Source organism: Capra hircus, chromosome 14, assembly GCF_001704415.2.
Source record: "Capra hircus breed San Clemente chromosome 14, ASM170441v1, whole genome shotgun sequence".
Taxonomy (NCBI): Eukaryota; Metazoa; Chordata; class Mammalia; order Artiodactyla; family Bovidae; genus Capra; species Capra hircus.
Genome location: NC_030821.1, coordinates 66406203 through 66693544, shown reverse-complemented (window position 1 = coordinate 66693544; position 287342 = coordinate 66406203). Strand labels below are relative to the sequence as shown.

General features: G+C 45.0%; 5 protein-coding genes, 1 long non-coding RNA gene and 1 pseudogene across 19 annotated transcripts; 3 read left to right on the top strand and 4 right to left on the bottom strand.

Annotated features, from left to right (window-relative positions):
- Nucleotides 24961–31639, bottom strand: LOC108637498. Its single transcript, XR_001919103.1, has 2 exons — nt 31373–31639; nt 24961–25325 (listed from the first exon to the last, which is right to left on the bottom strand). It is a non-coding gene; the product is annotated as an uncharacterized LOC108637498 (long non-coding RNA).
- On the top strand, nt 59001–221913 carry MTSS1 (MTSS1, I-BAR domain containing). 6 transcript variants are annotated; one of them, XM_018058551.1, is made up of 16 exons: nt 59002–59336; nt 59431–59628; nt 82911–82972; nt 87222–87295; nt 185046–185130; nt 187684–187775; nt 189160–189234; nt 193436–193447; nt 204489–204646; nt 205820–205927; nt 207283–207380; nt 209666–209885; nt 215164–215358; nt 216609–216782; nt 217129–217291; nt 218997–221913. In XM_018058551.1, the coding sequence occupies exons 2-16, from the start codon at nt 59557–59559 to the stop codon at nt 219695–219697; spliced, it is 2289 nt and encodes a 762-aa protein (XP_017914040.1). In that variant the 5' UTR covers nt 59002–59336; nt 59431–59556; the 3' UTR covers nt 219698–221913. The 6 variants fall into 6 exon arrangements, with proteins under 6 accessions (XP_017914042.1, XP_017914043.1, XP_017914040.1 ...); XM_018058553.1 differs by lacking the exon at nt 215164–215358 and adding an exon at nt 214216–214335 and having other exon boundaries at nt 59001–59628; XM_018058550.1 differs by having other exon boundaries at nt 59002–59628.
- Nucleotides 222614–230531, bottom strand: NDUFB9 (NADH:ubiquinone oxidoreductase subunit B9). Of its 2 annotated transcripts, none has more exons than XM_018058557.1 (4): nt 230297–230531; nt 226472–226664; nt 225796–225909; nt 222614–222930 (listed from the first exon to the last, which is right to left on the bottom strand). In XM_018058557.1, exons 2-4 carry the CDS (start codon nt 226595–226597, stop codon nt 222799–222801), a joined length of 372 nt encoding a protein of 123 aa, XP_017914046.1. In that variant the 5' UTR covers nt 226598–226664; nt 230297–230531; the 3' UTR covers nt 222614–222798. The 2 variants fall into 2 exon arrangements, with proteins under 2 accessions (XP_017914046.1, XP_017914045.1); XM_018058556.1 differs by having other exon boundaries at nt 222616–222930; nt 230182–230343.
- Nucleotides 230356–261190, top strand: TATDN1 (TatD DNase domain containing 1). 2 transcript variants are annotated; one of them, XM_005688856.2, is made up of 12 exons: nt 230356–230439; nt 235815–235880; nt 237659–237708; nt 238827–238890; nt 240000–240143; nt 240245–240287; nt 248433–248518; nt 248599–248639; nt 253731–253807; nt 257222–257292; nt 258325–258451; nt 261006–261190. In XM_005688856.2, the coding sequence occupies exons 1-12, from the start codon at nt 230418–230420 to the stop codon at nt 261106–261108; spliced, it is 894 nt and encodes a 297-aa protein (XP_005688913.1). In that variant the 5' UTR covers nt 230356–230417; the 3' UTR covers nt 261109–261190. The 2 variants fall into 2 exon arrangements, with proteins under 2 accessions (XP_005688913.1, XP_013824544.1); XM_013969090.2 differs by lacking the exons at nt 258325–258451; nt 261006–261190 and having other exon boundaries at nt 253731–253803; nt 257222–257270.
- Nucleotides 235897–236712, top strand: LOC102173020 (annotated as a pseudogene).
- RNF139 (ring finger protein 139) lies at nt 261570–274890 on the bottom strand. Its single transcript, XM_005688857.3, has 2 exons — nt 274377–274890; nt 261570–263839 (listed from the first exon to the last, which is right to left on the bottom strand). Exons 1-2 carry the CDS (start codon nt 274555–274557, stop codon nt 262023–262025), a joined length of 1998 nt encoding a protein of 665 aa, XP_005688914.2. The 5' UTR covers nt 274558–274890; the 3' UTR covers nt 261570–262022.
- On the bottom strand, nt 279093–285209 carry TRMT12 (tRNA methyltransferase 12 homolog). Of its 7 annotated transcripts, XR_001296492.2 has the most exons (3): nt 283325–285208; nt 281292–281568; nt 279525–280988 (listed from the first exon to the last, which is right to left on the bottom strand). XR_001296492.2 is itself a non-coding variant. In XM_005688858.3 (2 exons), the coding sequence occupies exon 1, from the start codon at nt 284991–284993 to the stop codon at nt 283680–283682; it is 1314 nt and encodes a 437-aa protein (XP_005688915.2). In that variant the 5' UTR covers nt 284994–285209; the 3' UTR covers nt 279093–281568; nt 283647–283679. The 7 variants fall into 7 exon arrangements, 3 of the variants coding, with proteins under 3 accessions (XP_005688915.2, XP_005688916.2, XP_005688917.2); XM_005688858.3 differs by having other exon boundaries at nt 279093–281568; nt 283647–285209; XM_005688859.3 differs by having other exon boundaries at nt 279093–281385; nt 283647–285209.

Below are 287342 nucleotides of genomic sequence, written 5' to 3'. Positions count from 1 at the left end.
ACTGAAAGGGATTTAACCAGAGGACTGCATTATTGCATGCATCTAGAAATTCAGAGGAAAGCATTTAGAATTAGTTAATTCAGTGTCCAATGGACCCAGGCATGTAATGTCCATCTTTTGATTCAGCCATCTGCAGAATAGTGACTTCCTTAAGTCTCCCTACCACCTCTACCTCATGTGTGCAAGACGGCTGCATGGTTCCAGACATCACATTGTAGACATTTTAATGGCCACAAACAGCAGTAGGGGAGGTAATTTTCCTAGCAGTTTTCTTACTCCGCTGGTCAGGATCACTGATTTAGGACCTAGCTTCAAAAGAGACTGACCAAGCACATATTTAACTTTCTTTTAAACCTTTGCTATGGGAAAGAAGGCTTCCCTGGTGGCTCAGTGGTAAAGAATCTGCCTGCTAAAGCAGGAGACTTGGGTTCAATGCCTGGGTCAGGAAGATCCCCTATAAAAGGAAGTGGCAACCCGCTCTAATATTCTTTCCTGGGAAATCCCATAGACATGGACAGAGTTGCCTGGGGGCTGGAGTCCATGGGGTTGTAGAAGAGTCGGACACAACTTATCGACTAAACAACAACAATAACAACAACATGGGGAAGAAGTCTGTGCCATTTGCAACAAATTTTGGAGACTACTGCCCCAGCCCACCTCTAAATCCTGAATATTTTATCTTCTAAGTAATTCTCCAATCTGCTTCTTTCTCTCCATACTTTCATTGCTCTGTTGAGGCCTTCTCTATCATCTCTAACTTGGCTGATGAGATAGACCATTCTTAACGGGCCTCCGTGCCTCCAATCTTGTTGCCTGAGCACCCCACCCCCAGCAATTCCTTCCCCAACAAAGCTACTGAAATGCAAATGTGATCATGTCACACTTCTTAAAGTTTCCTTTGCCATCAAAACCAAGTCCAAGCACTTGGCAGTCCATGCTAAGTCCTTCATGGCTTGGTGCCTGCCGCCCTGTTGATGCCCGCAGCATTCGTAAGGCTTTGGAATATCAAATATAGTTCGTTCTCTGCTCACCCCATGGCCTTCACACCTCCTGGCCTTTGCCTGAAACACCTTCCTCCATCCCTCCCTACTCCTCCCATCTGGCAAATATACTCTTTTTGTTGAATTCTGTTCAACCGTCACCTCCTCCAGAAAGCCTTCTCAGAACTCACCACCTTCTGTGGACCCAGATTTTCCCCTGCCTGCCTTTATCTCTCTACTTTGTGCATCACATATAAATTACCACTCCACCCCCTTAGACTGGGTGACAGGAGGGTGAAAATAGTTTCTTATTTGACTTGATATTGCTAGCCTCTAGGAGAGGGTCTGGCACCCAGCTCCTCAGTAGAGGTTCACTGACCTGAACAGAGACTGTCAGTCACCTCTAGCTTACGGATCTCTCTAGCTCAACCTCAACAACTTTTAAGTGCAGCAGGTTGTTGCTAATGTTGCCTTATCTCCTTTGGGACGAGGACCGTGTTTCATATCCTGTGCACCCTTCACAGTAGGCGCCTTGTACATGGTAGGGACCCAGTAGGTATTATTAAAGGCTATAGGAATGATTCTGTAAAATTATTTATAGTTGATCCTTAAACAGTACAGGAGTTAGGGGCATCCACCCTCCACACAGCCAAACATTCAAGAATTTACACATACACGTGGTTCTTCCACACCTACAATTCCTCATCCCTGGATTCAACTAAGCTTGGATTGTGTGGTGGAGGTGGTGGTTTAGTCACTAAGTCATGTCTGACTCTTGAGACCCCATGGACTGCAGCCCACCAGGCTCTTCTGTCCATGGAAGTTTCCAGCCAAGAATAGATGGAGTGGGTTGCCATTTCCTTCTCCAGGGGATCTTCCTGACCCAGAGATCGAACTCACGCCTCCTGCATTGCAGGCAGTCTCTTGTGTCACAAGCAGATTCTTTACCACTGAGCCACCAGGGAAGTCCTTGCATTGTGTGGTGCTGCAGTATTTACTACTGGAAAAAAATTCACAAGGAGATAGACCCATGCAGTTCAAACCCCTGCTGTGTAAGGGTCAACTGTATATATTTTTAAGTTGTTTTATTTTTACTTTTCCTTTTAATTTTAAAATTAGAAATTATGACATTGTAGAAAATGTATAAAAGATTAAAAAAAAACCTGAAGGAAAAGGTAGAATTCACTCATGACCTTTCAACTTACATTAATGTTGGAATGAATGTCCTTTCTGTCTTTTTTTGTGTAAGATCTTAGGGAGCGGGGAGAGCAGCTGTACACCGTGTGTGTTTAAAGCCCGCTGCTCTCTGGGTCTCCTGTGGGCTAATTGACTATTAGGATGGCCACTTTAGCTGGGTCTCACTTTTTCACACTGCGGGCAAACACTGGAGATCAGCAGTGAAGGCCCCTTGATTTCTGAAAATCAACCCTTCTGTCCCTCCAGGTTCTTCTGTTAGTGGGAAAGCAGATGGAATGCCTCATGTATGCATCAAAGATCCTACATTTAAGAACGATTTGCTGAGAATCAGCCATAAGAAGCCTCTGGCAAAGGAGACATGCATCTTGCCTCTTGGGAAAGGAAGTTTGCTCCTCTGGGGCAGGGCTTAAGGAGGTCCCCCAAAAAGGAGGGGTCCCCAAGTGACCACCTGGGCTCAGGCAATTTCGCTAGGAGAAGTCTGGAGTGAGTGGGAAGGAGCGTGAGCTGAGGGGTGAGGAGGATGCCTAAGAACACAGACGAGGCAGAGTCAGCCCTGCAAGTGGGAGGAGAGGGTTCTTGTAAATCAGCTCCCATTTATTGATCACTGGATGCAGAAGGTGTTGAGATTAGAGCAGGCTTCTGAGTGACACCCACTGGAGTTTGATTTGCGGACAGCTTGTTTTTTGCCTCTCACGATTCTTTGGATCATCAGCTCAGAACCCCTTGGTTTTTAAAAACACAAACAATTTGTATTTATCTGGCTGTGCCAGGGCTTAGCTGCAGCATCTGCACTCTTCGTTTCGGCCAGTGAGATCTAGTTCCCTGACCAGGGATGGAACCCAGGCCCCCTGCATCGGGAGCACAGAGTCTTAGCCTCCGGCCCACCAGGGAAGTCCCCCTCCTATATTAACTTCTGGGTATTGGTTTAAGTTTTGGTTCCATCCTCAATTATCTGGGGCAGGTTTCTTACTCTTTCTGAGTTTGTGTGTTTTCGTCTGTAAAATGTGATTGTGGTAAAGACTAAATTAGATGAGTCCATGAAAGTTCTTGGGTCTCAGCCCCATTAAACTATTTCCGCTCCATCTCTCTTGATTTTGAGTCATCTTTCATTGCCGCTTTTAGAAACCCTGCTGCATGTTCATTTTTGGAGGCTTCCCTGACTTGGATGCTACCTGATTTTGACCTGGAATTCCTAGATACCTGCCCCAGGGCCCTCACTTAAAACCTTGTTTCCAGCCCTTGCACAGATGTTATCTCCCTTCTTACAAGGGCAGAGGTGAGTTGTCTTGATCTGATTCTTCCTTGGACACCCGCTGTTCTGTTCAATGAAGCAGAGTTGGTGACACTGAAGAGCTGAAGCCAGCAATGGGATGGCCTTGGGTTCCCTGAGTTCCCCACACATGACCATTTGGGTCTGCCAATCCCCGGTTTAGAGGATGAAACAGGCTGACCAAGGCTTCCTACCATCAGAGCTGGGTGCACATGTGTGCATGCATGTTTATAGATGTGTGTGTGTGTGAGTGAAGGTTTTGTCCTTGTTTAGGGGATTTGAAGTGACCCCAGAGATCCTGGACCATCTTAGATCCACCCAGATTTCCAAATGGATCCTCAGTTTCCAAAAATGGCTTCCAGAATTGATTCCATCTTCTAAGTTGTTCGCCTCTTATGCATAACACATAGCTGCTCTTCCTTCTTTCCCTCCCACCGCTGAACCTCCCTCCCTCCAAATGAGGCCACACTCATTTTGACAGTAGAGACTATGTTTGTTTCATTTTCATACCTCCTGCCTATTGTTGGCCCATCCTCTCCACACACAGGTACACTCCACAAGTAGCATTTTGACCGACGCATAAGAGGTGCCCATTCAATACGCGATTAAGGAATAAAACCAGGGTAAGCTTTAGGGGGTGGGGTCCTGATATCTCGCTGAACTCTGGAGTCCAGGTAGAAGTTGGAAGGTCTTGTATGCTAGCCCAGTTCTGCCAGTATGTAATAATGATGATGATACATATAATAAAATAAGAGCTAACATTTATTCACCAAATTCTACATTGCTGTACGTGCAAGCTCTTTCCAGCCATTTGTTACCTAACTCAGTCCTTCCTACAACCCTTAAAATAATAACCCTTACCTCCATGTTGGGTTTATCTGGTGGCTCAGATGGTAAAGAATCTGCCTGCAGTGCAGGAGACCTGAGTTTGATCCCTGGGACAGAAGATCCTCTGGAGACAGGAATGGCTACCTATCCCAATATTCTTGAGTGGATAATTCCATGGACAGAGGAGCCTGGCAGTCTAAGTCCATGACTGAGCAACTAACACACACCCCTCCATTTTACAGAGGAAGAATCTGATGCTTAGAGGACTCAGTTCACTTGCCCAAGCCACCACTCCGCTACCCTAGCTAATAACTGGCAATTTGACCCATCTGGGCTAGCCTGGCATCTGAGCTTTTTGACCCATGTGCTGCCTCTCCTGCACCTCCTTGCTCCTGAGTGACTTTGGCCAAATCACTTCTCTCTGGGCTGTGCTGGCCTCATCTGTGAATAGAAGGTCAGGGGACAGATGACACGATGACTAAGGTACCTATTAAAACTCTCTTTCCACGAGATCAGTAGTAAAGCCAACTGGTAACCCCTCCTGTTTGCACAGGTTTCTACAGTTCATAAAGCTCTTACTCATCCTTCTCATTAAGCAGATTGTCCTGGAAACAAGATTTGCCTACAGTGGTTGGACCAGCTCCCCAGAGTCACTGCTCGAGAAGTCTTGGCAGGAGGGGGCACTTCCAGGACCATGGCTGCCTGTGCTTACCCTGAGATCCGAGGAGGCACTGGCTGTCCTTTCCACTCAGGTTGTCTTCCCAGAGGCAGGGGTTCTTATCGAGAGCGAGAGTGGTTAGACCAGCGAAGCTACCTCCTTACACAACCTGGGCAAGGAAGGATGGGCAACTGGACAGTGAGGTTTTTAGAAAACACCTCATTCTGGAGAGAAATGCTGTAAACAGTTCCAGGAGGCTAGACTCACCCAGCCCCGAGGGCTGTGGGAAGGGGCTTGTTATCCATTCTGTGTAGTTTACACATTTATTCACTCATTCATTCATTCAACAAACAGGTACTGAACCTCCATGATGGGACTTCATTGTGCTAGGAACTTGGAATAAACAATGATGCCTCCTTCTCTTCAGGAGCCCATTGCTAGGGAAAGATGATTTATCCAGACAAACAGATAAATTCAACCAATGCAGCATTCTGGCTGAGTGATCCTAGAACATCGCATGCCTTCTCTGAAACTGTTTCCTCACCAACCAAATAGGGAAAATAATATCCTATCTCCTGCTTCATGTCCTGCACCAGCATTCCACATCCTATGGGGCCTTCCTAGGTGGTTCAGTGGTAGAGAATCCCCTTGCCAATGCAGGAGACGCAAGCTCGATCCCTGGGTTGGGAAGATCCCCTGGAAGAGGAAATGGCAACCCACTCCAGTATTCTTGCCAGGATAATCCCATGGCCAGAGGAGCCTGACAGGCTACAATCCATGGGGTCGCAGGGAGTCAGACACGACTGAGCAACTGAGCAGGCACACACATCCTATGGATCACTTCTTGTTTCTGAAACACACCAGATACTTCTGTTCCCATCCCTTTGCCTCACCATTCCTGCTGCTCTCTCTGCTGCTCATCTCTGCCTGGGATGCCCCTTTCCCATACCTATCTTATAAATTCCTACTCTACCCCAGCATCTAGCATAGTTAGAAGGTGAATAAATACTTGCTCAATGAATAAATCCCTCAAAATCAAGTTTCTCTTTCCCCAGCCCTCACCCCATTCCTTTTCTCCCTCCCACCACCTTCCTTCCTCTCCCTCAGACCTGATTTCCCCAGGCAGAACAATTATTTGCTTGTCTCCCCATTAAAATGCAAGCTTCTCATGTGCAGACACCGTGAATGACACAGAACCTTAGTGGTTAGTAAACATTAGTAAAAGTGAAAAACAAGTTGGTTGGGAAAGGTATTATTATCTTCATTTAATAATGACTCTTAGGTTTTGAAAAGTCCCAAAGAACTTGCGAATCATCCTAGAAGGTTAAGTAACTCGCCCATCACCAAGGGCCCCAGGCAGCCTCATTTTCTGACCTGAATCTGAGCCATCAGATCACAGTTCTCCTTGGCATTTAAGAAAAAGGACTTATTTCACAAATCCTAAAGCACGTTTTCCAACATCTCAGAAACTGGGATGTGGTTTTCTTTCTTAAATGATCCCTAAAATAACAGTGATATATTTTATAAGCAATGTGTCCTTAGATGTGATGAGATCTGTTCATATAACTCAATAACAGGGAAAGCTGGAAGCAACCTGCACTTGGCAGCCATTGATTAAAGAAATGAGGCACTTTTACGTAATTGAGTAATACAAAATAATGATAAATATGTTCATAATTATGATTAATTATAAATTGTGTGTATATCAAGGAAAATCACTGTGATACTTTGCTTTACTAACAAATCTTGGCTTAAATCTGATTTTTTCTTTTGTTTTTGATGGCTTAGGTGCATTTTGGAAACCAATTCTGTATTGATAGCCACCATGGTGTAAGCAAGAATCACCTGAGATGAATAAAGTTGCAGGTGTCCTTTCTGTGCAGCTGAGCTTTAATTACTTCAAAATAGATAATTCTAATGTTATTTACTTTTGGTCATAAAATTTAAAAAACATACTATATTGAAATAGTTTCTAACTTTAGGAAAGCTGCAAGAATAGTACAAAGAACTCGTGCATGTGGGGAGCAGCCTGCATTCTCAGCCTGGGGAGTCATAGAGGGGACTGTGCTCTCTGGATCACTGCTCCTCTTTCTAGATCCTTTGAGAAGAAAGGCAATTCCTAGACACTTTCTCTCTCTCTCTCTTTTTTTTTTTTTTCTTTTTTCATTATATCATGAACTCAGCCTTAGGCCCACATTTCCTCCATGAAAACCTTCACTGCAGGCTTCCTCCCACCCCAAACCCTCCACCTTCGTCACACTGCCTGGGCTCCTTATGGCTCAGGTCACATGACTTTGCCATTGGGTGTCACCTTGCCCCTCCATTCAGAGACCAGAATGAATGCTGTTTCATTCTTGTAGCCTCAGCGCCAAGCATGGTCTCTGACAACAGAACTCTGTTGTCAGAGTTCTGACAACAGAATGCAGCCTAGAATGCAGGAATTAATGAGAGAAGTCGAGATGGTAGAGTTGAGGCTGATCCAGACAGACAGAGGCAGAATGGGGTATCAGGATCCAGGGATTTGCTCTGAGGCAGAGGAGTGGCTGACCACCTGGTCCAGACCACCCCTGGCTCCTGCCCCCTGCTCACTGGCACATCACCCTGCCTGGTTTTCTCCACGGCATTTCTCACTGTCTGCTCTGTTATCTGTTGACTTGCTTGTCTCTGTCGCCCCCACCCTGGCCCCCTCCCTCAGCTGCTCCATGATAGCACCCATGCTCATCACTCTACCCCAGCCCTGGCACAGCCAGAGGCACACGGTGGGCACTCTGCAGCTCCTCACTGTGTGATGAATGGATGAATCCCTGCTCCTTTTGAAGGCCTAGATTCTGCTCTCAAGGCCTGGTTTTTTGCCTATCTTACAAATGCCTTTTAAATTTCAGATGCACCTTTTCCTAAAGGCCTCCTGGGGATAGTAATAACGTCAAGGTCTTTCTTCTTTTTCTCTCAGTTTTCCTTATTGTCTTCCTGTTTCCATCCCTCAGTACCTGCCGTGAGCTGCACGCTGTTCCTGACACTAGGAATACAGACATGACTTCGGGACACGGTCCCGATGAGATCTCTGACGGAGGGTGTCAGAAGAGACCTGGAGGCCCGTGGGCACGCGGGGATGTGCTTCCTCGTGCTCTGAGCCCTATCTGCCTTGACTTGGGGCCAGCCAACTACGTCTTTTAAAACTACTTGGGAGGTTGGTTAAATGTAAGCACTGTTTACACAGGGGCATCCAGCGTGGTGAAATCTAGTTCAGGATGTTCTATCAGACATAGTTAGTTGAAATTCTCACAGCAAAAATGTGAAAGGTCTTCTAGGTAAAAGGCTTATGAATCTGTGCCACCATCTATGAGACACATGGAGGGAAATGGGGGAAGGGAGGGTCCCTCCTTTAAATATTTTTTAAAATATTTTTACTGAAGTATAGTCGATTTACTATGTTGTATTAATTTCTTTTATACAATGAAGTGATTCAGTTATATATATATATACATATATACACATACACACTTTTTAATTTCCATTATGGCTTATCATAGGATATTGAATATAGCTTCCTGTGCTATACAATAGGACCTTGTTGTTTATCCATTCTATATCTAAAAGCTTACATCTGCTAATCCCCACCTCCAACTCCATCTCTCCCCCAACCCCCTCGCCCTTGGCAACAAGTCTGTTCTCCACGTGTGTGATTCTGTTTCTATTCCATAGACAGATTCCTCTGTGGCATGTTTTAGATTCTGCATATAAGTGATATTGTATGGTATTTGTCTTTCTCTTTCTAACTTATACTTTGCTTAGTATGATGATCTCTTTGCATCCATGTTGCTGCAAGTGGCTTTATTTCATTCCTGTCTCTGGGTAGTTCAGTTCAGTTGCTCAGACTTGGCCGACTCTTTGCGACCCAATGGACTGTAGCATGCCAGGCTCCCTGTCTATCACCAGCTCCCAGAGCTTGCTCAAACTCATGTCCATTGAGTCGGTGACGCCATCCAACCATCTCTTTCTCTGTCATCCCCTTCTCCTCCTGCCTTCAATCTTTCCCAGCATCAGGGTCTTTTCCAGAGAGTCAGTTCTTCACATCAGGTGGCCAAAGTACTGGAGTTTCAGCTTCAGCATCAGTCCTTCCAATGAATATTCAGGACTGAATTCCTTTAGGATGGACTGGTTGATTCTCCTTGCAGTCCAAGGGTCTCTCAAGAGTCTTCTCCAACACCACAGTTCAAAAGCATTCATTCTTCAGCACTCAGCTTTCTTTGTGGTCCAAGTCTCACATCCTCACGTGACTACTGGAAAAACCATAGCTTTGACTAGGCAGACTTTTGTTGGCAAAGTGACGTCTCTGCTGGTTGGGTAATAGTCCATTGTATGCATGTACCACATCTTTATCCATTCATTTGTTGATAACGTTTAGGTTGTTTCCATGTCTTGGCTATTTTAAATAGTGCTGCAATGAACATAAGAGGGCATGTATCCTTTTTAATTATAGTTTTGTCTGGAAATCTTCCCAGAAGTGGGATTGCTGATCATGGTAATACTATTTTTAGTTTCTGAGGAACCTCCATATTGTTTTTGAAAATGGCTGCACCAACTTATGTCCCCACCAATAGTGTAGGAGGGTTCATTTTCTCCATACCCTCTCCAGCATTCATTATCTGTAAACTTGTTAATGATGGCATTCTGACAGGTGTGAAGTGGTACGTCGCTGTAGTTTTGATTTGCATTTTTCTAATAATTAGAAATGCTGAGCATCTTTTCATGTGCCTGTTGGCCATCTGTATTTCACCTTTGGAGAAATGTCTATTTAGGTCTTCTGCTCATTTTTCAATTGGGTTGTTTGGTTTTTTTGTTGTTGAGTTTTAGAGTTGTTTGTAAATGTTGGAAATTAAACCCTTGTCATTTATATCCTTTGCAAATATTTTCTCCCATTCTGTAGGTCATCTTTTTGCTTTATTTATAGTTTCCTTTGCTGTGCAAGAGCTTGTAGGTTTGATTAGATCCTATTTGCTCATTTTTGTTTTTATTTCTATTACCTTGGGAGACTGACCTAAAAAACCAGTGCTATATGTCAGAGAATGTTTTGCCTATAATCTCTTCTAGGAGTTTGATGGCACCATTTTTCATATTTCATCCTCTTCTTGAAAATAAAGTAGAAAAATTCTTCCATGGATGTGGGGGAGATGGGTAAAGGAACATTTTTGATCCATTATATATTTTTTTCATGGGATTTCCCTGGTGCCTCAGTGGTAAAGAATCCACCTACCAATGCAGGAGACATGAGTTCTATCCCAGGTCTGAGAAGATCTCTTGGAGAAGGAAACGCAACCCACTGCAGTAGTCTTCCTGGGAAATCACGTGGACAGAGGAGCCTGGTGGGCTGTAGCCCACGGGCTCGCCAAAGAGTCTGACGTTAATTAGTGACTAAAAAACAACAACATGTTTTTCATAACTTTATTCTGATTATAAAATTAATCCATGCTAAATTTGAGGGAAGAAAACAGACCAATATAAAGAAAAAGACAATTTCTCTAAATCCCAACCCCCTGCTAGATAATAAACTACCAATATTGTTGGCACATTCTCTTTAGTCTCTTCTTTAAGCATGAGGTCAGGTGTAGATCCTTGAGATTGCACTGCTTGTATAATACCATCCTTTGTTTTTCCACTTGGTAAGCCGCAAGTATTTTCCCACATAATTAAAAACACATTATCAGGAAGGGAAGCAAGTTGCAGCGTTACACATTTAGCCTAGTACCAGGAAAATCAGTACCCAAAATAATGATGTGTATTTTCTATGCACACATGGAAAGTGTTTTTGTAAAGCTCTAATGGACACACTTCAAACTCAAAGTAGTGGTTACTCTGGAGAGGAGGAAGAAAGAGACAGATGTAGGAAAACAGGGGACGTTAGCTATACCAGCAAAGCTCAAGTTGAAAGGAGAGAGTGAAATTTAAGTTTTTAAGTATAACATATATAACTGAAATTATTTTTCAGTTAAACTTTATTATGTGCTCAGCTGCTCGATTATGTCCAACTCTTTGCGACCTCATGGACTGTAGCTCACCAGGCTCCTCTATCCATGGGATTTTCCAGGCAAGAATACTGGAGTGGGTTGCCGTTTCCTTCTCCAAATTCTACGGTTCAGTTCAGTTCAGTCGCTCAGTCATTTCCAACTCTTTGCGACCCCATGAACCACAGCACGCCAGGCCTCCCTGTCCATCACTAACTCCTAGAGTCCACCCAAACCCATCTCCATTGAGTCAGTGATGCCATCCAACCATTTCATCCTCTGTCATCCCCCTCTCCTCCTGCCTTCAATCTTTCCCAGCAGCAGGGTCTTTTCAAATGAGTCAGCTCTTCACATCAGGTGGCCAAAGTATTGGAGTTTCAGCTTCAGCATCAGTCCTTCCAATGAACACCCAGGAATGATCTCCTTTAGGATGGACTATTAACTCTTAACTATTTTTGGATCTCCTTGCAGTCCAAGGAACTCTTAAAAGTCTTCTCCAACACCATAGTTCAAAAGCATCGATTCTTCAACACTCAGCTTTCTTTATAGTCCAACTCTCACATCCATACATGATCACTGGAAAAACCATAGCCTTGACCATATGGACCTTTGTTGACAAAGTAACGTCTCTGCTTTTCAATATGCTATCTAGGTTGGTCATAACTTTCCTTCCAAGGAGTAAGCATTTTTTAATTTCATGTATCTGCAGTGATTTTGGAGCCCAGAAAAATAAAGTCAGCCACTGTTTCCACTGTTTCCCCATCTATTTGCCATGAAGTGATGGGACTGGATGGTAGTCATCATTATATTGTTTAATTTTATGTGGTGGCACCTTGTTTTACTGAAACTTTCTTTTCAGATCAGACAACAGAATTATTCGTGTCAAATTCTAGGGACTCCCCTAGTGATTCAATGATTAAGACTCCATGCTCTCCATGCAGGGGGCCCAAGTTCGATCCCTGGTAATCCTGCATGCTGTGTGGCACAGCCAAAAAAAAAAAAAAAAGTATTGTGTCAAATTGTTAACTATTTTCAATAATTTTGTGATGAACCTCTCTGGGTACAAATCTTTGTCTCAATGTTTGGTGATTTCCTTTGCATGAATTCCTACAAGTGGAATTCTCAATGTCCATCAATTTACACCCTGCCAAGCATGGCATGCTAGCATCCACCTCACATCTTCACAAAACTGAGTATTATCAGCTTTAAAAGTCATTAGTAATTTGGTGCTAACTTGCTTGATTTTAATTAGCATTTCTCTATTAATAGTGGGTCTAACATTTTTTGGTACACTCATTAGCCATTTTCCCTAAGGAAGGATGTTCCTTCCTCAACTTAAAGGGGAGAATGAGAGACAGACACTGTTCAAGGAGGGAGCAGTGTGGATCCATGCTGAACAGCATTTGTTTTCATCCTTGGAGGTTTCTTCCTTTCCCTGCCTGGGAGAAAGAGAAGCTGAGAAAAAGCAGCTTGGGGGCCAGAACAACAGAAGTAACATCAGCTATGAGTCAGCCTGAAGCTCATAAAGTTAATGTTCTGAAAACTCAGCTCTAACATCACTAACCTGCCCACGCCTTCATCTCCACAACACTTGTCAAGAAAAAGTCCTCCTAATGGAACCCAATCCACCTTCTTGAGCATTTTGCTTCATCGCACGTCACATCTTCCCTTCAATGGACCACGTGCCATCCTTCAAATGCATAGCCCGAGTCCTACTCTTTCCTTTGCTCACATCGTTATTCCCTCCACTGCCGTGCCTTCTCTCCTTGATCCCCTTGTCAGTCTTCCCTTCCCTTAAGAACGATTCCAAAGGTCATTTCTCCTTCAATTGTGATTTTGCTCATCCCCTAAAATTCAAGGGCCTTTTCATTTCTTGCAGCTTCCATTTTTTTCTTGAGGCAGGAGTTAGAGACAAAGATTTTTTCAAACCCTGGTTTGTTGGTGTCTCCCACTTTCTACATACGTTCCTTGGGTAAGTTATCAAGGAGTCTGAGTCTTTAATCAGGAAATTAAATGAGATGATGCAAATAAAGTATCCACAGCTCCTGGCACATAGCAGAATGTTCACCTGCTGTTAATTTCTACCTTGGATCATTTTGTCTTGCATTAGAGTGATATAGACCATTTTCATACCATCCTCAGCTTCTTTCTAGAGACTTTGCAGGAAGGAGCCCAGTTCTTGCATTTCATATGCCCTCTGCACCATAATATCTGACACAATGCTTTGTACTCAGTAGCTTTCCAATGCATAGTTGTTGAATTTGGATGAGATTAAAGGCAAATCATTGAAAATTCACTTTTGACCAAAATTTAATTGGTAAGTGAGTGGTCTGTACACAGTTTCTATAATAAACAAACCAAGGAAGTAAAGAGAAATAATTGAGTGTGACCTAGGGTTCCAAGGCTGGGTCTTCCACTCTTTAGCTGTAAGATGCTGGGAAAGCCATTTATTTCATGTAGAAGCCCTAGTTCCTGTGTCTGTGAAGGGAGATCTTATTAGAACTTACTTCATGGGAGATCTCTTAGGGAAAAGATCATATATAGACAGTACAGGGCACATAGCAAAGCTATCATTTTATGGGTATAAAAGAAGGCAAAGGCAAAGAATTATGAGAACTAGAGTTACTGATAAGAGATTGAAATATGTGTCTCACTAGTCATATTTTCAAGTCCCTAAGAATGTTAGAGAGAGCACCCCACTCCAGTACTCTTGGCTGGAAAATCCCATGGAGGGAGGAGCCTGGTAGGCCACAGTCCACGGGATCGCGAAGATTCGGATACGACTGAGCGACTTTACTTTCACTTTTCACTTTCATGCATTGGAAAAGGAAATGGCAACCCACTCCAGTGTTCTTGCCTGGAGAATCCCAGGGACGGTGGAGCCTGGTGGGCTGCCGTCTATGGGGTTGCACAGAGTTGGACACGACTGAAGTGACTTAGCAGTAGCAGCAGCAGCAGCAGCAGCAAGAATGTTATAGTGTTTGTTTAAACTTTGCCTGTCTAGTGTATTTTGAGAGAGAAATATTTTATTAAGGAATGAAATGTTTTAAATAATATGAATTTTCTGGACTTTTCTGAACCTTAATGCCACCATCTTAAGTCTTACAGAAAGCTTATATCCTGCAGCTAGGATGACAAGACCGTAGCACAATTTCATTGTCTTCATTCATCATTGAGTGTCTACCATGTGTCGGGCATTTAACAAAGTGCAAGGGCAACACATTTTTAAAAGTTTCAAATTAATCTTTTTTGGTATTAAAGCTGTAAAATAAGAGTCATGAGATTTTCAGAGTTATAGTACTGCTCAGTTTGAAGGAAATGGAATATTTCTCAACTGAATAAAAAGCCAATAGGGAAATCTGGCTCTGAATCTTTAAGAAAAAAGGAGAGTTTACACAACTTAACCATCCATTTGGTCTTCCCTGGTGGCTCAGTAGTAAAGAATTCACTTGCCTGGGTTCGATCCCTGGTTTGGGAAAATCCCCTGGAGAAGGAAATGGCAACACACTTCAGTATTCTTGTCTGGGAAATCCCATGCATAGCGAATCCTGGTGGGGTCCATGGGGTCACATAAGAGTCGGACGTGACTTACTGACTACATGACAACAACCATCCATGTAGAGAAAGGAAAGAAGGAAGGGGAGGGGGAGAGTGGGAAGGGAGGAAGAGAGAAACAGTAGGTTTGTCCCTACAAGTGAGAAAATCAGGAAACTATCTTTCCTTCCACCACCCTATTACTGAGCAAAGATTTGCTCAAAATCCTCCAGTAGCTTTGCACTGAGCGTAGGAAAAAATCAAAACTCTAATATCATGTAGTGGATAGTATTTGTTGCTCACACATTAAATAATAGTCATTCTCCCCTCCCCAACAACACCTCTACTTGTTCGTGTAAACACTTAACTCCTAATTTCAGAGGAGATTTGAACTGTCTAATCCTCCAGTGCATGGCAATCTCTGGTAATTATCAACGGTCCTTAATCAGTAAGGGAGTCTGTTGCTCCAGTTACTGCTGGCAGCCACTTTGTGACCATGAGGAGAAACATGCTGAGAATGACAGAGCAATGAGCTGAAGATTCTGGCTCCACTTAATTAGCCAACTCTGAAACCACCCAGCTTTGAAGGTCTCATAATGTTAGATCAGAAACTTTATTATATAAGTCATTTTGGGCTTAGCTTTTGTAACCTGCAGCAGCAAAATCATTATTACACACTCTGAGGCCTTCCTACACGGTGCCTCCTTGTCCTATCATGTGGTGTCATACCGCTCAATCTCAATGCTTTCATGCCCCGTTCTCCTTTTGGTTCCTCAAATATATCCTGCTGTGTCTTTTGTCCAAGGCTTTACACATACAATTCTCTTTGGCTGGCTAATTCCAACCAATCTTCAGGACTTTGCCTAAATGTTACCTTCTCTGGAATCCCCTGGAGAAGGAAATGGCAACCCACTCTCAGTATTTTGCCTGGGAAATCCCAAGGATAGAGGAGCCTGGTGGGCTACAGACCATGGGGTCACAAAAAGAGTCGGACTGGATATAGTGACTAAATAACAACAACTGACTCATAATCTTGACCTAAGCTGGATGTCATTCTCTGAGAGGTAATTACACATTACTGAGCTAACCTATTAACAGGATTAATTTATTGACACAGTATTACATGGTAGGTTAATCAACAGATTATAGAATCAGATTGCTTGGGTTCAAATCTAGGTTCTGCCTCTTATTAGCTGGGTGATATAGAGCAAATTACTCAACCCCCTTTGGTTTTATTTCTTCATATAGCAAACGGAAATAACAGTACCCTCCCCATATATTTTTGTGGACTAATTCTGAGGATTAAATGCATTAATACATTAAAAGCACATAATGCCAGTACAGAGTTATTTTTGTCATCATCACTGTTGCCAGAGAGGTAGCCTAGTAGAAAGGAAAAGGATCCAAGTCTAAGACCTGGATTTGGATCACCAAATAATTATCTATTGTCACCTCAACATCTGCCAGGCTTCTCTGGGCCTGTTTTTCTCACCTCTGAAAGGAGATTCCATTCTGTCATGTATATTCATTTATTCAACAAGTGTTTATTGAGCCCTTTTATCATTATGAAAGTTCCCTCTTCCAGTGACATTTTTTAAAAGTCTATTTTGTCTGATATCAGTATAGCCACTCCAGTTCTTTTATGATTATTGTTGGCATAATATATCTTTTTCCATCCTTTTCTTTCAGCATTTATGTTGTACTAATGCTTGTCTCCTATACACAGCATATCACTGAATATTCTTTTTCTTAAAGTCCTATCTGACAATTTCTGCCTTTTGATTAGATTGATGGGGCTTGCTTTTAAACATTGGAGATACTGTAATATAACTGAATGCTGGGAAAAGGGATCCAGCCAAAGGAGGGGTGGGAAATGTAGGCGAACAGTGAAGGTGAAGGTGAATGTAGTAGGTTCTTGAGAAGATCAGCAAGGAGAGGGTCCAAAGCTCATATGAAGGAGGTTCTTACAGAAGAGATCCTTCCTCTATGATGCCAGGAAGGAACAGAGGATGGCTACAGATGCAGATGCCTTTATAAGTGTGATGGTACAGAGCTCAAAGCACTCACATATGGTGTTTTCTATATTCTCTGGCGGTACAACTCAGGAAATATAATTAGGATGGAAGTACTTCAAAAGCACTCGAGATACACAAAGCAGTGTTCTCACTTCTTCAACCCCTTGTCGGCTAGCACAGAGTGGAGTTCTGCCTAACTAACTGAGACCTGAAGACAGCTGGGTTTTGAGAAGATGGACGCAGGAAATCAGAGGCAGGCAGGGGAGGTCTGGAGCCCAGGGCTTGACCTGCTTGTGACTTGGACCAAAGCCAGGGCTGAGAAGGCAGCATGAAGAAAAAGAGGCTCCTGTGGATTTGTGCCTGATTCCCTCTTTCATATGGGCCCAGCCCTGCTGGCAGCGTTCACTGGCTCTGAGAAAAGAGGGCTCTGGGTTTGCCCAATCATTGCGCAACGTCCCGTCACGTCCCCAGTCAGAGGCTGCTCATCACCCTGGGTCTAGTGACCCGTGCTGATAAGCTCTGGTGAGCAAGCCTCGACTGGACCACGCTGACTCCTCATCCTGACTGAACTGCACAACCTCACAGGCCCGAAGGCTTTCCCCTCACTCACAGCCCAACCCGCTTCTGATTCACCCTGCTGTTCAGTGGAGACGCGGGAGTCTGCTGAGCAGCTGAGGAAGCGCTCCGGCTTAATGCGATTGCATGACATTCTTCCTAAAATTTTTTTGACAGAAATACAGGTTTATTGTTGAAAAAGCAAAATATACGTTAAAAAAATTCTATCACCCCCAATCCCCACCCAGAGGTAATAATGTTAACTTTTTGGTATATGCCCTCTCTCCGTTATGGGCTTCCCAGATGGCTCAGTGGTAAACGGTGTGCCTGCCAATGCAGGAGACCTGGGTTCAATCCCTGGGTCGGGAAGATCCCCTGCAGAAGGAAATGGCAACCCACTCCAGTATTCTTGTCTGGAGAACCCCATGGACAGAGGAGCCTGGCGGGCCACAGTCCATAGGGTCTGAGTGACTAAGCACACTTGCATATGCTCTGGGTCATATCCATATATTTTGATGGAATAATATGAACACAAAGGCTGGGTGGGGTGGGAAATGGAAATCAAGTGCTTTAAGGTCTTTGTGTTTTCTGGGAAGTGGTAAAAAGTGCATTATGTGAAAGTGTCCTTTATATTAACAGTAATAAGTCAAAGATGCTCTTTGAAATATCTAAGTAACTGAAAAGAATGGTAAAAAGATATACAACTGAACAAGCTGACATAGAGGGAAAATGAAGTAATAAGGAAGAAGAAAGGAGAGGGAAAAACTAAAATCATGACACAGAAAACAAATAATAACATAATAGATTTAAAGCTGAACACATCAGAAACCATACTAAAGGAAATGGGTTAAATATATCAATTAAAATGCAAAGACTTTCAGGCTGGATAAAAAGAAAGCAAAATTCAACTTTATGCTACTACGAGGGCTTCCCAGGTGGCTCAGATAATAAAGAATCTGTCTGCAATGCTGGAGACCTAGGTTCGATCCCTGGGTCAGGAAGATCGCCTGGAGAAGGGAATGGCCACCCACTCCAGTATTCTTGCCTGGGAAATCCCGTGGATGGAGGAACCTGGCAGGCTACAGTCCACGGGGTCACAAAGGGGTGGACATGACTGAACAACTGAGCACAAGGTATGTAAGGACTCTGAAAAGTTGGAAGGAAATGGATTGGAGAAGATATAACTAAGGAAATCTGGAGCAATGCAAAGGAGACTTCAGATCCAAATGTGTTATTAAAGATAAAGAGGGAAAGGACTTCTAATAACAGTAGAGTAAGGAAGCAATCCTGTCTACACAAAGAAGCAATAATAAACTGGGAAAATTATGGGGGGAAACCAACCATTTTGGGGTACTGGAAGGTGACTAAAGGCAAAAAAATAATGTTGAGAAGTATTTATTCTTGAAAAGCTACTAGCACTACAGAAGAAAATGGTAAAAGTCTCTGGCCTTCTTACCCTTGCTACTCCTATTCAAGACACTTTCAGCTCCATAGCAGGGGAATATAGCTTTATCAGGCCTTCCTTGATAGCTCAGTTGGTAAAGAATCCACCTGCAATGCAAGAGAGCCCTGTTCGATTCCTGGGTCAGGAAGATCTGCTGGAGAAATGATAGGCTCAGTTCAGTTCAGTTCAGTTCAGTCGCTCAGTCGTGTCCGATTCTTTGCGACCCCATGAATCCCAGCACGCCAGGCCTCCCTGTCCATCACCAACTCCCGGAGTTCACCCAGACTCACGTCCATCGAGTCAGTGATGCCATCCAGCCATCTCATCCTCTGTCGTCCCCTTCTTCTCCTGCCCCCCAATCCCTCCCAGCATCAGAGTCTTTTCTAATGAGTCAACTCTTCGCATGAGGTGGCCAAAGTACTGGAGTTTCAGCTTCAGCATCATTCCCTCTAAAGAAATCCCACGGCTGATCTTCAGAATGGACTGGTTGGATCTCCTTGCAGTCCAAGGGACTCTCTAGAATCTTCTCCAACACCAGAGTTCAAAAGCATCAATTCTTCAGCACTCAGCTTTCTTCACGGTCCAACTCTCACATCCATACATGACCATGGGAAAAACCATAGCCTTGACTAGACGGACCTTTGTTGGCAAAGTAATGTCTCTGCTTTTCAATATGTTATCTAGGTTGGTCATAACTTACCTACTCCAGTATTCTTGGGCTTCCCTTGTGGTTCAGCTGGTAAAGAATCTGCCTCTAATGCAGGAGACCTGGGTTTGATCCCTGGGTTGGGAAGATTCCCTGGAGAAGGGAAAGGCCACCCACTCCAGTATTATGGCCTAGAGAATTCCATGGACTCTATAGTCCACAGGGTTGCAAAGAATTGGACATGACAGAGCAACTTTCACTTTCACAGCTTTATCAACCCAGAACTGGCCACGGAAATCAGCAATTTTGATGCCAGCAGAGGATGGATTTGAATGAGGAGGCGATGCTCTCCCAACTGAAAGTGGTGGGATTGCGTGGGAGTGGGCCAGGAAAACCCACAGCTTTGTTGTCCTGGCTCGAGGCAAGCAATGGAGCAGCTAGAGGTTTAGTAGGGGAGAGCCTGGAAACAAAAGGGTTATAGAAGAGCTGAGATAAGGTCTCCAGACATCCCTGACTGAATGAGGAGCTACTCCTTCCTGAAGGAGACAAGAGCCAACCTGGCAGAAAAGAAAAGCATGGTAGATTTAAGCCTGAATGCCCCTGTAACCATATTAAAAGAAAATAGGTTAAATATTCCAATTAAAATGCAAGGATTTTCATATTTTGATAAAAAGAAAAACAAAATTCAACTTTATGCTCCCACAAGAGGTATGTAATAACTCTGAAAGGTTGAAATAAAAGCCAGGGAACCTTGAGAACTGACTTTGACCCAGTAAATACAGGGAGTAACAGGGTGGGAGGCTCACAGGCTTCAGGTGTCTGAGCATAACCTCTGCCCAGATTATTGATGATAACTAAATTATGCAGACACAAGGGTGACTTCTCAACAGCCAGGCTAAAAAGAAACCACAATGAAGTCCAGAGTTTCTAAAATATATCAGTCACAATGTCAAGGATACTATCCAAAATTATTGGTTATAAAGAAGAAAGTGTGACCCTGTCTAAAGATTGTTTAAAGAGAAAAGACAATACATACAAACAGTCCTGTAGCTCCTTTAGAGCATGCACCTGTTTCGTGCTGGGATCCTCAGATACACCCTTGAAGAAATCTTAATAGCTGTACAACATACCACTTAACAATATGGACTTTGGAGTCAAACAAAACTGTATTTGCATCTAAGCTTCAATACATACAGGTCACTGATCTCAGGCTCCTTCTTTAACTCTTTGAAGTACAATTTCTGCACCTGTATGATGAAAATGAGAGTCCCTACTGCATAGGTGGTTGTAAAGACTAAATGAAATGATAAACAGGAAATGCTCAGCACTCAATAAATGGTGGTGATTAGCGTCATGATAGGGAATGGGGTCAAATTTAAGCTGCAAATGGAGGCAAGTGTGAAAATGCACACAGGCTTGGAGCCTCCTGTAGTGAGAACAGGCTATCAGTGAAGAAACCCTTCCAGGGACCAGCAGGACAACATCCCAAGCTTCCTTGGCTCCCTTGGAGTGGTTGCAAGACTTTCACAGTATTAATAGGAAAAAAAACCAGTTGCCTTTCTTCTGTTCGTTAGTGTGAGACCCCGGAACTCAGCTGCCCAGCCTATTCCTCCTTGCTCCCTCCTGCAAGAGTCACAGCAGGCAAGTGCTCTCATGCCTGTGCTGAGAACATCGTGGAGGGGACATGTCCAGGAAAAGGGCTGGCTTCCTCTCAGACTGCCAAGAGCAAGGGCACCTAGGATAGAAGGAGAGTTGAGCTTGAGGCCAGAGAGAAGCGAAGGCAACATCAGCCCTCTTTCAGTAGCTGCAGAGAGAGAAGAGAGCGGCAGTTACCAGCCCCTGGCTTTAGCTTGTCTTTCATCTTCCCCTTCTGTTTTCTTTTCTGACCTCTGAGCCTGACTTTGTTATAACTCTATGAATTAATTACTACATTTGCATATTTGTTCACTCACTCTTTCATTCATCCTTCGAACCATCTACTTATTGATTCATTCACTCGTTGGTCCATGCATTTATTCAAAGACTTATCCATTTGCTCATCCATCCTTCCATTAAAATAGCATTCACTGAGAACCTTCTTGCGGCCATTTGTCAGGCACAGTGCAGATAGTGCGCAGACAGGAACAACTTCTCTCTTAAATATACCATCGAGTCCCAGGATTTAGAAAGATGATTGTGGGTTGCCAAGATGAGAATGAACAAGCCATGCAGAGGGAGCAACATTTGGAAACGCACAGTGATGAGAGGGGATGGCTTCCTTGCACAGCGTTAAGAAGTTCTCTTTGGCTGAACACAGGGTCTGTGGTGGAAGAAGACAGAAAACGGGGCCACCTTGTGTGAATGACGGGCCAAGGTGTCTGCCTTGATCCTGCAGGCACCAGGCAGCTCACTGGTTTCCCGTCAAGAGAATGAGATGCCCGTGTATTTGGGGAGGACACCTCAGAGAGAGGAGAAACTAAAGGATGGATAATCGGCAAGAAGGTTTAGATTGAGGTCATGTTGATGGAGATGAAGATGCAGTATTGGTGGGATATTTCTCAGAAAGGTTTGACAGGTCATGTCTCCAAATTTCATCTAAAGAAATGGGATTTTTTTAGGGGGTGCAGGTAAAGCACTTTTACCTTGTATTTGCCATTCTCATAACATATTAAAGCCATTAGCCTATCCAGAACATTATTGCATGGACCCTTCGATGATAGTGACCAGAATGACTTCCTTGAGGACAGCACAGACTTACCTGCAGTCCTGAGAATAATGAAGGCTTGGATTTAAAGAGCTCTTTTTCTGCTCTTTCTTGAAGAATCTTCAAGATGCTCTCATTTTACAAATGAGAAACTGAAAGTGTTTGTTAGTACTGCAGTCATGTCTGACTCTTTTGACCCCATGGACTGTAGTCCATCAATCTCCTCTGTCCATGGAATTCTCCAGGCAAGAATACTGAAGTGCGTTGCCATTCCCTTCTCTATGGGATCTTCCCAACCCAGGTATTGAACCCAGGTCTCCCACATAGCAGGCAGATTCTTTAGTGTCTGAGCCATCAGGGAGATACATACTAAGAGAGGTCCACGAAGATTAACTACCTTCTCCAGATCACACAGCTTGAAAGAGCTGAGTATAGAACCTGTACCTACCGATGACTCCAACCTTTCTACAATATTGTCAACTGTACATTAATGGGCCAACAAAGGTCCGTTTAGTCAAGGCTATGGTTTTTCTAGTAGTCATGTATGGATGTGAGAGTTGGACTATGAAGAAAGAATTTATGCTTTTAAACTCTGGTGTTGGAGAAGACTCTTGAGAGTCCCTTGGACTGCAAGGAGATCCAACCAGTCCATTCTGTAGGAGATCAGCCCTGGGATTTCTTTGGAAGGAATGATGCTAAAGCTGAAACTCCAGTACTTTGGCCACCTCATGTGAAGAGTTGACTCATTGGAAAAGACTCTGATGCTGGGAGGGATTGGGGGCAGGAGGAGAAGGGGACGACAGAGGATGAGATGGCTGGATGGCATCACCAACTTGATGGATGTGAGTCTGAGTGAACTCCGGGAGTTGATGATGGACAGGGAGGCCTGGCGTGCTGCAATTCATGGGGTCGCAAAGAGTCTGACATGACTGAGCGACTGAACTGAACTGAATCAGTGAGATTACTTAGGTAAAAATTATAGACACAGTATACAAAGAAAATAATTGCTGTTATAAGAATCAATTTTCCAAACAGACATTTCTCCAAAGAATACATACGGATGGCTAACAAACACATGAAAAGATGCTCAACATTGGTCATTATTAGGGAAATGCAAATCAAAACTACAATGAGATATCACCTCACACCAGTCAGAATGGCCATCATCAAAATGTCTACAAACAGTAAATGCTAGAGAGGGGTGTGGAGAAAAGGGAACACTCTTGCTCTGTTGGTGGGAATGTAAATTGTTACAGTCACTATGGAAGATAGTACGGAGATGCCTTAAAAACTAGGAATAAAACCACCATATGACCCAGCAATCCCACTCCTAGGCATGTGCCCTCAGCAAATCAAAATTGAAAAAGATACATGTGTCCCATTGTTCACTGTAGCACTACTTACAATAGCTAGAATATGGAAGCCACCTAGATGTCCATCAACAGATGAATGGATAAAGAAGCTGTGGTACATATACACAGTGGAATATTACTCAGCCATTAAAAGGAACACATTTGAGTCAGTTATAATGAAGTGGTTGAACCTAGAACCCATTATACAGAGTGAAGTAAGTCAGAAAGAGAAAGATGGATATCATATTCTAATGCATATATATGGTATCTAGAAAAATGGTTCTGAAGAATTTATTTTCAGGGCAGCAATGGAGAAACAGAAATAGAGAATAAACTTATGGACATGAGGAGAGGGGAGGAGAGGGTGAGATGTATGGAAAGAGTAACATGGAAACTTACATTACCACATGTAAAATAGATAGCCAATGTGAATTTGCTGTATGGCTCAGGAAACTCAAACAGGGGCTCTGTATCAGCCTAGAGGGGTGGGATGGGGAGGGAGGTTCAAAAGGTGGGGGGGTATATGTATCAGTTCAGTTCAGTCACTCAGTCGTGTCCGACTCTTTGCAACCCCATGAATTGCAGCACGCCGAGCCTCCCTGTCCATCACCAACTCCCGGAGTTCACTCAGACTCACGTCCATTGAGTCAGTGATGCCATCCAGCCATCTCATCCTCGGTCGTCCCCTTCTCCTCCTGCCCCCAATCCCTCCCAGCATCAGAGTCTTTTCCAATGAGTCAACTCTTCGCATGAGGTGGCCAAAGTACTGGAGTTTCAGCTTTAGCATCATTCCATCCAAAGAAATCCCAGGGCTAATCTCCTTTAGAATGGACTGGTTGGATCTCCTTGCAGTCTGGGGGACTCTCAAGAGTCTTCTCCAACACCACAGTTCAAAAGCATCAATTCTTTGGCACTCAGCCTTCTTCACAGTCCAACTCTCACATCCATACATGACCACAGGAAAAACCATAGCCTTGACTAGATGGACCTTAGTCGGCAAAGTAATGTCTCTGCTTTTGAATATGCTATCTAGGTTGCTCATAACTTTTCTTCCAAGGAGTAAGCGTCTTTTAATTTCATGGCAGCAGTCACCACCTGCAGTGATTTTGGAGCCCCCAAAATAAAGTCTGACATTGTTTCCACTGTTTCCCCATCTATTTCCCATGAAGTGAATGGGACCGGATGCCATGATCTTCGTTTTGGAATGTTGAGCTTTAAGCCAACTTTTTCACTCTCCTCTTTCACTTTCATTGAGCTTTGACAGAAAACAGCAAAATTCTGTGAAGCAATTATCCTTCAATAAAAAATAAATTAATTTAAAAAAAGAATCAATTTTCCATAAACTTTCTTTTTACTGCTTTAAAATGTATTTAAGGATTACACACTTGAGCATATACCTTCAACAAATAAGCTTTGTTGTCAGAGGCATCAAAAGGGGGAAATCTAGGGACTTCCCTGGAGTACCTGGATCATTCTATACAGTGTCAATGCTATGCTTCTCCTTATAAAACAATTCTTTAATAAAAGCAGTATTCATAATAGTAAAATCCCTGAAACTGCTGATAAGACAAAAAGAAAACAGAAATCAGTCAGAATCTCTTTACCCACAGGTAACCTCTGTTAACACTTTTGTGCCTGTCCTTCTAGGTTTTGTTCTATGCATTTAAATAACTAGGAAAATGGGACTGTATTACCCCAAGAGATTTATAATCTTTTTAAAAACTTAACAATACAGCATCAGTGACTTCTGACATTATCATCGACCTGATCTTTAATAACCGCATGATATTTCATCATATGATCATCTTTCAGTTTATTTAATGAAGTCCCTATTTGTGGGTTTGCAGCTTAGGGTTACTTTTTGAACAATGTTTCAAAGAACCTCCCAGTAGACTTGGTGAACCACAAGGTATGCCAAAACCTAAGACTTTTGTTTCCCACATTGATGTTGGTGCTGTATCTCATTGCGCAGAGGTTCAGCTTATGCAGAGTGAGACTGTGCCTTCAGGGCAGACTCTCTCGGGGACGGGGACCTTATCAGGAATACATCACAGACTGAGGACCTGGCACTTCCCCGGTGGTCCAGTGATTAAGACGTTGCCTTCCAGTGCAGGGGGTACCGGCTCAATCCCTAGTCCGGGAGCTAAGACTCCAATTCCTCCTGGCCAAAAAGAACAAAATATAAAACAGAAACAATATTGGAACAAATTCAATAAAGACTTTAAAAATGATCTGCTTCAAAAAAATCTAAATAAAAGTAGGGCAAGTACCTACAATTTTAATGTGCATCTAAACACTAGAGAGAATTGAATTGTGGTATGTATTGCTCTCAGCACTTGGGTTCAAAAAACAAATAGGAGAAATTCACAATCAAGGAGATGTGATTTAGCTTGTGTGTGTGTGTGTGTGTCAGGGGACAGTAAGGTCGATGGGGTAGCGAGGCTGAGGCAGAAGTAACTTGGGGCATGTCAGGCTGCCTCGAAAAGGAGAACGGACGCGGCGCGGGCAGCATCGGGAGTTCGGCTCCTTGGGTCAGAACACTGGGGAGTAGCACAGGCAGTTCCAGGTGCCCTGGTTCTGGAAAGATCCAGCAAGGTAGTGTGAACAGAGGGCCAAGGATGGTGAGGGTCCTCTTGATGGTGCTCCATGGCTGATGGCTAAAGGCACTGAGAGTGCCTGGGGGAGACTTGGGGCCTGTGGTCTGAGAATCACCAAACACCCAAAAGGTTGTCAGTGAAACCTGTTCTGTGGTTCCCCAAACCCAGGACTTGTGCAAATGAATGGGAGCCTCAGGCTGACAGATTTCAAGTCAGTCCAAGGAAGAACTGTCTAACAGTCAGAGCTGCTAATAAATCAAGCAGAAATTTGGAGGGAGTACAAGAAACTTTGGGCAGTGGTTACCTTCAGGGTATGGATGCCATCATCAACTCGATGGACATGAGTTTGAGCAAGCTCTGGGAGTTGGTGATGGACAGGGAAGCCTGGTGTGCTTCAGTCACAGAGTTAGACACAACTGAGCAACTGAACTGAAATGAACTGAACTGAGCTACCTCCAGGGAGGAGGGACCAGTAGGATGCACCAGTAAATGACCCTTGTTTGCATTTGAAAATGCTTTTAAACCAAGGGCATGGATTACATTTATGATGAAGAAACTAATTTAATAATGTGACATAACAGAAAGGAAAATCACACAGATTTGCCAGCTAAGGCATCTTGGGGCAAGCGTCAAAACCCAACTCTGGCTTCTAAGCGGAACAAGGGGAAAAGGGATTTAACGGAAGGATGCAGTTGCTCACAGAAATGAAGGGAAGGTTGAAGAAGGTCAGGAGCCCTGGGGCTGCCTGGAGCCCTCACAGATGGCTTCTCTTTGCTGCGACTCGGCTTCGTCAGCTTTCTAGCCCTATGTCTCTTGGTACCAGACACAGATTCCAACGAGAAGCAGTCAGACTGGCCTAGTTGGGGATCATATACCCATCCTCTTGCTGACTGACAGCCTCTAGTAAAATCACTTGAAATGGTGTTGGGCAGATACCCAAAGGAAACTTGGGACGCTGTTACCAAAGGAGGAAGGGATGTTGAGCAGGCAAAACCAAGCCATTCATTACACGCGTTTATAATGAACGGAGGGCTTCCCTGGTGGCTGAGTGGTCAAGAATCTGCCTACCAATCCAGGAGACACGGATTCGATCTCTGGCCTGGAAAGATCCCACATGCTGTGGGACAACTGAGTCCATGAGCCGCAATTACTGAGCCTCTGCTCTAGAGGCTGGGAGCTGCAATTACTGAAGCCTGAACTCACTGAAGCCTACGCTCTGAAACAAGAGAAGCTGCTGCAGCAAGAAGCCCTCACACCACAACTAGAGAGTAGCCCCTGCTTGCTGCAACTAGAGAAAGCCCGAGCAGCAACAAAGACCCAGCGCAGCCAAATAAATAAAGTTATTTTTAAAAAACGTATAATGAATAGCAGGGCTTCCCAGATGGCACTAGTGGTAAAGAACCCGCCTGCCAGTGCAGAAGACATAGGAGATGTGGGTTCGATCCCTGGGTCGGGAAGATCCCCTGGAGGAGGGCATGGCAACCCCCTCCAGTATTCTTGCCCGGAGAATCCCATGGACAGAGGAGCCTGTGGGCTACAGTCCAGAGAGTCGCACAGAGTTGGACATGACTGAAGCGACTTAGAATGCACAATGAATGGACGAAGCTATCTCAGGAAGCAGTGATGTCTTCATCCCTGGAGGTATTCTGGACAGAGAGAATGAGCACCTGCGAACAAAACTGTAAAAGGATTCAGCCTCTGGTGGGGTTTGATGATCCCACATCAACATCCCTCCCAGCCCTGAAGATTTTTGTTTATTTCTTATGATTTTTGGCGGCACCACATGGCATATGGGATCATAGTTCCCCAACAAGGGATCAAGCCTGTGCCGCCTGCAGTGGAAGCACGGAGTCTTAACCACTGGCCCACCAGGGAAGTCCCCCAGCCCTGAGATTTTACAGCTCTGTGATTTGGGGAAAATCCTATCTTTTGGACAGGACAGATCCAGGACCACTGGGCCCACGTTTCTACAGCCAACGTACATTTCAGAATCCCACAGTCCCAAGCCAACCAGGGTGAAACGATGTTCCCACTGGGTTCTGGTTTCTCATCTCTCCTTCATCTTCTTGCTTTCAGTCCATTTTCCTTGCCCTTCTGTTGCTTCTCATTTCATGGCTTTGAGGTTTCAAAGAGGTTTTCAGAGAGGCCTGTCAGAATAGCTCTGATTTAGCCTTTGCAAACTGTGTGACCTTGAGAAAGTTACTCAGCTTCTCTGGCCTTACATATGATCCTCTGTGAAATGAAAGTAAGAATAGTACCAACCTCATGGGGGTGTGGAAGGAATTAAGCAGTACATCCAAAATGACTGTCAGAGGGTCTGCCATGGAGAAAACTTTCCAAAACCACCATCCCCTCCTCCTCTCCTCCTCTTAGCATCAATGTCCTCATCAACAAATATTATTATTATTAAAGGAAGAAGCTCCAGGAGAATCTGCCAGAAGTGATTTGGCATCTCTTTATACTCCGTGAGGAAAGAGGCCCTGTCCTGTTGATTTTCTAAATTCTTGTCCCTAGCAGATTTCCTGGTATATATGGGTGCTTGAAAGTGAAAGTGTTAGTCGCACAGTAGAGTCCAGCTCTTTGTGGCCCCATGGACTGTAGCCCACCACGCTCCTCTGTTCATGGGATTCTCCAGGGAAGAATACTGGATTGGGTTGCCATTCCCTCCTCCAGGGGATCTTTCCAACCCAGGGATAGAACCTGGGTCCTCCTACACTGTGGGCTGATTCTTTTCTGTCTGAGACACCAGGGAAGCCCATGGATGCTTAATAAAGGTCTGGAAATAAGCTAGCAAATGCAAGAATAAATGAATCAATGAATAGAGGCTGAAGAGTAAGAGAATTTCAGATGAGGGGGGCAAGGGGGGGGTTCTGTCAAGGTACCAAAAGACAACGGAGGCCAGGAGAAGAGAAAACCCTCACCCAGTCTTAAGGGAAAAAGAATAGATGAGCATGTTAGTCTCAGAGTGACTCACACAGAATAAGCCCCCAAAGAGGTGTCTCAGGTCCCCCTCCCACCATGAGCTGGTGGTAGAAACGTAATTAGGCAGCAGGAGGCCCCAGGGGACCAGCTTGTACTGATTTGGGTTTCGGGGTTGAAGGAACGTGATGGAAGTTTTCAGAGTGAAGCACTTGGGTGATCTATTTTGGAGAAATTATCTGGAGAGAAGAAAATGAGGACTGCCTGGTAACCTTTGTGTGATGGCCTTAGGCAGGAAGGGGTGATTCCAGGACACTCATAGCCTTATTTCTCTGGCCCGGTGCACCGAGGGGCCCCATGGGAATCAATGTTGGAAATATGACAACGTGACAATGTGTGAGATGGACAAATAGAGGCAATGAAGTGCTCGTAGAAAAGAGATGCGATCTTAGACGGGAGGGGATATTTTTAAGTAAATTTTTTGTTAAGAGATAACAGACATAGAGAAAAGTGATACATCAGAAATACAACTCCATGCATTTTCTATTTAAAGGGTGAATTTGTTTCTTTATATATTTATTGGTTGCGCTGTGTCTTCATTGTGTTGCAGGCCTTCTCTAGGCGCGTGGGATCTTAATTTCTCAACAGGGGATAGAACCCGAATCCCCTGCACTGAAAAGAGAATACTTAACCACTGGACCACCAGGGCAGTCTCTCCATGAATTTTCAAAAGTGAACATGTTAACAACACCGAGCTAGGGAAATGAGTTTTGAACGTAGATGTCCATAAGAAACCCCTGTGACGGGGAATTCCCTGGTGGTCTAGAGGTTAGGACTCTGCACTTTCATAGCTGAGGGCCTGGGTGGGGAACTGAGATTCCACAAGCCAAGTGCCACAGACAAAAAATTAAAAAATAAAAATTAAGGGGAAAAAACCCAACCCTGGTGTACTTTGTGGGAATGCAGATTTCTGGGCCCCACTGTCAGGGATCCTGGTTCTGTAGGCCTAGTGTGTAGCCTAGGAATTCGCATTTCTGCAAATTGCCCACCCCCCAGATTTAGATGATGGTGGCCCATCGACCGCACTACGAGATCCATTAGCCTTTTGAGTGAGAACGTGCTTTCAAGTTAAGTAGACCTAGAATTCCACCCTTTCTTTGACTGAATAACGTGGCCTCACAAGGAAAGTGGGGGCAATGGTACTTACTCATAGGTTTGCTTTGAGGATTTAAAGGAAAAGTATGTATATCCACAAGAGCTATTTAGCATGGTGTTGGGCATACAAAAAGCACCAATAAATGTAGCCAAGCAAACACACACCTACAAGGGATAGGGTCTTCCCAGCACCCTAGGATGGTGCACAATCAAACAAGACAGAGGGCAGTGTCACACTAGGGTCAGCAACACAGGCTTAGTGTCAGACACCCTGGGGTGTGAGTTCGAGTCCTGGCTTCACCACTTCCTAGCTGTGTGACCTTGGGCAGGTTACTTAATTCCTCTGACTCTCTGTTTCCTCATCTGTAAAATGGGCATCATAATGCCTACTTCACAGGGCAATTGTGGGCATGAGATAAGATGACCCACTAAAGCCTTGAACCCATGGCCTGGCCCCTGAGAAGAGTTTGATAAAAGTTGGCAACTGCTGCTATGTATAGCTGAAGCAGAGAAGGTTCCATTCCTGTGCCATGGAAAGGTTCTCTCCAGGGACAGCCTGGAGAGGAAACTGGTCACTCCTCTGCGATAGCATGGAGCAGTGTAATGTAAAGGCTAGGGAGGGTATGCTTATTACTACCATGATTATGGGCCGGGGGGCTGCCCAGGAACCTTCCTCGGGTGTTTATACATTTCAAGGGGGAGGAGACAGGAATGGAGGGCCGGGGGAGGCTTTGCTCCTGATATGGACATTTTTCTTAGCTTCTGCCAAACACAGAGGATGGAATCTGAATTCTTGAAGGGCTGAGGGCATGAGTTGCTTTCTGGCTACACTTCCCATTACTCACATCTGGGGTGGGGCACTATAAATCCAGCCTTTGCAGTGGTTTTCAGGGGTCACCCCCAGGTGCTTTATTTCTGGTGAACTGAATTATACTGGCCAGTCCCCCAAGAGATGGAATTTGGGCAGCACACCAGCTTACTGTTTACTCTCTCCTGCGTGACACTGCCTGAGGCCATGCTTAGAATCAGAGGTTCCAGTCCTACTACTGATCAAGCAGGTAGCCTTGAGCAAATCAGTCACCTTTCTTCAGTGTGTATAAGTCCAGCTCCGTGCTGGATGCTACGGAGTTCAAAGCAAAATATAAGACAAGTTCCTCTCCTGGAGAGCAGTTGTGCAGGTTGGAAACTGCCCAAACCATTTAGCCAAGACAGAGTAGGGGCTCAAGTCCAGCCTGCACTCTGTCACATGGGTCAGACCTGTGCCATTGCAAAAAGGTGCAATACAGGCTAGTGGTACCTTCCTTGAGAAGGTCGTGTCTGGCTACTGACACAGAAATATAAATAAAAATTGCATTTCCTTCTAACATGAAAGCAAATCATTCCATTTTCTCATATGGAGGGTAGGTGAGAAAACCAAATAGGAGAATAGAGACGAAAACACTTTGTGATGACATATAAAACAGAATACAGCTCTAATGATACCACAGTATAATCATCTTTTGCAAACTAGCTGTGTGACCTTGGGGAAATCACTCACCCTCTCTGGGCTTCATTTTTCTCATGTAAAATGAATCAGTATCCCAGGTAATTCTGATGCTTGTAATCAGCAGCACCGTTGATAAAACACTGGTCCCTTCCAGGTGCAAACTCCTCTGAACGTATACCCCAGCAAGCTGTAGCAGACAGAGGTTCTGCTGAGGGGGGATGATTAGAAGGCCAGGAAATAATGTCATGATCCCAAACCTGAATGCAGTGACCTTACGGGCACTTGGCAGCAGTGGTTTTGTGGTTCTGTCCCTGAGCTGAACCGGCTGGCTCTGGACACTCACCAATTACACCCAAAGCTCATAGGTCATTCTGCCTGGGCTGACACCGCCCCTTATCCTAACTGAAAGCTAGGACCAACAGGCCCTAACAGGTTCCCCCTTGATCTTCTTGTAAACACAAGTCAATAAATGTCAAAACAAGCCTCTGGCCAACCTAGAAAGTCTTAGTCATCAATAGGCTATAAACATCTTCGGTCAGAATTCACTGTTTGTACATTGACCTATTTAGTCCCTGACTTCCTCCTCTGACTCACTCGTCAAACATCTACTAAGCTCGGCCTCTGTGTCAGGTACTGCGCTGGGGCCTGGAATATGGAAAAGAATAACGGGAGAGAATAGAACCCCCCCCCCCCCCCCGCCCCATCCCCAAACACGCCCACTAGTGCATAAACCACTGTCTGGAAATCAAGCAATATTTCAGGCTGGGAATCTTTTTTTGGGCTAGCAGGTTCCAAATGTGCCAACTGCCATCTTCAACTGTGGTCTGCATCCTAGGAAAAATAAGCCCACTTAGGTAATGAGAAGCATCCAAAAGAGAGAAGAAACTCATTAACTTAGAAAAAAATGCAGCAGGGTTTCCCTGCAGGGACTAGCATAGCGTTTCGCGGACATACATTGGAACATTCTGCAGCTGCACATATACATTTCCCTCTCTTGTTCCAATTGAAGTTTCGGTCTTACTGTCTGCAGGTTTGTCTGAAAGCCCAGCGGGGTTGACAGCGGTTGAAACAGGAACCACAGAGGCTGGATTGCTCACTCCGTGACGATCAGATCTCAACCATAATGTCGCTCTAGGCCAGGCAGGGTTTCTTTGCCCTGGATTCCTAATTATTTGTAAAACAAACCTTTAGCTTCTCTAATGCCTCTTCCACTGATGGGAGGGTTAGGAGGAAGGCAGGCATGCTCTTTCCTTTTCGGTGATGGAATGGGCATGGCTAGGAGAAGGCAATGGCACCCCACTCCAGTACTCTTGCCTGGAAAATCCCATGGGCGGAGGAGCCTGGTAGGCTGCAGTCCATGGGGTCGCTAAGAGTCTGACATGACTGAGTGACTTCACTTTTTCACTTTCATGCATTGGAGAAGGAAATGGCAACCCACTCCAGTGTTCTTGCATGGAGAATCCCAGGGACAGGGGAGCCTGGTAGGCTACCGTCTATGGGGTCGCACAGAGTTGGACACGACTGAAGCGACTTAGCAGCAGCAGCAGCAGCAGCAGCAGAAGTGAATTGGGGAGAACGGTTAGTTAACACCTACTGTATGCTCTTTACAATAGCCTTGTAACTAGGGATGCTTGTGCTAGTTTCCCAAATGAAGAAACTGCTGCCATGTTAGATTTGTCTGCTTTGCCCGAATTCACACACCCAGTTATTTAAAAAAAGAAAAAGCCATCAGATACTGGTAAATTAACAGCTACCAGTATTGAGCTCTTCTCATGAGTTAGGCCTGCATTAAGCACTTTTACAGATATTATTTTATTTATGTTTCCAAATAACTCTATAAGGTGGCAATACTATTAACCCCATTTTACAGATGAGAAAACTGGGGTTTAGTCAGGTTGAAAACTTGTCCAAGGTCATACAACTAGAAGTGTGGAAGGGAGATTCAAACTTGAGTCACAGAACTGCAATTCAGAGATCCTAGACTCTTGGCAAGCTGAGCTTGAAACTCTTTGTCCTTGCTGTGTGGAGGAGCAAATTTAATCGGATTGAGGAAAATAGAAACAACAAAACATAACACCTGTTAAATGAAAGCAATTAGTGGACTAGCTTGGAGAAGGCAATGGCACCCCACTCCAGTACTCTTGCCTGGAAAATCCCATGGGCAGAGGAACCTGGTAGCCTGCAATCCATGGGGTGGCTGAGGGTTGGACACGACTGAGCGACTTCACTTTCACTTTTCACTTTCATGCACTGGAGAAGGAAATGGCAACCCACTCCAGTGTTCTTGCCTGGAGAATCCCAGGGACGGGGGAGCCTGGTGGGCTGCCATCTATGGGGTCGCACAGAGTCGGACCCGACTGATGCGACTGAGCAGCAGCAGCAGCAGTGGACTAGCTTAATACACTTCTCCCTTATTTCAGGTCTAGACTTTCAATACTGGACTGAAGTTCATGGACAGAGGATTGAAGATAGGTTAGTAGTATTGCTAATCAAAGAGCTCTTTCAACAACAGCTAAACAACAGCTTCCATTACTGGGCCAACTATTAGCTGGGGGTCTGATTCAGAAGAGAGCCTCTTGGTGCCATGAAGATCACTACTGACATATTCTTCCTAGAACTGGCAAATAAAATAAAGCCAAAGCTTATGAGAGGGAGAAAAAAATAAACAAACAAACAAACCTCCACTGCGTACAGGGTTGTACTGAAGAACCGATGTTGGATTTGGTCTCTGCCCAAATTGTCTGGGGGGACAATAGATAAGCAACTCTAACAGGAGTGATATAAGTGCTAATATATCAACATGCAGATCTTTAAAGAGCCCAGAAGAAGGAATGCTAATATTCAAGGGTAAAACTGAAAGGTGTCACTAAAAGATGACGTTAGTTAACATGTAATATTATTTTCTTGTTTTAAATCGAGCAGAGGGCGTGACTCCCAGCACCCATGACCCTTTCCCATTGGGTAGCAGCTCTGAGTTCTGGTTGGTGCTGACCCAATCCCCAGGCCTAGCTTCAGGTCCTGGCCACAGACCCAGGAGATCCCCTGCCCATCACCCCAGTTTAAAGCTGAGTACACAATCTGTGCTGATCTAACCACAGTAAAGCCAGGACTTCTGTTTGCTGGTTTCAAGCTGAGAAGACTCTTCCTCTGCCTTTTTCTGGTGACACTTATTCACAAGGCGGGGAAACTCTGCCATATTTTGCTCCTGGGGAAGCTAGCCTAAAGCAAAAGAGCACAAGGAGGACCGCTAAACCAAGAGAGCTACGGAGACGTGGAGCTGGAGCCCAGGTCTGCAGCTTATACACTTCTGGGCATCTTTAAGGCCAAACCAATGAATTGCCTTGATTGCTTTAGCCATTTAGAGTTGGGTTTTCTTTTGTCACCCAAAGCATTCCAGCTGATTCGAAGTTTGTTTTTCAAAATGTACAGATATACTCACAGTGTTTTCAGTTCAGTTCAGTTGCTCAGTCGTATCCGACTGTTTGCGACCCCATGAATTGCAGCATGCCAGGCCTCCCTGTCCATCACCATCTCCAGGAGTTCACTCAGACTCACGTCCATCGAGTCCGTGATGCCATCCAGCCATCTCATCCTCTGTTGTCCCCTTCTCCTCCAGCCCCCAATCCCTCCCAACATCAGAGTCTTTTCCAATGAGTCAACTCTTCTCATGAGGTGGCCAAAGTACTGGAGTTTCAGCTTTAGCATCATTTCTTCCAAAGAAATCCCAGGGCTGATCTCCTTCAGAATGGACTGGTTGGATCTCCTTGCAGTCCAAGGGACTCTCAAGAGTCTTCTCCAACACCACAGTTCAAACGCATCAATTCTTCGGCACTCAGCCTTCTTCACAGTCCAACTCTCACATCCATATATGACCACAGGGAAAACCATAGCCTTGACTAGACGGACCTGTGTTGGCAAAGAAATGTCTCTGCTGTTGAATATACTATCTAGGTTGGTCATAACTTTTCCTCCAAGGAGTAAGCATCTTTTAATTTCATGGCTGCAATCACCATCTGCAGTGATTTTGGAGCCCCCAAAAATAAAGTCTGACACTGTTTCCACTGTTGCCCCATCTATTTCCCATGAAGTGATGGGACCGGATGCCATGATCTTCATTTTCTGAATGTTGAGCTTTAAGCCAACTTTTTCGCTCTCCTCTTTCACTTGCAAAGTGCTTTTTTTTTACTCCTAATATAATCAAGTATCCGTTGGGAAGGGAGGGGTCCTCTGGTTTTACGACAGAAAAACTAGCCCAAACTAACAAGCAGAGATAGAATTTATTAGCTCAAGAACACAGTCAGTGAAGAAACTGGGCTTCAGGCAAAGCTGAATACAGGAGTTCAGCCAAAGTAAGGGAACTCAGTTTCTCCACATTTCTCTGCTCAGCTCTACCCTCCTCCATGTGACAGCCTTGTCCTCAGACACCAACTTCTTTCCCAGTTGCAATCTAGCTCTTAGGACCTCTCATGGTCAAGTCCAGTGGGAACTGGAGACCACATCATTGCAGCTGTCCAAGCAAACTCCTGGTGGAGCGGGGGTGGGGGGTGGGGGTGGTGTCTCTGATTGGGCCTTGGCTTGAGCCCTGTTCCCACTTGTGGGCCAAACCCTGTGGCCAGGAGAGTGATCTTCCGCGTGATTCATGGCTGGAGGGTCAACTCCACGCAAAGCCGGTGGCCGACAGTGGGAGTGGGTATCTCCCCCGAAACTAAATCAAGCAACTGGAGAAAGAGGCAACAAAACAACAGATGTCCCTGACAGCTCACTTGAAAATGCCTCTCGGCCAACATTCCTAAAATAACGTGGATTCACAACAGGTGGGTTTCACAGAAAAGCTTGTTAGTCATGGCTCAGAGGTCCTCTCCTGCATTTGCTAACCTAAAACCAGACACAGTTTCTGTGAGATTTTTGTTCTTCTTCCATGACGTGCGTTCATTCTTTCAACTAATGTTTTCTTTTCTTTCTTTTTTTAGCCTGAGACAAATCTTTTCTGCAATGTTTCCTGAGCACTGATGACAATAATGGTAATAGTGATCATGCTTCCTAACTATTTACTCATATTACATACATTATCCCATTTAGTCATTATGTTAGCTCATCAGGTCTTAAGCAGAGACAGTTTTGCCTCCCTGGGGAACACTGGGCAATGTCTGGAGACAGTTTTGGTTGTCACAGCTCTAGGATTGCTACTGGCACCCAGTGAGGGGGGGGTGGGTCATGGATACTACCAGACACCTTTTGATGCATAAGACAGTCCCTCACAGGAAATAGTGATCCTGCTCAGAATGTCCACAGAACCAAGGAAAAAAACAAACTCACGATGTTGTCCCTGCTTTATGAATGAAGAAGGAAGCTCTGAAAAGCTCAACAAGTTGTCCAGGCTCAAGCAAATTCAGGAGGGGTGGAGCTGGGATTTTAATCCAAAGAACTTGCTTTTATCTAGTGATTGCCACTCTTGGAAATGGAACGCAGTGTCTCACCCACGGTAAATTCTGGTTCAGTGGGCCAGGGCCCCCAGGAATTAGTTTAACAGGATCACAGGTGATGCAAATTTAAGCAGCTAACTGAAGAGCATTTTGGAGGCCCCTGCAAGGCACTACTGGAGAAGGCAATGGCAACCCACTCCAGTACTCTTGCCTGGAAAATCCCATGGATGGAGGAGACTGGTGGGCTGCAGTCCGTGGGGTCATGAAGAGTCAGACATGACTGAGCTACTTCACTTTTCACTTTCATGCATTGGAGAAGGAAATGGCAACCCACTCCAGTGTTCTTGCCTGGAGAATCCTAGGGATAGGGAAACCTGGGGGGCTGCCCTCTCTGGGGTTGCACAGAGCTGGACACGACTGAAGTGACTTAGCAGCAGCAGCAGCAGCAAGGCACTACACACACATATGCAACAAGCAGCAAAGACGTAGCACACAGCTAAGTCAGCAGACTCATGGCAACTTTGACTTGCAGTGTGATGAATGCCTAATGATGGGGATTTCATTCCTCCAGTCTTTGCTCCTGCATCCCCTCTGCTCAGAAGTCCTTTCTCTCTCTCTTTGCAAGCTGTTCATCCTCTGGCACATCTAGAATGCTTGCTCCATCTCCATGGTCCATTTTAGATGCTGTTTCTCTGTGGTCCCATAGCATCCCGAAGAGAATTCTATTATTCCACTCACCACATTGTACCATAATTAGGGATTTACCTGGCTTTTGAATTCCCTAGACTGTAAGCTGCTTGAGAACAGAACCCACATCTATGTGCAGAGCCCAGTGCCTGGCTGTAGGCTATTTGTCCACTATTCCTCTTTGCTATTTGTCTATTCCAGGAGTCAGCAAACTTCTGTCAAGTGTTAGATACCAAATATTTTAGGCTTTGCAGGTCATGTCTTATCACAAACTCTGTTGTTGTAGCACAAAACCAGCCATAGACAATATGTAAAAGATCAAACCTGTGTTCCAAGAAAACTTTATTTTCAAAACAAGGCAGTAGGCCAGATTCAGCTGCGGGCCGTAGTTTGATGTTGTAGTTTAGTCGCTAAGTCACGTTTGACTCTTTTTGACCCCATGGACTGTAGCCCACCAGGTTCCTCTGTCCGCGGGATTTCCCACACAAGAATACTGGAGTGGTTTGCCATTTCCTTCTCCAGGGAATCTTCCTGACCTGGAGATCAAACCCATGTTTCCTGCATTGGCAGGCAGATTCTTTACTGCTGAGCCACCAGCAAAGCCCCGTTGTTTGCTGATTCCTGGTCTATTATAATAGCCTTTCTTCCATTGGTAAGTCCTCACTTTTAGCCATGCACCTTTCTGTTTAACCATCTCCAAAACACAGTGATGCCTCCCAGCCTCCCCTACAGCCACATGTGGCCATGTGAATAGGTTCTAGCAAATGAGATGCAGGTGGAAGCATTATTTGGGATTTCTTGGAAGGCTGTTTCAAAGGACTGATTCATTTGGGAAGGGGCTCTTTCTGTCCTCCCTGCTCTTCCTCCTTCTTGCATCCTATGAAGGGCTCCAGCAGCTGTCCTGGGCCACGAGGTGGCCTTGAGGAAGAAGCTACAAGCTAGGAGGGAGGAGCAGAAAGATAGGGACCTGAGCCCCTGATGACACCACAGAGCCGCCATACTCGTCCTGCATGGCCAACATGTAGTTCTGGATGTGAGAGAAATAAACTTCTGTCTTGTGCAAGCGACCACGTATGTTTCTATTACTATATGCAGTAGAACGTAATCTTATCTGCGTGCTAACCCGTGGAAACACTCAACAAATATTTGACGAGTGAAAGGAATGCCCAAAGCATTAAGGAGCACCCCGGAGGAAATTAATTCCGCCGGGGGTGGGTGGGGAGTCATGGAAACAAACAAACACCAGGGCCCCCTCAGGCTTTTCTGAGGTTAAGCACCCGGATGACTCAAGTGTCTGGCCAGTTCCTCCTGCTGCCACTCTTCCTCCCCACAAGGGACTTTCCTTTTATAGTACCTTCCATCAACTACTTTATCTTCTGGGGCATCCTTCCGCACCAAGATTATCTGTTATGGAGAATTCAGTTTCCCGCAAGAGAAAGCACAATTCATTGTTGTTGGAGAGGGGTTTTTGCTACTAGACACTAAGGGGACGCAGCCTGGAGAGCCCCCAAAACAACAAGAAGAGGGATGCCTAATAGACGGAGGAAATGTAACAGGCCCTTATGTCATGATTTGTTTGCCTTACAAGTCAGTACTTGGGTGGCGCAGAGGGAAAAGCCTGGCTTTGCCATCAGGCAACCTTGAACTTGAGCAGTGATTCAGTCACTTTAGCAGTATGGCATTGGCCAAGTCATGTCCTTGAGTTCCCCCAACTACAAAGTGAATGAATAACAATGTTCTCATAGCAATCTTCTGAAAATTAAATAATGAAAGAGTGCCTAGCTTAAAGAAGGTGCCCAAATGATAGTTCAGAGACATCTCTGCCTGTCATCCTGGCCATCCAGACAGAGGCGCCAGAATGGCGATTGGGATTTGGGTGGATCCCCGGCTTTGGAAGTGCAAAATCTTCCAGCCTTCAAATCTCACACTTTCTTCCTTTCCACTATTCTGAACTGGCCCTCAAACAACTGTACTTCCCTTTAACCCCCTTCCCTGCTTTAAAGCAATAGCAGGGGAACTTTTTTTTTTTAATCCATTTTTTTTCCAACATTATTTCAGCCCCACCAAAGTCCCATGTGAATATTCAGTACCCCAAGGACACTTGCAATGTCACTCTGGCCTCACACTTTCACTTTCTGATGAACGTGGCCTTGACACATCTCCAACTGAGTAAGTGGTCACAGGACACTTCAAACCTGGAGGCCCTCACCATAAAGATGGCTTACAAATGCAAAATAGTCCACATCCCCGGAGATGCCTGTAAAAGCTATTATAGCCATGCCGGAGAAATGAGCAATCCAAAAAAAGCTGCCAGCAATGAACAGGATCCCGCTGCATTCACTGTGTGCGAACTGGATTCCTAGAGCAGCTTGTTCACAAGCCTGTAAACTTAGCACCGCTGCCTGTAAATGGTGTCAAGGAGAAGTGGGTGATCTTCAGAGAGAGGGTAGCGAAGGGGACCCTCAGGCGATGGCTGTTTAGAAGCATTCTCGACAGAGTCACTTACAAGGGGAAATAAAAACAACATACCCAAAGGGAAAGAGGAGTGAATAATGGATATAGGTCTGAGTGGGAAGTAAGCAAATGATCTTTCTTTACTGTTTTTTTCTAGCACTCGTTGAAACAAATGTACCTTTCCATCCTATAGGACGTCCAGATATAACAAAAGACATGATTATACATGTCTACTATACCTATATAGTAGGTAAATACAAGCATAAGTCTGGTCGGGGCAGGGTGAACAAACAACTGTTTGTGTGTAGTAGAGTCTTTCTCTTAGATTGTTAATGATAACTTGGAATCAACTCAATCAGGGACACTGAATAGTATTAACTCCCAGTGTATATGGGGTGTTGTGTCAGGCCCTGTACAGATGAAATATTAATAGAAGCCATTCATTCAATCTTTATTCATTCCATGAAGACCAGTTTAGGCACTCAGCTTTGAAGTAGGTGCTGGGAATTCAGTGGGGCACAAATGGCTGTGGCCTCTACCCACATATGATTATCAAAATATTTATTTGTTAACTTATGTATTTGGCTGCGACAGGTCTGAGTCAAGGCATGCAGGATCTTTGATCTTCCTCATGGCATGAGGACTCCCAGCTGTGGCATGTGGGATCTAGTTCCCTGACCAGGGATTGAAACCCAGGCCCTCTGCATTGGGAGCACAGAATCTTAGCCACTGGACTACCACCAGCCAAGTCCCCTCCGTGTAAAACTGACGTTGCAGGGAGTAGAGTTGTAGCCGTGAGCAGTACAGGTTCATCGCCTGTGAAAAGTCCCAGTTCCACCTCACCAGCTGCACGATCTTGGACAAGGTTACCCTAACACTGCGATACCTCAGTTTCCCCATTTACAGAAAGGAGGTGCTTCTGGCATCCAGTTCACGGGGTCAGGGTAAGGATCAAATGAGATAATAGCCATGATGTACTCAGAACACTGCCTGCCAGTCAGCAGGCTTTAGCTGTTTTTGTTGTTTTTATTACTGCGGGCAGAGGGGCTGAGCAGGCTAGCCTTGGGCAAGTAATGACAAATGCCTGAGAACTAGGAAGGAGAGGGGTAGGGCTGCATGTATTGGAAACACGGAGAGAAACTGATCTAGGAGGTGGATGTGCAGTTGGTGGCAGAGTCTAGACTAGGACCCAGGCTCCCAGGTTCTGATTGAGCTTCTTTCCTCCTGATGGAAACTTACTCAGAACACAACCACAGTGGGACTGTGATCCTCAAACTAAAATACAAAAGCCAGCACACTACTGTAACAGACATCAGCCTCCCCTATAGCCTGGCCACCCAAACCTCAGAAATGAGTAAAAGTTTCCCAGGAGACAAGGCGATGGGCAGTAAGACATGCTGAGAAGCAGGCACAGCTCATGCAAAGGCACTGAGGCTTTCTGAGCATGGCCTTAGGACTTCCCTGACGGCTCAGAGGGTAAAGCGTCTGTCTGCAATGCAGGAGACCCAGGTTTGATCTCTGGGTTGGGAAGATCCTCTGGAGAAGGAAATGGCAACCCACTCCAGTACTATTGCCTGGAAAATCCCATGGACAGAAGAGCCTGGTAGGCTACAGTCCATGGGGTCACAAAGAGTCGGACACGACTGAGCAACTTCACTTCACTTTCACTTTATAGCATAGCCGGGCTTCTCAGGTGGTGCCAGCGATAAAGAACCCGCCTGACAATGCAGGAGACATGAGACACAGGTTCGATCCCTGGGGTGGGAAGATCCCCTGAAGTAGGACACGGCATCCTACTCCAGTATCCTTTCCTGGAGAATCCCATGGACAGAGGAGCCTGGGGTCACAAAGAGTTGGACTTGACTGAGCGTCTACACGCATAGCATGGCCAAGCAGCACAAAGGTTTACAGGGGCAAACAGCAACCAGAATTAAAAATCAATGAGTCAGAAGGCAAACTGTAGAGTCCAGTGGACCAGGACTCACTCCCTAGCTTCACCGCTTGCTGGTTTCATGAACATAAGGAGACTACTTGGCTTCTCCTAAACTTTATTCCGTCAAGGTTTGTGCACGGGTTGGAAAAGAATTTCCAGACAAGAAGCAGAATGAGAGGAGAATAAAGTTTATTACAGTGGGAGACACTGTCTAGTAGCCAATTTTTATAGCCTAATGACAGAGAAAATTCCCGTTGGAATGGTGGCATTAGGTGATTTGTTAAGATGCTATAGAGTGGGTAATTGGGTGGGTATTTTATGTAATATAAAATACATTCTGTTGTGGCTCAGCTGGTAAAGAATCCACCTGCAATGCAGGAGACCTGGGTGTGATCCCTGGGTTGGGATGACCCCTTGGAGAAGGGAAAGGCTACCCCCTCCAGTATTTTGGCCTGGAGAATTCCATGGACTGTATAGTCCGTGGGGTTGCAAAGCGTCAGACACAACAGCGACTTTCGCTTTTACTTTATGTAATATAGTCAGGGAACTGGCCAGTTTGGATCCAGAGGCTCATGGCAACAGTTGCTATAGGGCTTGGTCAGTTCCAGAGATTCTTGTCCTGTGACCTTGGTACATGGCTCCACAGGTTCTTTTCCCTGTTAAGTGAGGTTAGTGATGGAACCCACACTGTGGGGTTATTGTGAGGGCTGGATGTTCAAAAATAGCCTTTATTGTTGCTGCTGTTGTTAAATTTCACATCCAATTTACTGTGGACATTTCTTAATCATTCAGTTTTTATTATGTCTGCAAATTGGGATCATAACATACACACTGTTCTGCAACTTGCTTTTAGACTTAATATTTTTTCAAGCTAGTACTTACAGACTTAATCTTTTTAACATAACATTTCAGAGACTCCTCATAATAGGCATTGTGCATTCTAAATGCATTTTTGCTTTGCATGTCACAACAGCAGCTATAGCTATTCCAAGGGTGTGATATGTGTACAAATGAGCCACATTGTATCTCTGGAAATTAAGGAAGACCAACCAAATGAGAAAAGCAAAGGCTGTTTACAACAAGGGAGAGACAACATAGTCACTTGCGTTTTGCAGAAACTGAAAGGCAGGCAGCAGAGTGAAGAGCTTTCTGGTGGAAGGAATCGGAGGGCTTCAGGTATGCCCTGATTGGACACTGTTGGCTCGTGGCAGCTCCAGGCTAACTGGAAGCAGGCTATCCTATTTGTTAGGGGTACATATGTAGCTTTCTCTGGTTGGTCCTAAGTTGGAAGCAGGGACAAAAAATTACAGAAGCTGTCATTTATTAATCAAGTCCTGGGCATTTGGGGCTGATTTTTACAGAATTAGTGTTTAGCTTCTTGGATTGTCACTGGAAAGAGCAAACTGGCTGCCTGCAAAAGTTTGACTTATAACAGACTGACTACCTGAGTCATTTATTGCAGATAAAGGGATGGATTCCTGGGCAGGTTGCAGGTCAAAGTTCTATTTTTTTTTTTTTTAATGTGCTCTGACCATTGTTTGTATATTCAGTCTCTCAATACATGAGGCTTGGTGATGTATGGAACCCTTGCAATAAATTCACGGACCACAAAAGGAATCTATAGCTCTAAAATGTCAAAAAATATTTTCAGCATGTATCCTGGGACTTAGTTGCCTTTTTGTGGGTAGCAATCTTGTCTGTAAGTTTGTGCCCCAACAAAGACCAGATGTTTCCCAGGCTTGGAGCAGAGTACTCAGTCGGCATGCCCTTCTCTCCTGGGTGAGAGTTCAATGAGGTGGTTTTAGCTGTGGCGCTCCAGGGAGATGGTTTGTTGTGCCCTGGAAGGAGGTTCTGAATTAGAAGCCCTGGGTTCTTGTGTCACTCCTGCCTCTTCTTAGCCCCGTGCCTTTGGGAAGTCAGCAGCTCCAAGCCTGAATCCGCTTCTGGAGTCCAGCTTAGTTCTTTAACAGCCATCATCCTGGCAACACCACTTGGGAAAATGCTTTATAAACTGTGCAGAGTTATGCAAATGTAAGTGAATATTATCAAGATGATAGAAATGTTGTTGCCTGAGATCATCTTTCCAGTATTTTAAGGAATCCATTAATGATATTCTTTTAAGAATTTTTTTCCCCCTGCTGGCATTGTTCTCATTCAGGCTACAGCGCGGAGTCTTACTTGACCAGCTGTTAGGTCTTTTAAGTGATACACAATTTTCAAGTGAGTTATTCAATTAATCATTTCTGTCATATCTACCATGTCCCATTGGATTGTCTGCTTCTGGAAAGCATAGCAACTGGAGAAGGGGGTCCTAACTCCCTGCTCATCCTCCGAACAGATCAAACGGCCTCTGGGGGAAAGCCCTATTAATGGCCATATGAATTAGTTGCAAGTTGGAAAAAAAAAGAGAGCCAAATGGTTACCAACACAATTTACCTTCCTTTACACAATGAGGCGGTCCAGTAATGCAGCTAGCTAAATGGGATTGCTACAGATCGAATGGAAATGCAGGGTGGGGATGGGGGGAGATTGCTATTTAAGGGCCCCTGGGGGGAATTACTTGATAAAGGATCTTTCTTTCCATTTTCATGAATGAGTCCCCTGATAGAACTGCTTTCTGTAACTTTGAATTTTTATAATCTAGCTTTCAAATTATTATTATATATTATAATGTATATTAAAGGATAAACAGAAATTATAGTATAGAATATATAGTATATAAATAAAAGATGGTATATTCTATGTGATATATTGAATGTAATTTTATAATGATAACATCTATTGAGACAGTGGTCAAAGAGTACATGAATTGTGTATCTATTTAAGTTTCTCCTCTGAGAGACAACGTTTAAGGAAAGGTAGTGCCTTGATTATAAGTCCCTAAGAGATTCGTTTCAATAGGGGGAAAAGATTCCAACTCAGGGTAAAGGAAATATTTCCAATAGCTATGACCAACGAGGGAAGAGATTGCCATTTTACAGTATTAACCTCCCTATCAGGAAAAAATTAGACTATGGAGAATAACTTAGTGGAAATGTGTTTTCATTTGATGATTGGGTTGGAATTTGTTCTAGAAAACACAGATATAGAAGATGTGAGATGGGTAGGCTTCTCCTACTTCACTCTGTTTAGGTTAAAATGGCTTTAGGGTAAAATGCATCAAAGCAATGGAGGGGGGAAGTGCCCCAGTTGTAGGGAAGATGAGGTGATGGGTAGCCTTTGTCCTGCTTTGTCCAGTAATGGGTGGACTCCAGCTGTTTGCATTTATATGTACAAGGTGGAGGGCAGGGGAAGCCTTAAGACTAAGAAGTCACTTTCTTCTTTCACTGAGTCACTGCCTGGAGCAAACAGCACCCATCCTTTCCCTAATTCTTTTTCCAGCTGTTTCCCAAACAGAAAGACACACATCCACAGAGACAGACATTTATACCTATATCTAAAGCAGACACAGAATCCAGAGACAGCCTAAGTTCAGCCTGCCGTTCACATGGCAGACACCTTTAGCCTCACCCAGAAGGGACCAGTAGTAGTAGTAGCATTAGTCACTCAGTCACATCCGACTCTCTGTGACCCCAGGGACTGTAGCTCACCAGGCGCCTCTGTCCATGGGATTCTCCAGGCAAGAATACTGGAGTGGGTAGCCATTTCCTACCCCAGGGGATCTTCCCAACCCAGCAGTCAAACCTGGGTCTTCTGTGTTGCAGGCAGATTCTTTACTGTCTGAGCCACCAAGTCTCTCCTTTTCAAATGGAGACACTGAGACCCAGAGAGGATCTGTGACACAGGATCACAAAGCCCTCTCGTCTGCCTCTGTCTCCTGATGGGCATCACCGGGGAGATTACTACGGAGCATCATTCCTGCCTTGGTGACAGGGAGCCGGGGGTGTTGGGCTCATTAGTTGGGTAATGCTTGCCACCACCTTTGAAGCTGCTGGATAGGATCAACGGTAAATATCATTACCTCTGCAAATGAAATGTTTCCCTATACACAACCTGTTTTCACTTGTTGCCTACGGCCACTGGCCACTTGCGGCCGCAAAGATTGCTACCGAGTTCCAGCTCACAAGCATCCATTTGCTCACAAGCTTCAGAAAATAGGAGGGTTGGGTCTGGTTCTTATTACTAAAAGCAAACAAACCCATTATTAAAAGTAAACAGGCAGAACTGCTTTGCAACAATTGATTAAATGTCTCCTGGCTCAGAGGCTGAAATTCACCTCTGTTACCCCAAACAAAGCCTCCCTTATTAGACTCTGAAGGGGGGAATGCCAGCAGTGTCTTGTTAAGGAGAGTGCCCCCTCTTCCAAGTGTCTGTTACAGGTTAGGCTCAAGAACCACATTATCTCCAATCTGTAAGACTTAGTAGTTGGCATTATATTTTGTGTTCTGCCAATGATGGTATGGACCAGTTAAGTAATTTGTTCATGGACACAGCTGAGATACAAAGCCATGAGGATTTGAACTTGAATCTCGATGATTCCAAAACCCATACCCATTCCATCCTAGCATGTCTCCACATTAAAGACAGGTCTTCTGTGCTCCTGTTTTGTTGTTAATTTCAAAGAAAAGCTCCAGGCATAGGAGAAGGAAACTGGCGCCTGTCCTGGCAAAACCTCCTGAAACTGCAGGTATGCTTGCGGGGTTGCCAAGAAGAGGGAGCCCTGGACCACAGATGTCACTTAAATGAGTGAAGTGGGTGGAACAGAGACTGTTGATGCTAAGTTCCTAGGGCTCAGCCTCTTACTTCCAGGTCTGTCTAATTCTTGTGCCACTTTATGTACTCTGCTGCCCAAATACATCAGAATGAGCTTTGTAGATCCAAGATCTTGGCCTTGCCAGTGAATCCAGAATTAACTGACTTAGTGATAGACTCCCACTCGCCATAAGAGACAGATGTATAGATAGAATATTAATTGGCTATAGTAGAATTCTGTTTACCTGGGACTCAGTACTAGAAGCACTTTAGCAATGGAATTCTTCTAGAATAATTTTTTAAATCTCTAAAATTATGCTACTAGAACCCTCAGGAAACAATTTACTATGAGTGAAATGCGGGGTAATAGGTTTACCACTCCATCAGTGACTAGTTGGGGATAAGATAGCAGGAAACTATCTTGATGTGGACGGATGATGTCACCATTATAAACAGACAATGACTCCATCAGAGCTAATTCATGTTGTGAAAAAACCTTATGAATTATATGGAGTATAAATCTACTTACTGGGAAACAGACAATTCTTCAAAAGATTACAGATAGATTTTGCATATGACTCAGCAATTCCACCATAGGGGGATGCCCAGGAGAACTGAAAATATATGTCCACAAAAAACCTGTTTACAGTTATTCACAGTATCTTTATTCATAATGGCCAATAGGTGGAAACAACTCCAATATCTATCAACTGATAAATGAATAACAAAATGTGGTATATCCACATAATGAAATATTATTCTGCCATCAAAAGGAATCTAGTACTGACATGTGCTGTGACATGGATGAAACTTGAAAACATATGCTACGTGACAGAAGCCAGACATAAAAAGCCACATATTTTATGATTCCGTTTATATGAAATGTGTAGCACAGGCAAATCTATAGAGACAAAAAAGTAGATGAGTGGTTCCCCAAGGCTGGGCTCGGGGAGGTTGGGGAGAAATGGGGAGAGATGCTAATGGGTAGAGAGTGACTTTGAGAAGGGATGAAAATTTCCTAAAATTGGTTGTAGCGAATGTTGCCCTACTCTGTAAATATACTAAAAATCAGCAAATTTTATACTTGAAGAGGGCACATTTAATGGTATGAGAATAAGATAGCTATTATATTTCATGTTTGGCTGCACTGGGTCTTTGTTGCTCTATGCAGGCTTTCTCTAGTTGCAGTGAGCAGGGCCTACTCTCCATTGAGATGCGCGGGCTTCTCATTGTGCTGGCTTCTCTTGTTGCAGAGAAAAGGCTCTAAACATGTGGATTTCAGAAGTGGCAGCTCACAGGCTCTGGAGTGTGGACTCTGTAGTTGTGGCATATGAGCTCAGTTGTTCTGTGGCATGTGGAATTTTCCTGGACCAGGGATTGAACCCTTACATTGTGTCCCTTACATTGGCAGGCAGACTCTTATCCACTGTGCCACCAGGAAAGTCCAATAATAGAGTTGCTCTTAAAGAAATGTACTGCTAAGCAGGACATGTTCAACCTGCATTCCTTCACTAGCTTATCCATCTTTGGCTACTCTGCCTGGTTCCCCAGGAAGCTGATGCTATGGATTGTACCAACAAGCTCCCTTATGCGAGCCATCAAATAATTTATTGTCTAAACTGAGACACTTCTGAGAAAGAAGAATCAGTCAGTCACTTCAGTTGCTCAGTCGTGTCTGACTCTTTGTGACCCTATGGACTGCAGCATGCCAGGCTCCCTGTCCATCATCAACTCCCGGAGCTCGCTCAAACTCATGTCCATCGAGTCAGAGATGCCATCCAACCATCTAAGCCTCTGTCTTCCCCTTCTCCCGCCTTCAATCTTTCCCAGCATCAGGGTCTTTTCAAATGAGTCAGTTCTTTGCGTCAGGTGGCCAAAGTATTGGAGTTTCAGCTTCGACATCAGTCCTTCCAATGAATATTCAGGACTGATTTCCTTTAGGATAGACTGGTTGGATCTCCTTGCAGCCCAAGGGACTCTCAGGAGTTCAAAACCTGAGTTCAACACCACAGTTCAAAAGCATCAATTCTTTGGTGCTCAGTTTTCTTTATAGTCCAACTCTCACATCCATATACAACTACTGGAAAAACCATAGCTTTGACTAGAGAGACCTTTGTTGGCAAAGTAATGTCTCTGCTTTTTAAGATGCTATCTAGGTTGATCATAGCTTTTCTTTCAAGGAGTAAGCGTCTTTTAATTTCATGGCTGCAGTCACCATTTGCAGTGATTTTGGAGCCCCCCCAAAATAAAGTCTGACACTGTTTTCATTGTTTCCTCATCTATTTGCCATGAAGTGATGGAACCGGATGCCATGATCTTAGTTTTCTGAATGTTGAGTTTTAAGCAAACTTTTTCACTCTCCTCTTTCACTTTCATCAAAAGGCTCTTTAGTTCTTCGCTTTCTGCCATAAGGGTGGTGTCATCTGCACATCTGAGGTTATTGATATTTTTCCTGGCAATCTTGATTCCAGCTTGTGCTTCATCCAGACCAGGGTTTCTCATAATGTACTCTGCATAGAAGTTAAATACAAAGGTGACAATATACAGCCTTGACATATTCCTTTCCCGATTTGGAACCAGTCTGTTGTTCCAAGTCCAGTTCTAACTGTTGCTTCTTGACCTGCATACAGATTTCTCAGGAGGCAGGTCAGGCGGTCTGGTATTCCCATCTCTTGATGAATTTGTTATGATCCACAAAGTCAAAGGCTTTGGTGTGGTCAATAAACCAGAAATAGATGTTTTTTGAACTCTCTTGCTTTCTCAATGATCCAACGGATATTGGCAATTTGATCTCTGGTTCTTTCGCCTTTTCTAAATCCAGCTTGAACATCTGGAAGTTCACGGTTCACATACTGTTGAAGCCTGGTTTCGAGAATTTTGAGCATTACTTTACTATGGGAGGGATTGGGGGCAGGAGGAGAAGGGGACGACCGAGGATGAGATGGCTGGATGGCATCACTGACTTGATGGACGTGAGTCTGAGTGAGCTCCAGGAGTTGGTGATGGACAGGGAGGCCTGGCGTGCTGCGATTCTTGGGGTCGCAAAGAGTCGGACACGACTGAATGACTGAACTGAACTGAACTTACTAGAGTGTGAGATGAGTGCAATTGTGCTGTAGTTTGAGCATTCTTTGGCATTGCCTTTCTTTGGGATTCGAATGAAAACTGACCTTTTCCAGTCCTGTGGCCACTGCTGAGTTTTCCAAATTTGCTGGCATATTGAGAGCAGAACTTTCATAGCATCATCTTTTAGGATTTGAAATAGCTCAACTGGAATTCCATCACCTCCACTAGCTTTGTTCATAGTGATGCTTCCTAGGGCCCACTTGACTTCACATTCCAGGATGTCTGGCTCTAGATGAGTGATCACACCATCATTGGTTATCTGGATCATGAAGATCTATTTTGTATAGTTTTGTGTATTCTTGCCACCTCTTCTTAATATCTTCTGCTTCTGTTAGGTCCATACCATTTCTGTCCTTTATTGAGTCCCTCTTTGCATGAAATGTTCCCTTGGTATCTCTAATTTTCTTGAAGAGATCTCTAGTCTTTTCCATTCTATTATTTTCCTCTATTTCTTTGCATTGATCACTTAGGAAGGCTTTCTGATTTCTCCTTGCTATTCTTAGGAACTCTGCATTCAAACAGGTATATCTTTCCTTTTCTCCTTTGTCTTTAGCTTCTCTTCTTTTCTCAGCTATTTGTGAGGCCTTCTCAGACAACCATTTTGCCTTGTTGCATTTCTTTTTCTTGGGAATGGTCTTGATCCCTGTCTCCTGTACAATGTCATGAACCTCCATCCATGGTTTTTCAGGCACTCTGTCTATCAGATCTAATCCCTTGAATCTATTTGTCACTTCCACTGTATAATCATAAGGGATTTGATTTAGGTCATACCATGAATGGTCTAGTGGTTTTCCCCACTTTCTTCAAGTCTGAATTTGGCAATAAGGAGTTCATGATCTGAGCCACAGTCAGCTCCCGATCTTATTTTTGCTGGCTGTATAGAGCTTCTCCATCTTTGGCTCCAAAGAATATAATCAATCTGATTTCGGTGTTGACCATCTGGTTATGTCCACGTGTACAGTCTTCTCTTGTGTTGCTGGAAGAGGGTGTTTGCTATGACCAGAAGAATGGAGGTGAACAAACTCTCCTCGGCAAACTAGGGGTCCTGCTTCTGTTGGGGTTTGGTCCCTGCAGGGCAGGTTGGCTGCCTCACTCTGCTGAAGCCGACAGCTCCTACCAGGTGGCCCTCTCTGTGCGGCTGCAGGCTCCAGCCCTCCTTGCCTTTCAGTCCCAGGAGTGGCCATGGCATCCTGCCTTGGCCCCCGGAACTGCACAGTCCCACTGGTTTCCTTCAGCCCTGCCCATGTCTCTTTCTTAAACTTCCTCCATTTTCAGTTGCACTGGGCCATCTGTTTCCTGCCAGTACCCTGCTGATACAAAACCCCAGATAAACAGCCTGAAAGAGAAATTTGACAAGGAAAAGTGTGGTCAGCACAGTGATACTGCTATCTCTTCCAAAAGGCCGTTGTACCAACCCTCCTTCAGCTTCTGCAGATGGTGGTTAACCCTGATAGTAAGTTCTGATAATAAGTGATTTTACTATACTTTCCAGGAGCAAGGATGGTCAGTAAAAACAGTTCTATTTTTTATTATTGTAAGTTTTTTTTTTAACCACTTTGAAGGAAATGAGTATACAGCAGAAATTACAATTTTTCAGTCTGAGAATATATATATTTATTGAGTTTATCTTGTTCAGAATGTAATGTGCTACCTAAATCTGAGGATTTACGTATTTCATCAACTGCGGAAAATTCTCACCCAATGTCTCTTGAAATATCTGTTTTCCTGTCTCCTCTTTCTCTAACTTTAAGCTTTATTCTCCTTATGTCCTTGTCTCCTAACCTCTTTTTTTCTGTTTTCTACTTTTTTATTTCTATGTGCTTTCTTCTGATCTTTCTGATCAAAAATTCTCTTTTCAGTTCTAACCTGTCCTAACCTGTCCTCACAAAGTTCAAATACACATGGTAGTTTCAATGATTTTAGTTTTTATTACTAGGCAGTCAACGTAATTCTTCCACAGTGCTTTTCCTCTTTTCAGAAAAGAGGAAAAGCGTGTTGTGCTTTTGTTTCCTCCTTTATTTCAACCATGTTAGACATACTTATCTCTCAGACTCTTGGGTTATCTTTAACTCTTGTGGGTTACATCTTGATATTAGTTATGTCCGCTGACTCTTTTGTTAAAATTTTATTTCTTTGTGTCTGGTTTTAGTTGCGGCACGTGGGGTCTTTGCTGAGTCATGTGGGCTCTTTCCTTGTGGCACACACACTCTCTAGCTGTGCTGTGCGGGCTCAGTAGTTTCAGCACTTGGCCTTAGTTGCTCTGAGCCATTGGGAATCTTAGTTCCCCGACTCAGGGACCGAACCCATGTCCCCTGCATTGCAAGGTGGGAAGTCCCTGTCTGCTGACTCTAGATCTATTCCTTTAGGTAACGTATACTTTGGAATTCTGAACTCATTCCAGGGCCTTTATGTGTGGGAATCCTATGAGGACTTGATTGAAAGTGGGTCCTCTCCAAGCCATTTCGCTGTTGCTTCTGCTGGGTTACTTAGGATTATTTTAGGCCAGTAACAAGTTTTCACAGTAATTCTTATGTTGGGCATTTTGGATCTATTCAAGGTAAAACAAATCCAAACTCCAAACGCAGCTGTGATGCAGGCCTCTGGTTGCGCATTCTCATTGTACACTTTTTGGCCCCCTACCTAGAGCCTGAACCAAGGCTATCACACTTTGCATCGGCTACCTGTCCTACTAGGCACAGTGCTTCCTGGTCCACCTGTCCTTGAAGCTGTGCCATTGTGGGGGGTGGTCGCAGGAGGGAGGGGGCTTTCTGACTCTGAAGAGGGCTCTCAGTTATGCATCCTTCATACATGGAGGATGTATTGGTCCAAGGCCTCTTTTTCTGATCCCCTTTTGTGGGTGAACATCTGGGCCCCTGGATTACTGAAACCAAGGGCTCCTCCCAGGGCAATGGAGGCATCAGCTCCACATATTCTCTGCTGGTTGTTATCTTCCTCTTTGCTTCCAGCCTCTGAGGACTTCCTTTCTTTCATACCAGCTCTGCCCTGTATTTGAAAGGGTTCTGGTTATATTGTACCTTGAGTGTCTTCACGGCCATAGCTGGAGGGCTTTCAGGTTATAGAATCTGCCTTTCTACAAAAACTGGAAGTCACTTTCTTCAGACTGTTTATATCACAAAATGTTGGGTTTTGTGTAATATTTTCCATTTCTAGGTCAACTCAGATGCCTCTGATTGATTAAAAATAACTAGACGGTTTTTCAATTGCTTCGCATGGTATGTTAAAGGTAGGGTGTTCTCAAATAATACGCTTCTCACCTTCTTTTATTGCTACTCTAACCAGAACTCATATATTACATACAAAATGTTCCTTTGTCTCATCAGAGTTGTGTGGAACAGAAAAAGCTAAGCTTCAGAAGAAGAAGCGATCAGGCTTGGGACACTCTTGTTCTAAAAATGCAATGGGGATATCAGCTCCCCTGGGAGCCCTGTTCTCAGTATGATGGCTACTTGGAAGCCAGGTTGGTAGTCAGCAGGCATTTGGGAGAATATAAATAAGTAGAAGGATGTCAGAGGCCCCTATATGCCAGTTGTTGTACTGTACCATTATATTTTTCAAGATACTATACCATAAGATTTAAAGCATTTTCTGTATTTTTATGTTTGTTTTTTATGTATGTATTATTTTTGTTAAAAGTATTATTAACCTATTGCAGTATGGTACTATGGAGCCGATTGTGTTACTTGGGTACCCAGGCTAACTTCGCTGGACTTACGTACAAGTTAGACTTAACAACGTACAGACTTATGGACATGACTGGGTAGGGGGAAGGAAGGAGAGGGTGGGATGTATGCAGAGAGTAACTCCAGACATTATTGTATGTAAAATAGATAACCGGTGGGAATTTGCTGTATGACTCAGGGAACTCAAACAGGGCTTGGTAAGAACTTAGAGGGGTGGGAGGGATGCTCAAGTGGGAGGGGATATGGGTAAACCTATGGCTGATTCATGTTGATGTTTGATAGAAACCAACATAACACTGTAGAGCAATTATTGTTCAGTTAAACATAAATTTTAAAAAATATGTTAAAAAAGAAAAGAAAAGAAAAGAACGTGCTTCTAGAACAGAGCTTGTTCATATGTAGGGGAATTACTGTATTTGATTCCATGACCAGAAGCTGCACACTGGTCTCCAGGCGAGTTTCTAAAAACAGGGAAATTTTAAAATATTTTGATTTGGGCAAACTTCTCATCAGGCTCCAAGCTTTCAGCTGTACCAGAAGGACTGGGATATGTGGAAATTCAGGGCCTACCTTCCCCATTTGGCCTTGGACTGGGGAGCAGCTGGACTTAGAAGGAGAACTTGCTCTTCAGAGCTTGACAGTCTCCCTGACCAGGTGAACTTCCACCTGGCCTGCTTCACTCAGGTGTGCTCCCTGACCCCTGTGGGCATGGGCTTGTGATCCTACTGTTCCAGTATTATTTGGCCTGGCAGCCGATCAGTCCATGAAGTGAGTCCTTCTTTCATGAGTTTCCTGCCCCTGTGACACGTTCTGCACACTGAGGTTACATTTGAGTGTCTCCCAGGCCACCATCCACAAACACATCCCAAACATCTCAAGGTGAGTCATTGCCACAGATATGACTTGTTGACTCTTGCTAGTTTCATTTTCAAAAGGGGTTCTGACTCTACATTTGAGACAGTTTGATATACTGCGTGCGTGCAAAGTTCCTTCAGTCGTGTCCGACTCTTTGTGACGCTATGGACTGTGGCCTGCCAATCTCCTCTGTCTATGGGATTCTCCAGGCAAGAATACTGGAGTGGGTTGCTATGCCCTCTTCTAGGGGATCTTCCTGAATCCACATCTCCAACTCCTGCATTGTAGGTGATTCTTTACGACTGAGCCACCAGGGAAGCCGTTAATGTACTGACAACTCCTCAGCTTTTCAAGGGATTTGGTGGCTCTGGCCTCATAAAGAGTTCTGCTTAGAGGTCATGAGAGTGAGCTTAAACCAATTTTATTTCATAGAAGAGCTGTGCTAATGATTAATATGTGTTAATAACTTGAAAATTCCCTGGCGCTCTAGTGCTTACGCCCTCATGCTTCCACTGTAGGGGGCCTGGGGTTCGATTCTTAGTCAGGGAACTAAGATTCTGCATGCTTCACGGCCAAAATCTTTTAAAAATATTAATAACTAGCCTTTATTGACTACTTACTATGTGCCAAGTATTAGACAAAGTAATGCCATTCAGGCCTCATATAGCCTTAACGCCTTGTATTTCCATGATCTGTTTTACAGATGAGGAAATTGAGGCACAGAAAAGGACGATGAGCCAGAATTCAAAGCCAGGCAGTCTGTTTCCGAGCCTATCCATTCAACCACCTCGCACAGCACCCTCTAATGCAAAGAGCCCTCACAAGGGTCAGGGGTTTTACTAACATTGCCTGAAGTCTCACAGCAAACTGGGGGCCTCACATACAATCTAGTCACACACTAGAATCAGCTGAGAAGGCTGTAAACCACACCTAGGCCTGGAGCAAATACCATAATGGGTTATCATCTGGGGACTCAATGAAGAGAGATGGAGAAGAGCTGCACTCCCCTTGTACTGTTTCTGTACCTCTGAAGTTTCATCAAAAATTTTTTTTAAAAGTGAAAGTAACTAAAGAACCTAGTAGGACAATATTAACTGACCTGGAGGGATTTCTCCAGGAATTGTTGATAGCAAGAGGTGCTAATAAAAGTGTTACTTACAAGATCCAGAAATGTGCTTGTGTGTGTGTGTGTGTGTGTGTGTGCGTGTGATGTTATCTCATTTATGTAAGGCAAATAGTGACAAGATACACGCATACACACATGCCTATACATCCTTTTAAGAAGATGGAATGAAATCTGTATGATACATTAAAAAAATTCTGGATCCCAGTCCACAGAGACTCTAGTTATTTAGAGGTAGGACCTGGGCATGGGTATCTTCTGTTCAATTTCCTTAGATCAGGGTTCTTAAATTTGCTGTACATTAGACTCGTCTGGGAGACTTTAAAGTCCTGAGGCCCAGGCCATAGACCAGTTAAGTCAGGCTCCTGTGGGAGCGGAGCCCAGGCATGGGTGTTTTAAAATTCCCCCATGGCATGTCAATTGCCAAGTTTGAGAACAACGCCAGGCCCTTGTGCAGGTCATGCACCTAAGGCTAGGACTCATGTCTGGGAGGGAAGGGAACTGTGGTGTGAGGCATTACAGGGTAATAGGCCCATGGGTTAGGAACTCCCAAGAGGCTGGCTGCAGAGATCATACAGTGTCCCCGAGGTCAGAGAGCCAGGAGATGGTGGTGCACACCCTAGTCCAAGGAGGGTGATGGGCACTGCTTGGGGAAGACTTCCTTGCCTTCCCAACTCTCCTTCCCAAGATCAGGGGAGTTGAAATTCCTCCAGTAGATTCATTACTTTGTGTTCCTCCTCCTAAGAGTTATTAAAAAACAAGCAAATATTCCTGGGACAAATTGCATGTTAATAAAATCTTGATGCCTGCTCAGTGAGTGTTGGGTGTTTTGAAGATAGAAAAACTTAGAGGGATGCTCAAACATGGGGGAAAGCATGTCATGTAGGGGGTGTCAGTCTGACTTTGTTATTTTCCTGCTCATAATCCCTCCGTTTCTCAGACTCACCTTATTAAAAATGCCAAGTGTTGTTGTCTCACCTCTAGGCTTTTCCTGCCTTGTGGAAACTCCCAGACTCCCTCTCAAGGTGATTTGGGATGGTTCACTTAGTTGTGAAAGACAAGGGCCTGCCTCTCAGATCCGTGGCCAGCGTAGAGCCAAAGAATAAGGAGGCAAAAGAGGTGAGCTTTGGGAAACACCGCTCAAGTTGGGGCTTTGGGGGCATCTAAATGCAGGCATGTGGCAGGAAAGCCAGCTGCAGGGTCCTTGGGCTTAGGCATGGGGCTCTAGCCCAGGAGGGCTGGAGACTGGGTAGAAGGAACACCTCAGGCATGGGAGTCAGCCATCCACAGCTGGAGTCCTGCCTGCCACTTTCCAACAGTAAAATAAAGGCTTGATTGACCACCTTCTTCTCAAGTCTGTGGTGATGATTAGATATAATACAGGTAAAACACCTAGACTGTGTACAGTAGGCCCTCAGCCATGTCAGTGGGACAGCATGCCAACACTATAGGCTTGCGACACGCACTCTGGGATCAGGCTGAGAATGACCCTTGACCTGGTCCCTACTTCTTTCTCAAATTTTATTTCATTGTGGTAGGAACGCTTCACATTTGATCCACCCGCCTGACAGATTTTAAAGTGTACAATACGGCATGGTTAATTATAAGCAGTGTTGTGCAACAGACCTCTGGAAGTTGTTCGTCCTGCATAGCTGAGATTTCATGATCATTGATTAGAAACTCCCCATGCCCCCACCCCCAGCTTCTGGTAACCAGCATTCTTATCTCTCCAATTTGATGAGCTTGACAAGTTTACACACTTCATATGAGTGGAATTGCGAAGTATTTGTCCTCTGACTTAACCGCGTCTTGTCACTTAGCATAATGTCCTTGGTCTAATCCATGTTGTCCCATAATGCAGGATTTCCTTCTTTTAAAAGGTTTGTTTATTTATTTTTATCTTTTGGCCTCGAGGTATATGGGATCTTATTTCCCTGACCAGGGATTGAATCTGCACCCCCTGCATTGGCAGCATAGAGTCAGGGAAATCCTGGGATTTCCTTCCTTTTTAAGGTTAATGTCTCATTGTGTGTACAGACTACATTTTCGTTATCAGTTTAACTGTCATGGACATTTAGGTTGTTCCCACATCTTGGCTATTGTGAACAGTGCTGCAGTGAATCTATTTCTGTTGATGAGATTTATTGAGTGCTTATTTACTATAGGCCAGGAACCAGTCTAAATGCTTTATGTATAACAGTGCAGGTAAAACTCAGAACAGCCCTATGCAGTTGATGCTCCCTTTATCCCCATTTGCAGGTGAAGAAACTGAGGCCCATTTAGTATGGCCAAAGCGCATACCATGAATTGGTTTTCACCCGGAGCTTGAACTCAGGCAATCTGGCCCTACAAGCAGTGATTCTGATATACTGATAGTATTGAAATCATAATAATGATAATGATCAAAAGCAAACTATGTGTCAAGGTTATTGGCAAGGTGAAGATGAGAGTTATGCATCCAAGTGACCTTGGGGACAGGATCCAGGGGGTTGCCCAAGAGATGAGCTAATTCTAGCAGTAACACTCATGACTTGGAGAACAGGGTGGAGAGAGAGACGATGACTAAGAATGGGGCAGGGTGGCCCAGAGGAAAATTATCTTCTACAGCTCCATGCATCGCTTTGGTTCACGCAGTTTTCAAAGCCAGATCTTTTCCTAGTTCTGAGTCTGCTAGGAGCCTGTACAGCATTTTGCAGACAGTTTCTTTTGTTACCCTCTCCCACCTTTCCTCCTGCTTTGTGCTTCAAACAAGGGAACAGCTTTGTGCTTCAAGGGTCAAGGAACAGCCTAGACCTGGGGGCTTGTTTTCAGGTCTTTGCAAATCTACTCATTTGACTCCCCTCCTCCTTGTCTATTTGGTGTTGATCTCAATGACAGATCTGGTTGCGTGGTTAGGCGGTGGAGTTGGCAAAACAAACCACCAGCTCCCAAATCAACCTGAGTCCTTTGGTACCATTTCCAGGTTAAAACTCCCAGCGGGGCTCTCTGCAGTAACACCACCACCCGGATGTTCTCAGAGCGCTTGAAAAACCACCGCCCAAGTCAGGGGCAGTCAGCAATCTCCATAAACTGACGAGCAGGACACAGAAGCGCAATGCCATTTATTTTGCAATAGCAAAATCAATCCACTTTCCCATAATCCTGCAACTTACTGAACTCGGCATCTCGCTGCAGGATACGCCCCCGAACTCTCCCTAATTACGTATTTGGCTGCTTGCAATAGTGACTTGGCTCTGCAGTCCTGATAGCAGAGAACGGGCCTCTTAGAAGCCTGCAGCAGGAACAGCAGTAGCGGCAGTTTTCCCGCCCTACCGAGCGCTCCCTAGTTGCAAGGTACTGCGCTAATCGTGCCACCGTGCAAGTCCCCGAGGCCGACGGCTGCACCCTCCGTGCCGGGCGCTCGCAGCCATTGTGGTGTGGGCGCTCGACCAGCCGCGTGCTGACACTCCCTCTCGGCTCTGCGACCCGCGGCCCAGGGGAGGCGGGGGGCGGGTGCTCGGCGGAGGAGGCTCCCGCGGGGATTGGATCTTCCCCGCACCGCCCGCGCGCCTGCCGGCTCTATTCTGCGGCCGGCGCCCCACGCGCCTCCCGGGCACGCGCTCCCAGCCCCGCCCGCGTGCGGCGGCCGCGCGGCCCCGTACGCGCGCCCTCCCCGCGCCTCCCCGCGGACGCAAGGCCGCGAGCGCGCGTGCGCCCCTGCGAACGTCCGCAAGAGCCGAGCTGTAGCGAGCGCTGGGGCTGGGCGCGCAGGACAGAAAAGGAGGCGGCGGCCGCGGCTGCTAGCAACAGATCAGGGCTCCGCGAGCAGACCCGATCTGCTCTTGGGCGATTTTTTTTGTTTCATTTCAGAAACATCAGTTAAATTAGAAAATCTTGCATTTTGAAATGGCGCTGGCCCCTGGTCAGCGGGCGATTTTCTCTGCTTCAAGATGGGCTTTGCCGTTTCGGTCGTGGGCACCAGTGGTGGCCTGATTGTCAGTCTTCTCCGGGCATTTTTAAGGCCAGGAGCGGAGCGCTGCCTGTAGGCGCCCTACGGAGCGGGTTGGCTTTAAAAATATTTTAGTATTATTTTGGGCAGAGAACAGTCGATCTCGGGCATTTCGTCCTCTTTGCAGAAGAGGCTGCGAGTCGGAGGTGGGTCACTCGGACGGTGAAATTCCTCCCGGGGTGAGAGATCCCCGGCCCCGCGCACAGTCCAGGCGGCTCCAAGTGTGTGTCCTGCCCCTGCCCGCGCCGGGAAAATGGAGGCTGTGATTGAGAAGGAATGCAGCGCGCTCGGAGGCCTCTTCCAGACCATCATTAGCGACATGAAGGTAGGACGCCGGGTGAGCGGCTGCGGCCGCCGCTGCGCTCTGACCTCTCCGCGCGTCTTCGCCTCCGCCCGGGCCAGCCGCCCGGCCCTTGCCTGCGCCGTGGCCGCCGGCCACCTGCGAGAGCGCTCCGGCCCGGGTGTCACCTGCTCACCCGGGGCGCCGCTCTGGGTTCTGCTGGGTCACCGAGCGGACGGCTTCTCTTGGTGGGGGCGAGGGGTGGGTGGGGAGCGGTATCTGATGGTCCCTGCCCGCTCCCGCTCATTGTCCCAGGGGACCGCATCATCTCATTTCCCTGGGGGCCCGGGGCCCTGGCTCTAAGTTTTCCATTGTCTGTCGCTGGTCTGAGTGTCTGCGACCCGCAGGGGGTGGATGCTTGGGCGGACACCTGATTCCCCGGGGTACGGGAGGGGGCGCCTGGCGCGGTGGTGGGGAGAGGGGAGGGGCTCTGCCCAGCTGTGAGAAGGAGCCCCCCAGCCCGAGAGACTGGGAGGGAGACCTCCCTCTCGCTCGTGGGCTTTCAGGTCCACCTGGGGGCGATCTGAGCAAATTAGGTATTAATTAGGCTCTTCCAAAGCTGGTTAGGGTTTGCGTGCCTCCCCTCGGCCTTCCCCTGGGGCGTGGAGCAGAAGTTCCCAGAGCAGTCTTGCGGGGGACCCCACGTCCCCAGACTGAGGCTCCCAGCCCGAAGGCGGGACTGGGGCATCTTAAACAACTGTATCCCCGACCCGCCTAACACGCACAGACAACCAGGTTTTCTCTTGGAAGGATTGTGAAGACTGTGTGTGTGTGTCTGTGCGTGTGTGTGTGTGTGCGCGCGTGCGCGCGCGCGTGAGTGTGTGTGATGGGGGCGGGGAACAACACCCAGGCTTTTTCCTGCGAAGGGTGGGACTGGGGATAACCTGATCCTTGAATGTGGATTTTTCTGTGCGTAGAGATAGATCAGGGCCCTGTGTTACTTACTAATCTAAAGGAAATATAACCAGCCGCGCGAGCTGGCTGGAGGTGGGAATTGGGGGCGGTGGGGGGAATTTTTTTTTTTTCATGTGTATTTAGGGAGCTTCTCTTTGGCTCTAGCCCAGCCCCAGTTTGCCTCAACAGATCCGGGGAGGTGGTGTTTAATTAAAAGCTCTGCTTCCAAAACGAGTGGGCAGGTTTGGAAAGCTGTGCAGCGAGTGGGTGTGGACAGCCCCTCTTCAGCCGCTGCCTGCACGTCTGGAGGTGCTTTTGTCTGTTGAAATGTAAGGTTTGGAGAGGGTTTCCGCCTGGGAGATGGACTTTGGGAAGGAATGCTCAGCTGTCATGGCCTGTTTTCTCCTCTTAGCACCAACTGCCACCTCACCCAGGGTGAACTTTGCCAAGGTGCCTGCGTCCTGGTCTGGTCCATTTTGAAATCCTCCTGCAGAGCCTGTGCCTTTTGTCAGAAATTGACATTCGTGGAGCATTCTGTTCAGCGACCTCGCTTGCCCAGGAATGCCTCTAATCCAGCCCCTTGGAATTAGATGGATTATGTCCTGTTCAAAGACAGCCCTTTCATTCCTTTGCCCCCAACCCCCATTGAATAATTGAGACAAAGCTTGGTTCCCTCTGTGGACTCTGGGATATTTCTTGTTAAGTGAAATCTACAGGCCTTGTAATCAAACAAGATTTGGTTGAAGGCACACGTGGATTATGATCACCAGGGGAAGAATTTGAGATGGGTTGGGAGAACTGCTTGTGTGTTTTGGAGGAGAGAAACGGATGTTTCTAGTCCCTCTGTATAACGCGGACCCAGTGACCTAACCCATGTCCCCACTGCAGTCTCAGTGTGTTCACACCTGATTTCTTTCTCCTCTTTGTTCATTAATCCAGAATCCAGGCTCAGTTCTTATGGGTTGGAACCCCAAGCCCTTCGAAAGTAACCCGCTTCAGGGCAGGCGCCCATGCTTTCCGCCTCGTGTGTCCTGGCTGCCCTGCAGTGCCTTTTGGCCGGGGATGGGTGCTAACGTGGCGTGCTTCTCCTTCCACAAGATTCCAGTTAAAAATAAAGACTTATTTAATACCCTTTGAGTGCTGGATCTATAGTTTGTGGTTCTTGAGCTCTTTCTCTGAATTGAGTTGGGTTTGTTCAACATCCTGTTGGGAAGACATTTATTTTAAAGGTTTATTTTGTTTTGTCAGTCAAAGGTTTTCAAAGTGAAGTGGAGTGGAAGACGAAAACATGCCTTGAGGTCTGCAGAATTTCAGACTTTTGGGGAGTAGAGAGATAAGGGAAAAAGGGGGGTTGTCTAATTTCCATGATTGTTTATGCCTAAGACAGTTGCAGAGTGTTTTTCAAGGAGTTTTCTTTGGAAAAGACTTCTTCGTGGATTAGAAGGCAGTGACATTTTAAAGGGGAATTTTAAAATTTGGGCATGTAGTGTTGTGTGGTATGCTTATGCATGAAGTTGTCAGCAATAAAAGTCACTTTTTAATATCTGAAGTGGGCTGTCTTTCTAAGGACCTGCTTATCCTCCTTTTTTCTTGAACTCCCACAATACGTTTATGACGCTTGTGGTCCCCTTTCTGTTTGCTGTGAAGGACACATATACGTTTTGGAAGCTCATTTGAAATGCCATCTTGAGAACATTTTTAGGTTATTTTCTCAGAAGTGATGTTAAAGTGGGGTGAGGAAAGGGTAAGGAAAAAAAATTTTTGTTTTAAAGTAGCATTTGATTCTCCAAAATGTACAGCAACACAGGAAGGGAGTCAATTTCCTCTTTGGAGAAAAAAAAAAGAAAACAACAAAAAATGGAGTAATTTCAAGGCTTAGCCCCATCCATCTTCCCAAACCAAAGAACCTCAAGACATGGAAAAGCTGGGGAGGATTCTTTCTGCTTTCTTCTAACGATCCTTCATCTGGCTAAGTCCTGGGCTGTCAGGGTGTGTGTTGTGTCCTTTTCAGGGGGACGGGAGCAGTGAAGAAACCCTTCGTTTTCTTCCACTGGGATCCCACAGCAGCTGTTAAATAACTTATTGATTCCTTGATGAGAGGAAACCTTGTGTTTTTTCCCTTTCTTCCACCCTACTGTGGTGGTCACTAATGAATGGTGGTGTGCAAAATCGCTTACTGGCTGCCTTTCCACATAAATCAAGTCATCTGATGTGAGCTGGTCCCAGAGGGAAGGAGAGACAGGATTCATGTGGCTGGAGGCACGGGCCCATCGGCAGTTCGTCTAGGGGTAGCTTGGAAGCAACTGTGGAAGGCCAGATGACTGACTTCTGGTGTTTCAACCCTGTTGACTAAATTAGTTGATCCTGAAATCTTTCTGGAATTTCTCTCCAAGTCCCAAGAAACACAGCTAATGCTTCAAACAGCAGATCTGTGCCATTACTTTCCTTAAAATTGAGCTGTGACACGTAACATTAGTTTCAGGTGTACAACGAACTGACCTAAGATTTGTATTTGAAAATCTTTTTAGTTAAGTAATTGAACCGGCATGTAGAATTTGGTGATGTTTGGAAAGCTTCTCAGACCAGGAGACCCTGGCCAAACTTGAGGTCAGTTCACTCTGTTGATGTCTGTCTTTTTTTTTAATAATTAACTTAGTTAAAAAAACAAGAAGTTGGATGCTAAAATCACATATTTTCCTCTGCTTTGTTGCTCAAGAGTCAGCATGTTAGGAGCTGTGTGGGGCCCGAATGCAGGGAGAACTTTGTACTGGATTGGAGAGTATGTTTGGGGTTATATAATGTGACTGGGGGTGAAAGAATACCCAACCCCACCTTGAGTTCCCCACCCACGTCTCACTTTAGACAGGGGTGTCCTGTTACCAGCACCTGTGCCAAGCAGAATAGGGGCCTTGTTCAATTTTCTTCCACTGCCCCCCACCTCTGTTTGCCACCAGTATCCTCCTCTCCTAAATTCTACCTAAAATTAGACCTGCTAAAGGGACTTCTTGAATTCCATGGAAATCTTTTGTGGTTCGAAGACACATCATGCTATTTTCCCTTACTTATCACAAGATCAAGAATGTGAGCAGTGAATCCAGGGCTGGATAATGATTTCAGGGTTTTCTCCGCCACCCCCCACCTCTTACTGTTTTGTTTTGGGGTTGCTGTCAGACAAGAGGCTCACTTCCTCAGGGTTTGTTGAAGGCCTGCTGTGTGGAAGGCCTTTTGCTGGGCGGTGGAGGGGCCAAGGCTGCCCTTCGAGAGCTGCTTGTCCAGTTCAATTCAATATGGTGGCTGTAAAGGAGGGGCTGGTAGTTCAGCCTGGGAAAGGACATTGGTCAGCCCCTGTCGGACTTCCGTTTGACTCTTTCAAAAGAAGGGAAAAAAAAAGTTTTCTCTAGAAAGATACTGAAAGTCCACCCAAGGCCTCCGCCAGTGGCCTGGTCTCTGAGGGAGGTGGGCTGCTCTGTAAATGGTGACATGCAAAGACAGACAAGCCAAGCCCTTGTAAAGTACAGATGGGCCCCACGTTGCTTTTTCTCTTAGCAAATGGCTGTGTTTGCCCAGGCTTTTACAGCTTCCTCAGTATAGGCCTCTGGGAGAAGGAAGAGAAGTAAAGATGTCATAAAACCGGCAGCAGGGAACTGCCGGGAATGGTGCCTGTTCAGAGATACAGGGTTTGCTCTCTGTAGATCAATCTCCGAGGGTTTTTAGGTGTAATTTTTCTTGTTCCAGTTTGGGAAGAAGTCTTTTTTTTTTGGTCTTGGTTTGAGCATCTCTGTGGGGGAGAATCCCTTATTCATCATATTTAACCAGATTGTTTAGAACTTGTTTGATTCTATGAACCTTTGTATTCTGAGATCCTAGTTGGTAATGAGTTGAGAGAAGGTCATTCTTAGTCACAGTTTGCGTGGAAGGTAGGCTGACTTTGAATTTTGCCCAGTTCAGCGATCACTTTGTTCTTTCTTTTTTCCAATTTTTATTTATATTTTTTAAGAGAGTAATTTTATTTATTTTATGCCCATGCCATGTGGTATGTGGGATATTCCTGACCAGGGATTGAACCCATGTCCCTTAAGTGGAAGTGTGGAGACTTAACCACTGAACTGCCAGGAAAGTCCCATCATTTAGTTCTTATGAGAGTAACGTGTACTCACAGTCCTACAGTATTGATCAAGCATTGGTGTCGTCACAAGTGTTGAGCTTGATGCTGTATTTTCAGCAAGATACAGGGTCCCTAGTTCAGTTTGTATTTCAGAGAGACAGTGAACAATTTTTTGCTACAAGTATGTCCCATGCATACTCTGCTGCTGACCTTTTAGCCTTCAAACTCTTTTTGCCTCTTGCAGTAGAGAGAAAGAAAAAACTAAAACAGTGTCAATTTGGCCAGCTCACTTGAGGTCTTTAAAGTGCTTGGAGGGTGAAAAGGTTGAAACTATTGATTCATTAGGCTCTTTATCTGTAATTTTCATCTAGGCCCTTTCCATCTTCCCAGGGATGAGCAAGAGCTGGCCAGATTCCTTCTGTAGCAAGACCATTTAGATATTCAGATCGGGTATGGGAAAATGAGATCCGTTTGAGTTTGCCATTACTTCTCGGAATTGCCTTCAGGACACTTTCCCCTAAAACCCACACCTTTGCAAAAACAGAGAAATACCTCTCCCCGAGCCAAACAAAAGCTGCAGGGCTTGTTCAGCTGTGTAGGACAGCAGATGGGCCACATTTGGGACCCTGAGAGGGAACCGTGATGCCTGAAGCCGTTTAACTCAGATTTTCAGATCACACTGCTGATATGTCCTTATTAAGTAGCAAACTGGAGAGACAAATGGAATAAATTAATTGGATGAGCACTGAGGAAGCGCATTGTATTTGACTGCCAAGGTTTTCCCTTGAATGAGCTGGAGACTGTGGAAGGGTTCATCTGAGTCTGTATCACACACACACATACGTGTTACACTCACCCCCCGACCCCACCAAATAAAGCCAACCCCCTCAACATTATTAGTGTTTCCTACATCTTAGCCCAGGGAAGACCTTGGCTTGGGGCTGTGTCATTTGCTGCTTCCCAGTTGAAGATGTTCTGGGGTGCCACCTGGCATACAGGTGCTCTGTGTTTATTTGGGTTCCCCTGGTGGCTCAGTGGTAAAGAATCCTTGTGCCAATCAGGAGACTCAGGTTTGATCCCTGGGTCGGGAAGATCCCCTAGAGAAGGAAATGGCAACCCACTCCAGTATTCTTGGCTGGGAAATCCCATGGTCAGAAAAGCCTGGCGGGGCTGCAGTCCATGAGGTCGCAAAAGAGTCGGACATGACTCAGCCACTAGACAACAGCAACTGTATTTATTGCACGTAGTGAACAGGGGGCTGGAAGGGACTCAGAATCTATTATGTACCACGATTTCCTGTCATCCTCCTCACATCATCCCCACGTTAAAGTTGAGAAAATTGAGACTTTGAGTTGGTCATTTGTTTAACGCCTTGGTGAGGCAGACTGGCATTCAGACCTTGGTCTATTTGACCCTAAAGCTGGAGCTTTTAGAGCATGCCTAAGGTAGAGAGGGAGCTGTGGATGAGTTTCTAGAAGGCAGCATTTCACTTGCCTGAGTCCCGCAGGAGAACCTAGCAAGGAATCGGGGTCACATAGCAGCTCCTGCAGCCCAGAGCCAGCCTGGGGGTGTGAACCTGAGCTGAGACTCTGGGAGGACTCGGGGCGGAGGGAGCGGAGATGGGGGTGGGAGGCTCCCATCTGGCTGTCACTTTTGTGGAGATGGTTTAATTTGTAATATATCAGCATGTTGTGGCTTCCCTGATCCTCCTCCTTACCAGTCTTCTCTGATACAACCTATCTTTCTCTCTCCTCCCCTCCTCCTGGCTTCCTAGAAGGGAAAGTTACCCCCAATCTTGGCTTCTGTCCTTGTCCCCATACACAGCCCCTATGGTCTTCTCCATGACTGACCAGAGGGCCACCTTTATATGTCCATGGAGCCCATTGGTCCCTGAGGTTGGGTGACTATGCTTGTCGGTACCCTCAATTACATGAATTAAGTAAATTTACCCAAAGTTCAGTAGCTCCTCAATGAGAACACCTTGCCTTGAATTCACTTTGTGTCCAGCCCTGGAACTCTCTTGTAAAAGGACTTTCTGTATTGAATTATTTCCTTGTCACCCTCCAGTTGGGTTGAGTCGGTCGAGCCGTGGCAAGACTGTGTTTGGGGGAAGTTGATGGAATTCACCAAGAAAACCTCCCTTCTGTGCCGATTTCTTGGCATATATGACCTCCATCATAGTGTCTAAGTGGTTTTTCTTTTCCTGTCCAGTTTAAGTGGGTGGAAGAAAAAAAAATCAATGGAGTGCCTTTTGAGCTCTGTGTCTTTTTATTTGCTTTCTTTCCCTTGAAGAATTTGGACAGCAGTGAAAGTATTAGCTGGGTCAGCACCAGCCGCCTCCCAAGTCCTAGAGGTGGATGGTGGGTTTGGCCTGAGCCTCGCTTCCCCACCACCTCCCCCAGGCAGGGGTCTGCAGGGGGCGGAGAGGTGGGTCTGGCCAGAGGAGGAAGAGGCAGTTTTGTGCCCCTTTTGGTAGAATGGACAAGGCTACAGCGATGAATGTGTTGGATTCCTTGGGAGCCATAAGACATTGATACCTGGGACCCTACTCCCCAGAGGGTCTGATTCAGTGCCTCTGGGGTACACCCTGGGCTTTAGGATTTTTTAAAGTACCCCCAGCTATACACAGTCTGAGCACCCTTGACATGTTTTCTCAACCTTGCCTGAGTAAAAGTGTCTTTCCATGGTGACACAGCAATGAGAATCTACTTAACACTACCTGGCTTCAGGATGGTCAATGTTGTGTATTTACTGTAATTAACAAATAAATTTATAGTGAAACATTAAAGTGAATAAATTTAAAAAAATAGCAACAGGAAAAAAGCATCTTTAGAATCCTTGGGTGTTTTTAGTTGATCCGTAATAGTCCTGTCCAGTACGATTTTATATTATCATGGAAGTCGTCAGATACACTAAGCACTAGCCTCATGTGACTCTTGAGCACTTGAAGTGTGGCTTGTGCAACCGAGGAACTGATTTTTAAATTTTATTTACTTGCAATTTGTTTCAAGAGTTATGTGGCTGATGGCTACCATATTGGACAGCATGGATCTATAACATGGCATCCAAGTGAAAACAGTGCTTGCTCAGCAGCATAGCTCCCTGCCCACATCCTATTCATTCTGGCCACACCATTGCCCCTAAACCCCTTCTATGGAAATTCTGGAGCTACTGCTGAACTTGGAGGCAGAGAGGTGGTTTAGTTGCTAAGTTGTGTCCAACTTTTGCCACCCTATGGACAGAGGAGCCTGACAGTCTACAGTCCATGGGATTCTCCAGGCTAGAATACTGGAGTAGGTTGCCATTTCCTTCTCCATGGGGAGAAGGAAATGGCAGAGAGATTTGGTTTTAAATCCTGTGGGCCAATTTCTTCATCTCTCTGAGCCTCATTTTCCTCTTCTATGAAATGGGTCTCATAAAGTGCCCATCTTTACAATGTTGTTGTGGGGATTCTGAAATGAGATTGTATTTGTTAAAGGGCTTTGCACCATGTCTGACTAAGATGTTCGCTGTGGTTATATTCTGTCTTGCAGATTTGGTAATGAAGTGTTCTGTAGTTTTGAAATCAGTAATTATCTCCACTACTTCTTAGGGCAAACAAGACCCCACCCTTTACTGAGCTGTATTTAGAACTTGCAAATGAAGTTGCAGGAAATGGAGAAGTTGAATTTTTTTTTTTTCCTTCTTACTAGGTATATAAATCACTCCGGAGTTCATTAATACCTCATCTGGCTCAGCAGGGCCTATTGGCATTTCTCTATTTGCAAATCTTCTGTAAAGGTAGGGAAGACTCAGGTGCCTGGCTGAGGTCCTCAGGGCCTTTAATGCTTAAATAAAAAAGCCTTTTAGAGATGTTTACACCAGTGTAAGGAGAGATGGTTGCTTTGTACCGGCCGTCTTTTCCTGTCCACCTTGTTTGAGTTGCACCTTCTTTTTCTGAAGTAAGCACCCTGAGAAGCAGTCTCATTTGCCTCTAGTCTCTGTTTTACCAACAGCTTTGTACTGGCTTCTGTCCCTTCCCAAGACTTGGCCATGTTTGGGTTCTTCCTACCTGCCTACTGGGGCTTCGCTGGTAGCTCAGCTGGAAAGGAATCCGCCTGTAATGCAGGAGACCCCGGTTCGATTCCTGGGTTGGGAAGATCTGCTGGAGAAGGGAACAGTTTCCCACTCCAGTATTCTGGCCTGGAGAATTCCATGGACTGTATTGTCCAGGGGGTGGCAAAGAGTCAGACAAAACTGAGCAACTTTCGCTTTCGCTATCTGCCTGCTAGCTATCTATGGCCCACCAGTCTTAGCCAGGCCTTCGGGCCTCCCAATGATTGACTGTAGTGGAGTGGCCTGCTCTGTGCCCCGTGTCCCCCAGTCTGCATCCCCTGGCTTCTTTGAACACTTCCTGTGCTCTTCATTCTTGCTGTTGTCCCACTTGGAGGACCGTCTCTGCCATGTTTTGCAGTACTGAGATCTTTCTCATCCTTCAAGGCCTCACCAGAAAGGTCACTCATTTCTCCATCCTCCCCTTTCTATCACATCAGGCACTCTTGGGCATTTTTCCACATGCATGTTGATTCTACCTGTACTCACTGCATGCTGCCTTAAGTGGTGGCCCTTGGACTGCCACTTCCTAGCTCTATTACTCTGGGCACATTACTCTTGTTCCCTGAGCCTTGATTTTCTTACCTGTAAAATGGGTGGAGTAATAGTCTCCTATTAAAGTTGTGGAGGATTAAAAGAGAAAGTATATGCAAAGGGCTTAGCATGAATAGATAAAATGCTCTTATGTCTGAAAGTGAAAGTTGCTCAGTCGTGTCTGACTCTTTGCGACCCCATGGACTGTCCATGGAATTCTCTAGGCCAGTATACTGGAGTGGGTAGCCTTTCCCGTCTCCAGGGGATCTTCCCAACCCAGGGATCGAACCCAGGACTTACACATTGCAGGCAGATTCTTTACCAGCTGAGCCACAAGGGAACCCAGAAATCTGATAATTTCTAGCAGAGTACCCTGCCCACAGTGGTACTCAGATGTTTCCGAAAATACAAGAAACCTGTACCTTTGCTTTGATAATGCAATAGAGACAAGAGTGAAATGCTTTTCAATTTTCAGCATGTAAATAATTTGAGAGAATGCGGTACACATATTCAGTACAACAAAGTGCCTGCTCTCTGCCAGGCACTGCTGCGGGGGGAGGCGGGTAGAAATACATCCGTGACCTTGCCCGAAAGTTGTTTAGTCTAGAGGAGTCACAGACAAGTAACTGGAAATCGGTGTGATCAGTGCCATGATAGATGTCAGCATGAGATTTTGAGAGGGGCCAGGGGAAGACCTCTGATTCTCATTTGGAGCTGGGAGACAGAACCAGGGGGAGGGTATTGGTACAGGTACAAAACCTTCCCCCGGGTTTTATTTTACTTACTTAACAAGCATTTGTATGGTACAACCAGGCACTATACTAGTGCTTTACGGAGACTGTTAATCCTCCCAGCAACCCAGGAAGGTAGTTACAAATGCATCTATCAGTGAGGGAGTTATTGCCATAATTCCCATTTTACAGATGGAAAACTGAACTGCAGAGTGGGTAAGCCATTTGCCGCCATCATGCAACTAAGGAGAGGAACAGCTGGGAGTTGAGCCCAGGCAGTGTGGCTCCAGAGTCTGTGCCCTTAATCCATAGGGCTGAGCTGTCTCTTACAGCATTTTAGGATTTCCTTTTCAGATTCCGTAGTGGATATAAATGAGTGATCACTTTGATCATCATCCTACTTATAACTTTAGGACTCAGGACGAACCAGATAAAGCAGTGAAAATCTAGGCCCTCCTCTGAGCTGCGCCTCCCTTTATTTCAGGAGGGAGTTGGACCAGCCAACAACGTGAAATCATTGGGCTGCTGACTCGTCCACAGAAGGAAGTGTGTGGGGTGCAAGCGGGGTGCGGTTCACAAGGGTCTGACATGGTTGTCCGAGGTGACAACCGCATGACACGTTTGTTTTGCTGGAGAACCCCCGCCTCCGTCAGGGTCTCTCCAGTAACAGCTCTGCAGCCCACAGGATTGCACAACAGGAAAGGGGGGCCGTGTAGGGGAGGCAGTTGGAATGGCGGCAAGATTAGTTCCCAGGAAGACCTCTAAGTCTCACTTCTGAGGCCCGGCTTGCTGCAGCCCGGCGGCAGCTGAGCGCAAGGCCATTAAGGAAGTCTTTGAGTTTGGTTTAATGGTCCCTCTTTGTTTTGAAGTGATTGTTTACTGAACCTTCAAAGCCCGCTCTCCAGCAGGATGTGATCTGGGACCTGGATAATTGGATGAAGCACCCCAATAGGAAGCAAGTAGCGGGGAGCAGGGCCAGGAGGAGACAGCTGATGGCCAGGCTCTTGGCATCTGGGCCCTGGGAGACTCTGAGCCACTCCTGGGGGCGGGGGGTCATCCTGCCACCAGGAGTAGACCTGGAGCCAGGGTCCCTGGGAACCTGGCCTCTTTGATGTTGGGCTGGCCTTAATTAGGGACACGCTAATTAAATCACGGAGAAGGAAGCTTTCCCCTACATTTAGCATGAAGCGTTAGCAAATGTTTTGAGAGCGTTTCTCGAGGGATTACTTCTCTAAGATTATGCAAGTAATTGAAAGTTAATGGAAGAAAAAAAAAACCTGGAGACCTCAGGTTAGTAAAAAATAAAAGTCACCCATAACCACTTGATTCCTAAGTGGGTTATGGACACACCTTTTAGAGATAGGCTATTGCAGCCTTTCTCCTGCCAGAAAATTTTTTTTCCACTTAGCTTTTCACTTAACGCTTTCCGTGCTTGTAATTAGAAGCCAGGTTAGTTTTAATGGCTGTGTGGTGGTCCGTTGTTTTGTTCATAGTTAACTGATTTAGTTGACACCTATTGGAGGACCTGCTGTGGGTCAGGTTCTGTGTTAGGTGCTGAGGGGTGTGTGTGTGCTAAGTTACTTCAGTCTTGTCTGACTCTTTGTGACCCCATGGACTGTAGCCCTCCAGGCTCCTCTGTTCATGGGGATTCTCCAAGCAAGAATACTGGAGTGGGTTGCTGTTTCCTTCTCCAGGGGATCTTCCTGACCCAGGGATTGAACCTGCGTCCCCTGCATTGCAAGTGGACTCTTTACCTTCTGAGCCACCTGGGAAGCTGTAAGTGCTGAGGACACAGCAGTTAACCAAATGGACTCAGCTCTCGGTCCTCTTGGGTCTTACATTCTAGTGGACAAGGGATGGGCGTCTGGGACAGACAAACTGAGTAAGTCAGTTGTGTTGTATATTAGAAGAAGTGTGTGTGATAGAGCAGGCCCCGTGTGGTTGTTTTTAAATAGGGTGGTTGGGGAAAGCCTCACCTCAAAGAGAAGGTGACATTTGGGCGATAACTTATGAAGTATGTGGACATCAAAGAAATAATGAGTGTTCCAGGCACGGAAAGAGCATGTGCAAAGGCCCTGAGTCAGGAGCCCAGTTCCATAGTGATTTGTGATCAGGCTGTGTCCAGTATTTCACCTTGAGCAGCTCTTCTGCAAATAGATCCTTGCAGTTACACCTTGATTTACATTGGTGGTTTCCCCAGAAAGATTTATCCTGAGTCAAAGGCACATACGTTCAAGGCTTTTTTGAAACCCATTGCCAAATGCCTTTCAGAAAATGTGTGTCTGTTCACATTCCCCTGTGCAGGTGGTTATCACTGGGGATTACTCCTATAGGAGCATGGCTTGTACATCAGGACTGAGAAATCGCTGAGGCCGCAGTATCCAAGGCCTCAGATGGCTGTGGCCTGTTGTCTAGAGTGATGAGTCTCAGATCTGTGTGTGGTTTTGGCCATCAGAGCGTGAGTGTCCCCTGGGGAATGTGTTAAGTGCAGACCCCTGGGCCCTACCCCCAGGGATCTGGTTGTGTTGATTTGGGGCTGGTTGCAGGCATCTGTAGGTTTAGCAGGCATTCCCTGGTGGTGAGTCTCTGGGAGCTGGTGCTGGGAGTCTTCCTTGGGTAAGAAGAGGTGGGGGTGGCTCCTGGGCCTCCCTGAGCCACCACAAGCCTCCTCTGCAGCTTGTGGAGTGGGTGGGATCTCCCTGCTCTTCCCCCCCGCCCAACTCTCGTGCCCCAGATCGCACCTTCCTGGGATGTCTTCCAGGTGAACAAAGTGACTCATGTCTGAATGTAGTATGATCTCCTGTGCTTCCTATCCTTGGCTAATTCTTTTTCTTTTGCAGGGAAGCCTTCCTCCCGTCCTTTCTTTCCCCCTCTTCTTCCAGGCTTCCCAGGTGGTACTGGTGGTAAAGAATTTGCCTGCCAAAGCAGGAGACACAAGAAATGTGGGTTAGATCCCTGGGTCAGGAAGATTCCCCTGGAGTAGGAAATGGCTATCCACTCCAGTGTTCTTGACTGGAGAATCCCATGGACAGAGGAGTCTGGTGGGCTACAGTCATTTAGGACCCCGGTGAGGAATCACTCCCGTCCAGAAGTTTGTACCAGTTGCACCTTCCAGGGCTTTGTATCTAGAGTGTGGTGCCCTCCGGGATCAGTGGCTTACACAGCAGCATTCCTCAATACTTTGGCTTCTTCTAAGCACCACCCGGTGCCTGTGCATGGCACTGTTAGTCACTCAGTCGTGTCCGACTCTTGCCACCCCATGGACTGTAGCCTACCAGGCTCCTCTGTCCATGGAGTTCTCTAGGCAAGAATACTGGAGTGGGTAGCCAGTCGTTCCCTTTTCCAGGGAATCTTCCTGACCCAAGGATCGAACCCAGGTCTCTTGCATTGTGGGCAGATTCTTTACCGTTTGATCCACCAGGGAAGCCCAACCTGAGCATAGGAGGTGCTCATGAAACGTCCGAATATGGGTGGCCTTGTACGTGACTCATTAAAATGGCAGTTGCTAGCATTTCTGGAGTTCAAGGTGCTAGTCACCCTTCTGCACCCTCCTTTTCTTTGACTTACCCTCCTTAGCATCCTTTGAGGAGGGGACTACCATGGTCATCGTTTACAGATGAAAATGAAGTGTCACCAGAAGTAGGTCCGGGGAGATCTGAAGCTGGGCAGCCACCCAGCAGACCACACTGATCCTTTTAGACACTGGGTATGGCTACTCATCAGGGCCTTCTATCCAGGCAGAGAGATGGACATTCAGTGGAAAGACACTAAAAAAAGAGTAATGACTGTAGACATAACAGGCACAGCCCTTTTTGGTGGTTCCTGCCCAGGTGTTATTCCTAGCAGCCAGGGTGGGGTTTGGGGCTTGTGGAGTTTGGTGGGAGGGAAAATCTGTTGAAGTGGGAGGTGCCAGCATCCATGAAGTGTGCACAGAGCTGTAAGGTTCTTTTCATAGGCATTTTTATTGCTGGTGAGCTTGGGTAGGTGGGTGAGGGTGGGTGTGTAAGGAGGCAACCGCTGATTATCCGCAAGGCTGTCATCCACTTGATGGACAGGGGTAATTAGTGGATTAGGCAAGCCCCAGTCAGAAAATAAAAGCCCACGAATGGTTTTATGGTGGAGGGGCTTACGCAGCTCCTTTCATCAGAGGACCTTGGGAGCCCTTCATCTTGCTGGATGGGGTGGGGAAGGGTGGCTTTGGGGACAAAGCTGTGATAGGTACCCACTTTTGGAAGTCGAAGATTCCTGCCTCATTCTTTAAGAAGCGTGGAGTCCAGTGGTGCTCCTGCTTTGGTCAGAAACTTCCTCTTGAAGCTTTGTTTTTGTTTCCCTGAAGGCTGAGCTCACCTAGGGGTGTCCCTGGAAGAAGGGGAGGGATGCTGTGGACTGTACCCCTCACACTCACCTTGGGGAGGGACCTGGTGGCAGGGCTGGGGATGGAAGCCTGGAGAGATGCTCGGGACAGCCTCCCCCACCTCCTGGTAGAAGCTGATTAGGTCCAGTGTCCACAGGAAACCTGAAGATGCGACAGAATCAGCCATAATCACACCGCTGATGGTGGTGACTCAACATTTCCGGTGTGTGTCTATCTGGTGCGTGATGTTTTCTGCACAAAGGGCTCTTCTTTCATGTTTTATTTTTCACGTGGCTGTGGATCCTGACCATTTCTAAGGTGACATTACAGCTCTCCCAGGTCCTTTGCAGTTGTAATCAGGGGTTATTTGTTTGGGGAGCCCTTGCTCCCCACCCTACTTTATCTGGTTTACTTATTGTTGTTCAGTCACTAAGTTGTATCCTATTCTTTGTGACCTCATGGACTGCAGCATGCCAGGCTTCCCTGCCTTTGACAGTCTCCCAGAGTTTGCTCACACTCACGTCCACTGAGTCGGTGATGCCATCGAACCATCTCATCCTTTGTCGGTCGTCGCTTTCTCCTCCTGCCTTCAGTCTTTGCCAGCTTTGGGTCTTTTCCAATGAGTCGGCTCTTTGCATCAGGTGTCCAAAGTATTAGAGCTTTAGCAGCAGTCCTTCCAATGAATATTCAGGGTTGATTTCCTTTAGGACTGACTGGTTTGATCTTCTTACTGTCCAAGGGACTCTCAAGAGTCTTCTCCAGCACCACAGTTCAAAAGCATCAATTCTTTGGCTTCTACTGAACCCAGATATAAAGCAGGATCCAGCCTGCGTACTGGGCTTCCTGCAGCCCTAGGGCCGGGTCTGTGTATCTTGCTGCTTGCTCTTTTCAGAGTCAGGGTAGTGCTTGGAGGGGCAGATCAGGGATCACATTTCAGCCTAGAGTGCTAAGATGCAGCCTCTCTGGCCCTAGGTTTCTTTAGCTGTGGGATAACAGCAGCACCTGCCTCATGGGGTTTTTTGAACATGTAGTAAATGTGTGTATCAAGCTGTGCCCCTCCAAGTGTGGTTTATGGACCGGCAGCCTCAGCATCACTCAGATGAAAGATAGAACATCCAGGCCCCACCTCAGACCAAGAGATTCAGAAACTGCATTTTTGCGAGATCTCCAGATGATAGTATTGTCAGTTAATGTTGGAGACGTGCTGGTCTGTTTATGAGGCATCTAGCGGCTGTTCAGAACATGGTGAGGTGTAATGACGAGGGTGGTGACAGTGGTGCTTATCAAGGTGAAAAGGGGTTTGGGAGATGGCCTGTCCAGTCACGTGTCTAGAACTTGGGTTCTCATCGGCATAGCCGCTGGCCAGCCAGCTCTCTCTGGAACCTGACTCCCTGTAACTGTCCCTGCTGGTCCCTATTTCTTTTTCAGCTGAGGCAAGTCCTCCTTCCTCCTGAGAGTCCCCTTGGGTCTCTGGCTCCTCTCAAATGGCCCTTCCTCCGACCCAGGCTCTGGGCTCCTCTGTGTTCCCCAAGCGGCAGCCCTGGTGTCTCATTCCCTCAGCTGTCCCCGAGGCTCCGCTGTCACGTGGGCCGGGCTGGGAGAGGCGGAGGCTGCATTATTCATGGGGCACTGTGAACTAGCCGGGCCGGGAAGTTACAGTTTTTTTCTTCTGCTCTATGTGGGATGCCATCCTGGGCCTCTGTTTTATACAAAGCAAACTAGAACCCCAAGCCAGCAAGTGGCCTGCCCAGCCGTTTGGCTGTGGGATAAGTGGAGGAGAGGGTAGGGACTCGGTATCCCCAGAGCTCAAATCTGGGCTGGGAAGATCCCCTGGAGAAGGAAACAGCAGCCCACTTCAGCGTTCTTGCCTGGAGAATCACGTGGACAGAGAGCTTGGCCACAGTCCACAGGGCCACAAAGAGCTGGACACAACTGAAGCAACTTAGCACACACCTAGGGCAGCCCGCTTGTCTGTCTGCTCAAGTGGTCAACAAACTCTTGGGGAATTGACCGAGATAGGTAGGCCTTTTTCTCAGAAATGAGAAGATGACTTTATTCTCCTCCCCACCCCCCAGGGGACCAGGCTGCCTTCAGGCATGTGATGAGGTTGCCAGGTTCTCTTGTCGCCGTACTGGTTTGGGGTTCATGTCACCCGCTGTTTGGATGAAGCCCCGTTTGTAGTTCAACCCTGGACCTTGCCCTAGACAGCTGCCCACGCTCTCCCTGTCCGTCCTGCCATCTCCTGCTTCTCCCAGCATCAGTGTGCCACTCTGGTGTCCCTTGGAGGAGCCCACATGTGTCCTCCCTGTCTCCCTGTCTTTGTCCCTGTTACTGGAAATACTTTCCCTTCTTCCGTCCGTTTTTCTGTCCTCAAGCCCACAGTTCAGTGGGGAAAACCTAGGCTCAGAGAAGTGAACTGTGTGATGTCAGGGAAGCCGGTGGGAAAGGGGGGTCCCAGGATACTCTGCAGGAGGTGACATTTGAACTGGGTGCTGATGGCTGAGTAGGAGTTTCCCAGATTGTTGAATGCCCCCGGAGGTTAGAAGAGAGAACAGCCGGTGTGGGGTGGGGGCTCGGGGTGGGGGTGGGGGGTCTGTGTGGTGGGTACCTGCCTGTGGCTGTAGACTTAGAGCCTGTCTTCAGGCAGGCCCCGTCTCTCTCCCTGTAGGAAGTGGGCAAGGTCAGGCGGCTTGCTAAAAAGAGTCCTCCCCATGTTTGCAAACACAGCAGTTTCCAGCAACAAGGGTCTCTCCTTTCTCCCAGAACCTGGTGTGATCTGAGTTCTATTCTCAACAAACTGCCAAGGCTTCAAAACCTCCCTGCCCTCCCCCCATCCCTTGGCACTCCCAAAGAAATTCAAGAAGGAGATTCCAGAAGGAGAGTCTCGTTTCCCTTCGCCCATGACTTTGTACTTGGCGGAACCACGTGCTCGGCAGGAGTCTTGTTTTCCTTGAGTTTGGTCTGTCTGGAAAGCTGTGAAACCTGTCTGTGTTGTCTGGTGAGCTCCACAGTGGGGTCTGTGTTGAGACTTTCTCGTAGTTTTGAGGATGCGTCCCTGGGGGTTCCTTAAATGTGAATAGAGCCCCTCCAGACACAATGTCAAGAGACAGCTTTCTGGGATTTCTTAGTGGGCAGCGCAGATTAGAAATTTAAGGACCACACTGGACTTGCTTTCTACAAGGCCTCTCAGTGCCTACGGTGCCTTGATTGGCAAATTTCTTCTGAAATTTGAGTCTGCTCCCCTTTACCCAGCCTTGTTGTCTAGAACAACCCAGGGCTTTTTTTCTCTCAGTAACCTTTTCATTTTCCAAGTCCCTTCTTCATTCCCTCCAAGCTTTTGAATTTTTGTAGTAAAACTATTTTCAGGTGGGTAGAAACTTTTTTTTTCCTTGAAAAAAACTTAAAAAAAAGAAAAAAACAAATCGGGAACAACCCAACATCACCTTGCCTTTTAAATTTTAATAACATTTACACACTTACATTTCTCAACAAGGAGGTTTTTGTCTTCTGTTCTTAGAAGTTCTTTTTTTTTTTTTTTAGAATCCATTAAATTATATATTGCCTAAAACAGGTGGGCCTGATACTCTTTGATAGACTGTCAAATATCTAGGCTGTCAAATATCATAAAGTCGGGAGAGAGTGGCTGTCGGCAGCCTTCATCTGGCAGAGTGGGTGTTCGTAGGCGGAGAGCTGGGTGCTGTACCCCCTAATTGCAGCGGGGACCCTCCTTTTGTTGCTAATTTGGTAAAGATTGAAATGAGGCTCCCGGTGGGGGCAGGTAAGTCGTTTTTAAAGTGGCTCCAGCAGTTGTTTTCAGGCACATGCGTCTGAGGTTTGAGTACTCTGTCCGCCTTGTACTAGGAGCGGCAGAGACACTGGCAGACACTGTGTGTCCCGCTGTCTCTCTCCATGTCTGCGTTAACTATGGGAACTCAGGATGCACAGTTGGCTCTGTTCTTAGAGGGATTACAGCCTGGGTGGACCCTCTGACCTCAGGAGTGTTTTTTGGCCACACTGTATAGCTTGTGGGATCTTAGTTCCCAGACCAGGAATCGAACCCCTACCCCGCTGCCCTTGCAGTGGAGGCACAGAGTCGTAACCACTGGACCCCCAGGGAAGTCCCGACCTGCGGAGTTGTAAACATCTCTCCCAGCATCCCGAAGGAGATTCTTGGGAGCCTGCAGACGCTCGGATCAAACCTGTCAAAGGTTATTGAGCCCTTACGGAGTGCCTGGCACTGCTCTGGGCACTTGGGATGACTGACCTCACCTCCTCCTTGCACCAGTCTGGGGCAGTGGTGACTGACGCTTGCCGGAGTCAGACCACCTGCCCGCTGTCACGTGGCAGGTGGGGAGAGCTGAGATTCTAGCCAGCAGGTTGGGCCCTGGCCTTTGTGTTCCTTATTTCTTTCCTATGTTCTTTCAGTGTTCCGTGATGTCAGTGTTCAGTAATGGTGATGGAATTATAACTTTTTATTGTTGACCATTGTAAAGAGCTGGCCTGAGAGTTCAAGTGACATCCCCCCTCCGGCATCGTTCACTGCCAGGGCCATGGCTAGAACTCAGGATTTGGTGCTCCCGCCATTCCGGTGTGTTCTCGCTGAATGTGTCTCACCTTTTTCTTAAATACTGTGGATCATCTCGGTGACCTTCTGCAGGGGTTCCATGGATAGGAGTGGTTGGTGTTGGAGAGAGGGGGCCTAGTTCTCATGTCCTGGGTGCAGATGGGAGATGCTAGTTGCTTTGACTGGAAGTTGATGCTCAGTGTCTGTGAACATCCTCAGGCTTTTCGTAAAGCTTCTCATGCTGTCTTGTCTACCAGAAAGGGAAGGACTAGCTAGATGAGGCCATAATTGGTTGGTAACGCTCTCATGTTCTGAAGGATGCTGAAGTCCATCTGAACAGAGATCTCTAGTGCCCAGCCAGAGGACTCTGATCTTGGTCCTTACCCCTAATTACCTGGATGTAGATACATTAATAGAAGGCATGTTCATATTTGGTATTGATAACAAAATGGTAAATGCTATAGGTGGGATTCCCCATAATGTCTTAATGGACCTGGAAAGATAGCCTGAGCCCTTAGAGGTTCCATTCAAAAACAAACAAAGTTATGCTCTTGGGTTAGAGAGACCCCTTGGGGCACAGAGCTGGGATGGAGGCTAAGTGGTTTAGCAGATGATGACCAGACCTGTGCATGAGTGTTGGTGTCAGTAGCTCAGATGTAGCTGTCAAAGGACTTCTGCCAGGAGCCAGTCAGGCAGACTCCCTGGCCTGGTGCAGCTCAGTGTCCCACGGGAGCACACTGCCGCTTGGAGGAATAAATCCAGAGCATGCAGTTGGGCTGAGCAGGTCCCCAGCGCACAGACGCAGAATTGATGGATGTGATCTAGCAGCCCGGTGAAACAGATTCTAGGGGCTGTGTGGATTGTAAATCCACCGTGCTGTTACTGCCAGAACAGCTAATTTGATCTTAAATTTTTTTAAGTGTAGTGGTGACTACCTTGTTTTCATAAAAATGATGTATGACCCTATTTAAAAGAAAAAAAAAAGAACAGGAAACTATAGCATGGAGGAAAGTACAAACAGGAACACAACACATTGGTCCAATCTCAGCTCCCACAAACATTCCATTTTAATGTTTGGTAGACGGTTTTCCTGACATCTTGGGCATTTTCAGACAGACTTGATAGCTTGAGAAATATCTTGTTCAGCCACTCATGTCCAATTCTTTGTGACGCCATGGACTGCAGCACGCCAGGCTTCCCTGTCTATCAACAACTCCCGGAGCTTGCTCAAATTCATGTCCATCGAGTCGGTGATGCCATCCAACCATCTCATCCTCTGCCGCCCCCTTCTCCTCCTGCCTTCAATCTTTCCCAGCATCAGGGTCTTTTCCAGTGAGTCAGCTCTTTGCATCAGGTGGCCAAAGGATTGGAGCTTCAGCATCTGTCCTTCCAATGAATATTCATGGTTGATTTCCTTTAGAATTGACTGGTTTGATCCTCTTGCTGTCCAGAAGACTCAAAATATATAAATGAACACACTTTTAGAACAGATGTTCTGTGCAGCATATTTTCAAACTAATAATTATTTAATTACCTTAAGAGAACTGAAATTGAAATGAAGTAATACTGAAGACATTGCTGAGCTTCAGATAACTGTTTCTTCGCTAGAAGAAATGCATTTCTCAGACATTCCTCTGAGGCAGTGGTTCTTCACCAGGGGGGATCTTGCCCCATAGGAACAACGTCTGGGGGCATTTTGTCACATCAGGTGACGTCCGTGAGTGTTACTGACGTCTAGTGAGTGGAGTAGCTGCTGAACATCCTTTAATGCACAAGACAGCCCCCCACCTCCATCTTGACAAAAAAAAAATTAGCTCAAAACATCAGTGGTGGCAAGGTTAAGAAACGGTGCTCTTAAAGAGTAAGGGGATGTATGGAGAGAGTAACATGGAAACATACATTACCTGTAAATAGATAGCCAATGGGAATTTGCTGTATGACTCAGGGAATTCAAACTGGGACTCTCTGACAACCTAGAGGGGTGGGATGGGGTGGGAGGTGGGAGGGAGGTTCAAGAGGGAGGAGACATATGTATACCTGTGGCTGATTCATGTTGATGTTTGGCAGAAACCAACAAAATTCTGTAAAACCATTATCCTTCAATTAAAAAATAAATTCAAAATTTTGAAAAAGATACATTATAAATAACTATATTTCAATAAAAATAAATAATAACTGAAATAAAGAATAAGGGGAAGAGGTTATTAAAATTATTTGGGGAAAAAATTAGAAAGCTGAAATCATTATGTTTTAACTCACTTTCAGTTTTAGTCTATTTTGATGGGACTTATTTTTTTCTTTTTTTTTTTTTTCTGAGCATAGCTTTAATTGGAAGATATTAGTGTATTTACAGAAGTCCACAGCTCCCACGGAAGGCCCCACTGTTCTGTGCTCCAGGCTAGCTGGGGATTGATGGGCTTCTATAATAAAAAATGAGATGATTCACTGTATTACAGTTTCTCCATCCTCTCTTCTTAATGACAAAATCAAGAGGTGTCATATGTTATTTTTACCTTGTCAAGGTTCATAACATTTATATTCTATCCTACAACCGTAATCCGCCAGATGTTTAGAGGTAGTTATATGTCTAAATGATTCAGTGCCAGACACTGCTTCTCTAACCACAGCTTCCTCTTTGGGTTTATTTTGCACTAACTCTTCGTTGGTTACCTGATCTTGTTGTTGTTGTTCAGTTGTTAAGTCGTGTCCGACTCTTTGTGGCCCCATACACTGCAGCATGCCAGGCTTCCCTTTAAATGACCTGGTGCCAGATACTGCTTCTCTAACCACGGCTTCCTCTTCTCTGGGTTTATTTTGCACTGACTCTTAGTTGGTTACCTGATCTTAGTGTACAGTTAATGTGCTATGTTAGACCCCACTCTGGTTTGCCCCAGCCAGAACTGCACCTGCAGTTTAGGGTTTGTCTCAAGCACCATACTTAGAGGGCTTCCCTGGTGGCTCAGATGGTAAAGAATCCATCTGCATTGCGGGAGACCTGGGTTGGATCCCTGGGTTGGGAAGACTCCCTGGAGAAGGGAATGGCAACCCACTCTAGTATTCTTGCCGGGAGAATCCCATGGACAGAGGAGCCTGGTGGGCTACAGTCCATAGGGTTGCAAGGAGTCGGACACGACTGAGTGACTAAGCACACGCACATACTATACTTAGAAGAGTAGAGAATAATGGAGTATCCCCAAGACACTGTGGGGATGTGAGACAGGGTCCCGTGTAGAAATGGAGTTGCGGTTGAGAGCTGAAAGAAGGAATGCTGTGAATGAATGTGCTGGTTGTCCTTAGTTATTTGAAAAGATGGATGTGGAAGCAGTATTGATTTAACTCTGTGGATTCCTAGGAGTAAGACTGCGTGGTTAGAAAGGAAAGCTTGGCTGATGTAGGTAGGTTGCCATGGAGGGTGACGAGTGTCCTGTTAGCTGTAATACGCTGGGGAACCACCTATAACCATGTAGTATGTCGATGCTGGTCTCAAGCCATCAGCTGAGCAGCTATATTTAGGTAACTTCCCAACCTTGAGATTCTGCTAGACTAATGATGTACTGTTCGCTTAGTTGCTCAGTCATGTCCAACTCTTTGCGACCCCACGGACTGTAACCCGCCGAGCTCCTCTGTCCATGGGGCTTCTCCAGGCAAGAATACCGGAGTGGGTTGCCATGCCCTCCTCCAGGGGATCTTCCAAACCCAGGGATCGAACCCAGGTGTCCCACATTGCAGGAAGATTCCTTACCATCCAATGCTTGCCAGTAGCCTCCTGTCCTGGAGAGGAGCTGCAAACACTCTGGTGTCCTCCTCCCTGCCTTCTGGGATAAGGAGGAGAACAGCCAGAGGCATGATCACGTGGTTCAGGGTAGAGTCTTACATGTTCCACATATCTAGAATTTGGACCCACCTATCATTGGAGTTGGGTGTGCTACCAATGTCTTCATCAGATATCTATCACAGCTGGACTTACTGATTGATGGCTTTGTTTTGTTGTAGGGGAGTTATCCGGTTTGGGAAGATTTCATTAACAAAGCTGGAAAACTGCAGTCCCAGCTTCGGTAAGTAGAAGCATGTCATCTCCAAGAAAATGGCAGCAGCCTTAGACAAAGGATGCAAGAACAGGGACCCAAAAGTTGAACTAGGGTTACTTTTGGAAGTCTCACAGGTAGAGGAGCATGCAGTGGTATTGCCACTTACTAGCCATGTGTCCTGACCACTGATTGCTGTATGTGAAATCAACTCATATCTGCTCTGCCTCCTTCCACTGGAATTTTGAAGGTCAAATGAAAAGTCAGTTATATGTAAGGTAGTCATGGATGACATATAAAGAGTGTTCCCTACATGCCAGGTATATGGTAACAGTTAAATCTCATGACCCCAAGAGGTAAGTATAGTTGTTATCCCATTTTGCTGATGAGAAAACTGAGGCACAGATAAGCTGAATTACTTACCCAAATTCACATAGCTAGTAAATGAGAGAGCAGGGAATTGAACTGAGGCAGTCTGGCTCCACAGTTCATTCTGCTTCCTGCCTATCCTTACAGAGTTTAACGCTTAGTTTGTATAATTCCATTTCCATGAATTGTCATATAATGCAAATCTGTAGAGACAGATGGAGACTAGTGGTTTCCTGGGGCTAGGAGTGGGAAAGGAGGTTGACTGCCAATGGCCATGAGGGACCTTGTTGGGGTGATGGAAATATTCTAAAACTGGATTGTGGTGGTATTTGCATAGCTCTGAATTTACTGAAAAATTGTTAACTTACACACCTAAAAAGGGTGAACTTTATGGTATACAAATTATGTCTCAATAAAGCTGTTTTAAAACAATGAGATCTAATGCTAATCTGCTCTAAGGGGCTATTATTATTGCCTCATCGTGTGCTTGTTAATACATCATTTGATGTACAGTAGAAAATAAGGCAATATCTTCTTGTTAAAGCCATATGCTTTTAAAATCAGTGGGGAGAGGGGTGTGATTGCACTTAGTGGGTGCTTCAAGAGAGCTGGGACATTTGAAAAAGAGGTTGTTTTCATGACCCTGGTCATGGCTGTGGGGGTGACATGGGTTGGTTTGGGTGTACGGGGATGGTTTTCCAGAGAACAAAGCAGGTAGGTGTTTTCTGGGATAAGAAGCTATGTGGATGACAGACAGAGGAGGGAGGAGTAACATGATGTTCTTTAGGACTTTGCCTGTAGACCCCAGGGGTTCCTGCCCAGAACTTTGGCCACAGGACTGGGCATTCCCTGGCTCCCCTGTAGGTTAGGAGAGAACTTGAGAGATGTGGAAATTTCCCAGTCCATTATTCAGCTCCGTGGGGCCTGGGGTTTCCAGAGTGATGAGTGGGCATTCAGATGGACCATGGGCTTCAGAGTATGGCCCTTTTGCTGCTTGTTAAATCCTTTGCCATTTCTTTGCTCAAGAACCTATGATTACTTTGTCTTGGATCAGATCCAACCTACTCTTCTCAGCTTGTAAGGCCCTCTCCCCCAACTCTACCGGCATCATGGTTCGTTTCAAATAGGTTCATTTCAAACCTCCTGTAGGCGGTTGCTCCTGTTGTAAAACATGTAAGTACAACCTCTCCCCCCACACTCTTCTTATCTGGCCTCATTTAATTGGCTGGCAGGTTTTCAGGGTTGACCAGGGAAAAGATGCTCTTCTCCTTTTACCAATGAAGCAGCTAAAACTTAAAATAATTACCTGATTGGCTGTCTTAAACATACAGAATAAGACTTAAAGCAATCTTACCCCACTGGTACAAAGTACATTATAATATATTGGGGTTGGTCAAAAAGTTCATTCAGGATTTTCTGTTACAGCTTATGGAAAAACCCAAATGAACGTTTTAGCCAACCCTGTATAGATATAATATGCATATTATATATATAAAGTGTTAGTTGCTCAGTCATGTCCAGCTCTCTGTGACCCCATGGACTATAGCCTGCCAGGCTCCTCTGTCTATGGGGTTTTTCCAGGCAAGAAAACTGGAGTGGGTTTACCATTCTCTTCTCCAGGGGATCTTCCTGACCCAGGGATCAAACCCAGGTCTCCTGCATTGCAGACAGATTCTTTACCTTCTGAGCCACCAGGGAAGCCCTACACATACACACACACGTGTGTGTGTGTGTGTGTGTGTGTGTGTACACATATATGTTAAACAATAGGCCCCATGAGGCAGAGACCATTTCTTTGTCAAGCTACTAGTGCCTGGTTGAGAGCACCATAGGAAGCTCAAGCCCGTGGTTTAATTTTCTGTATTAAGAGAGTGGATGAGGATAAGACCAGAGAAGAGGCTGACTCTTGGAGCGTGTAAACTGAATCACTCCTTTCTCCTGCTGATGGATGCATGTTTGCCCTGCGCCATCAGAGAGGGCTGAGATGTCCTGTGACAGAAGCAGTCCGTGAAATATGGCGCATCGGAAGGCGGTGTTTAAAAGCTCTTAATTCCTCACACTTGACCACAGTCTTTGTTTTCACGGGAGCCCTGGTGACTGTGTAATACTTGAGGCACCTCTACAGCTGGCTCTTTTGGAAGATCGGCCTTGACTTGAGTGAGAGTAAATACAGCTGTTGGGTCAGATATTAATTATAAATTTGAACGAGTTGTTTATAAATCTCAGAGCGTAAAGCTAACTTTTCCATGGTTTGCAGTTGGTGCCAACTCTTCAAGAAATATGCTTTGAAGTGGGTTTTTGTTTTTGTTTAGTGTGTAAGTCAGTGTGTGTGTGTTTTGACCAGAATGTTTTCCTGCTCTACTGGAAAATATCAGGCCTCATTTTGAAGCTTGGCTCTAAGGGACCATTGCCCAGGTTTTCCTAGGCACCACTTCTAGGACCTTCCGAGCTACCTTGCTTAAGCTCAAAGGTCATTTCTTTCTTTCTTTTTTCCCTCCTCCATTTTGAACTTCCTTTTTTAATGCTTCTTCTCATCTTCTTCCCTTTTTAGTCCTTTTTCTTTTTCTCATCTTCTTCTTTCACAACTTTGAATTAGTAGGGGTGCTCTATAAGGACTGTATTCATATGTGGACTACTTGGATGTTAACATCAGGCTGTAAACTCTGTTGTATGGGTTCTTGTGAATGAGCCTGGGGCTGGCTTGCTTGTCCTGGTTGTTCACAGCCCTGGGATGCAGTGGTGATTACTTTGTTGAATGGCATCTTGGACCATGATTCTAGGAACCAGTAGATCACAAGGTGTTCAAGGCATCTCCCAGTGCTCAAGAGAATGTGAAGAATTCAAGAGAACTTCTAGGAAAGTAAATGAGATAGTAACCCCTCCTTGGTCTCAGCTTTTAGAAATTCAGGAGATGCTGTTGAGATAGCATTCTAACGTGAAAAAATAGTCTGTTGGTTTCACTATAGTCATGATTTAGGGGGGAAAGTCACATAGCTGGGATCCTGTAGTGGGATGAACATGGGATTGTAAGTCACACTGGGCTGCTCGTCTCAGCTGTGGTATGAACTGGTGATCTCCGTTTTCCCATCTCTAAGATGAATTGTTTAACCTAGGCCTCTTCAGGATCCGTTCTACCAATCCGTGTAGCTATATTGTTTTCCTACTCTAAAGTATCTTTCAGCCATACCACTTTTATATTTTTTAAAGATGCTTTTCTTTTTAGGTAGAAATACCTGTCTTTTCCTTCTTTGTGAAATTTTACTTGTTGATAATTTTATACCATCAGGTGAAATGGAGTAGGAAGAATAGTTAGCATTTGTTGATTAGTACTGCATGAGCCATACATGATTGGGGTACAGTGCAATAGGAGAAAGTCTTTAAAAAGTAGGTCCGCACACAGTGGGGGAAGGAGTGGGTGGGATGAATTGAGAGAGTAGCTTTGAAACATATACATTACCATATGCCAAACAGGTAGCTAATGGGAAGTTGCTATATAACACAGGGAACTCAATCTGGTGCCCTGTGACAACCTAGAGGGGTGGAATGGGGCAGGGGGTGGGAGGGAAGTTCAAGAGGGAGGGGAAACACACACACACATATAAAGATATATACACACACACACATATAAAGATATACACACACACACATATAAAGATATACACACACACACACACATACCTATGACTGATTCATGTTGTTGTATGGCCGAGACCAGCACAACATTGTAAAGCAATTATACTCCAATTAAAAAAGAAAAGGGTCCACTAAGCCGATGGTTGTCTGTATCCAGTCAGGGTCTCCCTCTTGGAGGGTGACTTTCAGTCCCTGGCAGGGATTCCAGCCCTTTTGCTGTCACGCATGTGCTGGTGTGAGACAGCCCTCATGCTTTTGTTATCTGTTTGCATTTTAGGACAGCAGTAGTAGCAGCAGCTGCCTTCTTGGACGCCTTCCAGAAAGTGGCTGACATGGCCACCAACACACGTGGTAAGCAGATGGAGGGGTGGCATTCAGTATGTGGGCTCTTACCCTTGGCGGCTTCACACGAAAATGGAGCTCAAGTTATCAGAGCTTGGCTGACTCACATTTAAAAATATATAGATTTCTAACTGGGGGATTCTGCATAGTAGATGCCGCAAATCATTCTCCAGATAATAAAGCGCATGAGAAGAAGGAAAAATAAACCAAAAGGAACCAGTGTTTATGCCTGAGATGGCTTGATGTGCTTGTCATCACTTTTAACGACGTGCTGGTTGCAGAGTCTTGAGCTGTGTGTTTGGCTGCAATTTGTTTTTCCCTCCTCATATGTGTCGTCTTAAGATTTTCCTCATTCCCTTGTGGAATGAGAAGCAGTGAGAATGATGGGTTAGACCTTTTTTTCCTGGGTTCCCGTGAAATGAGGGAACCTATTATAAGTAGCATCCTATGGTGTTGTATGTGTCTCCCATGTTGGACTGCAAACCCCTCAAGGTGTAGACTGTGACTGGTGCCTGTCTGAACTTTCCCAAAACATAGCACTTGGCACACAGTAGATGTTTAAAGTGTGTTTATTAAATCAGTGAGCAGAGGGAATTCTTTTGAAAATTTGTATTGGTTTCAGTGACTATTGAATCGTGGAAAAGAATATTTATAACCTGTGAAAGGTCTGTAGAGAAGCAAGTAAATCAGCACCATCGTTAGAAGTATGACATTACCCATAACCTAGAGACCCTCATTCAAAGGGGGGTTCTTCCCATTTCATTCCGAGACAGAGAATCTCTTCTGCTTTTTTTTTTTTTGCCTTCTTTCTGGGTCTCCTTGTACACTGACAGCTACAGGTCTGTTCTTGTTATTGTCATGATGACATTGGAAAATGTGGGTGTCGGGGGCCGGTGTTGGGTGGATTTGCTCCCAGTCACACAACAGTTAACCTATGAAGCCCACAATGGGTATGTACCTCTAGCGGACTTCAGTATGTCCTTATTTATCATAGGTCCTTAATTAAATATTGAAATAAATTTACATTGAGGACTGTTCTCATTCAAGATGCTTGAAAACTACTGATATTTCAGGCACTGTCTTGGGACCACAACAATCAGCATGTTATATTCTGCATCCTGGAGGGGCTTGCAGTTTTCCATGTGGGGGGAATGCTACCTGCAAATCAAGAATCTCAGTGTAGAAAAAACATGTTTGGTATGGGAATAGTGGTAGGACAGAGTGCTCAGGGAATATGGAAAAGTGAGCAATTAGCTCAGCTCAGGGAGTCGAAGTTCTCCCAGGAGAGGTAATATTTCTCCTCATTTCCAAGATGCCAGTGGAGTTTTCAAAGGTTCCCTGGGAGAATGTGATGGAGACCCAGAGGGTTGGTTTTTTCATCTGGTTTGTCAGCTTGACCAGGGTCTTAACCAGTATCTTCTTAAGACCCTTAAAAAAACTTTCTACATACCATATGTGTGTTAGCTATGAGATGTTTAGAATATACAAGTATAAAGAGGAATATGATATTCATGCCAGTGTTCACTGCTGTTAGTGCTGTTGGGTCTGTTTTATCATATTTTCTTCCATTGCAGCAACATCTGGGACTGGACTCACCAGTCATAAGGATGTCTCTCTAGAATGACCATCAGAGTGTGTCTTTCTTAAAGAGTTGCTCTATTATTTTATAATAACTTAAGTATCTGGCACTGCATTTTTGAGGCTCTGTGATTCATAAGTTTAAGTTTTAATGTTTAATTACTCAGTAGAACCTAGAGGATGGAATAGAAAGGTATTCTCTGATTGTCCATAATTTCCTGCAACAGGAACCTGGGTTTTTGCAGAAGTTGCTACTGAGAAGGGTTCTTGGTGGGAAACTGAAGGGCCTGCAAATTCTCATGGTTGAAGGGAGGAAAAACCATTGTTTGTGGGAAAAGAAACCAGACTAACCTCTCTGTGGTCCTGGTGGAGGCAGAGAAGGAGTTTGGAGGTGATGTCTTTGACAGAAGACGAATAATGTCACAGTGAACAAGATCCCTACTTGGATCTATTTTTAAACCATCTGATTTCAGGTCATTTTTTAGCACTGCCACAGTACTTTACATCTTGAGATGTCTAGAATCTATACGCATTTGAAGGAAATAACTTCTATTAAATGTAGGAGTATGAGAACTCACAAGACCGAAAAAATGTATGGTTGACACCAAGAAAGGTATATTTTATGGCCATAAGAGAGAAACTTGAAGGCACATCTGATGTTCAGTTAAATGTCAAATTAGTTTTATTAAGTTAAGTTTTTCCTTAACAATTGAAAAATGCAGAACAAGTTCCTTAGTTTAAAAAAAGTTATGTAATAAAGTATATAAAATCTACCCTTGGAGTACCCTCTGCAGAGATGGGGTTTAATGTCATTTATAGACTTTTTTTGCATTCTTAAACACATATAGCAAGAAAAATTAATCATAGAACAACATGTAAATTGATATATAGAATAAAATATATTTTAAGATCTTTTTCAAAAGGTGGCCCATGAGAAACATTGTTTCTGTGCTTTTAGTTCCAAGTATATTATAATTATCTTTCTATGTCAGTGCCTAGAGAATCTACCTCGTTCTTTCTAGCCACCAAATGGAATTTCTTGTGTGGATATAGCACGGTTTAATCATCCTTTTATTCGGGGATGTTTAGATTATCTCCACTTATTCACTGCAGTTGATACCGTTGTGTACTTGCTTCTAGAGATCTATGGGTAACCTCTTTTTAACGGTTGTATGCATCTCCAGGGAAATGAAGAATCTGTTAAAAAGTGCTTCAAGCTGTTTTGGTCAGCAGCAGATATATTTTGGCTCACAGTTGTTACAGGCTGCAACTCTAACACAGTTTGCAGTTTGATATCCACACACTGTGGAGAGTCCGATGTCTTGCTTAGTGCGTTCATTTATTTTTGGATGCGCTGGGTCTCTGTTGCTGCATGCGGGCTGTCTCTTGTTGCGGTGCCCAGGATTCTCATTCCAGAGGCTTCTCTGGTTACAGAGCGTGGGCTCTAGGGGGCACAGACTCAGCAGGGGCCTCATTGCCCCGTGGTATGTGGGATCTTCCCAGACCAGGGATCAAACCCGTGTCCCCTGCCCTGGCAGGCAGATTGCTAACCACTCGCCCGCCAGAGAAGGCTGCTTAGTGCCTGTGATGCAGTGTTTTTCGAGCCCTTGTTTTAAGTAAGGGAAGGGAGTAACAGTTATTCTTATGTGTGTCTGTTTTGGACAGGCATCCAGAATCTCAAACTAGCGGGTCTCTGGTTTCCAAAATATTAGCATTCCATATTGTTTCCCAGAGGAAATGGCTCTGAAAGGTTTTTGTCCTTTTTAGCAAATATTTTTCACTGGCTGTGAAAATAATTTATTTAGAAAAATCTTTTAAATGCTAGTCATTATGACAGCAAAGTCAATCTAGTCCTGTAACTATTGTTAAGTAGTTATGAATGTGGAAATAAATTTGAGCTGTTTTGTTCATTTTTTTTAAGAGTATAAGCTGCTACTGTAATGTGTATGTTTAGGTTAATAATTAAACTATAATGGAATTTAAGAGTTAACACCATAATACATACAGTTCTGTATTTTGTTGATCTTTGCATTCTGGAATGAATATACAGCTTGTGCTCAGTATGAAAGTACACCTGTTTGCCTGTTACTGGCCACAAAGAATTAGTGTCTTGGCATTTGGTGTACAGAGAATGCCTGACTTTGTGAAGCAGGGTCTCCATTTTCCTCTTGTCCGTGATGGACCAGCACATGGGCTGTCATGGGGGTGGTTTGAACTGACTGGGGCACAGTTGTCTGAGTCACTTAAAGAAAAGAGAAAGCACAGAGGTGCGGGGGAGGCTTCTCAGCCCTTGGTGGTGGGTACTGGGGAGCAGTGTTCCTCCACCTGTACGCGTGCAGCCTGGTGCCCGCCAGGCCCTCACCCGCCTCTCACCGCAAGGCAGGGGCCCGTTGCTGATGAAATGCTCCGTCTGAGTCAGCACTGGCCCTTCGTGGCCACTGCGTCATTTGCTGGTGTCAGCAAGGGCCTTTGGAGAGCATAATGCTGTGTGACTTTCATTTCTGGCTGCCTCTGTATGCTTCTGTAATTGCTTCATAGCTTTGAACAACCATCTCTGGGATGTTGAGATGACGATGCGCCAGACCCAGAGTGAGGAGTTTAAGATTCTAAGAAGGAAGGAAATGGATCCCAGCCGACTAGATGGTCTCTAATCACCTTTGTTGAATACGTAACACAGGCCAGGCTCTGTCCTATGTGCTTTACATGAAGTGAGTCTTTTTATTCTCAGAACAGCTCTCTGAGATCAGTGCTTATGATCTTTATTCTAGATAATGAAATCTGGGTGAAGAGAGCTTATCTAAACCAACCAAGGTCATATAGCTTGGAAGTGGGGAGACTGGAGCCTGGCCCAGAGTCTGGATTTTAACAACTAAATTATGATGCTTTATGTAAGAAGCTGCTGGGTTTAGTATAAACTTAAGTTTGCTTTTTTTTTTTTTTGGCTGCATGGCTTGTGGAAATCTTAGTTTCCTGACCAGGGCTTGAACCCACACCCTTGGCAGTGAAATTGTGGAGTCCTAACCTGTGGATCGTCAAGCAAGTTCCTTAAGTTTGCTTTTAAATTGATTAATCTTGATTGTATTGAAAATAAACCAATCTATGTAGCTCCTTGAAGTGACGACTAGGTCAAAAGTTGGATGCTCTGTTTGTCTTCTGCTTGGCCAGCTCTGTAACCCTGAGTAATTTTGTTTCGCTTCTTCAGGCTTTGATTTCCCCATTTGTAAAAGGGGTTTTCCCAGGATCTAGTAGGGCCTTAGAGAGTTGCAAGTAACCTTTTTTTGGCTCTAATATTCTATAATTTAAGATATTGCTTTGTCCCTGTTAAATCTTAAAATACAAATTAAGTTGGACAGTCTAAATTTTCTTTTTCTGTAGTATCTTTACAGTTTTCTGATTTTTGCTTGGGGGACAAAGGAAGCAGAGGTAAGCGGAGGATAAAGAGTGAGCAGGTTAGGCGAGAAATATGGTTAGAAGAGACCCTCAGGGTGTGCGTGAGGAGGGCAGATGGAAGCTGGAGCTTTTAGGACACCCAGTGAGGTCAAGACAATCGAGTGGACTTTAAACAGTGAGCCCGATTGCTGAGGTTCTGTGAACTGATGAAGACAGTCTCCAGGACTCAAACTGAATAAAAGCAATTGTGGTTCATAAAAATACGTGATGTTTTTTAGTATGTGCTTAGTTGCTCAATCATCTCTCACTCTTTGTGACCCATGGACTGTAGCCCACCAGGCTCCTCTGTCCATGGGATTTCCCAGGCAAGAATACTGGAGTGGGTTGCCATTCTCTTCTCCAGGGGATCTTGTCAACCCAGGGATCGCCTGCCTTGCAGGTGGATTATTTATCATCTGGGTCACCAGGGAAGCTCTTCCTCTAGAGTGTGATAAATGCTGTGCTCTCCTTATGTCACTGATGGATCGTAACTACTTAGGAAGCTTGTTTTAAACTACAGATTTCACAGGATATGTGTACGTGTATGGCTCAGTTGTTTGGCTGTCCACCTGAAGCTATCACAATGTTGTTAATCAGCTATACTCCAATGTAAAATAAAAAGTTTAAAAAAAAAGTACAGATTTCAGAGTCCTGCCTTATACCTGTGGTTATTGATTAACTGAGTGGAGCTTAGACACCTTAGATTTTTTAAAGGCTTCCCAGAAGAATAAGGCCTCTCGCCATCTTGCTGTCACCCACCTGCCCAGTGACATCTCTGCCCACGGCCGGCAGTTCCACCCACAAAAAAATGCCCTTGGCTCCCTGAATCCCTTTAAACTGTTGATCCCTTTCTTCTTGCACTTGTGCATTGCAGACCCAGTGTGCCCTTCCCAGCCCACCCCTTCTCCACCCCCTTTAGATGCTTGAGGATCTTTGGCTTATCTTCCTAGAGCCAGTTTAAGAGTCAGGTTGCCTGTGAAACGCTTGCCTTCACTGCCTCCTTCCTCCATCCCCAGGGTAAATGGGGTCTCACTCCTCTGCCTCCTTGTGGTCACCATCTTCCCCGCTAGACTCAGCCACCTCCAGGGCAGGGCCTGGGTCCTGCTGCTCTCTGAGGAACCCAGGTGCCCAAGTGCTAATAAGTATCCGGCATTTAGGAAGGTGCAGACCACATTGCGTGCAGTCCTTGGTGGATCTGGGTGAGGAAGGCTGTCATCTCTGGAGGCAGGAGCCTGGTGACGTGGGGTCTCTGGCCAGATTCCACTTGGGAGTTCAGAATTCAAATCTTGGGACCCCTCTCGGTGATTGAGTCTCTGGATTATGTGACTTCATAATTCACTGTTGCCCAAGAGGGCCCAGCACATCAGTGATGGAGGTCACAGGAAGCGGGCAGGTGGATGGATGGCAGCTGTCTGCTCTTGGCTGGAGTTGGAAAAGAAGGGGAAATCTTCCCTTTTTGGGAAGGAGGTGCTGGCAAGCTATTTCCAAGAGGCAGCCATACTGGTTTTGTTTGCCCACAAGTTTTATTTTAACGAGGTTGTTTAACTAAAACTTCATTGACCCTTAACTTCTGGATTGACTTCAGTGTTTCAGACCTGAACTCTCTTTCATGTAATTAAGGCAGGATTTCTACCTAGGAAGCTACTCAGCCACAAACTGAAAAAATAACAATGAAAAAGGCCATTGTGCTTGTGCCTACTCAGTCTTGTCCAACTCTTTGCGACCCCATGGACTGTACTCCACCAGGTTCCTCTGTCCATGGGATTTTCCAGACAAGAATACTGGAGTGAGTTGCCATTTCCCTCCCCAGGGGATCTTCCTTCCTGACCCAGGGATCAAACGTGCATCTCCTGTGTCTCCCGTATTGCAGGAGGATTCTTTACCTGCTGAGCCAATGGGGAAGCCCCCAAAATAGGTGATAAAAAATTTTTTTCACAGGCCTGGAACTGCATATTCTTTGAAGATGACCTTAAAGAATCCTGGACAGTTTCATTCACTTAATTAAAAATAAAAAGGTATAAAACTGCAATCTACTAATCTCTAAATGTGGGTGTTGATCACTAAAATGGTTTTATACTCAGGCCAGTTCAGGTTCCTTAATCATTTTTGGTTATTGTCCTTAACAGTTCTTAAAAGAGGAGAGCCCTTATGAGTATTTGAGGAAACAGCTCTGTTGTAATTTTTCTTTAAAAGCCAAGTTTATGGTTTTGAAACATTCAAGGATAGTATATTCATTTTTCTGATGATCTTATTCCAGTTGAGGCTTTAGAAGTATTGGGGAGCAAAAGGAACGTAGCAGAAAGCATCCGGAGCCTCAAAGTATTACAGAAAACTGGCTGATGTGAATTTTACTCAGAGTCTAGATATGGTTCTCACAGGGGCACCTTGACAACGCTACACAGGCTCTAAGTAAAATTATTGCCAAGCTCTAATATTCTGGAACCTTGGCACATATAGATGCCCAGGAAGCAGTTGCTGATTTGTTAAATAAAAACTGATCAAGTGAAGTACTTTGTATCTTGCTTACAGAGTGGATGGACCAGCAGCTGTATACTCTGACATTTTAAAACATGAATCTGGGCAGACTGTATTGACAGTGACCTAGAAACTCTATTGCCTTTCATTTTCGCGGTTTTGAATTTGACCTCTTGATTTTGATTCACATGAATTATTCTGAGGAAGCCTGAAGCCAGTTTTGCTCTGCTGGTAGTTAACATTTTGAAAATTCTCATTGCTGTGTTCTAGGTGGGTGTGGGGTATAAGAACAAAGCTATGAAAAATAAGAATATTTGTAGTTGATTAAAGCGGGAAATTGGCAAGGCCAAGACAAAGCCACCCTTTCCCTCTTATTTCTCGTTTGTCTCTTTTTAATTGTGTTGCTTTATGCCAGAACTTGACGTGTCCTGTGTGCGCTCTGGGGAGTGACCCCAGTGTGGTCCTGGCCTCGCGGAGCTTTTAGGCTGGGCCATGGCCATTCTCTGTAATAGAATTTTCTATGGTGATGACAGTGTTACACATTTTCACTGTCTAGTATGATAACCAGCAGCCACTTGAGGTTATCAAGTACTTGAAACCTGGTTAGTATAATCGAAGAACTGAATTTCTGATTTTTAAATTTTAATTTTAAACAGCCACACATACCTAGTAGCTACCACATAACACAGCAAGGATGTAAGGGGTATAACAATGTCTACAAAGAAAGGCTTATTTTGCCTTTAACAGTAAATGTGCTAGTTTATGAGTCACCTGATTTATTCTGTTTTATTTCTGCTATATTGAGAGTTTACTAGGTACCTGGTAAACAATGCAAAGAGGTGCTGTTTCTGAGGCATTGGGTCAGTGGGTGGTAGGAGAATTTAGACAGGCATGTAAGCAATAATAATTCCCAACAGTGACTGCTTCCCACTTGTTTTTATAGCATGTCTGTTTCATCTGTTTCACGTATTCACGATGGAGAAGATATTGTTCCAAAGGGGCAGGGGGTAATTGGTTCTTAAGAAGGGAAGGAGGTCTTACCCTTTTTATATATCAGGTACAGATATGCATGCAATACATATGCAAACATACACACATCTGTGAAATTTACATTTTATGAGGAAGGGGGCTGATTAGGAAAAGGCTCTTTATGGGAGCAGAAAAAAGGGACAAGCTTGACAAAACTATTTTGTGATGAAGCCTAAGCTTTTAAGACATTAGGTCAGCCTTTTGCTTTTTGCTCCTTCCAAGTGCATCTAAGTAATTTTCATGAACTTGAGGAGGGTGATTGCTGTTGGTGTATGTCTTTTATTTGAAATAACTTGGCAAAATGAATCCGTATTAACAGACTCTGTAGACTCAACATAAAGTTACCTAGTGTTGAATAATAAGTGTATTCAGAGGCAGCCAAGACTAAGTGTCCACCTCACTGTTATATATTCACTATTTGTAAATATTCTTAACCGTGATGCAGAGAATAATTTTAATGCTGGGTTGTATTAAACAGTCCTTTATTAATTAGGCTTTATAGCTGTAATCCTTTTAGTGAGGATGTGTGTGTTTGTGTCTGTCTATACACATAGTATCTATATAACCAATATTTATAACATATATAACAACCTGTGTATATAACATATATATATATATACACACACAAGTGTGTGTGTGTGTGTGTATGTTATTAGTTGAAAGAATTAAAGCATTAGATTGGTCTTAGCAGTTTCTTGCCTAAAATGACAGAGATACAAATTCTATGTTCCAGCATGACTGGTTTCTATGCAGAGCTCATCCTTGATATGCGTATGACTTTGCTGAGGGCTCTGGGGGAACCAAAACCTGGAATAGCTTTAGTGTAGCCTCATTAACAGAGCTGCCCTGGTGGCTCGGTGGTAAAGAACCCGCCTGCCAATGCTGGAGATGCAAGAGACGTGGGTTCGATCGCTGGGTTGGGAAGTTCCCCTGGAGAAGGAAATGGCAACCCACTCCAGTATTCTTGCCTGGGAAATCCCATGGACAGAGGAGCCTGGAGGGCTACAGTTCATAGGGTCGCAAGAGAGTTTGACACGACTGAGCGACTAAACAGTGAGACTGAGCAGCCTCATTAACTTCCTTAAAGCCCCTCAAGCCACTTCAAATTTGAGTATGTATATGTGCATCTATGTTTATACTGAATACTGATGAGTTTCAATCATATGAAGTGTGAAAAAACTTGTAAATTATTGCTGTTTCTAATAATATGTAATCTAGCTAAAACTGTATGCCTATTATGTAAATACAGTTTCAAGGAGCTATCATTGACCTAGTAAGTGGTGACATAAAAAGGTTTAATGCCTTTTAAAATGAGTTGATAAATGTACATTTTGCTTTGAGTTTCGTTATTTTGGTGTTTTACTCTGATGGTGATTTAGTCACTAAGTCATATCTGACTTTTGCGACCCCGTGGACTGCAGCCTGCCAGGCTTGTCTGTCCACAGGATTCTCCAGGCAAGAATACTGGAGTGGGTTTCCATTTCCTTCTCCAAGTGACATTTCCCACCCAGGAATCTAACCCAGGTCTCCTGCATTGCAGGCAAGTCTACTCTGATAGACCTTGAGTATTTTAACTGTTTAACACAATAACTTTAATCCTGCATATTCTGTTTAGGATAAAACAGTTTTTTTTTTTTTGATGGCACTATGAATATCAAGTTTGTCTTAACCATTTTCCATTTTCTTAAAGTTATTCTTTGGTCTGTTTTATATTATAGACTTGGTATTGAGACCAGCACAGTAAGGTGGCAAGTGTATTTTAAACATTTTTTCTTAGAAATGACAAAGAAATCCACATATTTACTGAGTATTTTTATTTAATAAATTTCTAAAGTGAAAGAAAAGAAAGTGAAGTCGCTCAGTTGTGTCCGACTCTTTGCGACCCCGTGGACTGTAGCCCACCAAGCTCCTCTGTCCATGGGATTCTCCAGGCAGGAGTACTGGAGTGGGTTGCCATTTTCTTCTCCAGGGTATCTTCCCGACCCAGGGATCGAACCCAGGTCTCCCGCATTGCAGGCAGACGCTTTAACCTCTGAGCACTTTCTGTCCCTCCCCTTTTTGGGGGTTGAAGGAGTTGGGAGATGGGGACTTTATGTATCTGATGGGCAAATTTGTGTATTTCAGGAAGTTTGGAATAGTGAACTGACATCACTACTGCTGAAATGAAAATCCCTCCTCTCGGTCCTCACTGATCTTAATGTTAAAACTGACCTCTGACAGCAGCACTGGTCTCCGCTCCACAAGTGGTTACTATTGTTGATCTTTGGTTGGGTAGCAACAGTTGCCAGAGATGGGCCGTTTCCTTGTGGTTCCTTGTGTCCCGCCTAGGTGGTATTTGACTTTTCACTGCATCTTCTCAGAATGACACTTGAACAGTTATTGTGTGCTCACCAGAAGGTCGCTAACCTGACTCCCACGTTATCCAGGGCAGGATGTCCCCAGAATCCTAAAGTCCTCTCTCAGGGAGAGCTCAGGATGGAAGAATCCCACACCAGTGGCTGAGTGTCCGGTTAAAGCTCATCCTCCCACTAACCGAGAGAAGCATTTGCTCCCCCTGAAGTCAGCAGTGTTTCCTCCTTTTGTCTTTTCCCTGGCGATGGTTGAATTATGATGTGTACCGTGCCATTTAACCCCCGCAGCTGTAATAAACGCTGGTGAATTACACGTCGGCAGTGGGGAGGAAGGTCCAAGCGTGGAGGGGATGTGTGTTTTTATGGGTGACTGAGTCGGTCTGTGCGCACGCTTGTTTGTGTCGATAGGCAGTTTGCATAATGGAGTGGTTTACTCAGCAGCTCCATGCTTCCAGCTGCCTGCAGGGCCATCTGCCTGGGGCAGTGGGGACCCTCCCACCCTTCTCCCCACCCTAGCTCTTTCCCCTTTGCTTTTCATTTTGGCTTAAAATAACTAATTCCCCTTTACCCCAAACTGCTAACCACACACACAGTCACCTTTCGTAAAACATAGATTACCATTCATGAAAAAGTGCAGTTATTTCCATTCATACACATGAGGCATTTTTTTTTTTTTTTAAACAATGCTTGTAGAAGATTGTTTGCCATAGAGTTGTGAACTTGGTTTGTTCTGCTGTTGTAAAAATAACCATTTGGAGTGTAGAGGTGCCTTGGAAGACCCTTGCACTTGTCAAACTAGTGTTTTTCTAGGCTGAGTCTATTTTGCCTGATCATGTAGCTGCCTCCCCTCTGCTCTGATAAAGCCCCCGCCTGAAAACATGCACAAAATGTGAAAGCTGCTATGAACTAAAATTTTCACCTTAGCTGTTTTTGTGTGCTTTGCGGGAGGAAAGATCTGGTGTTGGGAAGTCACTCAGAGAAGAGAGAAAGAATATTCAAAAGGTCTTCTGTCACTAGGAATCTGGCAGTGAATTCTCCTGGTACATCTTGAAGAAATTTGATTTTTATATACTACTTTTGGAAACATATCTATGGCCTGAGATGACAGTTACCTGGGGTCTCATAAGGCTTTGGTCTTTTATTTTTAGAAGGTGGAGAGGTCTGTTCTAGACCATATAGTATCTAGTGCAACCTTTTCATTTTCACAGGGCAGGCTGTGAGCTGAAATCATTTGCCTGAGGCTGCTTGGCTCACGGAGGGACAGCGGGATTCTCACTCTAGAGCAGGGCCTTCTGTCCCATGTTTTCCCTGAAAGCCTCCTGGCCCACTTGTTAATTTCGCCTGTTGAGACCATTCAAGTAGGAAAGATCATGAGCTATGGGAAAAAGCTCTGTCCTGGGCTCTCAGTTGGTTATCATTAGTCAAGATTTTTGTTGGCTTGTTTATGTGGAATCCTTGGTCATCTGGTTTTCCAAAGCAGTTTTCCACTTTCATTGCAGTTCTTTTTTTATTAAAGATGATTTTGTTTTCCTTTAACTCGTATGTATGTGTAAGTGTGTGACAGCCTGTTTTCTTGTGTTTTAATAATTTGTTAGGTTTGACAGAAGCATATTTATCTGTAATAATAGCTCGGCTTCTTTCATCTACATTGTCTTAGTTTTGTGACTGTATCTTTCTATGTGCACGTGCGCACCTACACGCGTACACACACATACATACACAGACACACAGACAGTGTTTTTCGATTCCCAAATGTTTAAAATCGCCATGGGACATCTTATGTCTAGTGAAAAGATACTGCGTTGGAAATCTGCAGCATTTCCTGCTGTGAGTGCCAGGGCCCAGGGACCCTGGTTACCATGGAGACCGGTATGGAGCCGCTGGGTGGTGCTTGCCTTGAGAGCTGCATTTGAGTGCATCTCACAGTCAGCTGCAATGCTGCTTCTTGCCCACTCCCCACCACCTTTGAAATTAGGGGAGGGGGAAAGCTGAGTGATTACAAATAAAAAAGAAAATACTGTTTTAGCTAAGGCAGAATGAGATCTTTAAAATGTACCCTTTTAATGTGATCTATAGTGGGGTAGTACCGTTCTCTGAATATGGCCAAAGGTACCTGATAAAATACAAAGAGACTGTGGAGGAGATAGTGAAAGGGAGACCTTCTTCCTGTGTTGCTGACCTTCGGGCTTCTCTTTGGGGCGTGTAAGGCTGACTCGGCTTTATTCCCACTGACTCTGGTTGAGCCCATTTAGTTTGTCCACGGGGCTTGACGGCAGACAAAAGATCTTCAGCTCTTGGCGTGTGCCTGCTTCATCCTCCTCTCTCTCAGAACCCGCCTGGAGAGCCAGATCTGAACGCCTGGAGAGCTCGTCCGAATTTTTGCCCCTCGATTTGCCATTTAAGCACGTGAGAGCCATCTGTGCTTGTTGTAAGGGGATGCTGATTATGAGAGAGCGGGACTTCATTTGGATAATACGATTTAAAGCAAGATGTGTCACTTATACTGCAACCAGAGGACATAATGAGCCGTGTAAACACACCCCCTGACCTCCCAGGGGTGGTGGCGGTCCTGCCGGTCAGCGGCCACAGGTGGGCTTACAGCATGTCTGTGCAGGAGACACAGCGATCCCCAGTGCCAGGCTCCTACTGCCTATCAACCAACTCCTGTTTCCAGAGATTGAAGGATAATAAAATTGCCTCCAACCTTGTTAGATGGATGCCTTTGTGCTCTGGTGTTTGTTCTTCCAAATGTGTTTGTATAAAGCAAATATCAGGAGTGCTTTCTGTTTAGAAACAGTGAAGTACCTTGGAGTCTTTGACTATTGCAGGCGGCTGAGATTTTAGTCCAGCCTTGACCTTGAAGGTCTTCTGAGGGCCCTCTACCTGTTGAGGCTCTCAACTAGCCCTTCAGCTGCTCAGTCTCATTGAGGAAGGTAGTAGGAACCCCATTCTGCAAACAGGGGGAACTGGCTGGTGACTTGAAGTGCCTTGGTTATGCCACCCAATTCTGCAGCAGCAGAGCCTGGTGTGTATGTATCCCCTCCTTGGGACCCATCAATCCACCTTCTTTCCATCTCTGAGATCAGCTGCATTTTGGAATCACCTGGGAATTTAGAATCTCAATCCGTCACTATAGACATTTGGGGCTGTGTAAATCTTTGTCGTGTGGGGCTGTCCTGTGTGTTGAAGGCTGTTCAGCAGCATCGATGCATCTCAGCCCTTCAGTTATTAAAGTCAAAAATATGTAGCCATTCCTGAATATCCTCTGGGGTGCAAAATGACCCTGGTGGAGAACCACTGAGCAAGACCGCTTAGGTCGTGTTCTTTGACAGCTGAATGGACCTGTGGCTGTGCTTTCTCTTAAGGTAGTCACGGACAGCTTGGTTCATTTAAGCTAGGCTTTAAATTATTCATAACTCAGTTAGGATTTTAGAAACTTGATGGTCCATGCATGGTTTCACCTGGGAAATGACCACCATGCTGAGTTGTGCATAAAACTTTGTGACCAGTCCACATCTTACTAGAGTTGGACTGTGAAGAAAGCTGAGTGCCAAAGAATTGATGGTTTTGAACTGTGGTGTTGGAAAAGACTCTTGAGAGTCGCTTGGACTGCAAGGAGGTCCAACCAGTCCATCCTAAAGGAGATCAGTCCTGGTGTTCATTGGAAGGACTGATGCTAAAGCTGAAACTCCAATACTTTGGCCACCTCATGCGAAGAGTTGACTCATTGGAAAAGACCCTGATGCTGGGAGGGATTGGGGGCAGGAGGAGAAGGGGACAACAGAGGATGAGGCGGCTGGATGGCATTACTGACTCAATGGACATGAGTTTGAAATCTGGGAGTTGGTGATGGACAGGGAGGCCTGGCATGCTGTGATTCATGGGGTCGCAAAGAATCAGACACGACTGAGTGACTGAACTGAACTGAATAATTATTATACTGTTCATTAAGTTTAGGGTATTACGAGAACATGAATGCATTTTGATTATTATTTTAATGTATTTTTAAATGTTTCATACTTTATTGAAGTATGATTGACAAATGAAAATTGTGTATGTTTCGGTACTACAGTGAGATCTTTTAAAAAGTTCTACAGCATGGTAACTTCATATACATATTGTATATTGTGATGTCCACAGTCAAGGTTAATTAATATAATTGACTCATCGCCTGACGTAGTTACCAGTTTGTGTGATGAACGTTGAGTGTTTAAGCGGTCTCCCTCACGTCCAGGGATAGGGAATCTGTCACCTTCCTAGTGCCTGGAATCTTCCTCTCCCTTTTCTCCCCCTGCATACTCCAGCTGATCCCTCAGGGTTTCTTTCTGGCAGTCTGTCCTCTGGTGATGCATTTCTCCGTCCTCAGAGGGGTTAGGAGCTGCCCTGCTCTGCTCCAGGCTCTGAACCTGGCCTCCTGCTGCCCTCTCGATGTTCCCTTACCAACCCTTGAGCTTCTCCAAGACGAGGACTCATTCATTCATCAACAAACAGTGAGCTGGTGGTATGCCTGGCACTGTTGTTCCTTTTTTTAAAAAAAAAAAATTGAGGCAAAATTTACACAGCACAACATTAACCAGTTTAAAGGGAATGATTCAGTGGCCTTCAGTTCTTGCACAGGAATGTGCAGCCATCACCCTCGTCTATTTGCAGAAAGCCCTTCAGTTCAGTTTAGTCGCTCAGTCGTGTCCGACTCTCTGAGACCTCATGGACAAAGCCCTTTCCTCACCCCAAGTTAGACCCCGAATCCAAGATGATGAAAGAGTTCTGGAGATGGGTAGGGTAGTGGTACTGGTTGTATAACTACGTGAGTGTATTTGAATGCTGCTGAACTGTACCCTTAAAAGTGCTTATACTGCACAGAGGACTTCTAGGGCAGTGAAAATACTGTGTGATACCATGTAATGGATACATGTCCTTAAATATTTGTTCAAATACAGAGAATGTACAACAAAGTGAACCCTAATTTTAAGCTGTGGACTTTGGATAATGATGTATCTGTGTAAAATTCATCAGTTGTAACAAATGCACCCCCTTTATTGGTGGATGTTGGCAGTTGTGGAAGCTGTGTGTGTTTGGGACAGGGAATATATGAGAAATCTCTGTACCTTCTCCTCAGTTTTGCTGTGAACACTGAACTGCTTTAAAGAAGTAAAATCTTAATTAAAAATAATTACGATTAATTTTATGGAGGTGTATTTCACCACAAAAAACAAAAACCAGGTCCATTAAACATTTATTGCCCCCTGCCCCCAAAACCCCTTCACCTCCTCTGGCAACCTCCTTGGCAGTGTTCCGTGTTTTATTCATCCTTATTTCCTCAGCCCCTAACGTGATAGTTGGGCTTCCCTGGTGGCTCAGGGGTAAAGAATCCACCTGCCAATGCAGGAGACATGGGTTCAATCCCTGGGTCGAGAAGATCCCCTGGAGGAAGAAATGGCAGCCCACTCCAGTATCCTTGTCTGGAAAATCCCATGAACAGAGGAGCCTGGTGGGCTACAAGTCCATGGGTTCGCAGAAGAGTCAGGCATGACTTAGGGACTACACAACAACATGGCTGTTACTAAATAAAACTTTGTTGAATGAATTAAATGAGCTTTTATTTTAACTTTGATTTGTCTTTGTATATTTCTTCAATGGCTCTTTAGTGGGAAAAGTAGGAAAAGTTATCTTTAAGGAAATTCATTTAAGGGGTTTCTTCTCTGCTGATATTGCCATAGAAATGCCTCTAAAACCAAAGGTAATTTGTACTTTATCTGCTCATCTTGGTTAGTTTTTAGTTTACATTTTGGGCTAGTAATGGTGGACTGGTTCTGTACCTGGTGGTGTGGTTGACTGGTGCCCTTGGGAACAGAGAGTTGTTGAGTCTTTCAAATACATGTAATGATGTCACATCTTAGGATGCTAAAGTTTTTGATTACTCTTTCCTATACGGAGAAGAAAGTAAATGTAACCGTCCTTTCAGAAATCAACATTTTTACCCCGATTTTGTCCTTGAAGAATGGCTGCCTTGTTAATCCTTTTCTTTATGCTCACAAGTCATAAAATCTTGTTTTTCTTTGTTGCTCTATAATTTATAAAATTGTATTGCAGTTGGCTTGGGTAGAATTTACTTAAGCATAGTTGAGCCTCTAGATTTTCTTTCTGGCATAGACAAAAGCATCATTAATTATGAATATGAATTCCTTTTGCAGAATGACAAGATTGAACATTTCCTCATGCCAGTATCCCAGCTGTCTCATTTTGATGCTCAAACAAAGACTTTTTAGAGATTGTTTTTAATAGCCATCGTATCAGGAAAAAAAAAGCTGAAAAGAATGCAAAATAGCTTACAGTTCATTTGTCTAGGGAACAAAAACAAACATAATGAAAGGTTTTGGTTTTATTGCGGCTGTTTCTACCCTTGTGATTGCATTTGAGGTCTCAAAATTTTGGCCATGGCCACAAACCAAAAGATCATTTCCATTCTCTAAAGTGTTCTGCTGTTGGCAGGTGCAAGATTCCATTTGTTGAGATGATCAGTGCTTGAGGATCCCAAGGCTTCGGTCACTTTGTGGCCCGCCCTCCAAGGAGCTGAAGCTCACTCTTGGCTTGGTCATGGAGGTGATGGGGTTGGAGGTGATGGGATTGCTATCGGGTGGGCACCACGGCCCTCACTGTGTGGCTTCGCTGACTCACTGTAGTCACAGGGCAGCTTCTTGTCCTACCACTGCAGGAGGTGAGCTGGGGTCTGATTCCCAAGCCTTCAGGCTTTTCTCCACCATGTTGCATTGCCTCAGTCCTGAGTGTGCCCGTCTAGCCATTGGTTGACCATCTCACTGAGACAGTTTCTGATGTCCTCACTTGCTTCCTTCTACATCACAGGGGCCAAGACTGGCCGCGCCAGCCTACTCTCTGGTGTATTCTTAGCCTGCAAGAATTGAGGCTGCAGGGAAAATCTATCACGTAGTAGGGCTGAGCCCAGCATGAGGGAGGCTGCTCTTGGCTGCTGATGGCCTCTGACAGTGATGGGCACATGTTGATAAATGGCTTCCCCACCCTGTTCTCATTCCACATGAAAACGACCACAAAAATCATTGCCGCATGAAATGGAGAAGACAGTAAATTATTCTGGTGCGCATGCTGCCCTGTCGTTAGAGTTAAGAAATTGCATAGCACGCTGGCAAAGAATCTTCAATTTGAATTAGATCATAGGCTGCTTTTTTTTTTTTTTTTTTGCCACATGGCCTTTGGCAAATTGCTTAGCCTCTGTGTACCTCTGTTTTCTCATCTGTAAATTGGACTTGATAAGGGCACCTATGCAGGGTTGTGGGGAAGAGTCTTTGGGACTGTGTGTAAAGGGCAGAGTTCAATGCCTGGTCCACAGTTGCCTTCAGATGCTGCTGTTATAAATAAGGAGAGCTTCTATGTATCAGTGGCTTCCCTGGTGGCTCAGGCAGTAAAGAACCCGCCTGCAATGTGGGAGGCTGGGATTCGATCCCTGGGTTAGGGAAGATCCCCTGGAGGAGGAGATGGCAGCCCCTCAGTATTTCAGTATTCTTGAAATACTTCAGCATTCTTGCCTGGAAAATTCCATAGACAGACGAGCCTGGTGAGCTACAGTTCATGGGGACACAAGAGTTGGACATGACTGAGAGCCTAACAGTTTCACTTTTACCTGTGTATCAGGACACATGAACGTGCCAGGCACTGTGCTGAGTGCTTGGTATAGATTGTATGAATTAATCTTTATGGAGAGCTGTTCTTAGATGGGTAGTGTTGATTTTAAACAGTGGTCAGATTGCCTGTCATTGAAACAGTATGAAATATATGCAGGATGTGTACATTTTCATTGTGGATATTTTAAATAACACACACCCCAACAACGCAACAACCGGGAATGGTGCAGAAGAGTCCCTTTCATGCCTGAAATAGCTTTTCCAGTGTAACCACATGCAGGAGCCTTGGGGCCGGCTCTTCTCTCTGCTGAGAGAGGATTGGTGATGCCATGTGAAAGGTTAGTTACTTGAGTTTATCATTTTTTTTTTTATAAGTATGACAGCACTTCCCGGTGTTGTTTTGAGCTCGACAGTCTGTAAGGATTCCAAAGTCCAGCTTTTCACTTGGGAGGAGGCTGAACACGACAATCCTTTTTGTTTATGGCACTGACCTTTGGAGTTCACTGCAGGGGGGTGGGCACAGGTGTGGGGGGAACCTTCCTCCTCTGTGCTCTGTGGCTGCATCCCCAGGTGGCCTTGAAGAGATCGCGGACTTGCTTTCCTGCGCGTCGGCAGTTCCTTTGCTGTGGTTTAAGGAAACCACCATTCTGGCCTCGAGGGTCTTTGTGGCTTGGCTTAGCTTTCCTCCTGTAGGAAGGAGGGCTGGATAAGAACAAATGGATATAGCAAGGCATTGGAGGCTTCCCTGGTGGTTTAGCAGTAAAGAATCAGCCTGCTAATGCAGGAGACATAGATTCATTCCCTGGGTCAGGAAGATCCCCTGGAGAAGAAAATGGCAACCCACTCCAGTATTCTTACCTGGGGAATCCCATGGACAGAGGAGCCTGGTGGGCTAAAGCCCATGGGGTCACAAAGAGTTGGACACATTTTAGCGACTATACCACCACCATGGTGAGGCCTTAAAGGCAGTGAGGGTGGTGATTGGAGTTCCTGCAGCTTCTCCTGCTTGGCTGAGGGGCGTGCCCTTCATTCATTCGGTAGAAACCTGTGCCTGGCCCCAGTGAATGTTCTCTTGTTCTCTGAGGCATGTAACAAGTTGTCAAGTTTCTCTATGAAGAGTACTTTGGTGGTCAGTTTCTGGGTGTCTTTTCAAAGAGATGACTATAATAGAAGTATTGTGATAATATACTATTAGTGTAATAGGTATATGATATACTATTAATACAGTAGAAATGTTATTGGATTCTGGAAGCTAAGTGCCCTAGTTCTGGCATATAAATAGCCTTTGTTTCTTCTTATAATGCTCCTTCCTACCTTTATCTTGGAGTAAGGGGCTCCTCTCTCAGCACATCCTTGCACAAGTCTTCCTGCTTTGTCACTTTTAGCTGAGAGCGGAGGCCGCAGCTGGGTGACCCAGGCTCCTGCAGGTTTGATGTCTGGAGGGATGAAGGTCTTTTGCAGGTGGCTTATCCCTCTCCTGGTCCAGACCGCCTGACTTTGAGTCTTGCAATAGAGAGACAGACAGAGTCCTGGTACTCTATCTCAGTGCCTGATGACTGAGCTGGGGGCTGAGTTGTTCTGCTTGGGAGAAGCGTCATGTTCTAGGATGTAGTCTGAACCAGTGGGAAAAACGTTGCCATTCAAAACCCCCCTCCAAGGGGCCCATTCTGTCTTTCACGCTTTATGTACTGAAAACTGAAACTCCCATAGGACTCTTCATTTTCCCTGTGTGTTTCCCAGGCTTAGTGTATAAATAGCAATTGGGAGAACCCGACTCACTGTTTTGCTAACCCTAGATCCTAAAAAAGAAAAGTTCTGGAGAGGATAATAAAAGACTAAATGTAAAGAATGTCTTGGCAGTGGTTAGAGGAGATTTTAATTAAATCTTGAATTAGTGGGTGTGTGAGGTTTTAATTCCCTTTTTGAGGATGACTGTTGGGTTTAGTCCTGCTTAAATCCAGGTATAAAGTGTTGTATGAATTTTCGCCCAATGAAGAGTTACACAGCTTTCCAGGCTCTTTCACTTAAGCCTTGTTGTGAAAGTGTGGGTAATTTTGAGATGTTCACAATCTGTAAATCATCTGTTGGCATTCTCTGAAGTTCGTTTTTGAGCCCGGATATGGAGGAGTTACAAGTTGACTGATATTGTGGGGTTTTGCATTGCATCCAGGTTTTCCATTGTTACCAAATGACAGTTGGTTCTTTGGTTCAGCCAACACAGTCTGAGCACGTTCCATGGTTGGAGGACAGGGCCAGCTCCTGGAAAGAGCTTCTAAAGCAGATTAGACAAGGATTCGGGCCCAGAAGGGCTAACTGTCCAGAATGGGAGAGAATGCATGTCCCTTAACACCTGTCCTTCAAAGGAGAAAGGGACTGTTTCCGTGGGTGTTGGAGTATGAATTCCTGAGTCTTCTCTGGTAGACAGGGGATGAACCTGATCTCTCAAAGCACAGGGAACCATGTAAGACAAGTGTACGTTCAGCATGCAGAGGCCAACTCCAAAAGCCAGAAGGCCACTTGTCAGGTAGACTCTGTTGTCATACTGGTTAACCCTCCTGGTTGGCAAAAACCAGGAGATGGAGGGAGGGAAGGAGAAAGGAAACATACAACTCATGGTGTTAGGCTTTAGAGATGAAGGCTTTGACTCTGTCTAATCAAGCCCTTGGGCAGGTTTTATTTAGCAGGGTAATGTCTAGGCAGGGTTTCCATATGATGTCTAAGGGATGGGAAGGCCATGTAAATGAATGAACGTAGCCAGCCTGCCAGCAAGAGAGCATGTACCCTGTTTGGAGCAGACAAATGACCCTCTGACCAGGGTTGTATTGTTGGAATTTGGGCCTCGATTCTTGGATTTTTATGAACAGTGCTGCGATGGTGGAAATGTCCCGTGTCTGCGTCATCCAATATGGCAGCCACATGTGGCCCTTGGGTTCTTGCAGTGTGGCTAGTATGACTGAGGAATCGAATTCCTAGTTTTGTTTTAATTGAATTAATTTAAAGAGCCACATGGTGATTCACAGCTACCATGTTGGGCAGCGCAGCTGTGGATGCAGCCTGAATCTGAGAATTATGGGAGAGCTTCTGATTCTCAAGAGTTTTCCAATGAAATTTGGCCCATGGGCTGTCACTTTCCAACTTCTACCCAAAGATTCGGAGGAGCCTTTAAAAAATCCTGATGTTTGGGCCTCACTCCCAGATGGTCTGATTTAACTCATCAAAAGCGGGGCCTGGGCATCAGCATTTTCTGAAGCACCTGGGTTGCAGCTGAGGTCAGGAGCCACTGCTTTCACCGCTGAACAGTGGATGCTGATAGCGCAAGATCCTTGTGGGTTTTGAAATGCTAAAAAAGTCTCCAGTGTGCCGTTACTTTCAGGTTCTACACATGGTCAATAAATATGGTTATACTGACTTAGAGCAATTGCAGGGATCAAATACAATCATTTGTTAAGTGAGGAGAACAAACGTGAGTTGAGATGCCAGTGCTCAGCTTGGCTTACTCACTAGCCAAAAGACTGGCCCTCCCAAACCACCCTTGCCTCTCTAGGGGAGGGAGAAATGTCTTTTTCTACTACCTTCTCAGGTTTTCCAGCTGGGGCCCTGTAAATTGGCCTGACGCAAGACAGACTAACAAGAGAAAAGCATACAAATCTATTTAATGTAAGTTTTATGTGACATGAGAGACTTTGTAGGGAAATGAAGACCCTGAGAAACGGTTAAACCTGAGTGTTTTTATAGTTAGTTTGATGAAGAGTGGAAAGTCGTGGGAAAACATGATGGGCCCTCGGGGAGTGAGCGAAGGATAGTTACTGGGGAAACACAGCAAGGTCTGTTTGGTTGGATCCCTCCTTCTGAGGTCAGTGAGTCCTTCCTGCACCTGCCGGTTCTCAAATCCCTTCAGTTTAAAATATTTCTGACATGAAAGTGGCATCTTGGAGGGCAGCATATCATGATCCCTGGAAGGGATTCAGACTTTGCCTTGGCACAACTATGAGTTAGCACTTGCTGTAGGATTTCTCAAGAATAGCCTCAATCAGGAATGGTTATTTTTCTTTAAGACCCTTTTTTTTTTTTTTAATGTGAGCCATTTTTAAAGTCTTTATTGAATTTGTTACAATATCATTTATATTTTCTGTTTCTGTTTTTTGACTGTGAGGCATGGGGGATCTCAGCTCCCTAGCCAGGGACTGAACCCACACCTCCTGCTCTGGAAGGCGGAGTCTTAGCCACTGGACCCCAGGGAAGTCCCTAGGGACATTTAACTCTTCGGATGTCAGTGGTCTCCTGAAATCAGGCAAAAATGGCAGATACCTGACAGACCGTATGTGCTGATCTGAGTCTGTGATTGTTCCAAAGCTGGTGTCACTCTCAGAATTGCAGGTTGAAGTGGAATTAAAAGGAGAGAAAGTGAAGGAAGCATAGGCCTTTTGTAGTCTAAGGAGTGTTTTGGCATGCATGTTTGTTGTTAGTGAAAAAAACCAATGAGTTACCACTGGTCTGTAAGTCTCAGGGTTGGAGGCTGGATCTGCCTTGTTCATTGTGTGCCGGGGGCCCTGTATATTGTAGGGGCTCACTGAACCTTTGTTGAATGAGAGGATGAATTAGTGCCTACCAGACCCTGCACCAGAGTGTTGGGATTATTTGAGAAACTTGCTTTTATGTGTGTTCTTATAGGATGAAGGATTTGGAGAAATTCATTAGTTTCCCCAGGGTCACAGAGCTATGGCAGAATCAGTATGTTAAAGCCTGGAATTGTTCCTACAGGACTATGCTAACTTTGTTGCTTTTATAAACATGTATGCTGCTAACCCTGAGCTAACATCATCTCTAAAATGGTTGCAGTGGATCAAAGGGAGAATCAACTGGTATGGTTTGGGAGGGATCAACCCAATCTGTCACCTCCATACTGGGGCTGTACCCCTGAAAGCTCTTGGGGATCAAAGACCTTTGAAAGTAAAGTGAAAGTGTGAACCCATGGACTATTATAGCCCGCCAGGCTCCTCTGTCCATGGAATTCTCCAGGGAAGAATACTGGAGTGGGTAGCCATGCCCTTCTCCAGGGCATCTTCCCAAGCCAGGGATTGGATTTGGGTCTCTGGCATTGCAGGCGGATTCTTTATCATCTGAGCCACCAGCCAAGCTCCCAAAGACCTTTAGGAGGAGAGATATTTTCTGATGTCCTTCACATCCAGCAGTGTGACCAGTGAACACACAGAGGCATCTAGTGAGTTGCTGATCTGATTCAGATAATATGTCTCTTACATTCCTTTTTCAAAGAGAAGGGGGTGAAACTTTTAACTTTCAGAAGTAAAAAGGCACATTTTAAAATTCGTGGTCCTCTGCCAAGAGGTGATTAAAAGAGTTTTCAAACTGTCTTGGGATTTATGTAACAGAGGTATGTGGTTTCTTTCTGAAATATACTGTTGTAACCCTCCCTTTTCCTGGTTCTGTCCTGCTTTACGCAGATCTGTGAGCCTCCCTCTCGTCTTAAAGAAAAAGAAAAACGAGAAAATCATATACACTGCATCCCTAAAAAGCTGGCATCAATAATTTAAAGGGTTGGTAGGCTATAACCTCTGTGCCCAATCCTGCCTGCTGCTGGCCCATGAGCTAAGAATGTTTGTTTTAAATAATTGAAATAATTGGAAAAAATGTGAAAAGTCATATTTTGTGACATGTGACAGTTAATGTGAAATTCAAATTTTGAAGTCCATCCATAAAGTTTTATTGGAACACAGCCAGCTCCTTTCTGTCCACGGTCGATCTGTGACCACTTTTTTGTGCGGCCTCGGTAGAGTGAAGGAGCAGATTCTGACCGGCCCACAGAGCCTAGAGTATTTGCTAAATAAGCCCTTGCAGACAAGTTTGCTGATCCCTGATTGAAAGCAAAGTAGCTTGGGAAGAAAGGGTAGGGGATGGGAGTAAAGGTGGAAAATGTTATTCTTTACTTTTTCCCTGCTTTGGGTAAAATTTGAATCTCTTTAAAAAATCCCCCCCTCTTGATTTGCATATCCATAAATTCGGAATCTAGACTGGAGAAGACGAAAGAAAAAAATTAACAAGTGGCGATTGTGGAGACAGCAAGAATAAAGGTTCTTTTTAAAATATTAAACTAGAAATTTTGGCCGTACCACGTTGCATGCAGGATCTTAGTTCTCTGACCAGGAATTGAACCCATGCCCCCTGCAGTGGTAGTTTTGACCGCTGCATTGCCAGGGAAACCCCCCATGAGAAGGAAGGTTCTGATACAGTTCAGCAAAAGGATTCTTACGGTTTTCACTCCCTTCCCTTCTAGGATTCTTATGGTTCTCATTCCCTTCCCTTCTGTGTCTCAATCCAGTACCTTTAACAGTGTGAACAGCCAGCCTGTTTCTTTGCATCACTGTATGAGAGTGTTCATCTGACTGACTTTGTTATGGCTACAGTGATGAGTGCTTGACATGGCATAGTGAGCAGTGCCAAGCTCTTAATCAACATGGGCAGGGGGCCTGTAGCAGGCAGGGTTCTTTCCTAGAGTGAGGTTGCATTTTGCCCTTCTTGTGGTAGGATTCACTTTACACTGCATCCAAAGCCCCAAACCTTGGATGAACAGAGAATTCAAAGGCACTGAGACTTATTTCTTGACAACTTGAGCGTCTTAACACCGAGAAGGTGTTGGGTCTCTCTGTCTCAATGAGGAGTGGTCTTGGGAGTCAAACAATGACCATGTTAATTTGCCAAAGTTTCAGTCTTCAGTCGTATCCTGACTCTTTGCAACCCCATGGACTGTAGGCGCCTCTGTCCATGGGATTCTCCAGGCAAGAAAACTGGAGTGGATTACCATTTTCTCCTCCAGGGGATCTCCCCGACCCAGGGATTGAAGCCATGTCTCTTGCATTGCAGGCGATTCTTTACCACTGAGCCACCTGTTTAGATCTGGACAAATTGTCCTTCCATTGGACCAGCCCTGGACAAGTGCAGAGAGGGTCTGTGAGGGTCCCATGCTTTCACGGTTGCCCACGGGTTGCCTGCCTTGCTTAGGGTTTTGAGCTGAAAGTCTCTGGACAGGAGTGGAAGTGTCAACGTGATTGCTCGAGGGAAGGGCTGCATGTCCTGAAGGCCCTGGATGAGATGGCGAGGAAGGGCTGAAGCAGGGATGACATTTGCTCTCTCCCATTTACTTTCTAAAGGATTTAATCTACTCTTTACTGCAGTATCTTTACCCTTTAAAGAGTTTAATCTTTTTCACTGGCTTTATGTTTTCCGCACATTAAGAATGATGTCCAGGTGTATAAGTCTGTTACACATGCTCAGTTATGATGAATTAAAAAAAATCAAATCATCAATTTACAGCTGTTCATTCCTTGCCACGCCAGAGTCCTTGTGTGTCTGATTTGGCCTCAGAAGTCCTTTGCCATTTTTCTTTGTCTTTTTTCTAATTGAAGTATAGCTGATTTACAGTGTTGTATTAGTTTCAAAGGTACAGCAAGGTCATTCAGTTATACATGTATATGCGTATCTTTTTTTCAGATTCTTTTCCGTTATAGGTTATTACAAGATATGGAATATAGTTCCCTGAGTTATACAGTAGATCTTTGTGTGTCTGTCTTATATATGATAGTGTGTATCTGTTAATCCCCAATTCCCCATTTATCCTTCCTCGGTCCTTCCCCTTTGGTAACTACGAGTTTGCTTTCTATGTCTGTGAGTCTATTTCTGGTTTATAAATGTCACTTTTTTAGATGCCGCGTATGTGATACCATATGATACTCGTCTCTCTGACTCACATCACTTAGTACGATGGCCTCTAGGTCCATGCACCTTGCTGCAGATGGCATTATTTTATTCTTTCTTACGGCAGAGTAGCATTCCATTGTGTATATACGCCACAACTTGATCCATTCATCTGTTGATGGCCATTTAGGTTGCTTCCGAGTCTCAGTTGTTACGGATAGTGCCACAGTGAACATTGGGATCACACGTATCTCTTCAGTTTAGATTTCATCTTTTTTCGGATATATGTCCAGGAGTCCCTTTTATTGATTAAAAAAAGAGTGGAGTGGGGATGTTGAGTGTAATAAGTGAATGAAAGCAGTGTACCTCAAATATTATTCATATGACCTAGGTCTACCTCACAAACTTGTCAGAATCAAATGTATTATAGAAGTGCTTTAAGAGATAGCCCACTATGTGAATATCCATAACATCACTATTCACATTAGGTAAAATGTGGAAACAGCCCTGCCGTCCATCCTGGGATGAATGGATAAACAAATGTGGTATATCCACAGAATGAAATATTATTCAACTATAAAAAGGAATGAAATATGGTATTTGCTACAACTTGGGTGAACCTTGAAAACATTACACTATGCGAAAGTCAGGCACAAAGGTCTCATGTGATTCCACTTCTGTGAAATTTTTCAGAATAGGTAAATCCACGGAGACAGAAAACAAGTTCATGGTGGGAAGAGGAAATAGAGACTGACTTCCCTGTGAGCCTGGGAGTTTATTTTGCGGCAATGAAAATATTTTGGAATCAGATAGAGGTGGTTTTTGCACAATGATGTGAATGTCCTAAATGCCGCTGAATTGTTCCCTTTAAAATGGCTAATTTTATGTTGCATCAATTTCACTTAAAAAGCATAATTTTATGTTAAGACATGATTTCATTTCCAATAAAAGCGTATATGCACACACATACATATACACACCTATAACTGGCATCAACGCCACCGTGTGTAGTACACCTGCCGAATCGCCAGGAATTGTCAGTCCTCGGCGTCCAGGCTGTCACAGAGGGAGAGCTACACACACCTTTGCACATGGGGAGCTGGAAGCTCAAGGCTGCTGGGACTTGATTAAGGTCATGTCGCTTTGCACATGGGGAGCTGGAAGCTCAAGGCTGCTGGGACTTGATCAAGGTCATGTCGCTAGGAAGCGGCCGCTGCAGAACTGGCTCCTAGGTTTTCCTGTCTTCACTGTTTCCATATGATGCTTGCTGGCAGGGTGGCAGAAGCTGACAAACTGGATAGACCAGGGAAGGATCAGAATTCCTCTTGAAGCTTCAAGTCTGCCTCTCTCAAAGATAAAGTTTCTTGACAGTCTCCACCATGAAGCAGACGAGCTAGTCTTTGCTCTGACTCTTACGAGCTGTGTATTTTTTGCCTGGTTCTTTCCCACTTCTTTGAGCTGGTTTACTTTTTAAAAAAATAGAATTATTAAGAATTAGAAGAGGATCATTAGGAATTCTTAATAAGATGTGCTGTGCCTGGGAGAGGTGTAATGAATGTTATCTGTTACATATGTACCTGCCCCTTGTATCAATAGAGTCTGGTTCATTAAGTTTTCTGGCAAGCTTCAAGGAAAAAGCCTTGTGCCTTTAGAGGTATATGTGCATAGAGTTGGCGTGGGAGGCTCAGTGACCTTAACTGGCACTCCAGCTTGAATTGTGGGCATTTCCCCTTCTGCTCTCTGACGAGGACCAGCCTTCCTGTGTCTACGGTGGCTAGGGCTGCTCTTGCAGTTGGGTAGCTTTGACAAAACCAGAAAGACTGAAGTGCTTTACCAGCAGTTCACCTTGAGACATTTTTCAGGTGGATCTGGTCTCTGGTTCTGTGAAATACGGCAATGTTTGTGAAATGCTCTTAGACTTTAAAAATAAAGGAGAAAGAAAAGAAAAGCAACAGTGCTTTCAGCTATGCTGACACGTCACGGTTCCAGCTTCTTAATGCCCGAACAGGAGGCAAGAGAAAGATGCTTCTTCAAGTCTCGGTCTCCCTATCTTCCTGTAGTAACAGAAATTGATGCAGCCCATCTGTGCTGCTTCAGAACAAACAAGAGTGAAGTCATGGTGCTTAAAATAGCACAGGGTGGCGGGGTTGACAGCAGCCCTCTCTCTCTCGTCTCCCTTGGGGACTTTCACGCAGGATTTTGGCATCTCGGCTTGTATTGGGCTCACTCTGCGTGTTTGTTTCTGGGTCACGTGTGTGCTCGTGATCAGCCTTGACCCCTGTGCAGCCCTCTGAGGGGTGCTTTTCTGCAGGAGGAGGAATGTGTGTGGTCTCCTCTTGGCGTTTCATTTTAGCCGGCCTGCCCTCCTTCACCTCTCTGAAGCTGTCATTACGTATTTGAGAACCACTTTAAAGCCAACCTTGCCTCACTAACATAACACATCAGTCCAGCGTGCAGCTTTTCATTTCGAGCTTGGAGAGTCCCTGAAGGAGGTCCTGACTACTTACTCCCAGAGCTGAGGGCATGGACTGGGCTCTTGAGGTTTAACTTAAGAGGAAAGGAAGTATTGCGTCGGCCAAAAAGTTCATTTGGGTTTTTTTCATACGAGCTACAGAAAAACCTGAACAAACTTTTTAGCCAATCCCTTAGAAGTCAGCTTGATTCTCTTTCCCAGACAGTGAATGAAAGGCTTCATTTCTCACGATGCCCTTCTCCATGATTTTAAGTGGAAGAAAATAATATGATGATTTCATGCTGCCTTTGTGTTCCTTACAGTCTGGGTACGTCTTGTTACTCCACACATGTGTTTTTTAAAAAAATGCGTCTTCATTTGTGTTCCCTATGATAATTATAAAGTGTGAATTCCAGGTGGCATCTCTAAAGATGCAGTGGGGCTTTGGCTGCTTAATTTCCCTAAAAACTTATGCAGAATGGTGCTTATTAGGTGTGGAGACATGTACCCTTAGCGTGTGTTGTGTCAGTTGGGATTTTTCCTGTAAAGTCACTGAAGAGAGCAGAAATCGAGCTTTTGTTTGTCTTCTTCTTGTCCTGTACAAATAGTTTTGATCACGATGTTTATGAATAGACGATCTCAGTCTCTTCTTCCTAAGTTATGTTTACAAAGGAAATGGATGTTGATCGTGGTGGGATTTCTGGGGGAGGGAGTATAGTGGGAGAGAAGTGTCTAAGGAGGTCTAGATACACTTGGAAGAGAGCCTAGTTTAGGAAGATAGTGGTAGGGGCAACCCAGACCTGATGAGCTTAGCAACAGGGATGAGAAGGCACTTCAAGAACAAACACACACAAACCCCCCAAAAGGCAACTGTTCCAGAAGGTCCAGTGGAACTGATCAACAGGGAAAATGAAGGATGCCTGTGTCTTGTATTTTAATATGACACATGTGGGTTTTGGTTTGGTTTTTTGATGACCAGGCCTTTTGGACTCATGGGTCTGTATCTGAAGCCGTGTTAAAGAAATGATTTGAAGTCTTCAGTGGGAGAAGAGCCGTAAAGCCACCTTCTTTCATCTACAGTCTCTGGAGTTATCGTCTTTAACCACTTCAGAGGTGGGACGAGTTGGTTTCAAGTAATTAAGAGCTGGTCCTTAACCTCTGCTGCGCCCTGCCTGCAGTATAACCATCCAAATGAGATGCGGTGAATGCTGTTGATAGGCCCTGGGGTGTTATATAAATGGTGTTTATTATAAGCCCACTTTCTTATTTTTATCCTCTCAAATAATCAATTCTAAATGTGGTAAGTTTGCTGAGAGCACCCGTACATTTGCATTTTAAGTAGTACCTCCTTGTCGGTATCTGAGACTCCTTCGCAGGTAGAACACAGTCGCGTCAGTCACTTCCAACTCTTTGCGATCCCCTGGACTATAGCCTGCCAGGCTCCTCTGTCCATAGGATTCTCCAGGCAAGAATACTAGAGTGGATTGCCATGCCCTCCTCCAGGGGCTCTTCCTGACACAGGGATCGTACCTGCGTCTCCTGCATTGGCAGGTGGGTTCTCTACCACTGGCGCCACCTGAGAACACAGTCAGAAGTTCCTAACCGCAGCCTGCAGGCCTGCATGGGGTGCCCCCGTCCCTCCTCCCCACCGTCTCTTGATCCACCCCAGTTTGCTGTGCTCAGACATACTGGCAAAATGGTTTTCCATCCCAGGATCCTTGTACTTGCAGTCCTCCTGCTGGAAATGTCCTTCCCCAGACTTTTGTATGGTTTCAGCTCAAATGTAATCTTGGAAGGACCTTCCAACCAGTCCAGATAAAATACCTCCACCCTCCTTTCTCTGCACTCTCCTTCCCCCAGTCATTCTGGTTCACTGCCATGTTTTATAATTATATGGAATTTTAATTTATTTGCATGACCTCTTTTTATCTCTTTTCTTTTCCATTAGCATGTAAGCTCTGTGAGGGCAGAATTTTATGGACCTCTGTGTTCACAGTACCTGGCACTCAGTAAAGATTTATTGAATGAATGAACGGATCAGAATTTTAAATGAATGAATTTAAAAATAGCTTGTGCTTGCAGACACATCCTTCTGTGGAGGTGATATTTGGATACTATTAGTAGACATGAGGGAGACTCCTACCATCTGCCTTTATGTAGTGGAGAGAGGTTCTCCTGTTGTAACTATCCATTTTCTTTTACCAGAACCAAACCAAGGAGAACAAATATTAACTTTGCTTAGTCAAGTGGAATGAACGCATTTTAGCACATGAGCTAGAAAGGTCATCACTTTGCCTTGTATCTCTGAGTTTGTGTAGCCAGAGACACTGAATATTTGTAAAGGAAACCAAAACAGCCGAAAATATATGATTCATTTTCTTTGACTCATTTCTGGCTGGTACCTTTTGCAGTACTGTTGTTGTTTAGATGCTAAGTTGTGTCTGACCCTGCGGCCCCATGGACTGTCGCCCACCAGGCTCCTTTGTCCACGGGCTTTCCCAGGCAAGAATACTGGAGTGGGTTGCCATTTCCTTCTCCAGGGGATCTTCCTGGCCCAGGAATTGAACCCACATCTCCTGCACTGGCAGGTGGATTCTTTACCACTGAGCCAGCTTGGAAGCCCCTTTTGTAGTACTGTTCAGTTCAGTTCAGTCGCTCAGTCGTGTCCGACTCTTTGCGACCCCATGAATCGCAGCACGCCAGGCCTCCCTGTCCATCACCAACTCCCGGAGTTCACCCAAACGCATGTGCATCGAGTCAGTGATGCTGTCCAGCCATCTCATCCTCTGTCGTCCCCTTCTCCTCCTGCCCCCAATCCGTCCTAGCATCAGGGTCTTTTCCAATGAGTCAACTCTTTGCATGAGGTGGCCAAAGTATTGGAGTTTCAGCTTCAGCATCCAATGAACACCCAGGACTGATCTCCTTTAGGATGGGCTGGTTGTAGTACTGTAGCATCCTATAAAACAAATTAAAAACCTGCCTTGAATGTATTCCCTAGGCAAGCTCTCCCCGCCTCCTCCCCACCCACTCAGTCCAAGAAATCTAGGCTATATCTAAAGGGACTGTTTGCTACTTAGGATGTCTAGCATTAAGTGTGTATATTTCAGAGTTGGAGCAAGCTGTGTTTTAAAAGCCAGGCTGGGGCGGGTCATCTCAGCTTGTGCAAACATTTGGAGCCAAACACGTTTTATTTGCCCCTTGGCTAGCGTCATTTGTCACACAGTCTCCAAGTAGTAAGACAGTGACGCCCACGCAGTTTCTCAGGCTGTGCTTTCTACTCATTGTTTGTTTAATTAGAAAATGAGCAAGTATTTATAGGGAAAATCTAAAACTGTGGGGCTGAAACCTTCTCTAATTGTACCGTGTCATCACCATCTGTGGAGGATTGCGCTTTGGGAGTGTGTGGGTGGGGAGGGTCTTATTTTGCTGCTGGTGTTTGCTAAGAGATTCTGCTGAAGGTTTCAAGGGCAGCAAAATGAAACCCAGGGGCAGTAAACCCACTCAGAAACAAGGTTTGAAACCCAGATAGATTGAAAATGTCTGTCTCAACCACGAGGCTTGTGTGCATTCAGCAGCTTAGACTGGGAACCTGATACATTCAAGACATCTTTGAAGGCCCGTAGCTGTACGGGGAAGGGCCTGTGTATACCAAAAGGTGTTTTCTTTTACGTCATCGGAACAAAGTGAGTCACATGCTGATAAGCTCTGTAGAATTGGCTGGATGAAAGCTCAGAGCAGGTGAGATCTGAAGATAAAGCTAAGAATGGAGTTTGGGTTCTGGGTAAAGGAATTGTCTTCAAAAGGGTGGTCAGTTTTGACTGATTGGTTGAATACACTGAGACCTGGATTTCAATTTAACTGCTTTAGACATCTTTACATTTTGATTTTCTGGTCACATTCAAAGGTATTGATTTCCACCCCCACCCTCCAACCAAATCTGGCATGCTGTTAACGAGTGTCAGTATATATGCTAAGTTGACCTTTTAGGTCTAAACAGAATGGCTGAAACAAAATGGCCGATGGGGAGGAATTTTTCAGTTGGCTGTGGTCACATGGAAATGAGAACTGTCTGTAGACCCAGTAGGGGTAGGCAAGAGAAAGGGGGCGTTGAGACTGGAGGAGAGATGGGACGAAATTCCTGCTGCGGCTCTTAACTGAGGTGTGGCAACCTGACGTTGTGTCTTTTGGATCAAGGAGGTCTGGGGACACCTCCTGTCTACAGTGTCATTCTCCATGCAGACGTTTGTAGGTTGAGAGCCAGAATAAAATGATACTGACAAGCTGTGACTTGTGGAGTTGATCGTGCTTGCAAGAAAACACAGATAGAGACACTATCACGTCACCCTCCTCCAGCCCCCTCAGCGGCCTGAGGGAACCCACTGGGCTGTTTGCCCTGTGCTGCCGCCATCTTAGTTGTAGAGTCAGCCAGTGGGGGTGAAAGCCTTGGATCTTAGCTCCGCAGCTTAGCATCTGTGCAACCTTGTAGTAATTACAGAACCTTTCTAAGCCTCAGTTTTCTCTCTTGAGAAATGATAATAACACCTTGCAGGGCTATTATTTTTTATTGAAGTAAAATACATATAACATAAAATTTACCACTTGCACCATTTTTTTTTTTTTTGGCTGTGCCATACAGCACGTGGGATTTTAATTACCTGACCAAGGATTGAACCTGTGACCCCTTTAGTGAAAGCACAGAGCCCTAACCACTAGACCGCCAGGGAATTCCCACCACTTTCACCATTTTTAAGTGTACCGTTCAGTGATGTCAAGTAGGTTCACATTGCTGTCCATCACCTTCAGAACTTTTTCATTTTCCCAAGCTGATACCCTGTATCCAAAACAATAACTCCCCATTCTCTCTGCGCCACCACCGCCCCCTGCAAAAAGAACTGAGATCTGAATGTGGGATTTTTGGCTCCCTGGCATGTGTTCTACCATATCACACCTCAAGAGGGTTTGCTGTCTTAAATGTTAGACATCTCTTAAGAATCTCTTATGTTAATTGGTACTACCTATAGAAATGCGTTTTCTCAGTGGATCTGTTGCTAAGGGTGGATGAAGAGTCTGGGTGAATGAGGCTTCCTGTTCTGTTCCACTGAAGTTCTCATCAGTGATGAGTACATTCCAGATTTCCCAGGAAGAGTGACCCACGGATGTCCTGTCCACACCTCCAACGTGCAAACTAAATTTCTAAGAGGGAAGGAGATGGAGGCGGTCTTCTCCCCCCTCAGCCTGCTCCCTGAGTTGTTCTTCTTTCCTTTTTATGGAGCTCTCAAGACTTGATTTCTGTCTGTGGTTCACTGGAATATTTCCTTGCTCCTGAAATGGGAATCTTGCTCTCTGTTCTTATTCTCACCCTCTTTTCCATCTCTCTCTCCTGAACTCCACCAGTGGTATCCCAGCCAGTCTTCTTCCTCCTCTCCTACTTAACCTCCATGTGCTGGTGGATTTTCTTTCTAGCAGTTCAGATCTGATCACTCCCCTTCCCTGTTTGAAAACCCTCCATAGCTCCCCTTTGCTACTAATTAAAGTTCAAACTTTACCAACTGGTTTTCTAACCCTCTGCCTGCTGGGTTCATTCTGAAATGTGTGACTCCCTTCATTCTCTCTCAGCTCTCCCCATCCATCAAGCAGGAAGACAGGACCCTACAAGGAGTCTGGAGACAAGGAGTAGAGAGTGTAGCCAGAAAGAAATCCCTGAAGGCTTCCTGGAGGAGAGTGCAGTATAGAGACAAAGTAAGCAGAGGCCCAAAGATGAGGCTGAGTAAGTGAATGAACTTCGGATGAAATTTTATGAACGAAGGTCTGTAGAGCTGGGAAAGGGGAGGAAGGCAGTATTCCCTGAGTAGCTTGAGGGGGGAAAAATAGAATTAACTGTGTGCAGATTATTGAATTGAGCAGAGGAATCTTTAAAGCATCCTAGAGAGAGAAAAATGCCTTACACTTTGTGGGGCTAATATTTGTTTTTAGTGTTGAAAGGCAGCTCTGCTTCTTGGCTATATGCACATTCAAATGACTTCCATGCTGCAAGACACCCAGGAGATTACCTGGTAACAGAACTTTGCATTAGGGTGAGTCATTTACCCTCTCCCTTCTCACTGTCTGTATCAGGAAGAATAGGATAAAAACAGATACTTCCTCAACCCCAAGATAACCTCAGTTAAGCTGCAACTTTAATTTTTTTGTACCACTCAGGAAAAAATCCTGCCAATGAAACTGTGACATGCCCTTCAGAGATGTTAAAAGTGTGGGACAAAAAAGGATTGGCCACAGAACTGAGTCTAGGATTGTTCTGGAATCAATGGAATACAGTATCTGCTTCCTAGGGTTCTCGTGGACAGTGCCAGACAAACAGCAGTAATTCAGATCTTTGTGGTGATGGTGATGGCGGTGTTAACATAGAGAAGGAAGCAGGCCTGGAGGCTGCAGTGACTAATGACTTGTGTAAGCGAAAGCTCTCCGGGAAGTGCTCTTTCTGCAGATTGTGCAGATTTCAGACTGGTCGAGTCTCTGAACAGGCAGGAGCCCTTGTTGCCTGTAATTCTGTGTTACTGCGGGCTGTGACCGTGGGTGCTTTTAGGCACGCTGCAACCCAGTGGCCATCGACCTCTCCCAAGCCCGAGGTGGGCGAAGGGCTCAGTTGCAGAGCCTGGCCTCTAATCTCTCCTTAGCCCTGCACTCTGATCTCCACGCTCCCAACCATTAGAGAGACGTTTTGTAACCATAAATGGTCAGCTGCAGGCTAGAGTGCCTGGGTGCTCCCACATTACAGGCCAGTGGGAAGCTGCATGGAGAACCTGGACTCTGGCCCTTGTGGTCGAGAAGCTTTTATGTAGTGACAGGCCTTGCTGGGAGGAAAGGGCCACACCCGGGTCTCAGGCAACTTTAATTAGAGCTGTAAACTTGGTTGCCCCGTGATGACAGGTCGAAATAAGGTCTGCGGCTCTATGGCATGAAACCACCCCTGGGAAAAGCCTAGCAAAAGCGTGGGTGGCACCTGGGGGATTCAAGAGAGGGTGGCCCTGCAGCGCTAGCCCCTGCCTGCCATCTCCACCTACACCGCACCTACTGGTCGCACTCAGGTGTCTCGTTTCTTCCCACAGACCAACAGGATTCCCTCTGTGTTTTGCTCCGGCTCTGCAAACACTGCTCGGCCGTCAGCAACTCGTCCTTAGGTTTGGACCCAAACTGGGCACCCTCTGATCCCCACTCAGCCCTGGTTCCCTGGCTTATCTCTTCTGTCCTGTTTTTCTACCATAATTTTCTGTTTTCTGTCTTTGCCCTTGGAGAATGGGGCTGCATCTTATTTATCTTTCCATCTCCTGTGCTTTATACATAGTAGGTCCTTTACAAAACCACACTGGGCAGAGCAAGAGAGCAAAGGTGATACTCTGAGGGTCCGAGGAGGAGGAGGAAGGCAGCTCTTGAATGTGGATGAACAGGGGGCCACATGGGCCCTGCCGAGAAAGGGAAACGAATGCACAGAGTCCACTGCGTTAAGGAGCATGGGGGCAGGGGAGGTTGGGACAGCCCTACTCTTGACCTTGACGGAGTCATGGCTCGGGCCGGTGGATGGTTCGGGGCCAGTCGTGCCCATAGGAGCTCAGGCTCCCACTGGCCGCCTGAGTCCCCGATCCTGCTCTCAGAGGCTTTGGGAGGAGGGGGCTCTGGACCCGCCAGCAAGCACCAGTTTGCTAGGGTTTTCTTCACTCCAGGGATGAGTGTCCTTAGCTTCTCTTTGGCGAGGCTTCTAGAAGCAGAGGGCACCTGAGGCTATGACTCTATCAATAGACATGCGTTGTTCACTTGGTGAGGTTTGAGCGAGTGACTTGGGAAGAACTGCACGCGCAGTTAGGGGAGTCTGGGGCTGTGGGTGGAGGAGACGTGCTCGCAGACCTCGGGGTGCAGGTCAGCACCGACAGCCTGTGTCCTGAAGACCAGGTGGTCAGCTCCTGCCACAGCGGCCCCAGAAGCCAGTGTCCTGAAGACCAGGTGGTCAGCTCCTGCCACAGCGGCCCCAGAAGCCTGTGTCCTGAAGACCAGGTGGTCAGCTCCTGCCACAGTGGCCCCAGAAGGCGTGTCGGGTAGGGACCCTGGCATCCAGTGTCTTCATCTGGCTAAAGAGGGCTGGTGCCTCTGGGGTCTGAAATGGCTCAGGGTCACAGCTCCATCACTTGGACCCTTGGGGAGATGCCCTTGATCTCTACGTGCTCTGTATTGTGCCAGGTACTTGTCAGGTTTAGAAAAGCTAAAGGTAGGAAGGGAGGTGTTGGTCCTTACAAATGGAAAAAAAAAAAAAATTAACCTGTCCCTCCCCCGTACCTGCCTTCCAATATTTATAAATATAATAATAGCTTGAGTTTTACTCTCTGGAGCAGAGGTTCTTAACCGTGTGTCAGAATCACTTGGGTAGCTCTTTGAAAAAGTCTTCAGAGGCGGTTCGGGAGGTCCCGGGGAGAGCGGGGCTCCTGAGTGTTTTGGAAAGGCTCGCCATCTCCGGGTAATTGTGATGGATGCCTAGATTAAGATCTGTTGCCTTAGATGGGAAAGCTTCCTCGGGGCAGAGGTGGAGTTCCGTGTATCTTGGGGTCCCCTGCACCTTTTATCTTTCACTCAGAAGTGTTTATTGAGCACTTGCTGTGGGGTTGACCCCGGAATACAGTGTTGAGCACCACTGGTGTTGGTCCTCCTGGAATCACCCCCCTGGGGGGGGGGTCCCTTTTGTGTTAGATCCTAGAAAGTGTGGAGACCAGCTTCTGTTCCTTCTTAGGCATCATTTGATCCTGGTTTTCTTCCCAGGTGCCATAGATAAGATACCTGGTAGCAACAGCATTGAGGTTATTCCCTTCTCCACCGTGAACCTGGAACCCAACTCACCTAGAAGGGACCCCTGGAATTCTGTCAGTGTTAGCAAACAGGATAACTAGATCTAAAACTGCAACCCTGACCTTCCCATTGAGACTAAAGAATAGAACCTGCAGACAAGACTGGAATGGAGCCTGCGCCTTTTTCTTTAATGTAAAAGGAAACCGACGTTTCATGGCTTGCCCCTTCTACTCACTCCTTGTATTCATGGGTTTGCCCATGGACTCGGCAAACATTTCCTGAGCACCAACTAGACACAGAGGATGCAAAGATGAATGAAACACAGCCCCAAACCTTAGGGATTGCTTACTCTAAGCTGGGAGGCGTAAGTGCAAGCCGACACTTGAAAAAAAAGGTGTAACAATTTCTGAATGTGTGTTGTGCAAACTGTGAACAGGTTCGTCACTAAGACCTCTTTGGTGGTTTCAATGAATAGAGAATCCTTTGTGGGTCTGTGCTGATGCCCAGGTGCCCTGCCACGACCCCCAGCTCCATCTGTGAAGGGCGAGGCTGGGCCAGGAAGGAAGGCTTGCACCTGGCCAGGAGAGGCTCTGGTTTGTATTCTTGCTCAGCGATGTCTGCCCCAGTTGCTTTGCTAGGATCCCACTACCTAACCATTTCCTATGTGACGGTCACATGCATATTCTCAACTGCATGGTTCTTTTTGAACTAGCCTGAGACAATCGTGGCTTCTGTTTCTAAGAACGAGCGCTTTGGTGAGAACTGGGGATCGTGAAGCTTGCCCTTTGTCTTGATACTGTAATAACCAGCTTGTGCAGGCAGGAACTGTTTGCAAATATCCATCTGTTTAGAGAACAACAACAACAACAACAACAAAACCTGGGGGAAATAAACTGACACATCTAATTTTCGAGTTGTTTTTGGTGGTAGGTTTTATGGGTGACAGAGTCTCAGCCTTTTTACTTTGCACTGTTCCCCTTTGGTTTTAGAAAAAGCAGTCAGCTGTGTTTTTAAAAACATAGATGGGTTAGTGAGTTTTTCTTACAGGAACTCTTTTTCCTCGGAGGGTGAAGGTTCTGAGTGATGAGCGTTCTAATGACCAAGCTCATCCTCCTGCCCTCTGGCATCTTGCTTGGTGGCTGGCTCTGGTTTTTCCTGTTCTCAGACGGGGTGCCTCCGTGTCTCCCATTTTCTCTGTAGATTGAAAATGGCCTCAGGGCTGAGAGGTGAAACTTCTCAGAGGCTAGACTGTGATCCAAATTAATTGTGTGTGCATAGAGTTCAGCGGTGCCTCTAGGGTGTCGATCCCTCATCCTTTTGCCCCCCTGGGGAGGAGGACACTGAAGGAAGCCCCTTCCCAGGGGGAGACCCAGGATTTCTGGGGGGAGGGGGTGGACCCAGGAGGAAGGGAGGCAAGGAAGAGTGGGGGGGCTTCCAGGGCTGAACTAGCACGAGGTTGTACCACCTTCAGGATTTCAGGACCACTGGTGCCATATGCACTGAGAACTCGCTTCACAGAAGTGTGCATCCTGTGGACTGCGTGGATCCCCGCATGAAGGCTTGGCCTCATTTTTGGCCAGTAGCGGGAGGCATCTCAGCCCAGGCGTGTGGGAGACGGTTAAGCTCTGACCCAGGAAATGCCTTTCTTTTGGAGGAGCAGGGCAGTGATCCCTGCTGTTGTGAGGGATTTGCCTTGATCTTGCCTCCCCCGTTCAAGGCTACGTGTGTGTGTGTGTGCTTCTTTCTAAATACCGAAATATGCCTTCTAATTATAAACTTGTGTCGTTGTTCCTTGCCCCCTCCCCTCCGCTGTTGGCTTTTTGGGTTTAAATGCTCCTCTGTTTGAGGCTCGTGTTTCCATTGGCCCAACCTACTCTAAAGCGCTCAAATGGTTGTGCTTTTTTGAAACCTAACTCAGGGCTGCCTCGTGCCTTTCGTCCTCCATAGCTGAGCCCAGAGAAGAGTAGGGTTTTTCAAAGTTCTGGAAATGTCCATGGGTAGACTGTCTTGAAGTACAGGATGGCATCGGGACAGTTGTGTGGTTTTGAGGTCTGCCTGGTTAGAATGGCCGTCCCGCCTGCCACATTTGAGAGGGGACAGCGAGGCAGACAGAGCCTTTGAGTCTGTGGGAATAGAGACTGTCTCTAATTTTCTGTGGCTTTTGTTGTTTCAGTCCCTTGGGAAATGGTCACAAGGTCTGGTTTTAACAGACAGAGTCAGGAGGAGGCATTATTCCTGCTAGTGGTGTATATGTGAATTTATTTCTACTTATGTAGTGATTTTTATTTGGACTCTCCTTTAATTTTATATTCAGGACAGTTCTCACTGCTTGAAGTTGATTCAACCGTTTCTTATATAAATACCCATTCCTTTCTCTAATGTCTTCAAGGTACTTTTAGTTCATCCTGTTTCTTCTGAACATTTCGTTAATTTTTCAGGCTGGATTGAGTGGGTTCTCTACTCATCCATCTACCCACCTGCCATCCACTCAACAGGCATTTATTTGAGTGTGAGCAGTGTGCCAGGCAAGATGCCTGATGCTGCTGATTAGAAGATGTGTGAGTCTCCTTCAGGGACTTGGTCTAGATGGACATACTCCTGGGAAACAAGCCCCAGGGGAAATGGGATCTGAGGCTGGGAGGGGCATCTGTAAGAGGGCAGGGAGAGCGCCACGGTGGGAGGAGAATGGTTCCCGTGTGGTCTCATCTGTGCTTAGGAAGAGGCTCTAGGTGATGACCAGCTACTTTGATGTGATCTCTTTGGATCCTGTGACAATTGAGCTTGGTCTCTTTCCTCCCAAGGATTTCTTTGGACTTCGTAATTTAGTCAGTGGGAACAGTATGATTTAACTGTGTTGACTGTTTTTTCTAAAGTCAAATCATAATTCTCAGCCTTAATCTCCTGAGAAATGAGCTGAGTAGCTCCGTGTGATTTTTAGGTAGCTTTTCCGGAATAAGCCTAGAGTGGTGATCCATGTGTTGTGATCCAAGCATTTTGCTTTATTTAAAGGGAAACTTTCCTGATATTATCAAATAAAGGCCTGCCATATCTATGATCATTCCTGAGATTCAAGCTACTGAAATGGATTAAGACTAACGGGGAAATTTTAATAAATGATTACTGTTAGCTATACAGAATCTGAGCTTTAAATCAGTGTGGTAATTGATAACATTTGGCTATTATTTATTTAAAGTTGCCCTAATGTCAGAAGTGGGCTTCCCTAGTGGCTCAGTGGTAAAGAATCCGCCCACCAATGCAGGAGACATGGGTTTGATCCCTGGATCAAGAAGATCCCCTGGAGAAGGAAATGGCAACTCATTCCAGTATTCTTGCCTGGGAAATCCCATGGACAGAGGAGCCTGGCAGGCTACAGTTCATAGGGTTGCAAAAGAGTCAGACACGACTTAGCTACTGAATAACACCAACAATGTCAGAAGTAGCCGTTCTGAACAGGCAGAAAAATAATTTTTATGGCAGATGGTGGAATTCGTCTCTGATCATCCATGGTTCATCTTTTTGCAATAGTAACATCAAAGATCATTGATCACAGATCACCCTAACAAATATAATAATGAAGAAGTTTGAAATACTGTGAGAATTACCAAAATAGGAGATAGAGGCACAAAGTGAGCAGTTTTGGTGGGAAAAATGGCACCTTGCTCAAAAAATGGTAGACTTACTCAATGCAAAATTGCTATAAACCTTCAGTGTGTGTGTATGTGTGTGTGTATAAAGCAATATCTTGAAGTGCACTATAGCAAAGCACAGTAAAATGAGTTGTGCCTGTTGTTTGAGCCTCAGCTTGTTCTTTTCTAGAATGAGCAGAAGATACTTCTTCTTTGATGAGACATTAAGTAAACTGTAAAGGCTGTTCATGTAGGTTTGCGAATAGGTGGGTCACATGTTGCTCCTCGAAGAGTAATTGTTGAATTATGACCTCTCTCTGTTAGGACAGCATCTGAGACCTAGAGACATTCCCAGCTGGTTACAGTTACCTTGTTAGTAGTGACCGAGCTGGCTTTAGGGTGAAGGTTCTTGGTGGTGTTGGCATAAGAATATGCTTCATGTGGTTTAGTGTGAACCTTTGAATGTTTATACTTAATAAAACCCTTGCTTTTCTTAAAACTCTTCATAATTTTGATTTATCCTTTTCTCCTGATCTCTGCTATATAATTTATAAATGTGCCTTGCATTTACAGACGCTGTTATCACCATGGAAAATGGCAGAGACTGAGGGCTAGGTGGGAACTTTTGCTTCTGTTATGCTTCGCAAGACAGTAAATCTTTGCTAACGATGCATTTCTTTTAAATGAAGACTGGATGGGAGAAGATGGGAGAAGAGGGTCAAATGCTTAAAAATAGGTTAATAATTCATCTGGCCAAGATTCTCTTCCTCAGGATTTTGTTGGCAACTGTCCTCAGGAATGCCTTAGGCCTGTCCTTTCTTTCTTTGGAGTTGAGCCTGCTATTAGCTGGCCGGTTAGTGATGTGATATACCTCATTACCCTCATGTGGGGGAGTGGTAAGATATTTCCAGAAGCATCCACCCAGCACTGGGAGCTCTGGAATGTAAATAACCTGAGACATGGCTGCTTTGCCTGAATCTGTGATAGGAAAGAGGACTTTTTTTTTTTTTTTGTAACCAAAGCCTCCATCTGCCTCCCAATGGGCACTCGGAGAATCAGTTAAGATTTTTTTAAGTTTTCACCATTCTTCCAGGGTAGTGAAGAGCCTGCTCATTGGAATAGACTCTAATGCTGGGAAAGATTGAGGGCAAGAGAAGGGGGCAACAGGGGATGAAATGGTTGGATGGCATCTCTGACTCAATGGACATGAGTTTGAGTAAACTCAGGGAGATAGGGAAGGACAGGGAAGCCTGGCGTGCTGCAGTCCGTGGGGTTATGGAGAGTCAGACACAGCTTAGCAACTCTTCTAGTGGTTCTGTGGACTGTAGAATTTCCCCATCATTGTCACAGAAACTCATACGTGTTGTGAGTCCTAGGAGGAAAAGGAGTATTTTATCCATAGTAATATTATGAAGGCCGGTTCTGTACTTTTTTAAAGATAGCATGTATCATGGGTAGACCTAAAGATTATCATACCAAGTAAAGAAAGTCAAATGCCATATATATTACTCATATTTGGAATCTAATTTTAAAAACGGATACAAATGAACTTATTTACAGACTCACAGATTTTGAAAACAAACCTATGGTGACCAAACGGGAGATGTGGTTGGGATGGGGAATAAATTGGGAGTTTGGGATTAGCATCCACACACTACTGTGCATATAATAGACAGTCAACAAGGACCTAGTGTATAGCACAGGGAACTCTATTCAGTATTCTGTAATAATCGAGATGGGCAAAGAATTTGAAAAAGAGTGAATATATGTATATATATATAACAGAATCACTTTGCTGAATCACACCTGAAATTAACACAACATTAGAAATCAACTGTACTCCAATAAAAATTTTTTAAAAAGCACATATCTCTCTTCCCTGATGTTCTACCTACATAGTTATAATGAATAAAAACTTACAAAAGACAAAGCTTGTGGAAAGTTATTAGCTGGCCATTTTGTTTCAAGATGGCGGACTAAGCCACACAGTATACTTGGCATAACTTTGAGCCACAGCCTTTCTGTACTGTCCTCAGTTGTCACTGCACAGAGGACTGCTGTGTTGGATCCCCCAGCCCCAGTTTTTACCCCCTTGTTGGCATGGGAACCGGTCTGGACTTCCCGTCAGGTCCACCTTTCGGAGTCGCTACCCATCTCCTCCCCCACTCACATCTGCCCTGTGCTTGTGCCCCATCTGGACATTCCAAATAAAGGCCAGCCCCCATGTGTCTGGGCACAGAACTGAATATGTCTTGGCTTTAAATCAGTCACTTCTTTTGCCGTGCCACGTGGCTTGCAGGGTCTTAGCTCCCCGACTAGAAACTGAACCCGTGTCTCCTTCAGGGGAAGCACAGAGTCCTAATGACTGGACTGTAAGGGAAGTCCCCAGTCACTCCCTTTTGAAGGTTGCCCCCAAAGGGACAGAGAGCTTGGAATACAGGTGGTCCAGGTGAGGCAGAGAATTCACTGTGGCCAAGCCGTGGTGTGAATAAGACTGCAGAGGTTAACTCCTCAGGGGTATTTCCCATGAGGGGAGAACTTCAGGATGTTTTCGGTGGTTATTCATTAAAGCAGAACCCATGGGATCAATGTTTGGAAGCACTTTTGATGACAGTTATTATAGTTTCCTATCCATTTTTGAAAGATACAAAGGTTCACTGTCTCACTGTATCCACTGGAGATGGAAGGAGGAACTGGGTGTGTCTTAAAGGCCCCTAGACAAGAGAAACACTACTTGTTTTGTACTTTTAAGAGGAATGCTTGTTGTGTGTGTGATTATCTTTTTTTTTTTCCTTTATGCTAGTCCTCATATTCTAGTTAAGGGCGGGAAGGGGAACATTGGACTGAATTGGTGAAACTTGAATTTCCTACATCTCAGAAATTTAGGGCTTATTTGGAGGAAGCAGAGCTGTGCTGCCTTCTAAAACAGTTTTGGTCTTAAATTATGTGTAGAGTACAGATGTGCCTGAGTGTTAAGTCGCTTCAGTAATGTCTGACTCTTTGCGACCCCATGGGCTACAGTCCGCCGGGCTCCTCTGTCCATGGGATTCTCCAGGCAAGAATACTTGGGTGGGTTGCTGTGCCCTTCTCCAGGGGATCTTCCCAACCCAGGGATCGAACCCAGGTCTCCCACGTGGCAGGCAGATTCTTTACTGTCTGAGCCACCAGGGAAGCCCTTGGGCTTGTAGGAATGCCAGCAGACCATGGTGTAGAACTGCCCTGTCCCTTACTATAGCCACTGGCCACGTCTGACTGTTGAGCACTTGGAAATGTGACTAGTCTCAACTGAGATGTACTTTCCAGTGGAAATCACACATTGGATTTCAAAGACTTATTATGGGAAATAAAAAGAATTAAAATAGCTCTTTAATAATTTGTATGTTGGTTTCATAGTGAAATGACAATATTATAGATATATTAGGTTATATAAAATATATTAAAATTATATTTTCCCATCTCTTTTTATGTTAATGTGGTCACTAGAAATTTGAAAATGTGGGTAGGAAATTAGAATGGGTATTCTCTGGGTCTCATCCAGTTATTAAAGAGTTTATGACTGGGTAAACAGAAAGGGAGGGAAGATGAGAAGGAACCCCCAGGGGTGGTTGAAATGGGTGGAATATGCAGGAAAGGGCTTTAGAGGCAGTTGGCGGTTAGATGAGTTTTGAAGTTGGGGAGTGAAGATTCTTCAGGGAAAAGGAAACTGCATGGGGCTCCCCCTGACGGATAAGGCAGGGCCCACCCTCTGCCCATGAGGAGGAAGGAGGGTCTGGGAGATAAGCACAAAAGAAGCTCTCCCTCTAGGATGGCACGTGCAGTAGGTTGGAGACGAGAAAGCTGAAACCCAGAAATAGGGCATCACTGGTCCCCTAATCTGGGGATCAGGGTGACCCAAGCCCAGTGATTTTCCTGTCCCCGTGCTCCTCGGTGATGTAGCAGGTTCTTCCTGAGTGAGGGGTTTTTCCTGCTGGCTTTCGCTGGGGACTGTGCCAGTGGGGACTTGGGTCCCAGAACAGCTGAAAATGACTGCTTTGCTTCTGAAGGTTTTCACATTGTTCTTTATCTGGCCTGTGGTTTCAGAAATGAGCCCTTCTGCAGTCAGGAATCGTCAGGGGCCTTTATTTAGAGGGCAGAACCCTAGAGACATGCTTTTAATGTGACGTGTTCCTAACTGTAGGCATGTCTGGCCAAAAAATGCCAGCGAGGACCGTGTTTAGTAGCTCAAAGCAGACAGAGCCGTTCGGTATTGCTCCTGTGAGCGTGCTACGTGCGTGCGTGCCACGCTCAAGTTCTCGTTTTAGATTTACATGCGTGACCGATGGGTGCTATCAGTTTGCTTTGTGGCATATTATCAGCTTAAGCCAGATGTCCTTTGGAAAAAGGCTCCTGTTGCCTGGTGCTTTTATACCACCTGAGAGTTGGCCTTTCTTAATTCATAATTTTATATTTTTAATTTTTAAAAATGTTTTTTATGGGAAGCATTTTAAAGTCTTTATTGAATTTATTACAAATATTGCTGCTGGTTTATATTTTGGATTTTTGGCCCCAAAGCATGTGGGATCGTACCTCCCCAACCAGGGATTAAACCCACAGACCCTGCTTTTGAAAGGTGATGTCTTAACCACTAGACCTCCAGGCAAGTCCACTTGGATCATAATTTTTAAAGTTGCCATAGGCGTGTTTGGGGAGTGATTTGTGAATGAGAAGGCAGAAGTAGTCCAAAGATTTGGGTTTAAGTCAGATAGATTCGATTCATCAGATAACAGTGGTCAGCATTTAATGGAATTGTACTTAGTGGCAAGCGCTGTCCTGGGCAGTCTTTGTGTATTAAATTAAATCACTTAGGCCTTATGGTGACCCTGTGTGCTAGATTAATGTTATTTCCATTTCACAGAGGAGTGAACTTGGGCAGAGAGAAGTAAATTGACATGCCCAAAGTCAAAGGCTAGTAGATGGAAAAGCTGGAGTTTGAATCTAGGTCCTAAGCAATGAACTGGGCACATTAACTATCAATGTCTTGCTGGGCCTAGAGATGGATATGGAGTGGTGAACACGTCTGATAGATGTGATTTCGCTGCCAGGTCATACTGAATTTCTGAGGCTCAGTTTCCCCAACTCTAAAACTGGTACCTAAACTCTGCCCTCCCTGCCTCATGAGATGTGTTTTGTAGCCTCAGTTGCCCTGTGTCATATTAGTGTTTGGAGGCAGTCTCAGGTGGTTGAAGGCTGTGTGTGCGTGCTTGGCTTTGGTTTGCAAACATCAGAGAAGATGAAGTGGAAATGGGAGGGCAGGAGAGAGGGTTGAGGAGAGGCTCCCGGGATGTGGTTGTGATGAGGGTGTGTCGGGCACCCAGCTGGCCCCGTATTCCTGATGATCTGGTTCCCTGTCGTTGCTGTGTGCTCCGGCCAGAGTCACACCCCTCAGCGTGAAGCAACAGAAGCTTGATTTCACAGCCCTTTAAAATGCTGCCTCCTTGCCGCCCTGGCTGGCCCGCAGCATGCTTTGGTCACCCTCTGGGTATCCCCTCTTCCACTTGCTGCCTGTTAATAAGGTTACACATGCAGTGTTTGAAGATAGACACTGGGCTGCTGGCTAAGTCTTGAATCCAGAGGGTGGACTTCCATTTTGTATTGAAGGAGTCCACCCTCAAATAGTTCACAGTATTTTCCTTCAAGCATAAGAACAGAATCCAGAGCCTTTAACTTTCTGTGACTCAGCAAAGAACATTGCACCCTTTCCTTGGATTATAGTGCTCTGAGTCCGTGACCCTTTTGAGATCACGGTGAGAAAGCCTTCGTGACTCATAGAAGTGAGTTGCTCTTGGTGATTCACGTTTAGCCCTAAATTCTTAACTCCGGGAGTCCTGGTGTGGGTCATTAGTATGGATGGAGCACGTTGAAGAACCAGGCCTGGTTCTAGGGGCTTTTTATATATGCCTTCATGTCTGAGCCTCACAACAGCCTTGTAAAGTCAGTATCGCAGCCCTAATTGTATAGACAGAGGAACTGCGGCCTGGCAGCGTCATGTGGTCTCAAAAGCTGCTAAGAAGCAGGGCCCCCAGCCCTCTGTCCACACCAGAGCATTGTTTAGGTGAGGGCTGCTTCCTGCTGATAAAGATATGTATATCCTAGAGGTTTAAATGCTTTGTGCCAGTTATGGGAGACTTTTTCTGTAAAGGCTGCAGGGCAAATAGTTCAGACTTTGAGAGTATCTCTGTCACAGCTGCTCAACTCTGCCATTGTTGAGTGAAAGCAGCCAAAGGAAATAGGTAATTGGGTGGGCCTGGCTCTGTTTCAATAAAACTTTATTTAACTAAAACAGGCAGTGGGCCAGATTTGGCCTGTGGGGTGTGATCTACCAACTCTTGACTTAAGGTTTTGTCTGAATGGAAATGGATATTATTATTAGGACTATTATTTCATGACCGTTTTGGAAGAAGGACAACAGATGAGCTCACCAAAGATAGAAAGTGTCACTTTTTTTTTTTTTGGAGGTAATTAAATCACGAGCCATTCTTACTTGGGTGGCTTCTCACAGAGTCTGGATATTGTAGAAGCTGCATGAGGGCTGGCTGTATGCACCCCACAGCTTGGTGAATGCAGGCATGGAACCCACGGGTGTTGGATAAATTAGGCATTTTTCATCTTGGTGTATTCACAGCTTTTTCACATCTGTTTCACGGTAGGTCCTGCAGCCTGGGAGTCTCACTTAATCTCACTGACTTTGCACTGAAATATCTCTGGGCATACCTGCAGTTTGTGTGGAGGGTGGCTTCTGCTTCCTGCCTCCTGAATCTGACACCAGGGTGTTGGGTGGCTGCTGGACATCCTTGGGAAATGCCACTGAGCTTCCCACCGGCTTTGGTGCCAGGGCCCCAGACCTTTCCGAGTTAACATATCTGAAAATGGATGCACGCCTATGGGTGCTAGTCTCCTCACCTTGCTGCAATGAGCTGCTTTTGTGGGCCCGAGGAGCTCAAGGAGGAGGATGAGCTGAGTGTCCAGGGAGGCTGTGCAATCTCTGTCTGGTGCTGCTTGGTGTGTGTCAGGTTTTTTAAGCGATTATTCATGGTGTGGCCCGACTGCTGAAATGGCAGAAAGTCACTGTCAAGAGTCATCCATGAGCCCATCCATGGTGGGTGCTTTGAAATACTTAAAAACAAACAAAACCCCAAACTAAACGGTGTCTACAGCAAAATCCTCTCACCTGCCTCTCCCCCCAACCCCCCATGCAGCAGCGCAGCATCTCTGCAGTGGCTCTGGGAACTCCTCTGCGTTCTTCTGTCCTCAGAGTTTTCCTCTGTTTGTAAAAGGTTTTGAGATGCTGGGATGGGGCAAGTCTTGCTCACTCCTGATTGCAGATGTTAATAAAGAACCTGATGGTCCATGCCGACCTTAAATAGGATTCTAGCCCTGAAGGAAGAAATCTGCTTCGGTCCTGTAGCCCACCTGGTTGCCTTCCTGTTCTTGAAACGTAAGGTGAGTTGGAGACAATTATTTCCAAGATGGAGGTCTCTAGAGTCATGTCCCATCATTTGGGATGGATTGGGTCACATCAGAGAGCTGTGAGTGACTCCGGGAGCTCTCATTTATCCTCTGGTTTTAGGGAGAGGAGTTCTAGATTTCCATGCCCATGACCTTAGCCTAGATGTGACTACGTAGTTATATTTCAAAAAGTTGGAATTGTCCTACTTTCTACCACTGACCAGCTACAACACTAGGAATCAGTGAGAAATTATTTCATAGTACTTTTGAAATTAGTTAAAACATGAAAATGAGGATAGAAGGAATGGGAACACTTCAAAATGCACACACACCGACACATTTTCGCTTATTAGAGCTTGCTTTATTAAGGATCAAAACTGGTAAACATGAAAACTTTGATGTCTAATAAAAGCCCAAAGCAAATTGTTACACAAAGGTCCCAGAATCTTGGCTGTATCCAAACAGAAATTACATAACACGTACATAAATAGTATGAATTTGTAGTTTGAGATAGTTCTTGAAAATGTAAAGTTCTTTTATTTTAAAAAGGTCTGTGAAATGCAGCAGATTATTTTTAACCATGTAGAAAATAGCTATTAGCTATCATCCAGTAGGTAATATAACATGTTTATTTAGTGAAAATAAGTGAAAATTTCCTTTAAGGTACTGGGTAATAGCTGTCTAATAGCTCTTTTCAGTCTGAAAGGTTTAAAAACTCAGGGGCATTTAATCTTTTAGAGCATTTGGAAAATCTTATTTCTATGGCATCCAAATACTGCATACCATTTTTCTCAGTAGTAGTTTAAGTTTTGAGGGATCTTACTGTTGGATTTCTTGCAGGTTGTCTGAATTATCAAAGTATGGATTTAACTTGTGTTTAAAAATCAGTGGATGTGTAAGAGATGTCTTATCTAAAGATAATTTGAGAAACTCCAGTACTTAGTTATTCTTTGTGATCCAGGAAAATATGTTTAGAAGCTTCAAAAATTTTTCTAGTATCTGTTTATTTATTCCACTTATTTACAAAGAAATGCTGATTAGATGACAGCTATATTTAGTATGCATTTTCCAGGTCATAAACTGTTTAATATGTAATTGACTAAAGATGAGTTGACTGACCCATCCATTAGGTTAAAGGACTAAAGCTTGTGAGCTCAGCCTTGGTAATATTACTTTGGGAGGAAGGAAAGAAAATACAGGAGAAAATGAATTTCTGGTTTCCTGAAGGAGCTGAAACAAGATATCCCAGGACTGCCTTTAAAAAATGAATTAAATGTAATTTTAAAAAACCTCCACTGTGCATTAAGTGTATTTAAAGTACTTAACATTACTTTTTCTAAGTTAGCCCTGGAGAGAGGGGGAGACATATAGCAGGCTTGATTGGGATTCATTTGCCTTTAGCTGCCTTAGCAGCTCCTGGTGGTATGATAGTCTCTTTGAAACCAAGTGAGGTTCATTGACCTTTCTGACCCCAAAGAGCAAAGGTCATTGTGTTACCACCTGGGCTGAGGGAGAAAGAAGCTGGGGTTTTGTCTGTGTGGGAACATGGGCAACTGTTTCCATTGAAAGCTTCAGTTCAGTTCAGCTCAGTCTCTCAGTCGTGTCGGACTCTTTGCGACCCCATGAATCGCAGCACGCCAGGCCTCCCTGTCCAACACCAACTCCCGGAGTTCACTCAGACTCACGTCCATCGAGTCAGTGATGCCATCCAGCCATCTCATCCTCTGTCTTCCCCTTCTCCTCCTGCCCCCAATCCCTCCCAGCATCAGAGTCTTTTCCAATGAGTCAACTCTTCGCATGAGGTGGCCAAAGTACTGGAGTTTCAGCTTCAGCATCATTCCTTCCAAAGAAATCCCAGGGCTGATCTCCTTTAGAATGGACTGGTTGGATCTCCTTGTAGTCCAAGGGACTCTCAAGAGTCTTCTCCAACACCACAGTTCAAAAGCCTCAATTCTTTGATGCTCAGCCTTCTTCACAGTCCAACTCTCACATCCATACATGACCACTGGAAACACCATAGCCTTGACTAGACGGACCTTTGTTGGCAAAGTAATGTCTCTGCTTTTGAATATGCTATCTAGGTTGGTCATAACTGTTCTTCCAAGGAGTAAGCATCTTTTAATTTCATGGCTTCAGTCACCATCTGCAGTGATTTTGGAGCCCCCCAAAATAAAGTCTGACACTGTTTCCACTGTTTCCCCATCTATTTCCCATGAAGTGATGGGACCGGATGCCATGATCTTCGTTTTCTGAGTTGAAAGCTTAGAAGCGTTCAGAATAGTAAGATGCATGTGGTCATTATTTCTGGGTACTCATGATAGGAGTTGAAGTCAGAGGCCTGGGCTTGAAATTAGAAGTCATGCTGAACTATAACAGAGAAAATGAGATTTGGGGAAAATAGTTCAAAAAAAACAAACAAACCACAAACCAGTCTGGTAAAGGGGCATGCTTTCCACATGAGATTTCACAGTGGACGCATGTTATTGTAGTTGCTCTCAGATAAGTGTCTGGGGTTCTTGTGGGGAAGAATAATTCCACCAGCCACCTTGCGTGTATGGGAGCCCCTGTTTTGTTGTGTTCATGGAAAGATGTATTTTGACTAATGTGAGAGGGTCTCTGAGTCAGGTGAATTTTTTTGACTTTTGGGTCCCCAGTACTTATCACACTGCCAGACTAATGGTCAACCCCCACTAGATGCTTGTGGTTAAATGACTGTGCATGACATGCCTAACTTTTTCCAGCTTAATTAGCCAGAGCCATCCTCAAAAATGACTGAAGAAGCAGACACGTTTCCAGAAAATATTTTGTCTCTTTATATTAATCGTTCAGTTCAGTTGCTCAGTCGTGTCTGACTCTTTGCGACCCCATGAATCACAGCACGCCAGGCCTCCTTGTCCATCACCAACTCCCAGAGTTCCCTCAGACTCACGTCCGTCGAGTCAGTGATGCCATCCAGCCATCTCATCCTCTGTCATCCCCTTCTCCTCCTGCCCCCAATCCCTCCCAGCATCAGAGTCTTTTCCAATGAGTCAGCTCTTCGCATGAGGTGGCCAAAGTACTGGAGTTTCAGCTTTAGTATCATTCCTTCCAAAGAACACCCAGGGCTGATCTCCTTCAGAATGGAATAGTTACCAGGTCATAAATGGGTAACTTCAGTTTCCTCATCCCCTCTTTGAAATTTTCTCCTGGTCGCTCCATAAGTTTCTGCCCATAGTGTTCAGATGTCAAAGACATTCTCACAGCAAGGCAGGTTTTTGTTTTCCTCATTTTGACTTTCAATTGTTAAAATTAGGTCTGGGAAACACTCCACTGGCTGCTCAAGGGACACCAGGTGGAGCCAGTAGGTAAATGTTTAGACGCCAGTACTGTTTAACAAAGTTGGAGACTTAAGTGTAATTTCCTTTTTCCTTCCCCTTATGAAAAAGATTAATTACGTTTATGTGATGCTAAAATTAAATTTTTTGGTAATATGTGAAAATCAGAGAGTTTGGAACTCAAATGGTGAATATATCAAGATTATGCTCTTTATGATCCATTGTGTTATGAACAAATGTATCCATTTGTGAACAAATTTGTTAGTTAGAACTTCTTAGCGAGTGAGCGTTCTGCCACCATCGGTCACTCTGGTGCTGGCAGTAGGTCTCAGGGACTTTGGAGGACAAAGAAGGTTTCATCTGTAGCTGAGATCAAAGAAGGCAGAGATAAGGTTGCCAGGGAAACCAAAATACTGCAGAATTAATGTGCTACTCATGCATTTCAATGTGGTTTGTGGTTTGGGAGCTCCCGCCCACACACACACACAAATGATGATACATATGTGGAAAGGGGTGATGCCCATGTGCCTAGGTCTTCAAGGAAATGACCCCAGGCTTAATATAGCTCAAACTGCGGGCCTCAGGGGATCATATTCTGTGCCCTTTTTCTGTGTGCTTGAGCATCAGCTACTTATGGTGCCCTTCCAGTTGGTTTTCGTGAAAATACGCTGTGGGATCTCTCTTTCAGTACTTTCTCTCCATCCCACACACACACTTCACAAACTTTTTTTTAAGCTTATACTTTATTTATAGTTATTATAAAATATTGCCTATATAGCCATGTTATACAATAGATATATCCCTGTGGCTTATGTAAATAGCGTGCACTTCTGAATCTTCTACCCCTGTATTGCCCCTCCCCCTTCCCTCTCCCATGAACTTCGTAACGTTCTTCTTGATTTTTAAAATAAATTCTTTGTACAGAATTTTAAAAGCAGGAAGCAGTTTTCCTCTTACAAATGTATAAAAATAACCTGTAATTTCACCATCTGGAAATACCTAACATAATATTTTGTTGTACTTCTAATATTTTCCATAAATATGCATATACGTATCTACGTGCATATGTGTATAATTTAACTGTGTTAAATATATGTATCGCATATAAAGTCTCTAAGTGTGGGGCACAGGTTTTAATTTTTAAATTATATAGTGCTAATTCTGGGCCACAGAAACATTAACACATGTGAACATACAGCTGTTTCTGTAGCCATTTCCTGGCTGTTGGTTGTATCTTTGTTGTTTCTAGGGATCCAGTATTATAAGTGATGCCACAGCAAGCATTGGTGTGCATCTTTTTGCATATCTTATTTCCCTCAGTCAGAGTCCTAAGGTTGAATTACTGAGTCAGCACAAGCATTTTTAAGGCTTTTGTTCTGTATTGCCAGATGCTTCTTTTGGAAGGATTTGGCAAGATACCCTCCTACTGGATGGTGGGTGAGCTGTCTGAAATAGGTTTTACTATCCCCATTTCACAGATGTGGACACTGAGGCTTAGAGAAACCGAGGCTGTTGACTGTTTTCATATTTTATTTAAGTTACAATGAAGACAAGTAAGGCTGCCTTAAGAGACTCATATTTCCAGATTGGGTGGGTTAATCTGTATGTTACTAGCTGAGAAAATACTGGCTATTTTAAAGCTTAGTGAGACCCACATGGGTTGTTGGAAGAAGATGGGAATTAGCTGAAACTGTTGGAAAAGGATAAGCTGACTTTGGCTGGTGTTTAAAATTGAGATATTTTTCTCCCCAGAATAATGTCCCCTCCCAAGGTGTTTTAGGTATGTCTTGTTAGCAGTTTGAGCTTTTATTTTAAATAAATCTACAGAGTTGGTGAAAGCCTTATTTGCAGTAGTTGATTCATTAAAAAAAAACAAAAACCTTAAGATGTGTTGAGCTCAGGGCTTTCCCTTCTGCCTGTGTTTTCATTCATATCACTTCCACCACGGAAAGTATGTGTTCCACACCTGTTTCATTTCAGAGCTTAAGCAGCCTTCCAGGTAACTGTGCATTTTACGCAATGCTAAGTACATGAAACCAAGCCACATGGTTGTCCTTCTGGAACTATTTTCCGTTTCAGACTTGCTGTTTATTGACAACTAAAGGTGAATAATTTATCTTTTCTCTGCATTTAGTTGTCTGTACTTTAATCTGCCCTTTGGAAAAAAGTCACACTCATTCTATGTATCCTCATTCTCAATAACTACAACTGGAAGGAAGAGGGGAAAAAGATCTGTCCACCTGTGAGCCAGTTCTTCTGTTTAACATCTGGGACTGTTGCTTTCTTTTATTTTCTTTTTGAAGGCACAGATGATTTGTTTAAATTAATAGATTTAACCTGTTTACTAGATACAAAATCAATATGCAAAAATTAAGCTGAATTTCTATATTCCAGCGAACAATAGAAAAATAAATTTTAAGATCATTTTAAATAATACCCAAAATATAACATTTATGGGAATAACCAGAATGAAATAGGGCAATCTTTCATGGAAATATGCTCATAAATTTATGGAATGCGTGACTGATACCTTCTGAACTCTTTTCTGCTTGCCTCTCTTCCTTTTATCCATGTCCATGTTGTTGATAAAATTAGAACTCATCTTCCAGTGGGGAAAACTCTGCTTCAGGATATAGCTTCTTGATTCATTTATTGGGACCGTTTGAGCTAAGGAAGTTATAAAAACGAAGGGATTTTAAAGTTCTGCCACCAATCCAGTTGTCCACCTGGCTGTCCTTCTTTCTGTCTGTCCGTCTGTTCCTCCCTCCCTCCCTCCCTCTGCAGTGGTTTCCGCTTTGAAGCGTGTTGCCAGGCTCTGAGGGGGAAAAGTACACAGGCAGAGAAGAAGCTCATGTTTATTGAGCATTTCTATGTTCCAAGGCCGAGGCTGGATGCTTTCCATCTATTCTTACTGAATTTTTGCAGCAGCTGCAAGAGAGACCCTTTTAACCACTTGTTAGGGGGCTCAGAGAGGTCCTGGGGCTTGCTAAGGTCGTGGTTCTTTGGACCCATGTTTACTGGGTCTCATCATTCCTCCTGCTCTGGTACTGTTCCGCTTTCTGATGGAATCGCCTAGTGTGTGTCCCGTGGCGCTTACAGGTGCGTGTGGCAGACCTTGTCTTCACTGGCCTCCAGTGGGCCGGCTGGCCAGAGGCACTGCCCTCTGTGCCTCCCCATGGCCCTCTGTGGGGCTGTGATTGCCCCTTCTCTGTGCCTGACCAGTCTGCTTCCTCCAGACCAATTCTCTGCTTCCTGCTTAGTTGTGCTTTATCCCCCAAAGTTGTTGTTACCACTAGTTCTTGCTATTTGTAATTATGTCATTGAATGAAATATATTAACGGACACAATCTTGAGTGTGAAGAAAACTTGTTTTTCTGAAAACTCCGTTGTGTGTTTTGGAAAGACTCAAAAAACAACTCATTAAAAAAAAAATCCTGGTGTTTTAGATGTGGTTGAGCTGCACTGGTATAAATTAAGAGGGGGCATGGTGGTGGTTAAAATCTAGAAGGATTCTTCTCTTTTCAGGTAGTATGGCTCTCCTTAAAGGAACCTGAAATCAGACATTGCAGGGTGGGGTGTGGTTGTTTTGCTAGAAAGATCACAGACCTCCCGTTAAGCAGATCCACATTCAAAAGGAAAGACCTTTGCCCTTTATCACAAGATTGAGGAATGAATGATTTAAGTCAAAGTAAATTATTTAAGGGGTGTATATATAGTTTCTGAGTCCTTTCCTGCTCTGAATTCTTAAAATAATTAAGTAACCATCTCATCAGACAGGACAGTTTTTCCACTGACCCAGAGTGGCTGCATTACCTCGCCTCACTTCTGGTTGATTGGTGGGGAATAGGCGTGAGATGGTGAAAGAACAGTGAGGGGGCTGCCTGGGAGTCTAGAGAGCAGGGTTCTTACCCAGTGTGGCCAGTTGTAAGACCTAAGGGAAACCACTCAGTTTCCTCATCTGTAAAATGGGATGAACAGTTCTTGCCCAGCACTGCAGTTGAGGAGCATCCAGCTAGTCAATGGTATATGTGAAAGTGCCTTTTCACAGTGTTCAAAAAAAAAAAGTGTTAGGCTCTCAGTGGTGTCTGACTCTGCAACCCCATGGACTGTAGCCTGCCAGGCTCCTGTGTTCATGGGATTTCTCAGGCAAGAATACTGGAGTGGGTTGTCATACCCTTCTCTACGGGACCTTCCTGACCCAGGGATTGAACCCGCATCTCCTGCCCTGCAGGCAGATTCTTTACCATCTGAGCCACCAGGGAAGCCCTTCAACAAAGTAGAAGCTCATAAACATGATAGGCTTATTGTATTGCTCGGTCTTTATAATGTTTCTGTTATGCGCTATTATGTTTATTAGTTTTGAGGGGAAGAAGTTTAGCAGAAATCTGATTCAGTTAGGCTTCCCAGATCCCAAGTTTATGAACATTTAGACATAATGGTCTTAATGTGACATAGAAAAGAAGTTTACAGGGCAAGTGAATACTATCAAAGATTGTCTATTTAACAGCATCTGTTCTTATGGCACTTTGGAGAAGTTTATTTACACAGTTTCATTGTAAGAATTTTACATCTTCATTAAAACAGGTTTCTAGGATTTCTGCTGCCAACACCTTTTAACCTAGCTCATTTCTATATATACATTTGAAAAATGAAGTCTTTTTTTGTTGTTGTTAAAATGTATGATTCACGTTGTTGTACAACAGAAACTGACACAACTTTGTAAAGCAATTATACTCAAAGATTTTAAAAACATGTAGTTAATACACCCATTTGTATTGCCAGTTCGGCTTTTTGATGAATTCAAAGTGGCCTTCCCAGTTAATTAAAATTCTTTACCTCCTGGGGGGCTGTTTCTGTGTTTCAAAAATGATATTTATCATTTGTTTGCTTTTAACATTAAAACAATAATTACTAGTGATTAAGAAAAGCATCATTGTCCTCTCCTACTGATACTTTTGTGGCCTCAGGGTCCTTGTCACCTTCCTGCGTCTTGACCAAAGTGGCAGGAAATAATATCTATGAGGGGTGTTAATCTAAAAACTCCTAGGTTATTATGAGGGAGGCATTTGGGGGATATTTCAGCTTCATGCTTGAATGGTGGTAATTAGCTCTGTGGCCCTTTCTGTGCTCTTGGAGCCCCAGGGAGACCAGAACTGTCCTGAGGATGTGGGAACAGCAGGTGTCTGCTTATCCCATCACGGACCCTGCGGTTTCCTGACAGTGCTCCAAAGGGCACAGATCTCCGCCAGGGAAGGAACTTTGGAAATGGAATGTCCGAGTGTGATCTTTTTTCCTGTTTCAGACAGGACTCTTCTCCTTCCAAGCTTGACTGAGGCTTCCTTTGAAGCTCGGTTCAGCAGCATTACTTAGTGCTATGGTGAGGCCAGTTTGGGGTTGTGGATTTGGTCACAAACACTTGCCTGCAGCTTCTTAACTGTCTTCTCCATTGATAGAAGGTAGCAGTATTCAAGCTTTAAAGCTTTTGTAGTCATGACATCTGAACTTTCCTTGGATTTTTCCAAGGTTAAAAATATATATATGATTAACATCTTTTTTAGATTTATAGTCGAAGGCTACATTCTCTGACTTAAAGGATGATAACCATAAAGCAGTCACTGTCTTCTGCCATAAAAATATACAGGAATCACAGAATTTCATAAGAGACCTTGTTGGGGAAGTTTCTCAGGTGATTTTTATTGTGTGCAGTAGGACTTGCGAAGGACCATCCTAACTCCCAGGTGAAATTAATCTAACTTTTCTGTAAACCAAAACCTGTTTTACCTCCTTGATTTATCCAACTTGTGTCTTAAGTCTTCTATGAGAGCAGACTTTCTTTGAGGGCAAGATTAGGCTGATTGGGTTTCATATTCTCATAGCAGCTTTCACTCCTGAACTCGGTAGGTATTTGTATGAAATGAATGAATGAGCAAGTGCTTGCATCCACAGTGTAGCTGTTGAAACCCAGCCTTTTTAACTTTTAGAGGCAGATCACCCCTTCACTTAAAGACTCATCGGGAGAACACTGCTTTGGGTGAAGACTCTGAGGCCCAAATGTGATGCAGAAATTCCATTCCTGCCAGGATGTGAATGGAAATGACCACCTGTTTCCTACAGGGCCCAGTGTGAAACAGCAGCTGGGCCAAGGCCAAGGGTTTGCAAATGCTGTAACCCCCTCGTGCCTGCAGTTCTACGAGTGTTCAGTGCTCATCTTCTGGTACCACGGTCCCCCTGCCCCACCCCACCAGCTCATTCACATTAGAGCCCTGTCGTCTGCGTCTGTCTCAGGAGAACTGCTTCCTTGGGCTTTTATCCACCTACTCCAGCCCTCTCGGTCATCTTAGCCCTGTGCATCCCTCATTTGGGATTGCCTGTTAGTGTGCGTATCTTTTATTGTCACCATCCTAAACCTCTCTTGATTCTATTTGCTTCTCTAGTTACCATCCCGTTTCCCTGTTCTATTGCATTTCATAGGATATTTCCTTGGGAGGGATTAGATTAATAAATTCATTTAAAAATCTAACCACCTTAATCAGAACTCTGTTTTGAGGGAGCAGGATGGCTCCTTAGAAAAGAAGAAACAAATGTACTTGCTTCAGAGTAGATAGTCCTGAGCCTGGTGCTTACTTCTGTAGTCTTACCAGGACCACGGTTTCCTGGTCTTTGGGGTAAATGTCTAATTCTCTGGCTTGTGGTGATATCAGAGCAGGGGACAGTATAGGGCACACAGCAGAAGATTAGAACATCCTTCCCCTTGAGGGACGGGATATTTAGGGTGTTCGGGATCAACATGTACACCTGCTCTGTTTGAAATGGACAACCAACAAGGATCTACTGCACAGCACAGGGAACTCTGCTCAGTGCTTTCCGGCAGCCTGAAGGGGAGGGGAGTTTGGGGGAGAATGGATGCAGGTATACATATGGCTGAGCCCTTTGCTCTTGAGAGAGTCAATTCCTAGGCAGATTGGTAAGAAGTCCAGGGGTCCCCAAGGAGAGAGGGGTCTGGAATTCTCAAGGAGGAAGAAAGGACAAACTTTTCCCCCTCTACATTCCTTAGGATTATTTAGCAATAATGTGTCCTGCTTGAGGACAGTCTCTGGAAAAAAACCTTCTGGCTAACCCTGTTATCTTAAAATGTAAATTATGGGAGTAGGTCTAGTGAGGTCTTTACAACCTCCAGACATTCTTTCGATTCACTGTAATAACTAATTAGAGAGCATATAATTCCATTGCTAACACTAGCAAGGGGGTACTCGTTCTGCCCCCTTCTGATGCTTATGTCAGAAGCTTTCTCTATCTCCTTTATACTTTAATAAAACTTTATTACACAAAGCTCTGAGCAATCAAGCCTCGTCTCTGGCCCCGGATTGAATTCTTCTCCCCTGGAGGCCAAGAATCCCGGCGTCTTTTCATGTGTCAGCAACAACCTTTCACTCTCCACCTGAAACTATCACAACTTTGTTAATCAACTATACTCCAGTATAAAGTAAAAAGTTAAAAGATTATATAAAAGATCCTTCCTTAGCCATTTCCATGCACACCAGAGCAAAGTCTCATCTTAGTTCCAAGTTTTATACCTTTGAATTTTTAAATGATGTAAACAAGTCCTGAAAGGTATGAGATCAGTAGAGTCAGTTGCCGTTGGCAAATGCTGCCCACAGCAAATGCTGACCGTTGGGTCTGCTAAAGAGGCTCTGAGGCCATCACGCAAGATCAGGATGGGTCAAGGAGTCCCACGTGCCAAGATGTGAAGCAGCTGCCTCTCCAGCGCACCCTCCCCAAGGGTGCTGGTGTTCAGAGGGGTTGGTTGTACAGGAATCCTCGGAGACTTTCCATCTACGAGCTCTGAGTGACAGCCGGTGTGCGTTTCCTCAGCGAGGATCCTGAGGACTCAGTGATCACAGCTAAAGGAACAGGGAGGGTTCTCGGGCAAATAAAGCTTAATTTGTCATAGCTGTCAGAATGATCATGTCACACTGGCTGCCCTCTGGAAAACTTTGTGGAGGTAAGCTCCCTGAGTTAATAACCTTTGTGACAGTTTCCTTGCATTTGGAGTCTCAAAACATGTTTAATAGAAGAAAGAAAGAAGTCTCTCTAGCATAATTGCACAGTGATCAGAGAACAGACTCTGTATGATTTCAGTACCTTTAGACCATGACATTTTTGCACCTTGTTTTATGTCCCTGGATAGGTTCCAGTGTCTCCTAGTTTATAGTCTATGGGAACTTGAATAGAATTTGCATCCTACTGTTAGGTGAAGATTGTATAAATCTTAATTATGTTGAATTGGTTCACAGTGCTTTTCAGATCTACTGTATCCTCTTACTTCTCTGTATATTCATTCTAGTAATTTTTGAGAGTTTAATATTGAAACTCCAACTAAAAACTTAATTATCTACTTAAAAATTGTAATATATAGTGGAACTATATATTATTGTTATATATAGTTATATAGAGTAAAGAGGACAGAATGCCAAAGAATTGATGCCTTTGAACTGTGGGGCTGGAGAAGACTCCTGAAAGTCCCTTGGACAGCAAGATCAAACCAGTCAATCTTAAGGGAAATCAACCCTGAATATTCACTGGAAGGACAGATGCTGAAGCTGAAGCTCCAGTATTTTGGTCATCTGATGCTAACAGACCACTCATTGAAAAAGTCCCTGATGCTGGGAAGGATTGAGGGCAGGAGAAGAGAGCGTCAGAGGATGAGATGGCTGGACAGCATCACTGATGCAATGAGCATGAACTTGGGAAAACTCTGGGAGATGGTGAGGGACAGGGAGGCCTGGTGTGCTGCAGTCCATTGGGTCGCAAAGAGTCAGACATGACTGGGCAACTGAACAGCAACATAATATAGTAGTTATATGTAACTATTGTTCTGTATTTTCCAAGTCTCTGGTAAATGTGTTATCATACTTTCATAATTTAAAAAATTAAAAGAGGGAAAAAAAAAAAGAAATCTGGCAGTAACTGCAAATAAACCCAGGAACCTATGTCTGAGGCCGCTTTGGGTGCTGTGTCATAGCCCAAGAGGCCTGGCAAACAGACCCTCTCACCTTTGTGTTCAGGGCCTTCCTCAGAGACTTTTTCAGTACTTGGTGTATGCATAGGGCATTTATTCAATATTTGGCCTAGGCGAGAATGTTTAGACAAGATAAACTTTCTCTTTATTTTGTTTAGCAACCAGGTGGAAAACATGATAGCAATCGAGCAAGAGTGAAATCAGGGTCAAAAAATAAGTGGAGTCCACCTCGAATTAGGGCTGTCCCAGTACAGACAGGAACAGCTCAGGACATCCATGCAAGAGCAGGGATTGAGCACTCACTGTCTCCTGGGTCTGGCATTGCTTTGGAAGGTTGTAAAGATGAGTAAACCACTCTGTCCAGCCTCAAGCAGCTTAGCATTGCAGATGGGGGCTAACCCACAATAGGTGATGGTGTGATAAGGACTTTGCTGTGCTCTGGCTGGAGGGAGATGGGGGATTTTTAAAGGAACAGAGGCGTTAGGGCCTTTGGCTGGGCTAAGTCAAGCATTTCACTTTTCTCTATTTACATGTAAATTTATAGCTGAGCTTTTTAGAAAAGAAGCCCCAAGTATTCCAAAATATTGGGGCCCACAGCCATGTTGCTGGGTTGTTAAAACCAAACCAGACAGCCAACCACCACCACCAGCCGACCCCAGATCTGTTGTCTCAGGCTACTCCAGAAGGCTGGGAGTGGACAGTGATGGAGCCTTAGCTTAACTGCATTTGGCTTTGAGGAACCCTGAGTCTTATTTTGTCAGCAGGAGGGCCTGGGCAGGCAGGATCTGTTGTTGGAGGTTGATAAAGATGAGAGTAGTACTGAAAATGGTTTGAGCTGTGGAGAGACAGACGCTGGTAGACCCGGGGGCTTTGGGCATGAAGGGACATCTTGGGACACAGATGGGGTGAGTGAGGGGTGGGGTGAAGGTGACCAGGACTTGAGACCAGGTGCCTGGTGAGGTTCAGAGGAAAAGCAGAGTTATGAGTGGGGTCATGTCCGCTATCTGGAACAGGCTCTGACCTGCACAGGTGGTCTACCTGTTGTGTAGATAGCCTTGATTTCATATGTGCCTTTGGTAGCTCAGTGGTAAAGACTCAGCCTGCCCATGCAGGAGATGTAGAAGACGTGGGTTCGATCCCTGCATCAGGAAGACCTCCCCTACTGGAGGAGGAAATGGCAACCCACTGCAGTACTCTTGCCTAGAAAAGTCCATGGACAGAGGAGCCTGGAGGGCTATAGTCTGTGGGGTTGCAAAGAGCTGGACACAACTGAGTGACTCAGCATGCATGTATTTGGTGTCCAAAAGGTCTCCCCTGTTGTGAAATCGGTGTGTTTGCTGGCTCTGAAAGTAAAGGACATTTTGTGTCAGTGAGGAGATTCACGGGTCAAGGTAGTGACCGTTGGCCTGTGCTGTCCTCCCGGCCCCCAGCTGAGGCAGCTCGCCTGGAATCAGAGTCCAAAAGAGCCAGCCTGTCCCATCCCCTGACTTCCTTGCGTTTGACCTCAGTGCCAGTGTGCGAGGTGCTTTAGGCTCAAAAGCAAAGCCTCGGGGTGCTGGCTGATGAGATGTCCGGTGCCACCTCCATCGGTCACTATTTGCCTTTTCTTATACAGATGAATCTTTGGCTGCAAGTGTGGTTGGCAGCTTATCTAGGTGAAAATGCTGTGTGAAATTGTGTATCGAAGAGCACAGTCTGAGTGGCAGGACGCTGCAGCCTACCAGGCAGGTTCTAGAGTGCCATGTCTAGAAGTTTCCAGAGGATGGAAGCGATGAGAGGCAGTATCTGCTAACTTGGGTTCTACCTTTACACGCTGGCAATAGCAGAGCCCACTGCTGTGTGGGGCATGTGGGGGTACGGGTTTTGTGCTAAGTGCTTTACATGCATTATTTTGTCTGCTTCTTACAACTGCCCTGTAAATAAGTCCTGCTTTACAGATGACAGTGAGCAGGCCTGTTGGGCTCGGTAGCTTGCTCCAGGTGACATGGCCAGTGAGTGGTGTTGTTGGAATTGGAACCCAGGTGTTTCTGACCCCAAAGTCTGTGCACTAGACGAGCACATCTCAAAAGTGAAAGTACCTATGAATTACCAAGAGTCTTGGTGAGATGCAGGCTGTGATGTAGGAGGTCTGGAGTGGGTGGCTCCCAGGTCTTGCTGCTGGGCTATGGGTCCCCCTTGTATAGCAAGTGTCTACACCACCGGGTATGTGGCTGGATTTCCTTGATTCTCGCTTGCACTATTTGTAACCCAAAGACATCAAGTCTTGTTTGCTCCTCCTTCCTTAGAATTGCAGAGAGAAATCATGTAAATCTTTGAAAACCAAAATAATGAAAAATGTCAGTGGTATCTTTCATTCTCTTTTTTCTTCCAGTCTTTTCTCCTCTTCTTCCTCCAGGTCTGTGCTCTGCTCATCCTCCAGCCCCACGTCACCTTTCATCCCCGTGTGAATGACACCATCTCTGTAAGGGGGACCGGCTTGTCTGTCTGTGGCTCTGTTGACGGATGGCATAATGTGTGGAATATATTTTTAAAAAGCTCACAGTTAAAATGAAGACTTACGGATGCTCGCAGAGGGAATTTTAGTTGTTCGGATGATTCACTTAGGGAAACCCTTCATTCTTCCAGGGTGCGGGGGAGGCCTTGCACTGTGCTGTCGGAGAAGAGAGCATCTCTTGGGGCAGGCTCTCTGTGGGTTGGGATGGAAACAGTGCCTGCCCAACCTCCATCAGGACAGGAGGCTACGTAACGCTGGAGGTACTGTGTCTGTCTCAGCGACTGGGAGTGTAGGCACGTGGGGTCTGTTTTGGGGAGGAGCTTACACAAAATACAGCTGTAGTGTAGCTCAGTGGTCAGATCTTGGGTGTCAGAGTCAGGTATCCTGAGAGCTCAGTACCCAGCTTGAGCATTTCTTAGCTGTGTCACTTTAAGTGACCTAGTTGCCCTGAGATTCAGTTTCTTCGTCTGTCAAATGGTCATGATGATAGGACCTCTTCACGGGACTGCTGGGGGAACAAAAATAACACATATGTAAAGCTTACCCCTTGACCTGGCTCTTGAGCACTCCATGTATGTTAGCTCCCCATGGACTATCTTGGTGGATAAAACTTTCCTGTAGATAGTCCAGGAGAACACAAAATCTACGCGTGTTTCTTCCGGAGGGTGCCATGGCGTGATGGGGCATGAAGTACAGACTTTGGAGCTAGACGCTGTTTGGATTTGAATCCTAGGTTGACCCACACATAGCACTTTCTCTTAGCCTGTTTCCTCACCTTTGAAAGTGGGAAGCTTAACACTTGTTTCAGAGGGTTGCCATAAGCAAGGATTAGATGAAATTATATCAGGTGCTTCTTGCAGTTTCTGGCCCAATGTAGGCATGTAATCTTAGGAATCTATTAGGCAACTAACAGAATGCCTATAACTTGGATGTTCTGTAAATTACTTTTGTCAGTGGTGAAAGAACCCCCATTGGGGTTGATTGCCTTTGCCATCAGCATCCCAATAAATAAATAATCCCCAAATAAATTCCTGGTGCAGGACAGTGGACTTAAGGTGAGTGAGCCCTGTCTTCTCCAGGCTCTGCCATCAGTGTCTTCTTGCCTTTTTCTGGAGCACCTGCTGTGGGGGCTTGTGGGCATGGAGGCAGGGCTGCCACTGGGCTCACCTATGGTCCACGTTCTTGGGTGAGCTGTGGGAGCCCTCCTGCTAATCAGGGTCATAAATGCCAGCCCAGGGCTGGCTGAGCATCCTGAGGCTGATTTGTGTCACTGGATTTAGTGTCCTGTGGTGGTGGTTTAATTGGAAGAGATAATTGGCACAGCGTTCTGGGGAGCACGATCGGGGAGTGAGAAGACAGGGGTGGGAGGCTGGTGGAGCTCAGGCTTGCTCCTGTGATGGGAAACACGCCTTCCCCCCCGCCAAGCTTTTAGCCTCTGCTCCTTCTAGTGGCCTCTTTTGCACCTTACATCACAGCTAGTATTCTATCCATTGGGTAGTTCTGTGTGAAGCAAATGGGGATTTTTTTTTTTTTTCTGCTTGAATGTAGCCCGCGTGGCTTCCCAGTGCTTCTTTCCCTGGGTCCCTGTGGCCTGAGGAAGTTCACATACTCAGGCTGGCCTCTCAGCTCCCTACCTGACCCACTGGGTGGTCCCTGAGGGACCCACAGCGCTGCTTGGGCTCCGACCCCATCCTGTCCTCTCTGTGACTTCTTCCTGGCACCTTCCTGTCTTCCTGGTCCCAGGTCCCCTTTCCTCGTCTGCCACTCCGTAGTGGAGGAGGAGTTGAAGTTGGGGATTTGGTTCCTGACAGCCCCATTTTGAATCCTGGCCCCAACACATTCTCCACTTGTGATGTTGAGTAAGTGACACAGCCTCTGTGAGGCTCAGTCTCCCCCTTTATCAAGTCTGCCTTGTGAGGTTGTGCGGAAGGGAAAGTGTTGAGTGCCCAGTGCATGCAGTGGCGCTTAGAAGTGTTAGCTCATGCAGTGATTGGCCTCCAACCTCTCCCTGATCTCCAAGTCTCATCCTTTGAGCACTCACTCAAATAGCCTAATGGAGCAGCCAGTTCTAGATAGCTTACGAGGACTCCGGGTCTGCAGACAGCCCCAAGGCACCACGAAGACACTGTCGGAGATGCCAGGGAGCCAGAGATGATAAACACAGCCTTGGGTATTCTTTAGAGAACTGGGTGGTAGCTTCTTGAAGCCCTGGAAGGTTTTCTCTGCACCAACTTTGACCTGGTCAACAGAAATGTGGGAGGACACCAGGGGTGGAGCAGCATCCTGTGACAGGCTCACTTCCCACCCGGCTGTGCAGGCTGACCAGGGGCTGCGAGCAGACTGCTGGCTCATGAGCCACAGTACCTGGGAGAAGCCTCAGGAGACCTTTCTTAGCGCTGCCCCTGTGATGGTCACCATGGAGATGCCATCCCTCCTTCCTTTCTCTCTCGTCTGCTGGAGCAGAGGCTGGGGCCATGCCCAAAGGAAGAAACCTGCAGCTGGATATCCCGGACGGAACTTGCAGGACACTCTGATCTCTCCTCACTGAGCTTTGGTCATTTCTAACCACCCTGTCCTGTTATCAGGTACATCTCATCACCTCTTTTTTTAAGGGCAGGTGGTGTGCCTCCCAACAGACACTGCCTCAGGGAATGAAATCCCACTAGATCCCCATCTCCACCTATGAACTTCTGCTGAGTGGCTGAGGTTGCTCATTTCTGGACTTCAGGCTTCTCAGGGTCCTATTGCCTGGGTCTCCTTGATCGTTTTCTAGCTCAAGCATCGTGGCAGAAAAGGCAGCTGAAAGGCTGTCTGTGGGCTGGACCAACCCAGCACGGTGCATGTAGAATGTTCTCTGGGAAAGAACCCATGAAACATTAGAAATGCTCCATATGATGAGAAATTACTCTACTCCTGGGAGATTCATGCAACCCAACTTCCTCTCCCACAGCCCTTCCAGTTGGTGGTGGTTTTGCTTTTGTCTGGTCCCTTTACCCGTTCTCATCTTTATCATCGTTGTCTGCACAGTGTTGTGCTTAAGACATCTGGCCCTGGAGTAGTCACACTTAGGCTTGAAGCCTCCTCCTTCCTGTTCTCATCAGGCTCTGCACAGAACCCTACATGTAGTGGGTGTTCATTTTGCTTACATCGAAGGCGCAAACTGTGGAAAATTGACCCTGTAAGCCGCCTGGAAGGTGTGAGGGGCACTGGGGACGTCGCCTGCATGTAATCCTGTCATCTGGATTTCTTGGATTGATACCCTGCTGTGTATGAGGGTTTGCTCATGAAAATGGATGTGTAGCCTTCCTGTTCTGCAGCAGGGCCAGGGAGTCTGTTCATCAAGAAATTTAAAAAAAAAAAAAAAAAAAAAACCTCAATGTGTTTAAAGAAGACAGCATAGCTGCACTTGCAGCTGGGGCCTTTGAGTGCCTTTCACAGTGGTTCTCAAAGCTGTGGTTTGTGTGTGTGTGTATTCAGGGTGTGGGGTCCCTTGACTGGCCTTCTCTCTCAGAGCAAAGACTGGGCTGTCTCTGGGGGTAGAGTTTGCCTCGCAAGCAGATGGTCTGCACCAGCTGAACTTGGCCATGAAAGCTGCCTGTGTTGGGGAACCAAAAATCTGTGTCTGAAAGTACTGGTCTGTCTCAAGTTTGGGGTTTTATGATTAGCCTTGAGTTCTCCACCGCATGCTTTTTTCCCTGGACTAGACCTCCTGCCTATAAGAATGAGTCAGAATTATTGTGATAGGTTCAATTGCAAAGATTTGAAGGATCCTGCCCCTTGCCAAGAAACTCTTGCCCTGGTGGAGCTATTTGCATGGTTAATCTTCTGTGTTCCCTAGCTAGAATCTTTAAAAGGCCCACTTTGCAGGCGAGCATGCTGAGGTTCAGAAAAAAATCCTTCCCAGGGTGACATACCTCACAGGAGGCAGAACCAGGACGTGAGCCTGATTCTACCCGACAAAGAGGACAGCCACTCGTACATGTCTTCTCATTCACTCTTCTTTCTGGCTCCCAAGTCCTGCTCAGAAAGGCATTCCTTCCCCTGGCCCCCTGAAAAGGCATGATTTGCATATTTGGATCTGAAACACTCACACCCAAACTCCTGACAGACTGGGGGCCTCACGCTATTCCAGCCACTGAGGTCTGTAGCAGGGGACATGTGGCCACATCGTTCTTAGCATTCGTCTGTGAAACAAGTACAATGAGCTGAGAGTGTCAGGAAATTGCCAGGCATTTGCCAGACATCTGTCATTTGTCATGTGGCGGGAAGGGAACAGCTTTGTGTGGGGGCTCATTCATTCTCGTGCCCACACCTCCCTGTGCTGGGCACATCCACCCTTTTGGGTCAGTCTCCAATCCCCTCCCGCCATCTGCTGGTTGGTCTCCGTTTATCTGGACAGACGTTTATTTCAGCGCCATCGACACACCTGGCATGATACAGGGCTGCTTGGCCCTCCCAGTGGCACCTGAGACTCAGCCAAACCAAACCACCGCCTCTTGATTTCCGTGTCTGTTCATGGAACTCCCAGTTGAGGTTGTCTGGACCGCAGACGTCAGACCTGCTTTTGATTCCTGGTCCTGCCTGGCTCACACTCTCCCCGCTCTCAAGGTGAACAGGTGCGGCTGCCTGAAGCCTTCTCATGCCCATCCCTTTCTTTCTCTCAGTCACATCGCCCCCTGAGTCTGCCTTCGGTCCCCTCCTCTCTGAACTTTGGTCCCTGCCTCTCATCAACCCTCCTGCAGCCAGGACAGTCTGGTCACCACCCCGCCCTGCTCAGGAAGATGGTGCTCCCTTGGCGTCTGAACACAACCTGTGGGTTTGGAGCTCTTCTGTAGCTCATGTTAAAGCCGTGTGTGCAGGCTCCCGTCCCCACCCCACCCCCCCAACTCAGGGATCCAGTCCTTGGGCGCAGGACTGCCTTGTTCCTCTTTTGTCCTTCCAGGTCTGTGCACACCATGAGCCTTCTCAGATCCATGCATGAGCACTGACTAGCATGTTTAAATGCAGACTTGGAGGAAATCTCTCCCCTTTGTTTTCAGCTGGTTTAACCTGCAGTTAACAATTCACCTAGGGAAGCAATGGCTCATGGCTTTTTTTTTTTTTTTAATTTGGTTATGCTGGGTTTTAGTTGCAGCACATGGGATCTTCATTGCAGAGTGCAGGCTCTAGCTCCCTGACCAGGAATCGAACCTGGGCCCCTGCGTTGGGAGCACAGAGTCTTAAGCACCGGACCACTAGGGAAATCCCATGGTTGCTAGCTTTGATGAGCTGACAAGAGAGGAGGCATTTTTTCCCTATGTTCTTAGGGAAGAGCAAGATGGCAACATATTTTAGAAGGTGTTTCTGTGTTTTAGATGTTCTTTATTTTTTAAAGCCAAATGGTTAAGTTGGATGGTCTGTATTATAAGCTTCACTCTTTCTGGCCAATGTTCAACAGAAATTCACTGTGCAGATGAGTGGTGTGGGGAGAAGGTCAGGGCACCAAACTATTTTGATCTCTGGATTTAGTTTTGTTGGGGAAAAAGAAAATATGGTGTTCACATTGCATTTTCTAATAATTTTAGCCTTTCACTATTTGAACCTGTGAAGTTGATGGATCAGCACCTTAGTGGAAATTATCTGGGGGAAATACGACAGAGTTAATACATACGTATGAACACAAATACGAGCAGTTTAGTCCCCTTTGTTCTTTGTAAGAAGGAAAGTATTTGTGTGAGTTCTGATGACAGCAAATGAAGTTAAACACTTTCAGTAGGGTAACCACACCCTGTGACAGCGACACTGAGTAGTGTGCGGAATCTCTTGTTATTGGGATCCTTTGGATGAAACCCTCCTCTGGATTAGCTGTCACTGGAGTGCTTCCTCTAATCCCCAGGACTTCATTCAGCTCCTGAAAGGGCCAATAACGGCAAGTAGGTCAGCTTGTTCTTACTCTTGTACAGGGGTGGGGTTGCCTGCACTCTGACCTTACTGTAGGCCCCCCTCTCCTTATTCTCTGGCGACTCCAATCAGCGAGGATCTTTTGAACTGAGAGACTCAGGCCAGCTCATGGTAGCACGTCACCCAAGAGAAACAAAACCCAACCAAATCTGGAACCCTGCGGGTCAATGCCAAGCGCCCCCTTGAGAATCCTCATGTGTCTCCAAGGGTTAAGGAGGATTCTCTGGGAAAAGCAATGGGGACTAGGCCGTGAGAGGTCACTGGTTCTGCGTGACCAACAGATGCTGCTGCCATGCTGGCCACGTTCCCGCCCCCGGGACTGCCTCCCAGCTCTGGTGTAGGGCATCCCGCCCTCCCTTCCTGGGGCCAACCCTTCAGCCATGAGACCGTGACCAGCAAGAACACGGCCCCACCATCAAGGGTGCCTCAAACAAAACCTAAGGCCATTAAATTTTTAATTAAACTATTTCACTGTTGGGGATATTGTGACTCATGTTGAAAATGAATCACCTACCTTTTTGTCTAGCTCTAAAAAAATAGATCCCTGGTTAAACATTTACAGGTCAGAGTCATGGCGATGGCAGTGGCGCCCGCGTTTTCTTTCCTTGTGGGTTTGGGTGTGGAACGGGAAGAAAGGGGCCGGTTTAAAAGGAGGTGGTTTGTGAGGGGTTACCTTTCTGGTGAAGGGATTCCAGGTGATCAGGGTGGCTGTGCTTTTCCTTTTTACTTTTCTTTTGCTTTCTCTTGTCTTGTTACTCCGGAGGGATGCCAGGAAGGGGCTGGAATGTGGGCGAGGACGGCCTTTGAACTAGACTGCGCCGAGCTCAGTAGGAGAAACCATATTCCCCTTCCAGTCATTCTAGATAGTGTTTCATTTGCCCTATCAGAGCTTGGTGAGGCATCGAAATCCCATTGTTCTGCTTTTTAATTTAATTTTGCACTTGGGCAGAGAAGAGATGTTTGGAGATTCTTGGAGTGTTATTGCTGTGTGCACAAGGCTGCCGTTCTTGCCGCTGAAACGTCTGTCCTCACGGGGGTCTGGCCCTGGCGTTATTACTCTGCTATAAAACTGGCTGACTTAATTAGTTTCAGTGAAAGTAAAAAATGAAAATGAAAGTGCTGGTTGCTCACTCATGTTCGACTCTTTGTGACCCCATGGATTGCGGCCTCTGTCCATGGGATTTACCAGGCAAGAAGACTGGAGTGGGTAGCCATTCTCTTCTCCAGGGGAATCTTCTCAACCCGGGAATCAAACCTGAGTCTCCCATGTTGCAGGTAGATTCTTTACCATCTGAGCCCCCAGGGAAGCCCTTATTAAGCTTTAGGTGACTCCTAAGAAGCATTTCGTCCTGTTCTACATGATGGGAATTTCTGGGGAAGAAATTGAGGGCCTCAAAAGTGAAGGTGTGTGGTTGACATTGGGTTTTACAATGGTATAAGATCAACTATGAAATATTTTGAGCTTCCATTGCCTGCCAAGATCTTGTTAGGCACCCTTGGGCATCGGAGTTGGTCTGATGACCTCTCAAGTGCCTTATCTAGACGAGTTGAGCAGAAGTTCTCCATTTTCTGACTACCCCATGCCATTTTCCCAAAGACAAACTTCAAACTTTGCATATCAAGCCCTAACTCATAAATTTCTTTCCCTCTGATGGACATGATAAGCAGCGAGGAAGTTGAAGCAGTAGAAAGCAAAGAAATCTGCTGTGGTTTGTGTACTGTTTTTCTCTGGCCTGCAGTTGATGGCTCTTTGGGGAGAAGTGTCCGCCAGGGTAACAGAGCATTAGTGGTGTGTTGGGAGCAAAGCAGACATATGTTTCGTGCATTATAGGAATGCTGGGCCACATGGCCAAGGATCCCTTCCAGTTCCAAGAGTCTAAACTCTGTGGTATGTGTGTGCCTGCTAAGTTGCTTCAGTTGTGTTTGACTCTTTGAAACCCTATGGACCGTATTCTGCCAGGCTCTCTGTCCGTGCGATTCTACAGGCAGGAATACTGGAGTGGGTTGCCAGGCCTTCCTTCAGGGACTCTTCCCGATCCAGGGGTCAAACCAGTGTCTCCTACGCCTGCTATATTGGCAGGCGGGCGGGTTCTTGACCACTAGTGCCACCTGGGAAGTCCAAGTATTTATCCAGCTAAAGGTGTCACAAAAGTCTTTTGAAACAAGTCTGAAAAGATCAGCCAAATCTATTTTGTATGAATATGTTTGCTTTTCCATTGGCTTTAATGACATCTGTTGCCCCACTCTATTTCTCAAGTGATTTTTTTCCTTCCCAACTTTTCAGCTTCTTTTTTGTCCAACATATTTTTTTAATATTTTATTTTATTTTGGAGTAGCCAATTAACAATGTTGTGATAGTTTCAGATGAACAAGGCTAAGGGACTTGGCTGTATATATATATATATACACACACACATGTATCCATTCTCCCCCAAACTCCCCTCCCATCCAGGCTGCCACATAACATTGAGCAGAGCTCCAGGTGCTGTACAGTAGGACCTTGTTGGTTATCCATTTTAAACAGAGCATGTGTACATGTCCTTCCCAAACTCCCTACCTTCCCTTTCCTCCCATCCTTTCCCCCTGATTGAGCAGGTATCTTCTGAGTGTTGCTCATGCTGAGCGCTGTGCAGCAGACAGGAGCCCTGCCTGCGGGAAGTTTAGTCTTGGTGGACGAGACGGAGTAAAGAAACAGTGGCAGGATGATGTGTGACAGGCTGTGATGGACACAGAGATCAAGCAAGAGGGAGCCCCTTAAAGGCAGAGCTCCTGGAATGCTGCTCAGTCCTGGTGACACCCAAACAGGGTCACATGGGGGCACAGACACTGGTGAGCAGGGCAGAGTCCCAGCGTGTACCGAGATGAGGGACGAGGGTTTAGGGAGGCCGACATGTTTGGAAGCTGCTAGGGTGCCTGTTGTCTGGAGTGTGTGTGTGTTGGCAGTTTGTGCCAATTGTTTTCTTTTTTTCCCCAAAGATTCTCAGATGCCAGTTTAAAAGAACATTCACAGAGATCCTCCTTTTTGTCTGTTGACTCGAATGGATGTCAGCTCTATGTGATACAGGTGAAATCTTCCTCCTAGTGAATACTAATTACCTCTGATACTGAGTACAAGGAAATTTGCCATCAACCAACTTAGCAAACATCTGTCCAAACCATTTGGAGCAGAGCACAGCATCTTTACATTTTCCAGCCGTCATAGCCCCGAATGTTATAAATCCGTTGTTGTGAAATGACTTTGAGGGTGTGCGGAAGTCCTTGTTAAGCCTGAGATGACTTCACATCTGTTCCCTTTTACGTTGGTTCTTAGAACCGTATCTCAGCCTGCTTTTTGTTAGTTCATGCTTTGGAGGGTGGTTTTCTTTTCCTTCTTTTTCCCTTGTGTCTGGGGAAGCCCCTTCTTCTTGGCCTTGTGTTTGTGGTGCTGAGGGTGAACGGGCTCCCGACTCCTGGAGACTCCTGGAGAACCAGGGTCATCAACCACAGTGCTGATCTGGGGAAGGATGGGCAGGAAACCCGGTACTTGGTGTCCCCTTGGGAATGAAAGGAGTGGCCGTGGGCTCCTGCCCCTCCCTGCCGTCCTTCTGCCTGGTCACGCTGCATACAAGGCAGATGTGGTTTCTGCAGGGCTGCCGAGTCTGCTTTGCCAGCTGCCCAAGCATTTGTTTTGTCAACGGCAGATCACATAGGAAAAACTTGGCCCTCATCCTCTGTCCCGTTGACATCATCTTTGGAAATCTGTCTTGTGATAATGTGGAAAGATGCAGCAGCGGCTTCCTCGCCACCTGAGTGAAGGCCAGAGACGTTGTGAAGCAGAAAAGTGTGTTTTAAGTACTTGTCTGTTCGCTTGTGAAAAATTGATTCAGCTGGGGGATGGCGACTGGTTCTCTTCAGCTCCCGCTGAGCAGCCTGGGCAGCAGCTTGGTAGGCAGGTGGGGGGTGGTTTACTTAGAGAAGTGGGGAGTCTGATGGAAGGTGCATGGGCTTTGGACACACAGGACCTGATCTGCAGGCCGCCAGCTCCCTTGCACGTTAGCTGTGTGACCTGCGGCAGGTTACTTATCCTCTCTGTGCACAGGCAGGTTGAGAATGTTTTGAGGAAGTGTTAGATACCAGACCATCTGGAAGGAATACTTTCACACATTACTTTGTGCAAGACTGAGAAAATATGCATAGCACATGTAAAGAATCCCCCTTTCAAAAACAGAACTGGGGGCAGGGTGAAGGGTAAGGGCTAGGCTACCTTTTGGAATACCTGCAGCTTCTATGCCCCAGCTATTCCTCATCTGTGATGGGAATAGTCGTGCCCACCACATAGTGTTGACATGAATATTAGAAATCTAGTACCTTCGTTGCCTAACACAAGATTGCTGGCCCAAGCAAGAATTATAGCCCGTGGTCATAAATCTTGCTAACTGCTTTTTTTTTTTTTAATCTCAGAAGTCTCTAAAGTTTGGGTGTGCTCTGGTTTTGAGTGGTATAGTTGGTAAGTGGAGGGTACCCAGGCCCTTGGGGTGGAGATCAGTGTCTGCTGAGACCCCCTTTTATGTCCCCACCCCCTCCAGCCAGATATGGATCTCTTTTCTTCCTCAAAACATCTCATATTGAAATAGCATTTTGCTGCTTTAAAAAAAATTTCTCTTTTTGCAAATTTCTGGTTTGGGCAAGATCCCTTCTGAAGGACCAGATGGTTTTTCAAGGACCTTCTCACTTTCCCTCTGGTTTTCTCATTTCTGAAGAGTAGAAGAACTGAATTTTAGGTCTTTTATCATTGGCCAGGAAAATGAAGGTAAATGGGGTTAAGGGAGTTAATAGCCTTTGGATCTAAATGTCTGCTCCACCCAACCCGAATGGGGACTGTCCAGGACCCTGCTGGCTCTCTGGTGGGAGGAGAGAGGTGTGGGGTCCCTGCCCCTCGGTGGCAGCTTCTGGTCACCCAATGACTGGGCTGCGTGGCAGCCACATCAGCACTTCTTCCAGGAGTGAGGAAGCCCTCACTGGATACCCAGGCTGCCTACAAAGCATCTTTTTGCCACCAGCATTCTGGGAAGGAATCCTGGAAAGAACGTTGAGCACAGACTTTTAAGTCCGAGGTAGACAGACAGCCTGCCCTCACCTTGAGCCGAGAGCCTTTCCAGCTGTGGGTCTCCTCCTTACATAATCCTGATTGGAAAGACATTAGGATTTGCTGCAGGCAGAGAGCCAGTCAAATGCTAGTCCTTAGGTGTGGATTTATGCCAGTTAATCTGATTGTTTGCTAATCAATCCCTGTTTTCCTAAAGGGGCTCAGAATCTGAAATGAAAAAGCAATCAAGATTTCAACAGCTCAATGCCTTATTGCTCAAGTGGTGAATTGGGAAAGAATTTAATTCTCTCTTGGATATTATCATCAGTAGCAATCACTTCAGACTCAGAAAGGGAGTGTGTTAGAGGATGAGGGGTCGGGGGTAGGTGCTTACTGGAGCCAGTTATTCCCTCTTCTTCCTTTCCAGTCCCCCTATTCCATCATAAGATTAATACCTGTGATGAGCAGGTGCCCATTTGTGTATTCATCTAACGCTCCCATGAGACCTTCCCAGGTGGCATTAGAGGTAAAGAACCTGCCTGCCAATGCAGGAGACATAAGAGACGTGGGCTTGATCCCTGGGTCAGGAAGATCGCCTGGAGGAGGAAATGGCAACCCACTCCAGCATTCTTGCCTGGGGAATCTCATGAGCAGAGGAGCCTGGCGGGCTGTATAGTCCATAGGATCGCAAAGAGTCAGACACGACTGAAGTGACTTAGCATGTATGCTCATGAAACCATGAACTCTTTCATGCAGGCATGATCTTACTTGTATTCATGCGTCCCATCTACAACGTTGGCATGTGGGCAGGACATTAGAACGTACAGCATATGGGTGGGCCAGGCCCACACGCAGAGCAACACTGATGGGGTGCTTTTACTGCCGGAGACCAAGCACACTTGCAGCAGTGGCGGCAGCAGCAACACAGACCGAGAAGGTGCCAGAGGCCGTGTTCTTAAGCCCACCCAGAGGCATGGGAACATCGCCCTGTGTGCAGCTCATGGCCCTGGAACCGCGTGTTGCAGACTCAAGCGCAGGACAGTGCAGAGCCTCTGACACAGTCACAGCGGAGTGTTGGCTTGTTCCTTTGTACACTGAGCATCTTCCTATTGGGTCTGGTTGATTTGTGCCCGCATCTGTAAATGTGAAATTGCATTCCTGTTTTGGTTGGAGGCAGATGTGGCCCAGAATCATGGAGACCCATGTTGTCACCTCTGATGGTGGCAAAGGAGAAAGTGGTCCTGGGGAGGGACAGGGGACCCTGCCATTTCCAAGGGCCTGGGGGCCTGCAGGCTCATCCTGTGATTCTGAAGGACTCCTTCTAAGGCCACCAGACTGCTCTGTTGGTGAAGGCATCATATTCCTGTGCTGGACTCAATTCCTCCTCCCAAACCATCTCCAGAGCAGAAACTCAGGCTAAGGTGAAATTGCTGAGATGCTTTGACATTTTTCATTTTCAATAATGGGCAGATACACATAATATAACAATTTCCATGTTTATATTTTAAAATACCATTTTTCAGTATACAGCTCAGTGTGGTGGTGTTATTCACTAAACTTTTCGGCTCTTTAGGACTCCATGAACTGGTCCACGGGATTCTTCAGGCAAGAATGCTGGAGTGGGTTTCCATTTCCTTCTGCAGGGGATTTTTCCGACCCAGGGATTGAACTCACATCTCTTGTGTTGGCAGGCAGATTCTTTACCACTGAGCCACCAGGGAAGCCCTCTCAGCTCAGTAGTGTTAAGTGTATTCACATTGTCTTGCAGCCAGTCTCTGGAACTTTCCTATCTTGCGCAATTGAAACTGTATGTGTTAGGTGACAGCTCCTCATCTTCCTCTTATCCTAGCCCCTGGCTCTTCCACATTCTGTTTTCATGATTTGGATTGCTCTAGACACCTCCTTGTAAGCAGAATCAGGCAGTATTTGTCTTTTTTTGACTATTTCATTCAACAGAGTGTCCTCAAGTTTCATCCACGCCATCGCCTGTGTCTGGATTTCCTTCCTCCTTAAGGTTTGACAACGTCCTTTCATAGAGCTCCTTTGAGTATGTGTTTGTATGGCTTAAGAATGACTGATGGACTTGGGTGCCCTTTAGCTCATCCAGATGCTATTGCTCATTTTTTCTGAGGGCCCCCTGGGCCACTTCCTCTGTTTTTAAGAGGTGTTATGATTCATCTAAACCAAATACGACTGTTAACATTTGTTGAAAGGTTTTTCCAGTGCTTCACTTGGGCCTGGAAGCCACAGCTGCCATTCTGTTGAATACCTTTGAGTGACGTTACCGTTAAAAACTATTTATTAGTTGCACCAGGTACAGCATTAGGGGTTCTGCATAGAACAGCCCCCGCACTCGTGCTGACCGTGTGCTTGGTCCTGTGTCTTATAGATGCTGTCTTGCCGAGTCCTCTCAGCAACCTGATACTGTTGCTTCTCTTTGTAGAGATGAGGACACTGAGGCTGGGAAAGGTGAGGACTGGTAGGGACTCGGGGAGCTGGGCTTTGAACCCAGGTCTGACTCTGGTGGTTGTGCCCTTGAACTGCTGTTCTTTAGGGGCCCTGGCCAAGAACTGGGCTTTCTCTTAGGAACACAGGTGAAAGGTGAAATAAAATTACTAATTTGGTGCACAGAAGGGTTGTGGGATGTGTGTATCAGAAATGACCAGGGGTTAAGTAGGTTATTGCAGGCAGGCTTGAGAGCAGGCGCTTCCTGAAGGAACATCTCATTCACTCACCTTTCACCGGCCAAGGCCAGTGGACACCTGTTTCATGAGAAACAGCCCTGCTATCAGAGAGCTTCCAGTGGATCTGATTGACTTTATGCTACTTTGAAAATAGAAAAACCAGTAGCCAAGAACTTGCCATGTTATCTGGGACCTCGGCCACTCACCCCTGAGTTTTAAATTAATGAATTAGTTAGCATCTTAACCATTTAAAACATACAGCTCAGTAGTATTAAGAGTATCTATATTGTTCTGCAGTAGATCTCCAGAACCTTTATTAACTTGCAAACTGAAACTCTATACCCATTAGAAATTCTCCATTCCCCTGCCCCCAGTCCCTGGGGGGACCATTGTCCTTATCACCACCAGTCTTCTTCTCGATGAGCCTGACTATATTAGCTACCTCATATATGTAGACTCATACGGTATTTGCCTTTTTGTGTCTGGCTCAACTCCACTTGATGGAATACCCTCAGGGTTCATCCATGTTTTTGTAGCATGTCACTGGGTATTCCTTTCCTTTTTTGAAGGCTGAGTTATATTCCATTGTGTGTAAGCACCGCATCTTGCTTATCCGTCGTCCACAGGCGGACGTGCGTTGCTTTCACCTCTTCCACCATGCCTCTTCTTTTCAACCTTTCTGTGCTTTGGTTTGCCTCGGGGTGAAGTTGCCCCACAAAGCTTGACCTTATTGGTGGCTCCCTCTCACACTTGGCCTCTCCCTCCAGCCTCCTCGTCTGGACCACCCCCATGTCTGTGATGCTGTGGTCACTTGGACTCCTTAGAGGCCCCCAGACACACGTTGTCCCTTCTGGCTGCCTGGCCTCTTGTTCTTGCCTTGTCTCTATCTGGAATGCTCTATGTCCCCAACCTTCTGGACCCTCCAAGTATCTTGTCTTAGCCTGTCTGTGCCCTTCTGTCTCAGCTTACACAAGCTCGTCTTGACTTCACACATCTGGAACCTTACCACTTTGTGGCATCCATTCCCATTTACCCGTCCTTTTGTGCCATGGCCTGGGAGCTATCTTTAGAGCAAAGACTGCTTTATTAACTCATCTTACTGTCTGTGCGTGGCGGGTGTAGAATATTTATTGAGCGCAGGAAGAGTGCCATCCTTTCAAATGCAGGAGTCTCCTCTTTTTCTCCCTCTGCCCTTTTCTCTTTGCCATGAAAATCCACGTCCCAAGTTGAAATTGAGTACTTTGGGGAATTCCCTGGCTGTCTAGTGCTTAGGAATCTATGCTTCCATTGCCAGGGGCATGGATTTGATCCCTGGTATGGGAACTAAGGTCCTACAAGGCGTGTGACACAACAAAAAAAGAAACAAAAAACCTGAGTACTTTTTTCTGGTAGAAGCACTGTGATGGGATGTGGTCAGGTTCAGTAGTATGTGGTTTAGATATGGAATGCGTTCAGTTTGTCATCTACTTTGAGAACTTAATTTCCATTCACCTCATTGTTTCTTTGGGGGTAAAGAAATCATGTCTGTTTCCAAAACGACTGAAGTATAAACAGTTTTCTGAAAAGTGCACTTCTTTGGTACGTTGAGGTCTGCTGTTGGTTTAGAAATCAGAGATGATTTTCCATCTCCATAATGAGGACAAAGATGAGTGGTCCTCTCTCCAGCAGGAAAAGAAATCTACTCATCCACCCAGAAGGGAGAGGAAAAGGGTGTTGCAACCTCATTCTTAGTTGAGTAATTCTTGAGAATTTAAAGTATGACTTTTTAAAAACATAACATGCGTGTTGGGCCATTGGTACCAGCCTCGGTTTAAACCAGGTTTCAGTAGTAGAGAATTATCCCATTCTGTCCTCCAGCCATCTGGTTGGGGCTGTCCCTTTGCTGAGAGTGAATCTGTCTATTTTAGTTTGCCAAAAGACAAAACAGAAGATGAGGGTGGCAGAGCTGGAAGTCCATGACTCAGATTCCACTCAGACCGCATTCCGTGTTTGACTGAGGTAGAGATCAGACTTTAGATGCCCACAGCTCATTGCCGATGGGAATGGTGGCCGCTGGAGTTGTGCAGTGCACGACCTGTGCAGCCGTATGTGGCAGCCTTCCTTGTTAATCTAGTAGTTTAGTATTGTCAGATGCCCTCATCTGTCCCTCCCCTTGGGTTCACTCGTGTCTGTATCTGTCTGTCTCTCATAGACGCACAGACACAGATGCACACTCTTTCACCTTGAGGTCATTCAAATGTCATTGTTTCTCCTGTTTTCTCGCTTGGGACCAAAAGATCCCTGATGCCGAGACTTCTACCTGCAAGGTCAGTTTCAGCTTTGTAATAACTGGTAATTGTTCTCCTAAAATAAACCAGCCTCTCCGGGGCTGGGCGCTGGTCTTCGCAGCGTGTGGACGCAGAGCCGTGCTCGCCTGATGGCCACGTGCCTGTGCTGCTTCCCGTAGCGCGGCGCGGTCATCTGGAAGTGCGGCTCTCAGGCCCGTGGTGAGGGGGGGCCAGCTCCTTTCCTGGAAGGAAACGAGCCTGCTCCTGCCAGTCCCGCCACCCCTCGTCCTCCGCCTTCTGGTGGGGAGCCGCTCTCTGCCTTTGTCATCCCCCAGTTGTCACCGCTGTTTTGGAGTGGCCATCCCCATCTCTGTGGGATGCTCACCAAACTGACGCCGATGCTTCCTGGAGCTAATTCCTGCCTCTGACTTTAGAGTTTGCTGATAAAGTACCGTTAAGATGGTTTTCTGGGTTCTTCCCCGAATGAGTACTGGGTTCCTGGTTAAGAACATTTGTGGGGGCACTTCCCTGGTGGTCCAGTGGCTGGGACTCCAAACTCCCAATGCAGAGGGTCCCTGTTAGATTCCTGGTCAGGGAGCTGGATTCCCACGTGACACAACTAAGGGTTCACACGCTGCAGCTAAAAAAATCTTGCAGCGAAGAGCAGAGATCCCCCGGGCCACAGCTAAGACCTGGTGCAGCCAAATAAGTTAGGAAAAAATATTGGGTGATCCTGGGGAGCTGTGTGGCCGCCTTTGGGGGCGACCCCTGCTCACTGGTGCTGTCTTCATATCAAATCTATTCCGAGGAAAATCAGCCCCCACTTCGGTGTTTGGTATCGAGGAGAGCACAATCTCTTTGTGCAAACCTTTTTCATTTTTTCCAGTTCTGCTTTTGGGATTCTTTATAAGGCATCAAGCACACTGGAGTTTAAAACCAGATTCTTTGCTTCATACTTTCCTGACTCCTTCTTGTATGAAATGTGTTAAGCTTGCTTCAGGGTGGTGGTCCTGGGTACCGCTGCCCTGGCCCAGAGTGACTGATGAAAGATGCAGATGCTGTCCAAAGCCGCCTGGGAAGTGGTGAGAGACACCCGGAGGTGGCCTTTTCATGTCGGCTGAATCTAGAAGCCTCCACTGCAGGCCGGGTTGCTCCTCCTAGCAGCGCATGTGGGTGAGGTGTGGGGGTCCCCTTCAGTCAGACTTGCACCCACTTTTATGATAGCCATCCCCCCAGCTGACCCCATCCCCCTCTCCCAACCTGGGATACATACATGTACCCTCCTGGGAATTGCCCAAGAATCCATGTGCATGGATCTAAAAACATGCCCAGGGCCCTGGGAGAAGCCATCCTTAACGATGCTCTGCAGGGGTGCCTAAAGAGTCATATCCACGGTGACTTCCCCGGCATCCAAGGGTTAAGAGTCTACCTTCCAGTGCACGGGGTGCAGGTTTAATCCCTGGTTTGGGAACTAAGGTCCTGCATGCTGTGAGGTGCAGCCAAAAATTTAAAAAAAAACAACCCACATCCTGGCAGGTTTGTGGGTACGTGCACGCATGCGTGTGCGCTGTGTATACAGCGTGTGAACACAAAGCACGTCGTTATGTTTCTGCCATGTGCAACCTCCCAAATGGCTTAACGATACCACCAGGGTCCTGTGCGCTCTGTGTAGGTGACAGTTATGAATTTGCAGGTCGCGTTCAGTGGCTGGAATTAGAAACCAGCTCTGTCCTTAAGACCTGCGAGGAGCCACCTTCCGTGGCTGTTCTTGTTTTGTTCAACCATGGAACAATGGCAGCCGTTACCAAATAAGCCCTTTGTTTGGGAAGGGAAAGGTTCTTCAAATAACCCCCTCTCTTCCTAATCCTGTGCCCACTCTACTCCACAGATTATGGGGTTTGGGGTAGGGGAAAGCTCCCTGCCCTCTTCCCCTGAGGGTGGAGCAGAGTAAGGTCTCTGGCCCTAGAGATATTTCAGCTGAGTCTAGGCGACTCAGGCAAGGGCTAGAAAAATAACAGTGACAAGCTAAAACTAGGTTACTCCTAAGGCCTCCTTCAGTTTGTAAATTCTGTGACTCCGAGATGCCGAAGGTCCTTTAGAAAGTGGCTTTAAGAAATCTCGGGGCTGACTGCTGAGAATACCATTTGGTAGGTCCCTTGTCCTCCTTTACATGCTGCCAAGTGATTGTTGTCATGGCAACAGAGCTGCTCCTGCAAAGGCTTTACTAACAGCATATGAGGGGATCTGGAGCTTCCTGAGATTGTTAGTAATTATCTTCTAAAAAAAAAATGTACTCTGAATATTGCAAACATTTTAATGGGCCCTCTTCCATCCTAATGGGGATTTTTGAGGTTCATTATCAGCCCCGTATCTTAAAACAAAAAGGCTTGATTCTTTGTTTTCCTTCCTTATTTTTCTTTTGTGTATGTTCTTGCCTGGAAGAAGAGGCATTGAGTAGATGCTCAAATATTTCAGTTGAAAGGTTGGCAGAATAGCCAAACATTGATCTAAATATTCTTTATCATATTAGCATTTAGATATGCTCTTTCCCTAGCTGGCATTGAACCTTAAACCAGACAAGCCTCTCAGAGCTCACAGCTTGTGGATCTAGAAGTCCTGTTTTCTTTTATTTTCATACCGGGGGTGGGGGGTCGTGGAGGGGGGCGGCGAGTGGATCCACAAGTGACTCTTACTTGTAAAGAACCTCTTAGTGCCGTCTCCTGGGAGCTCAGATTGAGTCCAACTCTTCAGACTATGATATTATCCAGTTAAACTTTGTTTTTCTTTTTGTCTGCAAATATCTATTGAGTCAGAGATGGGTCATGCATCTTCCCCAACACTGGGAATTCCATGGCGCCTCAGATATTGTCACTGGAGGTCACCTGTGAATGAGGGACAAAGGCCCAAGAAGTAGTAAGCCCATGCTGAGTCACCCATGTACATATGTATATGTACCTGGGAGCAGGGAGGTGAGCTAGCGATTGTCTGGTCCCCTTATTCACTCCTTCCCTCCACTATTCCATCCTTAAATGCAAATGCTGGAGGCTTCTGAGCTGCTCATCCTCCCAAAGGCAGAAGAGAAAGATTACTCCACGCCCATTTTCCATACTGAGTTCTCTGCAGGCTTCTTAATGTCCCAGGCATGGGGCAAGACCGAGGCCAGTGGGCACCCAGGCCACTTGGTGACCCACTCTCAGCTTCCGTTGACTCACTTTGCCCTCAGACATTGTCGGATGCTCCCAAGTCTCTTTTCTCTGGATCCTGCGTTGCCATTTCTCAGCGGGCAGGAGGACATCTGGGAAGGAGTTGGGGAAGCTTCACCAGCAGGACCCTGTGCCAGCCAAAGTCCCCGAGTCCTACGGAGATAGAACATGGTGAGCAGCCACATTCCACGCGTCTGTCCTCCGATTCCAGGACACGGGGGCCACCTGCATTTCATCTGATCTGTAGGGTGGTGGATTTCTCAGGAAACTGGGCAAATGAATTGCTTTTGGATCTGTATTACTACTTCCTGACCTTGAGACTCATTGGGAAATGAGGTACTAAAACCAGTTTGTGCCCTGCGTAAGTGGGCTTCCCAGGTGGCTCAGTGGTAAAGAATCTGCCTGCCAGTGAAGGAGCCACAGGAGATGTGGGTTCAGTCCCAGGGTCAGGAAGATCCCCTGAGGATGAAATGGTAACCCACTCCAGTATTCTTGCCTGGAAGTTCATATGGACAGAGGAGCCTGGTGGGCTCCAGTCTGTGGAGTTGCAAAGAGTCAGACACGACTGAACGTGCACGCACCACCCTTTGTAAACAGGTGGAGGTTGGGAGGGAGGGCTGGCCAAGGACACCTTGGTTGTGCTTCTTTCTTGCCTGCCAGAGCTTTAGACCTGCTTTCTCGTTTTTGGCTGTAAGAGCCAGCCTCCTGATGGCTATACAGGGTTAGAATTTCAGTTGCTGTTTGATCAGAAACCATCCAGTCATTCAGGAACCATTGGGGAAGGTACAACCCCAGATAGAAATCAAGGGGAAGAAGACACTAAGATGGTAATAAGTCCATTTGAATGATCTTAGATGAATTTGGCTGGGAAGTTAGCTGCAAAATGGAACTCTGCCTGGAGTTTATGGAGCCAGCAGTGGAGTCCCGGCCCAAATGTAGCCACTTTTCCCTTAGAATCTTGAATCTTAGCTTCTCCTGACAGGTTCCTCGTTAGTGTGGAGTAGAGTGGGGAGGAGGGAGATGGACTAAGAGAACTGTGAAGAAGGGGTGTTATAGGCTCAGTACTCAAAGCTTGGTGTGTCTGCCAGTCCCACTTACGTTTGTTGAGCACCTACTATGTCCAAAGATGTGCACACATCCCATTATGTGCTGTTTTACAAGATGTCAGTGTTGATAGAAAACCATGGGATACTGAGTTCAGCTGAGCGGGACCGGGCCGTTTCTGGAACACTATCCTGCAGCAGCCCCTCCTGGGATGGGTCAGCAGCTTAAAGGGTGAGCTGTGGCCAGTAGGGAAGGGTCCTCTGCTTGACTAAACAGTACCTCTGTGCCACAGGAAGCTGGCAGGGGGCGATGCGTGCTGAGACAGTCCGTGCCCACCTGATCCCAGGGCCTTGCGTGCTCACCAGCCCGTCCACACACAGTCCAGCCAGGAAGTGGCGGCAGTGTGGTTTGAGTCTGGCTGATGACACAGATGTCTTGGTGGCACGATTTTTGTTTTCCTTCAGTCACAGAATGGGGATGGGGAGCAAAGAGCTACCTTCTCATCCACTAAATACGTTAGTGCATATTCGCAATGGCGAGATATTCTCAAGAATGGTTCTAACTATGGACTCAGCCCTGGATGAAAATTCTCCTGTGCCACCGTGGGCAAGTTGTTTAACTTCTCTGAGTCCCTTTGCCTCATCTGTAAAATGAGGATAATAATTCCTATCTGACCATGATACCTACAGGAGGCGTATAATGAGATTTTAAAATTGAACACATTGTGCTTGTAAGTGCCTGTTAGATTGCCAACACTGAGTAGATGGTAGCTATTCTTAATAATTTGGAAAGCAGCAGAATTGCTTCCTGAGAGATGGTAAAGTCAGCACATTCTGGCGTGGTTCAGGGAGGTCCAGAAGCCCCTTAAAGGGACAGAGCAGTACTTAGGCCAGCAACACTCAAGAGAAACCTGATTCCAGATACTGGAGGTTTTCAGCAGTAGCAGTGGAGCCCGAGGGTGGCATCACGAACCCGCTTTCTGGGGTCTCATCCCTTTGGAGGAAGTGGGTGCCTCAGACTCTGGCTCTGACCCCTAAAACCATGAACTGCCCTCCTCTTCTTCTAAATTCATCAAGTGACCCCCTGATTTACCTGAAAACTGCCTGGGAGATAATGCTCAGATCAGCGGCTGCGAGCATCTTATCTGCCTGACAGTTCAGCTTCATGAGCTAGGAAAATGATGTGTGGTTTTGCACATCAGCTACATCTGCTTTGCTGGCATGAGCTGGTGTCCTCGAGTCCCTGCAGCCTGGCCCTGGTGGGAGCATCTTTCTGCGCCCGTACCCCTGAGGCAGACCCTGGCAGCGGGCGTGCATGGTGATAGGTGTCGGGGAGCCAGCGGCATTTTCCGGGTGACTCCCCCGCCCGAGCTTTTCAACCAGGCTCCACTCCATCAGAGACGAAGGCGGGCAGAGTCGCCATCGGAATGCCTTCGCTGCTACTCTGGTTTTTCCTAGAAGTGTGAGCGTGTTCGTGTTGTGTTTCCACATTACCAGTCTCGCCTTGCTTTTAAAACAGCAACAAAGAAAGAGGAATATCGGTCTTTGTGGCTGCCAGTACCGTGCCTGCCAGAATCTCGTGCTTGCTGGTCTCAAGCCGCCAGATGGTGGTGGGACTGTGTGTGTGTGTGTGTTTTCTTTTTTTTTCTTGTTTCCTCTGCTTTTGGAAAAGTCGTGAAGTGGGAGAAGTTGGGAAAGGTGAGTTTGGCAGCTGATAATTTTGCAGTATCTTCCACCGCACCCACACATGGGCATAAGGATGTCTTCCCAAAATGTGTTGCTGACCTTCCTTGGCTTTAATTGCACGCGCAGTATTGCGTGTCCCGTGAACACCAAGCTGGATTGTCCCACGTATCTCGGCCACATACAGGAGCCCAAGAATACAGTTTCTGCACAGGAAACTGCCTGTTTTTCTCTTCCTTGAAGGTGGAAGCATGTTAGGTTTGCCATTGTAGCAAAAGGGAAGTTATACTTCCTTTGTCCGGGAGCTTTCAGGGTTTATTTTTGAAAATCTTTTAAAGTTTTTCTACTTTTGACCTAAGCCACCTCGTGAAGACAAAGGGTCAGATCCTTCCACTGCTTAAAATACTACTCACGTTTCTCATTCGTTCGTTTCCTTGGAATCAGATTGTGTACTTGTTGCAGGAATATTGTGGTGATTTAAATAGCACATTCATAAAGCTGGCACAGTGGTAAAGAATCTGCCTGCCAATGCCAGAGACACCAGAGATGTGGGTTCGATCCCTGGGTCAGAAAGATCCCCTGGAGGAGGGCATGGCAACCCACTCCAGTATTCTTGCCTAGAGAATCCCATGGACAGAGGAGCCTGGAAGGCTACAGTCTGTAAGATTGCAAAGGGTCGGACATAGCTGAGCACAGCACAACAACAGAAATGTTTGGATAGTTTTGAAGCCATTTTCAGGACTAACATAATAAAGTATTTGGACAGTCTTCAGTGATCTGTGATGACCAGTGCCTCCCCTGAGCGGGGCTCCTTTATGTGGCTGATGTAAATGATAGAAGATCTGCAGGGTAGCTTGTAAGACCAGGAGCTTATTGTTTATCCATCACTCTCCCCTCCATGTAAACAGATACAGGGCATCAAATGAGGCCATCTCTCCCAGTGGTCCATCTTTTCGTGCCTAAGGATAAAAATAAAATGCTAATGAAGCCAGGAGAAACACAGTTTGTTGGTTTGATGTTCAGATAGTCTGAGTGCCTCCTTTGACCTTTAATGAAAATGATGGTGCCCTTGAAAGGAGCCGGCCGCCTCACAAGGACACAGCGAAGGACACGGACCCGTTTCTCTGAGCAGGAGAAATGGCAGTAAGGGCAGGACTCCTGAGGGGGCGCCCGGGGCTTCTCTGCTTGTTATAGGCAAGCAGTGGGTGCTGAGCAGCAAGGCACTGCTGATTTGTTGCTTCCTGAACTTTCCAAGGCACCTCCCAGCCTGCAGGTCACCCTGAAATCTATGGCTTCTGAGTTTAGATGAGCCCCGTCCCATGGGGTGGGGGGGCTGTCTCTTCTGCTCACAGCACAGGAGTCAGACCACAGCAGCGTCTCCTCGGTGTTTGTGGAATATGGGATGCTGCTAATCTCTCCTCTGGCATCCTGATCGCCATAAGATCACTTCTCTTAAAATGGTAAAGAGGGTCATCTAATCCAGCCTGGAGGTCACCAGGAAGATATGCTTTCTAGAGCTTCGGGCAGGTGTGCCCACTTCCAGCTGAGGTCTCCCTGCCTGGGGTCCCTAGGGCTCCCGATGACCCTGTTGTTGATCGTGTAGTAGGGGTCCACCTAACGGCCTTTCCGATTTGGTTCCTTGGACTGAACCTTTGCATAAAGCACGGACTTTGTTGTCTGGTGCATCACAGTTGAGCCTCTCTGGGCATCAGAATTGAGTTCCCTTCTTCCTCTTAGAATTCAGGTTTATTTAATATTTTTTTTTCAAAACCAAAAATATCTTTTATTAAAGTCTCAGAGTGCAGTTAGCATAATTGCAAATAAAGAAGCCATCTTCAAGACTAGTACAAAGGTAAAACATCCCAAATCACAGGAAAAATATGAAAAAAATATCAGATGCTAATGCTGTGTACATCTGATTGTACATAAACCCCAACAAAGAAGGGTTAAAACTTCAAGCATATGAGGAAATTAATCTCATGATAATTTTCAAGCTTCACTACGATCAAAACAGAAACATCTGTCATTCACGAAAGAGTAAGAATTTTAGTTTTGACACCTGTAAAACTAAAAGGGACATAGGTCCTGACTAATTCAATATCCATTTTCATTCAAACATATGAATAAAACGATGTGTTCTGAACTTGGTTTTGCCCAGAGAGCATATGCTCTTGCCTGCTGTGCTTAATGTATATAGTATAGAAACAGCCTACTACCTCTCTCTTTTTCTATATCCACATACACACACACACACACGAAACAAAATGTAAGGAGAGACAAAAAAAATCTCTATTTCCCAAGTTTGTATAATTATACGTATGGAATTTGGGTTTATACCCAGGTTCCACTTCAGGACTCTCACTTTCCCTATTGAAGCCCATGTGTGTGTGTGTGTACAGGACTCTCACTCTCCCTTTTGAAGCCCGTGTGTGTGTGTGTTCCTTTTGAAGCCCGTGTGTGTGTGTGTCCCTTTTGAAACCCGTGTGTGTGTGTGTGTGTGTCCCTTTTGAAGCCCGTGTGTGTGTGTGTGTGTCCCTTTTGAAGCCCGTGTGTGTGTGTACAGGACTCTTACTCTCCCTTTTGAAGCCCGTGTGTGTGTGTGTGTGTGTGTCCCTTTTGAAGCCCGTGTGTGTGTGTGTGTGTGTGTGTGTGTGTGTGTGTGTGTACAGGACTCTTACTCTCCCTTTTGAAGCCCGTGTGTGTGTGTGTGTGTGTGTGTGTGTCCCTTTTGAAGCCCGTGTGTGTGTGTGTGTCCCTTTTGAAGCCTGTGTGTGTGTGTGTACAGGACTCTCACTCTCCCTTTTGAACCCCTTGTGTGTGTGTGTGTGTGTGTGTGTGTGTGTGTGTGTACAGGACTCTCACTTTCCCTTTTGAAGCCCATATGTGTGTGTGTGTCCCTTTTGAAGCCCGTGTGTGTGTGTGTGTCCCTTTTGAAGCCCGTGTGTGTGTGTGTGTGTGTCCCTTTTGAAGCCTGTGTGTGTGTGTGTACAGGACTCTCACTCTCCCTTTTGAAGCCCGTGTGTGTGTGTGTGTACAGGACTCTCACTTTCCCTTTTGAAGCCCGTATGTGTGTGTGTGTGTCCCTTTTGAAGCCCGTGTGTGTGTGTGTCCCTTTTGAAGCCCGTGTGTGTGTGTGTCCCTTTTGAAGCCCGTGTGTGTGTGTGTGTGTGTGTGTGTGTGTGTGTGTGTGTGTGTGTACAGGACTCTCACTTTCCCTTTTGAAGCTCGTATGTGTGTGTGTGTCCCTTTTGAAGCCTGTGTGTGTGTGTGTTTGTGTACTAAGTTGTTTCAGTCATGTCTGACCCTTTTGTGACCCTATGGACTGTAGCCCGCCAGGCTCCTCCATCCATGGGATTCTGCAGGCAAGAATACTGGAGTGGGTTGCCATCCCCAGGGGATCTTCCCCACCCAGGGATTGAACCTGCGTGTCTTCTGTCTCCAGCATTGGCAGGCAGGTCCAGCGGCGCCACCTAGGAAGCCCTCTTAGCCTGTGTACCAACACTTAAACTTGTGAAATGAAAGTGTCCCAAACACGGCAGTGAAAAGTGCAGGAGGAGGGAGCCAAGCTTCAGTCCGTTGTGATGCTGGTGTGGTGGGCGCAGAGCCGTGGGCATCACCCGGGACGGCGGGTGGGCCACCCGCTGGGCTGGCCAGAGCAGTGGCCGCTGAATGCTGAGGCAGTTGCTGTGATGCAATGCTCAGACAGCGCTCTAGTCAGCCTTCAAGCTGTAAAGACACCTGACATTTCACAGTTCTGGGCTCAGTGAGCAGGGGCTTGAGAGGAAGGAGAGAGAGATGCTGTTTCCTTATTTACTGGACCCTCAGCTTTCCAAGCTGCTGCAGGTCATTGCAGAAGCAGTCCTGGATTTCACAGCAACTTTCCTTTCCAGTCTCTGTTAGCAGGAGGCTGGTGCCACAACTGTCCCAAGCTTTGCGACATAAAAATAAACAGCAGAGAGAGATCTTAGGCTGGAGACACCTTTAAGAGCTGGTTAGCTGGGGAACCTGTCTCCCTGTTTTGAAGGCATAGTTCACCAAGAGATAGATTCTCTGTAGTCAGTTGACCGGTGGACCTCTCAGCCCTGCGGCTTCAGGTTCCACCAACGACCATTTGGTTGGTGCATAACTGTTGACAGAGAGGAGATCCTTCCCAAGCGGACCTTCTGGACCTCTCCTTTGTTATTATTATTATTAAAAAAAATTTTTTCGGCTCTGCCACATGGCATGTGGGATCTTAGTTCCCCACCCAGTGATCGATCCCATGCCCTCTGCAGTGGAAGTCTGGAATCTGAGTTTCTGGACCACCAGGGAAGTCCCTGGTCCACTCACTCCCTTTTGAATTTTTGTCTTTGAAGATGTTTGGGAAGAAGGAGCTGTCAGGGAGTTGGCGGTTCCTCCCTCTTCCCCTCTTGAGTTCTTGTGGCCAGCCTAATAATAAAATTGACACAAGACAGATGAGCAGGAGAAAAAGATGCATTTTAATCCCTATGTGTGGAGGACTCATAGAAACGGGACTAAAGAAATAGTCAAACTTAGCAACTTGTAGACTTTTAGATACCCACTCCAGTACTCTTGCCTGGAAATCCCATGGACAGAGGAGCCTGGTGGGCTGCAGTCCGTGGGGTCGCGAAGAGTCAGACACGACTGAATGACTTCACTTTCACTTTTCACTTTCATGCACTGGAGAAGGAAATGGCAACCCACTCCAGTATTCTTGCCTGGAGAATCCCAAGGACAGAAGAGCCTGGTGGACTGCCGTCTATGAGGTCGCACGGAGTTGGACACAACTGAAGTGACTTAGCAGCAGCAGCAGCAGACTTTTAGATGAAACTGTACATCTGTAAGAAATAGGCAGGACAAAGAAATGTAGGTTTGGGGTGCCCAATTAGGGCAGAATCTAAACAGAGTTTGGGCTTGGGGTAATTAAAGAGGTAACAAGGTTTGTTTGCACAGGCTTGGCCCGAATGCTCTTTCTGTCAACAAGGGTGTCCTTCCGTCTCCAGATGCGGGGAGCACACCTGTCACAGGGGAGATGCCATTCTGGCGTTCAGGGAGACAGAAAGGAGAGTCGGAGAGTGTCCCTCTTGCACTGACCGTTTCTCAAGTTCTTTATGGCATGTTTGGGGGTGACACACCCTGAGCCCTAATGGGACAATTCTGGCTTTGTTCCTTTGTACAGTTACCCTGCCTTCTGTGCCTCATCCATTAGCCAGATCCTTGGAGAAGGATGATATTAGATGTGGGAGGATTGGGGACTGTCACATACTGGCTAGCACATCATTGTGGGCGGACGCTCCAGCCAGGGCTGAGGTAATTACTCTGGCCTCCACCTTCTTGTAGGACTTGACTGATTACTGCTACGTCAGAGCCCTGCTTAAGTGGCCCATCGATGTAACCAGGGCTCTTTATTTTCTCTATGATAATGTACCGACCTCTGCCTGCAATAAGCTCCACTTATTGTAGACTTCTCTCTGTGTACATACATTTCTTCTACCTGAGTTGTCCGCTGAACCAGGGGTGGGATGTGTGTTCCAAAACCTGTATATGCCAGTTGTACAGCGTTACATTATTTAATTACAAGGTATATAAATCTTTGGGATGAATGTGAAAAATCAAGATTGGTTGTTTCTGAATAAGTGGAATGTTTAGAAAGCTAAGATAAACATTTGAAAAGCAAGTTGCTTTTCAAAAAAATATGTAGATTGGCATCAGATTACGTGGGGATGAGGCAGTTATAAAAGATTAGGGACAAAAATGATTTTAAAAAATCTAGGATACCTCACATTGTTTCTCAAGAAGCCCCAGCTGGAACCCATGGATGGTGCATTCGGGTTATGATGACAGGAAATCCCAGGAGGCAGAATCGTTTCTTGGGAATATAGCCATCAACAGTTCAGTCTAAGCAAGTTAGACCCTCCAGTGACGCAGCTGGCGAATGGGGGAGCTGGGCTTTGAATCTACGCTGTCTGACTTCAGAGCTGAGCGCGTAACCCCTTGGCTTGATTGCTCTTCCTCCTGACCCTCACACTAATTCAGGAGACGGCAAGGAGATTGTGCTAAGACTCCAGACCAGCCACAGTGGGAAGCAGCCGCTATGGGTGTGCTGGGGCTTGCAGGCTCCTTGGGGTCTGCCTGTCACCCTCCAGAGCCTCAGTTTTTCCATTTATAAAATGGGGACAGTAGTACCTACCTCCTAGGATTGCTGCAAAGATCACATTCCCTGCACCATTTCATAGCTATCCCTCCCAGCCAGTCTGTGAATCCTTCCAAGGCTGGGCCCTCCAGCTTTTATCATCTTTAATCCTTGTTGCATGGTAGATACTTATTAGGGGATTTGTTGTGATTCCCCATCCCACAAAGATAGGTTGCCATTCTTACCCCTGGTCCCAGTGAATCTGACCTCAGTTGGACATGAGGTCTTTGCAGGTGTCATCAGGTTGAGATGAAGCCATTAGGGTGGACCCTAGTCCAGTGCAACTGGTGGTGTCTTTATAAGAAGAGATAAATTTGGACACAGACACACGCAGAGAAGAGGGTGCCTTCACGTATGTCTCAAGTGAAGACACACATGCTGGGAAATTGCCTGGTGAAGACGGAAGAAGAAACTGGAGTGATGTGTCTACCTGCCAGCACCTACCAGAGTGGGCAGGGAACAACCCTTCCCCAGCAAGTTTCAGAGGGAGCAGGGCCCTGCCAACCCCCTTGATTTCAGACTTCTAACCTCCAGAATGGTGAGACAGTAAGTTTTGGTTGTTTTAAGCCAACCAGTGGGGTTCTTGGTTACAGCAGCCTAGGAAACAAATGCAATACTGAATAAATGTGGAATTTGTGTCTTTGTGTGCCCCCACGTTCATACTTGATAGCCTAAGCTCTAGACTTTTTACTTCTTTCTATTTTATTTTTATTTACTTATATATTTATTCAACTTTATTAAAACCAGGTTATTTTAATTTATGTTTTAATAGAGGCTTTATAGAGGTTTTTAAAGGAGGCTTTGCAATGTTGTGTTATTTTCTGCTGTACAATGAAGTGAATCAGCCATACATATACATACACACATAACTGTATCCCCTTCCTCTGAAGCCTCCCTCCCACCGCCCCCATCCCACCCCCCTGGGTCATTACCGAGTATGGGCTGAGTTCCCTGTGCTATACAGCAGCTTCCTGCTAGCAGTCTGTTTCACACATGTCGTGTGAAACTTCTTTCCACTGATTGTCTCCGTTGCAGATCACCTCGTTTCAATCGCCTACTGATTGTGCACTACTTTTTAATAAAAAACCTTTGCTTGTTACGGGAGGACGTTCTTCAACATATCACACGAAAAAGAAAGAAAATTGTTGTCATCAAGTGTTTGTGCCTCCCTCAGCAGTGAGTGACGGACTTACTGTTCTTTTGGCCACAGGCTGGTTCCTGGTGCAGGGAGGAAGCACAAGGCTGTTGCTCCCTTCCCTCTTCTTTGAACTGGCAAGAAACGGAACCAAATCAAAGTGGCTTTAAAAATAAGGAAATGTGTGTATTTGCAGAACTGGAGCCCCAGGTTCAGGAGAGCAGGCTCCCAGTGTTTTAATTTGGCAGCTTTGTGAGCTCACCCGGAGTTTGGGGCTCCTTCTCGGTTCTGTCCGCAGAACGTGCCTTCTCCTAAGGCAGGAGTCCCCACTGCTGTAAAGATGGTTAACTACAGCAGCTGGGCGGCCTGCTTCCTGTTCTCACCCTGTGGGGTCTCTTGTGTGTGTTGATCTTAAGATCCAGCTATATTTTCCCCAAAGGCCTCCCCAGTAACATCTCAGTCTCTTGTCTTGTCCCTGAACCAGCCACTGCCAGAGTGGATGGAGTGAGATTATGTCTCAGTTAATTATCTGAGGATGAATGAATGGACTCTGGACAGAGGACCCCAGTGTCCCATACATTCTCCAAATTAACAACTCCCACTCATCTTTAATAGGCAGAATAATGCACCCCCCAAAAAAGATATCCATGCCTCCAACCCCAGAACCTGTGAATATGTTACTGAACGTGACAACAGGGGCTTTGCACATATCATTCAGTTAAGGATCTTGGAATGGGGAGATTATCTTGGATTATTAAGGTGGGTCCAGTACAGCCCAGCCTGGTGGGCCGCCATCTGTGGGGTCACGCAGAGTCGGACACGACTGAAGCGACTTAGCAGCAGCAGCAGCAGTACAGCACAGAGCTCTAAGGAGGAAGGAGGAAGATCAGAGTCAGAGAAGCTGTGAGGACGGAAGCGGAGGTCCGAGAAGAGTGAAGGAGCTACTGCTGACTTGAAGGTCGAGGGAGGTGCCCCGAGCCAAGGAGTGCAGGCCGCCTGTGGGGGCTGGAAGAGGCAAGGAGAAGGGTTCTCCCCAGGGCCTCTAGAGGAATCAAGCTCTCACAACACCTTGATTTTAACCTGAAGAAATTGATTTTTGGATTTCTGGCTTCCAGAACTGTAAGGTAATAAATGAGTACTGCTTTAAACCGCTAAATGTGTGGTGATTTATTGCAGCAGCGATAGAAAACCAGATAAGCAAAATCCTACTGTATCACACAGAGAACTACATTCACTATCTTGTAAAAAACTATAATTGAAAAAAATCTGAAAAAGAATATATGTATATGCATGTATATACATAGCACCAGAAAATAACACAACATTGTAACTCAACTATACTCCAATTAAAAAAAAAAAAAAAGAACAAAGCGAATACACCATTGTTTCTCCAGGCTGACCTTGAATCAGTATAGACCTTTGGTAAGATAATAAGAATCTTGTATTGATTTTGAATCTTCTTTTGTATGCACAGAGAAGCTACACAAATATTTATGCATTCAACAAGAGGCAAACCCGTTCCCTCACCCTGCCTCTACCTAGCCAAAAATGCTACCATTTTGCCCTCCAAAACAGTCAGTGTTGGTTCCGTCGTTCAGCCCCAGTGCCGGGTGCAGGGAAAGCAGAAACAAGTGGGATCTTGTCCTCACTCCCAAGCTGCCGAGACCATCTCAGTCATTTGATTCCATAAATATTCTCACTGTCAGCTCAGAGCTCGTCCAGATGTCTGTTCTGGCTTTGTAACTAAAGCCAGTTTCCTCTGAAGCTTTTCAGACCTGCTGATTTTTTTGTTTTTAAGTTTTAGCAAGGGTCAGGAAGAGCAGAAGACATTGTTAAGCACATCCACAGATAGAGCTATTTTTAGGGGCCCGGAGTGGCGGAGATCCGCAGTCATTCTGACGGTTGGGTCCTGGCGTCCACAGAGGAGGTTAGCTGCCTGTCTCCTGCCCTCATGCCCCTTGGACAGAGAAGCTGCTCTTTGGGACTTTTCTCTGTGGTTCTTCATTTCCTCCTCTCACAGGAAGCCCTGTGCCACAGAGCAGGGGGTCCCCAACCTCTGAGATCTAATGCCTGGTGATCTGAGGTGGAGCTGATGTAATAATACTAGAAATAAAGTGTGCAATAAGTGTCATGCACTTGACTCATCCCCAAACCACCCCCCTGCCCGCCCTTGGTCTGTGGAAAAATTGTCTTGCATGAAACCAGTCCCTGGTGCCCAAAAGGGTAGGGGCCCGCTGCTGCAGAGCACAGTGGAGCCGTGCACGCAGTCTGCGTGGAGCTGCTTGTTAGCACACCGCAGCTCAGTTGTTGCCGGGAAGCCTTGGGCTTTCCCAGGGATGATATATGTCCAGTGGCAATCTGTGAAAATATCTGGGAAGCTACCAGAAATCCAGGACCAGAGAAATGGAGTTAGGGAGCCAGGCTTCGAGGTGATCTTTTCCAACCATGGTGTTCTATTTTGAGGAAACAGGTGTGGGTAATCAGTGACACAGCTCTCGGTCATGTGTGGAGCAGCTTAGCAAGGACCAGAGCTTAGTCCCCGTGGCATCAACTGTGGACAGTTCTAGGCTTGGGAACCGAAATAAGAGAGCTGGACCGTGAAGCCCTGATACCCGTAAGAGTGTGTAGATAAGTTAGCTTAGCAGGATGTTCTGGGCTCTTAGCTCTGCTTCCCATCTCCCCTTGTCTGCAATAAGTGCCATGTGCTGAATGGATAAACGCACAGACTCGAGGTTTGGCCTGGGTTGGAATCCCCTTTACTAGCCATGTGACCTTGGTCAGATTGCGAAAGGTGCTTTCCTTGTCTGTAAGATGGGACACCAGGTGAGCTGACTTAATGAGTTCAGATGTGCAAAGCAGTCACCTTGGGGCCCAGCACTTCCTCAGCTCTAACAAACGACTTCTTCCTGGGACCTGAAGCATCACTCTCCAGCACTTTGGCTGACTGCGTGCTTTTTCCATCATGTGACTGCCTCCTAGGGTTTTATTCAGCCCGCTCTCTAGAACAAGATGTTGTTTCTTGTTTTTACTATGATAAACAACATTTCCATGACTATCCTCATAGGTAAGGATTTGCTCTCAGCCTTAATTGTTTCCTCGGGTAAAATTTTTCAGAGTAGAATTGCTCGGTCAAAATGGGAGCTTGTTTTTGTAAGACACGTCTTGATAAATGCTGCCAGACTGTCCTCCAGAAAAGCACTAGTTTACACTCTTACCAGCTGTGAGTGAGTGCGCCAGTTTCCTTGCATCGCCAGGTTATTAACTTTTAATCAAATGAAGGCCCTGGAAAAATAGGAGAGATTTCTCCGGGGATCAAGTGTTCCTAGTCCATGCTCATAAGAATCTGAAGGGAGCCCAGAAGGCAAGTGGCGCGTGTGAAAACGGCGCCCTCTACTGGTTCTCCCTGGTGGAGCAGTGCGGGCGGCAGTAGACGGTCAGGTTGCCGCCGGCACTAACTCAGATGCCAGGAATTTCACCCTTATGGCTATTTAGAAAGTCAGCCTCAGATGACCTTTAACTCTCACTCAGGTTCTTTTACAGAAGTACTTAATCAGCTAGGGGAGAATTTGCTCCGAGGGAGCCCTCGGTACTGTTTGGAGACATTTTTGGATGTCACAAACTGGGGGCGCTGCTACAGGCTTTTGGTTGGTTGAGGCCAGGAATGCTGTGAACCATCCTTTAACAAAGAATGGACCTGCGCCTAAGTATCAATAGTGTTAAGACTGAGAAACCCTGTTTTAGAAGAATGGCTGCAGAGGCGTCTTTTTAGACTAAAATAAAATATAGAAATATCAAATGTTTATCACCGTTACTACTGTGTTTTAGTTCTGGAAACCTGATAGTTTTGCAGAATAAAATGGAAACTAGGTGGAAGTGAAACAGCACACTTGCATTTCTAGGAGAGAAGGCAGAGCGGGAAATACAGCCCATAATAAATAATGTCAGGAGTACTAATGGGGGAGGGGATGGTTTTCCTATTAAATTGACTTGGTTAAACCTGCAATAAATTCCTGCGGCTTTCCCTTGAAGATCTTGTCTATTCTTTTTTTTTAAGATAGTGCTTTTCAGGACACTTTTCTTTCTGATTTCATGAGCCCCGGTGTTTTCATAACATTTATAATTGTGCTTTCCAGTGCTTGGTGCAGAATTGCCATCTGTAGTTACTGTTTGCCTCCCCCTCCTCCATGCCCAAGTAAATGCTGATAGAAACGTTGTTTCTAAGAGGAGGAAGGAAGGGAACGTCAAAAATAATCTTAGAGAAGGGTGTGCCTGAAGGAAAAGTACGCCAAGAATTTTGGGAAAAACCAAGCCATATTTCAGTGTACTTTGACATTGGCTGAGTTTGAGGACTTTTCATGCTGGTGTTACCCAAAGCCATCAAAAAAAAAAAAAAATTCCCTATTGTTTCATTTTGCTTTAGCCCTGCTCTTCTCTACCTTACTTGTATTCTAGAGTATGTGACTTTATGCAGTAGCTTCACTGGCTGTTCTGAATAATGCTAGAAGGATGATTTTGCCAAAAGTGGAAAACAAAACGGAACTACAGCTTTTCCCTAAATATCAGATACTATTTTAATCATCTTCCTTGAGAAGTATTTTTGACCCAGTGGGTTGTAAAATCAACTTCTGTGTCACAGTCAGTATAATTGAAAACAATAGAAAATATTAGAGGGTGTTATTATATATAGTAAAGGTAGCTTTTATTTTGGTGATTATTTCAAGATGTGTAGCCATATCCTGGTGGTTCAGACAACAAAGAATCAGCCTGTGATGCAGGAGACCCGGGTTCAGTCCCTGGGTCAGGAAGGTCCAGTATTCTTGCCTGGAAAATCCCATGGACAGAGGAGCCTGACAGGTTACAGTCCATAGGGTAGCAAAGAGTTGGACACGACTGAACGACTAAGCATGCGCACACACACACACACACACACACACACATTTATGTGTGCGTGCACAAGCCTGGTGAGAAGTCTGAAAGACAGTGGCTTGGGTTATGGCGCAGTGAAATCTGGCTGGTTTTTCCATTTGTTCATTCTTTTCAGGGTCTTCGTGGTTCTGACTCGCCTCCCGTCCCTCACGTCTGCTTCTGTTGCTTTCCCAGGTGGCACCAGGGAGATCGGATCCGCCCTGACCAGGATGTGCATGAGGCATCGGAGCATAGAAGCCAAGCTGAGGCAGTTCTCCAGGTGAGGACCGTTGTTTCTCCCAGATCTCAGACGGCCCTGATGACTTCAGGTTATAAAGCGCTGACGAGGAGCATCACTCGCCTTGAGCAGCGCGGATTTCCCGGTGACGTGAAATCCCCACAGCCCGTCTCTCATCACTGCCTGTCACGCTGCTCACTCACGAAGAAGCTTCCTCGTTTGCTTGTTTATTCTTGGCTTCTCTGGGCCTCTGCCACTGCGCGTGGTCTCTCTCCAGTTGCAGCAGCGGGGGCTGGTCTGCGCGTGTGGAGCGGGTTTCCCGTTGCTCTGGCTTCCCTTGTTGCAGGGCACAGGCTCTAGGCACACAGGCGTTAGTAGTGGTGGGGTGCAGGCTTTGTTGCCCTGTAGCACGTGGGATCTTCCCAGACCAAAAATTAAACCTGTGTCCCCTGCATCGGCAGACAGATTCTTAACCACTGGATCACCAGGAAAGTCCCCAAGGAAGTATTTCACTGGGCATCTGCTGTGTGCCGTTTCCTTTTCCTGCCTGGAGAATCCCATGGACAGAGGAGCCTGGTGGGCTACAGTCCATGGGGTCGCATAGAGTCAGACATGACTGAGCGACCAACACTGCTGTGTGCCAGGCACTGGTTGGGGCCCTGGGAATACAGTGGAGAACCGGATGGCCTGGGTCCCCGCCTTGCGGAGCCCATACCCCCCACCTTGGGATCTCTATGTGTCTCCTCACTCTCCATCAGTGTGGGGAGCTGGGTATCCCACTGAGACCTCTGGGCCCCACCCCTACAGGAACTTCCGAGGAGGAGAAGCTGCCGTGCTGGACAGTGGGGTGTGCACTGCCCTCCTGTTACCTGGGCCCTGAGCACATCCTCCAGACCCACCTAGGAGGGCATTGGCGGCTCGCAGAACCTTCCACACTGCCAGCCTCTTGTCTGTTTCACGTGCGTCCACAATGGGTAGAAGTGACAGTGGCTGGCATGGGGATTTGGAGTCACCGGTGTTCCAGTGAGAGTGGGATGTCCTTCCAAACAGATCAGCATAATTATCAGTTGTCCTCAGTCTGCTTTGTGAATTGCGAGTTGCGTGAGAGGCTGCCAAGGTAGAAGCCCTCTGATCCTCTTGCAGGGCCATCTCAGGTTGCCAAATGTAGCAGCAAACGCGCCTCGTCTTGAAGTCAGCCGGGCCTGGGTTTGAATCCCCGGCTGGCCGCAAGTGTCCTGCAGTATAGGGCTGGGGTCTCAGCCTCTAGCAGATGGGTGTACGAATCCCTGAAGGGCTCTTGTGCAGATGTGCAGTGTCCACACAGCGGAAAGCACTCACTGGAGCTGGTGACGAAATCGAACTTCCTCCTCCCTTCCTCGCCCCTGGGGAGTGTGCCCTATGATGGCACCCCGCCCCCCGCACCTCCTCCTGCACCCATCATCTTGTTTACCCTCGGGCCAGTCTTGTGACCCTCATTCCATCGTAGTGATGAAGAGATGCCAGTTCCATCAGCCGCCGTGCATCAAGCACCTACTATGTGCCGGGCATGGTCGTAGGTGTACAGAGCATAGCCCTGACTAGGACCACATTCTGCACTCACAGGGCTTACGCTGCAGACACTACAGAATCTTCTACCTGCTGGACTGTCAGTAATGAATGATAGGAGGAGAAACACTTGGGGTCGGGTGGATGGTGGTTGCTGGATACCGGCTGGTCAGGGAGCATCTCTGTTCAGAAGAAAAATCTGAATGGAGACCTGGAGGGAGTGAGGCTGGAGGAGGACATACGAGGGTGGGAGCTGGCAGGAGACCCTGGTAAGAAAGCAGGGAGGTTGTACCTAGAATTTGGAGATCTTCAGCAGGCTCAGGATCAAAAAGCAGTCTGAGAACTGCCTTTGTCGTAGTTCTCACCAACATCATTCAAACAGCTTATGGGTATTTTCTAATTTTTCGACAACATCTCTCTTGACGTAGGCGTGGGTTGATTTTCCTTCCCTTGTACAGAAAGCCCTGTGTCCCCTGGCTCATGCTTTCTCTCCATGGGGTGTTGTCTTTGCACTTTTCTGACTGCACTCTGTTTGGGAACCTGCACACAGTAAGAAGGGGTGTGCCTGGAGACCCGCATCCCTCTGACCCTCTCTAGGCTGTCTGCAGTCCGCAGTCATGACTCATTTTCCTGAATGCACAGCAGAGTCATGTGGGTCTTTTTTTTTTTTAAGTGATTCTGGGGCCCCACCCCAAGTTTCTATCAAGTATTAGATGAGGCCTAGGTGTCTTCTTTTTTAAAGCTCTCCAGCCAGTTCCCTTATGCAGCAAGGGGCATGACCCCAATACAAGTGTTGGAATTTTTTAAAAAGGTGATGAGAAGAGGTCACACCAACCAGTCACGTGTACAGCTTCTTAACAGTCATTGAAAAGCATTTTGAGGACACAGTCATTGTGAAATTGGGGGGTTTGGAGGTGAACTTGGGCTTAGGGTGCTGCCTTGTCCTGCTTCAGGTAATTATGATTCGGGTGTGTTTTGACAACCGAGTGCAAACCGTGACCACAGATTATATCTGTGTAATTTCTCCTTCTCTTTGTCCTTTTGTGCAAGTGCTTTAATCGATTGTCTGATAAACCCGCTTCAAGAGCAGATGGAAGAATGGAAGAAAGTGGCCAACCAGCTGGATAAAGACCACGCGAAAGGTACGGGGCGAGGTGGCTGACGCACGTCAGTCTCAGATGGCGGGTCGCGGCTGCTGCCTGTGCCTCTGCTGGGGTCGCTGATGTCATCCGGAGGACCCGCTCCTCCCCCGCTGCTCCTGTAGGCGTCTCAGTGTTGGAGGATGAGGGATGGGATGTGATCCCAGCGCAGGACTCAGTGCTGGGTTTGGGGCATGCAGCGTCACTCAGGGGATGCCATCATTGTCCCATGGCCTCAGATGCGACCAGCTAAATTCAAAGTGATTGTAACCTCAGGCTTAAATGCTAGAGACTCACACTTCAGGCATTTCAGCACATTTTGGAAACCAGACTTTTAATGATGTAAGTTAGCCTTCAGTCTCCTGCCCAGAACTGGCCATTCTCTTTGTATATACCTTTAACCGGTGGGTCTCAGAACCTCACATGCTGGCTCTAGGGAGTGAGTGGTCCAGACGGACATCACCCCTGTCGGTCTTCCTGGAACCAAAGGGTAGGGGTGCTGGCGGTGTGGAAGAGTCAGGAGACCCTGCTCCCAGCATCGTACAACCTGCAGTGAATGTGGTGGGGAGAAAGCGTGTGGGCCAGCAGTGATGCCAAGGGCATATAAAGAAGAGCCCTGATAGGCTCAGGGTGGGCGGGAGGGAAAGGACGGGGGTGGCTCTGTGGGAACTGGTCAAACTGGTGATTAATCGACTATGAGGGGAGCAGAGGAGAGAAGTGTCAGAGCCAACTGTCATTTCAGATGTTTGTGCCTGGGTGACGGAGATGCCGGCAACAGAAATGGGAAAGTTCGGGGTGGGCATGAGCTGAGGGGGGAAGAGGAAAGTGTTGGCAGGGCTGTGGGCCGTGTGGGCTGCCCCTGCCATGGGTCCGCAGCCTCCAGCCTCGGTGTTAATGTGAACATGAGGCAGCCAGGCCTTTCCCACTTTTCTGCCATGTGTTCTAGTCTCTCCTGTAGTCTGAGATGCTCACTTTTGAATTGTAGCATCTGGCCAGCATCTAACCATGTGGGTTCTTCTTGGAGTGAAGCCCTGTGGATTTGGGCCTTGGGAAAGTAGATAATTACTGGAAATATTTCCTGTTACTTATACTGAGAAATTGTGAATTTTAACATTTTTATTGAAGTCTTCCCAAGTGCCATCTTTTCTCAGAGCTGGTATGAATGGATGCTGGAGGAAAAGACCCCTGTGCATTTTGTCGGTTTTCATGTTCATGACCCCTTTGCTGTAAAATGGCATCAGAAGATTTTTTTACCATTTTATATTCCAATAAAGCTATTTATTGCACATCAGAGTTTATGCTTTCAGTGATAAAAGCAATGGCTGTTGCTAAAATGTTTTCTGTTGCGCTAAATGGTAAGATTGTTCAATATTCTTCTCTCTCTCAGAATATAAAAAAGCTCGCCAAGAGATAAAAAAGAAGTCCTCAGATACACTGAAACTGCAGAAGAAAGCCAAAAAAGGTAACTACAAATTCTGCCATTAATATGTTGCTTTGGGAAAATGAACACGTGCTTGATTTTTCTTTGAAATAGAAAGTCTTCAATCAGACTTCCTTACATATAATGGTCCTGTGAACAGATAGGGGCTAATAGAATCTATCAGAACCAAAGTCCCCAAGTGCAGAGTATCTGTTAATTTGAGATACAAAGTGGTACTTGACTTGTTCCCTCCCCTAACCTGATCTCCAAAATTTGACAGTTTCCATGTCTATTGTGCGTTGTGATGAGACCTATAAATTTCTTGGAAGCCTTGGGATAGTACATAAAAGCCTCTATGCAAATGTTCTATAGCAATTATTGCATAAATTATGTAATTTTCTCCTCCATCCTTCATAGCCTATAATCTCCAAAACCCTTTATTAAGTCTTGTGAAAATGTTAGAAAAGCCTGCTGTGGGAGCTGGGAATCTTGCCTGCATAGGGAGATTTTTCATGGGTGTTCTTGACGGTGGGAGCCAGGTAAGGAAAGTGAGACTGCTGGTGTAAGACCCCTCCGCCTAGTCGATCATTGTTTACAGACCAGTTAATTACCAGATCCGCTACCCAGCTTTGCTCTTCCGGCTTGCACTGGGAGTTCGAAGAGAAAAAAATCTAGCATATCCACTTTGCAAGCATTTTATTAAAGGCCTAACAAGATATAGGGACTCTTTTCTTGAACTTGAGAATGTAATATTCCCTCTAGACTCTTCTTTTCAATACCCGGTTCTGAATTTGCTGATGAACTGGTTCCCCCTCCCGTCAGGATGGTCCGTGGGTGGGTAGTCTTCAGCCTGTGTTTGAGACAACGTTTTTAGATAGACATCTCCAAAACCAAAGTTCCCCTTTCCTAAGCAAGTGGTTCTCACTTGGAATTAAACATCTGGAGAGATGGGACACGTTGGTAGAAGGGGAGTGAGGATAGGACAGACTGTTCAAGCTAAATGTCGTCTCTCCCCCCACCCCCCGGCCCCCAGTTCTTATAATAACCAGGAGACCGTGTCGATATAAAGGCAGCAGGATTTTCACTCTCGATCAGTTTCCCATTGGTATTGGCCCCAGTTGTTCCTTCCGGATGTGTTTTCCTGTTCTTGGTGCTTCTGCAGTTTACATTCTAACTTAGGCACCTGGGAGCTAGTACTCCAGTGGAATAGGCTTTGTGGCCAGTGACATTTTAGTGAGTCTAGAGGTAAATGTAAATAAAACTGCCACCCCATTCCATTGTATCTGAGGTTTCATGGAAGAACAGGTTGGTAAAAATTTGAAGCTGAACCCTACCTAATTGACACCATGCCAGCTTTGAGATAAGAGAGATGAATGGGTTTGCAGAGAGGGTCCAAGTCTATGGACTTGAAAAAGATTTGGGAGTTTGCTGGAAAGGTTGAGGTAAGGAAAAAGTAGCTGTTTTACTTTCTCTCTTCCAGAATTTTCTTTTCAGAGGCCTTAAGTTCTTGGCTGCAGTGATAATCCTTTTATCTGAATTCTGCCTGGAGACTGAAACAGTCTCTGTCTGTCACTCAAAGTCACTGGCATTGTCCAATTAGCGAATTTGGACCTGCAGGGAATGCCTGATAGGTGGATTGCAATGCAACATAAAAGGAAGTTTCTGGCAATTAGACTTGCCCAGCACCGCTTGGGCTGTCTGGAGAGAGGGTAACAAGCTCCCCATCAAGGCGCCGGATGGAAAAAGTCAGGAAACATAGGGTGCAGGACTGTATTACGTGAGAAGATGCTGCTGGTCCTGGGACTGGGGAATAATCAGCTTTTGGTTGTGAGGCACTTGGACCTGTAGGCTGAGACAGTGGAGGCTGTGATCAGGGGTTTCTGAAGCATCCATCTTGTCAACCCCAGTCATATAGCTGATGGTCTTGGGCACTGTATTCTTTCCAGACAAGAGAGCCATGACTATGTTCTTACGTCTACAAGCCAAGTCAGATTAGTAGCTTAGAGGGTTCCCGATGATTTTCTAGTTGATCCAGGGAACAACTAGAAAACTATTTTCATTTATTTCCTTTATAAAATTTTTTTTTCTTCTAAATTATGTAAGTGCCTCTTAAAAACTCACGTTGGTGTATTTCTGGGGTGACTGGAGCGTCCTAGGAGGTACCAGAGTCATCCTTCTGAGTGAATTCTGACGTGCTCTTCTAGAAGATGAGGCCTGAGAATGGGCTAGGAGCACTGCAGGTTAAGGGCTGGAGGAGGCCTGCTTATTTGAGGCTCCCAGTTATTCTGGGCGGTCTGGTTAGCTGAAGTTTCCCTTTTTGCTAAGATGCCTCTCTTATTGCTTTCATCCCCTTCAAGTGGTAGCTTCCTAGACTTTTGGCTTATAACATGTTGGTAGATCCTTCTGAGGTTTGCACCATGTGTTAGGATGGTTTGAATACATTTTTTTTTGGTCCTGATAGAACTAAATTTGGTTTATACAGCCCAATAATCGCTTCCTTTTAAATGTGTTTTCAGGCGGTTATTGAGCAGCTTCTTATCATTCCTTTTTTCAAAACTGTGATCTTTGATCTAAAAATTCTTCTGACTCTTCTTTTCAACATTTAAATGCCTTTATGCATTTAACTGTGGATTTGGCATTCCCTTTGACATAGACACATATGGGATGTGATTTTCGCTTGTGACTAATTTTACCTTAAATTTCACTCTGCAGCTGTATCACCTTTTGCCACATTCTGTATTTGACACTTTTGTACTATCCTATAGATAATGGTAGTTTATAGCCTAAAGGTATTTAAATATCACTGTCAAAAAGTGTTTAATGTTTTTTTGGGTTTGATTAGACTTTATCTGAAAATCATTTTAAAACAACTTGACGTGCTCCAGCCGTGGGTGAATATACCTATTTTTGTGGAAGGCAGGCTTCTTGAATACCTATGGGGCATAAACCTAGGTGGGGAGTTGGGGGCCGGAGGGAGAGAGGGTCCCTGCCCTCCAAGAAGTTCCAGGCGAGGGCCAGCGGTCCATGCGTGGGGCAGGATCAGTCTTGCTGACAGGTCAGGGTGACAAGACAGAGGCAGCAGGAAGGTAGGTAAGTGTGGAACTGGCCCAGAAGCTCAGGCTCTGAGTGGAGTCTCTTGAACCCTCATCAGGCCCTGCTGCTTGGCTTTGGCTCGTGACTTTTAAAGCCCTGGAGTTGGCTGTAACCCAACTGGGGGAAGTTAGAGCGGATCAGAAATGAGAAACATTTTGTGCTATTTGCCCACTTCTGCCACCTCACCATGCAGTCAGCAGCCTTATTTCTCATTTAATTAGTTCTCATATTGTTATTAAAGTGAAGTGAGTGAAGTCGCTCAGTCATGTCCAACTCTTTGCGACCCTGTGGACTGTAGCCCACCAGGCTCCTCCGTCCATGGGATTCTCCAGGCAAGAATACTGGAGTGGGTTGCCATTTCCTTCTCCAGGGATCTTCCCAACCCAGGGATCGAACCCAGGTCTCCTGCATTGCAGGCAGGCGCTTTAACCTCTGAGCCACCAGGGAAGCCCTCAATATTGTTATTAATTTCACCTAAATAATTATGGTAAAGCCTTCCGTTTCCATCTATAACTACTTTTATCAGAGACATTGAGGGAGGAAACCGCTGGAACATTTTAATATGTTAACCCTTGAGCCTGACCATTGAAATAGTTGAATGTGTCATCTTTCACCCGAGACTGCAGAGCTGATTTATAAACCTAATAAACAGACTCCCAGAGTCCCATATTATTCACTGTTATATGAAAGTTTTAAGTTCTTTAAATTTTTTTTTTTTGTTTTCACCCCAGCTTGAACTTTGGATCCTGGTTTCCTTAGTGACTTTCCAAGTTACAATAAATTACACCTAAAAGCTTTTCTTGTGAAAGCATCTTAATTGACTTCTTACAGGAATATATTCTTCATCTCTCTTTTTAAGAAAAAAAGGGAAAAAAATAAAAGTAGTTGCATTCTCTAGGACTGACAGTTACAAACGAGGAAGATGTCTGTTTAGATGGAAAGTAAAGACTCTTAGCAAGGCAGGGGAGGGAACCTGGGTTGCAGCTCTCAGTGGCTGTGGGTTTACTCGCCCTGATATGAAATTCGGTGGCAAACCGTAGGCTGTTTGAACACAGGTAAGACTGCTGCCCGAATACCAGTTTGACTTTATTATTTTCCTTTTTGTGTCAATTGTGTATCCTGCACTTTCTCACCGTGTGCCCCCTGCCAGTGGACGCTCTCGGTAAGTCTGTCATCCTGAATCTCCGGTGGCTGGTCACGGTGTGGTCCTTGCTGTGGGCTTTCCGTGGTTGTCCAGACCTATGCTAGTGGCTCCAGTTTTCCTCCCAATTCCGAACAATCAATGGTGCCTACTTAATTTTCCATAACTTTAAGAAAATTGTGTGTGCGTGTGTTTCAACCAATCATTTTCTTTTTTTTAAAATTTGACCCTTTAACGGGTTAGCTTAACATTCTAAGAGTCTTTACATCCTCATAATTCAGTATTAGACTCATGGAAAAAAGAAATACAGAGTGACTTAAACCCTCATTTCCACAGCAAAAAAATACATGCATATGTACATATCTAAGTGTATATGTGTGTATTTACATCACAGACAAAACATGGAGAGCTATACTTAATAACTTCTCAAAATAATTCCCAGATCGGATTTGGTTTTATTAAGCTTGCCAGCTATCTTTAACTTAGTCTGCCCAGGACCATTTGGTTTTTTAAAAACCAATCATTTATTTAAAAAAAAAAATCAAAAGTATTTCTTATTTCAGCAGAGTTTGTGGAATGTTTCATTTCGAAGGAATCAGATCTTCAAATTCAATAATCGCAGTGATTCTTCTTGACTAAATGTTGACCCTCATTCTGTGGGCGGCAGCGCTAAAACTTCAGGTCGCTTTCGGCGTCTCGTGGCTGTCCCTCTGTCTCGGAAAGGTCTGTCTGTGGGCTGTCCGTGTGGTTTATCTTGCCTGAGTGTGCCTGAGTGTTCTCTGAGCCTTTGCACTGAACAGCTCTAAAGAGATTTTTGCACTGGATTCTGTCGTCTACGAGGAACCCAAACCACACGGGTCCCCTCTGGCAGGTGGGGCCAGGATGACCTGCTGTCTCGGGGGACACAACTCTGCCTCCTTCCCGTCACGGTGACATTGGGATAATGTCTCCCACTTTTTAAAAGTGATAATCCTTTCCAGTCTTCAATGCTGTGGTTATGACACAGCTTAGTGTACCTTTGGGAGGAAGGTAAGACACAGTCCCTCTTCTGCTTATTGTGATAAAATTCATATAACATAAAATGTACCATTTTAACCCCTCTAAAGTGTACATTTCATTGGCTTGAGTGCATCCCCAATGCTGTGCAGCCATCACTACTGTCTAATTTCAGGATGTTTTCATCACCCCAGAAAGACGTCCCCTGCCATTTAAAACAGTCATGCCTCATTCTCCCTCCCCTTCAGCCCCTGACAGCCGTTCGTGCGCTTTCTGTCTGTATGGATTTGCCTGTTCTGGACCTTTCTTATAACGGGAATCATATAATATGTGGCCTTTTGAGGACACAAAGTTTTATTAAAAACCTTTGCTTGGAAGCCTGGTGTGAGTCCGTCTATGGTATAAATGGGGCATGCTATTTGTTTTAAATGATGGGCAGTGGGATTAGGGTTGAGTGAAGGAACCACACAGCCTTTTGACTCTGTGACTTGGATTCTACTCATCCTAGGAAGAGTCCCTGCAGCCCCTCTAGTTCTCTGTCTTGCAGGGGCCGGCTCCCAGAGCTAAGCCACAGTGACATAGGATCATAGCAGTGAACTTGGGCGTAAAGATGTAAGAAAGCTGTTTGACTTAAAGCCCTCTTAAATTTTATTTTACAAGTTTTAAGTCATTTTTGAATCTGGACATGTGTATTTTAACAACATTTCATGAGAGTTAAAATGTCTTGGTTTAACAAAAGAAATACATATATATATATATGGAACTTTCTTTCAGTCGGGTCAGTAGTATTTACCTTGACTCCTTCAGAAGTATTTACCTTGAATCCTGTGGGCCCCCACAGGGAAGACATTTATAACTCAATGAAGTCTACTGAGACAGGGGTACATTGCTCCCTCCAGGAACAGAGACTCTGGTGGAGGCAAGCCAGTTATAGGTGTCCCTCGGGATTCAAGGGGATTCGTTCCAGGGTCTGCCGCATACTATGAGATGCTCAAGTAGTATAGTCAGCCCTTCAAATCCACAATTCCAAACCCACGGACCCCACCAAGGATTGTAAACAGTACATGACCCACGGTTGGTTCAGTCTGCGAATGAAAAACCCATGGGTTTGGATGCCGATTCTATATTTATTGAAAAAAATCCATGTGCAAGTGGACCTGTGTTCAAACCCGTATTATTCAAGGGTCAACTGCAGTTCAGTCTGGTGTGCTCAGCACTGTGATGAGTATCAGCAGAAGGTGCGGTACTGGGGCAAGGCGCGAGAAACCCGTTTACGCTTGGTGTGGGCAGGTGATGAGGAAGATGAAAAGGGGGTGGCTGGTGGAGAATGGGGCAGGGGCTGCTCAAGTGAGTGTGTGAGCCATCAGCATTTACACGGGGGCACCAGAACCAAAAGGAAGGGTGACCATGCTGCAGGGTGGGGGTCGTGGAATGTGTGACCCTGAGTCAGCTTTAGGGGTGAACTGAGAGCCTCAGTGACCTCCACTGCCCATCCTCAGCTACCTGCCTCCAGATGGTTCTATTTCTCAGCCCCATTTCTGATCAGACCCCGTTCTAGACTGACTTTTCCCCCCATCACACTTCTTTTCCTCCACACAGAGAAAGCAGAAAGCTGGAGTGATGCCGAATCCTTTTCACTGGCCCAGTGGTTTCCACGGGCCCTGGCCGCATCAGCGTGAATGTTTGCATTTCCTGGCTGGTTTCTTCTATGCTTTATGAAACTGGCAGAAACCCCTGATGCCCCAGAAACCACAGTCGTTGAGTGGATAGTTCTCCCTACCTCAGTGGTAAAAACCGAGTGTGTTTCAGCCCCGTCCAACCACCCCGCTGCTTCAGTTTTTGAAGAGGAGTGGCCCTGGGAGCCCTCTTGCCCAGAGGGAGCTCCCACCTACATATCTGAAGTCCAGGTTATCGGTTAGTGGGTCACCTGGCTTCCTTGCCGGGCATAGTGCAGAGGCTCTGTTCCCTTTGTTGAGTTAGGGGAGATGGAGAAGAATCAGACTACTCAGAAGGAGGTGCGGCCCACACAAAGAGACCCTTCTAGTGGTTAACCCCATCTGCCATGGCTGGGCCTCCAGGCGTGGTCAGAAATTGTCCCCCCAGGACCTCCTGGGCCACTGGAGTGAGCATGGAGCTGGAGGCGGCCTGCCCGGAACTGCTGGCTATCCGGATTGCGAGACCCAGCCCTGGAAGGAGCCAGCAGCACCAGAAGTCTCCCCTGGATGTTTTCTCTAACCACCTCCCTCTGATGCATGTCAGCTCTCTGCAGAATGACACCCCAAAATAAAAAAGCCTTCCTGAATGCCGAGATGACGGGGTACAAAGAGCTGGTCCATGGTTCTAGGCTGTTTTCTCCACTGCCCGCTTCCCTCCAGTGAGCATCCCTGGAAGGGGTAGATTGCCACATCAGTGTGATTGGGAAACATGTACCTTGAGCCAAAACCAATGATTGTTCTCTATTGGAACCAAAGCTGGAAAAGTTCCCTCTGAGGGCAGGGAGTGGCTGTAAATGCAGACAGGTGATCACTGAGACCCTCCAGGGCTAGTATGACCACTTGTAGCCTTGCGATCTCTCTGGACATTTAGATGCAACTGCACATAACAGCAGGGAAGACTGTTGAGTCACTGCTTCTTTCCATGCTTGGGAAAGGTGTGAGAGGAGCCTGCGAAATATTTGAATGGGTGCAGTTTTACTCAATGGGACAACCTGTGTGCAGTGGACAGGGGAGGACTTTTTAATGAGTCAGCATTTGAGAGCCGCGGCCTGACGTACATTCTGGCCCAGGAAGTGCCAGGTAAAGCCATCAGCAGAGTGAGCAGGGAGAAAGGAGAGGTCAATGGATGCAGCCAGCCATGCCAGCCTGGGCTAATAGGCTGATGGGGAAAAGCATACCAGAGGGGCAGCCTGACTCTTTCCGTCTTAACAGCAGCAGTGGTCAGGCTTTCCTCTTAAGACCCCGTGTGGTTCAGTGAGCTGTCCCTGACTGTGGTCGGTAGAGATGTGGGAATCTAACTGAAGAAGCTCCCGCAGGGGGCTGTTGCATATGTGGTGAAAGTGTGGAGCCTTCAGAGGCCAGGGGATTCCTGTTTCATACCTGGGAATGCTAGGTTATAAACGGGCTAAGCAGATCCACCCGAGGCCCAGAGCCGTGAGCTCCTTTCCTTTGCAGAGCTGGTCCCTGGGAAAGCCTTGGCCTGATACAGCTCGTCAGGTGTCTTGCTTGTGACTCTGGCTGCAAATGGCTGATTGCAGGAGTCGAAAAGATGCGGAGAAATGTCCCTGTGCACGAGGAGACTTTGTCAAGGTGTGGGTCACCTGGCTTCCCTGTGGCTGCATTTAGAAGCTGGCAAGATGCGTTTAAGGGGGCAGGGGGAGCACACAACAGGAGCCCAGTGCTTTCCTTGGTGTTTTGCCAGAAGCTGAAAAGGGTGACATGCTTGAAATACCCATTCCCCGCATGCCATGGTGTTGATTAACCCTGAGAACGCTGAGCGGGTGGTGTGGTGCAGGGCTAGATGGGCAAATGGGGGTATAGTCCTGCCTTTCTTGAGTTGCGAGCCCGTCACAGTTCTCACAGGGTTAAATTGTTTCACTTCCGGTGCCTCTCTTTCATTCTCCATGACTGCCACAGAGGAGCCCGGTGAGCCGAGCGTGTCTTCACACATTCAGGAAGTAGATATCTGGGCTAGATCCCCTTGGCGGCTATGGAGGCACAAGTGGCCTCTGCCCTCAAGCCGTCTCCATGATGGCAAAGGCAGCTATGTTCTAACATCAGTTCTCTGATACCAACCGGGTATCCGCCAAGTCACATCAGTTCAGATACTAACTACCCGTGGTGGGCTTAGACCCCATGCGCAAAAAACAAGATTTTCTCCACTTCAATCACCAGCCACAAGTGGGGTCCACAAGCTACCCACCTGTGTACCCAGCCAACCTCAAATTTAGGGTCTCCCATGAACCCCCTCAGGTTTGACAAGTTTGTTAGAATGACCCACAGAGTTCAGGAAAGCAGTTTTTCTTAGGGCTGCTGGTTTACTATAAAGGAAAGAAATGAACCCCCAGGTGAGGAGCTCCATAGGATGCAAGGCCAGGCCAAGGTGGGTGCAGTCTCTGTGCCCCTGCCAGGCATGTCAGTGTATTCGTGGGAGCTCGCTGCTCCAGAGTTTTTATTGCATTTAATGGTTATGGAGGCAGGCTGTCTCCTGCTGAGATGCCCAGGGTTTAAAGATGCCCTGTTACTGCCAATGGCACCTAACACTCCCTAAAGCTCACCACATGCTGGGTCTGGTGCTGAGTGCATGATGTGAATGAATCCATCTGCTTTCACAACCATGTGAACTTGGTGCTATTTTTTATGTTTAACAGATGAGTAGAAACTGAGGCACACCCTGTTGAAAGAATAGCAGAAATAGAGTTTGTTTGAATGTGTTCAAGCCCCAAACCTTCCAGTCTTGTCTGATGAAATCTCTCCTTCTTTGGATCCCTGGTTGGTTTTGCTTTGGAAAAATCAATCAAAAACTGCTGCAGGATATTAAGAGTAGAAAATGACGTATGTAGGAATAACTACCTTTTGATGGAAAGGGGGCATTTTTCATTCCAAATTCTAAATCTCCAGCATCACCTTGCATGCCTGTCTCTGAAATTATATCCCATATTTCAGTATTTATATCCCTTATTGCATTGACTGCAGATGCCATCAATGGTAAGATGCATTATTATTTTCTCACTGATGAAAAAAATTTTTTAAATGCCATGTAAACTATGACTCCTACTGACTGTAAGATATATCTTAATTTTTAAAGTATAGACATGAAAAAGCAAGCATCTTCAGATGAAACATGGTATTTGCATGAGTGTGTCAGGGACATATGGAAGTCATTTATTGGGATTCTAATCGCAGGGCTTATGTGTGCTATGAGCAGGAAGCGACAAAGAATGCAGGCTTCTGAATGGGAAAGACGGAGAATTGGCATCTGTCTGCATCCACTCCTAGCTCAGGGGCTCTTGCACGCCACCCTAATCTCAGTTTACCCCTCTGTCAAATGGAGGTGTTAATTCCTGCCTTGAATGTTTATGTAAAGATTAAGGAAAATGTAAATGTTGGGAAAATATGGAATCTTGGTTTCATTCCAGAAAGCTTTGTGAATTTTCCCTACCTACTTACCAAATTTTTTTTCTCCTTTGAGGGTTCTGCTTTGGTCCATGACCTGCTGCCTATTAATAGTGCTTTTGCCCCAGGAGCATTTTTTTGTGAAGAGAATAATCATATGATTTCCCCTGTTGGGGGAAGTAAAGGAGCTGCTGGCTGTATTCATCAGAATTCTCCAGCATGAATCCAGCCAAGACCTGGAAAGTCGCAGGGGAAAAAAATTCTCGAGACTGAGATGACTTTTTACAGAAAAGGCCACAAGCAGTGCTTTACTCAGGAATTTTGTCTGGAAAGCCTGTTTAAGCCCTCTCTTCTTTTGGCTGATGGGCGGCCCTGGAAATTGTTCGTTTTCCAGTGTTAGGCCATTTAAGGGCATGATGGTTGGACCAGTCAGTAAACTCAGGTTGTGCTGGTATACAGTGCCTCATGGCGCTCAGTCACGTCCAGCTCTTTGTGACCCCGCCATGGACCGTACCCTACCAGGCTTCTCTGTCCATGGGATTTTCCACGCAAGAAGACTGGAGGAGGTTGCCATTTCCTCCTCCATGGATGTCTTCCCAAGCCAGGGATCTAACCAGAGTCTCTCTCCGGTGGCACCTGTGCTGGCAGGGGGATTCTGTACCACTGAGCCACCTGGGAAGCTCCTATCAAGGCCTCATTCACTTGCAAATATTTGAGTATGTGCCTTCCAGGCAGGTGTGCTGAGGTAGAAGATACAGTGCTGAGCAAAAATACTTGTGGTTTCTGTCCTCGTGGGGCTTCCTGATCACCAGGGGAGACTGGCATCCATGGAAGAACTGGAGGCGTAAAGATGAAATGAGAACTGGGAGGAGTGTCGTGAAGGCTGTGTTGAAGGAATCTCTGAGAATTAAATATGAGAATTTAGTCTGGTGAGAAGGTTCAGGGAGGGCTTCTGTGAAGAACTGTGACCTGAGAATGAACAGATATCCAACAGCTGGGGTGGAGGGAGAGGGGATGTTTAGGGGGTGGAGCCGGACGCTGGAGCAACGGGAGAGGAGCGGGCAGGGCCTGCGGCCGGCCTCAGAAGCTGACCCACGGATGTCTTGCAGGGCAGGCCGTGTTCACGACACTGGACTTGTTACTGTTTGGGCTGCACAGTGCAGTGGCATCCAAGATCTTAGTTCCTCATCCGGGGACCGAACCCATGCTCCCTGCATTCCCATGCTCCCTGCATTAGGAGTGTGGAGTCTTAACCACTGGACCGCCAGGCGAGTCCTCACTGAACTTTCTTGAAAGCAGTGGGCGCTACTGAGAAGAGAGAAGATTTGCATTTTGAAAGTAATTCAGGGCTGTTCCAGGCAAGCTCGTCCAAATGTGGTCAGAGTGACCTATTAGGGGCGGATGGAGCCATCCAGGTGAGAGATCAAGGTGGCGCAGTGCGGGTGGGAGTAGCAGAGACGAAAGAGGAGACAGCGTCAAGTCCACACGGGAGCTGCTGCAGTCATCGGCAGCGGCTCTGCCAACATTGCTGATGGGAGGCAAATGAATGGGCTTTTGTATATTACATCAGTGCTGAGGCAACTCCAAATTTGTGGACCTAAAAAATGACTGTAAGAACCAGTATATCCAACTGAGACGTGGAATAATTTCTTACACTTTTTTTTTTTTTATAAATAGATGTTGTGGTTACTGAATTTAAGAAATAAACATTGTGTTTCTAGGTTATGATATATCCCACATGGAAATGTATTCACTGTGACGATAATTATAGCAGTCTTTACAGATTATACTTATTTTAGAATACTATAATTTGAAAGTCCTTTAATTATAACATAATACATATTTAAAATAACTTGGCTAATCATAGAATGATTTAAATTTATATTTACCAGATTAGGTAACACTTGGTTCTAGTCACTTTGCTTTCCTATGTCTGTATTTTTAGAAATCAGTGTCATTAATCACAGATAGATGTGCACCTTACAACTTGTGAAAGGAAGTAAAGATACCCATTTCCCCAATTTCTTATAATTATAGGCTAGTATTGAAAGAAATTGCTACCATAATTAAACTTTCTGCCTCTGGAGTTAAGAACATGCTGACTTGGTCCGTGGTCCTCCGTGGTCCCTTAGTTGGAGCATCCTTGGAGAGATTGAGAGGCTTACAAGAAGGCCTTGGGACCAGCCACAACCACAGGGCCTCACTGCAGGCTTGGCCAGGCTGTTTGACAGGTGGTAGAGAAACAGAGAATTTCATTACCAAAGGGCTTGTATCATATACACAATCAGTGTGTGTGGATTCAGCTGCACAAGCCAGCATTTTGTTTACTTATTTTTAAAAAGTTTTTGGCTGTGCCTCGCTTTTGAGATCTTAGTTTCCTGCCCAGGGATGGAACCTGGGCCCTTGGCAGTGAAAGCGCAGTGTGCTAGCCACTGGGACTTCCCTGGCAGTACAGTGGTTAGCGTTCCATGCTTCCCCTTAAGGGTGCATGGGTTCAGTCCCCGGTCGGGGGACTAAGATTCTGCCTGGTGTTCAGCCCAGTCAAAAAAAAAAGGGAAAATTCTCAATTTCATGGGACTGGGGTACCTGCTCACTCGCCTCCCCGCAAGTGCCCCTGGAGAATGGAAGGGTGCTTTAACAAGTTTCTTGTCTACAAAAACTCATGAAACCTATGACTCTGCAGCTGGGTAATGTGTGAAACTGGCTCCCAGGCAGAGAAACTGGAAGAACAGGTAGAATTATCGGGGTCAGGGAGGGATGGTGGCTGATAACAGCAAAAAGTTCTCAGAGCAAAGTGAAAGTGAAGTCACTAAGTCATGTCCGACTCTTTGCAACCCGTGGACTGTAGCCCACCAAGCTCCTCCATCCATGGGATTCTCCAGGCAAGAATACTGGAGTGGGTTTCCATTTCCTTCTCCAGGGGATCTTTCCAACCCAGGGATGGAACCCAGGTCTCCCGCATTGCAGGCAGACGCTTTAACCTCTGAGCCACAAATTCTCACATAATTGTTGGATAAAAAATCCCTCCGCATGGAATTAAACGCTGTTGTGCTGCACCCAGCACATATGTTCACCTGACCAGTTAGGACCATGTACAGACCACTGACTGTACTGGAATGCCATCTAAGGCATTTTCAGGGATGACCTTTGCCCCCGATTTTCCCCTTTTATGCTAACTTAGAACTTCAGTTCAGTCGCTTAGTTGTGTCCGACTCTTTGCGACCCCATAAATCGCAGCACGCCACGCCTCCCTGTCCATCACCAACTCCTGGAATTCACTCAGACTCATGTCCATCGAGTCAGTGATGCCATCCAGCCATCTCATCTTCTGTCGTCCCCTTCTCCTAGAACTTAACCCCTACCAAAAATCCAGTGACTTTTGCTAGTTGGATGTTCTTGATGCCTGACTGCCTTTCTGGCTCCAGAGGAAGTTTTCTCATCTAAGTGTGAGAAAATACAGAATGTATTCCTACATTCAAGGCAGTTTTCCCTGACTCTGTACTTTTTTAAACCAAATAACACATTGCATCTAAGTGTTCTCTGTGGCATCCTTAAAGAGGAGGGTGCATGGTGACTGGCCAGGTCCCTTTCTAGGTGGCGGGTGGAATCCAGTCCCTCGACTTGAGGCAGCTGGGAAGGAGGGGGAGGAACCCAGAGTCAGAGGGTCAGGCGGTGTGTGCTCTGACTGCATGGCCCTGGGCAGTCCTCCCTCTCCCCTCCTCTGAACTGGGAGCAGATTGGTTTGGATAATCCATAGTGCCCCCTCCATGCTAACATTCTGTTTAAAACACCTATTGAGTGCCTGTTGTATGCACCTATTAAATTCCTTTTGAGTACCCGTTGTATACACCTATTCAGTACCTGTTGTATACACCTGTTAAACACCTATTGAGTACTTGTTGTATATACAGAGAGCATTTCACTGCAGGCTAGGCTGGGAGAGTCCAAGCTTCTGTCCAGAAGGAGTTCAGAGATTCTTTTTCTGGTTCAGGTGGTAGGTGAGCATGGGAGCCCAGTGTGGAAGCTCATGAGCTGGTCTCCTGATGGTCACCTTCTTGTCCTCAGATCAGATTTACAATAGCCACACCCCCTGATACAGTGTCTATTTGCCCAGCTTTATCCATGTTTATCCAAACTTCTGTAAATATTCTCAGTCCAGGAGCCAAACGGTGTGTGTCACAACAACTTAACTCAGCAGTTGTGATGAGAGTGGGTATAGACAGCCTGTAAATGAATGGGCGTGACTGTTTGCAAATAAAACTTTACTTATAAAGACAGTTGCCTCAGCAAGTTCTTGAGTTGTTGAAAAGTCTAGAAATGGGTGCCTCTGCGTATCTGGGGTCTGTGGATGGGGCCAGGTGATTCCCAGGCACGGGCCAGCCTCAGTACCCAGGCCCCCTTCAGTCCTCCACCAGTAGAGCTCTGACTGCGGGTCTTTTTGTTGCTGAGCTTGTCCTACAGGAAGGGCCTTCAGGACTCGCCACTAGGGAGTTAAACTAGCTGCCAGGGAGTCCCAGGGGCTCCTCGGAGCCAGGAGAGCTGATGCTAGCCCTCTTTGTGTTCCGGGACAGACACTTCTCTTCCAGACAGAGGCTCTTTTATTGAGCATGACCCAACAAAACCAGCTTGTGCCCATTTTTGGAAACATCCACAGGCCTTCAACTTGTTCTTCATACCTTAGCCTCTTCAGAATGCAAATCAGGAGAAGTTACCCCAGGACATTTTACTTGTCATAAATAAATCAGGATAAGCATCCCCTTTGGGCACTAGAAATTGGAAATGGCTGATCCTAGAAAAACCGCTTCTTTAGATCCTTTCTGGGTATAAATAAATGATTTTTTAGAAGTCCCGGGGAATTGTGGTTTCCGCTCCAGCAGGGACCCGAGGGAGGAGGACACTGCTTCCAGGAGCTGCTGTTTCAGCAAGCCAAGCTCCGGGCTTTGTTTCATTTGCAGGGCGAGGTGACATCCAGCCCCAGCTGGACAGCGCGCTCCAAGACGTCAATGACAAGTATCTCCTGTTGGAAGAAACAGAGAAGCAAGCTGTCCGGAAGGCTTTGATCGAAGAACGCGGCCGGTTCTGCACCTTCATTTCTATGCTGCGGCCCGTGATTGTGAGTCAGTGGAAAGTTCCAGAAGGCTTAAACTGCCAGTTCTGAGGAGACCCTCCTTGTTTATCTGGAGGCACTGAGAAGTTGCGGTGTGTCAGGAATCATGATGGTGGAGTCAGGATTATGGACCAGCACTTGTCTACAAGTTGCTGATGGCCACACGGCTCTCTCTGCATTCTGAGCAATGGTGGTTCCGCTTACTTTTTCTCCTTAAGATGGCCCCACAGAGTTGTTCCCAAAGTAGGTCCCCAGACCAGCAGCATCACCTGGGAACTGGTTAGAAATGTGCATTCTCAGACCCAACCCAGACCTACTGAACCCACAGCTCTGGGGCTGGGAACCCCAACCAGGCACCTGGGCTCTTGAAGCAAGTCCTCCAGCTGATTTTGAGACCCAGTGACCGAGATGAGTGCCAAGGAGTGACTGTGAGGTTAATAGGGGAAAAGCCTCAGTGAATCAACGCACTTAGTTTTGAAGTCAGTTAGTTGAATGCCTTGAAAAGTTCTGCTGGAGCTTTTCTTGAGGCTGATACAAATGCACCAGCTGCCGTCCCTCAGCCCTGGCAAAATGCCCAGATCTGAGTTGTTCCCCTGAGCGTAGTGCTTTCCCATGAATCGTTCTTACCTGGGTCCACAGCCCCAGCTTACTGCTTTGGTGATGTCCTTCTTCCATAGTCCATAGTTTGCCTCACTTGCCACTGACTAAGTTGATGGAAAAAACAAAGACGGGGCAGTTAACCTCCAGTGAACACACATGTGCTGTCACTTAGGTCTGCCAAATCTGGACCAGAACATCCCCAAATGGTGTCATCTGCTGAAGTCGATTGACTTCCAGGGGGAGGGGGCCGGGGAGCCCTGGCCTGTGGAGGGGACTGTGCTGCAGGATCCCACCCACAGGCAGACCCCTCCGCCCCCAGCAGGGGCGCCGGCCCCCAGACGCTTTTAGGAAGGTGTGTGTGTTTGCTGTGTAGCACACAAGTCACTCTGTGGTTATGGCTGGTTCCTTGTTCTCCATTTCCCCAAAGAAAGGGCTGGTAAATGGCTTCAGCAAAGATAAACCAGTCCTTGTGTTCCTCTTCTGAAAAGTTGGAAGTGTGGACAGCGTCCCTAATAAAAACAGCTGGATCCAGGTGATAAAGTGAATCATGCGTGGTAACAGGTTGTGAATTACTTTCAGGAGGAAGAAATCTCAATGCTGGGGGAAATCACTCACCTGCAGACCATATCGGAGGATCTGAAAAGCCTGACCATGGACCCTCACAAACTGCCTTCCTCAAGTGAACAGGTAGGCATCGTGGGGTAGGTGCTCAGGACAAGAAACCCAGTAGATGAAGGTTCAAAGTCCTGAGGGCTCCTTGCAGCAATCTCTCATTTAAAATGGCATCATGTTTTACATTGTGACATGTGGCTGTCATCCGCACAGGTTATCATAGAGCACCTACTGTGTGCCAGGCTCTGCTCTGAGCTCTTTACATAGACTTCCTCTGTGAATCACCACCAATATCCGCATTTTACAGAGGACCTTGAAGCACTGAGGGATAAAGTCACTTAACCAGGCAGTTACTGGTAGAACTGGGATTTAAACCAAGCTGTCAGTTCCCTCAGCCCGTGCTTTTAATCATGTGTTCACTGACTCTCTAGAGATAAACTCCACTAGGAACATGACGGTGGGGTCTCTTGGTCATCACTGTAAATCATTCTGTCTGGATTTCTCCCACTCTAAGTAAGGAATGAATGAGGGTCTCACTTATGAAAAAAGTGACTTTATGTTGATTCATTTGGTTCATGTGACATTAACACTATGTTCAGTGGGGCAACAGCTGAAAAATCACATGCATTTGCCTTTCATATAAAATTCTTATTGTTGCCTTGGAAGCCAGCTCAGCAGACAAATTTGGGAGCTTATATTTTCCATCTTGCAAAATTGCTTTTATTAGACTACAGCCTGCAGGCATTCACTCAGTAAGCAGATATTTATTGAGCACCTACTATGTGAATGGAAACTAGAGCTTACATTCAACTGGCTCTTTGTTAAGTAAGGGAGACAGATGTGGAAGTAATTATGAAAAAATTGGTTTGTTCTTGATTCTGTCAGGTTTTATTGGTTAGATGGAGGCATGAGTAGGTATCAAGTGACTAAGATGTAAGATCAGTTCAATTCAGTAGCTCAGTTGTGTCCAACTGTTTGCGACCCCATGGACTGCAGCATGCCAGGCCTCCCTGTCCATTACCAACTCCTGGAGTTCACTCAAACTCATGTCCATTGTGTAAAATCAACACTTCCTAAAAGCATTATCATCTATGTTGTACTGTAAACAAAAACCCTATAAATTCTAACCTTGGTGTAAATGTCTCTTATGAATTATAACTGTTAATCTTTTTCTTTTTGACAGCTATGTTGTGGTTTTCCTCTCCCTTCCCCATTAATTACGTCTTTGCTTGTCTCAGAAAAAGGATTATGACACTGATGGATTGGTACTATGATTCTTCCATTGAAAGGAAAACTCTTCACAACATGTTTTTCTTTGATCCCCACTCTTCCATGATGGTGGAGTTTCGACGTTACGACAGTTGTTGAGATCTGATGGATAATGTTTCCCTCCTCCGCACGTTGCTGACCCTCCTGCTTTGTCCCCTTAGGTGATTCTGGACTTGAAAGGCTCTGATTACAGTTGGTCGTACCAGACCCCACCCTCTTCTCCGAGCACCACGATGTCCCGCAAGTCAAGCGTCTGCAGGTAGGTGAAGCCAGGCTGGGCTGTTGCCTTGGGGATGTGGCATTTTGCTTTACACTAATTGTGAATGTTGGAGCCAGTCTTGGGCTCTGAAGTAGCGCACTTTAAACAGGAAATGGTGATTGGGTGAAAGGATCCCATCATGATTTTGGTCTTACTCTTTAGTTTCAGAATTAATTTTGGGTTAGAAGGAAAAATCCCATCAGACCTTAAATTGGTGGACACAGCTTTCTCTGTTAGGGTATATGGTACAAAATCTCATTTTATGAATTCTCACTGGATTTTCCTGTTTAGCAGAGTAGAAACCACATGGGCTCCCAGAGGGCGAACAGGGGTCGAGATCCTCGTGCAGACGCGTCTCGCTGTGGCCGGAACAGAGGAAGGCAGTGACAGTGGCTGCTGCTCCTACTTGCCCCCCGGTCTTTGTCTCAGGGCTTCACAAAGTGAATAGAAGTCTTGATCTGTTAACCTCTCCCACCACCACCGTCACTGCTTTGTTAGGTGTTATTGTTAACCTGGTGACTCGGGGTCCATCGGAATAGTTCTGCCATCGGTCAGCAACACTGTTCCCTGGCAGCGTTCTGTTCAAGACCATTCTTGACTTGCCGAAGGCCAAGTTGATTATTCCCTTCCCGTGAAGGTAGAAACACCCTCGTGTATCATGTCCTTCTTGGTACACTCTCCCTGCTGATCTTTTCCTTTGGCTTTTCAAAGCCGAATGGATTTCCTCTTCCTGTGACTTAGCATTGAGAGTAAAGAACAGGATGGAGCTGCCGAGTCTGTGTGTGGGAATCTCTCTCTACACACACGTGTGTGTGTGTGTCTTACATTTCATGTTTGAGCTCGTGCAGTGTACAGGGAGCAGGAAGTTCAGACTTGAGATGCTCCAGCCTGACATTCTGCAGCCTGAGGGTGGCGGTTGGTTTCTTGTCATCTTTTGTATGCTGTGTGTGTGTGTGTGTGTGTGAGACACGTCTACTGAGGTTTTTTTCTATTGAGGATTTTTTCTTTTTGTTTGGTAACGAAGTAAACTTTATCTCGTTAGTAGAAAACAAAGCTGCGTGAGTCTCCTTCTGTAGTTTTAGTGTCAACAGAAACTCCTGTCATATGGACAGCGCCGGCCCTGAGCTTGCCGTAGTGAGATTGCCGTGAGCGTTGCTGTCAGTCTCCGCATGCCCTGTTCTGGCTGACGGGCGGGGCGGGGAAGCAAAACTCATGATAATTATCCTTGATCTCCTCCAGCACACTTCGCTATGTCTGTTGGAACGTTAGCACCAAGTCATTCCAGCATAGAACACCAGAAGAAGGTAGTCAGCCCTTGACTGTCTTATTAGCTGGCTGAGTTTGTGAAATTTGACGAGAATCTCTTGCGGAGTTAGGAGCAGAAACCACAGATCTTCTAATCCCAGTCTGGGTTGTTTATTTCACGCCTTCTGACGCCGCTACAGCTGCCCTTTATCTGTCAGCTCTGCCTGTTTGGACCAGGAGACTTTGTTCAGTTTTCCGGATTTCATAATTTGAGTGTAGGACATACTGCTTACGACTGGAAATGGAACAGGCAGAACTCCAGAGGGCAAGTGTCATTTTCCGACATCCTGTTTACTGTTCCATCCTGGAAGCAAACAGCTTCGATTGATGACCTTTGGTCCCTGAAAGCTGCCTGCCTCTTGCCAGGTGTTCTGTTTGCTGGGCTCACAGATAGTTGAACAGAGAAGTACCTGTGTTCAGGGTCAAACCATTCATTAAACCACCAACTTTGTTAATAATAAAATGTAAAATACACGAACACAGAGTTGTCTCACATACGGGTATCTTGAATTAGACACACTTAGGATGCAATCACCTTGAGGAATCTCTTGGTGCCAAGCGATGGTTGGCCAGGTTGATCCCGATGGTTCACCTAAGGAAGACACTTGGGTGCTCCAACTAGGTCATGCTGAAGCCTTCATATGGTTTTTGTGAGTAGAGGGTATGAACCTTTTTCATGCCTCAGACATCGAGTCCCCTGGCTTTGCTGGTCGGTGACACAGCAGAGCTGGGCAGCACTTGACTCTCTAAAATCACAGCCTTCCATCCTAAAGATGCCTCATTGCGTCTCGGAGAACCACGGCTCCATAGCTGGTTTTTGCCCCTTGCTCACACAGAAAAGACCTTTTATTTACTCGCTTAGTGATTGGGTGTTTTGAAAACACGTCTCACTGTGTGCGCTGCTTCTCGGGGCTGGGGGCGGGTTGCGTGATGCCGTTCTCCCCCGTCACCCCTTGCCATCTGTCCCACTGCCCCCGCAGCAGCCTGAACAGCGTCAACAGCAGCGACTCGCGGTCCAGCGGCTCCCACGGCTCCCACTCGCACTCGCCCAGCTCCCACTTCCGCTACCGCGGCTCCAGCCTGGCCCAGCAGGCGCCCGTGCGGCTGTCCAGCGTGTCCTCCCACGACTCAGGGTTCATCTCCCAGGACGCCTTCCAGTCCAAGTCGCCGTCCCCCATGCCGCCCGAGGCCCCCAACCAGGTAAGGGCGTCCTTGGCCCCAGGAGCAGCCGCCACACCTGAGGCCCTGGATCAGTCTTGATGGCTGGAACCAGAGAGGGAGCCGGAGAGCTTGGACAGACCCTGGTCGTCTGGCATGGGGAACCTCTGGTTTAATTTCTCATCTTTAGATGAGCTGATCCCCTAAAGGGAGAGAATATAAGTGGGGGTTAAAACTTATGATTGGGCTTCCCTGGTAACTCACATGGTAAAGAATCCGCCTACAATGCGGGAGACCTGGATTCGATCCCTGGGTGGGGAAGATCCCCTGGAGAAGGAAATGGCTAACTACTCCAGTATTCTTGCCTGGAGAATCCCATGGACAGAGGAGCCTGGCGGGCTACAGTCCATGGGGTCTCACAGAGTTCGACACCACTGAGTGACTTTCACTCACTCAAAGCTTATGATCACCATGCGGGTGATAATTGTCACCCCATTGATTTGGAGAGTTTTCACACTTGTATAGACAGGTATGTAGACAGACTCAAAGTCTTGGAGTCTTGGCTGCTCTCTGTGTCCCTGTGGCTGGCTTGGCATGATATAGTCATTATCCCATTTGCACATGGGAACAGAGATTCTGCTGTTGAACAACGCCTCGGAGCCCTTCCTTGGCACTTTCAGCTTCCTTGTGTCAATTTATGATGAGGATGAGAATAAGAAAGTATCTTCAGTGCTCATGCAGGTAATTCTGTGGGCCTCTTCCTCCTGGGAGAAGGGGAGGTGTTGAGTTTCTTTGAATACAGTTGGGTTAGATGGCACTAAATGCCCAGCCCTTCAGCTGCAGAAGAGCAGATGGCAGGAGCTGGACATCGAACACCCTTCACCTGCTCCTCTGTGTCCCTTTTTTGTGTCAGCGGGTTGGCGTCTAGACTGGCAAGCACAACATACAGGCAACTAGGAAACGTGACCATCCAGGATGTCCCCTCAGCGCCATCTGCTGGGGAGCGTGGTGACTGCGAGCCCATCGCATATTGGGTTTGCCGAAAAGATCAATAGGGTTTGTCCAAAGTAAGACATTACAAACTTTTTGGTCAACCCAATATAATACATTTTGAGACCAACCACAGCCTTTGGCCCAAGATCCTTTGGATTCAGAAGGTCGCGTGCTTGTCTTGTTCATCCAGGTATCCAATTTGCCTGAGAGTCAGCAAGTGTCTCCTGGGTGCCAGGCACCGTCCTAGGAGCTCCTGCCTATTGTCTATGTAGTCCTGCCAGCAGCCGCTTGGAGTGTTGTTATCCCTGTTTTGTTAGAGAAACAGGCTAAGATGTAAAGCAGTCTGCCCGAGTGGCACAGTTATGTGACCTGCAGTCGGGGATCTGGAACGAGGGTTTCTAGCAACTGGTCCAGCGGCCTTTCTGCCATAACGTGCCCCTAGCAGAGTGTTCTGGGGAGCACTCCACGTTGAGGAAGCATCTGTCATGTTCTGGGAGCCAGACAGCCACTCGCATGATGCATCTGACATTGGTGAACCCAGAGCCGCTCAGCCTGGAGCCCCGCCTTTGGCGTTTCACAGCTGTCCCTGGGGGCGCTGTTGCCTCTCTCTGTCTTCCTGGGGTTGAGATTCAATTTTAAGCAGAAATGCTCGGAGCTGGGAGCTGCAGCTTTACGTCCTCTACTTGTCCTAGCTGGGTGCTTTGGCTCACTCACTCTCTAAGAGGTCCCGCCTTGTGTGGCACTAAACTGTACCTGCGTGTCTCGTGAGCCTCGAGTGAGTGTGGTAGAGAGGGAGCAGGGATTTGCAGCTCCTCAAAGGCTTTTCTAGTGTGCAGTGTCATTCTGTGTGTGCTTTTAATCAACTGATGCATTAACAAAATATCGTGCGCTGACACCCCTTTCTAAAAAAAGAGGCCATGTGCTCCAGCTTTGCTGAATGAAGCGGGGTTTCTGCCTCCAGTCATGTCAAGGGAAACAGAAGGCGGGATTGTTGGGATTTACTTAAATCTGAAAGCCGGTGCCTAAGATAAATGCTTGGCTAAGCAACTCTAGGGTAGTTTGAGTAAACTCAGGGATGCTGCAGAATTTAATTGAGAATTCTGTTTTTCTTGAAAAAGGCGTTATGGCTGCTTCTAAGGCAGAGGGGAAATTTAAGGAGATTGTACACCTCACACAGGGCAGAGGGTATAGTTTCCTAGGGGAAGTATTATTACCTTTATTTGGGTGGGAGGAAGGGAGCACACATCCATAAGCAGGGAAATCCCTCGGGTGCATGGGTGTAAATGAATGCCTTGTGGCAGGATGTTTTCAGGATTCTCCCACTGTCCTCTACTCTGCTCTTTACAAGTTGTGCCACGTATGCCCAGGAGAGATGGGACCACGTCTGCAGCGGGGCTCCTGCCTAGAACCGTTCACTCCATCCACTCAAGGGGCTCTTCAGGAAAAAATGAGCAGAAGTCAGACGAAATAAGAACCTGTGGTCCTGGGGTGCTGTACTGTTTCTTTTTTTTCAAATTGAACTTATTTTAATTAGAGAAGCCAAAATAAGTAGTTCTGGTAAATTATAACTGGCTTTTTTTTACAGTTGGTTAAGCACTACATACATAGATACACACACACACACAATCTCATTTAATCTTCATCCAATAGATATTATTGATCCCTATTCTAAAGAGAGGGGAAAAATGAGGTTTTAGAGAGATTAAACCCATGGTTCCTAGCCTGGGAAGTGGCAGAAAAAGGACTTCAAACTTTCAGACTTAAGGTCCTAGACTGCTAACCAAACACGGAGCTGGGGAAGCGGCCGGGACCTCCACTGTGGGGTCTGCCCTTGCTTTGGCTCCAAGGAGCCACGTGCACATGCAATGCCTTTTTGGTTCCTTGCTCTTGCAGGATGGGAGCACCGGCTTTCAGATTTAAGTCAGTGCCAACAGGCCCGCCTTCTGCTTCCCGTTCGTGACTGGAGGCTGAAACCCCGCTTCATTCAGCCTGATCCACACACACACAGCAAGGCTGCAGGAACCTTCCTTTGGCGGGTGAAAGTTGGGGGACAGAAACATGAATCTGGCCTCCTTGCCAGTGAAACAGGGACACTTCCAGGGAAAGAGTAAAGAGGCTCAGACTTGCTTATACGGATGGGATGAGAGTGCAGTTAACAGTGAAGAAAACGGAAAGCACATGCCTGGGCGGGCCCAGAGCATGCCCCCCGGTGGGGTGGGGGTGGGGCACAGGTACATGGAAGAAATAGCCATTGTCACTCATCCATTCAGCACTGTTAGGCACCTGCCCTGTGCCAGGACAGGACCAGAATGTCAAGATGCAGTGCTGAATTAACAGGCAATCTCTGCCTCGGCTGAAGGTTAGGGCCTGGGAGCAGGTGCCTGGTTGACACTGGGAGACGGGCAGGGACTGGAGGTTTAATCAGATCAGCCTGAAGAGATGTTTTCTCAAGGCAGACCTCAGTTCTGTGATGTCTCAGATCTCACTGGATGGTTCACCCTCTCTATGATGGCCACTCGAAACATTGCCCTAACCACTGGACTTCACTGCCCAGAGCCTCAAAATCACCCCCCAGGCAGAAAGACCTAAAATCATGTCCTGTGAAGATACAGCTTCACAGCTGGAAACCACCCCTTAGGGATCCAGAGGCTGCATGTGATAAAGGGAGAGAATCCAGCAGTTAGAGCCATTCTAAGGAGACAAGGAACTTCCCTGGGAGCTCAGCATCTTCCTCAGGAGATGCAGGTTCAGTATCTGGGTCGGGAAGACCCTCTGGAGAAGGAAATGGCAACCCGCTCCAGTATTCTTGCCTGGGGAAATCCCATGGAGAGAAGAGCCTGGCGGGCGACAGTCCACAGGGTCACAAAAGGGTCGGACATGGCTTAGTGGCCAAACAACAGGCAGACGTGGAGCAAAAGCCCAAGCTGGGGGGTCAGTCCTCACGTCGTATCATCCGGGCACCTGAGAGATGTAAAAGGCATGGCATCCCTGGGCTCGTGGCACAGGAAGAAATGCCCTGGAGAGCACAGGAGTCCCGCACCTTGACCAGAGCCCCTCTCCCCAGGCCAGGCACGCAGCCTGTGCACTACACACACACAGACGTCAGGGTCCTGGGAGCCACAGTCCAGCGGGTCTGGGTCTCGCTGGGTGTCACGCTTCCTTTCCAGGGCTTGGGAGCCTCTGTAGGTGCAGCTTTGGGGGGAAATAACCCTAACTCTGCTTCTCCCATCCTTCCCTTCTCTGTGTACGTGTCTGTCTGTCTCTCTCTCTTGCGTGACTTTCCTCCCCCCGCCCCCGCCCTCCCCCATCTTTTTATTTTTTACGGATGTTCTTTTTTGGTGGTACGTGGTCCCCTCGTGTGGTCCCTCCCCTGCTGCAGAACTCGTCCAGCTCGGCCTCCTCCGAAGCCTCGGAAACCTGCCAGTCGGTGAGCGAGTGCAGCTCGCCCACCTCGGTCAGCTCAGGCTCCACCATGGGCGCCTGGGCGTCCACGGAGAAGGTGACCGGCTGGGGTCCCAGCCTCTCCCCCAACCCTCCCTCTGCCAGCTACTTCCTGCACAGCCGCAGGAACCCAGAAACTCAAAATCTCCCCCAAGAGTAGCCCCTCTTGGGACAGAGGGAGGGACAAGACTGAGGGATTTTTCGGGAAGGGGTGCCTGGCTTCTGAAGCAGTGACCTTGTGGTCATCAAGAGGGAGAGGAAGGGGTATGGGGAACTCGGAGGTGTGAAGGCTTCTTCCCAGGACATGGATGATCATCCATCTTTCCTCTTCCCCCTCCCCCGCACCCCGCCCGCCATGGCCACCTCGTCACCTTGTCGTTGGATGTGACATTCCACTGCGTCAGAGGCTGTGTGCTTTCCCGCCTTTTTGTTTGCAGCCCCACCTTCTTCGCCCCAGTTTAGAATCTGCTCCTGAACACTCTGATGATTTGGAAACCTGGAACGAACAGCTTCAGCTGATGGTGTTGTTTTGAAAGCTGCACAATGGAGATGAGCAAATCACCATCACTTTGAAATTATTAGTGAAATAATCAGAGACCATTGAGCACTGCACATTAGGGACACCGATCATTTCCAAACTATTCTAAAAGTAGATACAGTATTTTCCCCCACTGAATGCTTGGTGTCAGATAAATGTGCATTCTTTGCACCGTGGAGCTCTTCTCTCGCATCATGGACTGTCCATGAGCAGCAGAGTCCCTGATGTTTCTTTGTAAATACTCAGGTCTCCCTCGTCCCTTGAATGTCAATGCCATCTTGTACCTCCACGCTCATCCTGTTATATTAATTTTTTTTCCTTTTTTCCTCCCCTTTTTTTTGTTTCCAGTTGTCTAACGGGTTTTCTCACTATAGTTTATCAAGTGAGCCCCATGTGGGGCCCGTAGGGGCGAGCCTTTTCCCTCATTGCCTGCCCGCCTCCCGCCTGCTCCCTCGGGTCACCTCTGTCCATCTTCCAGACTACGCTCATTATTACACCATTGGGCCCGGCATGTTCCCGTCATCTCAGATCCCTAGCTGGAAGGTTTGTGTCTCTCCGTCCTCTCCCCCCTCCCTCATTGCCTCTGTGCTCACCCCTCTTTTGCCCCTACAATTCTCACCCCGATTCTCCCCTCACCCCCTTCCTCTCACACTCTGCCTTCTTCCCCATAACACCTCCTCCCTGAGTAAATTCTCCCTGGGGGAGAACCAGAATCCAACAGGCAGCTCTGAGACAGAGATGTCCACACGGAGCTGGGCTTGGAGGGGTTGCCTTTAGGAGACACCAGTTAACCCCGTTAGACCCCAGTAGACCCAGATGGAGCATGCTGGGGATATTTGGTTCCAAAGTGTATGTCCTGGTTCTGCCCTCCTGGGGGATTCCTGAGGGAATTGCTGGTATCGAGGACTGTGTGCCCCAGACTGTTCCCTTGAGTCCCTTATCGGGCCATGGTGATAGAACCATGCCTCCAGATAGGTGTTGGCTTTTTTTTTTTAATCTTTAAAGTACATGCAGACTTTATTTTTAGTCTTGATGGTTTATATTAAGACATATAAACCAATAAACATTGCTTTAAAGCAATAAACATTGCTTTAATATACAAACAAGTTTTTATATTATTTCCTAGTAAGTACAGTTGATGCCCAGAGGATATTTTGAGAGGTCCCTAACTGGAATAGTAGGCCCCTAGGCAGCCTGCATTTTCAGCAAGAGGTACAGACCTCTCAGACTCCTCAGAATCCTTCCAACCCAGGGGCCTTCCCTGCCTCTGTGACGACCTCAGAAGGCACATCCCCAAGTGCCCTTTGGGGCTGCTTCCCTGAAGTGAGGTTCAGCCTCAGGGAAAAGCGTCTGAAGTTCCTTTAGTGCCCCCTGGTGGCCAGGCTATGCAAGTGCGATCAGTTGAGCCCACAGGCCAGGGTCTTCCTCAGACATCAAGGGGAGGGCCTAGTCCCTGGGGATGTCTTTCCACTGCTGGTGCCTTTAGACACCGCAGGCAGTTGGTCAGCTGTTTGGTGGCTGTAAGAGTCTCCCCCAGGCTCCCTGCCCAGTTTTGGGTGTTCTGTCTTTGGGCAGATATGAGGAAAGGAGAGGTACCCAGGGGGTCCCCAAAGGACTATCCATTCCCTTCTGCTAGCACTGGGTGAGGGGAGAAGGGGCTGCTGGCCTGTCCCAGTGTGAGCTTCCCCTGTGGGGACCAGCCGCCTTCCATGGGTGGGCAGCTGTCTGGAGGGTTCTCTGGCCTCCAAGTGGAGGCCGAGGCCCTGGCGCCTGACCACGCTTGCTCCACTCAGGACTGGGCCAAGCCAGGACCTTATGATCAGCCTCTCGTGAACACCCTTCAGCGCCGCAAAGAGAAGCGAGAGCCAGACCCCAGCGGAGGAGGCCCCACTGCAGCAGGAGGTGTCCCCACTGCTACCGAGGAGGCCCAGAGGCCAAGGAGCATGACCGTGTCGGCCGCCACCAGGGTGACGCTCTTGTTTTCTTCGGCTGGCCAGGGCCCTCCACACCTGGCCAGGGGCCACGTGCTGGCCGGCAGCTGGAGGGACCCGAGCCCGTTTCCCTAACTCCCTGGTCCACGGCATTTAGAAGGCCCCCAGGGAAGGTCTCATATGGGAGTTAGACTCTAGAACTCTCTAGAGCCTGGGTAGGGCCCAAGCAAGCTGACAGCCTCCTGGGCCCAGAGACCCAGTGGTGGTCATGGGAACAGAGTAGGAGTCCAGTCAAGGCCCCACTGGAAGAGTAGAAAGGCTTTGGGGTTATCAGACAGGGACTGATGGCCCCGGGGTCTCGTCTCTTTCCTCCCACCTGCAGCCTGGAGAGGAGATGGAGGCTTGTGAGGAACTGGCACTGGCCCTGTCTCGGGGCCTCCAGCTGGACACCCAGAGGAGCAGCCGGGATTCGCTTCAGTGCTCCAGTGGCTACAGCACCCAGACCACAACACCCTGCTGCTCCGAGGATACCATCCCCTCCCAAGGTAGGAGGCAGCCTAGGCTTTCCAGCCAGGCTTCCTGAGCAGTGCCAGGTGAGGATGGGGGGCCCTCCCCGCTGGGAGGAGGCAGACATCTGTCCAGACGCCATCAAGCATCTTGGAATGCTCAGGAGGGGATCCGTCTGTGATTGTTAGGTAGCTGCCATCCAAGGAAGTGGCCAGACTTTCACAGCTTCGCTTGTTCTTCACCTTCAGGGTTCAGGGCAGTTCCCATATGAATACAAGATGCTGTTAAGGATGCGGTCTCCTTTGTGTTTGGCACTTTGTAGTAAGCACTTTGTGCTTCCCTGATGGCTCAGAGGGTAAAGAATCCACCTGCCAACGCAGGTTCGATCCTTGGGTCAGGAAGATCCCTTGGAGGAGGATGGCAACCCAGTCCAGTGTTCCTGCCTGAAAAATCCCATGGACAAGGTTGCAAAGTCAGACATGACTGAGCAACTAAACAGACAAAAACAGACCAAGCACTTTATTGTCCCATTTATTTGTCACAGCCACTTATGTAACACGTGTGCTCACTCAGTCGTGTCCAACTCTTTGCAGCCCCATGGATTGTAGTCCACCAGGCTCCTCTGTCCATGGAATTCTCCAGGCAAGCATACTGGAGTGGGTTGCCGTATTCTCCTCCAGGGAATCTTCCTGACCCAGGGATCACACTGTGTCTCTTGCGTGTCCTGCGTTGGCAGGCAGGTTCTTCACCACTGCGCCACCTGGGAAGCCCATGTGTATATTTATCCTCATTTTACATACATGGAGACTGAGGCCCAGGGTTCACACAGGTAATAAGAAGCAGAGCTAGAGTTTGAATCTAAGATCTGTCAAGAGTCTGAAACCCAAATTCTCTATGAACCCGCCTCTCTAATCCCTCTCCCCAGCCAGCCACAAGGCCAGCATGATGGCATTCCAGCTGCTAGGAGAGATCTGAGAGTTAGCCAGGCCCATTGGCAGTCCTTCATCCAGGTCTCTCAGACAGTGGGTCTCAGTGGAGGACCGTCTTGCTCCCCAGAGGATACCTGGCAACATCTAGAGACATTTTTAGTTGTTACAGTTGGAGGGGGTGTTACTGGCATCTGGTAGACACCCAGGGATGCTGCTAAACATCCTATAATACAGCCCAAAGACCCCCGCACCCCACCCCAAAACTGACCTGGCCCAGATGCCAGAGTGCTGCCATCCAGAAACGTGCTCTGAGGTGTTCAGGCCGGCCGCTTTCCCCTCCCGCGTGACCCTGTGTTGGGAGAGGAAGTAAGCACACTGCACTGATGGAACCTGTCTTTGTGCATAGTTTTCAGAGACTCGCTGCCAGTCCCATTGTTTTTCTAGCCTTCGCACGAATGAGCCGACCATGGGGGAGGTCTGTATGGTCCATGTGGGGTTTGTTTCCTCCTTCCACCCTCTACTCCTCCCAGAGGTTCTCAGAGGTAGCCAGTTTTGCATCCTTCCCAGCTCAGCAGTATCTGAGTGCAGGCCTGTTGTGTCCAGCTCTGCTCTGGGTGCTCAGGGCTCTCTTGGTGAACAAAATGACAATCCCCATCAAGGAGTTCTTAGATGGTGGGGGCCCAGAAACCCAGGGAGGCTTGGGGTGAAGTTGCGGGTGAAGTCCCTGGCCTCTGGGGCCTTCTATCCTCCTGACACAGAGAATGAAAATGCACAGCCACCACCTCGGAGATTTCTAATCGGATCCTATAATCAGTTTCAGATTACGATTATTTCTCTGTAAGTGGTGACCAGGAGGCTGATCAGCAGGAGTTTGACAAATCCTCCACCATCCCAAGAAACAGCGACATCAGCCAGTCCTATCGAAGGATGTTCCAAGCCAAGCGCCCGGCCTCAACTGCGGGCCTTCCCACTACCCTCGGACCTGCTATGGTCACCCCAGGGGTTGCAACCATCCGACGGACCCCTTCCACCAAGCCTTCTGTCCGCCGGGGGACCATAGGAGCCGGTCCCATCCCCATCAAGACACCCGTGATCCCTGTCAAGACCCCCACCGTCCCAGACCTCCCTGGGGTGCTGCCAGCCCCTCCAGATGGGCCTGAGGAGCGGGGTGAGCACAGCCCAGAGTCGCCGTCTGTGGCTGAGGGCCCCCAGGGTGTCACCAGTGTGCCCGCCTCAATGTGGAGCGGCCAAGCCTCCGTCAATCCCCCTCTTCCAGGCCCAAAGCCAAGCATCCCTGAGGAGCCCAGACAGGCGATTCCAGAAAGCGAGGCCGAAGACCAGGAGAGGGATCCCCCAAGTGCCACTGCCTCCCCAGGCCAGGTTCCAGAGAGCGACCCTGCAGACCTGAGCCCGAGGGACGTCCCGCAAGGAGAAGACATGCTGAACGCCATCCGAAGGGGCGTGAAACTGAAGAAGACCACAACAAACGACCGCTCAGCCCCGCGCTTCTCTTAGGCTCTCTTAGGCTCACAAGAAATGCTGCCAGTGGGGAATGAACTGTCTAATTAATAAGACCTAATTTGTCTTGATCCATTCCAATCTATAATCAAAAGATTTTGTAGGCAACTCAGAACACAGCTCTTTTGAAAGTACACCTTTAGGTAAGAATTAAAAGCAACATATGTAACTGACATAACCTTGATCTTTTAATTTGTAAATATCAACAGTTTTCTTTCTGCACATTTTAATCTTAAGTTTCCCCTTTGATTTTTCTGAAGGTGCCAAATTCCATTTAACTTTTTTACAAGTCTTTGTAAAATTTTAAATGCATAAGGGCGGGGGGAGGTCGGGCAGGGGAACCACAAAGTTAGTGATTTCAGAAGAAAGGGTAACTATACTTAGCTTTTTTCCTTTTGTTTTCCTGCGAGCTTTTGTAGATGCATTGTAGTAGTCTGGCTTAGGAGCAAATCCAAGTTATTTTAATGTACAAACAAAATGGATAGAGAGTAAAAATCCTTATCCAAGCAAACTACTTTCGGGATGAGAAATGCAGGAGTCAGTTGATGAGCAATATCTGGAGTGAAGTAACTCTGGAAATGGTAGACTGTGTTGGGATTGGGGGGAGGGTTGGGGGAGGGGCACACTGTCAACATAGCCGATCCTGTTACATTTAAGGGTAGCCTCGTAGGTTGAATTTCTAGTAGCTTCATGGTAAATGCATCCGAATAAGCCATACTGGATTGCAGTGTTTGTTTCTGTAGGGTGTTTAAGGACTTCCTTTCTCCCACGATTCCTCCTGACTGCACACAGCACCCACCTCCAGTCCTGTGCATGCGGCCGCCACCGGGTAGACATAGAACCCCCACTTCAGTTACTCGTCTGTTATACCCACTTTCATTGAGTCCAAATGCATCCAAAATGGTAAGGCAGTTTTAAAAATGTGAAAACATTTAAAAATGATAGCAGGGAATTCTTAGATATAGCAAATGCCTTTTACTTAACTGTGCCCAGCAGGCTGGGTACGTTGAAAAGCCCAAATATTTTGAAAAAACTCGAGCGGATTTAACAAGGGTAACCAGCTTGGAGTCTAGCAACTTGCCAATGTGTTTACCAGTCTGGGGGCTTGTTTTTCTTACCTTCTTTTAAATAAGTGGCAGTTAACTGGCTTCATACTAAACATCGGAGAGGAGGATTTCTTTCTTGTCACCTGGAATCTGACCACTATACTGTCCTCTTTTTTGTATTTTAGGTAATGTTTTTTGGAATGGATTTCTGTCTTTTCTTTTTTAAGTGAAAGTTAAATTTGTTATAATGCCCATCCCCTAAAGCCAACAGAGATTTGTAGATTTAAAGGGATCACATTTGGGGACTGTGATGGTGTTTTTTAAAAAGAAGCCAGCCTCTTAGTGGGGTCAGTTTAAAGTGCTCATTTGGGACCGAACCTCTCAAGGAGAAAGAGCCTGGCAGGTCCCCCAGGGCCTGCAGATCTCTGTTGGTGCTAAGCCTCGGCTACATACTCTTATGCTTTAATACATAACTGCATTGGATATGAAAGAAACATACCTGTATAGTCACTGTTCTATATATTAACATTTAACACTGCTGTGATCGCTCAAGGACATTTTATGTTATGGCTTTAAAGCAAAGGCATGATTATTAGAAACTATTTAAGCTTTTTTTCTTTGAAAAACAAGCTCCTTTTACAGAATATAAGCAACAGTAGTGCCTGTGGTTTAGCCCACCAATCTTGATGACTAAAAGTAGCTGATGCATTGTGCATATGATGCTTGAGATGGTTTTTGCAAAAGCAGAAATCACTGCAAGGTAATTACGTTAGATAAAAGTGGTATTTTAAACCTTTGAAATAAATGGATGTAACTGTACCTTGGTACAGCTTTTCACTTGTTTAGTTTTTAAACGTTAGTATAATCTGAATAAATTTAATATAAAATGTTGCCAAATTCAATGTAGAAAGAATGTGACAAAACACCTTGGGTAGTTCTGTTTGTGTTTTTGCATATTGTAAAAGCAGTGTCACAGCTAAAAATAAAGAAACTGTTTCTAAAGGTGAATTACTGTGGTTTAGTCGCTAGTTTGTGCTGAGAGTCGGCCTCTCCCTGAGCAGTTTCTGTTCTAAACTTGTATAAATGACAATGTGTAACGTGTCTCCCTTCTACCTTGTAACAGTTGCTTCAGCCTACATTATAAATAAAGAACCACTAGAAAAAAAAGCCCTGCATTTCAAGTCTTATTAAAATTCAGGCTGAGGTCTTGGTCAAATGTGAGAAGATGGGCTGAAACTCAGATTGAGCTTAGAAAACTGACATCCTTTCTGTGCACCCTAAGAACACTTAGTTGCCTGACCTAAGTGTTAGGTTTCAGTGAGTTTGATGTTAACAGTTCCAGTGAGTTTCCAAGAACAGAAACTAGCTGGGTTTGGTTGAATTTTTAAAATGGCTTTACCTTTAGAAAAAAAGAAAACTTCATTTAGTTTTTGCCACCCTTACCTTTGTGTCTGCAGACAATCCAAGCTACAGTAGAGAAAGCAAAGCTGGGAAACTGCCTTTGAAATGACTGTCACAAAAGTGGCATTCAGATCAAATGCTTTAATCTCAGCCACCAAACCCCAATGCTGAGAACCCCATAAACTGCATGGTTATTTGCTGACTGTGTGCTTCTTAAGAGTGGTCCTTTAATCAAAGCTAAAATTCCATGAGTGGAATCCAGGAAACAGAAAAGGTATCTCACACCCTCACTACTGCCAGGCTTTCTCATCTTAGCCTCTTATGCCTTCCATTCATTACAGCTGAGTTAAGCCTTCAAGTCGTTTATTCAAGTACATCTTGTATCTGGTTCTGCTGTGCAGTTTTCCCTTGATAGTATATTTATCAATATGACTTAATGAGGAAGAACAGAACACGTCTGACTGACTGCATTTCACATACTTTTCTTTATATGCATAATTGCTAAGAAAATAACAGCAGCCCAATCGCCTGGCATGTCACTCCTCTAAAGAACACGTCAGTCATATCAGGTGGAGTTATTTTATTAGGGCAAGTGTGTGTCCTGTTAACTCATCTCACTTGCGAGTGTGACTGTGAGGCATCTTCCTCTCTCTACATGGGCCGCTCCCGGGGTCTGGTCACGATATGCCACCAGAGAGGGGGCAAGTCACCTTGCTTTCGGGCTGGGGGCAAAGCTTCAGTTCGGGGACCACCAACCGGGGTTTCCTCCTGCAGCTGCTTCACCTGGAAGAGGGGTAAGGAAGGAACAATTAGAAAAGGAGTCGAAATGACGGTCCGACCTCTCTGCTGTGGAGCAGTGTCAGCGCTGTTTCTACTGTGTCACATGACACTCTGATCCTCACTACAGAAAAGGGTTGTTTATACAGAACTGCATTATTTTTATGCCCATATTTTAACTCAGATACAAAAGCTGTTCTCCTTCACGGTTTTCCCATTCTTAAAACAGCAAGGCTGAGAACAAACCCTCCTACCCCACCTCCTACTCATTAAGCGAAACTCTGACAATTACTACTCCAAGTTCCCCTTGTTATGGCCCCTTCACCTGACCACCCCACCACGTTCTCCTGTCTCTGCAAAGTGGTCTCCAAAAGCACTGTTAAGAAACCTCTATTTGAATGCATTAGGGATTAATTTAAAAGCCCTCCAAATAGCAATCAGGTACAAACGTCCTCAGTTCTGCCCCCTGCTGCCCAGCTACCCCTTGTTCCAGCAAACCTCCGAGACCACCGCTGTCCTAACAGAGGAGGAGACCCAAGGCACCCACTTTCCAGAGCCATGATTTTTTGAACCTCCCTACAGAAAACCAATTCTGGGTTGTGGCAAACCTGGGCCACAGTACATGTGCTGTTTAATAATGTCAATGGGATTAATAAAGGAGGAAGGTTTGGGGGGAGAGGTTACCAAAGCAGTCAACTGCAGAATGAATCTGCTGCTCTCCATGAACACACATGCCTCAAGTTGCCAAATGCTCACATACTTCTTGGAAAACACTGCCCTCCTTGATCACAAAATCATGACTTCAAGTAACCCAATATCCCAGTAACTAGTGTCCTCTTCCAGCTCATTTACTTAAAGGCCCCTTGAAAATAACTTCTTGAACTCACAGAGGCTACCAGTTCCCACGTGCTCCCACCTAACTTGCCCTTCTCTGCATCAGTCTCCTGTGTACTTCCCTACTTGATCCAGCTAGATTCCATCACGAAAATCACTCCCTATGGAGTAACTCCAATTCCTTGTCGCTCCTGACAGAGAACAGCCACACCGTCTACCTTCAGGCCTGCACCCGTACAGCTTAGTACTGCTAGAGAAAAAAAAAATTCTGGAACAAACTGGAGTCACAATGTGTCTACTCCCAGCCGCACATGGGCCTTCAGCACCCCATGGCAATCCTCCCGCTCCTCTCCAGAAACTCATCCCCTGGCCCACGATTATCACACCCTTTCCATGTTCTACAAAAATGCTTTGCCTACTCCCTGGCTTTTCCTTATTTCACTTAAAAAAAGAGAAGCCAGCACATCAAAGTCTGTCATTTCCCCAAAAGTATTTACCTACAGCTTCTGTCCAGTAAGAATGGAGGAGAATCCCTTCTCCTTTCAAAGGCCCCACACAGGCTCAGGATCCTTAAAATTTTTCCTTCTGTACTTGTTCCATCTCGAACTGGCATTACCAGACTCTCCCTCACCCCAAATCTCACCAGCAGACATGCATTATTATTTATTTTAAAAGAAAGTAATCTCTCAGTCTCTAGTTACTGCCCCATTTCTTTGTTCTCAGCAAATGTTCAAGAGCCATCTCTCCCTCCCATTTTCTCCTCCTCAGCTTCCAATCAATCTTTGTATGACAGGTAAGCTCAAGTCAGGGCCACTAATGCCCTTTCTGTAACTAACACCTTTCGACGCTATTTCTAGGACCCTAGCGCACATCAAAGATGACTGGCCCTGGCCACTATTCCTGAAACACTTTCTCTTCGATCTAAGGATCTCAAACCTTTCTGTGGCTCTCTGCTAGCCTCCACTTAATCCAGTTCCTCTGCTGTGGAGAGGGAACTGGGAAGAGGCCCCCTATTCCCCCTTCTGTGGCTTTTAAAACAATTGACAACGCCCACATTTCTATTCTGAGCCCAAATCTCTCTTCTGAGTTCCAAATCTGCACATCCAAAGTCACCCTCTGACACCTGCACCAGATGTCTCACCGGATTCTCAACTTTAACATTTTTAAACATTTAAAACTGAACACTTGATTGTCCTCTGACATCTGTTTTTGCTTCTCTTCCCTATCTCAATAAACACCACCACCAAACTCCACATGTTGAAGCTTAAAACCTGGAAATCATTCTTGATTCTTCCCTGTCCTTCACTCCACACGGTCCCCCCCACCCCAATCCAATCCCTCTTCACATCCCTGCAAACAATATCCTAAAGCTGCCTCCTTCCACATCCACCATGCCCATCCTCGTGCTAGTTGTGAGGTCTTTGGACTAAACTACTGCAGTAACCCGAACTGGTCTCTTCCCTTCTCCACTTGCCCTCTCCAGTTTATTTTTCACACTACAGCAAGACTGAATTTTTTAAAATAAAAATCAGGGCTTCCCTGGTGACTCACTGGTGAAGAGCTCACCTGCCAATGCACTAGATAGAGGTTCAATCCCTGATCCCGGGAGGCTCCACATGCTCCAGAGCAGCCACGCCCACGCGTCACAAGTATTGCGGCTGTGCTCTAGAGCCCAGGAGCTGCAGCTACTGAAGCCAACACGCCCTCGAGTCCATGCTCAACAACAAGAAAATCACCGCAATGAGAAGTCTGCAAACGGCAACTAGAGACAAGTCCTCATGGCAATGAAGACCCCACACAGCTAAAAAACGAGTAAGTTTTACATACATATATCAGTCATCACGAGTGGAAAATACCCAAGGCGCTCGTGGAGGTTAATATAGAGGAAAGTCAAGCAAAGGGTTATGGAGGGGAAGGAGGAAAGAAACTTTTAACAGAAAAGCCCAAAGACCAGGGAACACATTTAACCTATTTCTAAGGTGGTTGTAAATGTTGTATTGAACACAACCTGAAAGAGAAAGTATAGGCAAGACTCACCTCCCGCTCCCAGCTCTCCCTCCGCAGTTTCTTCCACTGCTCTCTCTTAGCAAAGTAGTCAGGATACATCGCTTTCTCCGAAGGATGCCAGTCATCTAAGCACCACTCGGGAACCTGTCAGGAGGGGAAATCACAGCGTCATTCCACAGAACACATTTACATGTCACAGAGAGGGCCTTCTCAGGAAACAAAAATCAATGCATTTTTATAACAATTCTAAGTACCAGAGTTGCTTCTGACACTAAGCCATAAACAGCAGAGGACCAAAATAAAGAACACCTTAGAATGAAATCACCTAGGGCTGTGAAACAGCAAGGTCAGTCCAAAGAGAACTGGCATCGTCCCTCCCCTACCCGAGCTCTCTAAACATCCAACGTGGCTTTATGTTATTTGGAAATACCACTTAGAATACTAAGCACCAATTGAAACTGCTTAACTTCAAGATCCAAAAATCAGTTATTTACCCATTCCTTAAGCACTTTCCTTTGTCAAATAGTTTACTGCAAGACCCTGGCTCTGAGTTTGGAAAGAAAAGTCTTGATGGCATCTGGGAGAGAGAAAACTTGACACTAAAAAAAAAAAAAGTGTAACTGTCAGAAATCTACCTGCCCTTAAAAAGTCGAGTGGTTTCCAGGGCTGAGGTTTGAAATTCGACACACCTGTGGTCCTCACCTACCTTGTAACACTCGTATCTCTCATAGGAGGTGCCCCCTGGAGACTCAGGGAAGATGTACGGCTGAGGATGCTGACCATGCCAGAATTCTTCCTCTGCCTCCCTCAGCAGCTGGGTGGCCTTCACCATGTCCTTTTCATTCTTATGTTCATCAAACCGGGCTCTCAACAAGCAAGCAAAATACCGGTATTTATCCCTTAAACCAAAATGGTTTTGGAGATTAGAAATGTAATCTGCTCAATCGGGCAGTAGAACTGTCTGACAAGAGGCAGTACTTCCACTAATGCCTCCCCGGTGAGTATTGCAACTTCCCAGCCCCTCCCCGGACCCTGTCAATGGAGTGGCTGCATCATTACGACAGCTTTCTTGGCAGTACCCCACAAACACCAGCAGCGAAAAACTATTGTATTAATAATACACACAGCCTATTAATAAACACAGCCTAACCTCTTTCCCCATCTCCTCTATAGGAGGATCATTCAATTCACTGAATGACAACTTACTGAACTTCCTCCTACCTTGTGCTAGACAATGAGCTAAACTCTGGACTCAGAGATGTGGAAGGCAGATATTAACATGGTGGCAACAGTGTGGCTCAAAACAGACCTGGGTTCAAATTCCGAATTTGACACTAGCTACATGACCTTAGGCAAGTTCTGGTCAGGTTCTAGAAAGTGTTAGTCAAACTGTTCCTCGGTCGTGTCTGACTCTTTGCAACCCCATGGACTGTAGCCCACCAGGCTCCTCTGTCCATGAGATTTTCCAGGCAAGGTTACTTGAGTGGGCTGCCATAGATGCAGAGATCATTTATGGGGCTTAAAAATTTTATTCTTAATTTTTAAAACAATAGTTGATTTACAATGTTGCATTAGTTTCTGGTGTACAGCAAAGTGAATTAGTTATACATACATATAGTTTTTCATATTCTCTTCCATTATGGCTTATTATAAGATACTGAATATAATTCCCTGTGCCATACAGTAGATCCTTGTTATAGACAATAGTCTGTATCTGCTGATCTCAAACTCCTAATTTATACTCCCACTCCAACTTCCCCTTTGGTAACCATAAATTGGTTTTGTCTGTTTCGTAATAACATTCATTTGTATATTTTAATTCCAAATATAAGTGATATCGTACTAGTCTTGTCTTTTTGACTTACTTCACTTAGTATAATCAACTCTAGGGTCATCTATGTTGCTACAAATGGCATTATTTCATTCTTTTTTATGGCTGAGTAATAACAGGGCTTTGATAATACAGGCCACAGATGATAAGGGCCTGAAGCAGGCCACAGTGATGGATGGAGACAGGAGAGAAACATTTAGACTACAAATTTATGAGAGCAGGCTATGGAGTTGGATTGCTTAAGACTGAATCTTAGCTCTGCAGTTACCAGCTGTGTGATCTAGGGTAAATTACTTCAAGTCTTTAGGCCATGGGTTCTTCCTCCATTAAAATGTTAATGAAGAAGTGAAGTGAAGTCACTCAGTCGTGTCCGACTCTTCGCGATCCCATGGACTGTAGCCTACCAGGCTTCTCTGTCCATGGAATTCTCCAGGCAAGAATATTGGAGTGGGTTGCCATTTCCTTCTCCAGGGGATCTTCCTGTCCCAGGGATCGAACCTAGGTCTCCTGCATTGCAGGCTGACGCTTTTATCTTCAGGCTGTCCTTAAAGATGCTATAAGCTAAAACATATAAACACACTTTACACAGTGCTGGATACATCCTCAGTGCTCAATGTCAACTACTGAGATTATTACAGTGGGAAGAGAATTTACAAAAATCAGGGTCCAGTTGTACATGGCATGTAAGTATGTATATGTATGACTCTGGCAGAGGGGTAAATTTTGAGCCCCTGAAAATAATACTAAGACTTAAAGCTGAGTGACTATATTACTAGTAATGTCATTAGCTGAGGCAGGGAATTTGGGAAGAGAGTCAAAATGAGGTAGTGAAAATAAAAGTAAGTTCAGCTTCAGAGCACTGTAGGTAATCTAACAAATAGTTGGAAATACAGCTCTAGAGACAAGTCCCAACAATAGATGAGGCTGCACAGTATATATACAGCAATAACCAAGTGTCTAGGATGGACCCATGCAGAACAAATAGCACTGTGAGGGCAAATGGAAGAAAAAAAATATCAGGAAAGTACAGAGAAAAGATGTCAGGAGATTTAAAGGAACTCTGAGTCAGTGTTATCATGATAACTACATTTATCCTTTCCTCCAAGGCTAACATTAATATTCCCAGATGTAGTTCAGCACTGCCTAAATTCCTGATGGCTTGACTTCCTTCATCTTATAAAACTGATAACTCTCTATGCTGTTAACATATGTCCATCTTTCCCATTAATCCATAAACTGCAACAGCTGAGAAAAAAGCCTTGTAAATATTTATTTATTCATCAGCCAGCATAGAATCTGAATGGCAAATTCTGTCATGAATAAAAAAAATTCGGAAAGTAACAAACCCTACAGCCTTGAACCTGGCCATCCTGCTGCCTAGCAAACAGAAGTAAGTCGATGACTTACAATCATCCCAAATATATAAAATCTGGGCTTCAAGGATGCCCTTCACAGCTTTTCCAGACATACTCAGTTTCATATTGCTTAGTTTTCCTCAGAAGCCTTCTCCTTAGACTAGGTTTTAGGATTCTGCTAAGGGAGTAGAGGCCTTGCATTCATATATATCTTGGGATGTTACCCCAGGATCACAAAAATCCGTGTTTTAAGATTGCGTTCTAAGATTGGGTTCTAAGACTAGTTCCAGATGGACAAGAGAGGAAAGAAAAAAAATTATGTGGGAGGTAAGGAATTATGTGGGATGAAGCTAACAAAAAGGACTGGATGAAGCTATAAAGAGGAAAGCTGATGGGGGTGGGGTGGGGGTGATGGTGATGCTTTGGACTTAAGACACCTGAGTTTTAATCCTGGCTAGGCCACTTACCAGCTGCAGGGCCTTGAGCAAATTATTCTCTTGCCTTTTCTTATCTATAAAATAAGGCTGCTGCTGCTGCTAAGACGCTTCAGTCGTGTCCGACTCTGTGTGACCCCAGAGACGGCAGCCCACCAGGCTCCGCCATCCCTGGGATTCTCCAGGCAATAACACTGGAGTGGGTTGCCATTTCCTTCTCCAATGTATGAAAGTGAAAAGTGAAAGTGAAGTTACTGAGTCGTGTCCAACTCTCAGCGACCCCATAGACTGCAGCCTACCAGGCTCCTCTGTCCATGGGATTTTCCAGGCAAGAGTACTGGAGTGGGGTCCATTGCCTTCTCCATAAAATAAGGCTAAATCATCTCTAACTTCCCGAGGTGCGAGGACTAAAGAAAAGAACGCACTTGTTATTACTACCAATATGAGCAACGCGGTCACGAAGGAAGCTATTATTGAGTGAGCGCTGGAGGCACAACAAAGTCCATCTGCGGTACTTTCTTTCTCTTAATTGTTATGCAACCCTCTGCGTGGGTACCGCGTCGTTTTCCTGATTAGAAAACCGAGGCCCGAGCCAGATAAACAAGTTTTCAAGGTCTCCCAGATGTGGGCGATGAATTCCGCATTCGAACCCAGGTCTAGAGGCGGGCTTTGGGGGCGAGGGGCCGCGTTCCCACCCCGTCCCCGAAGTCCTTGAGCCGCCCGGTACCAAGGGCCTCTCGGCCTCTGTGGGAGCCGCCGGGGTCACCTCCCCGCACCCTGGGTCCTCATCTCCCACCTGTGGATGCACCATGATTCCAGGTGTCGCAGCGCCCGCTTATAAAGCCGCAGCACCTTCTGCTGGTGGGTCAGATAGGCGGCCGACGACAAGAACGCCATGATGGCCGGCTCACCTTCAGCAGCCCTGCAGGCTCCCGGGAAACCGGATGTCAGCGGCGAGGGGGCGGGGCTGCTGGGGGCGGGGCGATAGAGGGCCGTTTCCGCTTCCGTCGAGGAGAACCTGGGGCTGCAGTCATGAGTCGTTTCAAATTCGTGGGTAAGAGTTTGCCAGGATTTGGGGCATTTCCATTCCCGGGCGTCGCGCACCGCTGCTAGAGGGCCCAGGACGTGAGCTCGCCAGCCCTTTGCCGGGTTGAACGTGCACTCCGCGGAAGAGGGCGCGGGGAGGCCTCTGGGTGCTGGTAATGTTCTGGTGCTCAGTCTGGGTGCTGGCTTCACCGGTGTGGTTACTTGTGAAAATTGACGAACTTCGCAGTTATTACTTGTGCTCTTTCCAACATGTTGTTGTATTCAATAAAAAGAAAAAAAGAACAACTACTAAAACACTCAAGGCCAGACGTTGTATTCGCCTCTAGCCTACGTGCACCTCCCACCCCTTCCCGTTTGTTTGGCGGAGAGGAGGATGGGGTATGGCTTCGAGGGACGCGTTCACTGATTCGTATTATATAGTTCACATCACATTTACTGAGCGCCTCTGGTGGGCCAGGCATCGGCCTAAAAACACAGACCTGTCTTTAATCTGGTGGCATCTGGTGGGGAAACTGGAAGACACAATGGGAAGAGAAACAAGTTCTGTACTTGGCAAGTACACTAACCATTCAGCATCGGCAGAACGAGAGGAAGAATGCGACAGGAACAAAAGGAGTAAGCGTATTTAGTACCAGGCACTCAGGAAAGGTGGGGGGCGAGAGGAGGGCACGGATATTGTGAGAGCTAGGATTGGAAGGCTGACTTGGGACTTGAATGTGTTGCTGAGTTTAATTTTACTGTGTATGGAGTGGAGGTTCACTGGAGGCTTTTGACAAGGAGCATTCCTTAAGCAAATCGTTGGATGCCAGTTTCACATTGGGAGCCTTGGGCTGTGGGATACAGCAGTGGGTAAAGCAGGGCACGCGCCTTCTTTGCGAACTTTCTAGCCACTTGAAGTGGGAAAATGACAGCTGTTGTGTAGGTTTGGTAGGTCACAGGGAGAGGCAGGGAAGCATATCAGAACTTGAGCAAGGGCATTGGAAAAGGGGGAGAGGTACAGATGCAGCATTTAGTGGCTAAGAGTTTATGACAAGGGAGAGTAAACATGATTCAGGGTTGGGATAAATACCTCAATATGAAACGTAAAACTGAAATGGGAGATGTAAGGAAATCCATTTGGGTTAGGTAAATGTGAGAATCTTACAGGACATCAGGTGGAGACAGTTTTACTGGTCAGTTGGAAATGTCTTGCATTCAAAGAGGTTAGGATTATAAACTTAGATCTAAGAATTGTTTGGGGCAGTATTTTTTTTACAAAGATATTGTGCTAAGTATGTGGAATTATAAAGAATCTAGTGGTACAGTTTTCAGGCTGGAGAGGTATGTACAGTCAAAGCAAATGCAGGGGAGAGTGTTTTAAGTGGCACCTTAAAGTGCCATGAAAGAGGTTTTTTAAAATACTGTGGGAGAGCCTGGGGTGGGGGACAGGTAGGTCCTCAAAAATTGTAGACACTTTGCAGGTGTGGTGTCCCTCAGCCTCTCTATTACAGTCTGTGATATAATTGACGGGGTAGATGGGGTGAGAGCCACGAAACACTCCACAAAGAAAAGGAAACACAACTTTTTAAAAGTTTTGTGTTTGTAATAAAAACTTAATCCTTGCCTCAACTTATGTCTCTTTAATCCTTTCTCCAGCCTCCAGAGTGGTCTATATAAAAAAGTCAGCTATACTTTTCTTCTGCTTCAGATCTTTTAGTTGCTGTCCTCAGGATAGTTGAAGTGCTTTAACATAGCATTGGAGAAGGAAATGGCAGCCCACTCCAGTATATTCTAGCGTGGAGAAGTCCATGGACGGAGGAGCTTGGTGGGCTGCAGTCCATGGGGTCGCAAAGGGTCGGACACGACTGAAGCAACCTAGCACACAACATCGCATGCAAGCCTTTCTATGGTCTGATCCTGCCCGCTTTTCCAACCGCATCCTTTTATGCTCTGTAGACACTTGGAGGTGCTGTTTCTTCTTTCTGAAAAGGTTTTAGAGTGGCAGTTTGGGACCATAATGTCCCTTCTGTCTCTAATATCCTCTTGCCTGGTTGATTTTTACCTACCCTTTACTTTACCACATTATTTTATAATTAAAATACTTATGTATCTGCCTTTCCCATTAGTCTACACTCTTTTAAGGCAGATACTTGGTGGTACTTGTGGTATTTGTCTTTGTTTCCCAGAGGCTTATTTAGTACAGTGACTGTTCAGTGGAAGTATGAATGAGTGGGTAAAAGATGTGTAATCTTAGTATAGGTGGTAAGAAAATTGATAAAGGAATCTCAACTAGATAAGCTAGAAAAGACTTCTTATAGAAGGTGGGTTTAATTGAAACATTTCTTTCTGTATGCCCTTCATTTCCACTCTCCAGGGGTAAACAATGTTTAAACTTTATATCCTTCCATAATTTTTAAATTTATACGGAGACATAAAAATAGGCAAACATATCAGATGTGTCTTTTTATGACAAAAATGGGATCATATTATGCATTCTGCCTTTTTTATGTGAGTTTATTCCATGCCGTTTTAAAAGTCTGCCTATGACCCACTACACAAATTTCTGCCTATAGTATTCATGAGCAATACTTTGGAAAACAACCTGTTAGACCCATGGACAGTTGTTCCATGAACAAGCTTTACATGTAGCAGTTGCATGAAAAATTACACCAGTGGAGGAAGTTCCCTGGTGGTCTAGTGGGTGGAATTCAGTGCTCTCACTGCCATGGCTGAGGTTCAGTCCATTGTTGGGCAGCTGGGATCCCATAAGCCAAAAGGTGTGGCCAACTTTTTTTTTTTTAAATAATAGAAAAACCAGTATTATAAGAGCAATCTTAGATTTTTATTTAGGACAGCTGACTATCCCCAGGTTATAATCCTATATTACCCCCTTCTCAAATCACATAACCAATGGCTGCCTGTGTTTCTAATCTGGGGAAGGAGGGCAGGAAGCAGAAGTATTTGTGTTTTATGGGAAATATTGCTCCCTCCTAGGAATACATTGTGTCTTAGGTTATACTTGAGACTAATTTCTGTGACATTGCATATCATACCACAAGTGACCGTCTTCTCAATCTGAATAGCAATAAGAATCTATGCTTAATCATTGCAAAGTGGTAAAATTTGGAATGGAGTGGAAGCTCCCTTTTCAATGCTGGTGAGTTCCTGCTCTAAAAAGTAAAGTCACTCAGTCTGATTCTTTGCAATCCCATGGACTCTAGCCTACCAGGCTCCTCTGTACATGGATTTCTCCACGCCAGAATACTGGAGTGGGTAGCCATTCCTTTCTCCAAGGGATCTTCCCAACCCAGGGATCGAACCCAGGTCTTACACATTGCAGGTGGATTCTTTACCAGCTGAGCCACCAGGGAAGCCCTTCTGCTCTAAAACTCACCCATCAAAGGACCCAGAGTGAAGGATATACCCCCGGGTGATAGGGTGGCAGTGGTATGTAAATCTTGATGCATTTACAGAATTTCTCTGGATGTCTTAACATTGAAATAATATAATGCCCTTCTAAAATTAAAGGCTATGTCATCCCCAAGATTTTCCAAAGTAAAATGGATACTCCAGGAAATCTCAGGGTGTTACATACACTGGAATACCCCTCATTTGAAAAGCAGAGGTTTAGAAGATGCCCATCTAGTAGCATCTGTGCTCACTTCCATCGGATGAACCAGTGAGAGAGCAGCTGGCAGTAATTAGTAACAATTACCTCAACCTCAGGTTGATCCTGGGGTGTCAACAGCTGGGGGTTCTTAGAAACTGTCAGGAGCACTCCCCTCAGTGTGAGGACTAGAAATAAATACAGACATTGCTGGATGCTGGGGGCAGGGGGTGGCAGGGAGGGGAGAGGTTAAAAGAAGAGAGGGACTGTAAAATCACTCTCCACTGTGAACCTCTGCTCTACAGCACAGTGAATCTCTTCCACACTTCTACACACACCTGTATGTGGGATGCCCTTTCTGTTTGTCAGCTTTTGAGCTTTAGCTTTCTACAAGATTGAGATCTTCTGTGGAGCTTTTTCATCATTCTTGCCAAAACTGTTTGTGCTCCTTCTTGGCGCTCTGAAGCACAAAGCTGTGCTTTGTGATTATTTACAAAGTGATTATTTATAGGCTTAAAAGTGTATAAAGCTCCTACTATATTCCAACCATTATGCTAGGTTCTAGGGATAGAGCTTTGAAGAAGATAAACACTTCTTGCCTCATGTTGCTTACAGTCCAGCTTATTTATTTTTTTATTGAAGGATAATTGTTTTACAGAATTTTGTTTTCTGTCAAACCACTTTATTTTATATCACAAATGTTGTTTGCAGTTCCTATATAGACTATAAATTCCTAGAAGGCTGGGACCAAGTGACAGGTCTTAATCATTTCTGTACCCCCTAACTCCTTACATAATATTTGGCATAGTGTTGCTCTTCATAACTGTTTGGTGAATAAAGACAATAATTTATTGCCCTCTCTGCAGCTCCACTTGTATTACCCTAATTCAGGTTCTCTTCATTGCAAATAGGAACTCTTGACTGTTTCCAGATAAACTATGCTGACTCCATTTGCCCCATTCAGATCCCACCTTCTACAAAGACACCAGAAGGAGAGGTCCAGAATACCAGTCTTGGAGGCCATCAGTGCTTCTTGGTGCATCTGGTGTCTTAAAGACAAGTATCCGCAACATGGTTGAGTCCACCCTTTTCTGGTCACTGCCGTCTCTGCGCTTCTCTCCAGGATCACTGTACTGTTTCAGACCCCGGATACTTTGTTTCTGCTGCTTCCCCTTATCTGCAGTTTCCTGTCTTCTGCTGGGTAACTCCCAACTCATCCTTGAAGATTCAGTTCAAGAGGTGCTTCTTTCTGGAAGCCTCTTCTGGACCAACTAGCAGACTGAGTTGGATGGTCCTCTTGTGTGTCCCACAGTGCTCATATCTACTCGTGATTTCTCTACTAAAAAAAATACTTGTTTATTTCAGTACTTAAGATCCTGTGTCAGATCTTAGTTGTGGCATGCTGAATCTCTGGACTCTCTAGTTGTGGCTGATGGGCTTCGTTGCTTTATGGCATGTGGGATCGTAGTTCCCCAACCAGGGATCGACTTGCATCTTTTGCATTGCAAGGCGGATTCTTGACTACTGGACCACCAGGGAAGTCCCCTAATTGTAATTTCTTAATTGGCTATTAAGGGGTATGCCTTCCCAGTTCTGCAGTTTCTTGAGAGCAGGACTACTGGCTTTCATCTTGGTATCCCAAGTGTCTATCACAGTGACTGACAAGCAATAGGCACTTAGATTTTGTGTGAATGAATGAATGTGTGAATGAAAAGTAAATGGACCTTTTATTTAAAGTAAAAATTTCAAATAGAGGCCCTCCATGATTATATGTTTGTTTGTTTTGCTTTCCACAGATATTGGTATCAACTTGACAGATCCTATGTTCAGAGGAATTTATAGGGGGGTTCAAAAGCATCAAGGTAAACTTTTCTTTTATTAAGCTATTTATGAAGACAAATTTTCTGACTCGAGCATAAAAAGCTTAATCCACCCTTAAAATTGAAATATTAAAGGATTTATTGTGCGTCTTGGCTAAAACTATAAACAAAGTGAAACCCGTATCAGCTATATTGGTAAACTACGATCATGAACATGTGTAAAATAGCTATTGTCACAAAATGCTACAAAGTTTACAGCTTTAAACATAGAAATTGAGATACCCATATGCATAAACGGCAAGCCATCGTGCTTCCGGTTCCGCCGCGGAGGCACATGAAAGTCGGTGAGTTGCCGCGGCGTTTGTCTCCGTCCGCGGGGCGGCGCTGGGATGGATCCCTCCGCGTCGGGTATGGGCTCAGTTGACCCGCGGCTGCGGCATTTCATCGAGGTGGAGACCCAGAAGCAGCGCTTCCAGCAGTTGGTGCACCAGATGACGGAACTTTGCTGGGAGAAGTGCGTAGACAAGCCTGGACCAAAGTTGGACAGCCGGGCTGAGGCCTGTCTCGTGAACTGCGTTGAGCGCTTCATTGATACAAGCCGGTTCATCGTGAAACGACTGGAGCAGACGCAGAAATCCAAGGCAGGCTTCTCGGAAAGCCTTTCTGACTGACCTCAGCATTACCTCTTTGGAAAATAAAGGTAGTTCAAGAAATGAAGAGCAGTTGATGGGATGGTTGAAGAAGGCTGTAGGGGAGTTGACTCCCACCTTCGTCACTCTTGGGACATCCTGTCCTCTCAGAATGAACAAAGACCAATGTTTGTTTGTGGGCGGGGATTTGAGGGTTAGATGTGTTTGGGGTTTTTTTAATGCTAATCTTGGGACAACAACTGATAGATGAGTGGAAAACTACTAGATGAATATTATTGTATGTGGGACGATGCTTTTCTCGTAGTCCCGTTAACGGCTTCTTGTAATTTTAATAGTGGAATTGCTCTATAATTTGACAGTGGGACCACATAGGTAATAATCTGTTAATTTGTTTTTTATGTGGGTTCATTTCAGATTTCTGGGGATACCAATGTACATCTTTGTGTCTCAGGGCAGCAGTCTGGGAAGAGTAATTTGCTACTTAACTATAGGCCTCCTTATCTAGTGTTTGACTGTGGGTGATGGCAAAAATGTATGGTATGTTCATACAGTACATTCCAACTTTCTGGATTATCTCCCTCCCTTATACTGTGATTCACTTAAATATCTATATAAAGTATGGTCTCAAGCTAGGACAGGTTGCCTGAGAGTCTAGAGGCCTTTAGTTAAAGGAAGCTAGCCAGTGAATGTAATTTTCATACTAAACTGCCACAAGGAAGAAGTTAACTTACCATGAATATCAGGGTCCAAAAAAATTTATAAAGATGTGCCTAAATGAGAAAATTAAGATTTGGGCCAGTCAGAAACTAACAGCAGTATCAGGTAGAGATGCATGCCTACTGTAAATCAGTATAGTTTCCATTTACTGCTTTTTTTCATCATTGAAATAAAAGCTTCTAAATGAAAAAAAAACCATAAACCCAAACAAACTTTTCACCCTTTTGGTCAACAAAACAAGTACAGTTCACCTATTTTGCCTTATATGGGTTTCTTTTTTTTTTTTAAGGTATTGCTAGGTCTTATTATATGATAAGCACTTATCAAATAGTATTGATTTGACTTTGACTTAGTAACTGTGATTTCTATGTATTCTTTTAATATAGGATAATTAAATTATAGGTAAGTGAGTTCTTATTTACCAGATTTTAATGTGGGCTTCATCTCTTGCAGATGACTTACAAGACGTAATAGAGAGAGCTGTTCAGATTGGTGTTAAAAAGGTAACATTTCATTTTTGTTATTATTTAAAAAATAAAACAACTAAATTTTGGTTAAAAATGCTGCAGATGAGAAAGAGCCAATGCTACACTTAGCATTTTGTCATAGGTATTGTCATATTAGCAAGTTAATGAAATAAAATATCAAAATATTATGTTCTCATCAGTTTAAGTGACACACACCTTGTGGGTGGTTCTTCGATGCGACCAGAAATGTAGTAAATGGCCAAGTCTTCTTGAAGAAGTTTTTTTAAAACCCATCTGAATTACCAGGTTTTTTAAGAGGCAACTATTAGTAGATTTTATAACATAATTTAGCTTTGGTTAGAAGTAAGCAGTCATCAAAAAGATATATCTCTAATCACCGTGTTTAGCTTTTATACTGTGTGCAACATTTCAAGCAACTGAGAGAACACTTTAATTTTTATGGTAATAATTTGATAATCAGGAGAATTCCTACTACTTTTAGAGAGTTCTAAGCAAATGAATTTTAGCTCAATGTCAAATTGTTTGAATAGATATTTCTCTTTAACTGGTATTTTTTAAAGGAGCAAGCTAGCCCACACATGAGCATAGGGAATAAGATTTAAGTTCCATAAGGCTTCCCGGTAGCTCAGTGGTAAAGAATCCACCTGCCAGTGCAGCAGACAAAAGTTCGATCCCTGATCTGGGAAATCCCACATGCCGTGAAGCAGCTAAACTGCTGGTTGAGCATGTGCTTTAGAGCTGGGAGCTGCAACTACTGAGCCCACACACACTAGAGCCCATGCTCTGCAACAAGACAGTCCCCCACAATGAGAAACTCCTGGCGCCAAAACCGGAGAGTAGCCCCCGCTCACCACAACTAGAAAAAAGCCCGAACAGCTATGAAGACCCAGCCCAGCCAAAAATAAAAATAATGAATAAATAAACTATACACACACACACACAGATTTAAGTTCCATAGTATGATATCAGAGCACTTGGTAGCTACTGCTTGTAAGTTAAATAAACCTCAGTTTTAAAAAGTGACCAGGTGAGCTCTGCAGGTTGGTGTGTGACAGTCGAAGAGAGAGAAGCATGTTTGGGAAGCTTGTTGACGCTCTGTTAAAGTGGACTTATTTTGTTCCTTTCTGTTTCAGTTTATGATTACAGGTGGAAATCTACAAGACAGTAAAGATGCACTGCATTTGGCACAAACAAATGGTATCCTCATATTACTTTTACCTCCCACAATGTGAATTAAGTTATTTTGAAGAAGTCTTTCTGAGAACTGCCTCAGGTACAGATACAGCAGATCATGACTGTAACAGCAGGAAGACAGACTGATTTCAGTGGGACATGATTAAGATGAAAAAATTCAAAGTGCCCACTGTCATATCAGATGAGCCCTCTTGTATATAATAAGGATTATTTTAAGATTTCAGTCAATGAGAATTAAGTTCACTAGGCATAGAATTTAACCTCAGATATTCCTGATACAGAATTTTTGTGTGTATACTGTAATATGTTTAAGATATGAGTTGCTTTTTATTTGCTCTTTCACTTAAGCTACAAAAGATCATTTATTAAAATATTTATCATGTAGATCAGAGACACTGTGCAAGGCCCCAGGAATGCAAGTAATAATATAGTATATAACCCTTCATACGCTCACCTTATAGACTAAATAAATATAGGCATATGAACATAAAGTTTCAGAGTTGATTCCTACAAGAACCCTAGTTACATAAAACACCCTCCTTTATCTGACGTTTATTTACTTAAACTTTTTGTGGTTTGTTTTTGCTGGGGAGGGGCCAGGAGCATACTTCATGTGCTTGACACTAAAGAATTAGGCATTCCATGTTATTTTTCAAAATACTGATTTATTCATTAAAAGCTGTTATTTATTGAAATCTTTGAAAATGCATACTTCAGGATTCACTGACCCTTTAGTGATTAAAGTCCTAAAAACATCTTCCCAGAGGCTTTTGATGTGTATAAGAATATTACCTTCCATACTTCCTTCCATACATAATATTACTTCCATATTACCTTCCTTACTTGTTATCCCCAAACAGATAGGCTTTTAAAAGTTCTCAGTTCTTCCACTCCTCTGCATGTTAAAGCAGTTTTCATATTCATGTCCAAAAATGGCATTAGTATTCCAGAAATTGTTATGTGATTAATCTAGTGCATTTCAGATAGTTTGACTAGTTTATGGGTATTGTTAAAAATGGACCAGTTGAAATTATGTGATATTCTTTTTTCATATTAAATATAAATATGGGAAAAATACTTTGAAAATAACCCTGAGCATTGTTTTGTGCTAGATATGTTTTTTAGCACCGTTGGGTGTCATCCTACAAGATGTGATGAATTCGAGGAGAATGGCCCTGACCATTACCTGACGGAGTTGCTGAATCTTGCTGAAAGCAACAAGGGGAAAGTTGTAGCAGTAGGGGAATGTGGACTTGGTCAGTGTCAACGCACCCTGTTTGCATGACTCAGTTTGAAAATAGCTGATTTGTTCTTTACAAATCATGAGTAATTCTTGGTTCTTTTTTATCTTTTAAAGATTTTGACCGACTACAGTTTTGTTCCAAAGATACTCAGCTCAAGTAAGGAAATTTATTGTCTTTAGAAATTTTTGTAAAAACTTAAGGGTGGTTTTTAAACAGTTTTTATCAGTTCAGAATGTAGTTAGGTTAAGCTTCAAAGTTTTTTTTTTTTTCCCTTTGTATATGCAAAGTTAAGCAAAACAGATTCCAAGCACACTTGTATGGAATTTGTGAGGGGTTGAAGAATGGAGTTCCCTATTGGTTTAACCATCTAATTTATTAGAAACAGGGATGATTTTTACATGCTAGACTTTTGATTTTTGTTTGTTTGATAATAAGTGCATTCATACATGAACCATTCCAGTGAAATAAATTCAGTTGTGGGGCATATATGACTTAAGAGTAAAAGATATTTTTAAAAAAGAGTATAGTGTCAGTTACCAAAGCTACAAAAGCATATTTCACTCTTGTTGGGCTTTGGATATTGTGATTGGAAGTTGAGAATCCTTTTGTAGGAGCCATCTTGAGAGTGGTGTCTTCTGAGAAAACGCCAAGCTCACAAGCTTCAGAGACCTCCTATAATACCATTGCCTATAGCTGTTAGTTGGAGTTCCTGTCGCGAGACTGTTGGGTTGTGTTGAAGGCTGAAAAGAAAAATTGTGTCATGGCTTAATTTAGGACCTAGGCATTTTGTTGAGTTTCAGGTACAGTGTATTAATTATCAGATGGTAAAACAGATTGAGCTTCTGGAGGAGGCTAATTTAGGTATTTATCTATTCAGCAAATATTTATGAAGTAGTATGTGCCAGAACCTGCTGGGAACTCATAGTATACAGAACTATAAATAAGGTATAATATCTGCTCCTTGAGCATTTAAGAATAAACAGCCCTTCATCCTGCTTAGGTTCTCAAACAAGACAGAGGAGTCTGGATCAAATTCTCTCTTAAGATACTGCCTAGCTTGCTCATAATATTTAATAACCATTTTTGTCATATGATCTTGGGTTAAGCCAGTGCTTTATGGCCTGAAGGGACTTTGTAAATTAGGTCTGCCAGAAGTGTGCTTCCTCCTGCCCTCCCCTGCCTACACATGGCAGCCCCAGTGTGTCTGGTCCATGTGAAGTGCCTGCGGTGAGGAGCAGACTGACAGTGAGTCTGTTGTACCCTGGACTCCAGGGTCCAGAATTCCTGAAGGACCATAACCACGTGACATGATGGGGTAATGTTCTATGGACCCTTCCTTTCAGGCTTCACGGTAATAGAGCCTTTCAGAGCTGTTTAGTTGGTAGCATGTTATTTGCTGTGTTTTTTCAGGGACATTGACTGATTACTGGGAGGATTACTAAATCTCTGTACCTCTCCTGAATACCATGTAGGTCAGTTCGCTTAACCTTAGAAGTTCACATATTCATACTTAAATAGAGGAACAGTTGTCTATAATAGTTTCTTAGGTTAAGCCTGCAGGTCATAATACCTCCACTTGCATGGCTGTTTTTGGTCAAGATGAGCCTCAGGAAGTGAACAGATCGTGTGGTGTGATCATCAAGGGCAGTGGCAGAGTCCCCCAAGATTCCTTGCCCATGACTTTATCCAGAGGACACAAACTGATTCTGATATGCAACCGAAGTGCTTTAAACCTGATTTTTGTGTGTGTTACATGAAAACACTGATAGTATCAGCTCTGCGGATGCTTCACCATCGTCTTAAGATCAGAACTTAAAAACAGTGTGTATATAACAGTGCATACTTCATGGGCTTCTGTGGTGGGTCAGTGGTAAAGAACCTGCCTGCCAATGCAGGAGACTCAGGTTTGAGATCTTCCCTGTGCTGGGAAGATCCCCTGGAGAAGGAAATGGCAACCCTCTCCAGTATTCTTGTCTGGGAAATCCCATGGACAGAGGAGCCTGACAGGCTACAGTCCATGGGGTCAAAAAGAGTCAGACGTGACTTAGCGACTAAACAACAACATATAGTTTATGCTTCAGCACACATGCCAGTTGTCCAGGTGTTGTCCTGTAAGAGAGTTGAATTCCATTGGTTAAGTAAATGATTATCAAGTGTCTCCTCAGTCTGATACAAAGAAGAATAAATATGGCAAAAGCCATCACAATATTGTAATTATCCTCCAATTAAAATAGATAAAAATTTAAAAAAAGACTTGGTTCTTATGCCTCTACAGACAATAGAGGACGTAAATAATTAAATTGGTTGGAAAAGCTATCAGAAAGTATGTGAACAGCAGAGGGAAGGACTCACTTTCTGGGGCAGTCAGATGGCTTTGCTAAGGTGACAGGATATGACCGAGGCCTCTTCCAGAGCAGGTAAAGCTAAGGACAGACTAAAGTACCATAGAAATTTTAAATAGATGGGCAGTTCAGTTTGAGATTTCATTTTCTTATAAAACATCAAATGACAGTTAAAAAAAAAGACACACTTGTTGTAGAAACAGATACCTGTGTTATCTACCTTTGCTTCCTCTTTTCCCATAAGGTGTACCTACAGCATCACTCTGATTCTCTGCCGCATAGCACTCTGTCCTTGTTTCAACATTTCTCACACTGTAATAAGTGGGTTTGTGTTAACCCCTTCCACTCCCACACCACATTAGCGTCTGAGTTCTTCAAAGGCACAGACCAAGTCTTCCTCACGTTCTAGCTCCTATGCCACCTAGCACAGTACTCTGAGCACGATGTAAGTGTGCACAGAATTTTTAATAATGAGGGAAGCATCTTTTTGATTCCTATAGAGCATCATGGATAAAAAGTTTATAATTCAGCTTTTACTGTTGAGTCTGTTGGAAGAATTTAGACTTTGGTCTGTGCTTACATATGCCAGTTGTCCATCTGACACAATTACTAGTGTGCAGTTTGTCATTGTTTTGCTTTTTAAAGTAAAAGTGTATAGTCAGGAAAATGATGTAGGAGAAGAGACAAACAGAAAATAAGTTAGTATAATGGATTAGGAAGGAGGCAATACCAAAAAAAAAAACCAACAACACGTGCTACTATGCAGTAGACAAAAAAAGGCAATAGATAACGTAGTATTAAAAATAAGTCCTTTTGAATCAACAGATCTTTGTTTGAATCATATCTGCCTTTTGGTGTTTTCCTTTGTAAATTTCAATTTCCTCATCTTTAAAACGGGGATACTGTGCCTACCTTTCTTAACACTTAGTATGTAAAGTCCCTTGTGCTGTGCCCGACAAAGAGTCAGTACTGAATAAGTGTTAGAAATATTGCCATCCTAAAAGAAGACACTGGCTGTAGTTTTTGTTTGGGGCTTTTGAAAATTTTTTTTTAAAGAGAAGAAAAGCAAGTAGATAAGGAAAAGGCCTGATCTAGATATGGAAAGATTAGCCTTTAAGCATACCCTGCATTTTCGGTTGCTTTGCCTGGTGCTACACTCCTTTCTTTGTTGCAGGTTAAGAGTTATGTTCATTTGAGTGGGAGGAATTTGCTTTGGGCATTTTTCTTGGGATTTTAGAATGTTGATACTGTGCAGTGGTATTTAATCAGACATCAGACAGAATTTCAAAATAATCATTTGGGGCTCTAAGGGCTGATGGCATGGAGTGTCTCACTCTCCCCTTTGGCTGAGGCAGGATTAACACTGGATTAAGGTGTACTGCTGGAATGCTTGGGTCTTTGGATTTACATCAAGCCAAATTACAGGCATTCCTTGGAGATACCAGGGGTTCAGTTCCAGACCATCACAACAAAGCAAGTCACGGGGATGTTTTAGTTTCCCAGTGCATATAAAAGTTAGGTTTACGCTGTATTGTAGTCTGTCAAGTATGTGATAGGATTATGTCTTAAAAAACAATACACAGACTTTAAAAATGCTTCATTGCTGAAAAATGCTAACCATCATCTGAGACTTCAGCCAGTCTTTTTGCTGGTAGAAGGTCTTGCCTCAGCGTTGATGGTTGTTAACTGATCAGGGTGTTAGCTGCAGCAATTTCTTAAAATAAGACAACAATGAAGTTTGCTGCATTGATTGACTCTTCCCGTCACGAATTGTTTCTCTGTAGCATGCAGTGCTGTGTGGTAGCATTTTACCCACAGTAAAACCTTTCAAAATAGGAGTCAGTTCTCTCAAACTCTGCCACTGCTTTATCAAACTAAGTTTATGTCATGTCATTTCAACACTCTTCACAGCATCTTAACCAGGAATAGATTTCATCTCAAGAAACAACTTTCTTTGCTCATCCATAAGAAGCAACTTCTCATCCATCAAAGTTTTATCATAAGATTATGCAGTTCAGTCACATCTTTAGGCCCTGCTTCTAATTCTGGTTCTCTTGCTGTTTTCATCACATCTGTAGTCCTTCCTCCACTCAAATTTTAAACCCCTCAAGGCCATCTATGAGGGTTGAAATCAACTTCTTCCAAACTCCTGGTAATGTTGAGATTCTGACCTTTTCCCACAAATCATGAATGTTCTTAATGGCATCTAGAATGGTGAATCCTTTCCAGGTTTTCAGTTTATTATGGCCAGATCCATCAGAGGAATGGATGGCAGCTATAACTTTACAAAGTGTTTTTCTTAAGTAATAAGACTAGAAAGTAAAAATTACTCCTTGATCGATGGGCTGCAGAATGGATGTTGTGTTAGCAGGCATGAGAACAACATGAATCTCTTTGTACATCCCCATCAGTGCTCTGGGGTGAACGGGTACATCGTCAGTGAGAGCATAGGCAGAGTAGATTTTTAACATAATTCTTTTTTTCTCCTTTCCCTTCCCACTCCCTGCCCACACACTGTTTTGGCCACATCATGTGGCATGAGGAACTACCCTGACCAGGGATCGAACCCAGGCACCCTGCAGTGGAATCAAAGAGTCTTAACCACTGGCCCACCAGGGAGGTCCTAGCATAATTCTTAAGGGTCCTAGGATTTGGGGGTTGGTAAATGAATATTGGCTTCAACTTAAAAGTCACTAGTTGCCTTAGCCCCTGACAAGAGTGTGAGTGTATCCTTTGAAGCCAGGCATTGACTTCTCTCTAGCTATGAAAGGCCTTGATGGTATCTTTTTTTCAATGTAAAGCTGTTTCATCTGCATTGAAAATCTGTTGTTGAGTATAGTGACCTTCGTTAATTATCTTCACTAGATTTCTGGATACCTTGCTGCACCTTCTACATGAACACTTGCTATTTCACTTTGCACTTTAAAAAAAAAATTTTATTTTTAATTGGAGGATGATTCCTTCACAATATTGTGATGGTTTCTGCCATGCATCAACATGAAGCAGCCATAGATATACATATGTCTGCTCCCTCTTAAACCGCCTTTAAACCAAACTTCTTGGTTGTCTTATTTTAGAATTGCTGCAGCCACCCCAAACTTCATCTTGTACTTTTATGTTATAGAGATGGCTTCTTTTCTTAAACCTCACCAACCACCCTCTGCTGGCCTCAGACTTTCCTACTGCAGCTTCCTTACCTCTCTCAGCCTGCACAGAATTGAAGTTAATTTGGATCTTGCTCTGGATCAGGCTTTAGCTAAGGGAATGTTATGGCTGGTTTGATCTAATATCTAGACCACTAAAACTTTCTCCATGTCAGCAGTAAGGCTGTGTTGCTTTCTTATCATTTGTGTATTCAGGGGAATAGCACTTTTGTTTCCTTTAGGAACTTTAACTTGGCATTTACAACTTGGCTAACTGGCTCAAGAGGCCTAGCTTTTGGTCTGTCTTGGCTTTAAAAGTGCCTCCCTTGCTAATCTTAAATATTTCTAGCTTTTGGTTTAAAGTGGGAGACCCGAAACGCTTCCTTTTATTTGAACACTCAGAGGCCATTTGTTGGATTATTGGCTTAATTTCAATGCTGTTGTGTCTCAGGGAACAGGGAGGCTCAAGGAGAGGAAGAGAGACGAGGGGACACACACACTGTTGATCAGCTTTGCTGTCTGGTATGAGCAAAGTTTGTGGCACCCCAAAACTACAATTATAGTGAGATCAAAGATCACTGATCACAGATCCAATCATGAAAGTACGGTAATACGATACAGTACAGATATGATCATGAAAAAGTTTGAAATATTACAGGAATTACCAAAATGTGAGACAGAGACACAAAATGAGCAAATGCTATTGGAAGAATGGCGCCAATAGACATGTTTCATGTGGAGTTGCCACAAACCTTCAATTTGTAAAAAAAAAAAAAAACAAAAAAACAAAAGAAACAGTATCTGAGAAGCTCAATAAAGCAAGATATGTCTATAATAATTACTGGTACTCTGAAGTTGAACTTTGCAAGTTCTTGTTGACCCTAAAATCAAAGAAGCAGTACTACAACCAGAAGCAAATTGAAACTTTGCTAAAAAGAGCAAATCTAACTCAAGTAAAGATTAATTCCCATTTCTGAATTTTTAAAAACCCTAAATAAAAGAAGCAGAGAAGTCTCTTAATAGATGCCACTTCCTGCCCTTTAGCTTCTGTTATTTCATTACCACTGTGGGTTGTTTTTCCTTTAAAGCCAATAGTCATATGATGTTAAGTACCAATTATCCTCAATTTGTATTATTAGGAATGATGTTTTACCTCTTAGTTATCTTATATAACACCTAGTTATTAGCTTGAGCACATTGACCTTTCTTTCCTCAAAGTATATAAAATCCCTGTAGGTACATGTTTGGGCATCTGTTATTTTCATAAATTGTACTTTTGCCTCCTCTGGGATAGGAAGGCTTATTTCCAAGCTGATCATTAGATTCTGTAAATCTGTGTCTTGGTTGTGTGGCTGTGTGTAGCCAGAAGCCAGATACAGAGTAAAGTTGACATAATGACTGGAGAACACTTCACTGCTGACATTTGAATTACTTTAGAGGTTATGGAAGTAATGACTAGTAGTAATTATTAAAATATTTTTTTCTTCCAAGTGTTTGTTTATATTTCCTACACTGTGAAGTTTCAGCACTATGCTAATTAACTGAAAGTATTTTTACTTATTCTAGTCCAGCAGAATCTGAAACAAAAAACAAAAAAATGATGGATAATACATAGACCACCAACTTTAGGATGACTGTTTCTTTGAGAAGTACATTTCTATTTCTGATTTTAAAACTGAAGACTATCAAGAGTTTTACAAAGGAGGTGCTCTAGGAAAATAGTTGTCTGGCATTTCCAGGAGATGGGATATAGGAAAACACAGCAAAGGAGATTTAAGTTAAATAGAAAAATTGTTCTTCCAAACACCTTAATAAAAGCTAAACCCTTGTCTGTAACTCCTGGTTTAGCTTAAATTGCACGACCATTAATGAAACCAAGAGAGACCACCACTGAAATGAAAGGGGACCGGAGCTTCCAGCCTGTCATGCCTGCGATACTGTCATTATATGCTGGGAACAGGAAGAGGCTTCTTGAAAGCCTCCTGTGTTGTTGTGATCTTAGACAAGGCCTTATACCCGCTCTGACATCAGCTCTTTGCTATTCTAGGGTTACTTTGAGGATTAGATGAGATAATGGTATGAGGCACTTGAAAAACTTTTTTCTAAAGTCCTCTAAAATGTTCAGGACTGCCACTTTATCATGTAGTTTTCATTTTTCTGAAAAAGAGTATTTCAGTTTTTATGTTTATTTGTTTAATAAATCCTCTGCCTTGTTTTTTCAGGGACTCCTTTTTGCTCAGTGGCAGTAACTTCTTGTATAACAGCACATGAAAACCACTGAGTGTAATGCCTGGCTTCTCCCTGGGATGAACTGATTCCCACTGGAGGTGATCAGCCAGCTTTGGGGACAAGGGGCTGGCCGTGTCTCTTCTGCCACCAACACCTGCTTTGGGGAAGGGATCCATGGGTATTAGGAGGGTGTCCACTTCATTTGTTGGGATTTAGTCAGAAAGCTAGTAAAAAGTAATTATTTGGGAAAACAGTCCCCATCACTGTATACTTAAACCTTATATAGCTCTTTACTTCCAGCAATGAGATGGTAAAGAACTACCTAATTACCTGGCAGTTATAATGGAAAAACTAACAGACATTTCTGAAAATAATTGTGTAATCCCAGAAAATCAAGTAACCCTTTAGGGAGTCTTTATAAAAGCCTTTGGGTAGGTCTGATGTATTTTAAATGCCTGAATTCACTATTTCTGTTCTATAATTTCTAGAGAATAAAAGTCCTTTAACTTAAAAATCATTTGACAATTATCTTTCTCATGCTAAAATAAAATTCTTAGGAAAAAAAAAATCTTTTTTGCATTATGCAGGTATTTTGAAAAACAGTTTGAACTGTCAGAACAAACGAAATTACCCATGTTTCTTCATTGTCGGAACTCACATGCTGAATTTTTGGGTGAGCTAAAGCTAATATCATGTAAGAATTTGCAGAAATCACGCTATTTGCCAAAAGTTGTTTCTGTTTTAAATTCACAGACATAATGAGAAGAAATAGAGATCGGTGTGTAGGTGGAGTGGTAAGTATAGAAATTACTTTTAATAAATGATTCACAAAAGCGCCTTGGTTATTAAGGTTGGCCACTATAAAGTAATGTAGATGTCAGCAATAAAGTTACTAAGGTTCTGCTCTCTCTTAAATTAATTGAGGGCATGTAAATTTACTGTTGAATCTATGGACCAGATAAGGTGTAAATATAAACCAGACTGTTTTAGTTGCATTTACTTTGTTCAGAGTCCAAGAATGAGTACAGAATTTTGTTCACAAGAAAATCCCATGAATTCAGTTCTACACCTTGTAATAGTCTGCGTGATCTTTTTCTCAGCTTCTTCCCTCAGCCATTCTTCAGTGTTTTTCCATTTAAATTTTGAGCAAAATATAAATTTAATAATATTTTAAAATATTTTAGTACTGTTTTCAGCTTTGCATTAATTTCTTGTAACTGTATTTGTTTGTTATTGTCACTCTGATTAGAGACATTCTCATTTCTGTAGTTTGCATCTGTGAGCTGTGGTCATTCAGTTCCATAAATATTATCTTACACTTAGCTCGGATATCCATAGCAGTGATTTTTTGTTATTTTGAATCATAGACTCCTTTGAAAATTGCCTCAGAGAAATGCTCATCTGTACAATTTTCACATAGAATTTTAGGGGAGACTCACCGATCTCTAGCAAAGCTGTTATCCAGGTGTATGAAATCCCATAGTTATACTGTGCCAGAGAAGGAGGTGGAGCTGGCAAGGAGCGCATACTGTATGCCCACATTGCATTGCTTTGATAGTTTGGTGTATATTTTCTCAAGATTTTAGCCTCTGCTTCCTAGTTCATACTACTAGTGATATGCACGTTTTCTGCACTGCTCTGGTGTTACCATCCTGCGTTTTCATCGGTCCTTTCAGTCAGTCAGTTCACTCACTCAGTCGTGTCCAGGACTGCAGCACGCCAGGCATCCCTGTCCATCACCAACTCCCAGAGCTTGCTCAGATTCATGTCCATTGAGTTGGTGATGCCATCCAGCCATCTCATCCTCTGTTGTCCCCTTCTCCTGCCTTCAATCTTACCCAGCATCAGGGTCTTTTCCAGTGAGTCAGTTCTTTGCATCAGGTGGCCAAAGTATTGGAGTTTCAGCTTCAACATCAGTCCTCCCAGTGAATATTCAGGACTGATTTCCTTTAGGATTGATTAGTTTGATCTCCTTGCAGTCCAAGGGATTCTCAAGAGTGTTCTCCAACACCATGGTTCAGCGCTCAGTTTTCTTTATGATCCAAATTTCACATCCATACACAACTGTTGGAAAAATGATAGCTTTGAGTAGTTGGACCTTTGTCGACAAAGTAATGTGTCTGTTTTTGAATATGCTGTCTATGTTTGTCATAGCTTTTCTTCCAAGTGCAAGCGTCTTTTAATTTCATGGCTGCAGTCACCATCTGCAGTGATTTTGGAGCCCAAAAAAATAAAGTCTTGTCACTTTTTCCATTGTTTCCCCATCTATTTGCCATGAAGTGATGGGACCGGATGGTGTGATCTTAGTTTTTGAAAGTTGAGTTTTAAACCAGCTTTTTCACTCTCTGCTTTCACTTTCATCAAGAGGCTCTTAAGTTCTTCACTTTCTGCCATAAGGGTGGTGTCATCTGCATATCTGAGATTATTGATATTTCTCCCGACAATCTTGATTCCAGTTGTGTTACATCCAGCCTGGCATTTTGCATGATGTACTCTCCATGTATGTTAAATAAGCAGGGTGACAGTATACAGCCTTGATGTACTCCTTTCCCAATTTGGAACCAGTCTGTTGTTCTATGTTCAGTTCTAACTGTTGCTTCTTGAACTGTGTACAGATTTCTCGGGAGGTAGGTAAGGTGGTCTGGTATTCCCATCTCTTTAAGAATTTTCCACAGTCTGTCGTGATCCACAAAGTCAGAGGCTTTGGTGTAGTCAATAAAGCAGATGTTTTCTGGAACTCTTGCTTTTTCTGTGATTCAGCAGATATTGGCAATTTGATCTCTGCTTCCTCTGCCTTTTCTCAATCCAGCTTGAACACCTGGAAATTCTTAGTTCACGTATTGCTGAAGCCTGGAGATTGCTTGGAGAATTGCCTGGAGAATTTTGAGCATTACTTTGCTAGCATGTGAGATGAGTGCAATCATGAGGTAGTTTGAGCATTCTTTGGCATTGCCTTTCTTCAGGATTGGAATGAAAACTGACCATTTCCAGTCCTGTGGCACCGTTTTTTCCATATTTGCTGGCATATTGAGTGCAGTACTTTCACAGCATCATCTTTTAGGATTTGAAATACCTCAGCTGCAATTCCATCACCTCCACTAGCTCTGTTCATAGTGATGCTTCCTAAGGCCCACTTGACTTTGGACTCTAGGATGTCTGGCTCTACATGAGTGATCACACTGTTGTGGTTATCTGGGTCATTAAGATCTTTTCTCTATAGTTCTTCTGTGTATTTTTGCCACATCTTCTTAATATCTTCTGCTTCTGTTAGATCCATACAGTTTTTTGTCCTTTATTGTGCCCATTTTTGCATAAAATGTTCCCCTGGTATCTGATTTTCTTGAAGAGATCTCTAGTCTTTGCCATTCTATTGTTTTGCTCTGTTTCTTTGCACTGATCATGTAGGAAGGCTTCATCGTCTTTCCTTGCTATTATTTGGAACTCTGCATTCAGATGGGTATATCTTTCCTTTTCTTCTTTGCCTTTTGCCTTCTCTTCTTAGCTATTTGTAAGGCCTCCTCAGCTATTTGTAAGGCTTCCATTTTGCCTTTTTGCATTCCTTTTTCTTGGAGATGGTCTTGATCCCTGTCTCCTGTACAGTGTCACAAACCTCCGTCCATAGTTCTTCAGGCACTCTATCAGATTGAATCCCTTGAATCTATTTGTGACTTCCACTGTGTAATCATAAGGGATTTGATTTAGGTCATACCTGAATGGTCTAGTGGTTTTCCCTACTTTCTTCAGTTAAGTCTGAATTTGGCAATAAGAAGTTCATGATCTGAGCCACAGTCAGCTCCTGGTCTTGTTTTTGCTGACTGTATAGAGCGTCTCCGTCTTCGGCTGCAAAGAATATAATCAGTCTGATTTTGGTGTTGACCATCTGGTGATGTCCATGTGTAGTCATCTCTTGTGTTGTTGGAAAAGGGTGTCTGCTATGACCCATGCGTTCTCTTGGCAAAACTGTTAGCTTTTGCCCTGCTTCATTTTGTACTCCGAGGCCAAACTTGCTTGTTACTCCAGATATCTCTTCAGTTCCTACTTTTGCATTCCAGTCCCCTGTAATGAAAAGGATATCTTTTTTTGATGTTAGTTCTAGAAGGTCTTGTGGGTCTTCATGGAACCATTTAACTTCAGCTTCTTCAGCATTAGTGGTTGGAGCATAGACTTGGATTACTGTGGTATTGAATGGTTTGCCTTGGAAACGGATAGAGATCATTCTTTCAAGAGTGCATCCAAGTGCAGCATTTCGGACTCTTTTGTTGACTGTGAGGGCTACTCCATTTCCTCTAAGGGATTCTTGCCCATAGTAGTAGGGCAAGAATATATAATGGGTCATTAGTTCACTGATTCCTAAAATGTCGATGTTCCACTCTTTGCCATCTCCTGTACTTTATACAGATGCCATCATCATCTGTACTTTTACTGATGCTATAATTTGTCCTTTAGAAGCTGTCCTTGGGAATTGAGGCTTTCATTAATGCCCTTAAGATTATTAATGTCACTTAACAACCTTCAGGCTCTACCTCTCAGACCATTTTATTTATAAATAGAATTTATTTGGATGATTTCATAATATAGTTGGATACCCAGGTGGTACAGTGGTCAAGAATCTGCCTGCAATGCAGGAGACATGGATTTGATCCTGGGTCAGGAAGATCCCCTGGAGAAGGAAATGGCAACCCACTCTGGTATTCTTTCCTGGGAAATCCCATGGATAGAGGAGCCTGGTAGACTACAGTCCGTGGGGTCATAAAAGAGTCAGACACAACAGCAACAATAATACAGTTGACCTTTGAACAGTGTGGTGGTGGTTAGGGGCACTGACCCTGTGTGCCTCGGATATCCATGTATAACTTACAGTCAGGCCTGTGTATGCGCATCGCCCTCATGGTTCTGCATCTGCAGATTAAACCAACAAAGGATCATGTAGTACTGTAGTATTTACCGTTGAAAAAAACCATATGTAATTGGACCTTCTCAGTTCAGGCCTGTGTTGTTAAAGGGTCAGCTGTAGTTTAAAAAAATTAACGGCAACAACAATTCCAACCTGTTTGACCTTTATTAAAAAAATTTCCAAATAAAGAACAACTAATTTTCTACAATGGTTTATGAGGGTTGTATCTCAAATTATCTTGGTGCTATCAGAAGCTCTGTTTGTTTCTAGTCAGCTGGAAATGCTGAGAGGTAGAACCAACCCTTTTGAACAGCTGTGTTAAGTTTTCTTTATTTTTGAGAAACACATTATCCACAGTGTGTTCACTCTAGATTCTGTATTAACATGACATCACTTGTTCAGTGTTTAGAGGAGTCATTTCATATATTGTTTTGATTACACAAATAACAAATATATCAAAAGTGTGAAACTTTTTGCTTTAACCCCTTTATTTTTGAAGGAGAAAAAGACCATCTTAATCCATTTTGCTTGCTGAGCTGATACAGACCGTGTAACAATTTACAATTTAATGATGTTCTTACAATCTCTTTATAGATCTTAAAGTTTCTCTCTTAATTCTCTTAGGGAAAAAAGTATCCTCTAACAGAAAAGTGAACATCTAAAATTTTAAATAGTTGTGTACATGTCCCCTGTTCCTTATGCCTTGCCTAGAATGTGGCTCCCTCTAGTCCCCTTCCTAGAGGTACAGAGACCTCAGCACAGCCACAGACAAATTTTAGGCAACCTTCTCCTCCTTTCCTCATCACATTGGAGACGACAGGTTATAATTGTGCAGTTTGATTTGAAAATAAAAACTGTAGTGGCCACCTTTGAAATCCCATGTTCTAAATATCCATATTGCATTTATACTTTTATTTAGAAAGCCTTATTAAGGTTATTTAGAATTTTAAAGAAAAAGTATTGTAATAAAATTGTGCCTTCATGTCCTTAGGTGCATTCATTTGATGGTACCAAGGAAGCAGCAGCTGCTTTGATGGACTTGGGTCTCTATATAGGGTTTAATGGTTGGTAGGTCCTTAAGTGCTTTTATTTTTTTTTAACTTTTATATTAAGCAGATTCCTTAAATTGTTATAGTGAAATGCTGATAAAGATTTAAATTTGTTTTATTAAAATTTGTGTGTTGGATTGATCTTGGTCTGTGCATTTTAGTAATAAATGTAAGAAATTAAATACTATGTTACTATTCCAAATTAAAGCTCAAAAATTATAAACTGCTGTCCTGTGTTCCAGTGATGGAAGACAATTTTCTGCTGAGGTCAGCAGCTAGCTTTCTCTAGCAATGCAGTTTATTTTCGGATCATTTTATCCCTTTAAAACATGTATGTGTTCCCAGCGTTGCATATACATATACATAAGTGATATCCATCTATGAGGGAAAGGTCACACTATGACAGTCGTCTTCCGTCTCTGTAGGCCAAGAAACGGAGGCACAGAGAAGTTAGGATACAGGTGTAAAGTTACTCAGTGTGAGAACTTTATGCTCTTCCTCACTTGGTGACCTTCCTGCTTTTATACACACTTAAACCTCAGGCACCCAACCCCGTCCACTAGCATGCTGGGTCCCTGGGCTCAATTTCTTCCAAATGAGTTTTTTAATTTGGCGAGTTTTTACCAGTGTCTTTTCTCAGGATATCAGTGTAGCTCAGTAAATAAATTGCGAAATAGTAAGACTTCCTTCCCCTCTTCAGTGTTTTAGTTCATTATTTTTATTTTTTTTACTAAATTCCATTTTTGAGAATAGAAACATGAAATTATTTGCTCTAGAATTAAGACCTAAGTAAATGTCCTAGATGCTTCTTTTATATTTTAATCAATGATTTAATTAATTATATAGTACATTACAGGTGGCTCAGTAGTAAAGAATCCTGCTGCTAAGCAGGAGATAAGGGTTTGATCCCTGGGTCAGAAAGATGCCCTGGAGAAGGGAGTGGCAACCCATTCCAGTATTCTTGCCAGAAGAATCCCATGGACAGAGGAGCCTGGCAGGCTACAGTCCATGGTGTCGCAGGGTCAGACACAACAGCAGCAGCAGCACCCTTAAATGAAATTGTGGGTCAACATGCCCAGTTCTGGCCTGTCCCACAAGGAGCTTCCAGGAACAATCTCCATTCAGAGAGCTGGCAGTAAAATAGTCCTATTTACACAAGAGCAGAGGAAACCCAGCATGGGCAATCCAGGCTTCCTTAAACATAACCAGGGGACCGTCAGATAAATGAGGTGAACCAGCAGAAAGAAAGAGAGCTAGATAAACAGAAAAATTAACATTAGAGGAAACTATTTAGGGAAAGGCACTTTAAAAGAGATCCTATAAAGATTTGAGATGTTGCATCTATAAAATATTTACAGAATGCTACAGGAAAAATATAAAAGAGCGAGCTTCTTAAAGATTAAAAAAACTTTAAAACTTTTAATTTTTGAAAAAGATTAAAAATTAATAGCACCACTGGAGGAAGCTAGGGAATCTACACACTTAAAAGATTTTTTTATTTACCTCTACCACTGAGTACCTAGTAGACAGAAATTTTCTCTTTATACAGGTATTCTAGCTAATAAATGACAGGCTGATGGAATTATAGTATCATCATTTTGCAACTCCTTATGAACTAATCAGTCTAGGCATTGGGCATCCACATCTGACTTAAAGGACAACTAGATATTATGTGCTTCTGGACAGAAGATCATACATACTACTGCCTATGAAAATCTTGCAAAAAAAATAAAATTCAACTTGAATCCGATCAAGATTCTGGATTGCACTTTAGAGCTCCTTGAAGAAATGCAGAGGATGCAGGACCCCGCTAAAAGACAATGCACAGATGAAATCAGGACGGGGAGATTTTCAGGGCAAATAACTGGATGTCTTCAACATATTTTATGGGGATAAAAGAGATGCAGGAGAACTTAATAGGTTAAGAAATTTAGAACACTGATGACCAGCTGTAATATTTGTCCCTCATTTGAACCCTAGGTCAAACAAAAGGAGTAGGTATGACAATTTGAATACTAGACTTTCTTAGACGTAACAGTATTGTTTTTTAAAAAGTCCTTATGCTTAGAGATGTGTTAAAATGTTGAATCCATACTACATTTGGACTTTCCTTATTAGTAGGGATAAGTGGATGCACAAGATCAATCAGGAATTGATAACTGATGGGGCTAAATAAATACAGGCGGAGAGTTCTATATATTCTAGTTGTGTATCTATTTGAAACTCCATAAATAGTTATAACAGGTCTTGAAATAAAAAGTGCAACATACAATATTCGTCATCACATTATATAGCAAACCTTCCCAAAACTCATTGGCATATTACGTTAAACTTTAACACTCATGGGTCTGAATCGGGTGAGGTTTAATTGATAATGTGAGCTCTCTGCCACAGGGTACATGTTGGGTTCAGATCTTCACCCTGTGTTTTCATTCCGGACGCGTAGGCACCTAGGTAACAGCTACTTAGTGCATACTAATCTCAGAAGATCCTGAGTGCCACTGTAAATCACAAAAGTGCATTCCAAGCCTCTGGCTGTATCATCCCGTTGGTCAAAGCAAGTCTTGAGGTCATGGCCAGATTCAGGTTCCTTCTTCCTACTAAGAAATCATGGCAAAGGTCCAGATACATAATTCTGTCAGAGAGAGAATTGGGACCAATATCCAGTCTGTCTCAGAGTCAGAAAATGAAAATTAACCCCCCAGAAAAAGAGGTATGAAAGAAGCAGGGCCTAGGAGATCAATTCAGGAGTCCTAAACTTAACTAAAGAAAGCCCCACAGGGAAGAGAGAAAATGAAAGAGGAAACGTTTTTCCATATTTTCCCTGAGTTAGGCATGGGGGAAAATCTCAATCAGAAGGTTCCAACTGCCTAAATGGATGAAAAAGTTTCATGCCCGAACACATTATCAAGTTTCAGAATGTCTAGAGTAATGGAAGATCGTACAAGTTTCCAGATTTGGGAGGGTGAGGAATGAGGGGTGCAGTGCAAAATCTTTAAAAGATTAACATAGACTGTTATAGAAAGTTACAGAAAGTTATGGGATAATCAACTGATAAACAAAAAATTTCATCCCTCCCCCACCCCCCCCACCCCAAAAAAGAGTTCATCCCCCGAAGTCAGATCTGCTTGGAACAGATCTTAATCTGGATTCTATAAGGACAGGATGTGCAAACACTTTTCTAAAGTACACTTCCATTGTAGCCAACCAAAGTTTTCCTTCAGGATTTTGGGTTAGTTTTGTAATCTGTTTTAGACAAGTTTATAGTCTGAGTGAACTCCGGGAGTTGGTGATGAACAGGGAGGCCTGGTGTGCTGTAATTCATGGGGTCGTAAAGAGTTGGACATGACTGAGCGACTGAACTGAACTGATAGTATGAAAAAGTTGTTATTCATTAAATACACTTATATATGAGTAATTTTTCTTTTTAAAGCTCACTGAAAACTGAAGCTAATTTAGAAGTTCTAAAGTCAATACCTAGTGAAAAATTAATGATTGAGACTGGTAAGTATGCTTTTAGAACTTAATTTTCATATTAAACCATACCCCCAAGAGTTAGAGAAAAGTAATAACAAATATTTTATTTTGAAAAGCATGCTCAAACCTCAGCAGTTGTCAGAAAGTCTTTGGGGAGTTGTAATGGAAAAATATTCATGCAAGCGATTTTTTCAATTTAGAAGCTTGACTAAGCCTAAGCATTTAAAAATGAAATGTGAGATTATGTGGTAACTAAGGAGGTATTTTATTAAACAAGAATGAGTTCAAAAACTATTTGAGTTTTTTTTATACAATGGCTTAATTGTACAATACTTTTAAAGTAATTCAAACATTTAAATCAAATTGGGTTTAAGAATTTTAGAGATTAATCTGTTGCCTCAAAATACAAAGTTCAGAGCTAAAAATTCTGTCTATAGCCTGAACTTGAGGTTCTTCTTATACACATGGAGTTTTTAAATAAAGTCAAGACAGTCATTCTGAAGAAATCAGGAATATTTCCTTAGGGAAGTTATGAAAATTATTAATGGTTGTAAAATGTGTATTTTAATTCTTTATTAGAGAGTTGGGTAAGTAAATAATCCCAGTATTCAAAGCACAGCTGGGGACTTCCCTGGCAGTCCAGTGGTTTAAGACTCCATGCTTCCAGTGCAGGGGGCATGGGTTTGATCCCTGGTCAGGGAACTAAGATCCTGCATGTCACACTGTGCAGCCAAAAAAAAAAAAAAGCCACTGTTTTACATTCAGTGGAGGCAAAAAAAGTTTTAACTTAAACGTTTTCATGTTACTACTGTATTTTGTTTTAGCTTTAGATCATTTTTTTTAAAGCATATTGTTAGTGGGGGAAAAGAGGAACTAAAGGTTTTAAAAGAATTTGTACAGTTCAAGATTTTATCTTGTACTTTTCTTAAAGCTGTTTTCTGTTGCCTTTTACCATTTAAGCTGAATCATGGCTTATATAATAGTTTGATAATATTCACTAAAAAACATATAATTTAAAAAGGTAAATATCTTTGAGAATCTTTCTTTGCTTACCTTTAGATGCACCTTGGTGTGGAGTCAAAAGTACACATGCTGGATCAAAATATATAAAAACTTCATTTCCTACCAAAAAAAAGTGGGAAAACGGGCACTGTTTGAAAGACAGAAATGAACCCTGCCACATAATGTAAGTATCTTGTTTTCATGGCCTTCAGAATATTAAAGTCAATCACCAATATTGTTTACAAAATGAATTCAAGGGACAGAATTAAAGTTGGGTGAAATCCAAATGAAGTTATCAAAGACCATTTTAATGCAGTGACTTGGAGGAATTTGTATCAGCTTTTTTTTTTTTTTTAATACCCTCTCAACCCAAAGTGGTTTTATTATAGCAGTAAGAACTTTAAGTGGTTCTGGTCATTTGTCATTTTGTAGGGAGGGGGAAAGCTCTTAAAGCTGTCCATAGATAGAATCACCTTACCTGGCTTAAGTTCAGTTATCTTGCAGGTTTCCTGCTGATGGTTATACAATCTTAGCAGGAAACCCAAATGATTTCACAGCTTGAATAAACCTAAGAAATAACACTGTTCTTTAAGCCTCTGAAAGTGAAAGCGAAAGTGAAGTTGCTCGGTTGCATCCGACTCTTTGCGACCCCATGGACTGTAGCCTATCAGGCTCCTCCATCCATGGGCTTTTCCAGGCAAAAGTGCTGGAGTGGGGTGCCATTTCTTTCTCCAGGGATCTTCCCAACCCAGGAATCAAACCCAGGCCTCCCACATTGCAGGCAGACACTTTACCGTCTGAGCCACCAGGGAAGCCCTAAACAAAAGGATTTCCTTTTTCCAACTGAAAAAAAAGTACAGAACTTTATAGAATTTTATTTCCTTGGGAAAATAAACATTTGCAAACTGAAAAATATTAGACTATATTTCAGAAATAAACTTTCCTCTGGTCTAATGCTAAATACTAATTACTAATAAAGCATCTATTAACAGTTTTATGTTTTAATTATTTGAAGAGTCCCCCCACCCCCCTGCCACACACACACACACACACACACACACACACACACACTTTAGATTGTAAATTCCATGAAATACATTCTGGAGCTCTTGTCAAGTATCAGGGGAGATACAGGTTACTGAGGCCACATGAAAGAATGAAGACCGTTCCCATCCTCACCCGACCAGATAAGTAGGTACCACTGTGCCAGGCACTTTGGGTAAGGCATTAAACAAGTCTGACAAAGATCCTCCTGGAGCAAACAAGCAGACAGTAAGTATAATCGAAGACAGCAGTGCTGTTATAGGGGTAGGAACATACACAGGACAGAGCAGCTGCCTGCCCTGTGGGGAAATAGAGTGCTTAACTCAAGTGGCATTTCACCTGTTTATACTAAGCTGGACTGCGAGTTAGACCAGACCGAGATAAACACACACCTTGAGCAAAGGCAGGCTGGAAGAGCTGGGAACTGTGACCGCAGTGTGGCAGAAAGTAGGATGCTCAGTAAGTGATAGGGAGGATAGGCCAGAGAGCGTGGCCCGAGTGCTACCATCTGTGGTTTAGGTTTTACCAGGACCCAGAGGATTTTAAGCAGGAAAGCTATTGAACTGGTATCAATCAATCCGTGTGGAGAAAAGACTGGAAGGGAGACTGGTGGCAGGAATCATACTGATTTCTCAGTATTATGTATTAATTTCCAATTCCAAGTAGTTAATAGAAGAAAACTCTGTAATTTGCTAAGAAAACTGGGTCTTTAGTGTCACTTTAAATGGTAATAGATTTACTTTTAGCATACTTTGTCAGATAAAAATTTCATAGTCACTTCATTTCATATATGTTAAACAAAGCATTTGTCACTATTATAGAACTATCTCTGTCTCTGATTCCTCTAGGTGTTCATATTTTAAAAACCCATAAAGGGAAACAAAAAGCTTAAGACAAAGAATATTTAAATGTTTAATTCAACTGAATTTTCTAATTCATGCATAAGAAATATTCTGTCTACATGCAATACTGCTAGAAAACACTACTGATAATTACCATCGTTCTAGGCAAAGAAAGTGGAAGACTGGCACCTTTCTGTTGCGGGGCAAAACCTACAGGAAGAGAAAGCACCCCTCTCCCCACCCCCCACGCCCGTAACCACACACTTCCAAGTAACACGTTCTTAACTTCCTCTGCTGTCACTGTGCTGGTGATGATGCGGCAGTTCGTTGCTGCCCTTGACAACTAGTTCTCTAAGCAATGGCTTTCAAACTCTGACTGCTATCCCCACAATACCACACTGTGTGACTTGGTACATATTTGCATATATAAATATAACCTGAACAAAAATGGAACTCTATCCCTTGCAAATGTACTTTTAATTTTTTAAAAGTTCATCATGACCCACTAATGTGTAATGAGCCCCAATTTAAAAGGACTCTTCATTTCCACTGGCCAGTTCCACAACTGTGGGACACATAATATGGGCTGGCTTTATAATTTACTTGAACCTGGTTCCTGGCTCTAGTTAATGCAAGATTGTCCCAGAAATTTATCTCTAATTGCTTTGTTTTAAATATCCTAGCAGGTAAACTTTTCTGTGAACACTGCTGAAAACTAATATATACTGTTGGTAGGCTTTTTATGCTAAAGATGCTAAAACAGTGTCTTTTCATCTATGTGGAAAAAGATAAATATCTTAAAAACAGAGTATGTACTTAGAAGTTTAACCATCTATTTTTGTTTTGTTTCAGTCAAATACTGGAGATAATGTCAGCAGTAAGAGATGAAGATCCACTGGAACTAGCCAATACACTATATAACAACACTATTAAAGTATTTTTTCCTGATATGTAATTGATATGTATCTCCCATTTTCCCACCATGTATATAAAATTTCATGATTCAATAAAGGAATTCGCTGGAAGTTGTCTAAAGAGGTATCATATCACTGCATACCACCCATGAAGTCAGATCAGAATTTTTTAAAATCACTTAATGTTTTGGTTTAAAATAGTGAAAAACCCCCAAAGTATTTCATTTTGTATTTCTTTAAAAGTTCAAAAGGACAATGCTGCAGACACAGAATGGCTAATAAATATACTGATTTTTACATCAAAATTAAAACCATTAGCACATCCTGGTTTATACCAAAGTTAGTTGATATAAATAAGCCTACTTCTCAACTCTCAGTCTCTGATCTGAATCATTACTTTCAAACTCAGCTCAACTACAGTGCTAATCTCAAGTGTCAAAAAAGTCTCAGTCACTTTTGACAGCCTATTTTCCGCTTAATTGCAAAATACTCTACATACATATAGAATTTATCCTCTGGTCATGTTTTATTTCCTTGATTTAACATAGTTTCCCCTGATTTGCATTTTTATTCTCTCACACCCATTTTAAAGAAAAACTAGGGTCCAGAGTTGGATACATCACAGACTTTCATTGAGGAATCTTTGGCACAGTTGACGCACCATATTATTACATCTATTAAAAAGTTATTTGTTCAAATTTGTCATAAAAATGTGAAAACATTTTATTCTATGTACAATAATGTACACAAATTTAAATAGGTCACCAAAGAGACCAGAAGTAATTAAAGAGGTATATTTACAGTAGCACATCACAGTAAACGGAAAACCATTCACAGATTCGATTCAACATTGATACTGTTTTTGTGCTTGGTTACACACTGAAGTGAAGCAGATTACTCCATTTTGCATGAACTGAATTTTAAACAAATACCTCAATGATCAGTCAATGCTATTTTAATCAGTATCGTCATTAATCAGTTCTTCAGCTGCTGTGCCTGTGTGCTGAATCACTCCATTTCTTTCTCTTTGAGCGTCATCATCACAATCTGTACTGTCATCTTCATTCAATTCCCTGTCAGATTCAGCAGCAGCTTCTCTTACAGCTTCCTCTGGATTTTCATTGGGTGCAATAAATCCATTGTTGTTAGATGTATTTGTGTTATCCTTGATATCATCTTCAATGTACACTTTTTGATGGCACATTGGACAAGTATCTTGAATGTACAGCCATTTCCGAAGGCAAAGTGCATGGAAATAATGATTACACGGTGTGATACGAGCAGATGTTGTAAACTCATGGTAGCAGATTGCACATACGTCATCTATTTCTTGTAGGCGGCTCCCCTTTATTTCAGGAAGTGAATTAATTTTTTTTACAGCAGTTCTACGATTCATGAATGTCTTCCAGCCATTTTTCGCTTGTAAGTAGATGTTAAAATAGGCATGTAAGCACATCATACAAGCCCGGATTTTACTTCCTGACTCAAACATCATAGTATAAGCCCCATTTCCAAACATTACTACTCCAAATATAAATTCAATAATATTGCCTGTTGAACGGACATAGTAGACATAATCATCAAGCTTTTCCCAGAGGACATTATAGTAGCCATCAATCATGAATAACGTATAAACAGTGAGAGAAACTATTACTTTTAAGCAGAGTTCCACACAAAAGGCTGTAACTGCAAATAACCATGTATTTAGTGCATAGTGATGCCAAAGAACATAACTGAGTATGACAGGAAGAATAAACAGGCAAGCAGAAACAAAGAGCACAGGAAAATGTCTACGAAAAGATGACACATGAGAGGCACTGAGCGACATTAGTACGGGATCTGTCATTCCATGGATGAAATGCAGGACTGCTGTTAATAAAAGGCACATGTTTCTGCTTAAGCGGATAAGTCTCTCTTCTGGTCTTAGCCCACTTAAACCAGTCTGAAGAGCCAAAATGAAAAATAAAACAGGTGCTACAAAGCCCAGTCGCCGATCGTCTTCTTCAGTTGATCCAATGAAGGCCAATATTCCAAGACCCAAATAATGGGCTACTGAGGAAATTACAGCACTCATGCCCAGCACAGTGAGTGTAGAGTCACATCCACTAATTATAAGGTTGCAAATGAGGTCCCAAAAATCATCCCAAGAGAGAAAGAAGGAAGCTGTTTCATTGGCCATTCTTAAAATGTATATTAATACTGTAGCCTGAGCTGTAATTCTTGTTAGCCAGAAGACTCGCAGGACATCTGGGAAACGAATCCTCTTCCATGTGTCCTCCATTAATAACTGTAATCCATAAATTCGATACATGTGCCTCACTAAAAGATAAACATATCTGGTGGAATAATAAAACCACTTAAGTTTCACTGCCAAGACAAGCACTGTATTTAATGTGAGAATCAAGGAAGAAGTAAAAACTAAAGTCTCTCGGATGTGTAACGGTAGTTCTGTGATTAAGCCTATTACAGGAACCAAGAGATCCAAAATAATTAACTGTGAATAGATGGAATGAATTTGGAGTAGTGTGATGTATCCAATTCCAAATGTTAGCTGTAGAACAATGAGTGCCATCCACAGCGAGGGCCCTTTTCGAGGAAGCAGCTCAATTCCAAAAGCTGATGTGTTGTAGGCACCATAGAAGTCAATGTGCAAAGCAGCATAATAATTTACCAACACTGAAGTCGCAGCTAATAGAAAGGCTGAGCTGTACATGTAAAACTTGAAAAGCGATCGCTGTGACAAGATCAGGACAATACTGGATACAAATATACCTAAAAAAAAAAGAGAAAGAAGTCATTCGAATGGAACTTTGTTAAAGAATGTTTTTCCACTAAGTTATGATATTCTTCCTTTAATAAGTATGAACGTTTTCAAACTGATGAACATTATGCCTCAAGACAATTTAAGCTTAAAGGCCAGTAAGTGTTATATAAAATCAGAGTTCAACAGGACAGATCAAACACATCCTTAAAATTTTACCCTTTATTTTCTAATTTTCAGAGTAATTCAAGTAGCATTATATCTCCAGAAACCAAATTACTAAAATATTTCCAAGAGATTATTGTGCTATACACAGTTTAACAAGCTTTAAACTTGAAAGAATGTATAATTTCAAAATTATTCAAAAAGTTTTCTTAGATACACCTGTCATTTAAAAGTGGACATTTAATTTCCAAATACATGGGATTTTGTTTAAAGTATCTTTAATATTAATATTTCATCTTGATACCAAAGCATTTAAATGCTTTCTTCTCTGAAATTACCCTCCATGTTTTTTCCTCTTTACCTTTATTGAGGCTTTCAGTGGGTAGGTGGAAGGTCTGTCCTGGTAAATGTCACACTGCACTTGAAAATATGTGGATTATTTTCAAATATCCCTCTATACTGATTTCTAACATAATTCCACAGTGATAAGAGAACAGACTCTATATGATCTCAATATCTTTGGACCATGAAATTTTTGCACCTTGTTTTATGCCCCTGGATATGTTCCAGTGTCTCCTAGTTTACAGTCTATGGGAACTTAATAGAATTTTATCCTATTGTAGTGTGAAAACTGTATAAATCTGAATTATGTTGAATTGGTTCACAGTGCTTTTCAGGTCTATTATATCCTACTTCTCTGTATACTAATTCTATTAATTTTTGAGAGTTTGATATTGAAACTCCAACTAAAAATCTTAATTTATCTACTTAAAAATTAATTGTAATATATAATTGAACTATATATAACCTTGTTTTCTATTTTCCTAGTCTCTTGTATATGTGTTATCATACTTTGATAATGTAAAAAATTTTGAAGAAAACCTTAAAAAATAGTTAAGATAACTTCATTACAAAAACACTAAACATAAGCAAAATGGACAACATTTGTTCCTATTAAATCTGAGATTTTTTCTTAAAGTGTTCTTTAGGATGCCAAGTTTAAGTTTTACATTTATAGTTACCCCTATTTCCTCCTTTTACTCATACTGTGAACTCCTGCTGGCTCTTATTTTTCCTGCTGCTTGAATTTGGGAATTCTCCCTTGGATCCAAGTTCACTTTTTTTCTGTACATACTTTCCTACAGATACCAAACATGTCCTCCATGTTTCCTTTCTCCTTATGTTTGAATCTTTTTCTTCAAATGTGTGTGTGTACCAAGTTGCTTCAGTCATGTCCAACTCTTTGTGACCCCACAGACTGTAGCCCACCAGGCTCCTCTGTCCCTGGGATTCTCCAGGCCAGAATACTGGAGTGGGTTGCCATACCCTCCTCCAGCAGATCTTCCTGATCCAGGGATCAAACCCTTGCATTGGCAGGTAGGTTTATTGTTTCTTGTTTTTTGTTTTTTTTTAACCACTAGCTCCACCTGGGAAGCTCTTTCTTCAAACAGTCATCCTTCTGATTCTTCAAACTAAAATAGCATTCAGAAAACCAAAACGTATTTTAGTAAGTTCTCCCCATCTCCCACACTATAAGCACCAATATACGGTCTCATATGCATCCAGCACCTTCTTTCTTGGTGCTCTGACAAATTTTTACGTGAGATCACAATAAACATTATTATCCAAGGTTTCAATTATGGAAACCACATCCAAATATTCATCTATTTCTACTTCTGCACTGAACTACAATACTCAGAATTTCTAAAACCTACAGCTAAACTGACCTCAAACAGCTCTTCCTTTCGATTTCCAATTTCAGTCAGAGATTACCATTATTATTCTTTTAACGGTACCTCTAGACCCCCATCCAGAGAAGGCGATGGCACTCCACTCCAGTATTCTTGCCTGGAAAATCCCATGGATGGAGGAGCCTGGTAGGCTGCAGTCCATGGGGTCGCGAACAGTTGGATACGACTGAGCGACTTCATGTTCACTTTTCACTTCCATGCATTGGAGAAGGAAATCGCAACCCACTCCAGTGTTCTTGCCTGGAGAATCCCAGGGATAGGGGAGCCTGGTGGGCTGCCACCTATGGGGTCGTATAGAGTCGGACACGACTGAAGAGACTTAGCAGCAGATCCCCATTCTCAAACTCTGACAGTCAGTGACAAATTCTACTAATACCTATACCTATACCTCCCCTTTCCTCAGTGACACCCATCTATTAGTCTATCTCAAAAACTCTGATTCAAATTCATCTACAAGCCACCAAACTGCCTTTCTTCATGTCTGTCCTCAAAATACTGCAGCAGCTCTGATATTACTGATTAAAATCCACAGGTCTTGTTCTAACATTCGACCCAATTTGCTTTAAAGTAACAATAATATTCCTCTTCACACACGAACCCCACACTCCAGATTTCTTTCTTAAACACACCCCTTCTTCTCTGCCGTAATTACAGCTGTATTTACATTCTTCTCTTTGCTTGGCAGAATGGCCCCATCAACTTCCCAAATCCCTGACTGTCCAAATCCTACCCATCCTACAGACACTCAGACATTACTTGATACTGTAGTTTATAATTGTGTGTGTGTGCTCACTCACTCATGTCTGACTCTTTGTGACCCCATGGACTGTAGCCCGCCAGGCTCCTTTGTCCATGAGGATTCTCCAGGCAAGAATACTGGAGTGGGTTGCTATGCCCTTCTCCAGGGGATCTTCCCAAGCCAGCTATAGAACCCAGATCTCCCACGTTGCAGGTGGATTCTTTACCAGCTAAGCTACCAGGGAAGCCCCAGTTTATAATAACCTGACCCTATTATATAATATGTCCTTGATAGCAAGCAAGGATCTGAACTTTAATGTCTATGGATTCCAAAATATTTTGTAGAAAATAAAGTGCAATTAGTATTCACTAGGGAAATAAACATTCCTGAATTATATTTTGAATTCTGAATTATATTTTTAAAGGCATCCATGAAACACAGCCCACTTGAAAATTAAAAACTATGACAAGACAAAGCTGAGAAATCAAACCTTGGAGTACAGAAAAAGTGACAAACTCCAAATTAAATATCCATCTTCCCATGTAACTTCAGTATGTAACCAAGACCAATAATGCACATTACAATGGAGGCATTTCACAATCCACTGCAGTTAGAAACAAGAGCCAAGTTCCTCCAAATGATGACTGCCCACAAATTTTATTCTGTGCCAATCTGTCAGGTCATTTGTGAAAAAGAGAACAAAAGGAAACAATCACCTGGAAGATAAATACATCAACCTCCATGCGAGAACTACCTACCCGCTTTGCTGAGCAAGTGGGCCACTAATAATCTCCCAAAAAGCTGACAGCTGGGAATGGCTCTTTCAATAGAAAATGGGCTTTTTTTTTTGAACAGGATTAGAAACCCCCTTCCATGGAAGGTAACAGGAAATGGAATTTAATCAGCTGCCATATGCCATATGTAATCTTACTTTCTCTAAATAGAAAAGCAAAAGTCAGTAAATTTTTCCTGAGACAAAACTTAATCTAAAGTTAAGTCAAAACTAAACCAAAATAACTTCAGTTCTACTTTACGCCACTTTTTAAAAAGGGAGAGAGTTAAATAACTGTGAATTATTTTTAACTTGCTATTCACAAAGTGGTAAATTAATCTTTACCTGTCAATATTCATGAACTTTGCTATAACTTATAACCAGACTTTATTCTAATAGCTTTATCCCCACCACTAAAGCTTATTTTTACACACAGATTAAGGAATGATTTGGGTTTTTAGAAATTCTTCTGGATAAAAAGTGCCATTTTGCTTCGTGCAAATGTACCAAAAGAAAAAAAGAGAATATGACAGGCAAATAAGGCAGTGAGACTACAACTTCAAAGACTGGATATCTCCTCGTAAATAACAATCTTATACTACTCTTTCCTGATTAAAATCACTTCCCAAGATTTAATAATGACCAACATTTCCTGGTGGCTCAGTGATAAAGACTCCACCTGCCCGTACGAGAGATACTGGTTTGATCCCTGGATCAGGAAGCTTTCCTACTCCCTTGGAGTAGGAAATGGCAACCAGCTCCAGTATTCTGGCCTGGAAAATCCCACCGACAGAGGAGCCTGGTGGACTCCAGTCCACAGTCCATGGGGTCTCAAACAGTCAGACACAACTGAGCACATGCATGCCACCACAAACATTTGAGAATAGTATAAAATGATTTTAATTCCTACCCAAAGTTTGTATGCATAGGAGGTTCTTAAATTTTTCCTTTATACTCATGTTTCTGTGTATGGAATACAGAATCAGCTCTCACTTTCATGGGAAAAAAGTAAGTCAACTTTCCAAGTCTCTCAAGTACTCTTCCCTCTCAAGGCCTTTAGGAAGTGCTGTCAATAACACCAAAGTTTCGTTTCATTTTCCCAACTCCAGACATTCAACTCTTGATATTTAACCTGTAGGCCTAAGAAAATTTAGCTCTTAGACAGAAGTTTCCTTGTTAGGATTTAAGAGTGACCTGCAATAAGTGATCAAGGCTATATATAAATGCTGCTTTACAAGGAAAAATCACCTTGGGACAGTGACAAATAGAACTAACTAGCATCACAATTTAGGGATCTGGTTCTCCAGTAATTCAAGTTTTACTAAAGTGCTCAAGGCAGGAAAAGAGGCAGGAATCCAAGTCAATTCAGGCACTCTGAAGATATGTATGAACTCAATTCATGAAAGAGTTCAGGGCCTTTTCAATTTGGGTGAACAAACAAAACAAACAGACAAAAAAAAAAAAACAAACCACCCAAACAAAAAAAAACAAACCACCATGTACGTTATACAACAAAATGTTCAACTCTTATGTGTAAAGTCCATTCACACCCTTAACCTTTCTGGAAGTTTGGGACTAAAAACTGGAAGGAAATAATAATAATACAACTCTCCAAGTACCTTAAATACTTTTAATATATAACCTAAAGCAAGCTGTGGAAAAACATTTCAACACCTGACAGAATGAAGATGGACCAGCACTAAAATAAATGCTGTGACTGCCTTACTACTCCCGAGGGACACCTATACAATGAAATGCGGAGCAAACAAAACGGCCCGAAATGTTCATCTGCAGATGCACCTGACAAACTACAGCATAAGTTTTTTTCTATTAAACTTTAAAAAAAGATACTGTCTTTTATTGATAAGATAAATTGCTTTTAAATTTTAACAAGTATGTTTTTATTAAAAATATATGAACATGATTTTTTTTTAAGTCCAACCCCATAGGTAGTAAATGAAGAATTAACCAAATTTTGCATAAATAAACACACTCATGGATAAATACTTCTTTTTGCTTTTTACCCAGAGATCCCATTATAATAACGGAGTCTTTTTTAACCTTTTCAAAAAACTGCATTTCTGAATACTCAAAGAGGGCATCTTCTTACTTATTGACCATTCATGTTTCTTCCTCTGTGAAATGCCAGTTATCTTTTGCTCATTTATTTATGGAGCTGTTTTTCCTTGCTGAATATAGTCATTTAAAAAATATTCTGACTAGACTCTCTGCAGCTAGCTGTAATGCAAGCATCTTCTCCAGATGTAGGGCCGTTCTTTTCTCTTTCCGATGCTCCCTTTGATTAACAGAGATTTTTAATATCACTGAATTTATTATTTCATACACTTGCTTTTATATATTTTTAAAGAACTTTTTCCTTACTCTAAGATTAGAAAAAAAAGTTCTACATTTTCTTCTAACTTTCTAAAGTTCTGCTTTTCGCATTAAGATACTAATCTACTTTGAACTATTTATATACTGATGTGAGATAAGGTTCAATATAATTTTTTCCATATAAGTAACTAAATGGCCACAAATAGAATAGTCTAATTTACCTCAATTGTACTTCAATTCTACCTCTGAAACACATCAAGCTTCTCCACATACATAGGTGATCTGTTTCTGGGCTTTGAACTCTATGCTGTTTATTGGTCTATTTGTCCATCTCAGTGGTTCTCAACCAGGATCAGATTTTGCACCAATCATTTGGCCACAATCCTGCCACCCCCATCACCAAAGAATTATCCCTCCAAAATGTCAATGGTATCTGCTCAGACTCCCTAGGCTATCCCAATGCAGTCAATCATCATAATCGGTTCACTTTGTTTTTACAGTCACAGGTTTTCTGAGTTCCTTCTACAGCACCAAAAGTCAGTCACTTTTTTCAACAACTTCACTGCATAGCTGTAACTAGTACACATATACAATGAATAGATTCTCTTTCAACAGAGATTTAGATTAAGTTTTTGTTTTGTTATTACCAACAATGCTGCAACGAATATTCTTGCCCACATTTTCTGTAAAACTGTATCTTCAGGCCAAATATTCAGAACTAGAATTGTGAGTCAAAAGGTATAATGAATTTTAATTTCAGTTGACAGTGCCAAGTGGCTTTACATAGAAATAACAGCTTACCAAAACTGTTTAACATCATCTATTTCCCCATACCTTTGCAAAACTAGTTTTTATTCAAACTGAATTCTTTACCAATCTTGCAAGTAAAATTTTAACTGCATTTCTTTAATTATAAATGAGACTGAGTAATTTTTGTTTTGCTTATTGACCTTGTACATTTTATTTACTCTGATATGCTTATCCTGGGGCCTATTTTCCTCCGGGAGTAAATATTTTTCTTATTGGCAAAGTAAAACTCTTACTAGCACTTCAACTAAATATGACACAAATATTTCCCCCTTGGTGTGTCATTTAAAAAAAAAATCTTTGTAAAAAAGAATTTTGTCATCAAGAAGTATTTCACTTTTATGTATTCAAATTTATCAAAACTTCCTTTGTAATTTCTGGATTTCCTCTTATGTTTAGAAAGGCCTTTCCACGTCGATGAATTGTCATTATATGAGTAATACTATTAAAACAAACTCCTATGCTTGCATTTTCTGCCTTGGATTTAGATTTGCTAATTCAGCATTACACTGCACTGGGTTACATTTCATTTAGCACTTAACACCTCCTAAGAATAGCTTAATATTCTTAAAAATTATATATATTATGATATGATCTAATTTGGATCTCCAAAATGAGATGCTTTAAATCCTGACCTGCAGAATTCTCATATTAATTTGATAACAAATAAAAGCATAGTAGTAAAATAGTCTCTTATAGGAGAGTAGATTCTTTAGGCACTATAAATAAGACTGCATGCAGAAAAGACTTCCATCTTGACAATTCCACTTTAAGAAAAAGGTGAGATTGACAAATTTTGAGATTTATATTCAGTAGTACAGAGAGGTCTACAATTATTAAAAAATTAACCAGGGAGAAAATTGATTTCAACCATCTTTGGGTGTCTTTTAGACACAAACCTGTCACTCTGAATAACAAACAAGATGCTTCATTGTTTTGTTGTTCAGTTGCTAAGTCGTGACTAACTCTTTGCAACCCACCAGGCTCTCCTGTCCTTCAATGAATGGTCCTCAAATATTTAGGGCATTTATTTTTATTCAGGGTGAAATTTTTTCCCACCAAAGCCAGTTTTTAATGATTTTATTATTCTTACAAATATGATAATTATAATTACATTGTCATAATGTGAGGACTTCCTTTGGGGCTCAGATAGTAAAGAATCTGCCTACAATGCAGGAGACCTGGATTCAATCCCTGGGTCAGGAAGATCCCCTGGAGAAGGAATGGCAACCCACTCCAGTATTCTTGCCTGGAGAATCCCATGGGCAGAGGAGTCTGGCGGGCTATAGTCCATGGGGTCGCAAAGAGTTGGACATGACTGAGTGACTAACACATGCAATTTGAGGAGCAGTCAAGAGATAGACTTGGAAAATATTTTGTATTTTTCATAAAGTCTGACCCAGAGAACATTCTGAGATCAAAGTTTTCAAATAAACAGCACCAACATTTTGCTGATGACTTCCAAAAACCAAAATATCTGTAACACAGTAGTATGGTCTTAACTGAAGTATAAAAATTTTGTTTAAAAGTTATTAATGCCATGTTTACTAGTAGCTAACAATGACATGTTCCTTACTAGATTCCAGGTACTGTTATAGGAGCTTATACCCCGGGCTTCCCTGGTGGCTCAGAGGTTAAAGCGTCTGCCTCAAATGTGGGAGACCCGGGTTCGATCCCTGGGTCTGGAAGATCCCCTGGAGAAGGAAATGGTAACCCACTCCAGTATTCTTGCTCGGAGAATCCCATGGACGGAGAAGCCTGGTAGGCTACAGTCCATGGGGTCGCAAGAGTCGGACACGACTGAGTGACTACACACACACACCTATTGCCCTTGTCACTCTATAAGAAATACAGTATTATGGTTCATCTTCACAAAGGTAAAGAAAAGAAGCCCAAAGAAGGTAAGTAACCTGACAGACCTGTCAAATACTAACTTCCATGATTTGCTACAAAAATAAGAAGCATGGATATAGTACAAAGAAAATACCAGTTCAATGCTCCTGAATTACAAAAGAGTTAATCAAAGAAAATACTCGTTTAAGGTTCCCTAGCCTGACACTTCGGAGAAGGCAATGGCACCCCACCCCAGTACTCTTGCCTGGAAAATCCCAGGGACGGAGGAACCTGGTAGGCTGAAGTCCATGAGGTCACCGGGAGTCAGACACGACTGAGCAACTTCACGTTCACTTTTCACTTTCATGCACTGGAGAAGGAAATGGCAACCCACTCCAGTATTCTTGCCTGGAGAATCCTAGGGACGGCGGAGCCTGGTGGGCTGCCGTCTATGGGGTCGCACAGAGTCGGACATGACTGAAGTGACTTAGCACCAGCACCAGCAGCCTGAAGCTCAACCGTGAGCGTCCTACATTAAAGTACCTGGTCCCCAGGGGGCTCTCAGAGGTTCTGTAGTATACAGGCCAGAACATTCAAGGCATTGGCTACACTGCTGCCAGAATGACTTTGTGAATCCTCTCAAACCCAGTTTTGTGGGGTTTTTTTTGGCTCCTCCACCTTGGCCTCCTCTGGCCTCCTCTCAAAGCAGAAGTAGGGAAAGCCCCTCCTACGACCCTCAAGTCCATGTTACATTTGTTATTTACTGCCCAAAACAGAACTGCATAATTTCAAATTTCATGAAGTTCTCTAGGAGTCTGTTAGCTTCTACTCTCTAGCAAACTTTCTCTTCTATGGGGTTCAGGAACAGAAACGACCAATCTTCTCCATTTCTCAGTCTCCCCACTCCAGGAATCAGCACAGGTACTGACTGCAGGCATGTATGTTATCATGCCATCAATTAAGGTGGATGTGTGTGTGTGTTGGGGGGGTTGGCAGTCATGGGCTCAGCTGGGACCACCTTTCTACTTATGTAACGAGACAAGCAACTGCCTTATTATGATGAGGAACTTCTAAATGACAGGAAAAAAAAGGCTTTCCCATCAGGTTCCTGTTCTTATTAATTTCACTGTAACATTATTTAACTAATTTCATTTTTATCCCCCCCAACTATCAGGATTAAACAAAATATGTTAAGTACAAAACATTAAGGCTGCTAATTCTCTTTTCATATTGTGGAAGAAAGAATAAAGTAGCAACAGATGGCTTCTAACTCAGAAAGGTTTAGAAAAGATCTCACCATCCGCTCCTCCTCAGCAACACTTCAAAGGCACTACCTCACTAAAACCTGACACTCAGTTACCTCATCAACAAAATCTGCCACGTTTCAATTCCTTAAAAACTTAAACATAAATGCTTCTCACTCCAGCAACGCAAGAGAAAATGGGGAATGAAGTACACGATGCTTTTCACACTCCTCTCTTACACAACGAAGATACCGATTTTCATAGATCTCTCATCAGTTTCTAGCCACCTTTTTATAACCGTTCTCAATACCTTCTCCTCTATTCACGGAAAATTTCAGGACTCATTATTAAGTATCACCTTCTTCATGAAGGTCTTTGGCAAATCTCAAGGTTTGACTAACATTCTCTTTCGCGTGGATGTCATTCAGACGACAACACACGAATACTGCGCATTTTGGAAAGGGGGAAACTGAGGCCCAGGTCTTGGCACGACGAGCTCAAGGTCACACACGGCGAGATGGCAAAACGTAAGCAGAGGTGCTGTTTTTCCAAGGCTGTCGCATAGGACGCGGTGAGACAGGACACACTCCCCGAGAGAGCAGCAGGCACAGGGCCACATGCTCGCACATCGCTGCTTCCTCCCCACCCTCATTCAAGAGGCAAAAACCAACAGGAGGCTGACTCGCACGGAGGACCGCTCCGCTGTCAACTCCGAGACAAGTGTCATCTCCTCCCGTCCAGCCCACAAAGACGCCGCCCCCTCCCCAACTCGAGAGGGAAACGAAACTAGTCGACACACACACGCCCCCACCCCCCATCCACCTGCGCACGGCCGCCCTCCCCCTCCTGCACTTCTCGGCCCGCTGAGCCATCCCCGGACGAATCCTACCCCGTTCCCCTTACCAAGGAGCCGGAGGAAGATCTGGAGTCCGATGCAGAACCGGCTTTGGCAGGAATCGTAGTAGGAGTTGAAAATGGCGTCGATGATGTAAAGGCAGGGCACTCGGAGCGCCACTTCGAGCGCCGCCCAGACCTGCTGATGGGCCATCCGCACCTGCTGCTGCGGGGGCCCCACCGCCGCCATGAGCCGCTGGCACACCGGGGCTGGGCGGGCCGCGCGGGGCAGGGCCCGGGACGGCGGCCGGGGGCGGAGGCGAAGGCAGGCGACTCCGCCCCCGCCCTCCCTCTCGTGTCTCTCTCACGGCCCGCCCCGCCGCCTGCTCGCGTCTCTCGAGCTGGAGCAGGCGGCGGAGGCGGCGGCTGAGGCAGCGGCGGCGGCTCCCGGGAGGCCTCCGGGTGTCGGTGTTTCCGGCAGGCTACGGTCTGGCTCCTCCTCCCTCCACCGCCTCCCCCGCCCGCGGAGCCACCATCTTGACCTCGCCCGCCCGCCTCTGCCGTTGCTGCTGTTACCAGACCGGGAGGCCGCGCCCGCGGTCACGCGAGACCGCGGAGCCCGCGCGCCGACGCTCACGTCATAATCCGGCGCTAGGGGCGCTCCCCGTGCAGTCATCACGCTCGGCGTAGCAGACGTCCCTCTCGTTACCATGGTTTCCGCGCCTTTGCGGCTTTTGGCGCCACCCAGTGGCGCAACCTCTGTGTAGCCGCCTCTCCCCTAGAAGCATCGGGGTAGTGTGGGTTTCCCTGCTTCCACGGACCGGAATGACTAGTTGCTTTATTAGAGCCCATTAAACGTCCCATAAACATGATTCAGAGCTGCTGGGAGTTGGAAAGCCAAAAGGCGCCGCCCGCTAGAGCTACTTAACTCCACCGACAGGCCGGGTCTGAGCGGCCAACCTTCCGGCGAAGATGCCACCAGGCCGCCTGGGGTTCTGTTGGAGGAGTCGCTGCTTTCGGGTTATGGAGCAGACACTGTGGTTTGGGCAGGGTGTGGTAAGCGATACCGAGAAAAACATCCCTTTGCACTTTATCGTTGTGTCTCCTACCCGATTGGGCAGAACTGCGGACCCTAGTTGGGCACATTAGGATTTCAAGGGCAAGACCTCTGGCCTTGGTATTTGGGTCACATCTTTGAGGTAAGAATACCCAGGCAATCCCTTCTCAAGGCGGAAGAGACCATACTTTTTAATGTTTCTGTAGGGGATTAGAACGTAAGACTCCAGAATAAGACACTTTGACATGATTATTTTAAGCTGAAGACATTTGAGACACAGCAGGAACAAACAAAAATCTCTCCACCTCATAACTTCCCCCCTTCCATTTGCTTAAATAATCTTAATTTCGTGAAAGTCGCTCAGTTGTGTCGACTCTATGCTTGAATTCTCCAGGCCGGAGTACTGGAGTGGGTAGCCGTTCCCTTCTTCAGGGGATCATTCCCAACCCAGGGCTTGAACCCAGGTCTCCCACATTGCAGGACTATTTACCAGCCGAGCCACAAGGGAAGCTCTAAGAATAAGGGAGTGAGTATTCCTTCTCCAAGAGGATCTTCCTGATACAGGAATCAAACCGGAGTCTCCTGCATTGCAGGCGGATTCTTTACCAATTGAGCTATCAGGGAAGTCCTCTATTTGCCTAAAAATCAGACGTAAATTTCTATTGGTAAAGTTGTGTCCCGCTCCCTTACCAAGAGGGCAGCTCAGACTCAAACACCCTCAAACCTTATTAAACTAATCCTTATCTTCCATTAGTTTTCCCCAAATGTTTACCTTCCCAGAGTTTGCCATCCTTGAAAGCCTAAACCCCTTTTCCTTTTATCCATTTCTCTACAATACATTGTTCTTTGTTAAGATGCTGTATAAGCCCCAAACCGTAGCCACCTCTTTGAGTTATTTAACACTTAGCTTCTCCCAGGCGACTGTGCACCGCATGAGTAAATAAACTTTTTCTTTTGTTAATTAATTTTATCAGTTTAATTTCCAGGACCCGAGCCACAGAACCTAGGAAAAGACGTTTGTCTCTCTCCTACACTTTCTTATCCATGTTTTAACAGTTTCTGATTTAAATCTGATGCACATATTTTTATTAGTATAAGAATTTCTAATTAAAACTAAATACCACCTTGGGACCAGAACTTTAAGGGCGGTGGCACAGTTGTTCTTGTCTTACTCAGATACGACTTCAAGCAAGTCTCTTTAAACTCACTAGTTCTCACTTTCCCCATCTGTAAAAATGACGGTTTGAATAAGATCCTGGCAAGGACTTTAAAATACTACCTTAAAATTAATTTATGTGAGTGAGGTAGTTTTTAGAAAAATTTTAGGAATTTTTAAGATAAAAGATAAACTTTCAAAGAAATAGCTGCAATTCACTGAATCTAATCTCTCTGGCTTCTACATTGGTTTGAATGTTGCACAGCTCATGTATATAGTAAACTGAGTCTACTCAGAAAAACAATGTAGTGTCTATGTATTAATTACAATGTTAAAAAAAAATATGTTTCATTTGACATTAGTGGTTCAAAAGCCTTTAAGTAGCTCTAAAGAGCCCTTAGATGTCAAATGTATAAAACTTAATTTGAATTTTCAGTTTATATTTTCATCAGCCAAATCTTTGTTACATGCAACAGGAGCTGATTCTGGGCTATCTGAAGCAAAAGATTATTTTATTAGAGAATTGTTTTAATTATTTCCTCGAGATTTCAAGCTCCAAGGTCAAGCATATTGTATTATATATCTATACCCAGGGCTTCCCAGGGAGCACAGTGGTGAAGAATCTGCCTGCCAATGTAGGAGACACAAAAAATGCAGGTTCAATACCTGAGTGGAGAAGATCCCCTGGAGAAGGAAATTGCAACCCACTCCAATATTCTTGCCTGGAAAATCCCACGGACAGAGGAGCCTGGGGGGCTACAGTCCATGGCATTGCAAAAGAGTCAGACACCCTTCAGCATACACACAGACATCGGTACGGAAGCTGCATCAGAGGGTGGATACAAGCAGCTTCCTTAGTGGAAGAAAATATGAAACCAGCACTTAAATTTCCCACCCCCCTCCAATGTATTATGTTTTTTTTTCCTTTGAATGAAAGATGGGGATGCTGGTAGGAAGGGTAGGGATTGATAGCCCTCCCCAAAGGATAAATACATACCATAACTTTATCTCAGACCTTGGGAATTAATTAAAAAATAATCTCTGATCCTAAATTACTTTATAGTTTTTCTCATTACATTTCAGATACACTCATCAAGACCAGTGAATCCCATGGCCATGTGCTCACTGAAACACCACCTTTGCTGTAAAGCAGGTCCCTAAGTCAAAGGCAGTATTATGCAGGACACATTGATGGATCAAACACTTGGAAATCATTGGCTAAGTAGTCTGACCAACACCTTGTGGACAGGAAAGGCAAACTCATACCTGGAGACAGCAAGATTCTAGTCAGGGTCAATCACTGTCCTTCCAGGATAGGAGTCCAGTGTAATCTACTTGCTATTAAGCAGATGATGTTGTATGAGGTGCTCAGGGCTGAACATGAGGGAGTGGCCAGCGGGTGAGTGGAGGCCATGTTGTTGGCCTCTCACTAACCTGCATTCCTGGACATGACTATGTACATGAGCCCATTATGCCAGCACTGGGTTAGCTGGTGACATGGCTGCTGGTTAACTGGCCACGCCCATTTTCTTGGTTGATGAGTGCCTCTGCTGTGGTGGAGTCCCCAGTAGGCATTGTTATACAACCCAAAGCTCTTTACTCACATGCCCAATCCCATAGATGTCTCTGCTGCTTCTTCTCCAGGCTTCCTTGTCCCCTATCTTCTAATCTTTTTCATTCCAGGCCCCTAATCCCCTAGCCAATTTATTTGCCACTTGCCAGAAGGTCTAGTCTTACTTCAAGCCACACAAAATGGATGATCAGGAATACTACCCCAAACTCCCCTGCCATTTAACACTACTGAGTAGGGACTGTAGGGCAGCAAAAGTCTGTTTTTGTTTTAAACCCATATCGTAACAAACCAATCTGTGAACTTAGCTTGGGCTTTTTTGGCCTCCATCAGCTAGACAAAGAGCCTCTCAAGCAGCCTCAGTTGTGAGTCGTGGGAGGGACCCTGGTGCAAAAGTTCTAAGTGTGACATGGGAGCCTGGGCCGCCTGCTTGTGCACCTGTCTTTCCCTGGCCCTACTTCCCCACATCCTCAGGCCCAGTTCCTACTTGTCATCAGCCCCAGGTGTGCCATTTTCACCTTATGATGGATTGACTTGGTGGGTCTGACAAAACAGCTCATCACGGGCAACTTGGGCTATAGGGTCACTTAATGCCCCACGAAATGCTGTTCCTACCAAGGCCTATCAGCATGCAAGGAGCCATTTGTGAATGACATGGTCTCCACTGCAGATTCCTTGGCCTTGCTACAGAAACTAGAAGTCTACCTTGGGATTCTCCAATTGGAGTCTTGCCATAAACTATGACTGCTTTGCTTATCAGGTACCCCAGTCCTGTAGAAAATCTGTATCGAATGGCTCATGCATTAAGGCTCATGCATTAAATTACACTGCAGCCTGTACCTGCTCCAGAGCCTTTATGTGCTCTGCATCCCACTGAAAACTGGCAGCCTCCCAGTCACCCAGTGTATGAATCAGAGCAGTATTCCCAGGTTCTGAATTCCCACAAAGAAGGCTGGAGCTTGATGTGCTTCCTTGGTGGCAGAATAATTCTGATAAAATGAGTGAGATGCAAAAATTCATACTTTATTGTGAAGACATCTTGACATTCAAGCAGACCACCAGACCCTAAAAATTTCACTGATGTAAAAAGGATGCTGGTTCCTACTAGTGATTATTTCCTATCCTTGGGAATACAATATGCTATTTATCTGGCCCAAGTAGTAATGATGTCATGAATGTAATAATGACATTCTGTGGAAGGTTCAGATGGTCCAGGTCTCTCCAGGCTATATTGTGACAGAGGGTAGGTGGGTACTGTTCTCTGTCCTGTGTGAATGGAGTTGCTTCTGATCCCACATCCTCAGGCCCAGTTCCAGACTCATGACTCCTGTTGGTACATGTAGGTTAGGTCCTGAATCTCCTTTGACATGTAGGCCCACTTGAGAATGTTGAAAGTAGACAAATAAAGTGAAGGGAAATGAGCTTCAGAACGGCTTTTTTTTTTTTTCCATGAGTATGCACAGCTTTGATTTTAAAATAAAACTCAATTACTAAGTCTATCCATCTATATCTACCTGCCTAAACGTGTTATACCAAAATTCAGTTTTAGCTTCATATTAAATATTTTCTGCTTACTTTTGATTCAACCTTTACCTCTTAAATACCCAGAGCCAGATACTTGTTTTCTGTTTTTGGCTTCTCTGAAATCATGTGTGCAGGGAGGGGAGGCGTGCAGACTCCCTGTGATGAGATGGGGCTGGCCTCCCCTCGCTTCTTTTGCCACAGCCTGGAACACTTTTCCAGGCAGTGGTCCTGGGAGCCCAAGTAACTATAGAGTTCACAGGGTAGAATGCCAGGAAGCAGAGAGTCACACACAGAGGGAACTCCAGAGATCTGCTGACCAGGCCCTGAAAGCATTCAGCTGAGTAATGGCCAGCCCACGTGACAGGAAACTACCGAAGGCCAACAGAAGAACCATCCGAAAGGATTACAGGAAACAATACTCAAAGCTCACACACAGGGTATGGGTAATTCCTGTTCCTGCCAGCAAGGGCGACAAATGTCCTAATTCACAAGGCATAAGTCAGAGAATGAAGAACAGTCTTGCCTCCTGATGGGAAAAAATTAATCCCAGACTAAATGCTGCTCTGACAAATGCTCAAAAACAAGATTCAAAAAGATCAGACTATTTCCAAGTAACTTAACTGTATTCCAGAACAAAACTCAAAAATGTTTTTAGAAATATGAAAATAGTTTTAATCATATAAATAATAGTTCGGCTTGAAAATGACTATTTTAATGGCTTGTCCAGTGTGAATTGGCTGCACCCTGAGGCTGTTCAGAATGACATACTTTGAGTTTCTTCTCACACATGTGTTCAGGGTGGGAAAAACTGAAATTAAAAACGCTTTTTCTAGGAGAAAAATGATCTCATAACCCCTGTATTTCCGTTCCAGTTAAATCCTGCCAGTTAAATCCTGATTCATGTAATTCATTATGGTATATCAAATGCATTATGCAAAATGGAATAATTATTTTAAAAACCTAATAACATCCATTATACTTAAAAAAAACCCACTAAAGATGTGGTTTAAATTGGAAAAAAAAATGCTTTTTATATACTAGTTTCTCATCATTTAAAATTTGCATATTTAAAACTATACATGATACTGGTATATTAATACAAGTATATAATTTATTAAAATTATGGAGTTAATACAGCTCACAGTTAAGAGTTTGATAAAATTATTGCTTTTTAATCACAACTTCTCCATCAAGTGGGAGCATTAATCAGCAACTAATCCTGAAACCTGCAAAGGAAAGCTTTAGAGCTTCTACAGATTCCTGGATTGAATCTGTAAGGAACTCTGTGAGCCTCCTGACTCCTTTCGTCTTTTTTCCTTGGTTCCATTAGACGTCTCTTCTGGGTCAGGCCATCCGGCAACTGCTTGGAGAAAACTGTAATGTAAATGGATATACTCAGCTGGAGAAAAAGGCTAAGGGACCCTTATTTTCTTCCATTCACACACAACTCCTGCTCACTCCGGAAATTTCAGCCTAGGCATCCCTGCTCCCACCTTCCCAGTCACCCTCCCCATCTCCTACAACCCAGATCCCCAAATGTGGGCAGTGCCTCCCGACGTATGCGTGTAAAAACCCATCTGTTTCTGTATGTGCACTTAGTACATGGCACTGACATTGTTTCCCCTGTGTCTGTCTCCAGATGGTGATTCCACGTAGGCAGGACTCAGCTTCACTCACCTGTGTCCCTGGCCTTCTACCCAGTGCCTGATGTGCAGAATTCACAGAACATCCTCATTAACCAGTGAATGGCTTTCAAAATAAGGACCTTCTGCTATAAGTAAAGCAGATGTGTAGCAATCACTCACAGGTGGACTGGGTAATGGTCGTTACCCTCATACAAAGACCGACGGAAATATGCACGATATACCAGTCACTGTGATGACAGTTACCGTATGTTAACTCATTTAAACCCAAACACCTTCCTTTCAGGACATGTTCAGTTGTTAACTCCAACCTACAGATGAGGAAACAAAATAGAGATTGACGATTTGCCTCAGGTCACACTTCTATGTAGACCTGCCAGGAACTGAATGAGTGAACCTGAATTCCATGAAGGCAGAGCCCACATGTCTCCCTTCCCCACTAATGCTCAGGGCCTGGTATGCAGGACAAGGTGAGTGAATTCACTTGGGTGCACCTGACATGAGCTGCTGCCCCCACACCTTACGGCAGGAAGGCAGCGCCTCAGCCCCTGGACAGGTGGCTCCCTGACTTGTCCCCCATCTTCCTCCCCATATTGGCTCAAGCCCCAGCCTGCCATCTTGAGCTTGAGGAGAAAGCAGTAGGCACGCATGTGAGAAGAAACCCAGTGTGTGAAAGAAAATGATGAAGGCAAACACAGGAAGGCCGCTCTGTGGGATGGGAATAGAACCCAGGCTCCCTCTGCAGGATCACGTGACACTCAAATTTCCTGGGGGCCTGCCCTGCACCAGACACTGTTCCTTTTAATCCTTACATCAACCCTCATCTTCAGCTTGCCTCTCACTGCTGCTTCTGTTCCAAACTGATCTACTGGCACCGCTTCAAACACTGAGCAAACTGGCACCTATTACTCTTCAAGCAGCACCTGCTTCCACACCAACTACACTTAACAAAATTTTGCCCAGTTTTTAAGAGCCACTTGAAACACTACCTCTCTGAAGACTTTCCCGTTCAATTCTCAGAGCTTTTCCCCACTTTCACACTCCCACGACAGCTATCACCCACATGGCACTTACTGTGTCCCAACTCTTTCTGCATTTGTGTTAGGTCTGCTGCTAGCTTGGGAGCCCCTCAGAAACAGCATCTAATGTCTCTTCATAGTTCCTGTGGCTCATGTGGACAGCAGGCATTTAATATTTGCAGAATAACACACACAGCAGCAATCCTGTCCTTACTGCCACCACTGCAAGAGAAGGACAGGCAGCCCAGCCCAATGCCAGGTACAATCACAATCCTGAGAAAGCCACACTTCGCTTTTTTTTTGGCCAGGCCACACAACTCTTGAGCTCTTGGTTCCTTGACCAAGGAATGAAGCCAGGCCACAGAAGTAAAAACCTGGAATCCTAACCACTAGGCCACCATGAATTCCCAAGCCACACTTTTCTGTATTTCTTTCATCAGGCAAACAGGCCCATATGGCTTCAAATGCCCCAAAACAAAGCTCTGAAAGGTGATTCTTGACAATTAGTCACCCCAAAGGTAAACTGACTCCCTACAATTAATTAGTCATTCCAACAATAAACCAAGGTGAGGCCTGGAAAACTCACAATCTCCGACATTCCTTAGGGCTCCTTATGTTGGCCCTGATGTTCCCAGGAAGGAAGATGGAAAGGGAACTTGGGGCCTGTAAAGATCCTCGATTTTAACTCAAACTTTTTAGCAATTGGCAGCTACTGCACAAGCTACAGCTGGAAATCTAGTTTTCCTATCATTTAATGTAGTCGTTCTTTAACACTTTCTCTGCCACAATGAACCTAAGACACACTCTCCCCACACACTTGTTTAGGAATGCTAAAGTAGGGAATGGAATCAGTACACTGGAGTAATTGTTGTCTTCGTCCCTCCCTAATTTAATCAGTCATAATAACCAAGCGGCACCACTCTGTCTTGCTTTGGACGCCACTGCTTGGGCAGATTTTATTTCTCAAGTCCATTCTCCTCCCACTGCCACCACCCTGGTCCAAGCCACCATCATCTCATGCCTCAATAACCACAGAAGCCCTGCTCACCCATCTCCCTGCTTCCATTCTGGCACCACTCCAAGCAAGTTTCCATATTACAGCTGCAGTGATTTTGAAAACAGCATTGGGTCTTCCACTTGACAGAGCCGAGGTCAGAATTCAGAACTTGTAACTGCACAGACAGGTCTCATTTCAATAAGCCACACTGCTTTCTCCCAGATTTATGGCTCATTCTGTAGCATGTTAATGGAAGACAAGTGAAATTATATGTATTGATTGAGGGCCTGCTTTCAGGGTCACAAAATATTAGATTACCAGGAGACAAGAGGGGTGAAACCTGGCCTGAGCTGACGCTCTCAGGGTCACTCACAAGTAGATCCTCCCGTCTCAGGATCCACCTCTTCTAGCCAACTAGATGACAGGGGCGGCATTCCAAATCCAAGACTATGTGATCCACGTGGGGAGCATAGGATTTCACTGGTTGGATGTGCAAGATTTGTGTCTTCCACGGTTTTCCATGCACCTGATGAAGAAGAGTGGCAATTCGAGTCTCTGCAACTTCAGCCCAGCTCTGCCACTCTGGCTTGGTGGCCACTGACAGCGTTTTCCTCCTAGAATCACTGGTAGCTCCATTTTTCAACTGGTTGCTGATAATCTGCTGAGGAGAAGGCCAATGCTCCTCCATCTCACTGCTTCCAGGAGGCTGGAGAGTCTTCCCTGGGAAAGACTCCACATTTTGGTGAATATGCAAAATGCCTCCAGCATCCTGTTTTAGCACTCGGCAGGCAATGGGCCAGCCTTCTTCAGAGCTGGGAATCAGCCCCAGATTCACCCGGTCGGCAACGTTTGATAGCTTCAGTTTTCTGTTATCTCCAAAGTGTATTTGGCATCGATCAGCTACTCCATTGAGTTCAAGGTTATTTCTCAGAGCAACTACCGCATGGGGATTCCACTCACAAGCATGGACGAAAGCAGCCTCGGCATGAACTAGGAAAGGCAAGGTAAAATAACCAATCCCCGCATAGAGATCCACTAGCACTTCTCCGGCGCAGGGCAGCGACGCCACACGAAGCTTCTCAGTGATGTTTCCGAAGGAGAACATGCACTGGGTCACGTCAAACTTATACCGAATCCCATTATCCACATGCTCTACCCAGCTGTGGTCGCCCAGCAGCAGACTCACTGCTGGAGTCCGAGTGCTATCCGGGGACACCCGCCCTCGTTTGGCCAAACGCTGGACGCCAAGTGCCGAGGCAACCGTCTCCCAGAGTTCTGGTTCCAGATGTCTCCATTGCTTGGCTTGGAAACAGTCCTCACTCAGCAACAAGAGGTCACCGTGTCGTTGCCAAGATCGGGGCAGGTCAGCCTCCAACTCTGCAGACCACGTCACTCCGCGGCCCTCTACCCAGCGACTCACCTCAAGACACAGCCTTTGGGCAGGTGAGTAACTCTGGGCCTTCTTTGAAGGAACAGGATCCAGGAGCTGCGTCAGCACACAGGTGCTACCTGGAGCCACACGATTCCTCAGCTCCCGCAGATGCTGCTCAAGGAAGGCCTCTCTCAGAACCGGTAGCGCCACGGTGCCATCCCGCAGCTTTTTCACACGGTGCTGTCTATCCAGGAGTTTCTGCTTCTCGAGATAGTCCCTGTATCGCTGGGTAAATCGAGGCTCAGTCACAACTGCAACAGCCGTGGGCTTCCCGCCTGCCTCTTCCATGTTGCTGGCCCTACATTGTTTCCGACTCGCTCCACGAAACTCCCTCTCCTGTGTTTCCGCACATCCACAAGTAAGACAGTAAGAAAAGCGCGCACAGCGCCGGCGGAGCCGGAAGTGACGTCAAACAGGCAGGCCGGAACTAAATTACATTATCTCACTTGTTGACGAATGACGTCGGGGTCGCCGTTGGGTGTGAAGCCGCCGCCGCCATCTTTGTTGTGGTCAATCATTACTCGCTCCAGTCTATGAGAAAATTAGTAACAAGAAGGACTTATAAACTTAGTCGACTTGAACTGTAGACTTATAAACTTCAAATCAGTTGGTATCCTTCGGAAGCCTCAGGAACTCTCTTCCATGCTGTTTACCAATCAAAAGAGAGACGTGAACCTGAAATGATGCCCTATATTTGGAGAAAGCCTTCCCTTAGTCTCGTGCTGCACCTAAATCTCAGCCTGAGATGAAATTATTCTCAAGGCTAAACACACTCTAGGGACACCGGTCTCCTTTCGATTTCTAAAGCAGGCCGAACTTTTTCTTGTGCTCTTACCTCTTCACTTGCTGAAACGCCCTTTCCCGGAAGATACAATGCCAGATTTGTCTGAAGGTTATCTTCTTGGGAGGCCTTCATTAAACACTCAAAAGTGTCACTCTCTCCCCTCCACATTGTATCTATTTAACATGGTGATTCCTTCTTTAGCCCCTGATTTGCTATTTATTTGTTTACACTTAATAGCCTTTCTCCCTTAGTGACACTTCTAGTTGCTCAGTCATGTCTAACTCTTTGTCATCTTTTTAAAAAAAATCCGTTCCTGTCTCTCTCTTTTAAATCTATTTTAGCTGCACTAGGTCTTAGCTGTGATTCACTGGATCTTCATTGCGGCATCCAGACTCCTAGTTGCAGCATGAATGCAGGATCTAGTTCCCTGACCAGGGATCAAACTCAGGCCCCTTGCATTGGGAGTGTGGCTTCTTACCCACTGGACCACCAAGGAAGTCCCGCTTGTCACATTTCTAATTTCAGTCCACTGTGGTCAGAGAACATACTTTGGTATGATTTCAATCCTTTTAAATTTATCAGGGTTTGTTTTATGATTTAGTATATGGTTTATCCTGGAGAATGTTCCATGTGCTGTTGAGAAGAATATGTGTTCTGTTTGTGGTGGTGGAGCTAGCAAGCCTGTGTGTTAGCTGATTCCTTTTTAAGTTCATGCTCAGATAAAGTAATTCTGTGGTCACTACAATTCACAAACATAGTCTCAATTCAGAAACCAGAATGCCTAGTATTGAGTATATCTAAATTCCTGGCCTTCTTTTATTCCCTATTCAACATACTCCCTCCCTTCACTGAAGCTCACTTTCAGGACTGCTCTCACTCTCTTCCTAATCTGGTTATTCCCTGAGATTTCAGGAATAAATCTCAGGATGTGCTGGATACGCACATCCTCAAGAAAACTGTCTCTGACCTCCTCCCCATCTCCTGTACAAATCAGATCTTTATCAATGATATAATAGCTGCACGCTCTTCTCTTATAGCCCTTCCCAATACTTTTTCATCTTTAAATTTGATTAATGGCCATCTTCCCCCAGATGTGTATGTTTGAAGTGGCAAGAAACCGGATTTCCTCTCATTATCATATTCCTTACTGTATTTAAGAGGTCTCACCACACATAGTACTTCCTCATAAAATATTTGTAGACTGAACACGAGTAACTGAATGAGGAAAGAAAAATCTGCAGGTGAAAATAGTTCATGGCCAAAAAGAACTTTAGTTCCAAAATATTGCCACTAGATGGCAGCAATAACCAGTACCAGAGTAGATGAAGTGTCCGAATTCCCAGGTTTCAGATGGTTTGGATTTTCCTGACTTCTCAAGGAGCCTATCCTTTCCAATAGGCCTTTATTCATTAATCTCTATTAGACATCCCTTATTGACATGGTAAATCCAGACGTGTGAGTGTATTTGGGAGCAAGTAATTCAGTTCAGTTCAGTTCAGTTCAGTCACTCAGTCGTGTCCGACTCTTTGCGACCCCATGAATTGCAGCATGCCAGGCCTCCCTGTCCATCACCAACTCCTGGAGTTCACTCAGACTCACGTCCATCGAGTCAGTGATGCCATCCAGCCATCTCATCCTCTGTCGTCCCCTTCTCCTCCTGCCTGCAATCCCTCCCAGCGTCAGAGTCTTTTCAGTGAGTCAACTCTTCGCATAAGGTGGCCAAAGTACTGGAGTTTCAGCTTCAGCATCATTCCCTCCAAAGAAATCCCAGGGCTGATCTCCTTCAGAATGGACTGGTTGGATCTCCTTAGTAATACAAACCCCTAAAACAGCAGCTCCTCAGCAGGTGGGGA

Excerpts from the sequence above, each read along its gene's own strand:
- NDUFB9 (XM_018058556.1), bottom strand. The coding sequence starts at position 230,282 with ATGGCGTTCTTGTCGTCGGCCGCCTATCTGACCCACCAGCAGAAGGTG. Across the intron at positions 226,665-230,181 it reads GAATCATGGTGCATCCACAG|GGATAAATACCGGTATTTTG; the intron begins GTGGGAGATGAG and ends TTTTGGTTTAAG. Across the intron at positions 225,910-226,471 it reads AGAGATACGAGTGTTACAAG|GTTCCCGAGTGGTGCTTAGA; the intron begins GTAGGTGAGGAC and ends CCCTCCTGACAG.
- TATDN1 (XM_005688856.2), top strand. The coding sequence starts at position 230,418 with ATGAGTCGTTTCAAATTCGTGG. Across the intron at positions 237,709-238,826 it reads TTCAGATTGGTGTTAAAAAG|TTTATGATTACAGGTGGAAA; the intron begins GTAACATTTCAT and ends TTTCTGTTTCAG. Across the intron at positions 240,144-240,244 it reads AGTAGGGGAATGTGGACTTG|ATTTTGACCGACTACAGTTT; the intron begins GTCAGTGTCAAC and ends TATCTTTTAAAG.
- TRMT12 (XM_005688858.3), bottom strand. The coding sequence starts at position 284,993 with ATGGAAGAGGCAGGCGGGAAGCCCACGGCTGTTGCAGTTGTGACTGAG.
- RNF139 (XM_005688857.3), bottom strand. The coding sequence starts at position 274,557 with ATGGCGGCGGTGGGGCCCCCGCAGCAGCAGGTGCGGATGGCCCATCAG. Across the intron at positions 263,840-274,376 it reads GATCTTCCTCCGGCTCCTTG|GTATATTTGTATCCAGTATT; the intron begins GTAAGGGGAACG and ends TTTTTTTTTTAG.
- MTSS1 (XM_018058551.1), top strand. The coding sequence starts at position 59,557 with ATGGAGGCTGTGATTGAGAAGGAATGCAGCGCGCTCGGAGGCCTCTTC. Across the intron at positions 205,928-207,282 it reads TGCCTTCCTCAAGTGAACAG|GTGATTCTGGACTTGAAAGG; the intron begins GTAGGCATCGTG and ends TTGTCCCCTTAG. Across the intron at positions 207,381-209,665 it reads CGCAAGTCAAGCGTCTGCAG|CAGCCTGAACAGCGTCAACA; the intron begins GTAGGTGAAGCC and ends CTGCCCCCGCAG.